Genomic DNA, 288,358 nt, shown 5'->3' on the forward strand with positions numbered 1-288,358 from the left:
GTGAAGATGTGGTCTAAAGATGGTACGCGCTAGCTTTGTAGATGCCTATTCACTCTACTCTTGAAGGCCCCCACATCGTACTTGGACGGAAAAACTGACGCCGGCAACTTATTCCAATCCTTAGCAGTACGCACAAGGAACGATGATTCAAACTTTTTCGTTCGAACGCGCGGCACGTCTACTGCATAAGGATGGATTCCAGCCGTATGTCTGAACGTCCGATGGTAGAAAGGTGCTGGTGGAATTATGTCGTGTAATTCCTGCGCACACTCCCCAAAATGCAGCCTGTAAAATACCGAGAGACTAGCCACTCTACGCCTGTGCTCAAGACTGATTAAATTTAGGTCTTGGTCACCGAACAACTTTTTGGCTCGCCTCTCCACCGAATCTAGTGCCGCGAGTTGGTACTTTGCTGCGCCTGCCCAGATATGACAGCAGTACTCCACACATGGCCGGATCTGTGCTTTGTATAGGGTCAAAAGCTGTCCCGGTGTAAAGTACCGCCGTACCTTTGAAAGGACTCCAAGTTTCCTTGCAGCTACCTTCGCCTTAGACTCTATGAACTGTCCGAAGTTAAGATTCGACGAAATTTCGACGCCCAGTAACTGCAGACAGTTGGTGAATTCGAGGGACACATTCTGGAAAGTGGGAGCTAGGGTGAACTCGCTCTTTTTGGTGGTGAATACACACGCTTGTGTTTTGGCGGCGTTGAATCGCACAAGATTGGCCTGTCCCCAAGATGAGACTGCCTCGAGTGTGCGATTAGTACGCTCTACCATGGCCTCACGTTCAGACTGTACTTGATCTCGACTGGTCCGACCTACCGGTAGATATCTCTCTATAACTGTGCTGTCATCTGCATACCCAAAGATACCGGGAATGAGCAGGTCGTTAATATGCAGCAGAAAAAGAGTTGCAGAGAGAACGGAACCCTGAGGAACACCAGCATTAGTCGCCATAGTGTCAGACGAAGAACCGTCGACAACGACGCGGAGCGATCGCTCACTCAGGAAGTCCTTGATCCACTCTATCAGACCAGGGGATATACCGTAGGCTGGAAGCTTGCTTATAAGGCTGGCATGCCAAACCCTGTCAAAAGCCTTTGAGATGTCGAGAGAGACAGCAATGGCCTCCCCGTTCTTTTCTAGGGCCTCGCCAATTAGGTGAGTGGCATACACTAGAAGGTCTCCTGTCGACCGATTTCGGCGAAATCCGTATTGCCGGTCGCTGAGGAGGTCATTCTGTTCTAGGTACGCGATGAGGCGGGAGTTCAATACACGTTCTATAATCTTACAGAGTATAGAAGTGATTGAGATGGGTCGATAATTTGCAGGGTCGGCACGACTGCCTTTTTTAGGCACGGGCTGCACATTAGCCAGCTTCCAGGATTTAGGCACTTTTCCAGCTTTGAACGAGAGGCGATACAAACGTGTCAGAATTGGAGACAACTCGGCCGCGCACGTCTTAAGAACAATAGCTGGTATTCCATCCGGTCCACTGGCTTTGTTCACGTCTAGACTACGCAATACTTTTAAGACCTCTTTCTGCCTAATGCGGATTTCCGACATAATCGTCTCGCAGCAGGGGATTGAGGGTGTTTGAGCATTGCCGATGTCAAGCCGCGAATTATTGGCAAAGAGGGTTGCAAATAGGTCCGCTTTCTCTTTTGCCGTGTGAGCTAGTGTACCATCGGGTTTTACCAGCGGTGGTAGTGAGGGCCTACAGAAGTTCGCCTCTACCGCTTTAGCTAGGGACCAAAAAGCTCTACTACCGCAGGGTTGCCTGGAGAGCTTTGCGCCAATGCGATTGATGTGACTCAGGCGAGCCTTCTGCAAAATCCTTTTGTAAGACTTGGCGGCTTGGTTAAAGGCTCTCTTCTTATCAGCTAAATCCGGTAATTTACGCTGTCGAGCCTCAGACCATGCAAGATACGCCGAATGTTTGCGCTTTTCAGCTGCCGCGCATTCGGCGTTGAACCATGGCCGAGCTTTGCCACCAATGGGGACGTCTTTATAGGGTATGAAATATTCCATAGCTTGACGCACCACATCGGTTATGACATCTGCGCATTCCGACGGATCTTCAGAAGAGAAGCAAACCTGCCGCCAAGGATAAGATGCAAAGAAATGACGCATCTCGTCCCAATCTGCTGCCTTGTATTGCCATATTCGCCGAACTCCGCGTATATCACGGTCTGGGGGAGAATAAGACGACACAGATTTCACCAGACAGTGGTCAGAGGTTCCTAAGGGTGAAGTTACCGCTACAACGTATCTGTCTGGATCGGTAGTCAGCAGAAGGTCAAGGCAATTAGCTGTGTGACCAACTACGTCAGGTACCCTAGTCGCTTCTTTTACGAGCTGGGTCAGGTTGAACGACGACGCAAAATTTCGCGCTTCTTTCCCAGCGTGGTCGGTTTTCTGGTATGGGAACAGCCAGTCTTGGTGACAAGCGTTGAAGTCCCCCAAAAAGACAAGTTGCGCTGTAGGATACCGGTGTTGGACTTTATCAGCGGCCTCACTGAGTTGTTGAAATAGCCGATTCGTCTCCTGGTCACCACTGTGTGCGCGATAGACGCAGGCATAAACGATCTTTTCGATGCCTGTGTCCACCATAACCCAGATTGTGGAAAATGTGGGGTCCTCCAAATGACGCAGACGCTGGAGGCAGATGTCACTGCGGACGTATACACAAACTCCGGCGCGTGGATGAAAATTATGCTCCATAGTATAACCTGGGTAGTCAAGATACGCCGCGTCTGTGGGACATCGAATCTGCGTTTCCGTAAGAAAGAGTAGGTGCGGCTTACTGGTCTCGAGGTGGTGGTGGACCGCATTGATATTAGAGTGCACTCCTCTGATGTTAGTGAAGTGCACTTTAAGTGAGAGGAAGTGCATCCGCTGTAATTTCTTACTCTTTCTTTTTTGCTTGGCCATGAGGAGGGAGTGAATGGATGGAGGAAGGAAGTTGAGCGAGGCAATGCTACAATAACCCCATAACACAGCCAGATATGATGTGCCGATGGGGGCTTGACACGGAGACTGCGGGGACGCCCGAACCCCCCCAGAGATCGTCATCGGGTCCTCTCACCCGGTCGCCAATCGGCACGATGAAGCCACTCTGGGATTTTTCACAGTTGGCGGGGCAGCCTTTCGTGAGTGGCTAACCCACTACTTGGGCCCCCAACTACCTGCGGTCGGCCAGCGGAGAACCGTGCTTCGGATCCCGCTACCCTCCGAGCTCAAGCACCCGACCCATCAATATATAGCGTATCATGCCCGATCATCATTCGCATTGCAACTGCCCAGACCCAACCCCCATAAGGCTTCACCAAACATCACACCGGAACGCGACAGAAGTCGCTTGGCGGCGAGGCTTTGCTTGATGGGTGGTAACCTTGAAGCCTGCGGCGAACCTACCACCGAGATTTGTTGCTCGTTTAGCACAACCCAGGGGACACGTGTAGGGTATCTTTCAAGTAATTCCTACGGACGCGAGCAACACCATCCCCCATATCTATAGATTCTGGTATCTATAGATTCTGTTCTAATTAAATCCAATTTCTACGTTACAAGGATGACGATGCAAATTGAAAAAATCCCTTCTCTTTGTACTCGTTGCCCTACATACTGACAGACGTGATTTATGTCTGACAAATATTAGTGGTCTTTTAACGTACGCAATATGTTCGCTGCGTTACGAATCAGCGTTTCCCAAACGCAAACTGATATTACTGAATGTAACAAAGTGTTATTTTACTCGTATATGCAAGTAAAGCATTTCTTTTGGGCATAAAGAACAGAATAGGAATGTACTTTGATTTGATCTATCTTTACATGAGAAAAAAATTATCTGTACTCGTAATATCGAACGAAAAATATCACATTTCGTACAATTGATGTATTAGCGTTGGTGATAACGAAAAAAATTTTTGTTTTTATGTCTGTCTGCAAGGGATTTTTAGTTAAAATAAACACATTTCAATGTCGATCAGCGCCATCTAGTGTTCGATATATACTAACCATATAATTATTTATTTCAGTATACATCTTACTAATATTATAAACTAGCTTTTACCCGCGACTCCGTCCGCGCGGAATAAAAAAAAATAGAAAACGGGGTAAAAATTATCCTATGTCCTTTTCCTGGTTATAAGCTACCTGCCCACCAATTTTCAGTCAAATCGATTCAGCCGTTCTTGAGTTATAAATAGTGTAACTAACACGACTTTCTTTTATATATATAGATTTAAATGGATAAACACATATTGTCATCTCTGTTTTATTCAAAGACAATGAGTGGGATGCAAGTATTTTGATAGCGAAAACAGTTATACGTACCTATTCGATTTCATCAACTCTAAAACCATAAAAACAAGCTCTTCATTCGTTTGTCGTAACATTTGTGTCAACCAAACTCCCTTAACGCATATAAACGTGTAACATCCTTACACTATCTTATAAATGGACTTTCTGAACAGAAAAAAAAGTCCTTTTTCTCAAAGTCCCGAGAGATATATAGAAAAGAATGGCCCATTCCAAATTGTAATTAACTTAATGTTATTTACATGAAAATTAGACGAGAACATTTCCACCGCACAGCCATTTTGTTCTGCGTTTTTGCATAAAAATACCATTTGTTTTGATATAAAAATGCATTTAGGGAAGAATTATTTCTCAGCTTCATAACACTTAATAAACGTTTAACTTTTATAATGTATTATTAACTTACCCCTTGTTTCGCAAGAATTAAAACTAATATATAGTATATTGAACATTGAATAAATTTTTTCCTAAATACAGCCAGTCTAATTTAGACAAAAAATATCTTAATAATATTATAAAAGTTTAGATGGATGGATGGATGTTTGAAGGCATCTCTGGAACGGTTCAACTGATCTTTATGAAAATTGGCACAGATGTAGAATATAGTCTGGAAGAATACATAGGCTACTTACTAATTTTTTTTAAAAATTCCCCGCAAACAGAGTCGCGGGCGACAGCTAGTACATTCATATTAATAAAAAAACCGCAATATATTTAACGTTATTTTTAAAAAATAAACTATCAATTATAAATACTTGAATCAGGAATAAATAAAATAATAAAATTTTAATCAATACTACCACTAATCTGCTGCAATGTACACAAAATATTTTATCTTTTGTATAGAAACAGTTATTAATAAAGTCGATATTCCCATGCAAGTCTTTCAATATAACAGGTCCAGAATATTGAGTATACGGATGTAAATAACTCCCTTTCACTCACAAATAAATCTATGTAACATCGGATAACATCAATATTGTGAGGTCAAAATATTGCCCAGTGCGGTGTACATTAAAACGGAAGTAATATAGGGATGTGATAGCTTATGAACCAAACGAATCCATTTCGATTTGGGTTTGTATCCATTTTGGATTCGCTTCGGATAGACGAATAGCACGCATTCTCGCTGTATTGCGTTTCTAATAAGAATGTATAACCCGCGGAATAATTTGACGTTATACTTCTCAAATCGAAATGCCTAGATGTAGCCAGTAACACAAATAGAAGTAAAAAAAAATATCTCAGTTACCAAGTTCAAAAAAAAGTTTTTGAAACTATTTGTTTGTTAAAATTTATATTTTTTCATCGGATCCCTCCACATTAGTGTCGTGAAGCTCCGCGAAAAGGTGTGAACATAATGTGGATGGTTTTCGGTGGGTCCGTGTGCGTTCACTCTCGTTTTTTTTTTATAAGAGAAGGGGGCAAACGAGCAGCGGGGACATCTAGGTGTTCACCGACGCTCATGGACATCTGCAATATCAGAGAAACCACATGTGTGTTGCCGGCCTTTAAACGTTCACGCCTTGTTCTCTGATCAGAGTCGGTATTAATTCTCAGGACAAAAAGTTCGCGCCTCGTTTGCGCAGTGGTCGCCGGTAACTCATCCACATTCACGTCCTCGTGTCAATTTATTTGCTTTGCCAGTCAATGTTAAAAATTATGTTATCCACCATGTTCCTTTTTCCAATGCTCAACAATAATTTCTTGTTTTGGACACTTAAATAGTAATGTTGCCACAGCAAAAAAAGTTATTGTAACAGCATCTTCCAAAACCAGTTCTTAGCGATCCCGTGAATTTGGAGCCGCTATTAAAAGTAATGTTTGGTCATACCTATTTACCTTTTAAAAATTCAACTTAACAAATGAACATCAAACGTTTGTGACGTCACAGCTCTGACTAAAGACATTTCGTATGCGAAGCAGTATTTTACAATCGCCACTAAAACAAAAGCTCTCTTTCCTCTTATCTTCAAATTGCTCCGCTTTTATGAGTTCTTTGACTTGTGGTACGCGTGTTTATTTACTTATGATAAGAGAAAACATTCAAGTTTATTAGGCAATATTTCTATATGTATGATATTACAGATGTAGATGTATACATTTGAGGACACTATAGAGCTCCTGCCAATACGAGCCAAACCGAATTTAATTTTGGCAATTTGTTACGGGCGATCCCTTTAATCGTTTTAGTTACTGTTGTAAGAGTGCAAAATAAATTGATTGTTCACTAAACGAAAGATCGAGTTTTAAGTTTACAAGAAAGGCATGTAAAAGGGAAGTGGATTTGGCGGAGGTGGGGACGTAAAGGTAGAGGAAATGTCTTATTTCTGTTCGTTTCTCTTCCGTCGATTAAAGCTAGGCAATGCATCTATAATTGCGGATGTCTATGGGCAGCAGTCGCTTCGCTATTTCGGCGAATTCAAGTCGCCGCATGCTTGTTTGCCAAGTTATGATATAGGCTCCTAATATTTGTTTCTTTTAATTTCGCGCACACATAGTCAATGGGGATAATTAGTTAATTATAAATTTATAGTGCGTTACTACAGATTTTACTCAACGGATACAATGAAAGTATACAAGTACTATATTATAATTCTACAAAAAAAATGGTTATTGTGAGAAAACTATAAAAGATAGATATATGCTATCGCGGACTTTTATTTAGCACATTTAAAGAGCTACAATTCTTCCATACATCATTTTTACGTAGGTCCTATAGTTTAGCCTATGTAAGCGCTGAAAGCAAAAATGTTCCTAATTTTTGCAACACATTTTGCAGCTAAATTCAAAATCTACTAGTCTTCTAGTTATTTTAAAAAAAATGGGACCCATCTGCAAGCACTTTCTTTCGATTAAAATAATTTTATCAAAATCAGACCACCAGGGGCGGAGTTTCGCAGTAACACATAAAAAAAAAACAGTCGAATTGATAACCTTCTTTTTGAAGTCGGCTAATAAAACACATCTGTTTTGTGAAGTATGTAAACGGTAAGCCGAAAAGTATCGGCCATATTGCGAATTTAAATTGAGGGTATTCGACAAATATTTGACGGGAATAAATCACGTCCCGCTGACTGTATCTAGGGCGTATCGCATCAATATCCCGGGATGTAGTCTGAGCCCTTTTTAGATGTACCCTCATTTAGTTGTAGAAAATGCTATGATATCCGGAAAATCGAAGTTCGGTTTTCAAATTTATCTATGAATCTAAGGATGTTTTTTTGGGCTGCACTATGCCGCGCTCTCGTTCCCCTAAACATATGTTTTGGGTCAGGGACCTTGGGTACATAATCTTTATTTCTTTATTGAAAATTAATAAACCAAAAAAACATTACAAAATAACTTACATACTATAACACTAGTTCTTACACTACTTAAAAAAAAACAAATAAATTGTATAAGAATCTACGGATTCGATGGCAATAAAAAAAACTGATCCATGGTTTAGAAGGCTATGATTCATTTTTGTATCGGATTTGTGCATTGTACAGACATCGGTCTCTGCCATAGTTGAAATTTAGATTCGTCTCTTAAGACCGATTATTGGGTTTGGGAAAGTTAGACAACATAAGTAATTACCTCAGTTATTGACCTGTGGATTCCACACATCTATATATCTATATATATAAAAAAGAAAGTTGTGTTAGTTACACCATTTATAACTCAAGAACGGCTGAATCGATTTGACTGAAAATTGGTGGGCAGGTAGCTTAGGACCAGGAAAAGGACATAGGATAATTTTTTCCCCGTTTTCTATTTTTTTTTATTCCGCGCGGACGGAGTCGCGGGTAATAGCTAGTTATACATATTATGAAGTTATTAAGTGCTTGGGATTAAGTTTATATTAAATATTATTTAATCTCTCATAACTTTTCCTTATTGCTCATTTAAACCTCGTCTATTGTCTGCAAGATAATGCACGGAGACAATGGAAGCCATCATTAAATTCCAAGCAGACAGACTTCGCATTTACAGTTGTTTTATTTTTATAAATAATAAAATGTAAAACTACAATTAACCGTCTGTCAATTTGACAGCAAGTTGACATTGACAATTTAACCTTTTGACAGCTTATGACAGCTTGATCTTGATTATGACCCTTCGTCACCTTGACAACATTTAATTAAAATTTTTAATTAGCTTGCATTGATTTTTAAAACAGTTGTTTATGTATTTATATTTTAGTAGCGATCGTCCATTTATCGAAATCCAACCATAAGCCATAGTCAAAAATGTTTTTTTTTACTTTTTTGACTATGACTTATGGTTTAAAAATGTTCTACTAGTTTTTTTATTCCGCGCGAAATCCGCAGATAAGTGCTAGTTGAGTAGCAGTATTAAGTAATCTATATGTATATTTATAAAGATGAATTTCATAAATAAGAATGTGTATATCAGAGGTAGAGTTGAAAGTAGCGCCAGTTATCGAGAAATTGAGGAGCAGAAGGTTAGCGTGGTTTGGACATGTTATGCGAAGAGATGATGTTCATATAAACAAAAAAGTAATGAGATTGAATGAGGATGGCTATAAAGGTAGAGAAAGACCAAATAAATTATGGATGGATTGTGTGAAAGAGGATATGTGTAAGAAGGGGGTAAATTCAGATATGACGGCTAATAGAGATGTATGGAGGAGTAGTACATACTGTGCCGACCCTCCATAGGGATAAGGGCAGGTTAATGATGATGATGATGAATTTATTAACATTTAGAATGTTTTAAAACGGTTGTTATTCAAGACATATTTACGTAGTCTCTTTGCAAAGCTATTTATATAAGAAAGGCATACGTAAGTATAGGTCCTTATGGAATTCTGAATTATTTGTTAAGAGACAGTTCGCACGACATAGTTATGAATTTTTTATGGCGAATCTTTGTCATGTTGTTTGCAAAGTGACTACGCTTTTTTATCAAAGTGAGAAATGTTGCGTGAAAAAGCACTTTTCAAAGGTATGCATAGGTAATATTGTTCATCTCAACCTTTGATTGCGTATAGAATTATTAAAAAGAAAACGGATCTTGATTTTTTTAGCTTTTTTAACCTTTTTTTATGTCATAAGTTGGCAAACGAGAAAGCTACGAGTCCTTCACCTAGAGTCACCTAAGTCCGCCTAAATAGCGAAGCGACCGCTGCCCATAGACATCTGCAATTGCAGATGCGTTGCTTACCTTTAATTGATAGAAGAGGGGACGCACAGAAAGAGGATATATCCTCCTCCGTCAAATCCACTTCCCCTTCTTATCATTTCCTTATAAGAAAAGGGTGGGAAGGGAACATGGACTAAAATTAGTCCTCCAGCACCACACTTAACAGACGAAACGCGGAATTTCTTCCACATCATGCCTGTCTTCTGTGTGGTCGTGGTATTGCACCAGTCGACCCGGCCAATTCGTGCACTCAACAAATATTGTTGTTGCGGGAACTACTACTGAACCGGTTTAGCCAAAACCACTAGAAGTAAAGGTGCACACAAAAAAAAAACACTGTAAAGTCATGGAATTAAAAAAATAAAATAAAAATAAAGTAAAATTTATTTTAACATCAAGTACACAAACAAGTTAAGAAATACAAATATAAGTAAAACATATTTATATTTCGGTTCCACCAAGAGAGAAGGGAGAGAAGGGAGAGCTTTAAAACTTTTTCAATTGTAATTAAAAACTGCGCAAGTGATTTCGGCGCGGGTTAAACTTTCCGAAATTCAAATAACGTTGGAACTTATAAAGGCATTTGCAATTTACTCCGAATTGCTCGCAATGATTGGCCGGGTACGGTACGCCAACATTATGCTGAGTCCTCTGTTAACCCTTTGACTGCTATAGAGGCAAATTATAGAATTTATACAGAAAAAATAAAAATTAAGTCTCTCTATGTTGTATAACCATCTTACTAATATTATAAATACGAATTTCTGGATGTATGCATAGATGGATGGATGGACGTCTGCTTCGCTAGAGATGCCTGCAGAACGGCTCAACTCATCTCGATGAAATTTGGCATAGATGTAAAACATAGCCTGAAAGAACACCTCGGCTACTATTTAAGTTTTGTTTTAATTCCGCATATGACAAATTTTATGCACGTGCATTAAATTAACATTTTTGTCTGTCTGTCCGCGTTTGTACCGGCTATTCTCTGAAAAAGTAGACCTAATTTTGACCGACTTTAAATGGAATGTAGCTGACCTAAGATTGTCTTATTTAATTATTTTTATATCGCGATTTTACATTTCAATATTTAGTTCCATACTGAAGAAGTTATGTGCATCAGTTGGGAAAATGCGTACTTCACTGTTAATGTTTGGATTTTTTTAAGAGTGTGCCATTTTTTACATAATAGACATATCATAAGGTGGCAAACAAGCAAATGACCGCCTGAATTCGCCTAAATAGCTAAACGACCGCTACCCATAGACATCCGCAAATGCAAATGCATTGCCTACCTTAAATCGACAGACGAAGGGACGAACGGAAAGATAATATATCCTTCATAAGCGTCCCTTCCACCGTCAAATCCATTTACCCTTCCCATTCTTACCTTATAAGAATAGGTTAGTAAACTATGTGTTCTTTCAGACTATTTTCTATATCTGTACTAAATTTCACCAAGATCTGTTGAGCCATTCCAGAGATACCTTCAAACAAACATCCATCTACACATTCGTATTTATAGAACTAGCAAGATTGTGCATTTCTTTTTTAATAATACATTGCATTAGAATTTTCAATCTCGTATTATTTATAACGTAAATCTATATATATAAAAGAAAGTCGTGTTAGTTACACTATTTATAATTCAAGAACGGCTGAATCGATTTGACTGAAAATTGGTGGGCAGGTAGCTTAGAACCAGGAAACGGACATAGGATAATTTTTACCCCGTTTTCTATTTTTTATTCCGCGCGGACGGAGTCGCGGGTAAAAGCTAGTCTATATATATAAAAGAAAGTTGTGTTAGTTACACTATTTATAACTCAAGAACGGCTGAATCGATTTGACTGAAAATTGGTGGGTAGGTAGCTTAGAACCAGGAAACGGACATAGGATAATTTTTATCCTGTTTTCTTTTTTTTTTATTCCGCGCGGACAGAGTCGCGGGAAAAAGCTAGTCTTCTATATATAAAAGAAAGTCGTGTTAGTTACACTATTTATAACTCAAGAACGGCTGAATCGATTTGACTGAAAATGGGTGGGCAGGTAGCTTAGAACCAGGAAACGGACATAGGATAATTTTTACCCCGTTTTCTATTTTTTATTCCGCGCAGACGGAGTCGCGGGTTAGAGCTAGTACTTTATAAAAGCATTACATTTAATTGTAAGAATTTCGTAATGTGTACAGCAGTATACAAACGATAATCGTTTTTCGCTGTTAAAAGAAAGGCTACGTGAATAGAATACAGTATACTAAGTTTCTTGTAAAATGTATCAATATCTTGAGTGGTGTTTTGTTACATATGGCTCTTAAAATATTTAACGTTCAGAAAGTTTTTATGTTATTTACGTGTTATGTTTATTGATGTGACGTTGCCAGTTAAGTTGTAATTTTTTATCGATGCTAGAAGTTGTTTTGAAATACGTGGTAACAGTGATCATCCATCCATCAAAATATTCGCATTTATAATATACTCTTGTCTTACTTCACTGAAAAATAGAGTTTAATTATACAATGATGAGAAACTATTGTACTTTAAACGGTTCTAATTTAAGTAAATTTCAAATGTATGTAATAAAAACTCCTCAACAAAGAGAAAACATTGTTCTTGATGAACAAAGTAGAAAACGAAACATTTTCACGAAACTTAAACTAAAAGAAGGAGAGTCTTAAAAAGCTTTTTCCTTTTTGCATAACAAATCTTTATGTTTTTTGGAGTTCTGGAGACAACATTGTGACTGAACTTTGTAGATGTTTCTGAATACTAACTTTTTAATGTTACGACTTTTCACGAAATGCAATACTGCCTAATTTGAGTTACAAACAAAAAAAGTTAAGGAAAATAGTAAAATAAACTTATCCGATTTATCTTGTCCTATTTCCGAGAGAACTTAAGCCCTTTACACAAGGCAGCATAAGTCTTCGAAACTAAAATTTGAGTCGCGAGTATCGTGTTGCGCGTTCCGTAAACACTACTTTGAACTGTCGACACACTTTGTCTATTTGATCAGTACAGGACCAGCGACTAGATATCAACTGTATAGATTTGCTTTTCTTATAAATTAGCCTTAGCGTTAAGTATGAGTGTGGAGGTACACCTGTAGAGGTAGGCCTAGGTAGAGATGGATGTATTGCGTAAAAGGTGACATGATAAAGAAAGAGGGTGACAATGGAGATGACGGTAGACAGATTGATTTGGAAGACCGAAACCTGGTGACCCTACGTAGGTGGGACAAGGTCAAGGAGATGATTATAAGTCAGCCTTAGGATTAAATTGTAATTTAGAAATTGTACAAATGCACTATTTAATACACTTTAATTTTGCACAGTAAGTCACATTATTGTGTAACAAAGAGCAATTAGTTTGGTATCGTTTGCAGAAATTTATTGCAGTATTGATAACACACGGCTCTATTCCCTCCTGCGTGTACCGCACCTGCAATTACTCTGCGTAAAACGTACCGACGATTTATTGCTTATTGATAGTGAAGTTCAATTTGCATTTGAAGAATTTACTTGTACTATGTTTAACTCAATATTGGGACGTTATAATTCTGAAACAAAAGGGTTTTTTGTTTAACTCTACCTGATAATTGAAAATAACACACAATAGATAGATGTGAATTGAAAGCAGTTCCGCGTTTTGTGTGATGAGTGTACGTGCCGAAGGTTTAATTTTAGTCCATGTTCCCTTCCTTTTTCTTCTAAGGAAAGAATGGGAAGGGCAAGTGGATTTGATAGGGATGTATAGGAAGTGGATATATCTTCTTTCCTTGCGTCCCCGCCTCTGTCGATTAAAGGAAGGCAACGAATTTGCGATTGGTCTATGAGCACCGGTTAATCCGCTGTTTAGTTTCAGATGGTCGCTTGCTCGTTTTTCACCTTAATATATACAAAATATTTATTCTAAATCGGTGTCGAAAGAATGTGTAAATATTTACTTTTGAAACGAATTATACCGATCTTTGGAAGCAATAGAGATACAATCAGTTGAGTTTTTAATTCTTGTAATTTTTTTTGGTAATAGTGAAATTCTATACTACATTTACGTAATGTATCGAACCGCATGTCATCGTCTCATTACTATATAAAGCAACGATTTCTCTCAAAGATATTTTTCGTATTCGAGAAAATACCCATTTATTTGACATGAACAGATGATTACGCGGTAATGTTACATCCATTACTGGCCCGACTTTCAGTACACCGCATTACGCATAAAAAGTTACACTAATCATATCGTTAGGGGAGCGCGTAATGTATTCGCAATTTTTACCGATGAGACCCTTTTGCTGTTCTTATTTTTAACCGTATATTTGTTAGTGGGGAGTTATATTTTAAACTAGCTTTTACCCGCGACTCTGTCCGCGCGGAATGAAAAATAGAAAACGGGGTAAAAATTATCCTATGTCGGTTTCCTGATTCTAAGCTACCTGCCCACCAATTTTCAGTCAAATCGATTCAGCCGTTCTTGAGTTAAAAATGGTGTAACTAACACGACTTTCTTTTATATATAGACTAGCTTTTACCCGCGACTCCGTCCGCGCGGAATGAAAAATAGAAAACGGGGTAAAAATTATGCTATGTCCGTTTCCTGGTTCTAAGCTACCTGCCCACCAATTTTCAGTCAAATCGATTCAGCCGTTTTTGAGTTATAAATAGTGTAACTAACACGACTTTCTTTTATATATATATAGATTAGTAGATTCTTTAGTAAATTTGATATAAATATTTGATGTTAGAATTGATGGGAGGGGATCATGGGTTCTTAGAAAAAATAATGCAAGAAAAGTTATTACCTCTAGACGTATTCGTGTAAACGTGATATTTTCTCAGTGTTATAATGGAATATTATTTCTAAATAAAAGCAAAAAATATATGTTTCATATAAAGCTAGCTGTCGCCCGCATATCCGTCCGCGCGAAATAAAAAAAAACTTAACTAGTAGCCTAAGTGTTCTTCCAGACTATTTCTGCATCTCTATCAAATTTCCGCAGATATATCTGCGCATTTACTATATTAGTAAGATTACAACTTAATAAAATGAAAGATTCCCGTTTGTTCCCGTTTAATTGAAGAATAGTACAGGTACTATAATCAAATGACGATGTCGTGATTTCCAATTCTATTGTAATCCGAATCCGTACCTCCTTCATTTAGTCGCATTGTCTTAAAACAAAAGACGGTGAATTTTAAAGTGTTGATAACTATTATGAGATCTCGATTGTTATACGAGTTTTGATATCCTGGTACCTAGGTGTTGAAACTACGTTGATTGTTAACGGTAGTGAAGCCCACATTCAGTTTTAACTGAACAGTCGGATTGTACAGTGAAAATGTACGTGTTTAAAAAACTGAGAACTTTACATATTCATCATCATCATCATCATTTCTGCCTGCGCCAACGGGCCAAGGTCCACTGCTGGGCATAGGCCTCCCCCAAAGATCGCCACGATGATCGGTCCTGTGCAACCCGCATCCATGATTAACTGACAGGTATTATGTTACCTGGAGATCGTTAAGTAACGGTTAGCCAAGTTAATTACTTCTTTAACCGTAGGTTTCTAAGACCATAATCTCCATTTAAAATATATTGTTATCTCTGTTTTGGAAATGTTAATTTCAGAGATGACCATATGTTTTATACAGATATTTTGGTGTAAGAAACCCACGTCTAATCAACTATGTCTTAGTATTTTAATTTAATTTCGATATTTACTTGTTTATAACAAATAAATATTGCAAAACGAAACGCATCTGTCAAAATATTAATTTTTAAGCTGTCAGTCTTCTGTCTGAAAAATGTCATTGTTGCTTCAAAGAAATATATCAAAGATGGAGAGCCAAATGAATTGCAATTTATTGAAGATCAAAAATAATCCAATTGCATCTCACATTTGGTCCTTCGAGCCGGTTTTAAACTAGCGACCTATGGATGATACGAGATGAGAATGAGAGGACGACCCAAAACCCGTTGGTCAGACGACATAATAAAATTAGCTGGAAAATCCTCGTGGAAAACGGCAACAGTTAGGGAAAAATGGAAGAGGCCTACACCCAGCAGGAGTCATGATTGTTTCTGTTAATTAATTATATAAAAAACTGTCATGAAAATAAAGGCTAATTAATTAATTAAATAAATTTACCACAAAAGTAAAGTTTATTTTAAGTTCACTACTAAATTGTTCAATTTAATTTTATAGTAACTATATTTTTCTTATTTTTATTCAAAGAACAATTGTGTGGTAGCGCTGCATTTAATATTTATTGCTAAGAGACGCGAAAAAAAAGAAAAATTCAAGAAGTATTTATTCTCCATTGCGTACTTTCGCCAAGGCAAAGACATTGTCGTTTATCTAGATTGCAATACAATATAGGATAGTCTGAATTATTGGAGTTAATATTAGTTTAACTAGACTAAGAATTTATACGTTTATGAGCTTATAAATGCTTACAATAACAAAGTTTTCAGTTTAGCAACATATTTTTCTAAAATAATTGCAGTGGAAAACTATAGTATATTTATTTATCAAAAAAATTATGCACATATGGAGTTTGGTGATGACAGGAAAGATTACAAATCGAATCATGTCGTTAGCATTTGTCTGCCCACCACTGGATCCCAATTAAGGGACATGTCCCTGTTCAAATACGATCAAGTTTAATCCTAGTTTGGATTACATAACTTAATAATGAGCTTCCATTATTAAGTTATGTAATCCAAAATGGAATCCAACCAGCGATGTAATGGTAGGGGAAGGCGTAGGACAGGCGACTTTGATGATTTCTTATGTCGAAGGCCAAGGTCTACTTTCAAACGCTGCGCTAACACATTAAGTAATAATTGAACAATTATTTAATTAATCTATTTAAAAAAAAAGAGATAAAATCGATGTTTCAATAGTCTCAAACCAATGTATTGTGTTTTTTATTTTTAATCCACGTACCGAGCTCAATGGTTTTGCTCGAGAGGAAACTGATCTGAATGTCAAATAAAACATATCGTCTTTTGTTTTCGAAACACCTAAAGCCGGCTCCACACGCTTGGCAAACAACGGCGAACAGCGAACACCAAACAAACAGGAACGTGTGGATAGGTGTTTGCCTGATTTTGTTTGGTATTCGCTGTTTGTGCCAGTGATCGGCGTCGGTGTCAATTATTCTACACAAATAAAAGAATATTGAATAGTGATCTTGCCAATACGGAATAAACTAGTAGGTGCGCCAAGGGTAAGGATGGCTTCTTGTGATTGGCGTAATTGTGGCTGTTTGTTGCAAACACCAAGCGTGAGGAACCGGCTTGACCTTATATGTACATATTATATATGTATGTACATATGTATTTATAAAAAAAGCAAAGACGAAAGGAAAGCAAAGGTTGCTAGCTACAAAACTGTTCTGGTGATACTGAGGGCCTAGCATGAATATTTGTCACAAAAGCCATCATACGTTCATCGACAAAATTTGTATTTAAATACACTGCATTTGCTCCTATCAGGCGTAAAGTACACCAAAAATCTCATATTAATTTTGACGATACGAAAGCACTCGTCAGAAATATTTCTGCTACACCCACTGTAGTCAATTCGTAGACACTGCGTAGACGTTACGTAGCATTTACTACGACAAATGCTTTTTTTACAGCAAATATATGAAAATAAGATAGGATTTCAGTATCAAGTCTAGTTATTTAGTAGAAATAGGTCTGGATGATAAATAGTCATAGTTATACCGCATTCCCTTCGTTCTTATTGGAGCTGTGAGCGCAATAAAACTTAAGTGGAACAATATATGTGGATATCAGGCTGACACGTCGTGAAGCTTGAACCGAAAACACTTATGAGATTCTCACTGTATTGCAGAGCTAGAATTAAGTAGATGTACTCGTAGCTTAAGTGAGTTTATAAAATAATAATATAAATAAAACAGAAAAAACATAAACAAATAAATTTAAACTTTCAAATCTTACTAATGTTATGGATGGATGGATGTTTGTTTGAAGGTATCTCCAAAACGGCTCAACCGATCTCGAGGAAATTTGGCTTATATGATCATCATAGTCTGGAAGAATACATAGCCTATTTATTATGTTTTTTTTTTTATTCCGCGCGAACGGAGTTGTGGGTGGCAGCTAGTTCACTTATACATGTCAAAAATTTGAATTCTCCCTCGTCCTTACTGTAGTCATATTCGAAATGACTTATTTGATAACTTCGATAATTGCGATACTGTACTGTACAAAAATATAATAATGATTCATATATATCTTATTATTTATATTATGATAACATATTTTTAAAGAAAGGAAGCCTAAAGCTCGTTATTCACACCCTCCTACGATGATTAAAGGTAGCCAACGCATCTGCAATTGCGGATGTCAATAGCCGCTTGCTCATTTGCCACCGTATAATATAAAAAACACATAAGTAAGGTGTTCATGTAAAATAAAATCTTAACCACATAACATTCCATGCAGTTCTGTAAGTGACTGAAATTCAACATATTCAAGAGAAACCCTCAACATTTACCATCCCGTACTCATCTGCATCTAAATTAAGAGCTTCGCAAATTTATGCAGATATTTTTAAAAGCGTTTGAGCTCGCAATTAGTGAGGGATTGTACGGAGTCATTTGCGCGCATAATTCTACGTTGCATTCTAGAATCTAAGTTAATTTTGTGTTATTAGTGAAATTTTATAACTATAAATGGAGTATATTTATTAAAAATTATGAGATATATTTTTATTTCGCGGGTACGATGTGTATTTTTATACACTACTAGCAGTTGTCTGCGACTTCGGCCGCGTGGAATTTAAACCAATCTAGTTATAAATATAGGCTATTAGACATGCGGCCGGCCGTAAAAAACTAAGCCAAATCTTTAAGGTTTATAAAACCTTGTGTGCCAACCCCACGTGAGTGGGATAAGGCCAGGGAGATGATTATAAATGAAGGCGTTAGATAAATGTAAGCTATGTCACCCGGATAGTGTAACTTCCCAACAGTGAAAGAAATTTTTCAGATCCGTTGAGTAGGTTTGTAGCATATTCAATGAAAACCGACTTAAATTGATTAATAAACTATTAGTACGGATATACTTATAGATAAGAAGGCAAACGAGCAAGTGGTCACCTGAATTCATTAAAATTTTGCCAATGTATAATATGTACTAATCTTTCCAAATCGCTTCACATATTATGTATTACATTAGTTACAGATGAAATTTAAAACTTTCTCCAAAGTCCATCATCAACTCTGATGCAAGCAGTGTATTTTAATTTTAAATACTCCAAAGCCATGTGGAAACGCAATTAACAAGTAGTTTATATGCAACGCTTTACGATACATATCCCTAAGGAGCTCCTCGTTATTAGACAAGTTAACTAGTACAAGCTTAGATTCTAAATTTCGTATACTATATTGCGTATATGCTATTACTATATGAGCGTCGGTGACTCACTTGACTTGCAATCTACAGGTTAGGTAACTAAATAAAATGTTTTTTTTGTATATCTGTGGTATATTTATTGCTACTTTTGACGATGCTGATATCTCTAGGGAGCGAAAGACAGTTTTTCTCCCCATTGCTTTTATAGGCAGTGGTGGAGGTTGACGCCACCTGTAATACGTTGGATGGATGGATGTTTGTTTGAAGGTATCTCCAGAACAGCTCAACTGATCTTGATGAAATTTGACATAACTATAGAACATGATCTGGAAGAATACATAGGCTACTTATTTTTTTTTTTTAATTCCGCGCAGACGAATTCGCGGGCAAAGTTAATTCACCTAAATACCAAGTTATGTATACTTCAAAAATGTGTCATGTCATGACATTTCTTTCTAGCAATTCTTCTTTTGTTTCCTACGTGAAAACTTTACACTTGAATAAATTAACGATTCCTAAATCTGTATTGTTTAAACAACTTTTTTATTAAATTGCTATTAAACAAAATATATATATTAGGGTGATTCAAAAAAAAATTTAAATTTTTTTTTTAACCGATACCGTCTCAAATGTTTCTATTTGATATAAAAAAAAATTTCACCAAACCCGAGCCCTATAGCTCAACTCTAAGGGGTCGCTACTGTTTTTTTATTTTCCCATTTAATTAACATGGGAAAAATCGTTTTTTTTTAAATTGAATTTACACATAATTAACGCTTTTTTTTATAAAAAACGATTTTATATTCTTAAAGTAGAGTCTTCGAGCTTTCCAAAACTCTATTACAAAGTACAATTATCTTTACATAAAGACTAATTACAGCTATTTAAAAATCACTAAATTTCGAAATATATTGTATAATTGTATGTATGTATATAATTATTTATGTATATGTATTATGTATATATGTAATATTTATTAAGTTTATTATTTAAGACGTTATTTATGACAACTTGTACACACATTTACTTATTAAATAAATAAATAAATAAATTACCCATTAAACAACCTCTCTCTATATAATGGTAAGCTGTAAGAGAACTCTTTTAGAGTTAAGCTTTCCAGTACAATACTTCATGTAAACTTTCTTTTAAATATTTTTAGAACTGTTACTATATTGTTTTGTATTATTGACCCATTTGCAATTTCTAGCAGCACTTCAAAACAAGCCAAGCGTTTATTCATAGTCGAGTATAAGTTTTTTATTAAGACTGTTTTTTGTTATATACAATATGTTATATGTTCTGAGTTATATTTTCTACTATGTATATAAGGCGTCTGGAAAGGCCTCGTTCTCGCTCCAATGATTCAGTAGATGTAGGACATTTATACTCTCGACCTACTATGATTTAAATGAACGATAGAAGCATTTTTTCATTTAATTGTGCAATAAAAAATTTTTTTTTAATAAAAAAAAAAGTATTTATTTCAGCCTGTAATGTATTTTAACGTTATGTTAAATTTCATCAGTTTTTATTCATTGTATTTTTTTTATTTATATCTTTATAGTTAGTATGTCTATCCGTTCCATTTTGAATATATCGATGTCATACGATACGTATGTATCATAATAAAATAAAGTATTTATTTTGCATTTTCTTCTAAGCAATAAATTAGAGAAAAAATTTTAGTGACACAAAAAAAACTGGATAAATCTGGAACAAACTCGACTTCAAACAACAATGTATTGACCCACTTTAGCGCGAAGTAATTTAATAGAAACCCGAACTCCTATCGTAAGCTTTAGGAAATTAGCAATTATAATCTGAATTCCATTAGAACGCCTCCACTGTTCAACGTTGGATGAATTTGGATGAGTGTTGAATGTATTTAGAGCGACATTAAGTTTTTTTAGTTCTTTATAAAGTCGATAATAGATATTATTAAGTAATTTAGATTTACTTAGGTTTCCTTTAATGAAAGGAATATTTATAGGTTATCCAATCTTACTAATATTATAAATGCGAATGTTGTAGATGGTTGGATGTTTGTTTGAATTTATCTACGGAACAGCTCAACAGATCTTGATGAAATTTGGCACAGATGTACAACATAGTCTGGAAGAACACATAGGATACAATTCTTTTTTTTTTTAATTTCACAGAGTTAAATAATCACGGAAATATTTTTTAAAACTCGCAAAAAATATGTCGTAGAATCATCGTCGTCACCTTAATTTAGTATTTGGAGGTTACGATTTGATTTTTTGTTTCATCGTTTTATTTTGTCTAGATGTAAATACCTGTAAAAAATATAGTACCAACGTCACTCTTGTAGGGCTAGCAATGGAAAAAATAAGGCACAATACGCCTATTTAAGTTTTTGTAACTAAATATTTGTAGAGATAATTTTGTTGTCCAAAGTCGTGACCTTCGTTAAAGTCGAGAAAGTCATAATAAGCAACATTCTGAGCAGTTGAAGTTGTGTTTATTCCAGAAGGCAGACTTATTCGCTGTGACTTGTTCACTTTGACTTTTAAAACACGGGACCTGTCGAGTTAGCGCGTTTCCCTCAAATAATACAAATACTACTCGCTTATGTGCTCGTTTTGTGTGTGTATGTCAGTATGCGTTATAAAGACGAAATTCTCAGTATTACTTACATGTGATTGTTATTTTTACACCCCTTCCCCCGGAATATTGGCAGAATTTAAATAGTTGAACGGTATTTCTTGCCTAGTCCATTTCTCTATGTTCAAAGCTTGTTTATGTAGAGACTGCCGTCTGTTGTCGGTAAATTAAAGCCTTAAAGGTCAATTCCCAGACGGTCTAGATCAAGGTCGCGAGTTTTAAATTGCTTTAATAATAACTGTTGTTTGTTGTTTACGTATTTAAGATAGAGACCAGTCATTTGGTAAAAATGTTTTGTAGCTTAATGTATACGTTTTTGTTTATTGTATAAAAATATTGTCGCACTTTAAATAATTTATGAATTTAAATTTCAATTAATTTACAAAAACTTTATTCGGGTTTGTCAGTTTTTTTTAATTGGTTAAAAATGATTTTAGTATTTTATTATTGTTATCTATTTGTTAGATAAGTGACGGGAACACCGAGGCGATCAACGACATACATGGGATGTCCATGGGATGGCCAACAGTGAAGATGTGATGTAGATGCATTGCTGACCTTTAAGGAGATTATATAGTCGCTTCTTGTAGGACCATAAGTTACGGGAAAGTCTTACTTTAATAGAATGATATCTTTATTTGTGTGAGTGAATGTTGATTATCCCTTAATCGGAACAATGCATGTAATCAGCTAATGTGTTTTATAAAAGTACAGGCAGTACGGCGTGAAAAGGTCAGGTATTGTCCGGTCGCTCCCTAGTAAATAACTTAAGCTAATTAAGCTTACAGTTAACATAAGTTGAAAAGGGAAAAGTTTCATGCTTAGTTTTCCTTAACAATATTGTAAACTATGCGATCGATTTTCCTGAGCTACTCGAAAAAATAAGCAAAATTGTGCCCATACGTCGGCTTTGTACACGTTGATATAATCTTACTCTTACTACACCTTCTTAATCTACGCGCCCGGTACATGTTATTGAATTAAATTACGCGTAGATTTGCGAAATGCGATCTCAAGAAATAAACAATGAAGAACTTACCGAAAGCAACTTAACGATATCAAAACAGAACACTTTTATAACCAAGTTGACGCGCATAAAATCAATAAGCGGCACGATGGACAGTCTATGAGTTAAAATACGTGCTTATACACTAAGTAACTATATATTTTTTGGAGTTATACAGTATCTATTTATTTAGCTGAGACGCGAATTCATAGAAACATATATCTTTTATATTAACTTAAACGGCTAAAACACTCACGTACATATGTATATCCGGTGTCGTCACCGACTAGTTTCGAGCCCTTCGGGGGTCCTTCATCAGGGTGAGTGGGACTGATATTATTTCGCGGACTCGGCCCGTCGCTCACCGCGCGCCTGCGCTCTTAGGGCGCGTCTTGAGGGGGCAGGGGGCGCGGTGTGCGCCGGCGTCGTTGACGAGGTTGATACCAAAGCGTCTTTGGTGTTAGTGTTGAAGTTTTATATCTTTATAATATATATATTATATATCTTTTATATTCTCTTGTTTATATTCAATCTATTTACTTTTGGTGATTCTACATAAACAATTTGGATACGTTATGAGTGTTCCTTTAAAGTTCCATTCTAAAATGGAATTTTAGAAAACAATTTACAATCGTCCCCGAACCTTCGATATGAAGTCCCGATTGGCTTAGTTTGAAAAATATATTCTAACCCTCCTACAAACGTATTGTGGAATCGGAAAACTTTTGCTTGCCTTGACCTCAAAATGGGAGAAACATGATATATGTTCAAGTTTCTTATTATTTTAGGGTAGACAAAGTTTACAATTTTTCACGTAAATAATATTACGACTTTTCATAACAGTCCCGCGCGTAACCAGGGTAGGTAGAGAGTCCTATTTACTAACACTGCTACTCGCTTTTCAAAGATATTTGTTGTGACTTTCATATATATAATACATACAATGTAATACTACTGATCTCTTTCTTGTCGCTGGTTATTTCAGTACCTTAGCAATTAATTTTCAAATATTGATTAGAGAATTATAAGTCGAACAGATAGGAGATAAATCCCGGATTAGTTTTGTTTACTAATCGGAGAGGGAATCGATGTTTTAGATTAGTTTCTAATCGGTACAACCTGTTTACAAAAGAAGGATCGGAGGGTTAAGGATTCGTTTAAGTTGGATTCCAAAGGCAGCTTATACGGATTTGGCGCCAGGAGAATGTTGTTTTAAGTAAAAAAATGTTGAATAACTATTACTACTACTATATTTAGTTGTGTAACACAATTTCGTAACTCTTCGTAGAAACCTCGTAGTATTTCGTAGTATGGCTTCGCCCATCGTAACATCTAGAAGTACGTCGTAGCATTTCGTAGCTCAATACATAAAACTTGCAGTTTTATATGTACATCTCGTAGCATTTCGTAGGACTTACAACTAGTGGGTTAAGGTATTTTTCCTTCGGTGATTTTTGAAGACGTTGCACTACTTTATATGGTTCATTAGTTGTATCTATATTCTGCGATATAGAGATATATATACCCGAAGTACTAGTTATAGTTAGTGAATGAAATCTTATTGATATTGCAACTATTGATCACTGAATTTTAATTAAGATTTAAATGCGTTCTATTTCATTATTTAAGCGTTTATGTTCAATTATATTCTCGATATAAAAAATTGTATTAATAAAACAATATTAAACAAAATTTAATATTATTTGAAATCTAATTAAATTGTTATTTTTTAAATAAGCTTCAGATGCAGTACCTAGGCAAGTATAAACGATATATAAATAAAATAAAAATTGTGAAAACAACTTAACTTGTTTTGCGCAAAACATTTGTTTATTATTTCAATTTTATTGATATGCATTTCAATGAAATGAAATACAATTGTCAATAAAATATTTCAACTTAATTGAATTTTATGATAACTCTTGATTTCGAACAGTTCATTGAAATTAATTAACAACAGTGTACATGAATTTTCTAAGTAAAAAACCTAATAAACATTAACTTTGATTTCTTTTAGTAACCTTTTGTGGAAATTATAACAGAAATAAGAAAGAAAAGAAGCTACTTTAGATAGAAGTCATAATTTCTGACATTTTTTGTCAAACTCTTATAAGAGGCTATTTACACTGACAAATTATTACCTCAGTAGATAACCTGAAGAAAAATGACCTTTTTTACGATTCCTCGTTATGTAAAGGTACATTTTCAACCCCTACAATAAAATTACGTACATTTGTCAGAGCCATCCCTAATTAACTTTTTCATATTTTTTTAAATCACCTCCAGATTTATTGCACTCCAGGTTGAAGAGCTTCGGATTATTAAATATTAGTATTTTCTTAGATTATCTTAATTAAGGAATTTTATAGGCTGTTTTGGAACATCATTTTTATAAGAAAAGGGAGAAAAGAGCAGCGGGAACATTGAGGATCACCTCAATGTTTTCGCCCAGGTGTATGAAACCTGGACATATGAAATACCAGACGAACCGCTAATATCCAGATTTGACGGAAAAATTGACTTGTAGTTTAATTAAAAATTTAGTTTTTTTGTTTGGTTTTATAGTGAAATATCTAATATCATTTTCCGATACAGATCGTCGAATCATGTAAAGGTTAGTTAAATTTTCAGTTACTACCCAACGTAACTTTCTAACATTGGATCGGTTCAGTACTTTCAGAGCCTATTCAATGCAAACAAACAATGAAATCTTTCCTCTTTATTATATATATAAATAAAAGAAAGTCGTGTTAGTTACACCATTTATAACTCAAGAACGGCTGAATCGATTTCACTGAAAATTGTTGGGCAGGTAGCTTAGAACCAGGAAACGGACATAGGATAGGAATTTTTACCCCGTTTTCTATTTTTTATTCCGCACGGACGGAATCGCGGGTAAAAGCTAGTATCAAATATAGAAAATGAGATAAATCAGATTAGATTCGTAATCAGCACTTAAATGTAATCGAACAGCTCTTGATGAACGGCAAATTCAGAACTTAATATTATCTTCGGAAGTCATTCCGTCCGTTTAATTAAAAACCTGCTCATCTCGCGAGATGAACCGTAACAGTTTTACGGTAGGTCTCTTTAAATTGGTTACATTTGTCAAGCCTTGTTCTTAATTAACATTTTTTTTTATTCCAACGGGATTTTTAGAAAGTTATCTTTTGATTTATTACATTTCAGATTCACGTGATTTGTGTCTTGATTTATTTTGAGTTTTTTTTAACAGGTAATTTTTTTTGGTTATTTAAATTAATTCTAAGACATTTTTCAGTTGTAGCTATGTACTTAAGTAAAGATTAGTTCGTTAGTTCCTTCGATCAGTCCTCTTATACTATTGAAACTAGAATACTTTTACCCGACAAAGAATTAAGTTTCAATTAGGCAATTAAGATGATGAAAAAATGATTAAATTACAAACTTATTAAGAATATATTGTTATCCGTCGAGAGCGTCGGTAGCTCAGGGGTTAAGTACTTACCTTTTAATCTGCAGTTCCTTGGTTCGAATACCACCATGTACCGATATGTTTGTAGATTTAAATATGTGTATATATCCGATGTTTTTACAATGAAGGAAAAAATCATGATGCAACCTGCCCATATCTAAGGGGAAATTCAAAGATATATGAGAATGGTCTTGTCATCCCTGACTTTAAGGTAGGCTTCGAGCCTTTCAGTGAGGACGTATTATGAGCTGATGATGAGTGAAATTGAATACACACACACACACATCTGTTCATATATGTTTTCGTATAAGTTATTCAGAAATAAAATCCTACGATCACAAATTTAGCATTAATGTAAATTGTTCCACCGACTTAGTTACTAGATGTAGGTATCAAAGAGTTAATAACTTTGATGTAGATATAGGCTAGGTCACTTCGACGTTACATTTTCTTCATTAAGTCGAGCGGATATGAGCGCGAGGGACATCAGGCACTCGATTGAAACATTGCTTCGTTAATCTGCGAACGTACACAAAAATATATGTGGTATATTAAATCTATAAAACTTTTAATTTATACGGTATTGTTAATATTGGAGAAGAGGGTAAAAGAGCAGCGTATCATCTAATATTAGTTGATCCGACAGCCATGAACATCCGCTACACCAGGGAAACCACATTGATGTACGCTATTTTCTTTAAATTTGTAATGTTTAGAAATACCGCTAACAGAGTTAAGGCTGAACCGATTTTAGAGTGCACTGACACGATTCATATTCTTCCTTCCGAGTGTCATAAGGGAACAGTTACTATTGTTTTTGTTTTTAAATTAGATAATGGTGTTATTAACTGACTGTATTATTTTTCCCAAAAAAAAATTGCAAAATATCAGCTGAAGCTATAAGACAACAAAATATATCTGATTGAAATTTACACATATACATGTACTAGCAGTCATTTATTACGATATGCGTTTTGCTCCGCTGCCTACGATTTTATATTAAAATGTTCTGTTCAATAATGCATTCAATTTGAGAGTTTAATGGAGCTCGATCACCTTGAATTAAACTCTGTCATTTTATAAATCGGTAAAAGCATTTTCTAATTTTCTACACGTTTTATTATTTCTTGATTTGATTTCGAAACCTTAAATACTCGTACAATAAGACGTGAGGACGCAATTTTATTAGTCGGTAACCCAGTTTATACAGCTTTCGGGGAATGCCCGCATGGAGCTAACGAGCAATGAAAATGATCGGACGATGTAAAGCATTGTGCGGGGAGTAATTAGACGAGTAAATTGCGCGGTAAGGCAATGTAAGGATTATCGGCCAACGCATGCGGGCGCCAGCATCTAAAGAAAATAGCTCTCGCATGCGAGTGCTATGTATTGTATACTATTACGGCTCAACAGATCTCGATGAAATTTGGCACAGATATAGAATATAGTCTGGAAGAACACATAGGCTATTTATTTAAAAAAAATCTGCGCGAACAGATCCGCGGGCGACAGCTAGTTTCTTTATACATACAGATTTGTTTCAATTTACTTTAGAAATATTGTTACTTTTATAATGATACCTATCGATAGAAGCAATGGGATTGTTCTGTGAAACACGACACTTTACTTTGATAAAAGACTGTTTATTTTTTAAACACAACTATTTAATACATAACAATACAATACGAAACGTAAAAAAACTTTTACATAAAACAAACTCGTTAAAAAAGGAGTAAAAAGGAGTAATAAAAATAAACAAAAGACAACTCTATTCACTACATTTTTTCAATAAGTCACGGCGCCAATATGTACTAGTTCTACGTATTTTAATTGTTGGTGGCGCCATCTACTAAAATTAAATTGCTCTTAAACAGGGATATTTTCCCATTGGGCCGATTGAGTCCATAGAAACAAAAAAAATGAATCCATAGAATAAATCGTACCAATGAAAAAAAAACTCATTGCATTGACTCGTCCATTAATTGTTAGACACCTGTAAAGACTTGAATTAGACACAACACAAAGGATTGAAAAATCAGAGTCACATAGCGACAGATTTTAATGTATTTCTCTACGGAATATTTCTACAATTTTATATAACACGAGATGCACATAAATTTAGCTTGAATCCAAAACCATTGTGTAAAAAGATGGCTTGTTTTCAGTTTACACGTTGCTTGCGGGTAACGTTGCGCTGAAATTCAGCTGCCATTCTTTTTTCATTGCCTCTCTATCTTTTTTTATTCATTTCGAAATAATTTCTGCAAACGTAGCTTATGATATATCATATCTTTATATAAAGTGTATATAACTACAGTTTACTTGTTAAAACATATTTATTAATTGTGTTGTATTTAAGTGAAAGACACAAAGTAACTTTTATATAATTTTATATTTGTTTAGAAATTATTTCACTAATTTAGAACATTTAACTCAAAGATGTAACGTTTGAATTTGGATAGATAATTAAATAACGCAAGGTGGATTTAATAATCAAAAAGGCAGTTATTAAATTCCACTATTATTATTATTAAATACTAGCTATCACCGGTGACTTCGTCCGCTCTGAATTAAAAAAAAAACCTAATAAGTAGTCTATGTGTTCATCCAGACTATGCTCTACATCTATGTGAAATTTCATTGAGATCCGTTGAGCCGTTCCGGAGATACCTTCAAACAAATATCCATCTAAACTTTCGCATTTATAAAATTAGTATAATAATTATATAATTACGAATAATGTTAAATTGGTAATCAAATAAAATCAAGTTTTAACTAAAACTTGTTAATTACATAAGGTTGTGATTGAACCATTTATTAAATCAAATATCGCGTTAACATGTGCAAATATTACAAATTAACAGTTCATTTAAAAATTTTGTTGGATCAATTTTGTTTTATTTTTCACGTAAATTTAATTTCACGTTAGTTTAATAAAACGGTTCCACCTGCAACAGGTCTAATAAGACTTTTGCTGTGAGATTTCCGAATGTATTTCGAATTACAGCGGTCTCGCAAATCCCGCATCAAGCAACGACCACGAGACTCGGCGGAATGTGGACGAATGTTTTTTTTAGCTTATTTTGATGCAAGCTGTTTGCGAACGTTCCCTTTAATTAAACCTCCTTTTTCAGTTTAATGAATTAAGGCCATTAAGAGAACGTTAGTAAATAATTAAAGATTTTTCAGTTCAGTTTATTTTACTTAATGTTTAAACAAATAAATAAGATTTTTACTATAATTGTATTAACAAAGTTAAATACGATAATTTAACTTTGGGGTGTATTTATCAGGAAAAAAAAAATACGAAAAAGTTGAGTAAAAAGAAAAAAATGGTTATTGTGAGAAAACTATACAAGATAGATATATGCTATCGCGGACTTTTATTTAGCACATTTAAAGAGCTACAATTCGCCATACATCATTTTTATGTAGGTCTTATAGTTTAGCCTACGTAAGCGCTGAAAGCAAAAATGTCCCTAATTTTCGCAACAAATTTTGAAGCTATATTCAAAATCTACTAGTCTTCTAGTTATTTAAAAAAAAAATATGGGACCCATCTGCAAGCACTTCCTTTCGATTAAAATAATTTCTATCAAAATCGGACCACCAGGGGCGGAGTTTCGCGGTAACACACATAAAAAAAAAATTCAGTCGAATTGATAACCTCCTTCTTTTTAAAGTCGGCTAAAAAGTGGGACACAAGAAAGTCTATAAGACCCTCCGCCGGGTCGCCCGTTGCACTACAACGACCATACAGGTGTCAAGTGGAAATAATTCTGCGTTTTGTTGCGTGTTTAATTAGTGTGTGTGCCGAAGGCCAACACTAGTCCTCTGTCTCTTCTCACCTTTTTCTTGTAAGAAAGGGATAGGAAGGAGAAATATTCTCTTCTTTGCGTCCTCTCCTCTGTTGATGGAAGCATCTGCAAATGCGAAAGTCTATGGACAAGGTCATTTGACCTAGCCCATAGACTCCCGCATTCGCCGCAACAGTGAAATCGTTGTTTTGGCAAATTTTGAGTCGCTGCTTGTTCTTTTGTCACCTTATACTATAAAAAAGTTAGGTTTAGTCTATTTTAAACTTTAGATGAAAGTTTTCATTTCTCATTAGAAAATAAAATGTTTTGACGCTCAAGTAGCAAATATTGTTTAAGTAAAACGAGAAAAAAAGCCGAGACGTTTGAAACTAGAAGGCCTTGACTAATTAATTGGCCGAGCGGAGCTCAGGCAGCCGTGAAATAGTGAAGAATAGTGAAGAGTGGTTATCGATTTTCGATGAAGGCTTTTCGATAGTTTATTTACTTCTAATTGCTTTCGACTTTGAAGAATTACATCACTAGTTATCATGAGAGAAGTCATGCGTGAAGTGGAAATAGTACCGCTTTTCTGACGAGTGTTTATACCGGAGCCCATTCTGGGTCCTCTACCAACCCGTTTCTTACAAAAGAATAGGAAGGGAAAAGAGATTTATTTAAAATAAAAATACCCTTTTTATAAATAACCATTTAACTTATTAATGATGATGTTTATGTTTAGCGGTCACTTGGCTTGTTTGCCATTTTATTATATGAAAAAAAACTTATTATTCTAAGTTCAGTCTTCCTTACTATACTTAATGCTTGACTTCATTAGTCATCTTAGAAATAACAGGCGTAGAACAATGAGTGTTTGCTACAGTACGGAGATAGGTCATCTATTTGAGTTTCTCATTAGAGAAATTGTCTTCATCTTGCCCTAAGTCAGATGGGATGAAGTAAAAATATATATGAAAGTTGAAGGCAATATGATTAATATTTAACTACAGGAAATTGTAAATCTCATTTCAACTCATTTGTTTCAAGGTGACTTAAGAAGTTATTTCTTGTATTAAATTTACAATAAACCTTCTCCTTTAATCGATGCTAAGTACAACATTATGGTTGTTACCCGTCCCATCTGCACACCGATCGATCGACGTAACGGGAATTTCTTTTTCTAATGAGTCGATTGATTCGATGAATTCGACCGGCATAAAAAACACTCGACAGTATATTTATTTAAAATTATTCTTTTACAATACTGGCTGTATTTATTATATTTAATCAAATAATATTATTTTGTAGCTATATTTACGAGGTAACAACAAATTGGCGTACGTATGCAATGCGGAAATGTGAATTTTTCAGTCCATCATGTTCACATTAAACCTCAAGGGAGATTTATCGATATTTCAGTTGAAACTTCAGACTTCACTGATCAGAGGTTGGTTAATATTTAAACACAAACAACCACTTTATAATTTTATACTACATCTTAGATTTAGAAAGGTTTATGATAAATATAATTATTTTTAGATTATAAAAACTTAAGGTTTATAGAAAACTAGTCAAATAAATAACTATGATAAATAATTATACGACAAACTGTACATTAAAAAATATATTTTATATGACGAATATGAATCGGTTGACATGCATTAATTGACTTCACCATTATAAGTCACAATAGTCAGAGATAGACATTTCAATTTAGAACAGTTTTTGATCACAGAGCATTGAAGTCTATGCTTGTCACCTACACGATCGTTGTTCTGTGGTTTTTAAGTAACTTACAATACTGCGACAAGCTTTACTGAGCCGGTAAGAGAGGCGCTGCTATCGCAGTTAGTTCTGTCGAAATATATAAAACCTACTTAGCCATACAAAGATTTTGTGACACATTTTTTAAATTCAAAGAGGGGCGCTAGTTAGCTCTCATAATTTAGTTTAACTAATGCCCATATGACAACTATGTTGGTATATACTCTAAAAACATAACTGACAATCTGTAAAGTACTAAGGCGGAACAAAAGAAGATATGAGAAGTCACACTGCGAGTTTCGCAATAACCACAACTTGTGAAATAAATCGTATATAAAAAACTTTAGCTGTAAACAGTACAGTGGTATTTAATGTCTATTCTTTGTCGACTTTTATATTTATCTACTAAATATTGTGGACGGAAATGGTTCCTAATGAAAGTATTAGTTTTCTTTTAATGTGAAGTTGAATTAGTGGTTTGAAAGCCTTTATACAATCTTTCAAGATTTTAATCGTGGTACTAGCTGTCGCCAATTTCCTTCCGCGCTGAATAAAAAAATACCAAATTTCATCGAGATCCGTTCAGCTGTTCTGGAGATAACTTCTAACAAACATCCATCCATCCATTTAAACATTTGCATTTATAATATTAGTATGTATGTAAACTATGTGCGATGATTGTAAATACATAAATTCATATCAATTGCTTTGATGTTTTTTAAAATTGCATAAAGTAAACGGTTTCTTTTTCTATATATTACCATATATATATATATATACTCCGTCCGCGCGGAATAAAACATAGAAAACGGGGTAAAAAATTATCCTATGTCCGTTTCCTGGTTCTAAGCTACCCGCCCACCAATTTTCAGTCAAATCGATTCAGCCGTTCTTGAGTTATAAATAGTGTAACTAACACGACTTTCTTTTATATATATAGATAGATATAATTTATTAAAAGACCCATATTTGGATCCGCTAATCTCAAAAAATACTCTTGACATTCGAAATATTATTGCATTTTGATAACTCAATAACTTAGGAAGATTTTATATATCAAGCAAACATAAATAAAACACCATTTTTTAAAATAATTAAAAATTATTGTGTCTGATAATATATTTTTTTATAAAACTTTCATGTTATTGAAAATTTTATTACCAGTGTAGACGACGTGTAAGAATCAGCTCCAAGGGAATGTGACATTAAGTAGACAAGTGACAGGATAAGTGACACTTCGCTAATTCTTTTATACCAGTGAACTGAACAAATAATTTTTAACTTGGACTCTCGATCAATATATATTAAAATTGTTTAAATTCTTTTTAAAAGCTTTTTGTTTAATTTCACTTATATAGATGTTTGTCATCAAATTTTGCAAATTAAATTCGATCTTGAAATGAACAGTTCGTCTCTTTTGATTTTTAGTTCTTTTAATGAATAAAAATAAAAAAGCTGTTTTTTTTTTCAAAAAATTATTTCAATATTCTTTTATATTTATATTGGTATTATACGAGATTAATTTTACTATGGGTTTCGACTGTGCGTGAGAAATAAACCATTCTGCTCCCTCTCTTTGAAAAAATAAAGGAAAAACAATATACATACATACAAGTATAACAGCAAAAGAATTTTAAGGTTATTTTTCAACACAGCGTCGGTGGTACAGTTGTTAAGCGCTTTATCGGAACGGAACGAAATCCACACGTCCAGGAGGTTCGATCTGCACCATGTATCAATGTGTTTTTGGATTTTCAAATTTCATATGTACATTTATCCGATGTTTTACGGTGTTCGAAAACGTGGTGATGCAACCTGTATACATCTGCAAAAAAATTCTAAGATATTTGTGAAGCTAATCCGCACTTGGCCAGCGTTGACTATGTCCTAGTCATACCTAATTTGGATAGACTCCGAGCACCTTAGTACATAGATGAGCTGACGATGATGAGAACCACTTTTAATTATCTTTTTGATACTGCCATAACAGTAATAATATCCTGGAGGGTGGTAGCATAGGACCGATGCCCAGCAGTGGGCTTCAGGTGGCTGAAAAGTAGAAAAAGTTGGTTAAAAAATTATCGACGAACATTTCTTTCTACAACCAAAACAAAGCCAACACTAAAATATATTTCAACGACTAAATGTAATAATTTAACAAAACATTTGATTCAAAGGTGTTGGAAACTGGTTATAAAATAATTATAGGTAGGTGGGGGGTGGTGGGTTGCAATTCACTCGCTAAATTAATCAGCCACCATCCCCGACGTGTGAACAACGCACCCTCGGGGGTAAGCTTTTCAGTCTTACAAATGATATATTAACGAAAACACTTTACGTTTTACGCATAGAAGCTGTCGCGTAGTTTCACACATGTATGTTTATTATTTTAGTATCTAAAAATTAAACTTGATTTCACGTGAAAACAAGTAATTTCCCTGAGCTGAACCTGAAATGCTATACAATAAGAACATGAAAATTACATCATGTGAAGTGAGAGCAAAAAGTTTAATTAAAACGTAAAATATCTTAACTTGACCTTGACCCCTTGGAAAGGATAATATAAATTAAAAAAAAAAACTAAAACCTGTGCAAAAAAGAGTACGGACCAAGCGTCTGTAGATGTGATTTTATCAAATAAAAAAATAAAAAATAAAAACTTGACCTTGACATGGCCTTGACATGACTGTAATTTTTCCAGTTTTATTTTTTTATTTTCACTATTAATGGTATACTATTTTCTATAACTAGCCCAGAAATATAGTCAAGAATGTATATAAGTTTTATAATATCTCAAGTGACTAAAGCCTTAAAACATAACAACCTTACATTCGTATAAATATATATTCATATATTTTACGAAATTAATTCGCTTCATACGCTCGAGAATTTTGAAACTACGTCGAGTTTCGTGATGTGGTAATTATTTATTAACACAAACTGTGGCTAAAGGTGGGACCACATGGCACAACCACGCTCTGGTTTATTACTTATTAATATAGTAAAGTTATAGACCTTAATTATATTTGTATATATAACTAGCTATCGCCGCGACTCCGTCCATGCAAATTAAAAAACAAACTAATAAGTAGCCTATGTGTTACAGATTATGTTCTAAATCTGTCCTAAAATTCGTCAAGATCCGTTTAACCGTTCCGGAGATACCTTTTACTCGCATTTATAATATTAGTAAGAATTAAGATAATAGAATTTCTTCTTATATATTATGTTACTAATTGTGGCCCGCGACTCCGTCCGCGCGGAATTAAAAAAACTCAACATACCTATGTATTCTTCCAGACTACGTTCTACATCTGAGCCAAATACAGTCAAGTTCCGTTGAGCCGTTCCGGAGATACCTTCAAACAAACATCCATCTAAACTTTCGCATTTATAATATTAGTAAGATTATGTATGGGATGAAGTGAAACGAAAGTCCATGAATTCTCACCATGTTGTGACGTCATAGCTCTGAAAAAAAAAATAGGTAGGATTATTAAAGTTGTTCTTAATCCAAATCATGGAGTACATTAAATAAGATTTACGTATTTTTTTTTGTTATTTACTTGCCTTTGCTTTGCTAGTTTTTTAACTGATCGATGTAATTAGCAAGCACTTTTGCATTTGAAATGTACTCTAAGTAAATTCTTCCACTTCACTAGAACAAAAAGCTGCTATAAACGTTTTTGTTCTTTTTTTCCATTTGTTTGGATTGCGGAAGAAATCGTTTAGTGTTTGTTAGTTTTTTTTACACAGCACTTTAACTACCAAAGTAAAGATAGAATCCTCGATTAGATTTGTTTCATTTCACTTTATAAAGTGCTTTGAGACCACAGCTTTATGTTTGGTAGAGTGAACAAAATACAGTATTTTGGATACATAAATAAAATTAGTTTTTAATGAAAGATTTTGGAATGTTTTTCAATACAAAATCAAGGGATTATTATTACATTTCGATTTAGGTCAACAGCAAAGGAATCTAAATTTTAAAGGTCTAAAATTTGGGGGAGGGGATTTTGTTTTTTTAGGTCTTGGTCACCTAATAACTTTTTGGCTCGCCTCTTCACCGAATCTTGTGCCGCAAGTTGGTACTTTGCTGCGCCTGCCCAGATATGACAGCAGTATTCCACACATGGCCGGATTTGTGCTTTGTACAGGGTCAAAAGCTGTCCTGGTGTAAAGTACCGCCGTACCTTTGAAAGGACTCCAAGTTTCCTAGCAGCTAGCTTCGCCTTAGACTCTATCAACGGTCCGAAGTTAAGATTCGTCGAAATTTCGACGCACAGTAACTGCAGACAGTTGGTGAATTCGAGGCACACATTCTGGAAAGTGGGAGCTAGGGTGAACTCGCTCTTTTTGGCGGTGAATACACACGCTTGTGTTTTATTTAATTGTGTAATGTATAGTTTATACGGAGAAATAGTTATCTTTACAATATAACTAATTAAACGTTTAGATTTTTTTATTCAAACTCTACACGATCGAAGTCGTAGTTCCAATCCAGTAAAAAATCCATTAAAACAATTTTTACGTCACTTTAATTATAATAACGAGTAACTTTTTGTTACAGAATTAATATAAAATTTAAGTACTGAAAAGCTTTTTTATTTTACAATGAGCTTAATTTTATTAACATTTCTCGAGCTTTTAACGAGTTACATTATCCGTTGAGATCGTTCAACATTTAATATGTTCATATAATTAAATAATAAAGCGCATTCATTAGCTGAAAGAACCACATCAAGTACATTCTTTACAGCAATTAAAGCGCTTCAAGCAACTCTGTTTAATCGAATACAGCGTTTTATGCTAATTTATCAGAGTAAATAGTTTATTCGCCAACGGATGACTTTTATTTTCTGTAATTTTCAAATTAATGGATTCATGTTCAATTAACATTTTTGTTGCGACTGTACTTTTGATTTTATAAAGTGTCTTACGTAATTATTTTTTAAATATGGAGATTTAAAATTTCCTTTATGTAAATTAATTTAACATTAAACATTTATGGGCATTTAATGAGAAAGGAAAAATTGCATATGTGAGGGTACTTTAAAAATTAATACGGAGAGGTACATGGATAGAGGTTGACCTAGAAAGACATTTATGGATTGAAAGATGACGTGATTGAGTAGGGATTGAAAAAAAGAATTATAGATCAATTTGAAATATAGAAAATCTGTTGATCTAAACCTAACAGGAATTGGAATAGAAAGATGATAAGAGAATTTTATTTATTAACTAGCTGTCGCCCGCGACTCCGTCCGCGCGCAGTTAAAAAAATGAAAAATAGATGTTGGCCGATTTTCAGACCTACTGAATATGCTCACAAAATTTCATGAGAATCGGTCAAGCCGTTTCGGAGGAGTACGGGAACGAAAACTGTGACACGAGAATTTTATATATTAGATTTAAACAATAATATAATTCGAAGTTATACCATTAAAGTACTATTTACATGAAACATAAAAACAACTATAAAATTGGAAGAGGTAAATATCCTAAGAACTGCATCTCTGTCTTCAAATTAATTACTCGGTGCTCGTTCCCATTTATCTAAAGTTGCCAGAGATATTTACTGCGCTTTTGAGAATAGGTATTTAAAAGTTTTCAAAGCGATTTGACATGTTTAATACAATAAGTTCTGATAATGAAAAATTATTACCAAATATAGCTTGTGTGTATGTGATAATAATAGTTTGAAGAACCTCATTTATTTAAAACAAAAGAGTTTGTAATTTGTTTTCATAATTGGTTCTAAATTTTATACATTTGTTTGAAAAAGCTCAAAGTTATTTTTGCAAAATAAAAAAGTGTAGTTCCTAAAAATAGCAGACATTTCTAAATTAATAAACGAATAAAAAATAAAAACAAAAAAAAAAAACTTGAGAGGTGTCAAGGGACACCCGGATGGAACGAAGTTCCTTTCAATTAATTAGTGAAGGAACCAATGTTTATTTTATGAATAAAAAACTTAAGTCTTCACAAGAAGTACATTTTATTTCTATGAATTTTCGTTATATATTGTCACGTCGTTGCCATGGTGATATAGCAAAAAGTGTCGTGACAACTTTTTGTAAGAATTTTTTTCCGTCTAGCCCCCTTTCACAACGCGCAATAAGGAACTTCGTTCCAATAATAATTCCCCTAAATTTAACTAAGCACAAGTTTCGCGTCTCAAGTATAAGAGAACTTAATTATGTTCGGATGACATTGAGTGATTGCCGGTTGTTCTGCGATGGCCTGCGCTACCCGCGATAACGCCGTGTAGACCGACGCTTAACTGCTTGTCATTCTGAAAAATGATACGGAAAACTTCACGCTATCTAATAGTGTGTTATTTTGAAATGACAATAGTTCGTAATGGTTTTTGTAATGTCAGGTGTATAGAACTTAAGTCTTAGAACTAACATTTTATTGTAGTACACTCCAGAAACGTTAAAAGGACATTGGATAATTAGGCTGTCCCATAATATAGTTGTCATACTAGATCTATACTATGGCTTTATATACCAATTAACCTATCTGAGTGTGGCATTAAGCATGTTTTGGTACGCCATAACTATGAATATTATCTATCTATCTAATCAGCCTCGTAACGCCCACTGCTGGGCATAGGCCTCCCCCAAAGATCGCCACGATGATACTCCAACAACCTTGACCAGATCATCGGTCCATCTTGCGTGAGGCCTGCCCACGCTGCGTCGACCTGTACGTGGCCGCCACTTCAGTACTTTGGGGCCCCATCGGCCGTCGGTTCTGCGGAAATATGGCCGGCCCATCGCAACTTAAGGTTTACAATTTTTCGGGCAATGCCGGTTACTTTGGTTCTACTGCGGATCACATCATTTCTGATGCGATCTCGCAGAGAGATTCCGGGCATTGCTCTCTCCATTGTCCTTTCTGTGACTTTGAGCCGCCTAATGTTGCTCGTATATTAAACTGATTTACTATTTAGTTTCTTTATCGGAAACTAGCTTTTGCCTGCGACTTTTTCCGAGAAGAATTAAAATATTTATAGCCTATGTTACTCAGTGATAATGTAGCTTTATAATGGCAATAGAATTTTTTAAATCGGTCATGTAGTTTTTGAGTTTATTTGTAACATACATAAGTACAAAACTTTCGTCTTCGTAATATTAGTGCAAGGTGTCTTATAGAATCTCGGAATCTTAAACTATTTAATGTTTTTTAAATTAATTTATTCATTTTTAACCTTAATGGTTATGTAAATAAAATGAAATTGTATTTTTAATTTTTATTTAAACTTGCGGAAAATTTTATTACGCAAAATTATTTCTTGCTAACGAAAAATTCCATTAGTCATTGCGAAAGGCAAAGCTGCGGTTAATTAATTAGAGTTGAGTTAGCTGCAGTTTATTGAATGGAGTTGAAGTTGCGATGTTTTGAAGTTGATTGAAGTTGTATCACTTTTAAAGGCCGGCAATAGCTTTGATATTAATAATTATGTAACCAAAAAATTATGAAAAATGAAAGTAGATACAGTTCTAGACAAGTATGTGTGCGTGACGCATCCTTGACCTATAAAAAACAACTAGAAAAAGTACAGATTTCAACTAAAAATAGAGCAAATATTTTCATCAAACTAAAAGATTGACCTTCAAAATAAATATTACGTTAACATCTGTTTCATTGATTATATTTTCAATTTGCTATGACGTCATAAGGATTATGTTTATTCATATTTTCACTTTATACTTTTTGTAAAACTCTACGTAATATGGGTGATAAAAAAAATATGCCATCTTTGCTCAAATGTCAGCCGGTCGATAGGCAGGCAATGAATGTACCCTGGGCATCCAATATTCCACATTCTCGCTGCTAAGGAATGTCACTTAATGCCACCACTCGTTATGTGGAGCGCGACCTCTGTCGGATTAAATACACTACGTTTTCAATCGAAAAAAATAATGTTTTCAATTGTTGCAGTAAACGAATTAAGCAATGAAAGTTCAAGTAAAATGTTAATTTTGAAGAATAATTTGAATAATATTAAATAAATATATTTTTAAATGAAACAAATAGATTTTATATGAATAAACACATATTTTTTCGTACACAAGGAAACGTAAATCTTCAAAACTGTATGCTTCCGTCGCGGGGGTCTCGTAGCGCACGCTTCGTGGTCACTAAGTTGAATCGTCGACGCGAGTCGTCTATATGGGTTACGACTACACGGCTGAACGAAATGTCAACTATATAGTTTGCACCGCCATCTTGAAAATCGCAACGACTTTTCTCACGACGATCGTGACAAAGAGGTTGCGAGCGACTGGCTTCAGCGAACGAAAGAACAAAATGTCGAGCGTGCCTGTGTACTAACCTCTAAGACATTGTACGAAGGGCCTTATAATAATATTATTTTGTTTAAGATGTTGAAAGTGACGCCAATATGTACGGACACGGACAGTTGAATTCTACGGTTATATTATTCGTATTAAGTTTAAGTTGCAAGTTAAGTAAATACTTCACACCTGACGGCTACGTTATTAAGTAAAGGCGAAGCGCTCGCTCGCTTATTAACTATATTAATTTCCTTCGGCAACCTACTTCTATCGATGAAATTAAGCCGGTTATCTTGACTGTTCAATGACAAAATACTTTTACAAAAATGATCTCTATCTCTATTTTTATAAAGAGACTGAAAGGGACAACAACATATTTTTGTACCATTGTTTTAGAAGTGGAAAGAAACGGTAAGATTAACTTTGCAGATTTGGAGGAAAATTAGGTTTTTTTTTGGGAAACTTTTTTCAGAATTTAAGAGATTATTGAGTGAGTTTTTTTTTCTCTTCTATGATTGGTTTTTATTTTAATAACATTTTTATGCAACTAGTAGTTTTTGCCCGCGGTTTTGTCTGCGTAGAATTATAAAATCAAACATAGAATTTCGCTTGTACGCTATTCCAGACAGTAAGATAGTAGATAAGTAGAGACAGTAGTACTATATGCCAAATTGAATTCAGACCTCTTCAACCATTTTTGTAGTTACCTCCTAACAAACATCCGTATAAATCTTTGCATTTATTATATTTATAAGAACTATAAATTAATATAAATTCGAAGTTGCGAGTGACAGTATATAAATGAAAAACATAGTTTATATAATTAAATTAAGTGTAAACACGTAAAAAAGTATGATTACTACTTTTTTAATTTTTAAATTGAAACGTAAAAAAATATATACACACATAGTAATTAGAAATGAAAAAAAAAACTCAATTGAACCAGTTGAGTGCGGTGCAGTTTCATTTCACGTGAAAGTAAAAAGAGTGCATCGAACGCGGGATCAATCTTCACTTCCCTAATTGAAAACCAAACAAAAAACGTATCGATGTGAAATACCTTTTCTGTCCATTTTATTATCTTAAACAAAAGCCACCAAACTGCAGATAGTTAGTTGTGATAGGTTTTTCAATTCAATGGATTTTGTTATTAGAAAATGATTACTAAAACTAACAAAAAAGTCGACTAAAAGATATCACCATCATGGAAACCTTTCTATTAACCTTTCATGGTCATTTTATCTTTTTGTGTGGACTGCTTCTTCTTCTAACTTCTAGGAACTTTTTCCACCTCGGTCAACTTCTGGCCATGGACTTCAAATTTTGCTGTACCAACTTTTTTCGGCGTCTCGATTCACGTCGTCTATTCATCTGAGGTTTGGTCTCCAGCAAACTTTAACGACGGTCAGGCACCAGGCACTCTAACTTCATCCATCCGCTCTATGTGGCCAGGCTCATCTAAGCCTGTTCAATTTAATATGTCCCGCCATGTGCAGTTTTTGGTACAAGTCATAGAGCTTCTGGTTGTACCGGGTTCGCCGTTTAATGTGGACTAAGCATGAAAAATGTATACTAAGGACCGCTTAACAACCAATTTTGACGGAGTGCTACAGTACGTAATCTAGAAAAAAATATCTATACAAATATAATAAAAAGAAAATATATGATTGTTTTTTTGTATTGAATAGGTTCTGAAACTACAGATCTGAATAGAAAAATTCTTTTACTGTTGGGAAGGTACATTATCTCCTGATGACATAGGCTAAATTTATTATCAGATTTTTTATAATCGATTTAATATTCATTTATAATTGCAGACGAAGTCGCGAGCATCAGCTAGTAGTAGACAATTAAATTACTTTAGCGTGTCTACCAAATACCTACACTATCATTCTCCACGAATAAATTGCCAGGAATAGCGTCAAATTACCTTTGGAAGAATTAATAAAAAAATTATGGATATTCGTAAAGGCGAAGTATTTTTTTTAAAAGATTTCGATTATTCACTTTTCATATTGACTGTACTCATAAAGGTAATGTATGAGTTATATCGAATAGGCAATGTTATTGATTAAAACAGCTGCATTTAAAATTGTGCGCGAGCGTACTGGCATTTACGTAGTCAGGAAATATGCATTATTTGCACCGTCGACTGAATATTAATCATTCTACTTTATTAAATCGCAATTCGTATTCAGAAAGTGAAGTGAACGGTGAAGATATCAAACAAATATATAAAATGTTCCTTAATCATTTTAAAATAAGGCGGGAACGGGTTTTTACATGAAAATGAACTATCCTTTTTGTTCTTCTCTGTCACGTCTGCAACTTAGCAGATGTCTATAGCTAGCATGTCTTTTGTTTAGTGTCTTTGTAGTTTAGTGTGTTATTATTATTATCTACATATATTCATTTATTAACTTATCTATCTATATATATAAAAGAAAGTTGTGTTAGTTACGCCATTTATAACTCAAGAACGGCTGAATCGATTTGACTGAAAATTGGTGGGCAGGTAGCTTAGGACCAGGAAAAGGACATAGGATAATCTTTACCCCATTTTCTATTTTTTTTTATTCCGCGCGGACGGAGTCGCGGGTAAAAGCTAGTTTTATATATATAAAAGAAAGTCGTGTTAGTTACACTATTTATAACTCAAGAATGGCTGAATCGATTTGACTGAAAATTGGTGGGCAGGTAGCTTAGAACCAGGAAACGGACATAGGATAATTTTTACCGCGTTTTCTATTTTTTATTCCGCGCGGACGAAGTCGCGGGTAAAAGCTAGTTATCTATATAATACATTTAATAAAAAAATAACAAAATATATTATATAAAAAATAGTATACCACCGGCTGCGGAATCCCATGACTCAATCAAACAGTGGTGAGGGCTACAGAGCCAGGAACCTCCTCACTATGCGCGCGGTTTCTAAAATAACTGCCTTTTGTATCAGGCCCTTAATACAACTGTTTAGCGAGAGCTTCTTAAGATGTTGGTCGAAGCTTTTCGCTATCAGTCCATTCACCGATACGACTATCGGAATATATTATTATTAGTGTCATCAAGCGCCCGCTACCTCGTATTCGACTTTGTAAAAAAATAAGTAAAATAAACTATATCAACGCAATATTCATTCCAATTTATCTGTTACAGGTACAAGAAGTTACTGGGGAATAAATCTGAATTAAAACAGAACTGAAAAATATCTCACGTTATCATTGGATTGCAAAATCTAAAAGCATTAATGGCACACCAATAACTGAGTTTAACGAACTGATAGAGACCGCAATGAAAGCCGACGTGTGAATATGTGACGTCACGATGTCAAAAAAGATGTTTGCCAAAACTGACAGATTCTCTGACAGGAGAAAGGACAGAGTAACACGATGACGTCACGATACTGCTCCTACCATTGTATAAAGTGACGATTCGATCGGTTTTTGTTTAATACGCTTTACTAGTTATTAGTAGTTTGCTTCTTTGTATGTTGCCAGTGGGAACACGAGTGATTAAGGTATTATTAATTTGCGCGTATAATAATTTCTCGTCTAGTCGTGATTTATTTAAAATTCGGAAGCAATATTAGGTAAGATAGTATAGTCGAGGTTACATTTTTCTATCTGTAAATATCATAGATTTTAAAATTTTATCCGTTTTAAAAAAAGTTTTACAGTAGTATTGTATAAATTTGATACTCAATACGCTAAGATATAGTTTTTTTATTTCGGATATGATCTTGGTAAAATATAAATCTTGATTTTGACCTTCGAAATTAATTCCGTTCCTATTCGCAATACTCCTTTATACTAATTGGGGCCAAAACTAAAATTTCACTGTCTCTAAACAATAATATATAGTTAAAATTGAATAGAAATATAATCAATTAGTTAAAATGGTTCCAAATACAACATTGTACGCTTCGAGGACAACTATGAGTACTCATGTGAACGGAACATTGGGCTTCAATACGTCATTTCTTGTGCCGACATATATAAGTCAAGAAGAATTCTTTGCGCTGCAGATGACGAACACATCTGACGCAAACACGACTACAAACGATACGATAATAAACCAATTGATATTAGAGACTTGGTACCCAAGTGGTTATTCACCAGCTCATATAATAATAGCATCTGTGGTTGTGACAGTGTTAATGATTATGGTGGTGGTTGGTAATATGTTGGTAATCATCGCGATAGTGACAGAAAAAGCGTTAAAGAACATACAAAATTGGTTCATAGCGTCATTAGCTGTGTCAGACTTCTTCCTAGGGCTTGTGATAATGCCGTTCTCTTTAGCTAATGAGCTGATGGGTTACTGGATTTTCGGTTTCTGGTGGTGTGAGATACATTCCGCGATGGATGTGCTGTTGTGTACCGCCTCTATTATGAATCTGTGCCTCATATCGTTGGACCGCTATTGGAGTATAACTCAGGTGAGTCAAACTTACTAATCAGAAATTATAAAGCGCATAAAACTTTAAATTGTTCAAGATGTCAGAAATTATTAAGGTGATTTTTTTTGGAAATACACCAGAAACCAAGGGTAAATTCATAATATTGAAATTAGAAAATTTATTATCATCATCAGCTCACTATTTCGTCTAGTCTAGCCTACCCTAAGTCAGTGGTGACTAGGCCATAGTCAACATGGTCTAGTGCGGGTTTACTTCACATATATCTTTGAATTTCTTCTCAGATATGTGCAGGTTACATCATAATTTTTTCCTTTACCATAAAAACGTCGGATAAATGTATACACGTGTGTAAAAATCCAGGACCTGCCTTAAAATTGGAATTAACTTGGCATAATTAAATAAACGGGCGCGATAATAAATTTCAAAATTAAAGGGTAAAGATTGAATTAAATGTTCTGATAAATAATTTAACTCGTCTGAATTATAATTATAAAGTAAATTATAAACACCAAAACTAATTTATCAGAATCATAAACATTGCACATTAAGAAACATTAAATATGATATTTGATTTAATTTGTCAACCTTTAATAGCAATTAATAATAGCTTTAATAATTGTAGAGCGTCGGTTGCTCAGTGGTTAAGTAATTGACTTGCAATTTTCAGGTCCTGGGTTCGAATCTCGCCATGTATCAATGTGGTTTACAATTTTCGGTTTACATACGTACATTTATCCGACATTCTTACGGTGAAGGAAAACATCGTGACGCAACCTGCATACTTCTGCGAAGAAATTCAAAGATATGTGTAAAATCAACCAATCCGCTCTTGGTCAACGTGGTTGACTAAGGCCTAGATACTCCTAACTTAGAGTAGGCTCCGAGTCCCTCATTGAGCTGATGATGGGTTTGAATCCCGCCATGTACCAATGTGTTTTTCAATTTATCCGACGTTCATACAATGCAACCTGCACATATCGGAGAACTTTTTACTAATTATGTCATAATATATTTAAATACAAAACTAGTGTTTTTTCAACCACACTATATCATTATTTCCAAAAGTTGGTTCAATTGATTTCAATTTTATTTACTACAGTCATCTAAAAAGTAACAAAGTACACAAAAGATGTTCAATCGGCACCGACTAGTTTCAAACCCCCGACGGGTGACGGCACCGACTCGTTTCGGTCCCCCGACGGGTGACGGCACCGACTAGTTTCGGACCTACGGAAAGCCGTTCTTAATTAATTTATTGTTATATAATATAAATTACATTTTCAATTTATTTTGTGCTCTGCATCTAACTTTATTGAAATTATTTAATGATCCGTTTGGTCTCGTCGCCTTTACTTTGGAGCGCTTTGAAATTCTTAGATTGATATAATTGTTTTATGAATGTTGTAATCAAATTATTTTAATATAGGTTATTAAAAAGTTAATGTACTTGTAAAAGTGAATTTCGTATAACAATTTCTTATCAAAATTAAATTGATATAATGAATGATATTTATTTATTCCTTTTTATAATATACTAATGGTCGCCAGCGGCTCAGTCCGCGCGGATTAAAATTAATTATACTCGTAGTCAGGACAGTTTGACTTCGACTTTGACGTGGGTTAGGTGACAATATTGACAAGGGGAGAAAACCATAAGAGTGAAAATGTTTAATGAATTTAAATTAAATGACCAGCACTAAAATTAGAATACTTGTTAAAAATAATACTTAATTCGTAGCCTATGTGTGACTATATTCTATATCTATGTTAAAGTTCAGAGAGATATATTTAGCAGTTCCAGAGATACCTTCTAACAATTTCAACCATCCATCTAAACATTCGCATTTATAATATTAATCAGATCGCAAAATGTTATTCCAGTAAGTTATGATACATTTAATTTCTGAAAATATAATTTAAAACAAAAAAATAATTTTTGAATTAACTACTATTAGAGTAAATACCCTAATTACGGTCCACTAAAGATAAAAACAAAACACTACGAATAAATGGTATGTCATAAAAATATTACACCAATTTCATTTGAAAAACCAATTTGTAATGTTTTAAAACACCTAACGTAGTGTATCTTGTACCAGGCCGACAGAATGACATGGTGATGCCTGTTATGAAAATTTAGTGCTGTTGTACGGATAAAATAACGGTTCATACGATCCTGCAGTATTTTTTTTATTTATTAACAATACGCTGTTAAAAAATTTTATGACTAACAATCGCCCTCGATTTCGTCCGCCAGGAATTAAAAAAAACTTTATAAGTAGCCTATGTATTCTTCCAGACTATGTTCAACATCTGTGCCAAGTTTCATCATGATCCGTTGAGCCGTTCCGGAGATACCTTCAAACAAACATCCATCCATCTTAACATTCGCATTTATAATATTAGTATGACATACGAGTACAACGGTTTTTGTTCTGTGAGATGCATTTTTACATTTAATTAGCAAAATAGATGACTGCAATAATTAATCAGCGATGAAGTTAAAGTTGATGATTTTCTTCATAAATTTATTTATTTATTTTATTTATGAATCCACATTGACAAGTAATAAATGGCGTATGGTAACAAGATTCTATTTAAGTTCTTACAATCTGTAATCTCATGAAAACTACCATGAGATTAGTAACCATCCCTAAATCAAAAAATCAAAATTCTGCTCAGTAGCAAGAAAGTAGCAGCAATAAAAAAACACCACATTCCAGTGTATTTTTTGTAATTACAAACTGTTGTAGTTGCATCTTAAACGTATCTTTATTCCGTTTTTTAAACAGAATAAAAGGGTTATCAAATCACTCTTTTCATTCTTGTTTTACATTATATAATCATGTTGTGTACACACACATTGGTTTATAACCTAGTTTCTTGAACTTAATTTATGTTATTTTTTAAATATGTAATGGTTTTAAACTGTATTGTGTACCTATTAAAATAAATAAATATGTTTCCATAGAAGTATATCGACAGTTTAAAATAACAGTGATAAATTGTATTCGAAATATAGCTATAGTTTATTTCACAAAATATCAAGAACACTACTTCGATTTCCTTTTTCAATCACAACATTTAATCTTTAAGTGAACAATAAGCTAGAGATTTGCTTTAGAAAGTTGCGAATACGAGAGCACAATAGACCTAACATCTGCAGTGCCAGTATCAATACTGTTCTGATTGATTTTATTTTCTTTTCTGCTAACGTTTACTCGTAGTTACTGCATTTCGAAATCGAAAACCCTTGAATGGTTTGTATTGCAAATTGATTGTTATTTATTGTAAGAATTTCTTTTATATTACGGTTCAAATAAAAATGTGTATATTGTGACGTCAGATATTTTATAACAATACTAGTTGTCGCCCGCGACTCCATCCGCGCAGAATTAAAAAAAAAACTCAATAAGTAGCCTATTTTTATACTTCCAGAATATTTTGTACATTTGTGCTAAATTTCATCTAGATACGTTGAGCCATTCCGAAGATACCTTCAAACAAACATCCATTCATCTGTCCATCTAAACATTTTCATTTATAATATTAGTAACTAGCTTTTACCCGCGACTCCGTCCGCGCGGAATAAAAAAAAAAGAAAACGGGGTAAAAATTATCCTATGTCCTATTCCTGGTTCTAAGCTACCTGCCCACCAATTTTCAGTCAAATCGATTCAGCCGTTCTTGAGTTATAAATGGCGTAACTAACACAACTTTCTTTTATATATATAGATATAGATTTATTTAATTCAAATCTTAGTCTGTGAGTTTCTAAAGACTTTAGATCAACGTGAACATTCCTATTTCAAACCAATATTCCAATCATTTCGTTTTATCGTATACCTTTTGTTTAAAATTAAAACGATTTCAAATTTTGGAATATGCAGCAACAATATACAAAGGCAACGAGCAGGCGCGAAAGAAAATTAACCCAACCGGGATAAATATGACACCTGTCAACTCGATACAACGCTTTTCGTGTACAAAAATGCCGTAAATTGTAATTTTCCTCGCTATTAATGTTTGGAATATATTTTTACGTTGACTTTTAATTTATATACGATACGAGGGTTGCCTGCGTAAGATGTTTTTTTTAAACATAAATATAAAGTTTAATTTTCTGTCTATCTTCTCCTCTGTTAAGTTCACATATTATCCTAGTGACGTGTTCTTTTTGGAGGGTAAGAAAGGAAAGTGGATTATAATTCCATTTCTGGTACACACATTCATCAGAACAAATGATGAATTACTACGTACTAGATCCTTTTTTGATATTAAAGTTACATTTTCTTTCTATTCTCTCCTCAGTTAAGTCCATATTCTGTCGTAGTAACGTATCCACACACCAACAGACCAAACGTGGAATAACTTCGCACTTGATGCATGTCTTTTGTATGGTTATTATAGATCAGCCGACGATACCATTCAGGCAATTAACATGATGTTGAGGAGTCTAGTAAATCTTAATTAATAAGTTTAAAAATGCCTATAAATTAGTAATTTTTTGAAGGCGAAGGTAAAGCTCTTAATGCAAATTGCTGCTAGTTTATGCAGCGGGAGATTCGCAAACGCTTTCAGATTGAAAAAGTAAATTTAATGTCACGTGGTAGACGACGATAAGCGAATATGAGAAAATTGGATATTATTCAAAATTGTAAAGGGTAAAACTAGGGTAATGTCCGCCTTAGTGGCCTTAGTCTGGGTATATTTCGATAAGTTATTAAATATCTATTTTTAAATATTTTTTTTTATCTCGAAAGTAATGTAAAAGACACATTCGATTTAAATTAAGTTTGAATACTTGACTTTACTTTCAATATGTGATGAAAAATATTTTATGTTTACTTTTTCAAATAATAAATTTTTCGTATAACTGTCATAACCAGTCTTATGATTGCTTTATTAGAATTTTTTTTTTACATTTAAAATTATATTTAAAATTCGTATATTTAATTCTAATTTAAAATGTGGTTTCACTTTGTAAAATAATTACAACTAGCTTTTATAATAAACATAATGTACTACACTGAATGTTGTATTCATATTTGTACGTCTTATGCCGGGTTGCTGAAGTTATCACATATTTTTTCATTACCTTGTTATTCATTAGTAATAACTATCTGTATTACTTTAGTTGAGTTTCTGTGCATACGAATCGTTCAATAGTTTAGAGCCGATAAGTACTTCCGATCTTCGTCAAGTAACGTAGTTCGGAAGCCGAATTTAGAATCGAATCAAAGAACTATCGAATGGTTAAAAAGGACTTCAGAAATCGGGCATTACATGTTGTTAGAGACTACAAACACGCACTCTGTGTACAACCACTAATATGTAGATGAGTGATGTGACTTCATATTTGCTTGAATTATTTAACTTACAAACTCGTCAAAGCATTATTTATCTTAGTCACAAGTTAGAAGGCATATTTTTGTATGTGTAGGATTTTTGTTGGTATTTTGTTCAGACATTTTTAAATAGTTTAACGTGGGTAAAAAAACTTATTCCTAGTACAAGTTTAGACATATTTAATTCAACAACTAATTCTGTCAGACAGACTTTTTATCGTAAGTTTTTGATTAATAATAATTTTTTATCTATCATTATTAAGTTGAATCGAGTTGTTTTTATTATAATTTTGTTCTCTTAGACTTCAGGTGTTTCTTTTTTTTTTGTTTTTCAGTTTTAGTCAAGGCTTTTACACACGTAATTTATACGTAATTGCCTGCCTTTTTACTAATTACTATTATATATACATACTTACTTTTTACTAATTACTATTATATATATACTATTATATGTACATTTAGAAATGGCTGCAGTCTTCTTACAAATAAATTTCTAGGTCGTAGCATTAACGTAGCACATATGTAGCATCTACGTAGCTAATTCGTAGCAATACGTAGCCATTGTTTAGTATTAGATGAAGTGCTTGCTTACTTATTTTTAATGTTATTGAAATTTTTGCACGGAAAATAAATTAAGGAAAAACATTAGTAATTCCGGTATATTTAATGAAATGTACTTTACATTTATTAGCATGAAATACTTTATTGATGATATTCTGTTACTTAGTGTTTGTTCGTGAGCACGAATACTAAATTAGTTGCTAATGGAGCTGAGTAAGTGAAGCTTCTTATGAAAGGAAAATGTGCAGAAAGAAATACTGAGTTGCTTCACTTAATGTCTTTTAATGATCACTTAATTAGAAGAAAATTATTCACTATGACTAACACTTGGCTGGTGATAGTAACACTACACTTTTGATATTTGTTTATTTATTTGTTGAATTGCTACGTAAATTAAAAAAAAAAAACTAAACGTTTTAAGTATGTCCCCACCATGATACCTTTACTTTCTTTATTTATGGAGGCAGCTCGTTGACATATCGGTGAAGGCATTTCAAAATGAGTACGACCTTCAGAGATGAAAAGCACTAAGACGATATAATTGTTATCTTGTAGAGGAAGGAAAAGCACGAGCGGTAAATTAGGATATAATAAAAGAAAGAATTAAAATTAAATAGAAAATCTTACTAATATTATAAATGCGAATGTTTAGATGGATTTGTTTGAAGGTACCTCCGTAACCGCTCAACTGATCTTAATGAAATTTGGCACAGATGTAGAAGGTAGTGAAAGAACACATAGGCTACTTATTACGTTTTTTAAGCCCGCGCGGACGGAGTCGCACGCGACAGCTAGTAGTTGAATAAAAATGTGAAAAGAAACAATCAGCACTCACTGGCAGGAATATACATTTACAACTAATACATTTTCGATTAATAAAAAAGAAAAAATAAAATGTTCTAAATTTGAAAATATAGTATAAACAAAGAGGTCCGTTTATATCAGCAACACATATATTATTCCTAACAATTCAATCCAGTTATTTAGGAATACTAAGTTAATAAAAATAGAATTTTGTTAAAGAGGTAAGTAACAATAATTTGTTTCGACACATATTGATGTTGACATCAAATATGAAGGGAAAATAAAAAAACTATATTTCACAAGGATAGAAACCATTTATAACGGACGAGAATATAAAAAAATGAGCCGTCAAAAGCAATTTCCTTTTGTGATCTCGTTTTATTGAACGATTCATTTGTATAATAGAGTTATAAAAATAATTTAATTAAAGTATTTAATTTATAAATGTAATGTAAACCCTTAAAATTTATTTCTGCTTCCGTCGCCGCCTTTGGAAACCTTTGCTTCCGCTAGGAATGCATTAAGTGCAATCTGTGTCAAAATACTCTATTAGGGTTTAAGTCGGGGATTCCCAAAGTGGTCGATATCGAACTTAAAGTATTGCTAATTCTCACTCTGTCTTCTTCTATTGACCTGAGTCGTAATGAAAAATAATAATAATAATATTTGATCTTAAAAGTAGATAATTTGGCCATAGTCTGAGGTAACAGGAAAAGGGGTCACTTGTCCAAAATAATTTGGGGATCATTGGTTTAAACAAACCAAATGAATTAATGATATAGCGGACATTTGAAACATTTTTATATAAACACTTAACATAATTGTCATTTGTACAAACGTTAGTAGGAAACAAATTTCACTTGACGTTGGGGTGTGTTACCTTATTATAGCAAGTCGTGGAAAGCAGTTTTGTATTTTTTTATATTACAAGGTGGCAAACGAACAAGCGGCTACATGAAGAACTATTTGGAACGATTCCTGCCGCCGAGTTTCGTCATCGGACGACCCGACAGACCGCCAGGTACCATCCATACCATCTGGATGGCTGGCATTCCACAACAGTGCGATTCTCGCGAAATTTCTTGCCGCGCACGGCCGCGTTGTGGAATGGTCTGTCCTCGGCGGTATTGTCAAACCAGTACGACTTAGGGTCCTTCAAGAAGCGAGCGTATCACCATCTCAAAGGCCGGCAACGCATTTGCGATTCCTCTGGTATTGCAGATGTCCATGGGCGTCGATGAACACCTTGGTGTTCCCGCTGCTCGTTTGCCCCCTTTTCTTATAAAAAAAAAATGAATTCGCTAAAAGGGCGAAGCGACCGCTGCCCATAGACATTTGCAATTACAGATGCGTTCCTACCCTCAATTGACGAAGGGGGAGACGCACAAAAAGAGAATATTTAACCTTCCTATGCATCTCCTCCATCAGTATTATTGCGTATCATCGCGTTTACTCTAAATGGTCGATCTCTATATTATCTGAACTCCATTGAACATCTGTATTACAACAATATTGCCAACCCGCTCATTCTCTTTAAATAAAACAGTGATAGCGACAGTGTTACATAAAACGTTCAATTGATGTATCTTTGTTGTACAAATATGCTGATTACTAAATTAACGAATGTATCATCAACAAAACTAATAATCGAGTTAATGCCGCGAATTTGAAATGCATAACGTCGACAATATTGACGTTATTCAATGGATACTTTTTGGATGCCAAATTATTCGTTGGTTTAATTTAGAATGGAAATTAATCATAAAATAGCAGCCAAAATCAATTAACTCAAACCATATTTGTTTATCCACGTTATTGTGAATCCATTTCCTTCAAATTAAGTCGATCTAAATTACTCCGATCGACACAATTACAGTCGCTAAGACCGCTCACGGTGGGTTTCTGATGTTTTGTTATCTTTCTTTTGTTAAAGATGACGATATGTTTTATGTAGAAATTTTGGTATAGGATCATCACTAGTTTTCAGTACTTAATTGTTTATTTACTAACAGAGTCTTGAATTGTTATTTAAACAAAAATGAGCAGTAAGGATTTGTTTAAGTAACATTGAAATGACTACGTGCGACAGTCATAGTTACATTTTATAAACGAAAGTTTTTTTACTGCCAAGTCTAAGAAAAACGTTGTTCGCGATAAAAAGTTTGGAAAATAAGAAAAGATTATGTGCTAAGAATGTCTCTGAGGCCAAACAACTACAATCGTCTAAGCAAAGCGTAAAGTAGCCGTAATCCGATAATGGTATAGAAAATTCACAGCAAACATTTCGCTCTTGACTTTACATTATTTTTGAAACTATTTAAGTAAGAAAGAAACGGGAGTCGAGTTAATGTTGAAAAACTTTTCTTATAAGGAAAGGATGGGAAGGAGAGGTGATTTTACTGGGAGGAGATGCATTGGAAGGTTATATATTCTCTTTTTGTACGTTTCCTCCTTCGTCGATTGAGGGTAGGCAACGCATCTGCAATTGTGAATGTCTATGGGTTGCGGTCGCTTCGCCATTTCGGCGAATTCATGTGGCCGCTTGCTCGTTTGCCACCTTGTTATATAAAAAAAAAAATAGTAAATTGATTTTATTATTTCGAGTGGAATAACTTATTTAAGAAGACGGTAAATTTCTTATAATCTCTGTAATTTAATTTAGTAATTGAACTTTGACAGAAAACCAATAAAATTAGTATTGCAATGGTAAGAAATATAATATATTTATTATCACAGACGATTGAGTTATTAGAAGGTTACAGTAACTTAAAATAATGTAACTCCACTTTTCAGATAAGTTACAACTGAAGCAAAGTGTACCCTTAGGAGTATTTTAGTTAGTTAATAGCTTTAAGTTGTAACAAAGTTAAAGTTAAGAATTTCTATAAACCTCATGGAATTAAAAATCTTATAGTCATTGTAAAACAGTTAGGTATTGATAATAAATAATAAAACAACAGATGAAATATTAGTTTGAAAAATAAAAAATAAACAAAAAACTTGAGAGGTGTCAAGCGACACCCGGATGGAACGAAGTTCCTTTCGATTAATTAGTGAAGGAACCAATGTTTATTCTATGAATAAAAAACTTGAGTCTTCACAAGAAGTACATTTTATTTCTATGAATTTTCGTTATATATTGTCACGTCGTTGCCATGGTGAAGTAGCGCTCATTCGTCGTTAACATACTTACTATAGCAAAAAGTGTCGTGACAACTTTTCGTAAGAATTTTTTCCGTCTAGCTCCCTTTCACAACGCGCGATAAGGAACTTCGTTCAAAAAAATTGTTTATATATTTTTGTGACATTTATAAACTAGATGGCGTTGTTATAAAAATGTTAAACAGAATTACTAGACGTGAACTGTATAGAATTGCTCCTTGAAAATTTTAGCGACTTTTCTCACGACGATCTTGAACAAACAGGTTACGACTATCTTTTGAGATGACAGGTACTAGTAGAAATGTCGGCGACACGCGCTGTGTACGAATGTCTATAGCAATATGTTGTGTAATTCGCTTAGCGACTACAATCGCCGACATTTCGAAGATTTAAGTTGCCTAATATACTTTGGGTCGTAATGAAACACGTGTCCTTACTTAATTCAAATATAAAATTAAATAAAATCTCTTAAGAAGTTGAAGTAGCGATGAAATTTACTTTCTATCCTTGGATTATAGATGCCCCTCCGTATTCCGAAACGCTTTACACAACAACTGAAGCGAATGGAAAGGGAATTACTTTGAGTGCACTGACACGTGACTGGAATAGCTTGCAGTCCGCTACTACTTTACGTGTTTTTGTCAAAATTTCTTTAAATCCATTATCATGGGATGAATGGTCTTTATCACTTTAATGTATAACAAAATTAAGTAAGATTTAAAAAAAAGAAAAAGAATTTTGTTTTACCATTATTCGAAAATAAAAAGTTCGACTTGAACTTGTGACTTTGAAATATTAACCGATTAAAAAATAGGGTTTGAACAAAACGTATTTTCGTAATGTTTTCGAATTTAAAAATTGTGCTAAGCTATAAATTATCAACAGTAAAATATCTGTTTTAATTCTAATATTTTATTTCTATTTGATATAACTGTATTGTGGAATAAATTATATAAGACGAATAAATGCACAGATAAACTTGTCCAAAGAATAACAATGATTTGTACAAAAATACATTGCAATTAATTCTACTAAGATGGAAATCTGAGACAGTACAAGCTACCTAATTCCCTTGAGCATTTTATCTGGTGTAAGACTAAATCTGCAGCACTCAAACAATTTACGTCCGTGTACAGACAACCTTTGTAGTTGAAACTTTATTCACATTTAATAAATTGAAAACTTAAACAATTTATCTTTCACATGTAGTCGAGGAAATTTATTTCCTACCTATTTCGATGATCTGTCATTTCATTAGATACAAAAGGTAAACATGTTTAATTATAAAACAATATATATTAAAACGCTTTGAAGAAAATTTAGACTTTAATTATGTATGTAAAATTATTTAAATTAGAATTTCGGTGTGAAATATAGAGAAAAAAATACAAGTACATACTTAGTAATAATGTAGTAATAGTAAGTGGTAATCTCCGGAAAGACTACATCCTTTTTAACCTGCGCTGTCGAAGTCGCGGGCGACCGTTAGTGTTTTAATACATGTCTTACATTTGTAATCAACTGTTATGGTGATCGTAAATGGGAAGCGAATTTATTTCTTTAACTGATCCTTTAATTTACAGTCTAATCGTTTTCCTTAAGACGATTTTTCTAACTTGGATGAATTATGTTTTTGAAATCTCAGTGGCTTCGTTCGTTGGGAGATTTATTATTGACTTTAAGGTTCCCGACATTTACAAATTATTCTCCTTTCTTAGCCCTTTACAATTCTTATTTAATACTAGCTTTCGCCCGCAACTCCGTCCGCGCGAAGTTAAAGAAAACCTAATTGGTAGCCTATGTGTTCTTCCAGACTATGTTCTACATCTATTGTAAATTTCAGCGAGATCCATGCAACCGTTCTGGACATATTATCAAACAAACAAATATCCATCCATTCATATAAACATTCGCATTTATAATTAGTAAGATTATTGATTTATTCTTTAGATGATTTTTGAATATTAAAAAAAAAAACTGCTATAGTTATATAATAACGCTACAAAAAAACCGAATCCGCGAAAAATACAGCCTGTTGGCATAAATAAACATTTTCAATTATTTTACCAATGAAAATCAATGTACGGGTACCTTTTTCATGTTCCTTTTAGTCACTTACAGACCTCATGTAGTTGTTTAAGTTTTTTTTTTTAATTCCGCGCGGATAGAGTCGCAGGCTATAGCTAGTTAGATAATAATTTAAACGCTCAAAAACATAAATATAGCTCATAAACATAGCAATTCAGTGTTATGGAAATCGCGGTTTTGAATATGAAATTCAAAATTTGTCGTACATTGTCCGTTTGGTGTGGGCATGTGTATCCGGGTCGCGTATTTTAGCAGTAATGAATTGCGCGCATTGCGAACTTAACAGTATAACTAACATTACAAATTCAAATTAGACCAACAATTGGATTTGGGATATCTATATCTATATATGTAAAAGAAAGTTGTGTTAGTTACACCATTTATAACTCAAGAACGGCTGAATCGATTTGACTGAAAATTGGTGGGCAGGTAGCTTAGAACCAGGAAAAGGACATAGGATAATTTTTACCCCGTTTTCTATTTTTTATTCCGCGCGGACGGAGTCGCAGGTAAAAGCTAGTATATTATAATGTACAATTTCATTAGTCTATAACTTGGTCTTTAACATGTGAGATAACGACAAATATAAATGATCGGTCGATGTAATAAACTGTGGTGCGGGGATTCAGTTGTCGAGTAACACGCGGTAAGAAAAAGCAAGCTCTATCACCCAACGTATACGGGCGCTAACGACTTACGAAAACTTTTCTCACATGCAACTATGGCAGGCATCATAGGAGATCAATCGTGGACACTAACGACTAATGAAATTGCGCCCCAAAGCGAATTTTAATACAAAAAACAACATTATAATATAAGATATAGATACAGTCAAAACCGTTTATAGCGACATCGTTTAGAACAACATACCGGTTAAATTGACCAAAATCAAAGGTCCTGGCTGAATGTTATTACATATCTTTCCTATTAATACCTGTCACCGGTTGTTACAACTATCGGTTTTTACGACTCAATATGAGTAGTCCCTTCGATGTCGTTATAACAGATTTTGACTGTATTTAAAATCAGAAAAAATATGAATATAATCGTCAATTACAGTTTCTATTTTGTTTCATGCGTGAAAAAAAAAACATAAATGTTTGTTTCATGTTTTTTTTTCGTATCACAGTTGCTTGATAAATGTTACAACATTCTCATTGTTTGCAAATACTTTTCACATTACCTACGCGGCGAGAACGAACTCGGAAATACATACAAAATGTCAAAGCTGAATAAAAGCCACTGTTGTTGATATCAAAAACGATGGAATAAATGTTTACAATATTTTGTATACATTTCTGAGAATTGCATAATACATTATAGTGAGTTTTCACAACTGAATAACTGAGAAACAGGTCTCTGTTACCCGCGTGTTTTTTAATCTAAATTTAAAGTTAACTGGCCAGTATGGTATCTTTAAAAATTATATCCAAACTCCTTGACTACCAAAGAGGTCGAATATCGAAGTTTTACGGAACAGCTGTATCAATTTAAAAACATTTGACTACAGTATTCAAGCATCCTAATCTATTAAGACTAGGTAGGATAATCGTAAAAAAGTTGAAGGTTCCAGTAATGAGCTCGGTTGATGAGGAAATTTATCATCAGAAGAGAAAGCGGCTCCGTTAATTGATGTTGATTAATGTTCTACCTTTAAGATTAAACTTTTTGCTGAGGCAGAAAAAAAACTTTGAAGCGATTAAAGGAAATGAAATTTATGGTACACTAATGATATCGATGTTTTCATTTATGTTAACTTTTACGCATTAAAATAATAATTTGTAACCGTGACTTTCCCCTGACAAAAAAGCTGTACAACACAATATTCTTATGTATACATTTTTAAAGATAATAAGAAAGATAAATGTGTGTTCGTCTAGGTGTTAACTTTATTTAAATTAAAATGTTGGCTTAACTATAACCCTTATGACATTAAGAGTAGATTTCCTTTTTTTATTTATTAATTTTTTTTTTTCTTAAATAAGTTTAATTTAATATAATATAAATTACATAACATTATTATGTAAAAACTATAAATAATATGTTAAAACTACTAAACTAAACTATATACTTATACTAAACTAAAAATAAAACTAAATTATGTAAAAAATCGACCCCAAATCGCTGCGCTCGCAGGGTAAGGTGCCCAAGAGACTGGCGGCATTTCCCCGTTGAATGGCCTTTTTGGAATTTTTTTAACCTCTGTAGTTTTTTAAATTTTGTATCTTGGCTAAACATCTAATTTTGAAACCTGTCTTACGACCCAATACTGATGAGATTTACGAAACTATTTTCATTCATTTTTTTTATTAAAAAAGCTATTTGAAGAAGATATATAAATAGCGTTGACGTAGTCAAAAGGGAGACGTTTTAAATATTTTCAACAAAAGAGAAACATTCGTAAACGTCGAAGAAATTTCGAAGTCATTAATAAACCTCTCTTCGGGCCAAAGCCTCTCGGATTTCAAATATAATTCAGTTCTGACTTAAAGAAAAATTGTCTTGAATAAGGTGAGTAGGTGAGGCGTAATGGAAGCTTTGCCGCGCGTTGATATTTTAAAAATGGAACGCCATTGCTTGATTCCATTATGTTATATAACAATGGAAACGAAAGTAATACAGATTTTTATTAACTAAAAAAGATAACTTCAAAAAAGAAAATTTAAGGCACTTCGTACGCAAAGCAATGTTCTTCAAACTTCGATGATTTTAGTCGCTAAGTGATAAGAATTACAATGTTGTAGAGTTTCGTAAATAGGCACACGTCGCCAACATTTTGTTCTTTTGTCTTAAAAGCCAGTCGCTCGCCACCTGTTTGTCTAGACCAGTGATTCTTAACCTTTTTTTTTGTTGCGGCACATATTTAACGATTATAAAGTTTGGCGGCACACAAAAGTGCCGCGGCACAGTGGTTGAGAATCACTGGTCTGGACCGTCGTGAGATAAGTCACTGCGATTTTCAAGATGGTGGACCAAATCTATACAGCTGACATTGTGTTATGAAATTTGGTATAGATATAGAAAACTAATCTGGAAGAACACATAGGCTACTTAAGATCCTAGAAAAGTGTACGGTTCCCTTGGGATATATTTGATTTACTTATTTAGTCAATAACTCGGCAACAGTTCAACACATCTTATTGAAATTTGGCACACATATACAACATAGTCTCGAGTAACATGAGATTATCAACTTTTTTTTAATTTCTGCTCCGAAAAGTCGGGGGCAAAAGCTAGTTTTAAAGTAAACAAACAACTTAAATTAGGTTTAAAGAACTGGGATAACAAAATATTTGTAAAACAAGCAAGAACATTTCTGTTCATTAAAGTTTCTCGTTACAATTAATTTTGTAAACAATATGAAGTGTATTTAACGATGTTTAATATTCCGTGCACAAAGCTTTTGTTTCTTTTGTCTTAGAATCCGTCTCGGGAATTAAAAGTAGCGTGAGCAAAAAAAAAAAGTTTAATAAAACTTGAATCGTAATCAAATTATCTTATCACTGTTTTGTTACATTTCTTTCTGTAATATCAGCTTATTTCATATGATCTATAAAAAGGTATTGTGAAATATTTTATAGTAAAAGATATAAATACCCTTCCCACTTGAAATCAAAATGTCACCGAGTGGTATGTATCTGTCATACAGTGGGTAGGAAATTAACTTCCCTGACTCTCGAAACGGTTAGTCTCGGAATACAAATTACAGAAGGTATATAATCTTAGTAGTTGGAACTAAATCGCTCTCTGTAATTAGACTGGTAACCTGGTGGACCGCAGTAACACAATGTTCCGACGGACAGACTACAAGGTATTAAAGGATTTGCCTTCTGAAATGAATGGCTTTAGATTCCGTACAGTGATGGAATTTATTTACAACGGTTATATCATATAATTCGGTGTCCTTAAAGATAACAGTCTACATACCTAATGTTTTACACTTCCAAAATATTATAATTTAACTAAAAACAATTGAAATCTTACTAATATTATAAATGCGAATGTTTAGATGTATGGATGGATGGATGTTTGATATTAGATATCTCCAGTACAGCTAATTAAGTTTTTAATTTTAATTCCGCGAGGGTGGAGTCGCAGGCGACAGCTAGTATTAAATAAAGTGGAAAAAACCATGAATAAATGGTTAAAAAGCTTACCTGATGTTGCCTCCCAGCTTTTTATTAGAAGTTTCTCTGATTTTTAGCCTCCCAAAACTAATTCTTACAAGGTTCAACTGATTTTGGTTCAAGTTTTTTTAACGATTTTTATGACCTTTTTTACCAAATTAATAATATAATGAGATTTTTTACTTTGTCCTGATGTTATAAAATACAGCTAATGTTGTGACGTCATCAAATATTACTTAAGCTTGTCGTTACGATCAAAAATGTTAAATACGCAGATTAAAATATTCACAGTAACAAATGGAAAGCGATTGGAAAATTGTTCCGTTCTGATATTAGGCTAAGAGGACAATTGATCCGTTGAAAAAGGGAATGCCCTCAGCGACGCTCCGAGGTGTTAACTCAAACTGGAGAAATTAAATTTCAAACTTTGACTATTACGAAATGGACTATGCAAAATTGTATTAAATAAATTATGCCATTTTTACCGGCAAATAAAGATGGCAATCGCACATGTAAACATGTTGAAAGTAACGAATACTGACACAAAAATAAAACACACTAAACGAGCCCAGAAGCAAGAAGGTGTAGAACCATTGTTCATTTTTATTTAACAAAGGGAATGCATGCGCTTGACAGATCCTGTAATTATTAGTCAAAGTATCGAAGTAATGCGAAAATTTAATTCTAACAAAAATTTTCAAAGGGAACAGAGATCGACATTATATCGGGTACGATACCGTTGAATTATTCTATTATTATGGTTACAGTGTGATTTAATAGACGCTTTTATGTTTTATTCTTTTTAATATTTCTCTTCGGTTTCTCTACCGGTTTTATAAAACACTGTCATCCCTTTTGTTCTGTTTTAAAGAACAGAGATGATATTTATGTAATTGTTACCGCTGAGGAGTCTTCATCTTTTTATATGAATAAAATCGATGATTTAAAATTGTACTTTTAAAATGTACGTCTGGTCGAACGATTTGATTACATTGGCTCATTCCCAGCTGTTTGAATTATTGTCGCGTTGCTTTTGTGAAATATTGTTTTAGGGCCAGTAAGAATATGTGAGACTAATGAGGGTCGTTATAAAAACTTGGTCGTGTGCCCATTTTCTTTTCACTTCCGCAGTAATAACTTCGTTTTGAAGTCGAATGAATTCCGAATTCAATTGTTTTCCATTTTTTGATGATAATATTTTGCACGTAATTTTTTCAACGAATTAATTAATTGGCTTTCCTTTTTTTCTATTTCTTTTCTTACTTTCCCTTTTTATACAAATGTCTGATAATACTGTAGAGTCACTTACCCATAGAATTGTTTACTGATTGTTAATTTATTTCTTAAAGATTTCAATACTTTTGGAAATTATTAGGCTTTGTCTCACGTTTTTTTCGTAATTATCTGATTTTAAAGCTGTATTTTTGAATAAATTTGCAAACTCTGAATGATATGTTCCCGCAATATATTCCAATTAGAAGGCATAGTGTAAGGATATCTATGTGATATATTTTCATGGGAATATACATTTTCGATGAATTTATAGCCAACATTACAAACATCACGCCCACTGTATTATAGCCTTTGATTTATGCTCTAACACTATTGTGTGTACCATGATTAACGACCTACTGTTGATATCAAGTGACGATCTGCAATGTACTCAACTGACTCAATGATTTTATTGTGGACAGATCTAAACAACTGAGCCAATTTTAATTTGTGAGGTGTGAAATTTGACTTCTATTAATTCCCTGAACGAATAGTGTATTCGTTGTTAAGTGATTATTTAACCAAAGACATAAAGCCAATAAGAAAGTTAAAAGTAAAATAAAAAAATATATTGAGCAATGTAATGGCCCACCTTTAATCAAGGGAGAAAGGGACGCACAGAAAGAGGATATTTGCCCTTCCCATGCGTCCCCTCTTCCGCCAAATCCACTTCCCCTTCCCATCCTTTCCTTATAAGAAAAGGGTGGGAAGGGAAAGAGGACTAAAATTATCCCTCCAGCACGACACTCATCAGACGAAACGCTGAATTGTTTTCACACGTCTTCTGTGTGGTCATGGTATTGCACTGGTCGACGCGGCCCATTCGTGCAATAAACAAATATTGTTGTTGCGGGATCTACTGATATTAAATGTTAAGGTATAATTGTAAAGTAAATACATGTATGTATTTTTTTATACAAATTTTGGAAAAAGTTTTAACAGAACATACTATAAAATTAGCTTTTGATGTAACAAAAATTGGACATCTAAAGATGTAAGATGGATTGATAGATGAATCGACATTTTTTGAGATTTCATTTCAGATTGCTGTGACTTACACAAGCCAGGGATTGCTCGTAAATCTTATAAAAAACGTTCTTTGATTTGAACACATCTATATCTATTAAAGTAAAATAAACGGATCCAAAATTCTGTTTAATTATTAATCTAATATATAAAATTCTCGTGTCACAGTTTTCGTTCCCGTACTCCTCCGAAACGGCTTGACCGATTCTCATGAAATTTTGTGAGCATATTCAGTAGGTCTAAGAATCGGCCAACATCTATTTTTCATACGCCCCCCCATTTAGTTTTTTTTAATTGCGCGCGGACGGAGTCGCGGGCGTCAGCTATTTTTCTTATGAAATCTTATCCTAATAGTCAATTAAAAACATGATCTGATTTAATACAAGTAAATATTATAATAGACTAGCATAGATTCCAAAGAAAAATGGATACAAAAGTACTGCCACAAATATAATGGAATACCAATACGGATTCGTATTATTCGCCTCAAAACATATGTCCATACCAGTTGATTGATCACAACGATGTGTGTCCGACAAAATGCACAGAGATTTATTATGTACGTTCTACTATTTCTATACAGAAATGTATCTCAACAAATATCACATTAGTGTCGGTTCAGGGGTTAAGCACTTGATTTGCAATCTACTGGATCTGGGTTCGAATCCCGCCATGTACCAACGTGTTTTTAGATTTATATATGTACATTTATCCGACGTTCTTTTTTTTATATTACATGGTGGCAAACGAGCAAGCGGCCACAGGAATTCGCCGAAATGGCGAAGCCACTGCTGCCCATAGACATTCGCAATTGCGGATGCGTTGCCTACCCTCAATCGATGAAGGAGGAGACGCACAAAAAGAGAATATAATAATATTTAACCTTCCAATGCATCTCCTCCTCCATCAAATCCACCTCCCCTTCCCATCCTTTCTCTATAAGAAAAGGGTGGGAAGGGAAAGAGGACTAAAATTAGGCCTCCGGCACCACACTCATCAGACGACATGCGGAATTACATCCACTTCACGCCAGTTTTCTGTGTGGTCGCGATTCCGTCCGCGCGTAATTAAAAAAATATTATATAGAATTCTATGTGCTCTTCCGGACTATGTTCTACATCCATGCCCAATTTTATCTAGATCCGTTGAATCTTTATGGACGTACCTCCTATAAATCAGCCATACATTCATACATTCGCATTTATAATATTAGAAAGAGTAAGTATTAGATAAATGGCGTTGCATTATGCAATCTGTAACATTTTTTTCAACTTTATAGGCGTAAAGGTATAGTTGACCCAATTTAATAGGTCACATTTGACGTCTATCTGTTATAGCGTCGTAGGGAGGTGAGCTTCTAGAAAATATCGATTTAAGTGAATGAATCGATACCGACTTCAAACATATGAGAATCGAATTTACTTATTGTGAAAAATCGATGTTTTATGCTCTTTTAAAAAACATAATAGTCATACTAATATTATAAATGCGAATGTTTAAATGGATGTTTGTTTAAAGGTATCTCAGGAACGGCTAAACGGATCTTTATGAAATTTGGCATATTTGTAGATCATAGTCTAAATGAACACATAGACTACTTTTTAAGTTTTTTAATTCCGAGCAGAAGGAGTCGCGGGCGACGGCTAGTGTAATAATATTTTTCTCAAAAGCTGTTACTTCTACATTTTTCCAGTTCACGTTCCTTTATTTTACAAATAGAATACACGAAGCAAACAATTTTAAATTCTTCGACAATTTTTATCTCTCTCTATTGTTTTATTTTTCAAAAGACAAAAGATTCAAGAAACAATATAAAATTATTGTACTTTTTTATGCAAACATTAAAATATGATAATTCCTTAAATTGTTTTGCTTCAGTAAACTCAATACTCATGTACGAGTATACGTCTCTTATAAATACGAGTAAGCGAGTATCAATGCAGAATCAATTCGTGCGCATGGAAGCTTCTCAAAGAGATTGGGGACGAGCTCCTCACTTGCACCTTCACACTGCATACACTCACCGAATGGATGATGTTATGCAATATAAAATTTCAGTAGGAATTGATTTTATAATTTGTAGACTTAACAAAGTCGAGAATCGATTGAATGGTGTTATGCAAAAATAATCCCTCGTCAAACGAGCAAACGGTGGCTTGAATTCGCCAAAATAGCGAGGCGACCATTGCCCATAGACATCCGCAAATGACGATGCGTTGCCTACCTTTAATCAACTGAGAAGGGGACGCACACAAAGAGGACATTTCTCCTTCCCATAAGTCTCCTCTTCCGTCAAATCCACTTCCCCTTCTCATCCTTTCCTGATCAGAAAAGGGTGGAAAGGGAAAGAGGATTAAAATTATGCCTCCGTCACCACACTCAGACGAAACGCGGAATTGCTTCCATTTAACGCCTGTCTTCGGTCGATCCGGCCCATTTGTGCACACAACAAGTATTGTAAAAAGTAAGTAAGTCGATGTTTCGCAAGAAAATAATGTGAAAAGAACTTTATGATTCGCTACTAGCATCTCATAAGGATGAAAACACAATCAAAGTCCTATCAGAAGTAACGGATGCCACATGTGGTCGGCCATGATGGATTACAGGATCTATCAATGTCACATTAAGTTATAACGTTGGTAATAATGTTTTAAGCGAATATAAGTCAGTTACCTTCTAATATTTCGATAGATTTTGGAACGAAGTTCCTTATCGCGCGTTGTGAAAGGGGGCTAGACGGAAAAAATTCTTACGAAGAGTTGTCACGACACTTTTTGCTATAGTAAGTACGTTAACGACGAATGAGCGCTACTTCACCATGGCAACGACGTGACAATATATAACGAAAATTCAAAGACATAAAATGTACTTCTTGTGAAGACTTAAGTTCTTTTATTCATAGAATAAACACTGGTTCCTTCACTAATTAATAGAAAGGAACTTCGTTCCATCTGGGTATCCCTTGACACCTCTCAAGTTTTTTTTTTTATATTTGTTGACATTTAATTTTGGCCCATTGCCTTTTCCCACCTTCTTCTTGGATAGAAGGATGGGAAAACTCCGACAGCACACCAATCATAATTCACGTCTGTCTTCAGTGTAGTCGTATTTCACCGGGCGTGTTAACCAATTCGTATAACAAACTAAAAAATTTAAAGTCTTTAAAATAATAGACATGGCAAAATTTCATTATCATCAACAGCCTTAAACTGTCCACTGTTAGGCAAAGGCCTTTCCCAATGTCTTCTACAGTACGCGGTCCTCTGCATTTAACAACTTCCCGCCCGTGGCAAAATTTAGTTGAGTGAAATTAACGAAATATCTAATCAATTATAATCTGTTTGTGAGAATTTAATTTTCTATAATGAATCTAGTATTGAATATTCTATAATGACAGAAACATTTGTCAGAACTGTCAAGAACTATAAAGAGTCTTGTCATTTGCTGCGACAGGTGAGATGTTAGATTTAATGAAATAGTCGAATACAATTGTATTTATGTACAAAACTTATTATAACTTATATTGATCGTCTGGACAACGACCTGGTTTTTGAGTGATGTTTTTTATAATAGACAAGGAATGGCATTCGCCATAAATATATTTCTTTTCATTTCATCATCGGCTCACTATATCACTGAGGAGCTCAGAGCCTACCTCAAGTTACGGGTGACTAGGCCATAGTCAACCACGCTGGCCAAGTGCGAGTTGGTTGATTTCACACATAACATTGAATTTCTTCTCAGATGTTTTTCTTCATCGTAAGAACGTCGGATAAATGTACATATGTAAATCAAAAAACACATTGGTACATGGCGGGATTCGAACCTGGGATCTGCATATTGCAAATCAAGTGCTTAACCCCTGAGACACCGACGCTCATAAATATATAGTACAGCTGAATACTAAGTTATAGAGAAGCTATAAGTTACAAGCTATGGCCAAGCAAGGCTACAGTGAAATAAATGAAGCCCTAAAATTTACAAACTTTTATGATTAACATTTAAGTTATTTATTCATATCCAATAACTTTTTTTATTATTAAACAACATGTTTATTTCATTTCATTTCCAAATTAAATGTAATTTCTGATTCGAGCGCAATGTTGAAAATTAAGCCAAATTCCTTTAAGAATAATCTGTGGCACTCAAGTTGGCACGTATGTAATAAATATAAGGCGAGGCATATATTTCATGTTGATTCGATTTAGCTGCGGAGAAACGCAAAGGATAACCGAATACGTCCCTGGAAATCTACATTTCGCTTACGAATCAATTTCATTTCATTTTCTCATAAGTATTTTATGTAAACGGTAAATAAATTTTATTGTATTAGTTACATATTTGAGAAAACGTTTTGCAAAACATGTTTAGTACTTTTAAGAGAAAGATATGTGGTCCTAGCACGAATATTTTTGTGACAATAGCCTTCGTATCGTCAAAGTTAATTACAATATAAAAATTAGAATGAGATTTATCACAATTATTCTTAATAGGTACGCTGATTTGCTTACGTAATAGGTACCAAGACATTTCGATATAATACCTAATCATGTGCTGAACAAAAAAATAAGTAATTATTTTAATACCAAATATAAAAAACAGATTCTTCTCCAAGACTTTTTCATGTTCATTTTTTCCATTAAAAAAATTAGGAGTGAAATTTAATAACATTTCACAATGGTCAATAACTGTGACCTTTACCTTGTCAGTTACATTTTGTTATTCGAAAAGACAAGAGTCTTTAACTTTAATCAGTTCTTCGTTAAAGTTCTTAATCGTGACTTAGTGAAATTATTCAATGGGAAGACTTAAATTTTCATCCCTTATAAACTGTCCGTTGACGTAGCAGCTTAAGAACTTGATTTCAGTTTAAGCCGACCTTTATTCTATTGTATAACGTTGTATATAAGCAAGACTAGCGACGTATGAGACTTGGATGCTTATATAACGGCTACATATATAGAAATCTAATACATAAGTTATTATTATTACGTGAAGTATATTAAAAGAATGAAATATGTCAGCTTTTTTACTTTATCCTCGATCATAATTCTACAATTTAAATTTGTAATTTACTGTAACATTTATTGATTTTATGGTCCATTGAACAGGAATTAAATCAAACTAATATTATAAATGCGAATGTTTAGATGGATGGATATTTGTTTTAAGGTATCTTCGGAACAGTTAAACGGATTTTATTGAAATTTCGCATAGATGTAGAACATAGTCTGTAAGAACACATAATAGACGTGGATGGAGTCTAGTACGTTATAAAAATTTGTTCCAAAAATTCAGAGTACTTTATAAAAATAGAACAGAACTCTTATCTTGGCTGATATTAAAAAGAGTAATGAGTTGATTATTTGTTTGTTTACGTTTTCAATAAGCTAAGAAATTACTGAACTAATTCTTAAAATTATTTCATGGTTATGAAGCTACACTATCCCCGGGCGACGTTCCGGGTGACGACTATCCTGCGCAGACAAAGTCGAGGGCAACTGCTAGTTATAACTAATCTAACATTACAAAGTAATCTATAGACTGTTTTAAAAACCAATTAAATTAGTACAAATACCTTAATTCCTTGGTATTATAAGTGGGACGTATAGCATAAGATAATGCTTTCACGTAAACGCTTTAGAAAATTAACTTCTGAGCTCTCCATTCTAAATACACTTGAGTAATATAATCTGAGGATATGATATACACTCGAGTAGCGAGCTACTGCTTGTGATCGTAACAAAGCATTTCTGAGGCACAACGTTGCAGGATCAAACTGCTTTAGGGAGGGCGCGGGATAAGACATAAGCTGAAGCGATTTCTTTATATTTAATGGAAGTAATTAAAGTGTCTGAAATTGGCACATTTATTAAAAAGTTTTTTTTACTATTATTTTAATAGTGTTATTTAAGATAAAAGAGCTAATTCAAAATTTATTTTAACATTCTACGACGCGTGATAATGCATATGCTATTTAAGCTAGTTTTTTCAGAATTCTTTGTCTAAGTAAAAACGTATTTTGTTCTTTTTTAATGCGCTAGTTTCTCTCGATTCTCAAAAATCACTTAAAAATCATCATCACTCATCTATTTAAAACAAAAAATCTATCTATATATATAAAAGAAAGTTGTGTTAGTTACACCATTTATAACTCAAGAACGGCTGAATCGATTTGACTGAAAATTGGTGGGCAGGTAGCTTAAAACCAGGAAACGGACATAGGATAATTTTTACCCCGTTTTCTATTTTTTATTCCACGCGGACGGAGTCGCGGGCAAAAGCTAGTATGTATTATTAATTATAAAAAACAATGTTATTTAATCAAGAATTTATAAAAAATTATATAGAATACAAACATTAGAATTTAGAATAAACCAATTGAGTGTCAACTAATGAAAAACCTTTTACTAAATATTTTCTTTCCATGGGTACAATTTAAAATTCAAATCGCGGATTCTCTTAACTTTCGCCGCGTACCAGAATGTTTGAGTCCGCTGATATTGCGCTGCCGGCCGTAATCCTCCGCTAGACGGCAATCGGCTAATGTATGCAGACACCCGTAGGTGAGCAATCAAATATACTGGCATATATTAAATAAAGGATTAAAAAATAATTTCGTCGCTGTATCCATTCTACAAAGAGAGGTGTCAACAATGTTTGTCTAAAGATTCGCAAGAAGGTTATATTTCTCTTGTCTTCCTTATCTCGTGTCGGGGTTTTTTTTATCGTACTTTGAGATCTATTCTGTTAGTTAAATAGAAGGTCTCAGAATATCTCTTTCATTGCTTTGTCCTTAAGAAACTTTCTTAAACATGTAAGTACTGGGACATCAAAGGACTGTGTCTTGAGCTCTTGTAGTAATTATTAAATACTAGCTGTCGTCCGTGACTTCGTCGGCGAGGAATTGAAAATAAACTTAATAAGTAGCCTATGTGTTTTTCCAGACTATGTTTTACATCTGTGCCAAATTTCAGCGAGATCCGTTGAGCCGTTCCGGAGATACCTTTAAATCTATCCATCCATAAAAACTTACGCATTTATAATATTAGTAAGATAATAATATTAATTTTATTTCGATTTGTTACTCATTTTCTAAGTGCAAAGTTTCTGGGTATATTATTCAACGTTATAACACGTAAAAAGTGAGTCAAAATAGTACTTTATTAAATTACATACGAGCATCATAGTCGGCAAGAAGAAAGCTTTGAACACCGAACATTCTCTAGATCATAAATTATTTATATACACATCATAAATTTTACGAGGTTGCCAGGAACGTTATACCTTTACGTAATAGATGAGTTTTATGATCTATTATTTCTTCAATTTCTTTTTTTTTCTTTCAACATTTTTGTTATTCTCTAGAATTTAAAACTAAAAAAATCACTTTAGTTTTTAATTAATCTTTTAACTAAAGATTATTTCATTTTTTTATCATCAGCCAGTGTGAAGCCACTGGATAAGCCTTCTCCAATGCCTTCCGAATTATGTGATCTTCAGCTTTTTTTATTATTTTACAGCAAAATTTTAAGAAATCTATTATTACTTTTGCCATTTATCTTTTCATCATCATCGTCATAATCAGTCTGAATTCGTTCACTGCTGCATTTATCATTTAATCTGTCTAATTATTTGATAAAGAGGAAGGCTCATGCAACATTTAAGGTTAAACAATAAATGTTGTCTTACAATAGCTGTGGAATCAATCATTACCTCAATTCGTGGGATTTCCTTTATATTGAATACAATCCAATAATTTAGCCCCCGCAAATAATATACCGACCGGAGCTTCAGTATTCAATCGTTACAAAGCATTTCTGAGGCCGAACGTCTGTGGGATCAAAACGCTCAACAAATACCACAATATAAGACAAAAGCATAAGCGATTTTAAGAAAGAAAATTTATTCCTTTTACACTTATAAAGAAGAGATTTAATTAAACGAAATATTTTGAAAAATAATTTTGATATGTTCGAAAGCCACTGCCAAGAAGAAATAAAAAAAAATTAAATTAACTGTAATAAAAGTTAATTCGGTATTTAAAATTCAGTAATAAATCTTATCTAATATATAAAATTCTCGTGTCACAGTTTTCGTTGCCATACTCCTCCGAAACGGCTTAACCGATTCTCATGAAATTTTGTGAGCATATTCAGTAGGTCTGAGAATCGGCCAACATCTATTTTTCATTTTTTTTAACTGCGCGCGGACGGAGTCGCGGGCGACAGCTAGTAATGCTATAAATTTCATCAGAAATTAAACAAAACATTAATATTTATCAACCCTGAAATTTCACTGACGTAAACAAGTCTTAAAATATGTTCGTCTGCTTTATCAAAAAAGATTGCTAGGGATGACAATTTATAAAACATTTAATTAACAAAAAATTTAACAATTAGTAAAAGATTTTATTCTCCTTTGACTTCTTCCATGATAATACCCGCTTACACGAAAAGTTTTATCATACGCGATTTCTCACAACTTGTACCACACAACAGTTTAGTGAATCCATCTAGATCGTTCTGAGCAATGACCACGTGTTGTCGATCTCTCAGTATCGATGGCTTCCAATGAACGATGACGCCGCAATATGTTTACACTATTTTCAGTTACAGCATCTTGCGTAAAGCTTATCTTATTTGTTTCTGTTTGTATATTCACCGTATCTGCATTAAGTTATCTAAATACTATGATTCTATCTTCACAGCTAAGTATCCCATATGTTGGTGTCTAATCAACTTTAACTACTTATCAATTTTCTTTGTGAATCACTTTCATTTTGCTCCGTCCTTGACATCTTCGTTATTTACAACACTCTTATTTTTGGACTATTTAGATATTCTTTTAAAAGAAAATGGCCGTTTAAGTGAGCTTCTTACCTTCGACATAAATTCGGTCCTCGACCGTGATACAAAATTATTTAAATACCCAGAATGAAACCAAGAACAAAAGTTATTTGGTCAAACAAAAACAATTATAGTATATTTCAACCAAATGGATTAAAAATACCAACAAAAAAACCCCCCGATAAGCGTAAGTGATCAGGGATCTAATATTGATTTCGGTCCGTAATTGCTGCAAATTCTAGCAATGGTTGTCAAAAAAATCATAAAGACGTTCTTAAAATGTACATCCGTATTTCATACAAAGATAAAAATCAGCATCGCCGCAAGACGGCTTACGAAATAAATAAATTCCTCGAGCCCCGCAAATTTAATGAATTTGTGTCGTATTTTATTTATTGCACAAGAAGAACTTTGAGTTGCTGCCTTTTTTGCAAAGCGTCCGCTATTGGATTATTTTATTTTGCACATAAAAATATATATTGTACCAACCGTTGTAGTAGACGGTACAAAAACAAAGACAAATTGTTGAATAATTCGAAATCTTGGTTATTTATTAAGAGTGTCGGTGGCTCAGGGGTTAAGTACTTGACTTGCAATCTGCTGGTCCTGGGTTCGAATGCCATGTACCAATTTGTTTTTAGAATTTCGACTTACATATGTACGTTTAATAAAATAATGATATATGTGAAGTCAATTAACCGTACTGGGTCAGCGTAGCAACTTGGGGTAGGCTCCGAGCCTCTCGATGGGGACGTATAGTGAGCTGATGATGGTTATTTATTAGATTTATTGGTGGATTAAAGTATGATGTGGCAGAAAAGACCCCGAATGACGACGAAGTGCAGGTCAACTAAGTTTAAACAGGTCTCCTACAAGATACAGTTATAGACATTAACAATAATTATGGTGATCAATCAAAAAAATTCTAAGGACAAAGACTAAAGAAATATAAGGTACAGAAACAATAAAGTGTGTATTAGAAACTCTCTATCTCTCTCTGCGCACCGTTTTCTTATTCCCGAGGATCGCGATCTCTCCTCTTGACCCTCTCACGGAGGGTGGTTCTCCACTCTGTGCTGTTCTCGGCGATGTGGATGGTGTAATATATACTGGAGTCGAGTGCGGTGCATATTTGGTCAGCGCATAGGGCGGCCCCCTTTACTCGATTTTTTCCGTAATGATATTTTTTTCTAGGTTTTCGGGGTCTTAGAACCTCTAAAAATTAATGTATAGGAATTGCCTTTTGTCCATTTGCTTTTAAAGTATAACAGATCAGCAGTTATTTAAACCCTTAAAGTACGAAGAACAAACACAAGTTGATGTGCTGTTGCAAAAGTCCATTTCAAGTTTCCGTTACTGGAATTTAATAAAAGTCATCTTGTTGTCTTGTTTCATGACAATCTATTTCACGAAAGTCTTCGCGTTTCTTAATAAAACTTGTCTAATTATCATTTCTAAGGTTATTGATATTTTCAAAATGAATTTTTTTTCAAGCGTCTTATTTTTCTTTTTTTAAACTTATTACTGTATCTTAAATCTCTGATATCAAAAAGATATCGTACTAATATTATAAATGTGAATGTTTGGATGGATGGATGTTTGTTTGAAGATATCTCCAGAACGGCTCAACGGATCTTGATGAAATTTGGCACATATATAGAACATAGTCTAGAAGAACACATAGGTTACTAATAAAGTTTTTTTTTAATACCGTGCGGACGAAGTCGCGTCCAACAGCTAGTATTTTATATATGTTAAAATATTTTTAACATGTTCCCTGCAAGCAAAAACTTGATATATTGGAATTTAATTTTCATCCATTTTATAGCTTGCTAATAAAATTTATGAGAATAAAGACAAAATATTTCTAATAACTTATAATAACACAATATTATTATAAATATAAAAATGTGTAGAAGATATATTAAAATATTTTCTAAACATATTTAACATTTTGCAGAAATATTAGAAGGAAAAGAAGTCAACATCGAAAGAAAGTTGCAGGACAAATAAGTTCTTAAGCTTCGCAAATTGAATGAGGCTGTATCGTATTTCTTTATCAAACGAGTATACACCCTTTGTTAAATGTTTGAATATTGTTTGTGGAGTTTTTCTTTGAACGTTTTATACAAAAAAAAAGTGACATCGTCATTAAAGAGTTAAAGACTGTTTAATGTTATTTCAAAACAAAACAAAATGTAAACTAGCGAGCCTATAGATCTACAGGAGAGGGGACGTACAGTAAGAGAATATTTTCCTTTCCGATGCATTCCCTCCTCCGTCAAATACACCTCCTCTTGCCATTCTTTCCTTAAAATAAAAGGATGGGAAGGAAAAGAGGATTAAAATTAGGCCTCTCTTTAACATCTTCATTACGAAATTAATATTGCCATGTGTACGGGACTTTGAATTCTTTTTTGCTTTAAATTTAGACCAGTGTAACTTTGTGTCGCTGGCTGGTCTACTATGGTTCGCAACCAATGATGTTTTGGAAGAATCACGTGATGTAATTGAATTTAAAATTAAACTTGACATTTGAATTCTCATTATTATATTATTTTGTTTTAATGTGTGTAACGTAGCTCAATTTAAAAGCGCTCTTGTGAATTAAGTTGTTTATGTCCGTACTAAATTAGATTTAGCATCCGTGTTCGAGGCTTAAAGTGCATATATGCGTTTGTTTTATTGACCGGTTTAGAGCTGGCTGTTAATTTATCGAATAAATAACTATAACGATGTCAATGAGCCGTTTGCAAGCTATTAAACTAAATGAGATTTTGCGTCAAATTGAATCGTAAATTCGAATTGTCTGTTCAATGTTGTGGCTGTAATTGCTTGAATTTTAGATATTTAAAAAAAAACTTGTAAAAAAACAAAACACATTTAGAATCCAACACCATCTCAAAAGAAAGGTGATCTTTGTTGCATATAGAAAATGGTCGATGTTTATATCTTTTTTAATTTTTGTAGCCTCCGATCTCTATTTTATGGATAGGTTGATTACTTGGACATGACAGCTTTTGTTTCGTTCCAATTGAAACGCAACTGTTCACGTTACTGACAGTTTATTATGTCACTATTATTAGTTTGAGTTCTCACCACTGCTACCGACAGCAACGGACAACGAAAAAATGGCGAAAATCAAAGAGGCACAAAATGTGATGTGATTTTTCATATTAGACATAGACACTGGTACTCCGTTAGTGATCAATAACGATTCTAAGTACAGCAGTTAGGTATTGATTTTACATATTATATTCGTAGGTAATATTGGGTACAATTTTGATGTCTGTTACATGCCTACCGGAAGTATTGAATTAAACCGCAGATCAGCGTTTCCGTTGTTTGATTGATATAATGCAACCACAGCTTCAAATTCTCACTACCTCAATATCCGGATACATTTGTATCTGGTTATTGTCAGGCATAATTTCATAGTTTGCAACGTATATACCGACAAACTTATCTCACTTAGTGTGCATAAATTGAACTAAATTAGAATAGCTATCTAGCGCCCGAAAAAGAGTCACGAGAACCTTGTCTGAATGTAGCTTATCATTTTTTTTATATCATAAGGTGGCAAACGAGCAAGCGGTCACCTGAATCCGCCTAAACAGCGAAACAACCGCAGCCCATAGAAATCCGCAATTGCAGATGCGTTCCCTTTAATCGACAGAAGAGGACGCACAGAAAGAGGATACACCCTGTTCCTATGCGTCCTCTCCTCCGTAAAATCCACTTCCCATTCCCATCCTTTCCTTATAAGAAAAGGATGTGAAGGGAACGTGGACTAAAATTAGGCCTATGGCACCACACTCATCAGACGAAACGTGGAATTGCTCCCACTTCATGTCTGTCTTCTGTGGGGTAGTGGTATTTCAGCGACGGACCAAGCCCATTCGTGCACCCATCAAAAATTGTTGTTGCGCGATCCACCATAATTTTGTTTTATGTATTTTTCTATGCGTTAATAGGTTTTCCATATTTTCTGACAGAACTGACCACATTATAGCGTCTCTCTCAACGGGTCAAACAAAATTGTCGCACTATAATCGTTTTCAATTCCACCTTTGTGATTAAATGTGTCAATAATAAATAATCTTTATGATTGACATTTTGCTATAGCACGGTATATGCGCAATTTATTGCCTATTCAATGATGATAGTAAAAATAGTCATTCATTTATATCATATATCATATAACAAAATGTTTTTTTTATAAATTACTTAAAACTGTTGAGTCTTAGTGCTATTTTTTAATTTAAATATTACTTGTTAAATGTCTGCATTTGATATTTTATAAGCAACAATAGTGAAGCGAGAGAATATACGTTAGCGCTTCATACAGCAAAGCACTCAGCGAATGTAAACAAGACGTCGTCTCCCGCAACAGATATTGGCAACATTTCACAGCTTCAATACAACACATTATACAAAATGGTTTGTGTACAAACATTAGGGGACGTATTACAAAAATATGTTTAGTTTTAAAAGTTATAAAGAAGTTTTTATTCTATCATTAGATGGCAAACGAACGGCCAACTGATGCAGATGCGTTGCCTACCTTTAATCGCACTTTAACGCTCAGAATGAGAACATTTCCCCTTCATATTAGCTCCCTCGTCCGTCAAATCTACATTACCTTCCCACTTTTTCTTCTACAAAAAGGTAGGGAATCGAAAGTGTGTCTTAGACCTCTGGTGTGCAAACTCACCAGATGAAACGCAGACTTGCTTCCACTTCACAACTGTATTCTGTGTGCTCGTGGTATTGTACCGAGCGAGCCGACCCATTCGTGCAACAGGTGTTGTTGTTGAATACTACAATACCACAGTGGAACTGTAGATATAATAGCATACTATTTGTAAAATACAATCAACATTAAAATGTTTACATAATTTTAATGGGTATTTACCAACTATTTACATCATTAATTGATTTTGTACACAAATTTTAATGATGAAGATTTTTACACATTTTTTAATGAATAAAAATTTACTTTTGTTTTACATATTATTTGATTACGTGTATTGTTTAATATTAGTTAAAATCGTATAAATCAAAAATAATTGGCAACAAGGAAATACTGATCCGAGTTTCTGTTGATGATTTCCCAAGCGACGGAATTTAACATTTATCGAGTCTACTCCTTTTTCTGTTGCTATTTATTCAATGTTAGTCGAATTGAAATGAATTTTATTCGTGAAAATCGATATGATATTGTAAATATATTCCTTTTCTTTTTTTTAATTAGTTGTAGCTTTTTTTGAGCACATCGTTTCATATTTAGATACACAAGCATATTTTAATTTACACGATCTTGTTTATCTTATTAATGTTATAAATGCGGAAGTTTAGATTAATGGATGGAAGGATAGATGTTTGTTTTTTATTATTTAGTAAAATTACATCTACAGACGCTTGGTCCGTACTCTTTTTTGCACGGGTTTTATTTATCTTTTTTGGTTTATTAATATTATCCCTATGCTACATAGTTTGTTCCTGCTTAATACATACATATAACTTACTTATAAATTTTTAGAGAATTATTAGTCAAGATCATCTGGAGCGTATTGCGCGCTAAAGTTCCCAAAACCAAGTGTCAGATAGCTGTAGTGAGGCGACGTAAGCGTTGATATTTGACATGTCTAGTGCTGCGCCGATACACCGGCACAGTGTTGATTTTTGTCTCTAACAGTTCATGTACTTAAACTTAATTTTTTTTTACCCCTTTATTATTAACTATTTATTTAGATGTTTGTTAGAAGGTATCACCAGAACGGCTGCATAGATCTCGCTTAAATTTGGCATAGATGTAGAACATAGTCTTGAAGAATACATAGGCAATTTTTTTTTAATTACGCGCGAACGGAGTCGCATGATCTTGCTAGTTGCTCCATTATTACTGAAATCTAACTGTAATAAATATGAAATTTTTCTTGTAATATGCAGCAACAGAGGATTAGTTTCGTGATGGTTTTCCGAAATCTTTCCATGTAGTGGCTACAAATATACAACTATTAGTGAAGTGAAGCCACTTCGCCATTAGCTCATGAGAGAACGTTAATGTTTTTCTTGGATATCATCCAAATTTAGATGCAAGTTGCTTAAAAGGTTTTCAACTCATTTTATAGTTATATAAAAGTCAGTTATAAAGTTTGTTAAATCTTAAACTAGCTGTCGCCTGCGACTCCGTCCGTACCGAATTAAAAAAAACGTAAGTAGCTTATGTGTTCTTCTAGACTATGTTCTACATTTGTGTCAAATTTCATCAAGATCCGTTGGACTGTTCCGGAGATACCTTCAAACAAACATCCATCCATCTAAACTTTCGCATTTGTCATATTGGTAAGATTAAGTTTGTTCGTGAGAACTTTACGATGCCGAAATTAAAAAAAAACTATGTAACTAAATTGAAGAAAAACCCATAATGCGTGAAAATAATGTCAAATGTGAACAAAATAAAAGATATGTAAATTAAAAATTTCTTTGTATTTATCTTACTAATATTATAAATGCGAATGAATAGATTGTTGGATGGATGGATGTTTGTTACTAATTATCTATAGAACAGCTAAACAGATGTCCGTGAAATTTAACATAGATGTAGAAAAACGTAAGACCACATAGTTAAGTTAATTAATAGATTAAGTTTTTTAATTCCCGCACATAGTCACGGGCGACATCTAGTGTTGTATAAATAATAATTTACAAATGTATTATATTCGTAATGGTTTAATTCCAACTAAAATTATTAACAAAGTTAATTACGTTTCGAATGTTTCAACCGCTACTTATTGTATGAGCATCGTAATGAAATTTCTATGAGTGTTATTAAAAATTAATGTCCACGATGTGTTCTCTCATATACTTACGGAAAATAATTATAAATAACCATGTCATATAAAAGTGTACATAGCATTTAAATAATAAATAAACATGACATTTGTTTAGAGATGACTATTTTACAATCAAACAAAAGACTTAAAGTAGTTTGCCAAGTTAATAATATCTGTTTGTCAGAAGTCTTTTAAAGTTGCATTTAAGTTTACTAATATTTAATTAATTGGTATTAAAGCTACAAGGCATATAAAACCTCTTTTTAAGTACGAACCCAATAATAGAAATTTAAATTAAGAACGTGGCCAAATTAATTTTAGACTCGACCGCAATTCGTTCTGACCTCTTCTCTACTCGACCTTTTAAAACAAGCAAAACAATGCATGTTCTATATTCAAATTAAATAGCCAAAGAATTAAATTTACTTCCCACTTAGAATCAAATATCCTACACAAAACTGTCTTAATTATGGTTAAGAAATAAACTTTCTTATTATGTATACATACGTAATCCAGAAAAAGAAAATTCTGTTTTCCATTTGACCATTTGACTTGATCCTGAAACTGAACTGAAATAAATATTATTTAGGCCTAATTTTAGTCATCTATTTCTTCTCATACTTTTATTATTAGGAAGGGATGGGAAGGGGAAGTGGATTTGGCGGAAGAGGGGAAGCCTATGAATAGGAAACATCCTCTTTCTCGGCGTCTCCTTCTCCCTTGATCAAAGGTAGGCAACACATCTGCAATTGCGGATTTCTATGGGCTGCAGTGACCGTTTGCTTATTTGCCACCTATTGACATACAAAAATCATTAATATATCAACAAATAGATGCTCATAATTACGGTCTCTAACTATTGGTTGTCACAGCCGAAATACTCTTTATTTCTCTCTTTCTTGAAAAATCTGACTGAACAATATGTTTTTATAAGCATGTTTCGGTAATGGAAACTTGAATGAAACTCAAATTTGTTGCCTTCCAGAAAAACTAAAAGTAAACTTTGATATGATGAAAACGGACGTAAAACTTTCCAACTTTAATTTATAAGTTAACTGAAATTTAATAACAATCCGAGTTGCTCTGAACCTTTGCACTTTCAGATTTAATTCGCTTCTAATTTAATATACTTTTGCATTTCTGCTTTAATTATACTTTCATTTGTAAAGTTTATCAATTACGTCAGAATTTCGAAATATAAAATTCATTTTTGCGGACTACACTTTCGAAGTTGCATTTTCAATAAAAAGAGTTCTATGTTGCTAGTTTTATCACACAATTAAATAATTGTTTTTTTTATTATCATCATCAGCTCACACCCCCCACCGAGGGGCTCGGAGCCTTCCCTAATTTAGGAGTGATTAGGCATCAACCACGCTGGCCCAGTGCGGGTTGACTTCACACATATCATTGAATTTCTTCACAGATATGTGCAGGTTGCATCACGATGTTTTCCTTCATCGTAAGAACGTCGGATACATATGTAAATCGAAACTCGAAAAGCACATTGGTACATGAATTCGAACCCAGGACCTGGAGATTGCAAGTCAAGTGCTTAACCCCTGAGCCACCGAGGCTCTTATTATGCTCGTTTTAATTAAGACACTTAGAACCCAACCATAAAAAAACTTAGACAGTATATCAATTACATTTTAACTTAAACATATATCAACCATTTTATCGCTCCTTAATATTAGACATGAAATCATGATTATTGAAATGCATTGCGAAATCGTTGTATTGCAAGAATATTCTATCAATTTTACTTTGATATGTTTAATATTCGATAGACAACAGAAAGAGACAATGTCAATCTAAGGAAATTCCAATTTATAACCAGATTCTACAATTTTTATTTAACTACTTAAAGCTTACGTATTTTATTTATCTTTATCAAGGGTATTTTTTTAACAATAGACTTATGTAACACTTGAATAACATTTGGACTTGAATAAGCGAGAGTCCAAGAGACAGTGATTTTTTTCTCGCTAGAAGTTTCTATCTAATCCAAGTTTCTCGCTTAAGAAGGTTCATCGGGACCGATGACTCTCGCTAGTCCAGATTTGACTGTATATAGTCGTCGCTGTTTTTTTTTTTTTATTTAAAAAGAGACTGAGAGAGGTTTCACAATGTTTTAAGACAAGCATTTCAATGAACGAGCGAACGTAAGAACGAGCTCGGGTACTTTAAAGATCAACATTTTACTTAGTAATATAAAATAAACAAAACATTGAAGTAATAAGTCTTGTATTTACCAAATCAGTAGCGCGGAACGAGGCCAATCGAATCGAGCGTGAAAGAAAAATGTTTTACTTATCGAGAGCTGAATTGTACCTGTTGTGTGCAAGCGGAGTTTGTAAGGAAATGTCCTCTTTGCTCCTGTGTCGACATTTATTTTATTGTTAGATTAATAATATACTCCATGTTAAACTCGTGGTATGATGAGTGAGATAACACGTGATGTAAATAGGATTTAATATCCGCTGATAGATGTATCAAATGAAAAATTAAATTAAATAAAGTAGCCTCAATCCCTTTCATCAAGAATAAGGAAGTTCCTGTTAGTGTTTTTTAGTTGATTACCTGTTGGTTTCTGAGACCAATATCTCTATGTATAAAATATCGTAATCTCTGTCCTAATCTATATATATATATAAAAGAAAGTCGTGTTAGTTACACTATTTATAACTCAAGAACGGCTGAATCGATTTGACTGAAAATTGGTGGGCAGGTAGCTTAGAACCAGGAAACGGACATAGGATAATTTTTACCCTGTTTTCTATTTTGTTTTATTCCGCGCGGAGTTTTTGGTCTTAGAAACCCATGGTAAGCGACATAAAAATTTGTAAGACACAAAATAAAATTACAATAAAAAAATCAAATCTTGTATTTGGATAGTCACTGATCTCTACAAATGGATAGGGCATTGTTTGAAAATATCAGCTTTTGCTTCCTTCGATTAATTCTATTATTGGAACGAAGTTCCTTATCGCGCGTTGTGAAAGGGGGTTAGACGGAAAAAATTCTTACGAAAAGTTGTCACGACACTTTTTGCTATAGACGAATGAGCGCTATTTCACCATGGCAACGACGTGACAATATATAACGAAAGACATAGAAATAAAATGTACTTCTTGTGAAGACTAAAGTTTTTTATTCATAGAATAAACATCGGTTCCTTCACTAATTAATTGAAAGGAACTTCGTTCCATCCGGGTGTCCCTTGACACCTCTCAAGTTTTTATTATTAGTTCAAATTCTCACCACTGCTACCAACCGGTACCGTCAGCGCCAATATGGTGAAAATCAAATCGGCACAAAATACAACGTTTTATAACCTGTCCATTCATAGAGGTTAGTGTAGATTAGTACATTGGGAAGCGCGCGTGTGGCGCTTGTGTAGATACGTATTGAGGGCACGATGGGGGAGTTGCCTTAACTTTTTAAATTAAAGATGTGAGCTGTGTGGTGTGCGGACGGAATTTAATCAAATGCTATTGTTTTGTTTTATTTATACATATATAAAAAGACGAAATAAAAGTCTTCTTATGCTATTTTACTAACAAAAATATATAAAAACAGACAATTGATTGCAATAATAATACAATACTTAGCGTTCATTTAAGTGTATCGTAGTGTTACGATAAGAAATAAGTATTAGAGGAAGTCTGATAGAAGCACCGGTAGTGAAAATTGAGAAGTAAAAGGTTAGCGTGGTATGGACATGTTATGAGGAGGGAAGAATCGTATGTGGCAAAGAGAACGTTAAGTATGAGTGTACACCGGTAGAGGTAGGCCTAGGAAGAGATGGATGGATTGTCTGAAAGGTGACATGATCAAGAAGGGGCTGACAATAGAGATGATGGCAGACAGATTGATTTGGAGGAAGGAAACCTGGTGCACCGACCCTACGTAAGTGGGACAAGGTCAAGGATCCTCCTTGTGGCGATATAATTTAACAAACATAATTTCCAATTTTATTTTTCTTTTCAATTTTGCTTTTCACGAAATTTCTAAAGTTTACACTTTTTATTTAGTATTAATGGCCTCCAATATATACTAGTGTACTGCGTACTGGTTGTTAATACTAGCTAGGACTAGGAAAATCAAATTATCAGCAATCAGAGAAGCCAATCAGGAAGTTGTACTGCAGGGAATTGCATCCGAAAAATGTACCAATTTGATTCACTAATTGTCGTATTCATAGTCCACGAACATGTATATGAATTCATTCTATGACTATAGCTTAATTCAATTGTTTATGCTCTCACAGTTAAAATAAATTTTTGTTTCAATTGTTTTTCCATATATGTTATCAAGAGGTTAAAAATGATTGGTATAATAACACTAAGGCTCTTCGTACACAAGGCAACGTAAGTAATTGAAACTAATCTAAAATATATATAAAAGAAAGTTGTGTTAGTTACACCATTTATAACTCAAGAACGGCTGAATCGATTTGACTGAAAATTGGTGGGCAAGTAGCTTAGAACCAGGAAAAGGACATAGGATAATTTTTACCCCGTTATCTATTTTTTATTCCGCGCGGACGGAGTCGCGGGTAAAAGCTAGTATGGTATGGTTGCGTTGCGAGAATCGCGTTGCGCGCGCTCCTTACATATTACGTTGATTCAACGAATCGTCGACGCGAGTCTTGAAAATTGCAGCGACTTTTTGGACGACGAACTTGACGAATTGGTTGCGAGCGACTGTTTATGACAACGACCGATAGAAATGTCGGCGACACACGCTGTGTACGAAGCTCTTTAACAGTGTATTCCCCTAAGTGGCTTAAGGATTAAATCGCCGGTTTTCAAAAATTTATATTGACTTGTGTACGAAGGGTTTAAGACGAATTATACTGAATTTTTTTTATATTACAAGGTGGCAAACAAGCAAGCGAAATGGCGAAGCGACCGCTGCCCATAGACATCCGCAATTGCAGATGTGTTGCCTACCCTCAATCGACGAAAGAGGAGACGCACAAAAAGAGAATATTTAACCTTCCTATGTATCTCCTCCTTCATCAAGTCAAATATTAAAGCAGTAATGTTTTTTTACTACGAATATATTTTAGTTAACTGATTGTTTTCAACTATTATCGTAAGCGTATAAGAAGTTCTAATATTCTTACTACAAAGGTGTGGTCCTGACAAAATACGATTTGCAAATGTTCAATGCATCAACTTTGCAGGCAGTCACCAGCATATGACGTCACGCTACGTTCGAATTGGATTCATGCAAAACCGATGACATGCAATCCTGCATTCCTTGTAAATCGAATTCTTAAATATTAATTGAATATTAAAAACCTAATACGACAAAATAGAGACTTTAAAAATGCGAAAGAACTTTAATAACATCTTACTTATATTATATATGTGAAAATTTAGATGGATGGATGTTTGTTAGAAGGTATTTCAGGAGTAGCTGAACGAATCTTGATGAAATTTTGACCAGATGTGAAAAATATAGGATAATTACCATGTTTTTGGAACGAAGTTCCTTATCGCGCGTTGTGAAAGGGGGCTAGACGGAAAAAATTCTTACGCAAAAGTTGTCACGACACTTTTTGCTATGGTAAGTATGTTAACGACGAATGAGCGCTACTTCACCATGGCAACGACGTGACAATATATAACGAAAATTCATAGAAATAAAATGTACTTCTTGTGAAGACTTAAGTTTTTTATTCATAGAATAAACGTTGGTTCCTTCACTAATTAATCGAAAGGTACTTCGCTCCATTCGGGTGTCCCTTGACACCTCTCAAGTTTTTTTAAAATATCGCGTGGACATAGTCGCGGGCGAAACTTAGTTGAAAATAAAATAAATAAATGTATTTTTTATAAGCGATATTCGTTAAAATATATTTTATATATTCTTTTTAGTTTTATATATTTCGATTTTCCTTTCAAGAGTTTTAGTATTCCGTTTAGAGGTAAAATAGTAAAGTAGTTGCTTGCTTATGACGTATTTTCAGTGAATTCCCGTATTCCTGAATAAATTGGCGAAGCGCTGCCATGCCGACAAACGTCGGGGTACGCCGGGGAAATCTATGCAAGGACATAAGGTGGGCACACACATGGGGCAAAAGATATCGAAAATACAATTAAAAAACATAAAAATGTTTGTTAATTGTTAGTTTATTTTATAACTAAATTAAAATACTCCAGTAATTCAATTCATATTTATTAAAAAAAGGAACAAATAATTGTGCATTTATGACTATCTAATGAACAACGTTTATGTCTAAGTGTTCATTTAGACGTAAACTGGAATTGTGCGAAGAACGCTGGGCGGTCGCTTCAGAAAGAGACAAACGTATGGGCATACATGAGAACACTATACCGCTGACGTCATCGCCGGACAGTTCCAACTGTATGTCTAATGTCTATGTCTAAATGAACCTTAACAGTTTAAAATCAGTCAAGACATCTTAGATATTCTTAGAGCTGTGTATATCCACAACTTAATCGTCTTGTATCTGGTTCATTTTATTCGCGTCAATCGGAATTTATTTGACGTGTCGCCGCCGAGAGACGCGACACTAGCGACGCGTGCGGGCGCGACGTGAAACCTGCCAATACTTTATCAAATTCAATTCACTTCAATGAGACACTTTTGTTACAATTTGTGTACTGGAAAAGAGGATATAGCGTAAATACAAATTGAGGTTAAAAACGATTTTGATTGTTATTTTTTCATCATCAGCTCACTATACGTCCCCACTGAGGGGCTCGAAGCCTACCCTAAGTAAGGGTGACTAGGTCATAGTCAACCACGCTGGCCAAGTACGGGTTGGTTGACTTCACACATATCATAAATTCTTCACAGTTATGTGCAGGTTGCATCACGATATTTTCCTTCACCGTAGGAACGTCGGATAAATATATATAAATACTAGCTTTTACCCGCGACTCCGTCCGCGCGGAATAAAAAAATAGAAAACGGGGTAAAAAATATCCTATGTCCGTTTCCTGGTTCTAAGCTACCTGCCCACCAATTTTCAATCAAATCGATTCAGCCGTTCTTGAGTTATAAATAGTGTAACTAACACGACTTTCTTTTATATATTAGATACTAGCTTTTTCCCGCGACTCCGTCCGCGCAGAATAAAAAAAAAAAAAAGAAAACGGGGTAAAAATTATCCTATGTCCTATTCCTGGTTCTAAGCTATCTGTCCACCAATTTTCAGTCAAATCGATTCAGCCGTTCTTGAGTTATAAATGGTGTAACTAACACGACTTTCTTTTATATATATAGATATGTAAGTCGAAAATCGAAAAACACGTTGCTACATGGTGGGATTCAAACCCAGGACCTGCTGATTGCAAGTGAAGTTACCCCTGAGCCACGGCCGCTCTTGTTATTTTTTACACAAAAAAAAATTGCAAAGATTTTGGAATGAATTTCTTTGCCCGTAACTCGAACGGCTGAATTGTTTTCGACAACTGGGATATCTTTCGATTCTTTATCTTCCACTGGGTGTCACATGTGTTTTTAATCAAAAAACAACTAGTTTATTTCTCACAAACGTATCTTAAACAACAAACAAAATATTGTCTTGCCTTCTTTCATATCTAAGTTGGACATAAAATAGTTTGTTGAAGTGAACTTAGCAATAAAGCACACTAAGTTGAGCCGAGTTTGCTTGTCGCGGCACTTCTTGCTTAATTTGCCCGCCGGCCATTTGTCTGTAGAGATGTTGTTTTTGTTGTCGAACATTGTTTTGCACTCGCTAGAGAATATATTGTTCATTAAATTTATAGCGTCAATTGTATTTATTAAAGTGTTAAACTTTATTCACTTACCGTACTCAGTTAAGTTCTCCTTAGAGTTGATTTGGTTTGAGAAATGAAAACTAAAGGTGACTTAGGACCTTTTCACACAAGGCAACTTAAATCTTCAAACCCCGGTGATTTTAGTAATCGCCAAAGAGAACTCGTAACCTGTTTGTCAACATCGTTGTGAGAAAAATCCCTGCAAGTTTCAAGATGGCGGAGCAAATCTATAAAGTTGACGTGTATTCGCTACCGTTCTGACTTAATAGACGATACGCGGCGACGATTCAACGTTCTGTATACGGAGCGCGAGCAACGCGATTCTCGCGACGTAACTATATAATTCTAGCTTTTACCCGCTATACCCGCCGACTCCGTCCGCGCGGAATAAAAAATAGAAAACGGGGTAAAAATTATCCTATGTCCGTTTCCTGGTTCTAAGCTACCTGCCCACCAATTTTCAGTCAAATCGATTCAGCCGTTCTTGAGTTATAAATAGTGTAACTAACACGACTTTCTTTTATATATATAGATTAGCTTCGAAGATTTACGTTACCTTGTGTACGAAGGACCTTAGACCAATTGAAGACAGTACGGAAGTTAGTTTTTGCGACTTATACCAGTGTTCTTAAGATGTTTTTGTACGAATGTTTATACGTAATGATGGTTATAGTCGACTTTGTGTTTTTCTCTAATATAATTCTTATAAGAAAATTATCAATATAAATGTTTATATGCTTTAGCCATTCCGTCTCAATAACATTCAAAGTAATAAAATAATCTTTATTGATACTGGGGAATAAGAACCTGTGATAGGGCTGTCTCTTTTGCTTTGACCCGAATTCTACGTCCACGAGTTTGTACGTAAGTTCAGTTGTAACTGCCTATAGTTTAAACGAGAGAAAAGATTCTGATGAGTGAGGTGTCATAGGGCACAGTCAGCCGATTTTTTTTTTTGTCAAGGCTTGTCAAGTGTTTTTCGTCTTATTTTTCGTAGATTTCGGGTATCGTTTATGGATAGTTGGCAACCCTAAGCTGGTAGCATTTCGAGGAAATTGCTTCGGAGTTGTAACGAAACTGCAAAACTGCAGTAAATGTGATGTGGCGATCGCAGAACGAGTTTACTGTTATGAGACGATTAAAGTCCTTCTAAATTCCGGATACGGCTTATTATAAACTTACAAACTATAACCACAAGTATATTAACAACTCTACGAATCTTAAACACCGTGGGTTTTGAGTTCGTTTAAAAAATATTATTATCTTTTTGTTTTGTCAAAGATAGTGACTGGGATGACGATATGAGGCAGAAAAATAAATAAATGATTATTAACAAGACTTACGTAATAAATCAAATGTCCACGCACGCATTCACACCAGTATCTCAGAGACGGAGGCAGTCAGTTTTTCATTTGACGCGATTGTGGCACAATTTTGTTTTTGATTTCACGTCCAGCCATGTACACATACTAACCGCTCACTTCTTATAATGATGTAATGTCCACTTTTGTTACATTATAAGATTCTATTGCCGTATATCATATAATATATGCAAGACGTATTATTATCCATAATACTCGTAGATTCATATTTCGCTTTTGCAGGAGTTTGGCTTACTTGCCTAGATATGTATTTTTGGAACGAAGTTCCTTATCGCGCGTTGTGAAAGGGGGGCTAGACGGAAAAACTTCTTACGAAAAGTTGTCACGACACTTTTTGCTATATCACCATGGCAACGACGTGACAATGTATAACGAAAATTCATAGAAATAAAATGTACTTCTTGTGAAGACATAAGTTTTTTATGCATAGAATAAACATTGATTCCTTCACTAATTAATTGAAAGGAACTTCGTTCCATCCGGGTGTCCCTTGACACCTCTCAAGTTTTTTATATTAAAAAGGTGGCAAACCAGCAAGTGGGCACATCCATTCGCCGAATAGTGCAGCGACCACTACCCATGGACATTGCAATTGCAGATACGTTGCCTACTTTCAACAGAGGAAGGGACACGCAGGAAGAGGATTTTTACATAGAATCAGTTGGTTGGAACTGTGTGGTCTTTCACCTGTCTTCTGTGTGGTCGTGGTATTTCACCGGTCGACCTGACTCGTGCACATAACAAATATTGTTGTTGCGGGATCTACCACTGATAAAGTTTTTGATTGTCAGTCTGTCTCTTTAACAAAATTATTTCAATATTTAGTAACACTTTATTATACTATTATAATGCTTCGTGTTTATTAATGATGTAGTTAAATAATAGCAACAAAGTGTGTTTAAATAATAAATCGTACAACGAGGTGGGTTGCGAGTGTTAGCGTGAGTACAAACTACAATGTATTTAACGAGGCTACATTTGGTGGTACTTAGTGCTACTGAAATTAAACTTTCATTTCCTTGTTTACCAATTATTTTCGTTTACGATGCAAGTGTTACTCGCGACGTTTTATGTATATTTGGTATTCTTAAACTATTTGAGCGTCGGTGGCTCAGGGGTTAAGCACTTGACTTGTAATCTGCAGGTCCTGGGTTCAAATCCCGCCATGTACCAATGTGTTTTTCTATTTTCGATTTATATATGTACATTTATCCGACGTTCTTACAGTGAAGGAAAACATCGTGATGCAACCTGCACATATCTGAGAAGAAATTCAATGATACGTGTGAAGTCAGCTCGCACTGGGTCACCGTGGTTGACTATGTCCTAGTCACCCCTAACTTACGATAGGCTCCGAGTCCCTCAGTGAGGACGTATAGTGAGCTGATGATGATGAAACTATTATAAGTTTATCATTTAGTTTATTATACTAATTAAAATCAAGGTTACTACTTTACTCATGTGTATTCCTATTAATTCCGATAAGTTTTTTTCCTAATTTTATTAATTAGGTTTATGTTATCAATACATAGTATAAAACAAAGTCGCTTTCGCTGTATGTCCGTATGTCCGTACTACGCAACGGATTTTGACGCGTTTTTTTTAATAGATAGAGTGATTCTTAAGGAAGGTTTGTATGTATAATAAATGCATAATATAGTAGAGAAACACTGATAAATTTAAAGGTTTCTAATGTGAACGCTGTGAACGTTGTGTATAAGGACATTCTGTAGTAGGTATATTTTGCATTGCACCCGTGCGAAGCCGGGGCGGGTCGCTAGTGCTTTAATAAACTAAACTATATACATTTATTTAGTCACCTGCTCACCGTATCCATTAAATTGAAAAGGGACGGACTGGTTACCCTTATTTATAGCACAATAAGTAACAATATTAATTTCCTAGATACGGACCATTTCGACTTCGTGTGCCGCAAACCTCCATTAACATTGGATTGTTGCGAGATGATTTATTGATGGAACGTGTCCGTTTGGAAAATATTACAAGAAGTATTTCCTTCATAATTAAGCTGAAACTAGTGATGACCGGTTCTTACGGTGAAGGAAAACATCGTGATGCAACCTGCATATATCTGAGAAGAAATTCAATGATATGCGTGAAGTCAACCCGCACTTGGCCAGCGTGGTGGACTATGGCCTAGTCACCCCTAACTTGGGGTAGGCTCCAAGCCCCTCGGTGGGGACGTATAGTGAGCTGATGATGAAGTGATGAACTAGGTTATACTCCGTGTCTCTCTGTTGAGATGTTTATATGCATTGACGTTAAGGGTCTACTAAGGTTAGTGCTACGATGTTTTATATTATAACCTTTTCTAAAAACTAGCATAAGTATTAACATTCTAGAAGACATAAACTGAAGCATTTATTTATTAATTTTCTGCAACTGCATTGTGATTCTGTCATCCGTTTAATTTCTCTTCCGAAGCCAAAATCCATCAAAGTTTTGAGACAGACAAATATAAGTTGGCACGCATTGCGTTCTCGATTTGTTCCTGATTCGTTGCGGATAATAATCTGATCGTAAAACTAAACCCGAATTGCTATTACGTCGTTTTATATACACTGCAATTCTGCAGTCTTGAATTAATTCACTTTGAAGTGATTACGTGAAGTTACTTCGAAATAGTGGTGTAATGTCCTTTTTCTCTACATTGACTTTTTTATATCAAAAGGTGGCAAACGAACAAAGGGTCACCTGAATTCGCCGATATAGCGATGCGACCGTTGCCCATAGACATCCGCAAATGCAGAGGCGTTGCCTACCTTTAATCAATGGAAAAGGGGACGCACAAAAAGATAATATTTTCCCTTCCTTTGCGTCCCCACTTCCGCCAAATCCACTTCCCCTTCCCATCCTTTCCTAACAGGAAAAGGGTGAGGGGAACGGAAAGAGGACAAAAATTAACTTACTAACTTAATTTTTATCAAATTTTACGTTCATCCGTTCGCACGATTTCCTTAATAAGAATTACAGTTTGTACAAAAATATAGAATATTGTTGTCATAACGGTGAATCATCATCAGCGCAAATATCCTCACTGAGGAGCTCGAAGCTTACCCTAAGTTAGTGGTGACTAGGCCAAAGTCAACTATGCAGGCCTAGCGTGGGTTAGTTGACTTCATAAATATCTATGAAGTCCTTTCACAGATATGTGCAGATTGAATCACGGTATTTTTCTTAAATGTAAGAATTTCAGATTAACGTACATATGCAAATCAAAAAACATATTGGAAGATGGCGGGATTTGAACCCTGGATCTGCAGATTACAAATCAAATGCTTAATCCCTGAGCCACCGATGCTCAATGATGAATGTCAATTTATTTATATCTATATATATAAAAGAAAGTCGTGTTAGTTACACTATTTATAACTCAAGAACGGCTGAATCGATTTGACTGAAAATTGGTGGGCAGGTAGCTTAGAACCAGGAAAAGGACATAGGATAATTTTTACCCCGTTTTCTATTTTTTATTCCGCGCGGACAGAGTCGCGGGTAAAAGCTAGTTTGTAATACTTGTCAGAATCGGGATGTAGCATTTACAAATATATCATATACGTGTATATTTATAAATGTCATATCGCAGTTTCCATCAACATTGCATATATCAATCACGTGGCGAACTATACGATAAGTTCACGTGTGTTCGAGTATTGAAAATAGAAACGATCTCACGTCATAAATATAAACTGGGATAGCTTGTCTAGATTTTATGCTTAGCAATGAGAACCTGTTGCCAAACTAAATGTCTTGAAAGATGTACCATAAATATTGTGTTTGGAGATGAGATACTTTTATGTATCATTTGGAATACTAGAAAATTGTTTAAACTTTCACTAGACATTTTTATAAACGAAAGGCTAAGCTCTAAACTTGTTGGTTCCGACAATGACTTGCTGAAAGTGAATTTAATCATTTTTAAATCAGTTAAGCAGTAGAAAAATCATAGTATTGACTTGATTTGGTAGATGATAAAATATTCAAATTAGAAGAAGTCCAAATTACTGGACACATTTTCTTACTACGTGGGAGAACACTAAAAAAGGATTATCCACAAAGAAATCTTGCAGACGGAGTAGCGTTATCTAGTTATAAGCAGATATTATACCGTAATATTTTTATTTGTTAACTTTTACTCTATATTTGACAGGCGGTGGACTACCTAAAGAAGCGTACACCAGCGCGTGCGGCGCTCATGATAGCGGCTGTGTGGCTGATGAGCGCGCTGGTATGCATTCCGCCGCTGCTCGGCTGGCGGGTTACCAGACCACCAGAGCAGTTCCCCCAGTGCAAGGTAAGTGAAATTTTCATGAACAAAGGAAAGCGATGATCAGAGCCACACGGCTGAAGGGACTGAAAGATTGAAAATACAAGAGACAAGATAAAAGATGATATTCTATTGTAAGTGACAAAAGAGTAAAAGATTAAAGAAGAATCGGAACACATAATGCGAGAAAGGGAGGAATTTTAGGGAAAATTCTGTGATGGAAACTATTTGAGGATCTTAACCGTCTTGATAGTAGGTCAGTAAAATAAAAACTAAAATACACATAACAAGCTGATTTTTTACATAACAATAAATTTCAAATAATTTCGGCATCAGAAAATTTGATGTTGTCGATGTCTTACTTATAATAAAAACACTGGCTTTTCCTTTATGAGAAAAGTTGTACAAATTTACTGAGCATTTCACTATTCACTCAAAACGCTCTATAATTTCCAGCACTATCCCTCGTTACCCTCATATCTAAATCTGGAGCAGAATGACGCGGCTGAAATATGCAGACTACTCAGTAGTAAGCTCTCTACAGTTGTTTTAGAACTTATCTTTTTAATTATTCCCACTGCATATAGTTTTATTAAATTTAGCTATTTTTTTCATAAATTAAAAGAATATGTATTCAACTAAAATTTCACTTGACATTAACAAATATTTTTGAAGCCAATTTATGATCATAAATTAAGAAGTGGAAGTAAAAAACCGTTATTACATTCAACTATTCCAGGTTTTATTTCAAGATTTTTGTTTTAAACTTTTTATTGTTTTTTAATATAAATTTTGTACTAATAAATACACTAATTGGCTTAAGACCAAAATATCCGTTTAACATATAAACAGAGCTATCTGTTTCATCAAAGATAATGACTTTTATATAGAAACTAGCTGACTCCATCCGCGAGCAGTTAAAAAAACTTAATAGCGGTATGAAAAAATAGATGTTGTCCGATTCTCAGACCTACTCAATATGCTTACAAAATTTCATGAAAATCGGTCAAGCCGTTTCGGAGGAGTACGGTAACTAAGATTGTCACATGGAAATTTTATATATAAGATTTTGGTCTGAGAAACCAACTTCATTCTTAATCAAACAGTCGTTTAATATTGCTCATAATAAATCTACGCTAAATGTTCCTTAATGACCACTTAAAGACTTAAATGTAGCACATTCAATTTAAAAAAAAGTAACTAAAAACTTCATAACAAGTTCAACACACATTATAATAAACTCTCTTAAATTAAAGATCGATAATGGATTCCTTCAATGGCACCTTTGACCTTTTTTATCCCAAATGAATCCTGGCTCGAATAATAAAGGTCCTTTATAGCTTTGACCGAGATATTTAATTCCTTTTACAGACGATACGGACCATCTTTTAACATATAGGTATTAAAATTTTACTCATTCTTAAGTTTTTTTTTTTTTTTTTTAAATATATAAAAACACATCTACAGACGCTTGGTCCGTACTCTTTTCTGCACAGGTTTTAGTTATCTTTTTTTTATTTTTATTAATATCATTCTTAAGTATTTTAACTAGAGTTAATTTTAAGACATACTCTCAGTCATGAGTTCAAACATGGAAATTATGATTTTACAGTATTTTCTGCGTACGAAAATAGTTCCCTGCTTCATATTCTCCTGGAATAAATGCAAGCACTTTCTTTTCAGTCATCGTTTATATGCCATCGAGGGGCCCTGAGCTTACCCAAAATAATGGTGAATAGAACATAGTCAACCACGCTGGCCTCGTGCGTGTTATTGACTTCACACATATCTTTGAATTTCTTTTAAATTATTCAAACTTTCGTGAGACATTATCATTAACTAATAGAGGAAAGGCTAAAACACTCACGTATATATATCCGGTGTCGGCACCGACTATTTTCGAGCCCATCGGGGGCCTTTCATCAGGGTGAGTGGGACTGGTATTATTTCGCGAACGCGGCCCGTCGCATCCGCGTTTGAATTACTTCTCAGATATGTGCAGGTTGCATCACGTTTCTACACTATTAACTAACATTCTTCTTAATGTTAATATCAATTTATTACATAAATGAAAATATAATTTTGAGTTAAAATAATTTGTTTGACGCTTTGTGATTAGCGTAAAAATTAAAATACCCTTAAATTTCAGGGTTGTAAGATCACTTGTGACAGTTTTTGTTGAGAGCCCGCCGTGTTCTACCATCTGTTACGTAGCTATTGTAAAGTTAAAACTGTAGGTCTGTAGCCGGCTTAAGTTACATTTAGAATTATTAATATATTTTGAAAAATCATCAAATTACAAAAAATTTGAACATTCTTTACGTTATTTTTTTTAATAGTGGACAAACGAGACCCTTATTGAATTTATTTATCATGGATTTTTATATATTACAAGGTGGCAAACGAGCAAGCGGCCACATGAATTCGCCGAAATGGCGAAGCGACCGCTGCCCATAGACATCCACAATTGAAGATGTGTAGCCTACCCTCAATCGACGAAAGAGGAGACGCACAAAAAGAGAATGAAAAAGAAAAAAGAAAGAAAAAATAGAGAAAAAAAGAGATCTATTTAATTTGATTCATCTACCATTTGAACGGTCCCTTTATCAATAAAAAACACTGTAACTGAAATAAAAATTTGAGTGTCATTTAAAATTATCATTATACTCGAAAATCAAAATTTTAAACCAGCATGTAACAGATGTTGAAACACGAACAGTCTAAACAAAAACATTCTGCCCAAAGTTGAATCAGAAACGGGTTGTATTTTCGCGTATATCATTCGAAGCTTATGATTATCGTATAATTGTATACCGATGTAGTAGGTTTCAGTACTACTATTGTTTAAACACACTCGACGCGTAAGTACGCGTTCGAACAATAGCAGTACTGCACTAACTTACTACACTGCCTTACTGTTCTGTCTTGTTGTAAAACTAGCAATGTTTGCAATTTATGTAGGGTCGGCGCACCAGTTTTCGTCATCCAGATCGATCTATCTTCCGTCATTACTCCCGTCTCAATTATGCGATATTAATCTCTCAGGTGTGTACCACTACCGGTGTACCCTTCTTCATTCATATTTAATGTTCTCCTTGCTACTACTAGGTCCCATACTATCTTTTTGATTTTTGATTAACTGACTCCAAAAAGGAAGAGGTTAATTCGTATTCTGGCTTATTATTCTCTGACTATACTTCTATTTATGATAAAATAGCTGTCGCCCGCGACTCCGTCCGCGTTGAATTAAATAAGAAATTTAATTAGTAGCCTAGATGTTTTTCCCGACTATACTCTACCTCTATGCCGATCGATCGAGATCCATGCAGCCATTCTGAAGATACTTTCAAACAAACATCCATCCATCCATCTAAACATTTGCATTTATAATATTAGTAAGATTATTACGCAAGTAAATCCGTAGCACATAGTGATATCGCAAGCGATTATCGATGTGTTATAAATCATGGAGAGATGACAAGCTTTATTATGGCCGATAATGCACAGGAGCTTTCATCTCGATCATGTAAAAGTATGTAATTATAGCATTGTCCTATCTTATTAATATAATAAATGCGAATGTTTAGATGGATGGATGTTTGTTTGAAGGTATCTTCGGAACGACTCAATGGATTTAAAAAAAAATTCGCAGTCTTGAAGAATGCATAGGATACTTATTAAGTTTTTTTTATTCCGCGCAAACGGAGTCGCGGGCGACAGCTATTTTCTAATATCTCTAAAATCTTAAGCATTATTAAGTAATAAACAGGTGTTGGTGTCAATGATTAATCTATATCTATCTATATATATAAAAGAAAGTCGTGTTGGTTACACTATTTATAACTCAAGAACGGCTGAATCGATTTGACTGAAAATTGGTGGGCAGGTAGCTTAGAACCAAGAAACGGACATAGGATAATTTTTACCCCGTTTTCAATTTTTTTTTATTCCGCGCGGACGGAGTCGCGGGAAAAAGCTAGTAACTTATAAAAAAAAAAAATCACAAGCAACGAAAACGTGACATAAATGAGTTTCAAAATTCCGAAATTAAAAATTGTTACAATAAAAAAAATACACACGTTATTTGATATTCGAGTAGTAGTCTTACTAAAATCTGCGCCAAGTAATTTCGCTGCCATAAATCATTGTAGCAATTATTATAAATTATCACAGAATTGTAGAAGCATATTCACAGTTATATTTCCGCTTTAAATTTCACAAAATTGAACAAGCTAACAACGCATAATGTTGGCAGAGATTAGGCAAAAGCAAAATTTAATGACGGTTCGTTATTGTTATATAAAGTATAGAGGGCGCTGTTATTAATTATTTGTTTTCCATCTAATTTTCCCTTAAATAAATTTAACTTCCAATCATTGGAAATATTGTATACTAGCTGTCGCTCGCGACTCCGTCTGTGCGGAATAAAAAAAAACGTAATAAGTAGATTATGTTTTCTTCCAGACTGTATTCTATATCCATGCCAAATTTCATCCAGATCTAAAAAGAAAAGAAAGAAAAATCATTTATTGCCACACAAAGAATATAAAATAAAAAAAATAAAAACACATAAATACAAGGTACAAACTTGGTACAATAGTATGGCAAAAGGGAGCCAGCTCAGCGAAGCAGGGACAAACTAAACTGCTCCTGCGCTGGTTATCAGCTGGCACCTTTACAAATAATAATAATAATAAAGAAAAAAAAAACGAAAAATAAGATCTGTTAAGGCGTTCTGGAGATACCTTCAAACAAACATCCATACATCCATCCATCTAAACATTCGTATTTATAACATTAGTAGATTAAATGCGTATAATCGTCTATTACCAATCCGTTTAACATCTTATTTAGCCTTCTTAAGGAAACTGTGTTAAAACATATTCTCTTCCAGACGCCGAAAATAGGTTTACATTTAAGGTAAATTAACGCGAATCAATAAACTCTAACAAGGCGCTTTCACACTTGATTACGTCATCGTTTAACTTCAAGTAATTTCTCACGTAGCCTTTTGAGAATATTAATTTTGTACTTCATTAGGAGTTTTAATTAACCGATGCTCTATTTAGTTATATCGATACATCGAACGTAGCATCTAATGAAATCCTATTGTTATAATAGAATATACTAACGCTTATAACTTATAATGGTAGACAGAGATCACAATTTACATTTGACGTCGTCAACGACCGAGCTCTTACTGATCGGCACGACACTCTGGCGTTACGTTAGTACCCTCTGAATTTTCTACCGCATCTACCACGGGGAGTGCTCAGAAGAATTGTTTGGAACAATTCCTACCGCCGAGTTCCGTCATCGGAGGACACGACAGACCGCCAAGTTCCATCCACACCATCTCGATGGCTGGCAATCCACAACCGTGCGATTTTCGCGTAGCTTTCTACTTCGTACAGCCGCATTGTGGAATGGTCTGTCCTCGGCGGTATTTCCAAACCGCTACGACTTTGGGTTCTTCAAGAAGCGAGCGTATCACCATCTCAAAGGCCGGCAACGCATCTACGATCCCTCTGGTATTGCAGATGTCCATGGGCGTCGATGAACACCTTGATGTTTCCGCTGCTCGTTTACCCCCATCTCTTATAAAAGTAAAAATTGACGCAATCGTGGCACATCTCTCTCTTTTCTACAATCAGCGTCTGTCCATCGGTTACTTTAATATTTAATATCAATCCTTCGAATTATAAAACCATCTACATTCTGGGAATGTAGGAATGTAAGTTAATGTTTTAAGAAAAGATTACTTGAATTTTATTGTAAAAATAAATGATAATTTGAAACAGATTAGAGTCGATTAATAAGATGGACCACAGATGGGTCCAAAACTAGTCGGTGCCGTCACCGGACGATCACATGTGAGTTAAGCCGTTTCTTAATTAATTAATTATGATGTCTCACGAAAGTTTAAACAATTAGATTAGAGTCGATTTCAATCAGAACCAATTAACCTTTACAATTCACATAAATCCCTTAATAGAGAGGGCCTTAAATAGTTTAATTCCAGATCGAGATCCACTTGATATTATAATTTCAATAGACCTAACTCCCATCTAAAATGAGTTAAATTTAAACTAAAAGTCCATCACGACTTCAAATGAGTAGATTTTTACCACTACTACTAGCTGTCACCCGCGACCATGTTCTACATGTATACGAAATTTCATCGAGATCTATTGAGCCGTTCTGGAGATACCTTCAAACAATCATCCATACATCCATCTAAACATTCGCATTTGTAATATTAGTATTATAAAATAAACTATTTATTCCACCAAATTATATTTAATCAAAATACACCATTGACTTAATCCTTATGACACATGGGGTAGAGTACAAAAATCTAAATCTATATATATATGTCGGAGAAATACTTTTCTCGACGACATCATTTGCAGGAGTTCCGGACTTGGTGGGCGTCATGAGGGTGAAGTGCGGGCACAAAACACGTTTATACAGTCTTTCAAAATGTTTAATTTAATGTGAGCACGTTAAATCACTTTAAAATCACAGTTACGCGTTATTTTTAGGTTACAGGTACTTAATAGTTCAATGTACATCGATAATTAATAATGAAAAGAGAAATTATAACTTTTAAGACCGAGCAGTGAGTTCAAAGCACCAATCTTTAACACCACTAGCGAACAAACTTCAAGGATCCAACTCGATCGCATCCACACAACAACACCGAGCTCCCTCACAACTGTACCTTATATAAAGATGGCGCCTCGACCACACTCTAGCCAAGTGCTCTGCTCTTTTTGGTCATTACTTAAATTACAATCATATTGTTATTTAATCTAAGAAAAACGTAACTAATAAAGTAAAATCGAATTAAAATTAGAATCTGATAATGATTAGAAAAGCTTTTAAATTTCAATAAACATTAAACATTGCACATTATGCGTACAAAGTAATTCATTTGACTACGGCGACTTGATAACTTCCTACTTTCTTTAGTTTCTCTTATAATTACAAATTTGTTTTCAGAAATATGTTTTAGGAATTATAACAATGTAAAAATTCGTATTAAATTCAATTAAGGTTTACAAAAGGTACAATCAACAAGCAACTCCTTCAATGACTTCCTCCGACATATAAAAGAAAGTTGTGTTAGTTACACTATTTATAACTCAAGAACGGCTGAATCGATTTGACTGAAAATTGGTGGGCAGGTAGCTTAGAACCAGGAATAGGACATAGGATAATTTTTATCCCGTTTTCTTTTTTTTTTTTTTTTTTTATTCTGCGCGGACTGAGTCGCGGGAAAAAGCTAGTTTGATATAAATGGCATAGGCGAAAAATACGTTACTCAACTGACATTGTTTTGTTTCAATGAAATGTCGGTTGTGTTTTGTTTTGTTACGTAAAATCAGTCAAATAGTTGAAATATAAATAAAATTTATATCTTGAAAAGGGTGTTTCGATAAGAAATTATTTACAAAGTTTTTCGACTAAAATTCATTGTTCGACGAAGTGAATTTATCTCAAACAAGGATTGTACTCTCATTTGTAATTATTACTGTAGAGTTACTAAAGTAATTATTTTGCATTTGAAATTTTGTTCACGTTTTAGATTCTGGATAATTTTTATTGAAAACAACTTACAATAATGTAGAAAAATGTAAAACTAATTTCTTCGCGTAATTACAGAAGAATTTGTAATATAGCTACTGCAGCGCCCTCATGACAAGTTTACATTCTATTCAGTCTACACCTTTACCTTTGTTTCAAATAAATTCTTTCGGATATTTTCAAATTAAATCGGACGCCAAAACTGAGAATTACATTAATTTAAGTGGATATATATTTTTTTATATCATAAGGTGACAAACGAGCAAGCGGTCACCTATGTAAGTCCTAAATAGCAAAGCGACTTGCGAAGCGGTTGCCTACCTTAAATAGAGACTACTCTCTCTCTTTAATCGATTTATGCTATATATAAGTATCAAATTAGTAGAATTAATTAAAAAAAAACAAAATCCCAACGCGATACTAATAATATAATGAGAGAATACCGAATTCGTCGGACATAACTAAGCTTATTATCACTGGATTAAGACCTTAACGCATTCAATGGAACGAATTAAAACAAACTTTTGTAATATAAACCGATTAATGTACAAATTCTAAAATTTACTCAATTTAAAACTTTTTTATAATCTGTTTCAGTTTGTATGTTAAATAAATCAACAAGAATAAGTAATAAGAGAGTCAGTGGCTCAGTGAACGTCGGTGGCTCAGGGGTTAAGCAATCTAATAATAAATCTGCAGGTCTTAGGTTCGAATCCCGCCATGTACCAATGTGTTTTTCGATTTACATATGTACATTAATCCGACGTTCTTACGGTGAAGGAAAGCATCGTGATGCTACATATCTCTGAAAAAATTCAATGATATGTGCATTCAACCCTCAACCCAGCCAGGGTCAGCGTGGTTGACTGGCATAGTTACTCCTAACTTAGAGTAGGCTCCAAGCTCCTCAGTGATATAGTGAGCTGATGAGCAAAGAAGAAACTACGAATATTCTGATTTGTAACATAATTGTTTCCTTTTTTTTGTATCTTTAATTTTGATGATGATTAAACGATAACTTTAATAAACAGACACAGAATGGTCTAAGTCTAGGTCTAGTCTAGTGTCTATAGTCTAGGTCTAAGTTTACTGGATGCATATAAAATATATAGCAGTAGACTTCTACTTGCATGGGAAAAATATAGTGAATAAAGGAACGTTATGGTTGGATGAATCTGTAATCTGGAAAATGAACATTTGAAGAATAAATCCATTTAAAGTTTAAGTTAACTAAACAATCATCAATTAAGCATAAAAATTTACGTAAGTTATTTTACTTAATTAAATTTTTCTTTTCAACTAAATTAAAATACAGCGACACAGGCCACCTCTATACAAACTTCGGGGACCTTTACAATTAATAAGGTAGAGACCGAACAATACGTCCCCCCAGCACAAGTATGGGGGTTCCGATACGATCTGTCGTTTAGGAAATTAAATCTCTTCACTTCTTCTGGGAAAACATTTAAACGTGGGTTTACACTGAGTTGTAAATATGTCTGATTTCCTTGTATTTGAGTCATACCAAAGTCAAAATAAGAAATATTAGTTTTCAAAATAACATCATAGGTAGTGCAAGTTGTAAGTTAAATAAAAATTACACTTTTTTATTTATTTCTTTGTATTTTTGGGGCATTAAATCCTAAGAATACTCTACGAAAATTCCATTATTTTTTTAACTGTGATATGAACGTGAAGGAAAAATAAATAAAATTAATTCTTTCAGCAATACTTATCATGTATTACATACATAATATTCCAATAATTTATAGCTTTATTTAGATGTAAAAAAACGTCAAATCATTAAATGTTACACACAAAATATATCTAAGCTTGTCGTATAAAGCTATTTATCAGCGCCATTATGAAAAGCGCAGTCGGAAATAGTTACAAGCCACTTCCGCTGGGGCGCTGGGATCGCGTGCTAATGGCGGCTTCCGACTGTCACCGCGTCATTAATTCGCGTCATAATTAATTAATTCTTAACATATGAAAAGAAAACATATTCATAAAATGATATAAGTATATTAAAAAACTTCGTCTATATTGACTTAATATTCCTGGTTATTATTAGCTGTAATACTTTCCCACTCAAGGAGTACAAGCCTACCCAAATTAGGGGTGATTAGCCTTTATTCAATGCTGGCCCAATGCGGGTTGGTACACACACATCTTTGAATTTATTCTCAATTTGAATAGATTTTTTAAATTGCTGCTGTTGTAATAAGCCCAATATATATTTTTATTTCTCTTGTAACATTTAACAGTGGCCAGTATTTAAAAACAAATGTGTCCTACATACCTGGTATGCGCTGAAAAAAGGTCGCATCTCACAACTTCTCGTTAAAACTGGCACGTTCCATTGAAGTGGGATTCATTTAAAACGTTGCATAAAAATACGTATCTCTCTGTTTAAGTAGAGCTTTTACTGCGTGTGTACGCTTCAACTTTGAATATGATATTTTATATTTTTCAGCTTGAAACTATTCAGCAAATTTCACAATAAAGAGACCCTTGATTTGTATTCGTAAAATCGTAAGTATTATATGTACTCAGTAAACATGTAAAATTTCTCGTCATTTGTTTATCATTTGGGGCAGATTTTTTTTTTCACATGAACCCATATTAAAATTTTACTGGTTACAACTTTTTTGAACACTGGTTGTATAGAACCACTTTGGGAATCATCGATTTATGAGGATATTTTTTGCCCAAATTTGCTTCTTTGATTTCAATGTTGCTTTTAACTTCCACATAGTTAATGGTGCAGTAATTTTTTTCGTTCCACTTAAAAGCACGAATGCTATCTGGCCAGTTTTAAATTTAAATTTGGAAGCCGATTTCGTTTTTTAAGAACTAGAAAATAGTGATACTAAATTTACAGTTAAAATCGGCGCTACTTTTACAGTTATTTTAAAAAAGATTTTTTAATCCAAATTCGTCTGTTTTTAAATGAAAATAGATTATTTTTGCGCACCAAATTGAACAATTTTCTAAATCAAAACATAACAATGTTTCTTTTTAATAGCAGATTTAATAGGACGCCTTCATCTTATCTATGTATATAAAAGAAAGTCGTGTTAGTTACACTATTTATAACTCAAGATCGGTCGAACAGATTTAGCTGAAAATTGATGGGGAGGTAGCTTAGAACTAGGAGACGGACATAGGAACTTTTTTATCTCTTGTGTGCATTTTTTTTATTCCGCGCGGACGGAGTCGCGGGTAAAAGCTAGTTATGAATAAAAGTGTTCTATAAGCATATGTTTATGCGGTTCTATTTTTAAAAAGTACTAATCCATTTTTTTACGTCTATCACATTACGAAAACTATCAAGAAATTTATTCAACTTATTTCTTCGTAACAGTAGACACATCATTTGTGTTTTTCACAGTGTTTTTCTCTACACTTTATTAAAGAAATTGTACAAAGGCACAATTAGACAAGAAAGCGTCAAACAAAGTAACTAATCGTTGTTACTTCGACTGAGTACTAAATAATCCGGATTTATATGATCTAGTATCAAAGGAGCATTCAGTGTGGTATAAATAAACCATCGGAATTGTTGACAAGAGTAAGCGTTTTGTAAATTAAATGGTGTGTATTGAAATATAACGTCTATTATGCTTGTAGCACACAGCAAAATAAGCGCAGCGTAAACGATACGATGACTGACGTTATGAAAAAAAAGAGTAATATGAAACTGGCAGAGATTTGGTTCGAAATTACGCGTAACAATCTCTAATTATAGTCTGTTTGTTAGGATTTGTTATACTACGTGGAAAACGTTATCACGTGTTAAGTGAATGCTAGCTGTAGATATCAGCACCAGCATAATTTATTAGACTAGTCTACCTTTATTGGACTGGAAAATGATAATGTACCAAATAATATTTACTTGTCTTAATTTATTCTTCCTTTCCTCCATCGAATCCATCTCCTATCCTTTCTAAAATAGGTTTAGGAGAAAAATCTTTCAATGCGCTAATATTGTTAAGTTTCGCTTTTGCTCCGCTTTCGAGGTTCTGTACTACTGACGTTAACTATTGCGGTGTTCGGTTAGCTACAGTTTATGATTTCTGAGGAAAGTAAGGACTGGCTTTTGTTGGTTTTGTGTTTTACAACTGTCTTTATATTGATCAAAATGAGCAGTCCTCTTAAATTATTTGCAAAGCTTTTAATTTGTTTTCCATTATTACTCTGGAGTTATGATGGTGGATTTCAATCTTAACAACATCTATGAGTCATACTAGTTTTTTTTTTGTTAAAATTACACAATAATTCAAAGAAAAAAGCTTTACTTTTTAAATGTTCATGGCAATTGTTAAATATGACATGTCAGTATAAGTTTGCAATTTATCAAAAAAAAAAATAGTGTCTACTTCAATTTAAACCTAATTTGTAAGATAGACTAAAAAAACTAAGCATCGAAGATGATTGAAATAAATATAAACCAAAATAAAAGTATACCTAGGTAGCGATCGAACGAATTAAAATCCTAAAGAAGGGAAGGTTCTGAAAAGCTTTGTTCCTCACTTTTGGGGTAATTTAATAATTCCACCGTCCGCCTCCCCGATAACGGCTATCGATTTACAATATTTACCCTCTGTAACGGGGTAGGGGTTGAGAGTAAGCATCGTTTAGCGTAGACGCGACGCGATTTACTGTTTACTGCCTACGACTACGCTGGCTTCAAATGAAATCGAAAACTAACTGTACTGTTACGTAAAACATAGCGTTGAAATTATAAATTAAATATGTTACGACAGTAGAGCAATATTGAAACTAGCCGCGACTTCGTCAACACAAATCCAGCTGTTCCATTACCCGGAACAAACGCACCCTTGCGGATATACATATAGTCAAACGTACAGACAGATAGACATACAGAATGTGTAATTTTTTTTGATGTTACACTCAGAACTATTCAGTGATACTTAAAAAACTAAAATCTTATTTGAATCGAAATTTCTTCATCGCGTTTTATACCGATACTAGCACCATCTATTGAAATTTTTCGATAACGTTTCTTACGTTAACGTTACTGAATAACTGTTTATATTACATTTTTTCTTTCCGGTCTGTTTTTAAAAGTGAACGAATTCTTTGTCAACAGGCTGTTATGTGAGAAAGCACATTGTTGTGTGATATTAGGCTTTTGACCTAGTTTTGTTCTTTGAACACGTCCCCATTATTGTCCCCGTCCAAAAATACTTATCAACTTTATTTTTAAATATAATATAAAAAGACTTTTGTTCTTCACAAAATTTACTACTCACATAATGCTACTATTTGGTTCAATTTTACGAGGCTATCTTTGTTTCTTTATGACCTTCGGCTGAACCGATTTCGTAATGTAAGATGTAATAGGAATGTGGTTAGCCGGTGTAATTAAAAAAATATATATTTACTTATTGACGTGTATTAAACACACGTATCATTTGTTAATAATAATATAGGAGTTGAAAATAATATATAAATTATTTAAATATCATTGTATACAAAGCTGTGGCAGGCGTATTGTGATCGCCGGAAACAGTTACAAGCCATTTCCGGCGATAACAAGAGACTCGCGTGCCGATAGCGAGCGCTTCCGGTTGTCGCGAATCATTAATGCTGATGCTTTTATTGAGATACATTTTATATTATTTACATTGTCATTTATGATTTGACTTGAATTCAAAATCAATTTCATTCACTTAAAACTTTAGTTGTTTTTACTAATATACTGTTTGTTACGAGGCTGTTTGAGCTCCCGATTTTTTGGCACAGTTGCATGCGCCATGATCACGAGTTGACTGCTGTTGTGCGAACCGAAGGGAGCTCAAATAGCCTAATCGTGGTAAGAATCCAGTTTCTTACGAACATTACATAAATTTAATTCAAACTATGTTTTTATCGATTTATAACTACCGTCAATGGGGAGCTAAACTGCCTTTTGCTCAATACAGAAGTAAATATGATCAAGAGTACAAGTAAATATACCACTGATATAAAAAAAACACTTTATTTTTATACAAAGTACTATGTGAATTGTAGTCATAGCAACTACTTTTGTCAAATCTAAAAAAAAAAAAAACAAAAAGGATTACATTTTTTTAAATCGCTAGAATTACATATAAAAATTATGACAGATGACAGCCTACTGTTGACGTCTTAGAGATTTCAGTTTTTCTCTCCATTGAAGTTAGTGTTGAAAAGAATGACTAAAGAGATGTCACTCATCTCATATTTAAAACATAATAAAACTAAAGTAGAATCAGAAGTTGAACGTCACTGTGTCATAATTGTATGAATCAGGCTGAAAAACTATCTTGACTGAAACAGATTTAAAAAAATATAATAGCTAGGTTTACAATCATAGTAATATTATAAATGCAAATGTTTAGATGGATGGATGGATGTTTGAAGGTATCTTCAGAACGACTCAATGGATCTTGCTGAAATTTGGCATAGATGTTGAACTTAGTATGGAAGAACACATAAGTTACTTATTACGTTTTTTTTATTCCGCGCGGACAGTGTTACGGGCGACAACTAGTGTAAAATAAAAATACAAAAAGATATCAAAAAAAAGAGAAATTATTTGTTATGTTGTTATCTTAATGTTTTTTTTTGTAATTTGACTGTTAAAAATTTGTAGACCACAAACAAGTTAAGTTTGTTTTACAATAAATCTGAAATATTTTTCTGTCACAACCAAAGGTAGTCTGGTATGAAAAATACCTTTCTACAACACCTATGTTTAGGGTTATCACCTAATATTAAATTATAGTTAACTAAGTGTATTTATTTTTGAGTATATACAAGTAATTGATTACGTTTATTTATCCGAGACAGAATCTAAGAGTTTAATTAAAACAATTATACCTAATTGACTTTCTAAAATACCTGATGAAAACAATTACTGATCCTTTCATACTAATTTAAAGAAAAAACAGTGGAATCTTAAGAAATAATACTTGTATAGATTCGGTCTAATTATATAACGAGTTCATTAATCGAAAGATATAGTCAGTGAACACGTACGCTAGTGTATACCAAAGCAGGCTAGCTAGTGATTATAAATTTAAGTGCTCGATAATGTTTTGCCAGCCCTAGGTTGTCTCTTTTGGCACACCGCCAGTTACAAGGTCATGAACTTGGGCACGCCACCTTTAGATTTACGATGTTGTTACTTTAGCGAAAAGGGTGGATCAGGAAGAAAACATTACCTATATATTTCACTGGGGCCGGATGAAAGTGGGTGATCTTGAAGCCTTTTATTATTTTACAAATGCCCCAAATAGGATTTTTCTTTTTCGTTATTGTTTTATTTTTTGTAATAAAAAATTTAACTACTAGAAAGATAACAAAAAATCGTATTTGAATCTTATATAGTAGAAGTAATGTACTACTCTTCCTACCATCTCTATCAGCCATCATATCTGAATTCACTCCCTTCCCTACGCATATCCTCTTTCACACAATCCATACATACTTTCTTCGGTCTTCTTTTACCTATCTATATTTTTTAGCTATAGAAATAGTTGAAATATGAGCTTTTATAACTCTTTTGATCCTGGAATTGAATTGAATAATATTTTCAATAACCAAAATAACCGTAAAATAATCTTTAAAAATTATAAATACACGATTACGGAGCTCACGTAGGTTTTATAGCGTTTTAGTATTTCCAGTTGAATGTTTATTTTTTTACAAAACGAGCGAATAAAGCCATTTGCCGCGAGCGTATTTTTTTATTACAGCGAACGATTTTTATACACAACTTCGGTTTAAGATTGATACGGTGAATAAAAAATAAAATTTTGTTGGAATTCAACTTATGTCAACATCACATTTGGTTTAGCTCTTCTTGAGTATAACTTGACATGTAAACGCAAAAGGTTTTTTGATTTCAATTGAAACTAAATCTTTTTTACGAGATAAATTCATTACTATATTAATATAAAATATAATTTTTTATTAAACATTACAAAATCTTACTAATATTATAAATGCGAAGGTTTCGATGTATGGATGTTTGTTAGAAGGTATCTTCAAAACAGCTTAACGGAACTCAATAAAATTTGGCATGGATGTAGAATAAAGTATCTGGAAGAACACATAGGCTATTTAAGTTTTTTTTATCGCAGACGGAGTCGTAAGTTAAAGCTAGTATATCAAATTGGTATTCTGAGATAAAAATATCATCAAATTTGATTTCATAACCAAAGCTACAATATCAAAATTATTTTAAACTAGCTTTTACCCGCGACTTCGTCCGCTCAGAATAAAAAAAATGAACACAAGATAAAAAAAGTTCCTATGTCCGTCTCCTAGTTCTAAGCTACCGCCCCAACCCCATTTTCAGCTAAATCAGTTCGACCGATCTTGAGTTATAAATAGTGTAACTAACACTACTTTCTTTTATATATATAGATGTGAGAACACAATGTAAAACAAAACACAACAAATTACCAATCGTATATAGAACGAACGAAACGTGTTGAAAGTTGTCAATACGAGGTTAAATTTGACCCTTGTCGAAAGGGACGAAACATGTCGCTACAAGAAATGTGAGCTTAAAATACGTGTCCATTGAACCGAACGTATTTCAGTATTAGTTATTCTTTTTAACGATGGACGACCGTCCATTTAAAAAGTAAACACAAGAGATATTGATTGGTGAAACTGTTTTATTGTTTTAGTGAAACGTATTTCAAAACCTATAGTAAATATTTGAATTAAAGACGTGTACGTCATTTAGGAAAATTAGTTTTTCTTTTATATTATAAGGTGGCAAACGAGCAAGCGGCCACATGAATTCGCCGAAATGGCGAAGCAACCGCTGCCCATAGACATGCGCAATTGCAGATGCGTTGCCTACCTCCAATCGACGAAGGAGAAGACGCACAAAAAGAAAATATTTAACCTTCCTATGCATCTTCTCCATCAAATCCACCTCCCCTTCCCATCCTTTCCTTATAAGAAAAGGGGTGGGAAGGGAAAGAGGACGAAAATTAGGCCTCCGGCATCACACTCATCTGACGAAACGCGGAATTACTTCCACTTCACGCCTGTCTTCTGTGTGGTCGTGGTATTTCACCGGGCGAGCCGGCCCATTCGTACAACTGATGTTGTAGTTGCTGGCGTCTACCACTGTCCCTCATTCTACGGAGTCTAATAGTCACTTAATGGTCCTTCAAGCGGTCTGCTAAATCTACCCTTAAGCTTTTAGTAACCCAAATCAATTACGAAGTCGATAAAAATTGTTTGAAGCAAAAAAAAAAATCGTTTCGCAGATATTCGCTCCATTGTAATTTTAAACGTCTGCTTTTGAATTTATCTCGGCAAGATGAAAACAAAACAAACGGCACGATTTTAATCAGTGCCTCTGAAATATGATAGAGTGATAGACAAATATTTTCTCATTTTAAACAGGCTCAGTACTTGATGAGTGAACATTTTTAGAATGATACTAGCTGTCGCCCGCGACTCCGTCCGCGCGCAGTTAAAAAAAAATGAAAAATAGATGTTGGCCGATTCTCAGACCTACTGAATATGCTTACAAAATTTCATGAGAATCGGTCAAGCCGTTTCGGAGGAGTACGGTGACGAAAACTCTGACACGAGAATTTTATATATTAGATTATCAAGTATATTTTTATTCGAAAAAATTAATTAGCATAAAAGTAATACAGTATCAATTGTAACGTGTAACTTAAATTTCAAATTTTCATCGAAACTATTTTAGTTTACTTGAAAATTATATACGTAATTAAAGTACGAACTAAAATTGGAAAGGGCTAAAACACTCACACACACAGTTTTGATGTTTTTTTTGATAATGTCTCACGAAAGTTTGAATAATATAAAGTACGATTTCAGTATTGTCAGTAATTTTTGTATATAAAATTTACACTTATTGATTTATTTAGACTAGACATATTGATAATTAATTAAAAAAAATCTTACTCGACTAACCCCCTATACAATCTTAGCTACTTACATATATAGGCGAAAATAATTACATGTCAGTCAGACGGGAAAAAATTAGAAGACAAAATTATTATGAAGCATTAGCAATAACTTTCATCTAACTCAATTTGTTGAAAACATTCTAGTTAGAAAGTTATTTGGTTGGTTGAAAGTGCCAAACTAGTTAGCCGACCATCTCGCTCGTTGACGTCGCGCCGCGCAGATGCGTGTCAAATAACAACCGACCTTTTGTTTAACTACCGTCATATACCGAAATAATAATGAATAAGTGTAATTATTGTGAAAAATCAATTAATAAAAGAGCTCCGGGTTTAGATTGCAAAAAATGCGAAGTAATGGTGCATGCCGCGTGTACCGGTCTCACGGCAAAGCAGGTCGCCGCAATAAAGAACTCCGACAACTTAGCGTGGACATGCAAAGAATGTCAGCAATATACTCCCACAAGAAGATCTCTTATCATACCCGAAGATGAGGAAGAAGAACCAGAGGAGGCGCAATTCGAAAATAAGGATGTCAGCGCCATATCTTTAGACTTCAAGAAGTTACTCGAGGACATCTCCAAACAAGTGGAGATAACTATTAAAAAACACATCGAACCCCTCCAAGAGTCCATTAAGCATTCCCACCTCAAACTGGAGGAAGCTTTAAAAAATGTTGATGTTCTGCAAAAGAAAGTATCCGATTTGGAAAATATGAACATTGCTTTGAATAACAAGAACAAAAATTTAGAACATAGAATAAGTACATTAGAACGAAAAATGTGTGAAATAGACCAAAACCAATTAAAAAATAAAATAGAAATAGCTGGTATTCCGCTAAATGACAACATCAACATTCACCAAATATGTTCTTCTGTGTGTTCCAAATTGGACATGGACTGCAAATTAATTAAGGATATTAAACTTATCAAAGAAACTAAAAAAAACAATGGATGCATATTACTTGAATTAAAAGACGAAAACGAGTGTATCAAGTGGGTTCAAGCGACAAAAAATAAAAAAATAGACATCTGTAGTAACGAAATTCTAGGGAAAAAATCAAACTTACACAAGCATCACAGTAAGACACGCGCTGACAAAAGCATATAAAACTATTCTGTGGAACGCTAAAAAACATTTACGCCCACAATATAAGTATGTCTGGTACAAAAATGGTCACATCTTTGTGCGTAAAGAAGACAAGGATAAAATCATTATTATACGTTGCCTTGAGGACATCAAAAAACTATCAAATGACCAGTAAGAAAAATGAACAAGAATCATCAACCGAAGACTTGGATAAAAAAAAAAAAAAAAAAAACAGAAGATGTCACGATTAAGGAGATATATAATATTATTTTATGTCAATTTCACGATTGTTTCGGAACGGAAGTGTATTTGGTGAAAAATTTAAATTATTACTTTTTATATCAAAATCGAACTTAATCTTCCTTCTAAGGAATTTGTTATTTTCAAAAGGCCCGAGTTGTAACTTGCACGAGACCATAATTTTTAGTTTGAACTCCGTTTCAGATGGTATTGTTCTAACGGCCTATTGCTTTATTGCTCATACCGGCGTAGATTGGGTGACGTACACACTGGGTGAAATTTTGAGCACTATTTTTATGATATATATCTTATGACGTAATGGCTTATTGCACAATCTAAAAATACATTTTGATTATAATATTACCATAAAAATTTGTTTATTTTGCAAAATGAAATAAGAACGGTATTTATTTATATTTCTTTTAGTTAGCTTAAGTTCCAAAATATGGTGCACTTGATTAGTTTCTATTTGTCTCATATTTCAAATCCAGAATAAAAACATATGAATAATTTACAATTAATCTAATGTAAGCCCAGTGTGTCTCGCGCGTTATTAAATGAACTTTAATAAACGGCAAACTACCCAGCTATAATTTTGTAAAAAAAAAACGGAAGAATAACACTACCACTAGTTTATTTTGTTAACATATTATTTTTATATACTCCGGTAGTTCATATTTACATAATGTTTTTCTTAAGACGGGATATACTCGTATAGAATGTATTCTGCGTGGCTAAATTGTATGCAACTTTAATTGTATCAGTGAACTGTGCAGTACCAATACAAACATTATATGTTTAATGGTACTAAGTATACAATATATAAATGTAAAAATGTAATAAGTTGAAATTAAATAAAAAAAAAAAAAAAAAAAAATAACTAAGCTATATATTGTTGGATTAGTTTATGAGAGTATATGAGAAATAAACATTATATAAAACGTATGAAACTAATAGGAAGGTGTTGAAATTATTATAAAAATTAATGAGTTTCAATTTGTTTGACACTAATGCTTTCTCTATTTGTTTCAAAAAGAATGAAAGGGATGGCTATATTGCCGCAATGCATGTTTTAAAATAGTCGATATTTGTTAATGTTTATTGAATTTCTAGTTTATTTTTTATACTGTAACTTACTTAGTAATTAAAAGGCTCCTTCAGTTACTTTTCTTCTAGTTAATTTTCTCTTATAATATTACAGAAAGCATCTTTAAACGCCATTAGCACATTTATCGAAAGTTTGTGGCAAACGAGACAGGGAATCGATTAAGGGGCAATCTAACATCGATTAGTTGGCTAATGTTACGAGTTACGGTACGCATTCCGATTTTATTCGATTAGTAACGAAGGATTCCATCTTCATTCTGTTAATTGAAATATTGCTAGTAAAACTGACTGTGAACCGCGACTTTGTCTACGTGAAAAAAAAAAACTTTATTAGAAGTCAAAGCGCTATTCCAGAATACCTCTGATCTAAATATCCAGATTAGTTTTTACGTTCTGGAGTTAAGTGATAACAAACATCCTTTCGCCTTATAATATTAGTAAGATTTTTAATGTATTTTCTAATGTGACCTCTACTGGCGGCTATTCCATGAGTCTTCTACTGACATGAGTTTAATAAAAGAAACGTAACTGGCATTTAATGGATTCAAAACTTCTATTTATATAAAATCAACTCTAAGGGGCTGTGTAATTAACCAGCAGGAATTCTATTTATGTAGCTTCAACCGTACGGTTGGCAGAGATAATATAATTAACAAACTAACATAACAACGTACATTTTCGTATGCAAATCATTTGAACATAAATTTAATTGCCTGACGCCTGTAAATAAGGATTAGATTTGCTTTGCGAAAGGATTTTGTTTATTCATAACAGTTCCGCAACTGAAAGTTTAGCCTATTTTATTTCGCCAAACTGGAAGTAATCGACAGTTGAAATATTAATTGTATTTCGAGTATTGTTGTGCGTAAGTTTCCATTGCCAAAGCGCCAATAAAAAAAAAATTGCCGTCTTCTTCGTTCTCTTTCAAATAACAGAGAGAACTGTATAATAAGTATGATTAGGAAACTTCAAGATAAGAGTACTTCTACATTAAAGGCCGATAACGCTATGGTTTCTCTTTTTTATATCAAAAGGTGGTAAACGTGCAGACGGCCAACTGAATTCGCCGAAATAGCGAAGCGAAACCTGCCAATAAACATTCTCAATTGCAGATGCGTTACATTTAATCAACGGAAGGGACGCAAAGATTGTTTATAAAACATTTTCCCTTCCAATACGTCCCCTCCGTCAAATCAACTTCGCATTCCTATTCTTTCCTTAAAGAAATTTGAAGGTAATGGGGACTACATTAAGCCTCTGCCACGCGTACTCATCAGACGAAAAGCTCCCGCGCCTGTCTGCGTGGTCGTGATATTTCACCGGACGAGCCAGCCAATTCGTGCAATAGATATTTTTGTTGTTGAAACCTCGAGTTGCGGATGTCCATGGGTGTTGGATCAACTGACATAAGGCGAACCGCTGCTCCTTAGCACCTATAAAAAAATCGATGCATCTTTGGTAACTAAACTACCATAAGTTAATTAATAAAGTCTTAACTCACGTGTAATTGTCCGGTGTCGGCACCGACTGAACACTCGCCCTGAAGATGGACCCCCGATGGGTCCGAAACTTGTCGGTACCGTCACCGGACGAACACACGTGAGTTAAGCCGTTCTTAATTAATTTATTAGTATGTCTCACGTTTAAACCTTTTAATAGACTAACATATTGATTTAAAAATTAGTAAGAAATTTATTATAAACTTTTAAACTTTCTGCATTTCTTAAGAATAAATTACATTACGAGCACGAGTGTAACGAGCTAATGGTAAAATGGCACCGCATGTAACTTTGAACAAGGAATTATTGAAGCAAACTTATAGTATAATGATATTACTTGATACTAAAGAAGCAATGTACACTTACATATGGGAAATAATTTAAAACTTTACGGTACAGTGCGGTATAGTGCGGTATAGTGCGGTACAGTGCAATAAAGTGCGGTACGTCGAATTCACGGCAAACGCTCGTCGGAAAACAATTACTTGAACATGGTCTGTGTAGCTAAACAAACCGTTTTCGCTTGTATGCCTTAATTTATAAGATGTAGCGTTAATTAAAATAACAAATAGTAACTTTAAAAAATGTCGACATAATTTTTGTCACTGGGGGGAATATGCATATTGTATTAACATTTGTAATAATTTTATAAAAGGTAGTTTTAGTTTTCTTAGATGGCAGCACTGCTCGACCCCGCCACTCTTTTGTGACAACTTCCGGCGAATGGATTGAGAGTGGTGGGGTTGAAACAGCGTTTTGATTATTGAGTCAGGAGCTCGGCAGTCGTTGGATATCCGTCGATGTGATAAGTCGTCTAGTGGAATTGACCGTAAGAAATGTTGAAAATGGAATAAAAGTATTCACTGTGCAATGAATTGGAGTTTTTCTTAACATTTCAGAAGTGGGATATAAAAATCCAGGTATGAACGCCCTCAGAATTTTAAATACTAATTTACATAAAAAAAAAAAAAAAAAAATTACTTTAAAGTACAAAGTAGCTATAACGCTTGTTAATTTTTTTATTTTTATTTTTTTTATTCTACTTTCGATACTGCACAAATATGACACTGTCATACTGCATTTGATCACGGCTATTTTCCAAAAATACAAATTATGCATATCTTCTATCTATATATATAAAAGAAAGTCGTGTTAGTTACACTATTTATAACTCAAGAACGGCTGAATCGATTTGACTGAAAATTGGTGGGCAGGTAGCTTAGAACCAGGAAACGGACATAGGATAATTTTTACCCCGTTTTATATTTTTTATTCCGCGCGGACGGAGTCGCGGGTAAAAGCTAGTGTTACAAAGACTTTTTATTGAGATCATTGTTTACGTCATTATTAAAAATATTTATTTAATGACTTATTGATTTATAAGTATCGAATGTGATTTTAACTCGTATTTTCAATTTTCTTTATTTATATTTATGCTACCTATTTTGAATTCTTTAGAATTTTAAACGTTTTACGGGATATTTGGAAATTGAATATGGGTAATGATTTCATAGTTATACAAGCGAGATCCCCCAACAGGGAAATAAATAATAGAGGTTTCTATTATATTATGTATGAAACTTTGTTTGTGTGTGAATCATTTACTTACTTTTTATTCTTTTTGTATTTATGTCTATTGAAATTACTCGCTTCGAACGATTAAACAGTGGAGAAATATCATGTTTTTGGGATACCGATTGAGCGAACAATGAATGTTCGCTGGATAATGATTGAGCGAACAATGATGTACGCTGGATAATGATTGAGCGAACAATGAATGTTCGCTGGATAATGATTGAGCGAACAATGATGTACGCTGGATATTGATTGAGCGGGCAATGATGCTCGCTGGACTGTAAGAATCGACTGAACTTAATGACTGAGTGAACAATGATGCTCGCTGGACTATAAGAAACGACTGAACTTAATGATTGAGTGAGCAATGATGCTCGCTGGACTATAAGAAACGACTGAACTTAATGATTGAGTGAGCAATGATGCTCGCTTGACTGTAAGAAATGACTGAACTTAATGATTGAGTGAGCAATGATGCTCGCTGGACCGTAGGAAACGAATGACTTTAAATTTGACTGAGACTGAACTTTGATGTAAATAAGAGAGATTGAGACATGATTCCAGGGATTTAATACATTTAGATATGACGTCAGACGATGACTAAGTTGGAGGTACGCTACCTACAACTCCACCAAGGAAGTGTAAGTACGCAAAACGGAGGAAAGTAAAGAGGAAAAGAGCTCCTTCGACGTCATCTACTTTGACGTCGTCAAGTGAGAATAAAAGTAAATGTGTGTATGTAAGGACGCTTGTTGGGATGAATGTGTATTGATGTATGATTGCGTGTGTGTGTATGTTTATGTACGCTTATAAAAGTAAAGTTCTATGTTTATATCAAGGATGAAAAGGTTCTATACAATTAAATCAATCAGTATAATATGAAATAATATCTTTTGCATTTGAAAGAGGTAAGATTGAGTATTTTGTTTTCTTTGTGTATTTTGTTATGTAGACATGGGCTTAAGAAGTATGAAAATTTTCCGGAAAACGTAGTATGAACTCTTGGCACTTCACATATATTATGTGCGGAGCGTTGAATGAAGAATAGCTCGTGATTGTATGTAATTGATGAGTGATGATGAAGGATAAGAGCCGGTATATATAGTTGCCTTACTGTAAGAACTTTACATTCCCTGTACAGGTTAGCTGTTGGATATCTGTATGGGCAGTTTGTGCTGCATTTTAGTATACCGCGTTGGGCTCTCTCGAGTGGAAAAAGATTTATTTTATTTGAACCTCCCCAAGACGAAATACAAAAACTTAGCACAGACTGACATAGGGAGTAATATAACATTTTAATGATGTCTTTTATATGCACAAACCCTGATGTTTTGAAAACTGCAGTTAATTTTCTGATTCGCTGAGTTAATTGATTACGCTAAGATATCTAATTGAGGTAACTTTTTGTATGGTCTGGCATTTACACATGATATTCGGGAACCTGTTTTGGCAGGTAGATGAGGTGTGTGCAAGTAGAAAGAGGGACTCGAAATTCTGCGGGTTCTTAATGGAAAATGTTATATGCTTTGTTTTTTCTATATTTAATGTTAATCTATTATTTCTGAACCACATTGAGATGTTGTTAAACGCTCCCTGGGCTGATGCAAAAGTCTCAGACCAGGTGTCTCCTTGGACAACTAAAACTGTATCATCAGCATAAGTGATAATGATACCGCGATCGACTGGGAGGTTGCAAAGCTCGTTTATATAAACTAGAAAGAGGGTAGGCCCTAGTATACTGTCCTACGGAACACCACAGCTAACAGTTAAGGAGTCACTTATATGAGATCTTATCTTTATGCTCTGTGTCCTATCCGAGAGGTAGTCTTTGAAAAGGTTAAGTTGAACATTTTTGATTCCTTGTTGTTAAGACCTTCTAACTTGTTTAAAAGTAGCGGTATTGGCACAGTGTCAAAGGCCTTTGCAAGATTTGGAAATAGAGCAATACTCTTCTTTCTGATAGTTTTTACGTATCGACATATTCTGTTAATGTTAGTACAGCATTTGAAGTCGACCTATTTCTTAGGAAGCCAAATGGATTTTTAGAGAACATGTTGTTGTGTTCTAGATAACTGACCAATCTATTGTTAATTATCTTTTCAAAAACCTTCGATAAATATGTTAATATGGAATTGGGCCTGTAGTTACAATCATTTTATCATCACTTTTGTGCATAGGTATTTTTTGCCATGTTTAAGAGATTTAGGAAAGACTCTTGACTGTAGGGAAAGATTAACAATGTGTGTTATGACTGGTGCAAGTAAGTAACTATTTTGGCGTAGTACAGCGGAGGGAATATTGTCCAAGGCCATGGAGCTATCGATTTTTAACGCGTTAATGGTGTTCAGAATTTCAGGTATATCGGCATCTGTTAGGATCACAGAATTTAGTGTTGTATTAGTTGGCTGTAGACTATTACTTATATCAGTGTCGGGAGCAATATTTTCTGCGAGAGCTTTACCTATATTAACAAAATAACTATTCACATCGTTGACTGCTTTTTTTATATAGTTGGTTATTTTCTAGAAGATCTTGTGATACCTTGGGAATTGTTTTAAAATGTGTAATTTCGTTTATGATTCGCCACGTTATTTTCATATTTTTCGCTTTACTAGCTTCCCTCAGACGTTCTATTTCATAATTGGCTTTTGCTTTTCTAAGAAGGGTTTTACAGTGATTTCTATAACGTTTATATGTCTTAATAAAAATAACATTAACAGGTTGATTTCGTAATTTCATATGCATTCGATCTCTATTTTTCATGCACCTTAATAGTCCTGTCAAGATCCAGAGTTTTTTTTAGTGTCTGGTAATTGGTTTAGATATAATATCTAAAAGATAGTCTGTGGCCAAGTTACAATCAGTAGTAATAAATATTTTTGAGAGGTCTGATGCTTTGATTGTTTCAGAAACTTCTTTGTAATTAGTCTTGGTAACAGTGATAGTGAAAAAGGGTTTTGTTTGGTTAGTATCCATGACTAGGAAGGAATATGGTATCGTGGTCGGTGAGAGCATTTTGAACATTATGTTCATATCACCTGTTATTACGATATTTTTTTTTTTATAATTCTTACATGAGATTAATAGTTCTTCTAATGATTTAAGGAATGGTATTACATTATGAAATGATTGCGATCTGTTAATGGACTTTAGGATAATACCATTTTTTTATTTGTTATAATACAGGTAGCATCTGAAAGTTTATGTTCAAAGGAATCACAGTGTAAATAGTTTTTAGTGTATATCATTATGCCATCGTTTTGGTTTTTTTTAAAAATTCTAGACTACTAGTATTGTACCCCTTTATTTAAGGGATACATAAAGAATTGTTAAGCCAGCATTCTAATAAAATAATGGTGCCAGGACTTATTGCTATTCTGGAAAGAAGTAATAAGAAACCGTTAAAATTGCACAACACTCTTTATATTCTGTGTTAGAATCTTTAGTTTATGTGTTGGTGATTTTATTAACGAGTTGAATTCTTCAGATGTGCAGGTTTGTGCCTTAGATGGTACAATGTTGTCGATGTTATCATTAATTATTGAGATTGTGTGGTACATTATTTGTATGTCGGATATAATTAAGGGTACATTAGTACTCCTACCAAAAAAATGAATGGATATAAGTACTACGCTTAGGGCTGTTTGTTTTGTAAAACATCAGAGTGCCTTAGTATGTGTATACATAACACGACATATTAATAGAGGTTTAAATTGATAAAACGTATGTTTTGATTTTGTAAACAAAATTCGTGCTTCGTTATTAAGTAACAATAACAGTTTTCATGAAGTTGACACTATTGGAGAAATGATGTTGTATTTTTATTGTCATGAGTTTTAATAATGTTAGTTGATAGTGTGAAATTGATATTTATATCATTGTATATAAGATATTGTAGATTAGTAATATGACACGTATATTGCAACTTTTATTGTAACTTTTCATAAATTTAGTGTACATGAGTAATATATAATGTTCTCAAATGGTAGTAGTAATAGGCCGTACAGTGTGTTGATGTTTACACAGTACCAGTATTTACAAATTAAGCAACCGTAATATGGAACATTAATTTCAAGGTTAGCATACTTGTATGATAAACAAATTGGGGAACTAAGGTGAATTTTATAAGTATGCCTGGCATTGTACACTTCTATGATGCGGTGGTAGTATGGTGATAAGAGTAAGTTGATTGTTAGCAGTTAATTGTATTATTTTGGGAGTGTTGATTTTTATGTTTTAGTAAAGTGTGTCTACATATTACATTTATAAAAAGAACAAGCAAGATAACATTATGGACGGTATATGTTATACAAATGTGTTTAAATATTGTACTACGTAGAATATTTTATTTTGTGTCCGTAATGAATGTAGTTGACCTTCGTTTTTAATGACAATGCCCCTTCTGTTTTTCGTAAAAGTATTTTACCATTTTTAACCCAGCTGTGAGCGTATTTTTCTGCCTTTGCTAATTCTCTGGCGAGAAAATGTACTCTTCTAATTTTTGTTAATCTCTTTTAATCTTTATAACATGTAAACTGGAATGACTTCTCCGACGAAAGGAAGTTGCTTGGAGTTTAGTTCGTCAGTTCTGTTTTTTCTGTGCTTTTGACAGACGCTAGCACATCCATTTCAGTCCAAGTATTGGTAAATTCGACAACGACTGTAGACGTTGTGGAGTCGGCTCATTCTTCTCAATTTGAACATCCAAAGTATTAGTTAGGCGCTCAAAAGTTTGTAGGAGATTGGATTTGGATTCTGCCTGTTTACCAGGGACGTTTCTTATTTCAACGGCTGTTTTTAGAGGAAAACGTTCCAAAGTATCTAATCGCTCTTCAAGTAGCGATGTCTATTTTTCCAGATCGCCTCCTCAGCTATAACGTAGATAACTTACCTTCAATGTTTTTTTAATTGGTCCGTTAGGAAGTCTATACTTTTATCAAGCTCTTGGTTAGATTGATCGACTTGCGATTTTAAATCTTTCATAAGAGCTTCTACTTGAGTCTCTAATAATCATTACGTAGGTTGACTACTTTTATGAGGAAAATAGATACTTTTATACCGTTTTATAATATTGTATTATAGTTATATTCTTAAATTAAATTAAGATTTTATTATATTGGCTTCAAAATTATAATAAGTAACTTAAGTTAGTAAGTAATTAATTGGCAGAGTTCCTGATGTTTTAGTGTGCCAGGAGGCTACACATTTCGTAGGATGGCCGAATGTAATAATTTTATAAAAGGTAGTTTTAGTTTTCTTAGATGGCAGCACTGCTCGACCCCGCCACTCTTTTGTGACAACTTCCGGCGAATGGATTGAGAGTGGTGGGGTTGAAACAGCGTTTTGATTATTGAGTCAGGAGCTCGGCAGTCGTTGGATATCCGTCGATGTGATAAGTCGTCTAGTGGAATTGACCGTAAGAAATGTTGAAAATGGAATAAAAGTATTCACTGTGCAATGAATTGGAGTTTTTCTTAACACATTTCTAAATCAAACAGTTTAAGTGACTTACTATCACCGTGGAATACATTCATAAACATACAGTCAGTCAGTGACAAAATTATTTTAGAAGATTTGTTAGTCTCGTCATCATTTCTATGTTAAAAGTTTAATGAAGTATGCTTTAAAATGATTATTATTATTTGTCTAAGTTCTTAGACTAATCGTAAGAGCCAATGTGCACAAAATGATTGAAGCTGACCGTAAACATAACCTCCTTTGACTTGTACCACAAAATAAACGTGCATAATGCGCCTTAACTAGTTAGGTGGGCTACAGACTTGCGCTGCATTTGTTCTAACTCAGATGTGTTCATCGCACCTGTTTCGCTTAGAGTTTCTCTAACTGATTTATTTTAACGAGTCTTTGTTCGACCAAAAACAATTGCTTACGTTGAATTCTACGTTTTTAAGTACGTATAGGTTAAGTAGAATTAGGATGTAGGAAGAATAAATATTATAATATATCTACTTCAAAATTAACATGCAAAAGTTCCTTCTTTCCTTCGTACAGAAGGCAAAATAAGCGAGTATCGTACGAGTATTGTGTTACGTAGGCTCCGTACGCACAAAGTTAAATCGTCGACGTGAGTCGTTAATTCGGTTGCAAGCATAACGACTACATGTCAACTGTGAAGATTATTCCGCCATCTTGAAAATCGTAGCGACGTTCTTCCGACGATGCTAAAAGTTGCTTGCAACTTTTTGGGGGATTGTCGGCGACGCGTGCCTTTATATGAACCCCTATGACATTATATTGCGTATGTAATTCTTTGTCTACGAAGGACTTTATATTTGGTAAAACAAAATACAAACGGATAGAAAATGATTGTAAACGTAGTAAAAGTAGTAACCTACAGAGTAAAATATCGAAATACTGGCGCAATTTTTTTGAAATAACATATTCTTTGCAAACAAGAGATACTCTTTGACACAGGTTTAACAATATAAACTCTTAGTAAGAAATGAAAGAGGAATTCATGTTAAATCGAAATTTTAAATGGAACCATTTAACCTTGAGCCTTGAATACTTAAAAAAAAGTTCATAAAAATGTTAAAAAGAACCCGTCAATCTCAAATTCATTACTCACCAGTTCATTTCATGTATCTTCGGGATCTTGAAGCTTAACAACAAAGGAGTATTGAGTACATGACAATAAGGGACGACCGTTAAGCGACTCCATTTATCAAACAATACATGCCCTTTGAATGGAATGTCATGACATGTAACAAAAATATATTTAATGAACTTTTTAAATCACAGAGAAAGTTTTATTTCTAAAATGACATGTTTTTTTAACAGTGGGAGAAGCCACCTACAACATCTGTTGCACGAATTGGCCGGCGCTCTCGGTGCAATACCACAACCACACAGAGACAGGTGTGAAGTTGAAGTAATTCCGCGTTGAGTGCGGTGTCCGACGCATAATTTTAGTCCTCTTTCTCCTCTCCCCATTTCCTTTAAGGAAGGGATGAGAAGGGGAAGAAGGAGATGGGATTTGACGTTCAAGAGGACGCATAGGAAAAGCATATATCCTCTTTCTGTGCGTCCCCTCTTCTATCGAGCTATCTTAAGCAACGCATTTGCAATCGCGGATATCTATGGGCGACGTCCCTTCGATATTTCGGCGAAATCATGTGGTCGCTTGCTTGTTTGCTATCTTATAACATAAAAAAAATCGACTTGTATTTTGGAATAGCTTAATAATTATTTAGTGACTACATGTCAACTGTATTAGCTCCGCTATCTTGAAAATTGCAGCGACTTTTCTCGCGACGATCTTAACAAACATGTTGCGCGCAACTGTCTTAGCGATGACAGATAGAAATGTAGGCGACGCGCTGTGTACAAACCTCAAAGATTGTATAGCGTAAGTTGCTTAGCGACTAAAATCGCCAGTTTTCAAAGATCAATGTTGCGTAATAATAAAGTCGGATACGCGAGTTTGTAACTAACATCTATAACCTAACGTGTGTAGCCTGCATTATATTTCTTTCCCGATCTATAACCGGTCAAAGAAAAGAAAAGGAACCGATCTGACGCTTTCATCGCACTTTAATGTCAACTCAATACTTTATTTGACTTCTTCCTTTTTCCTTTTGTCGGGGAAAAATATTTTTCCTTTATAAAAGAAATATTCAGTCGGTATCATGATAATGTTTGTCATTTTCTTTGTTAAGAAATAAGATGTTTTTGTTTGTTATCATTTATATTCGATAAGAGTGACTATTTGCTTTTTAATTTGGAACGAACTTTATTTACTTTAAGCGCCAATAGCATACCGGATAAGGGTACGGATTACAGATCTTGTAGTAGGTTTGAATACCGTCATTTTATTTATGTCCATCCGTTGCCTATCAAGTAAGTTAAAATTTTATAAAAAAAAAAAGATTACTAATACAAAAAATATTTTCTGACAAAAAATACATTTCAATTTATTATCGGAGTAACAACACGTAAATTATTATTATCTAGCTTTTACCCGCGACTCCGTCCGCGCGGAATAAAAAATTGAAAACGGGGTAAAAATTATCCTATGTCCTTTTCCTGGTTCTAAGCTACCTGCCCACCAATTTTCAGTCAAATCGATTCTGCCGTTCTTGAGTTATAAATAGTGTAACTAACACGACTTTCTTTTATATATATAGATAGATAACCATGAGTGTCCCCTAATGGTAAGTTAAGTATACAAAAAAATCCTTTAGGGCCCCGCGGTGTAACCATCTCTAATTTAGGCACAATTTTTTTACCTAGTAGTAATATCTTGTATAAAAAATTTAATATTGCTTAGTAAGATTTTCGTCCGTAAATTCGTCAGTAAGGTAATAAATGATTTCCATCAGGTCTGGTAATTAGAAACATTAGTTGGCTGCGAAGTTAGATTGCCCCTAAATTACTTCCGCGAATCTATTTAAAGATACGATACACTCCAACAACCAGACGTTATTTTATTAGATAAAACTCGAATATATTTTACCATCTTACTCTTACTAATATTATAAATGCGAATGTTTATATGGATGGATGGATGGATGTTTGTTTGAAGTTATCTCCGGAATGGTCCAACGGATCTTGATGAAAATTGGTACAGATGTAGAACATAGTCTGGAAGAACACATAGGCTACTTATTACGTTTTTTTTAATTCCGCGAGCCACAGCTAGTAATAATCTTTAGGCTTTTGCTCTTAAAGGTTATTTACTTATTTTGAGATATAAAAAACTTGAGAGGTGTGTTGGGACACCCGGATGGAACGAAGTTGCTTTCAATTAATTAGTGAAGGAACCAATGTTTATTCTATGAATAAAAAAACTTAAGTCTTCACAAGAAGTATATTTTATTTCTATGAATTTTCGTTATATATTGTCACGTCGTTGCCATGGTGAAGTAGCGCTCATTCGTCGTTAACATACTTACTATAGCAAAAAGTGTCGTGACAACTTTTCGTAAGAATTTTTTCCGTCTAGCCCCCTTTCACAACGCGCGATAAGGAACTTCGTTCCAAAAAGCTTTAACTATAAGAAGTAAAGAATTTATTTCTTAGACAAATATTTTCATGTAGAAATTTATTACTTTAAGTCTATACTTATCTTGGTAAGCGGAAAAATTTGAGTATTTACTTATGTGCATTAAATAGATACCAAAACTACTGAACCGATTTGAAACAGCCTTTCACTATTAGAAAGCTACAATATCCTAATGACATTAGCTATATTTATTACCAGATTTTTTTTCTAATTCCCAGCTGACGAAGTAGCCAGTAACTTGCTTTAATAAATAAAAACATTTAAAAGAGAATTATTTAAAGACTTTCTTTGTCATCAAAGTGACAATCAAATAAAATTATTTGTTTTAAATTTAAATTACATGTATTCTTGTCGACGACACGAAAAAACACCGTAGTAAATCTCTTTACTGTATTTTTCGCACCAATCCTCGACTAGTTCATTAATTTCTAGTACCATCAATACTTTTGTGATTCCATTTGTCACAGTAATTACTGTTTCATAATTGGGATGTGTTATTTTATTTCAAACTTAACTCAATTTTCCATATTGAATTTAATTTGCAAATGCGTTGTATAGTCTAATATATAAATTCTCGTGTCACAGTTTTCGTTCCCGTACTCCTCCGAAACGGCTTGACCGATTCCCATGAAACTTTGTGAGCATATTCAGTAGGTCTGAGAATCGGCCAACATCTATTTTTCATACCCCCCCCCCCATTTTTTAACTGCGCGCGGACGGAGTCGCGGGCAACAGCTAGTTGTTATATAAAGTTGTACTTATTACAGTGGTTTTTACTAAGAAAAAACTGTAAAGGGATCTTTTTCGTGTTACTTTTTTTAAACAAAGATTAAAACATAAGTTTCTTAGTAATTTTTGAGTTTTTAAAAACTTTAAAAATGTCTTGTCACTTTTAAAAAACAAAAAAAAAAACCTTTTAAAAAGAGAGACGTTCAGCTGTACCAATCTTCCACCTGACTAAACTTAGCAAAGAGTACTTAACCTACTTATTTTATATATCACCTCCTTTTGATATAAGGTAATAAGCCAACTTTCGAGACGCCATTTCACAAACGTTAGGGTGCGTACGTACTGGAGTAGAAAAGGGTTAAACGCTTATATAAGTATTCACTGTCATTCACATAAGGTTTATTTTAAAAGGTTTTTTTTTAGCTAAGTAGGGTCCATCAAAGTAATTTAGATTCGAAAGGCAAAGTAGACAAGCTATCTAAATTTGATGAGCTTTAGCATCTAAATGAATACATACGCCTAGAAAAATTAATCTTATTTTGGAATCCATTGCCAAATTCACTCACCATTTCCTTCCTTATAAGAAAACTGTGGTAAGTTAGGGGACTAGAATATGACCACACATTTACCAGATCAAACGTGTAATTACTTTAACTTCACACCTGTCTTCTATACTCGTGGTATTTGAGCCACTTCATTCGTACAAAAGATATTATCGCGGGTTCTAACACTGTTAAAGTAAGCCATCATATTGTTTGTATCATTAGTACTTGCAAAAAACATTATCATTCACTCAACTATTCATTTACTAGCTGTCGCACGCGACTCCGTCCGCGCGGAATCAGATCAAGAAGGGGTTGACAATGGAGATGACAGCAGACAGATTCATTTGGAGGACGGAAATCTGGTGCACCTACATAGGTAGGACAAGGTCAAGGAGATGATGATGATGATTGTTGTATATGTAATTTATATTTTTAGTTTTAATACTAGCTTTTACCGGCGACTCCGTCCGCGCGGAGTAAAAAAAAAAAGAAAACGGGGTAAAAATTATCCTATGTCCGTTTCCTGGTTCTAAGCTACCTGCCCACCAATTTTCAGTCAAATCGATTCAGCCGTTCTTGAGTTATAAATGGTGTAACTAACACGACTTTCTTTTATATATATAGATAGATTATGTTTTCATTCGGTCAATCGTGAAAAAACGACATTAATTCATTCTAACAGTACAATAAGAATACATTATCATAATAAACGATCTCTTTACAATAAGAAGGTGAATAACGAATATCATTAGAAACTTTGATTATTAATGAACTTTGCAAACGACTGCTGTAAAATTCATTCTAAAGCTTTAACAATCTATCTGAATGAAGATGATATTTAAATGAGATGTAAGAACTGCATATCTTACTAATATTATAAATTCGAATGTTTAGATGGATGTTTGTTTGAAGGTATGTTTAAAACCGCTCAACGGATCTGGATGAAATTTGGCATATATTTCGAGCATAGTCTGGAAGAACTCATAGGCTACTAATTCAGTTTTTTTTTTAATCCGCGCGGACGGAGTCGCGATCGCCAGCTAGTTATAAATTTAAAGTACCTTTTGTACTTTAGAAAATTTGATTTAAATTAATTTTGAAATGACTAATGGATGAAATCTATATATTATTTTTTTTAGACTATAATTTAAATTTGAATACAACATCTAAAGTGATTTAGGTAATCGATTTTTTTAGCCCAAGAATCCAATAACTAACGGTAAGACATATTTGGGTTGTACCACCCCTGATTTTTTCTGTAGTTAAGACAAACTTCATATCATTTAAGGCTATTTTATAGACGATAATAAATTTTTTAACTAGCATTTGTCCGCGACTCCGTCAGCGCGGAATAAAAAAGGGAACCATAATGAAAGTATCCTATGTGTAACTCCTGGTTCTAACTTATTCTTCGTACCAATTTTCAACCGAATCAGTTCAGCCGTTCTTAAGTTATAAATAGTGTAACTGTCACGACTTTCTTTTATATGTTGCTTTTGTCCACGACTTCATCCGCACAGAATTAAAAAAAACTTAAGTAGTAACCTATGTGTTCTTCCAGGTTAAGTTTCATCCGTTAAGCCGTTCTGGAGATACTTTCTAATAAATAACAATCCCTACATCCGTCTAAACTTTCGCATTTATAATATTAGTAAGATGTAACTTAAAGAGCACAGAACAGCCTGACTAATAAGGGGTTTCATTGTTATTGAAAATTGCAGTCGGATTAAAGAAAATCTAATCTATCTATATATATATATAAAAGAAAGTCGCGTTACTTACACTATAACTCAAGAACGGCTGAATCGTTTTGACTGAAAATTGGTGAGCAGGTAGCTTATAACCAGGAAACGGACATAGGATATTTTTTATTCCACGCGGACGGAGTCGCAGGTAAAAGCTAGTTATACAAATTTTACATTCTTTGGAAGATTATTGCACTTTGCACAAAGCTAGAACAATATTATGATTCATAACACACACATATTAAAGTTGAAAATAATAGTGCAAGTTACATTAAGATAAGAAAATGCGAGAAGTCTAATATAATACGCGATCACGTAACTTGACCTACTTAACTTCCGAAGCTTTATAAATCACATGCCCCTATGCTGAGATAATAAGTTTCCTTACTTGAACTTTCGTCCCGTTAGAATGTGACAACTTACACTTATTCATATAACTTGAAGTTGGCGAGCTTTAGAACTTGGGTGTTGATAAAATTTAATCTTGCAACTTAGTGCTCAAGTTATTCACAGATTATAAGTTATAAGTCAGTGTTAAAGATGCATAAATGCATGAAATTTTAACTTAATATTGTACGATCAAAGATTGGAATAAGTGTTCCATTTTAACGGAAGAAACAAAAATATTTTTATACATGTTTCAGTAGTGAAAACAAAACTATTGATGAAAAACATATTTTATTATTAAATATTTCAATCGTTCATTTCTTTTTTATCTGTAGGTGGTTAAAAATAAATTATTTTCTTCCGATACTCAAAGGAAATGACGATCAGAATGGAAATATATTTAAATCGAAATAAGTATTGTTTGCATTACGAACACTTCGGGAACTCTTTGCAATGCAAAGTGCCAATTGGATCCAATAAACATAAACGAAATGCAGGATTTGTAAGACAAACTGCAAGATAGAAGCCATTTTCATCCTTAACAAAGTTTGTTTATATAAATAAAATATCAAGTGTGATGTTGGAAGCCTAATTTTAGTTTCCCCACACCTTTCTTATAAAGAGGCAATGCATGGGAAGGGGAAAAATATTCTAATTCAATGCGTCCTCCTTCATAAATTAAAAATAGGCAATGCACCTGAAATTACGGATGTCAATTGAAATCGGTCGTTTCACTACTTCGGCGAATTTAGGTTATCCATCCTTATAATATATTAAAAAATCTTTGATACACACATACACAAATTCGTCCTTTAGAACCTCGATAAATTAAACACAAAGCTACACTAAGTAAAGGAATTTATTACATTATTTGGATTGTTTCCAAATGGAGAAAAAACACTTCGAAAGAAGCCATGGCGTCTACAATAGAAATCTTATTACATTAAGCCCATTACACGAATTCGTTCTAAATAAGCTCTGATAAGCTTTTTTCTTCAAGATATTTAGAATGTGGAGACATTTTTTATAACTTTTGCGACCTCATTTGAATAATAAAATTCACATTTGCGGTCAGTTTAGGAATTTAAAAGTAGGTACAATTAATGCAGTATTAAAAAATATAAGGCATCAAAATTAATTTACGCTTACTTGAAATGTTCTGTGCAAATAAAAAATGTTGCATATTTAATCTTCTGTGTGATTATTAATAAAACCTTCTTAGGATAATTTAAACAAACCAGAGAATATGACCCAATTAATCGTTTATAAAACAAAACTTTTGGAACGAAGTTCCTTATCGTGCGTTGTGAAAGGGGGCTAGACGGAAAAAATTCTTACGAAAAGTTGTCACGACACTTTTTGCTATAGTAAATATGTTAACGACGAATGAGCGCTACTTCACCATGGCAACGACGTGACAATATATAACGAAAATTCATAGAAATAAAATGTACTGCTTGTGAAGACTTAAGTTTTTTATTCATAGAATAAACATTAGTTCCTTCACTAATTAATCGAAAGGAACTTCGTTCCATCCAGGTGTCCCTTGACACCTCTCAAGTTTTTCTATCTACAAAACTTTTAACTATCTAAATCTTGCAATAACAATATCAACCAGTTGCAATAATGTACCGGCTCAACCGGTGAAATTCAACAACAAAAAAGAAGACAGTTATCAAGTGGAATTAATCCCGCATGTTGTCTGATAAGTGCACGTAAGTGGCCTAATTTTCGTCCACATTCCCTTTATTTGTTTTTTTAAATATACATTAGTAAACTTATGATTCAATACAATGTCTTACAAAAATATTTAAGTTTGACTGTGGGATGAGGAGACACGTAGGAAGGGGAAATATTAGCTTTCTGAGCTACATGTGAGCGACTCCTTCTCCTTCAATTAAAGGTAGGCAATGCATCTACAATTGTAGATGTGTACAGCAGTCACTTCGCTATTATTGCAAATCTTTAAACACTATTTTGATATAAAGACATTCAAAATTTATAGGACTTGTAAAAATACATACAAATAAACCAATTTAGGGCACTGCATGTTACAGATTGTGAACGCACTCTATTATCTGATTGGATGAAAGCCAGTTGCGCAGTTTTTTATCTTTCCGACTAAATTTATACTCATTTCCAAAAGTCATAACTTGTGACATGTGATTCGTTTTATTGCCTCATTCCTCCAATGCCGTTCTTAAAACACAAAGAAAATTTTAAGCTCTGCTTTAGAAAAAAAATATTTAAAATAAAATTTACAAACAAAAAAAAGACCTACGAAGACAATTTAGAAGACAGGATTGGAAGTATTTCTGTGTTTCGTCTGATCAGAGTAGTTGAATTTAATTTTTTACGTCTGAAATATGCTTTTTCTATCCGTCCTTCTGCTATTTTATAACTGTAGTAAACGCTTATGTAACTTATTTTTTAAACGGATTTATTTGGTCGCTTGCTCGTTAACCATCATTATCAGCTCACTATAAGTCCCCCACCGAGGGGCTCGGAGCCTACCCCAAGTTAGGGGTGACTAGGTTCATAGTCAACCACGCTGGCCAAGTGCGGGTTGGTTGACTTCACACATATCATTGAATTTCTTCTCAGATATGTGCAGGTTGCATCACGATGTTTTCCTTCAACGTAAGAACGTGCTCGTTAACCATCGTATTACAAAAAATATATATTAAAATCTCGCTGACATAAAGCCTCATTTATAATTCAAGTAAAGACAAAAGCCAACACTCAGTTGACATTAAAAATCAATGAGATTGGTTTTCACTTTTTCTTTATCATTTATATCAATAGAAAACAACGCCTCAAGACTTTTGTATTGAGATGTAAATTGAGGCAAATTAATTTGGTGCTGGAATGAAAAAAAGCAATCGTATTCTTTCAATGTATTTGAGAGTTGTTTTATTATGGTTTTGGTATTTTATTTATTGTATACTAGCAGTCGCCCGCGACTTCGACAGCGCGGGCAAGAAAGTTACTCTCAAATATGTCCCTGTGCATCAATTACCTTTCAGTCAAAATTGGTCCAACAGTTCCGGAGATAACACGGAACAAACGTAGTCAGACAACTGGCAGACAGACAAACAGACATTAAAAAAATAGTTTTTCGTTATCAGCTACGGAAAGACATCATATGTACGAAATATACAATTATATTAATCTTATTAATATTATAAATGTGAACGTTTGGATGGATGGGTGGATGGATATTTGTTTAAAGGTATCTCCGGAAAGACTCAACCAATCTTGATGAAATTTCGCACAGATGTAGAACATAGTCTGGAAGAACACATAGGCTACTTGTATATATTATAAGGCACTTGTAACTTTTGTAAACACAATACGTTCGTTTTTTACGTTCGTTACGGTTTTCGTTGCCGAAATATCTGTAAAAAATATTGACATCTCTTTCTTACAATTATTCTCTCTCAGTTATTTCAAAGAGATCCAAAGAGATGTAAATATGTTTCTTTGCTTCCTAATCTATCTATATATATAAAAGAAAGTCGTGTTAGTTACACTATTTATAACTCAAGATCGCTCGAACTGATTTAGCTGAAAATTGATGGGGAGGTAGCTTAGAACTAGGACACATAGGAACTTTTTTTATCTTGTGTGCATTTTTTTTATTCCGCGCGGACGGAGTCGCATGTAAAAGCTAGTATGTTATAGTAATACGTTTACATGGACCAAAATCGTAACTTAAATATTCCTTCTAAAAATTTCCTTTTCAGTGTTATTTTGTCAAGAACATCGATACGTTTTAACAAGAAGTATATTCCAAACTTAAAATTATACACATCGATCAATTGTCAAGAAACACTCCGTTTATTACGTCACGAAGTCAACTTGAAGTTAACTTCGTGTACTTGATGGAGATCGATTCATTCAAACACGATTATTTCATGGCGCGTTTCAAAACGAAAAAAAAAGAACTTTTACGTTTCAATGTGAAATAAAAATCTGAAATAAACAATTGAATAGTGTATTGAGAACTCGTTATGAATTCCGAATTCCATTCCCAGGTGGGAATTTGTCCAGGAAATTATCTCAACACGACAAAGTTCCCAGATTATTTATGGGGTCTGGGAAATAATCATTGCATTTAAACTGTTTGATTGTATTTAATCATTATGATCTCAACTTAACTGTAGTCTATTATTATTATTATTATTATTTTCTTTCATTTCTTTTTAGTTACTGTAGTTGTGAGCGATGTTGGGTACATAATTACATAGTATCTGTTATATTTATATTATAGATATATACCTACGAGTATTATGTAGTCGTTAGTTGTTCAAAATAAATTAAAAAAAAAATTATGATCTATAATACCATAGGTTAGGTGGTCCCCCTTTATGTTAATCTTTGACTGCAGCAGTTATTCTTTCTTGACATATAGAACTTAACCTTATTATGTAGAACTTTCTACGTGAATGCATCTCCGTTTTAACAAGCATATAATGAGTTCAATAAATCTGAGCGGATCATAAAACATAATATACTATGAACAATAACCGTTACTCCAGTTAACCAGTCGTTTGTTAACTGTTACAGTCATAAAACGAACCGCAGTCATGTTTAACTGCGTCGTTAACTTTCAAAGGATTCGGCTTAGCTAACTTTAGTGTCCTAAAGCCCTTACTTAGAGCTATAAAGGGCTACCGAGATATCCTTTAAAATTTCCACCTTCAAATTTCATGCTTCATTCGGAAAACTAATAAACCGACTATAATAGGTAAGCATAATTTTATAACGGACTAGTTGTCTCCCGCGACTCTGTCCACGCGGAATTAAAAAAAAAACGTAATAAGTAGCCCGTGTGTTCTTCCAAACTGTGTTCTACATCCATGCCAAATTTCATTAAGATCCGTTGAGACGTTCTGGAGATACCTTCAAACATCCACCCATCCATCCATCTAAACTTTCGCATTTATAATCTTAGTAAGATTTGAAAACATTCAAAACTGTTTTGAATTAACTAGTACTGTGTAATGGATTACTGTCATTAATCATATTTTTTTAAATAATTTATGACCTGCTTTTTGTCCAGGTGACAAAGATAATAAGTGTTTTTCTTTCTTTCTGAATTTCTTTTCTCTTTTCTGAATACCCTTTCCTGACTGTACTTCTTTATATTAAGCACATGTATTTTTAATTCTTGTAATTCCACAAGTATCCTACTAATTATAAATGCGAATGTCTATATGGATGGATGGATGTTTATTTGAAGGTATCTTAGGCTGTAACAACGAATACATAGACTATATTTTTTTTCTTATTCCACGCACACGAAGTCGCGGTGACAGCTAGTTTTTAAATAATTTAAATACCAATATAAGTCCAGTTCCATATTATAAAGGCTCTTATCGTAATATTTAAGTGCAATTGAGCAAAACGCGATGAGACAAAGGCTTTGTCTGTCCCACGATTCTGTTAACAACAATTACACAACAGAACTTTACTTTGTGATAACTTAACAAGTAACTAAATCATAAGCGTTTGAGTTTAATGTACTTTATCTATATATCAACTAGCTTTTATCCGCGACTCCGTCCGCGCGGAATAAAAAATAGAAAACGGGGTAAAAATTATCCTATGTCCGTCTCCTGGTTTTAAGCTACCTGCCCACCAATTTTCAGTCAAATCGATTCAGCCGTTCTTGAGTTATAAATGGTGTAACTAACACGACTTTCTTTTATATATATACTAGCTTTTACCCGCGACTCCGTTCGCGCGGAATAAAAAAAAAATAGAAAACGGGGTAAAAATTATCCTATGTCCTATTCCTGGTTCTAAGCTACCTGCACACCAATTTTCAGTCAAATCGATTCAGCCGTTCTTGAGTTATAAATGGTGTAACTAACACAACTTTCTTTTATATATATAAGAAGATGTATTCAAATGCCTTACAAATTTAAAACGTAGTATGATGGAATCAGAATTTCAAAAATTCCAGAGCATTACCTTAAGTTTCCATTGCGGAAACAAGTTCAAAAACATATTGTTAACCATACATTTATTGTGTAGAAAGAGAGATATAAAAACTAAAAAAAAAAACATTATTGTAACTTTCTATATTAACAACAAAAATAGAACTTTTAAATGCAAAAAAAAATAATGTACTTACATTATTATTTCTTATATAATGTAATTACAATGGTTTCCTATGAGACGAGACATATTAAGATGTATAAAATTATAAAAACCCACAATCATGTCTACGAAATTACAAATGTGTTTGTGACAGTACTTGCCAGTATTATAACAAACGGAATCGCCAACAATTTACGTATGTGATAATTAATTTTAATGAAATAATTCAAATATATTTTTTTAATTCTTTGAACTTGTACCACAACAATTGCCCTCGCCTTAGGCCACTATACAACAAAGTATCCTTTACAGTAAAAGGCACTTTCCTTCAACGCGAGTTACAACGAATTTTGCTCCTCAAAAGCAACTCATAACTTCACAGATATACTATATTGAAGTATAAAGTGAACATAATTTTATAGGTCAAACAAATGCATTGAAAATTAAAAAAAAACTTTCTTCAAAAAAAAATATTCTCAAAAAAAAATGGACTAAAAAGTAAAGTATCTGCCGAAGTAGGTTAGTGAAATCTACCTCATCATTTTATATCTGAGATGTCTTAGACTTAGTTACGTTTAAGTTCCTCTAGTCATTTATTTACATAGAGGTTAATACTGAATTCGTATAATAGCTCCGAAAGGAGCATATGAATTTAATCGATGTTTCTAAAAAAAAATGTATATTGTAAGAAAAATATAAAAGATATATGCTAATGCGAACTTTAATTTAGCACATTGAAGGAGCTACAATTTTTTCAAACATTATTTTTATGTAGGGTTTGGGTCACTGCGTCACCCTAGTTAGTTTTTTTTTTTTTTATGTAGGTCCTACGTACGCGAAAATAACAAAATTTTCCTTTTCATCGACTTTTTGGCATTATTAAATATAACTCAAAAACTACTGGATACTTTTGAATTGTTCAAAAAATGGGACTTATTCACACGCTATACCTTTTAAATAAAAAAAGAACTATGAAAATCGGACAATTAGAAGCAGAGTTACGAAGTAACAAAAATAAAAAAAAAATACAAAATTGAGAACCTACCTTTATGAAGTTGGTTAAAAATTCATAGAAAATAAAGATTTATATTCACATGTTTTTATATAATACAACCCTTTAAAGTTCAGTTTTTATTTGCAATTAAATCTGCTCGCCTCGGTCTATCTGAACGGACGCTTAGATTTTAAGAAGCCTTATATTATTTCTTTAAATGTTACGTTTGCTTATCTCGTATAAGGAAAGTCGTTACAACTTTTTAGTTTGCTGTACTACACCAATAACACAAGTTCTTACCATCTAGAGAAAACTGTCTTGAAGGAAGTAGCAATTTTTAGTAACTATTATTATAAGACATACTACTAGGAACAAAGTCTACAGAACTAAAGCTCTTTGTTCTTTGGCTTGTTACTTGAAAAGACTATTATTTTAAGACATGCCAATGCAAACTACTATTACTGAGTTAAAGGTCTTTGTCAGTTGGTTATTTGAAATGACCATTTTACTATGAGATAGCTTTGAGAATAAATTCCTTGGAAATAGGGATCTATATTAGTTGGTGGAATTGTTCTGAAGCGTGAATGTTCTGAGTGCTTTGATTTGAGCTTGGGAAGTCTTTGGGGAATGTGATTGAGGGTTGCAAGGTAAGAACTTTTCTGAGGACCATTTGAAGTGAATGTCAGATAACACGTCACTTCTGTTTCTATACGGAAATATAGTCGAACCTGCATAAGCGAGAAACGTTTATAGGCGAGAGTGATTATCCAGTCCCGACGGGTTAGCACATCTATTAACATTGTAATATATTTCCTCCCCTGGAAAAATTTAACACCCTGTATAAAGTCCATTGTACTCGATAACATCAGAAAAAAAGTGATATTATTTACTTTGATTTTTTTTAAATTAAAATGATTACTTTAAGTTCGATAACTGCCACTTAAAGGACGAAACGAGAAATTGCTTCTGTCGGACGCCTGTCTTCTGTGTGGTCGTGGTATTTCACCACTCGACACGGCCCATTCGTGCACCCAACAAATATTGTTGTTGCTGGCGTCTACCACTGTTAAAAGGTTACTATATACAATATACATATAAAAATATTTATATATCAGTAAATTTCAAATGTGATGATATTTGTTTGAAGGTATCTCCGAAACGGCTCAACGGATCTTGACGAAATTTGGGACAGATGTAGATCATAGTCTGGAAGAACACATAGGCTACTTATTACGTTTTAATTCCGCTCGGACGGAGTCGCGGGCGAGAGCTAGTATTTTATAAAATCCAATACATCCACGAAAACAATTCTCAAACTATATATCATGCAAATAAGTAGTACATTGTAAAACTTTGTCAAAGTAGGTTAACATAGTTAATCTCGACGTCGCAGCTTCCAGCATTCACTGAGACTTCTTTAAAAAAAGTTACATCGTAGAAAAAAATATAACAATAGACTTGGCTTGTTTCCAAAATAAGAAGAGAACTGCAATGCGTTGCATTGAACAACTTTGTAATATTTAATTTTACTATCTCTAAAATGTATCAGCTACCTATGTTAATACATAAATATATTATGAGTCGAGTATTCCGTTTTTTTTTTAAATATCTGGACTTCTGAATGAAATACAAAATTATGTAAATTAGTAAAAATGTAATATAGTTATTTATTTTATTATGAAATATTTATTTTTAATAAAAATAATTTTAATTATTTTTTTAATAAATATTTATATAACTAAATATTTATACGTTAATAAAAATATTTATAAATATTTATATAATATTAATTATTGAATATTTTTTTAATTGTTAAAAAAATATTCAATTTTAATTTATTCCAAGTAGGATATGATTCAAGTAGGATTGGAGACATTCAGGCAGAAATTTAAGGATTAACTTTGTGTGCCGACCCCACATGAGTGGGCTAAGGCTTGGTCTATATGTCCTAAATGTATCATTGATTTTTTTACTTGGTTCTTTAAAACTTAATAATATTATAAAAGCGTATATTAAAGCGTCGGTGGCTTAGGTGTTAAGCACTTCACTTGTAATCTGCAAGTCCTGAGTTCGAATCCCACCATGTACCAATGTGTTTTTCGAGTTACGATTTACATATGAACATTTATCCAACGTTCTTACGGTGAAGGAAAACATCGTGATGCAACCTGCACATATCTGAGAAGAAATTCAATGATATGTGTGAAGTCAACTCGCACTGGGCCAGCTTGGTTGACTATGGCCTAGTCACCCGTAACTTGGGGAGGCAATGAGCACCTCGGTGGGGACGTATAGTGAAGCTGATGATGATGATGTTTAAATAGATGGATGAATATTTGTTATAAGGTATATCTAGAACTGTAAAACAGATCTAGCTTAAAATTTGCATAGATGTAGAGCACAGTCTGAAAGAACACATTGACCAAAACTCCGGGCGAAGTTACGTGCGACAGCTAGTAATAAATAAATCATGAAATCCTCACCGAAGACAATTCTTAAAATTATAAGCTTGGCTTTCTTTCCAAAGCGGACATTAATGCCGTATTAAATATTCAAACTCAATTTTATTTCATCTTTGAAAAATAATTCCACAGTTTTAAGTGATTTTACTACAAAAAATAGTACGGGAACCTAAAACATAACGAAGCATTAAAACTAAGTAAAAATATAATACAGACTTTGTTTCACCTTAGGTTATGCTGAAGGTTATGTCGGTTATGCTTAAGCCAAGCTGTTAAATGGTTCTAATGACTGGAATGAGTCAAATCTTGTTAAGTTCATCTCTTTGTCCCTTTGGAGATCCTCGGGACACTCACCAGTTGCACTTGAGGATGGCCACTGAGAGAGTTTTAGTGAGTCAAGTATCACATACGTCTTTCCCCCAGAAAGCAAGGTATCTTGAATATTCCCTCCCCCCCCCCCCCCCGGAAAAATTATTCGCTTTCGAGTGTGCTAAAAACTTAAGTTACCTATTTGATTTTTCGTAAAGTGAAAGAAATGAAGTAATAGACACTGGATTGAATAAGAAAAATGAATTGAATTCCCTTATTTTTATTCAAATCCATTGGTTAAAGATTTGCATTGCAAAAATCCGGTTAGCTTTAAATTGAATAAATGAAAATGTAAATTGAATTTCGATTATAGTCACGTACGTTGATCTTTAATGTTGAGACGACTAAACTGTTTCGGTTATTTAGACATATTGCATGGAATATTAAATTGACAAGTCTAAACTACCACCATGACTAACTTTATTTGTAAGAGAATTCAAAGACAAAATTATACTACTAATACTAGCTGTGACTCCGTCCGTGCAGAATTAAAACAAAAAGTAATGTTTTCAAATAGGTAACTAATTATTAATTTTTTAATTTCATGCGGACGGAATCACAGACGACAGCACACATGTCGCCACAGCACAATGTCAACACTCTAGTCCCAGTATTGTGGGTTTTGATATATGAGTGAGACATCATCATCTTTCTATCCTTTTCCCACTTATACGAAGTCCGGTTTTCGTCATCCAGTTCCATCCATTCTATATCTGTCAGTTTTTTCCTTGAATGAAACTTGTGACGTAATAAGTAGTTAAAGGAGCTTAACAAAGGAAAATTGCATGAATGTGAGCGGCAGTGTCGGTATCACACCCGAAACTATATGTAGAAGAAGCAATAGAGGTATGTTAGGAGCGCGTCAAATGGAGGTCCGTGGTCTCTGCTCTCACCTCTGGGTTACGGGCGTGATTATGTTGTTGTAAATAAGTAAAATTCGAAAATAAAACAAGTATTGTTTTACCATGATATTTATTATTCTGAGACAAATTATTTTAATTATAAATAGTGTCATGCCCTTTGATTAGGGTGGACGTAATCCACGACGGTCACGGCGATGTAAACACGCGGCTAGATCCCCAAGGATTAACGGGATTCTGCCTCGTTTCATTTATTTTATATTTATGGTATACATTCCGTTCATATGATTGGCGGGGGATCGAGCGGATCAAACAAATGAAACGTATACAAATACGTAAATGAGATATACCATGTTAGAATTTATAACTAACTAGCTGTTGCCCACGAATTCATCCGCGCGGAATTAAAAAAAAAACATAATAAGTAGCCTATATGTTCTTGCAGACTATGATCTACATCTATGCCAAGTATCATCGAGATCCGTTTATCCGTTCCGGAGATATCTTCAATCAAACATCCATCCATCCATCTAAAATTTCGAATTTATAATATTATTAAGATATGTTTCGAGATTAGATTTTAGAAAGGCCAAACTAAAAAAATATTCTACAAAACAAATATGGTCTGTCTACGTTGTCTATAGTCTATGGTCCGTGATACGTTGTAATTTACTTGGTTAGGTATGTACTCCCTTAGTATTCCCCAAAGTGTCGTTTCTCAATTCGTCTCTACATTTTTGTTATAAATTTCAACCTTTTAATTTATTCGAGATTCAATTTAATTCTGGAATTAATTAATTCAAATAAATTGTTAAATGTTTATTTTCTTAAATGAATAATTGACATTCACTTGAGGGATTCTATTAATCAGTAAACCTAGTCTCAATAAAACAATCCCGTTCAGCTCATTTCTCATTCCTTTACAAATAAAATACTTGAGTCAGTTAAATTTCGATAGCATCTGGTACTTTATAATTAAACGAGAAGTATTTTATGACGCCTTTTATTTGCTTTTGTTACAAAGTTAACGAATAATGTTCTTAATTTAGTTACATTGTTATTCAATTGTTTCAATATAGAACTAATAAAAATGCGACTGTAAGTTTGCTTACGACGTACAATGAAAGAATTAATTTCGATTCATACTTAAGATTGATTATCCTACAGCTAACTGTCGATAACTCGGTCGTTATTTATCATGTGGGGAGTCCCAGCATATTATAACATAATACAGTTTGTTGTTTTAAAGATGTTTAAACAAGGCGGCGACCCGGCTTGCCTCCTAAAATTGCGAAAAGTGGATTGAGCAGGTTCGTTTGGCCACGTCAAATGGAAGTCCGTGATATCTGCCTACTCAACTAGGTTACAGACGTGAGTTACGCGTGTGTAAGTTGAAAAGGATCGGTCGATGTACAGCAGGCGTCGTGCTTTAGTTGAAGAGTACAATGTGAGGTAAGGAAAAGTAAGGACTATCGCCTAACGCATGCGGGCTAACGACCAATGATTCTCGCATGCGAGTGATATGATATGCGTGAACAAGAAATCCCTCGCACTACACATGCGGACTCTAACTATTAATGAAACTGCGCCCTACGAACTATATTTTAGCGGTTTTGTAACTATGGGTAGGAAATTAACGTCTTCAACTGTAGAGTAGACATAGAAAAGATTCAATGATAAGCACAAACGTACATCGATTTGTGAACGCAGATATACCCCGTCGAAGCGAGCACTACCAAACCATATCTTTATTATTATTTAAACATACTGTAATCATATTTTCGGGTTGTAAATTTTTCATTTTAGTAGAGTCGTAAATAAATTATATCTCATTTAAATTTCATGTCCATACTCTTTTTATATCCGTCCTGATTATAATAAGTCAGATAAAGCGATCCTCTAAGAATACTAATTTATATGCCGAAACGAAAATTTACTTCAGTACAGACCTATTTTCATAAACAACTTTATATAGCAAATATATGCTTAGAATATTTATCACAACATTTTTCTAACATGTAAATACATTGTACATTATCATTATTATGTTTCATACATGATAATCATACAATCCTACATATATACATGAAACGAAATGCTTTTGGAATAATATAGATTGTTTTAATTTAACTTACTCCGCTGGCGCAGCAACCCAAAGTGGGTCTTGGCCTCCGACACAAGAGATCGCCAGAGTCCTGTGCCTTCTCCTGCCAGTCCATCGCTTGTAGCTCCAGCAGGTCTAGCTAAATCTAGGTCGGCCGATAGGTTGGCGGCCAGTCGGAGTCCCGAGATACGCTGCTTTGGCATTCCGGTCTTCTCCCATCATCATAAGGGGGCCAAGCCAAGAGTCTGTGAGATTTGACTTCTCCTATGATATTCGGCTCGCCCACCAGCGTCTCGATTTCTGCATTGTAGCGGTCTTCTTTTTGGTTTGGGCCCAAGATCATGCGCATTATTTTTCTTTCCGCCACCAGAAGCATATTTATTTAAAATAAAAAGTAATCATAATCAGTGTAACATTTGAGGGAGTGCAGTTATATAATAATTTGCCTAGATATATCTGTGATATAAAAACAATGTCATCATTTAAAAACAAACTAAAAAAAATTGTTAGTAAAATGTAAATTTAATGTAAAATATGTATAAAACTTAATATGCCAAATTAGACTACTGGTGTAATTTGATTTGTATGATATAATTTTGTTTTCTCGTACAGTGAATTTTGTAAATTCTTAGAGAAATCACACACATCATAATTATTTTGTAAGTCACATGTATCTGTAAGTCACAATATTTGTAAGACACAAATATTTATAAAACACACATATTTGCAAGTCACACATCTATATATATAAAAGAAAGTCTTGTTAGTTACACTATCTATAACTCACGATCGGTCGAACTGATTTAGCTGAAAATTGATGGGGAGGTAGCTTAGAACTAGGAGACGGACATAGGAACTTTTTTATCTTTTGTGCATTTTTTTTATTCCGCGCGGACGGAGTCGCGGGTAAAAACTAGTATTTTATAAATCAAACATATTTATAAGTCACACATATCCTCTTCAAACAATTAACACACAATCTAATCATACTTTCTTCGGTTTTCCTCTACCTTTACATGTCTCCAATGTATACACTAAGGGACAACCTTAGTGGTCATTTAACAATATAAAAGTATGATTTAATGAAGTAAAATAAAATGAGTTTATCCGTTTCTCAAGTTTTGGCTCATAGTCAAACGACTGAACTTCTCTGAAATTAGAGGTCTAAATTCCATCAAGCATGTAATTTACTTTGGTTTGTGAAGTAAATATAATCTAATATATAAAATTCTTGTGTCACAGTTTTCGTCACCGTACTCCTCCGAAACGGCTTGAACGATTCTCATGAAATTTTGTGAGCATATTCAGTAGGTCTGAGAATCCGCCAACATCTATTTTTCATTTTTTTTAACTGCGCGCGGACTGTATTACGGGCGACAGCTAGTTACATATATAGGCCACAAAGGAATTAGTTATGTATCTGGTATTTACGGTGGAGTACATTGCTCTTAAAATTACAACTAATTAATTAGATTTTATAAACACAATGTACAGGATGTTTAGTGTTTGCTGTTGCACAAAAAAAACATATCATCAGCTCACTACGCGTCTTCACTGATGGGCTCGGAGCTTACCCTAAGTTAGTGACTAGGACATACTCGTAGTCAAACCACGCTGGCCAAATGCGAGATGGATGACTTCACACATATCTTTGAATTCTTTCGGAGATATATGCAGGTTACATCACGATGTTTACCTTCATCGTAAGAACGTCAAATGTACATATGTAAATCGAAAATCGAATAACAAATTGGTATATAACGAGATTCGAAACCAGGACCTGCATATTATAAATGCTTAACCTCTGATCTACCGTTCTCGGGAAAATACAGTATGTTCACAATTAAACTGACGTATGAATAGTCAAAGAATTAAATTAGCTTCCCACTTAGGATCGAATAAAGCAAACTGACATCATAAGACCTATAATTTAACACGCATGTGCTATGACATGTTTTAAACCGTCAAAAGTTTCACCAAAATGGTTAATAAATAAACGTCCTCGATTGTACATACAAGCATCAAGGAAACGGACATAGGATAATTTTTACCCCGTTTTCTATTTTTTATTCCGCGCGGACGGAGTCGCGGGTAAAAGCTAATATCTATATATATAAAAGAAAGTCGTGTTAGTTACACTTATAACTCAAGATCGGTCGAACTGATTTAGCTGAAAATTGATGGGGAGGTAGCTAAGAACTAGGAGACGGACATAGGAACTTTTTTTATCTTGTGTGCATTTTTTTTATTCCGCGCGGACGGAGTCGCGGGTAAAAGTTAGTTTTTAATAAATTACTAAATGATTTTTTTTTGTTAAAAAGTACTTTAATTCTTCTCTAGCAACGTATTATATATCTTAATTATGTAACGTCGTAGCTGAACATAAAGTGTCAAGGAATTTATTTCCAATCATAAATTAATAGCGATAATATTCTGAAGCGAGATCCCTTTGTATTGTAGCTGTATTTATCTGGAACAGCCGTCGAAATTCTTTGATATTGGCAGCGCTTGATATTGGACGATATCCTTATAATAAAAGATGTCCATCAAAATATCTTTCCCATACGTCAGTAAAACGATATGACATTCGTAGTCTTCTAAGATTTACTTTATTTCTTTATATTAGTCTAGACCAGGGATCCACAAACTATTTTGGACAAGTGACCCTCTTTTCCAAAATGATCTTTTACCTCAGACGATAGCCAAATTACCTACTTTTAAGATCACTTATTATTATGAAATTGTTTAAACTTTCGTGAGACATCATAATTAATTAATTAAGAAACGGCTTAACTCACGTTTGATCGTCCGGTGACGGCACCGACTAGTTTCGGACCCATCGGGGGTCCATCTTCAGGGCGAGTGTTTAATCCGAGGACTATTACAATTACACTATTCCGGGTAGCATCGGCTATATTTATAACTAGATTTTATTTTGAATTCCGCTCAGACGAAGTTGCGGGCAATTGCTAGTATACCTAGTCTTTCCCAACTTCGCGCGGTTGGATATTTATTTTTAAATATTTTTAAATCAATACGAAATAGTCTAAAATCACTCAAGGATAATTTCATTTATAAGATGAAAGAATTTTTGAAATCGTAAAATTAAATATAGAAACAAATTAAATAAACTAATACCAGATTTACTTGAAAAAATGAGTAAATTAAAAAAATCAATTGTATAATTTACAGATTTTTTAATTATAGGTAGTCGAAGTCGCCAATAATAGTTAGTATTAGATTAAGTTTTAATTAAAATATATTTCCAAGTCTCAAAATTTTTAAAAAAAATTGAAAAATATCTCTCTGTTTTTATATTTTTAAATATACGGTGTGTTTCAAAAAAATTTTTATATATTAATTTTCATTCTAAATGTGTAAATAAATTATCTTTGGTTTCTGAGAACAAAATCCCAGTAAAAACATGTTGTTATCTCTGTTTTGTCAAAGATAATGACAGGGATGACGATATGTTTTATACAGAGATTTTAGTTATAGAAACCAACGGAGATTAATGCAAGCTACACACGTCAGGTATATATTAAACGAACTATCATCATCATCAAAATCGTGATACGAAACCTAACGTGTATGACCTATATAACAGTGGCTAATTTAATTCGTGTAACTTTTTAACCAGAGATATTTTCTGTGAAGGTATTTTTTAAATTATATTTGCCCAACGTTTGTACTGAGTGTACGCTTGAATTATTTTTGTTCAAGAGTTTTTTTTTTAGTAACAAGAATTAATGTTTGAAAACTTTGCGCAGATTTTTTTATTACCTTTATAAATATGAAGATGTTATTTGTTTTATGAAGGTTTATTGTGCAGTTAAGGAAAAGTTTTTCTTTACCCAACAAAAACTTTGTACACCAAACGTTTTTTACTTGTAAGTTTATGTTCATCAAACCACCTATTTCGGCGGCATCACGTGTCTACACAATATGAGTTACTCTTCCATACATCTCTATAGGTCTATATGGTTTCAACAAATAACGTGATCAACTTTTGCTCCACAATCTATATATATATAAAAGAAAGTCGTGTTAGTTACACTATTTATAACTCAAGAACGGTCGAACTGATTCAACTGAAAATTGATGGGGAGGTAGTTTAGAATCAGGAAACGGACATAGGATGATTTTTACCCCGTTTTCTATTTTTTATTCCGCGCGGACGGAGTCGCGGGTATAAGCTAGTCTTATATATAAATATTCCATTTCAAAGACTTTTTCTGGCTTAGACTTCTAAAGTGGGGTAAAGCTTGTATAAACATATCGTTGGTTTCGCACTTCCATCGCAAAAGTAACAATAGACGACCGTCCTTACAAGACTAAGACTTATTTACCACAAGGGAAGATCATATAGCAGAGCAGTAGACAAGTTCAGTATTGCTATTACTGTTCTCTCACGAAGTGATAATAGTAGTACCAGACTATCCACTACTCTGCCTTACTGTTCTGCCTTCGTTTTAAACGGCATTAATCCGGGTCCTCTGCCGGATCGTCCGTCCATTAATTAAACAAAACTACAAGTCTGTACGCTTCGCTGCGCCAAAACACCTGATTACTAATTGCCTTTGTGTAACATCATTAATTTTCATGACTTGGCATTTTGCAAATCTATTACATAATATAATTTACATTATATACATACCTATTTACTTAAATCATATAAGTCTAATTAGATCTTTCAATATATGTGTACTGTAATAATGGAGACGATTACCTCGGGACAGGAAAGTTTGTAAAAAACTAGAGGACGCCTTTATCAAAGGACAACCTAACATAGCAACTGGAAGCTGAAAATAAACTTATATATGAATGTTTAATTTTTTTTTTTGTTTAAATACATTAATAGTTTTAGTCTATGTAAAAATATTATTCAAAGAATAAAGGCATATCTATCTATGTTCTCTAATATAAAATTAAATTATGAAACATTTTCATTTAAAATAACACTTTATTATTTGTTACAGGTAATAAAACTTAAAAGAAAATGAGATATTAAGGTAAGATAGCATTAATATTCAAGTTTCACAGGATTTCATATTCAATTTGTCACGAAACTTATCATAGAATTTCTATGGACTAAAATTATCAAAGTAACAATTACATTTGGAATGAAAACATTATTTAAATTTGTAACGGAATTATCTTTAGTAATAAATTATCTACGATAACTCGACTATTGTTTTGGATTTATTAATTTACATTTGGATTAAGTAACTTTACTAAAGTTTTGTTTTTCATTTATTACTAGCTGTCACCCGCGACTTCGTCCGAGATTAAAATTTCCATGTTATGTTCTACATCTATGCCAAATTTCAGAGATATCTGTTGTGTCATTGTGGAGATACCTTCTAACAAACATACATCTACCCATTTAAATTTTCGCTTTATGTGTGATACCATTAAGCTGTGTACAAAATTCGTGAAATTCTTGACTTAGGTACAGTGAGGGCACTTCACGGTGATACAGAAAAATTACCATATTCCTTGGAACTAGACAAACTCCGCCTCTTATCACAAATAAGTTAGCAGTGAGTTGTGCAAACGACGACATAAGAATAAAAAGCAATTTGTCGTGTAACACTAACCAACCTTTGTACATACACATTAAAAAAGTAAATTCTATTGTTTCCGTGTCGTCATCTCAATGCTTACGAAATGTCCGAAATTTGTCGCTTTTAAATAGGAATACCACTAGAATCCTTGATAGTACTTCGTACTTGTATTTAATACCACTGAAGATTTTACAAAATTGTACATCTTTTACCGCACGTCGAAAATAGCAGTAGAGGCCTTACTATACTTTTCACTGTTTATTTTATGGAACCTAATTAACAACGCTTATAGTGGCTATGAATTTTTCATTTAACTAAAACATTTTTTATGTTAATCTGAGTCAGAAAGTAAACTATAGAATAAAAACCTTTACTATCTCTGATTAATTACCATCATTGCATTAAAGGCTTCCATAAAAAGTCAGTACGAACTTTGAGAACATAATAAACATAATTTCTCGTTAGAACAAACTCCTAACAACTTGAGAAGCACTTCGTCGAAAGTGGCCAAAGTATAATTAACACACGAAAAAGGTTTCCTACCAAAAAAACATTAATACAAAGAAAAGACTTTAATTAGGTTTAATTTTTTCATATTTAAGTAAAAAATATTATCGTACAAAACTTATTTTTTTATTCATGAGGTTCTAGTGCTAGAATCTTTTCATTAACATTATCAGCCTACTCTTTTGCCTCCCCCCCCTTTTTTCAGAGGGGAATGCTTAATGCATACTCCGTGCCTCGGGACAGACACTGTAGTTATGTAAGAATCTCTTCCCGAATGGGAACATAGCCTACTAATCCCCTCTGCTTCCTGGCCATTACGTGAGGCGCCACGGGATCACCTGAGTTTGCAACCGCGACGCCCCACTGACCGCCCCGGGAAGGGGCCGTCACTGCACACCTAAAGGGGCGCTGCGCCCTTAGGCGCTCCTAAAACACGACACCGAGCAATGCAGGTTCGGGATCCCCACCCTCCCCCGCTGGTGCCGCCTAGCGTTTATAGAGACCCACTCTTTTGCCCCCTATCCTACGTATGTGTAGCGGTACATATATGTTAGCCGTCATTTATGAATTCACGCCCTTCAAAGTATTCCAAACGGAGAATCATAATGGTCGAGGAATTTCTCAAAATCAGTAGGCTGTCGAGAAAGCGACGTTAGGTGGGGAAGGCAAATCTTGAAATAGGAGGCAACAAAAGGCCTCTTTCCCTCTTTCTAGGTGGACCGACTTAGTACGGACGACGGGTAGCCGTTGGATGCGGAAGGCGGGCACATATTGTGGAAGGCATGGAAAGGAAGACAGGCTGGTGATGTAAATGACGTATTCCAAAAAGTATGATCGTTGTCTAGATATGTTTTATGCAAATATTTTGGTAATAGAAACCCACAGATGCTATGTTCTATTTTCAAATTAAACAAAGCTTCAAATTCACTTAACACTTAACCGATACTAACATGAAATCGTAGGAGCAAGGTGTTCGAGCCGAATGTAAGTTATGTTTGATTTGAGCTTATGTTGGACTGTGTGGAAGCGATTAATTCGTGAGTACGGACTTGCTGACTTAGTGAAAACAAATAGGTAATTTGTTAACTAAAAATAATATGTTAAGAATAAATTGCCTTTTAAATATTCTTAGTCAATTACGCAAAAACTTGTATATATTTTAACAGTGGTAGATCTCGCAACAACAATACTTGTTGGGTACACGAATGACCGACCGAATGGTGGTGACACCAACGATCGGACGACAATGACGGATCGATAGACCTGTGGTCGTGGTATCCACATCACACAGAAGACATGCGTCAAGTGGAAGCAATTCTGCGTTTCGTCTGATGAGTGTAATGCCAGAGGCTTAATTTTTGTCCTCTTTCCCTTCCCACTCTTTACATATAAGGAAAGTATGGGAATAGGCATTGGATTTAAAGGGGGACGGGACGCATGGGAAGGGGTAATAATATCTTTCTTTGCGTCCTCCTCCGTCGATTTAAGGTCTCTTTTTGCGGAGGTATCTTGGAAACTACAAAACGGATCTTGCTGATTTTGAATTTGGCATAGATGTAGAGCAGAGTCTGGAAGAACACATAGGCTACTAATTACGTTTTTTAATTCCGCGCGGACGAAATAAAGTGTGACAGCTAATTACTAAATAGTTATCACGTTGTTAATAGAAAACTTTATGTACCTACAGTATTTACACCCAATTATAGTTAATAATAAACATCTAATTCATCTATTTTAATTTTTTTTATGAATATTAAAGTGTGATTAATAAAAAAAAACAATTATAGCTGATAAAAAAGTAATTTATAATGCTTTATGTAATTTCCTGCCTGCCAGTTTTAACCTCACATTAGTATTAGTAGGATAAGGGTAAGGCAAATTTATTAGGAAAGTTGCCGGATGCTTTAATAGTTTCGAAATGACCTTCAAATATTTGCCGTTTAACTGATACTGAACTTGAATAATAGAGGTTATTTAATAACTCATACTAACTATTTAGAATGGCATATTTAAATCAATATGCGAGAACAAGGAATGCGCTGCAATTGTAAAGTCAAAAATTTATAATGTAAAATACTAACAGTTGTCCGCGACTTCGTCCGTGCAGAATTAAAAAATAATAGTAATAAAAATCGCCTATGTCACTTCTCATTATGTAGTTTTAACGGTGAAAAAATGTTTCAAAGCGGTTCAATATTTTCGAAACTTATTCAATGCAAACAAATAACAAATCTTTCCTGTTTTAATTGTTTTTTTTATAATGCGCGGCTCCATACCGCCCTCTCCTTCTTCGTCATGGTGGCCAGAGCCTTTATTATCTTTTTTTAACATTATTTTTCTTATAGATGTTTCTAATGTTGAAAATGAAAAATAATTTATTACAATCCAAAAAATTAAGTTTAAGTTTACATTGAACAGTTAAGCTAAGAAACTTTATGGATACAAAAGGAGTTGCTATTTTAAGTATTGATTTACTTACTGACTTACATACTTACTTACTTACTTACTTACTTACTTACTTACTATCTACATTACCCTCGCACTAGACGTAGCCTGTATTTAGAATAGATACATGAAAAATAATAATTTTTTTATTCGTACTGATAAACATTTTATTATATTTTCTTAAATTTTGTCAAAATCTATGAAATTTTTACGAAACCATACTAACAACGATTTTACGCATAGATAATTTATCTGAATTCTTGATATCTTAAAGTGAAAATATAAAATTCCTATCGCAAGAACATGCGACCATTAAAAAATACGAGATATTCGACTCTTTCATTTCAATTTAAGTCGTAATCACGATTTGTTAGCAACATCAAATCTCAAATCCGGGTTGAGCTTTCGATTAGAAATGAAAAAAAAAATTCCCGAAGTAGATAACAATACATATTTTTCGTTCATTCAACTGCGAAATGAATTCTTATAACGTCTCAGTCTGCTTGATATTGGAGGAAAATCTCTCAAATAATAAAAGTACTTTTGAAGTATTTACTTTTCATGTTAAGGGAAAGTGTTTTGTTATCTTTAAATGTAATTATTTTCACAATACATACATTTTAACCATGTAATTTTTCTTTTACATATTAACTAATGCTATGCGTTGTGAAAGGGGGCTAGACGGAAAAAAATCTTACGAAAAGTTGTCACGACACTTTTTGCTATAGTAAGTATGTTAACGACGAATGAGCGCTACTTCACCATGGCAACGACGTGACAATATATAACGAAAATTCATAGAAATAAAATGTACTTCTTGTGAAGACTTAAGTTTTTTATTCATAGAATAAACATTGGTTCCTTCACTAATTAATTGAAAGGAACTTCGTTCCATCCGGGTGTCCCTTGACACCTCTGAAGTTTTTTTATATTTTTAATTTTATTAGTACTCATAGTGCGTAACTAACTTAAGGAGACTAACGATAGAAAACATTAAACCTAAAAATCCGTTATTTTATTCAATGCAAAGCCTGAACGTTACATATTAATAAATTAACAAAAAGGTTCGGCGCCGCTGGCTTTGAATTATGACGCCAGAGGTCACCAACGGTTGGGCCGTGTAATTTATTTAGAATTAATCTTTTTACTGTTACGCTAAGCGAGTTTCGTTTTTAATCTGTTAATACTCGTACTAGAGCAATTCGCTACGCAGACGCTTTAACACCCTTGTTTTACTCTAATGGTGACAGTGAAAGCATTTAGAACGTCATTTATCTATATCTATATATATAAAAGAAAGTCGTGTTAGTTACACTTTTTATAACTCAAGATCGGTCGAACTGATTTAGCTGAAAATTGATGGGGAGGTAGCTTACAACTAGGAGACGGTCATAGGAACTTTTTTATCTTGTGTGCATTTTTTTAATTCCGTGCGGACGAAGTCGCGGGTAAAAGCTAGTTTAAGATATAAACATTTTATTATCAAGTAATTAAGTTATTTATGAATTCAAAATGATATTAAATCAAACCTTTTGAGCTCACATAATTAAGGCTTGGCGTAACCTTAAGTTTCATCAGTCAATTTTGTTCGATCGAAGGGTCATTTTCAATAGGTACGTATGTATGTCATAGAATATTTCCTTGTAGTGTCACAGGAGTACCGTCAGTTGAGATTATTAATAAATTACAAGTCAATTTACAATATCATCGATAACATTTTTTATCGATACTTCGTCATGAGAGTGGTACAACACTACGCCACATTAATCTGGATCAGTTGAGCCGTTCCATAAATATGAAGTGATTACCGATGCGACAGGCCGTCCTTACTTATTAGGGCATATCTCAAATTTCCCACTCACATATTGTATACTAAGTGAAATATAAGCAATCAACTTAAAAGTAGAATAAAGCATTACTAAAGCTCTTATTTTTATTACTTGCATAGCTATGATACAGTTAGAATTCTATACTAGTAGTTGCACGCGAATTCATCCGCGTGGAATTAAAAAAATCTAGTAATCAATATAGTTTATGTTACGACAGCATTGTGTAGCTTCGCAACAGTGAAATAATTCAAATCGGTTCAGTAGATTTCAAACCTATTCAATACAAACAAACCTTTATATATATATATATATATATATATATATATAACAAAAATTATTTATTCAAAAAAAAAATTGTAAGATAATCTATAAGTTGTACCTGAAGTTGGATTCCGTTGTTTAATATTTAAATGATATCCGTCTTCTCCTTCCCAAAATATTAACGGATACTGCAAAGCATCGTAAGAACGATGATTGTCTTGAATTATTTGCATCGTATTATCTCTGCGTTGTATGCGAATGTCTCTACGTTCACATGGGTCACCAGCCATAACAACTACCACTTCATTAATGGTTGGAACATTATATGTGCCTGCGTGCTCTCCATAGGGTACTTTGTCTGCTTTAATAACAATGACATAGTTATCGTTTTGCAGTCTGTTAGAAAGAGTCTTGAACAATTGTACTAATTGGTTATGGTTTTGCAAAAACCTTTCCAAAATGTCCACAATTTCTCGTTCCTCCATCTGTTCTATATGGTTGTAAACGCAGCGTGTATGTGATTGTTGCTCTTCATTCCCCATAAAATAAATTTGTAAAAATTTTGGATCGGCATCAGGCATTGGAAGTAACGAACCAATTTGGTGATATACTTGGCCTTGAATTTTGAATGTGGATTCAAAATTACGGCCATCTTCATTATGAATAATTTTTGTTGCTGCAAATGATGTCATTTGGAAGCATGAATTTAATTTACGAATTTTCCGTAAAAATAATTTCGATTGAGATGTGATTCCAGCTAAAAGCGTTTTTAAAGGTTCTGGTGGTGGTTTTAGCGGTGGCAGTGATATTTTTCCAGATGCGCAACATAAACCAGCTGATTCACCTTTGTACTTGAAAGCATGACAATGTTGACACTCTTTGTCCATACTACCAATCGTGATCAATGCATGTGATGAATAATCTATTTCAGGATCATATTCAAACGCGAGACGATTAAGTGATGCTCGTGCCAATGCTCGATTATCTTGGTTACGTTCTCTATGTGCGTTGGTCGCTCGTTGACGTGCCTCTCGTTGTCTTAATGTATTAGCACGAAGACGTTGAGCACGTTGCTCTAAATTTTCATTTGCACGTGTACATGCAGCTCGATCTCTTAAATTTACATTATCCATAGAATGTTCTTCTACTGTTCTATTCAATCGATGATCATGAACTAATTGCGCGTGCTGAGTACGTCGACCAATATTTCTTGCTCTTCCACGAAGACGTGGCATTTTTCTACAAAAATAAAATATTGCAAAATAATATACAATGAATATGAGTTACTTATTGATAATGAATTTTGTATGACAGATTTTATTTTTAAATTATTTTTTTTTTAAATTATTTATTATGACAAATTTTAGATAAAGAACATGTAATCGCATTTTGTGGGTTTTTTTATTTAATATTTCCAAAAATGAATTAATTGTCAATAAAAATAATTAAAAAAATTCAATCCTCTAACTACACAAATAAACTTGAAGGTTATACTCACTTCGATTCCGCACTAAATTTACAAAATGTATAAGTTATTTATATACACTTCAGAACTCTTCGAAAACTAATTACATTAAATATTTTAATTAGCAACTTCACTTGAATAACACAATTATAACACAAAATAACGAAATACTTTTTCAAATTGATCGTAGCACTATCTGTCGGGACAAACTAAAATTAAAATAGAATAATATTGAATGCGATGATAGCGCCATCCGTCGAATCTGATGTAAAACATTCCAAAATCAAAAACTCCTTACAAATAAAAATTAATTAAAAAAACATCTGAATTCACAAAATTATTTATACACACTTCAAAACTCTTTAAAAAATAATTACATTTAATATTTTAATCAGCACATGAATTGAATAACAAATTTTTTTTCAAATTAATCGTAGCACCATCTGTCGGGACAAACTAAAATTGAAATAGAATAATAATGCGATGATAGCGCCGTCCGCCGGATCTAATGTAAAACATTCCAAAATCAACAACTCCTTATAAATAAGAAATTAATTGAAAAAACATTTTCCAGTAGACCAAACTGTAAATCTAAACCATTCTCGAATCTCCACGAACACACACAAAAAATTTCATCAAAATTGGTCCAGTCGTTTAGGAGGAGTTCAGTCACATACACACGCACACAAGAAATATATATATTAAGATATATATATATCTAATATATAAAATTCTCGTGTCATAGTTTTCGTTCCCGTACTCCTCCGAAACGGCTTGACAGATTCTCATGAAATTTTGTGAGCATATTCAGTAGGTTTGAGAATCGGCCAAATTTTCAAATTTATTTAACTGCGCGCGGACGGAGTCGCGGGCGACAGCTAGTATGTATATATATATATTGATCGAATTTCTTAATTCGAGTTGAAATCATTATTCGATCCGTGGCATCGATCCAAAAATTATTATATTAACTTTGTATGAAACATACAAACATTTATTTCATTCCTTCGATCGCTCACTAAACAATAAATGATTGGTGTTTTTCGTCTGCTAATGGGAACATTTAAACCAAAAGGGATATTGTGGTTAATTGAAAATAACGGATTAATAAATGGTTCAAGATCGAATATTGTTTTCGACCGTAAAAGAATTAAACTATGTAAGTATATTATTTATTAAATTGTAGTTATTTTTGCTGTCTGTAAAACTCATTAAGCATAAATAGTGACTTGAATTTTTAATTAGATACTCTAGTTAATAAAAACTTTAAGACTTGTCCACTCTGCGTTCTTTAGTGTCATATTATTTTTATTCGTGACTGTACGTCTTATTAAAATTTACTTTTCAGTCGAAAAGTGCTCAAATACGTGTCAACGATGGCTAAGTAAGACTCAAAATACTTTAAATAATTTGCTTATCTATATAAAAGAAAGTCGTGTTAGTTACACTATTTATAACTCAAGAACGGCTGAATTGATTTGACTGAAAATTGGTGGGCAGGTAGCTTAGAACCAGGAAACGGACATAAGATAATTTTTACCCCGTTTTCTATTTTTTATTCCGCGCGGACGGAGTCGTGGGTAAAAGCTAGTTTTTTATAAAGCGTAGACATAAAAAATGGTACAGTCAAAAAGAAATGTTTCTTGAATGGAAAATTGTTAGTAACTTTTGTTTCTTTAATTATTATTTTAATTAATATTTAGATATTTTTTTATTTGTCGAATTATAGGTACATCCTAAAAATATTACACGGCAATAACTATCGTATTCCACTACCAATAAAGTTCAAATTAATACGACATTAACTTATTATTTTATTCTGTGTATGGAATCTACATATTACAGTTAGCAGTAACAAATAATATGCAATTAAGTCTACAGTATGTTCGCACCCTAATTATATTAAGGTTACATCAAATCACATACGAAATAGTGTGTCGCAGCCTTGTATACAAGTTGCAAGTCTCGCCAAGAACTAATGAGGCGCCTCGGTCGTGAGATCTCAAGCATACCCGTGTTGACTCTGACACGATTTTAATTCCGCACAAAATTGGAATGTAAACCGAGAAACAAGACATGTTGCACAAGTTTCACGGTATGAAAAGACTTGAATATATCGTGCGAGAATATAGATTTTAAATTGAATTAGTTAAAAAATATATAATAAGCTAAGAAAGCTTATTTCTAACGCCTAAATATGATCTGTATTACTTTTAGAATCTGTTTAAACACGTGTTTTAACCCTTTGACCGCCACTGATTGATATTATTTACGTCAATTTGGTTATATGTTTCACAATAAATATGTATCACCACAATGCTTTCGGTATAAGTACTTTATTATTTATTGGTAAAGATCGCATTTCGCCTACACATAATAATGGTTCAATAACTATAATTTGTAAAAAACCGGGCCGGGGGCTAAAGTCACATGTTTAAGGTAAAATGTATTTGAAACACTGTCTAAGTTTTTTATGGTAAAGCCTTTTTATTTTAAGAGATTGACCCGATTTTTTTTTATTATATTATAAGGTGGCGAACGGGAAAACGGCCACCTGAATTCGCGGAAATATAAAAACGATCGCCGCAAACGCAAACTACACTTTTTCAGAACATTTATTTTCGATTATCGGTAAACTTTAAGGTTAAACTCCATTAGCACCAAATGCAGCGACTTCATAAATCTCCCGCCTAGCCCATTGCGCCTTGCGCCATGAATACAAAGTGGCAAACAGTGCATTTAACCTGACACGCTACGTCAAAGCATCGCGACAACCCCCAAAGCTTGTAGCACACAGGCACGAAAGCGAACCGGAAGCTATCAAAGTTTGAAAATCGTATAAACTTAATTCGTTCCGGCGAACCGTTTATTTATTATTAAGACGATACTTACGATATTTTCGTGTCTCACAATCATATTTGTTTTTTGAAGTCCTTTTGTGATCAATTAATATCAGTTTGACGTTTAGTGTGACTCTTCGTATCGCTTTCTGTTAGCTTCCACGGTTGTGTGTTACAACCGTAAGCGTGGTACAATATTCACTATGAAAAATTGTCTGCATAGTTCGAAAACATTTCCCCGTAATACGAAAGAGTGAGTGAATTTTAAATGTAGTTTTAACCTTTTCTAATTTAGTTTCAGAAATGGAATCCCCATTTAAAATGTAATGTTATCTCTGATTTGGCTTTGAAGTTGTTTTACACAGAGATTTTGGTCTCAGAAATCAACAGTTAAACTGTTTACACCTTTTTGATACAGAGTTACTTTTACGGATTTTTAAAAACAAATTTAGCGTTAATCTTTGTAGAGTATAGTAAAATATAAGTCACCTTAAATAAAACAATTAAATGAAAAACCAAAAAAAAACGTCGATGGAGAAACTGCACATAAATACTATTTTAGAATAGTCCAGCAAACGTAAAAACATATAATAATAGAAAAAATTTGTAATACATTTATTTTATCTACAGCAAGCAAAAATATTTAATACTTTATAAAAAATATTTTCTTTTAAAATTCAGTTTGCAATAATAAAACACAAACAGTATTCCGTTTACGTAATCGGATACTATCACAAATGATCGAAAGATTAACCGGATTCAGTTTTAAATGCGTCAAATTTAAAACGGAATCTGAATAAACAAAGCATATAATCCGTATGTCAAAAGGCAAACGGATCTCTAGGGATTTCCCCGTCCGATACGATTGACGCATTATAATAAGCATATCAACCGATCGCTTTAATCCTTAGGGATCGCCAGAATTTGTTTATGTTCGTTAAATTGGTATACATCTCAGTTGGATTTATATTTGAACTTATTGTATGATGTGATGTTGTATAACAAAATAAACGCATACTGAGTTTTTACTCTCAAAACGTATGTGTTACGACAGTGGCAACTTTAAGCTAACATTTTTAATTCAATTAAAGCAAGTGTCCGATCTACCGTGAGTTTCTACTTTCGACTAGGCCAGGGATCCCCAAACTATTTTGGACACGTGACCCCCATTTCCAAAATGAACTGTTACCTCAGACTATGGCCAAATTATCTACTTTTAAGATCAATTATTATTATTCATTCTGACTTAGGTCAATAGAAGAAGACAGAGTGAAAATTAGCAATGCTTTAAGTTCAATATCGACCCCTTTGGGAATCCCTGGACTAGGCCATAGTCAATTAATTACACTGGCCCAGTGCAGCTTGGTCGACTTCACACATATATTTTTGAATTTCTCAGATATGTGGAGGTTGCATCACGATGTTTTCCTTCACCGTAAGAACGTCGGATAAATATACATTTAAAACGTACACGTAGAAATAACGTTTGCAAAATATTTCAACAGAGATAAGTTAAAATGAGGTATACTTAAAAAGAATTACACGCGAACGAGAAACGCAATAAATTAGACAGATGAACGAAACCAGACAGCTCGTTCGTCATACGGAATTAGAATTCTTCTTATGATTGATACCGCTTGTTTACTTATTTCTGAATCACTAATTTATTTAGAAACATTTTCGCTAAATCATTCATTACTAACTCATTTAAGAGTATAATATATCATACATTATTATATGTTATTTCCACAGCTCGTTTTACTCGACTCCATAGTCGCAAGTCCTAATTCCACGGGCACGATTGCTGGATAAAATAGCGGCAACGCGCGATCAAAGTCGCTAATCGCTACATGCAAAAGGACACTACAGGACACTTACAACTATCGTGTTTTTCATATTATTCAATTGTGTTAGATAATCTATATATATAAAAGAAAGTCGTGTTAGTTATACTTTTTATTACTCAAGATCGGTAGAACTGATTTAGCTGAAAATTAGAAACTAGGAGCTGGAGGAGAAAGCTTAGAACTAGGAGACGGACATAGGAACTTTTTTAACTTGTGTGAATTTTTTTTATTTCGCGCGGACGGAGTCGCGTGTAAAAGATACTAATATAATAAACTACTGAATGCGACAGACAATTTTAATGGTACAAAATCAGTTAATGGTCACTTAACGGTGTGTTTCCTTTGAGTAACAATAACGTAATATTCATAACAAATGCATCTAACTAAAAAATAAAACATGTGTAACTGAAAGAAAAAAGTTTGAACGCCTAATGGAACGGCTAAAAAATTAATTCAAATTATTACACGGGCCGACGTTTGCGGACTCCTGGCGACATAATTCAAATCCAGAGGAGCTCAACCTTTATAAAATTTATAAATATAATCACACTCTAAATACGAATAATTATAGATTCGATATTGTTTTAATGAATGTGCTTTTTAATTTGAAACGGATTGTACAAGAAATCTGGTAAACATTCATTTTTTTTTCATGAAAGATAAAAAAATTAACACCACGGCTGTAAAAAAGCGGATAACTTTTTTCCACGACTGAAATCTTACCTTTTAATTTATATAACTATAATTAAAGAAGCTTGCATTTCTTTCATCTAGGATAACGTTCGCATTTCGTTTTATTTCCTCAGTGGACGTTAAATTGAATAGTTTCTACATTTTAAAAGATCTTTGATATTTAAATTAATTAAAAATAAAAATAAAGATTTTTTACATTACTTCAGCTGTAAAACGCTGAGGGAAATTAATTAGTGTTCAGATTCCTGTTTCAAATAGAGTTTTTAAATTTAAATCACGTCGTTTTTATTATTTATTCATTTGAAAAATTATTTTAGAAGTTTAAAATCTAGTAAAGAATTTGTTTTAACAGTGAAAATTCTATTTGTTTACTAGCTGTGGAGTTTTTTTTCGATTGTCTAAGCGTAATGAAAGTATGAAAAAATTTAAATGGGATTAAAAACAATTAATTTAATTTCTGTCAACATACGAACAATAACAAAGGGTTTGTAACTTATAACACGACGCGTTTTGTTCGTGAATTAAGAACAAAGTTTGTACAGAGTTCACAAAAAGCTCGCTAAAACCGACAGTCTTTTCAACGTTGATAAGCACAGGCAAACGGAATATTAAATTTTCAGACGCTCTAACATTTCCAAAACAGAAAACTTCGCTCATTAGCAAATGTTACGAACTGTTCCGCTCGGATAGAGATGAAAATTCTTATGGTTCATGTCACAGGAGATAGAGTTTTGTACAAAAAAAGAATTTTAAACAAGAAATTCGTAAATTGTACCAATTTTTCAAATAAATTATTATTTTGTTGAAAAACTTTTAAAAAGTTAAAAATGACGTAATAAATATTTTTACCGACAAAGCAATTTATAATTAGACTAGCTGTGGATTAAAAAAACTTAATTAATACATGTTCTTCTAGACTTTGCTCTACATCTACACCAAATTTCATCGAGATCCATTGAGCCGATTTAGATATACCTTCAGACAAATATCCATCCATCCATCCATCTAAACATGCGCATTTATAGTATTAATAAGATTTATTTATTTATTCATTGATTAATAGTAACTTCTAAAGGCCGGCAACTCATCTGCAGTTCCTCTGGTGTTGCAGCTGTCCATGTACGTCGTTGATTACTTCGATGTTCTCGATAATTTGCCCCTTCTCTTGCGTGAGAACTATCCTAAGTATATGTTTGAGTAATCACTAAACTTTAATTGCGATAAAAATTTACTAAAGCTTATACTTTTCCAGTATATATGTCTATTCTATTCAACTACAAATTTTCATATGGTAAATTATTGTTCCTTATTAATTACACGTATATCTTCAAACTCGGTAAGATTTCCAAGTCATTTAGCTGCCTCTCGTTATGTGCCCTCAAGTTTGTTCCAAATTTTACAGAATTACTGAACATTTGTTTTTGACAGTTTTAATAAAACAATCATGTGATTTTGACAGCTTGTAGACTACAATTTTTCCTTCACCTTAAGAACGACGGATAAATGCACATATGTAAATTTTAAATCGAAGACTGTTTATGAGTTCATAATACCTATATATACAATATTTTTAATGCTTATGTAACTGTAAATATACTAAATTTAAAATTAAATAATTCACAGCATTTAAATTTTCATAGATAGAGTGTCGGTTGCTTTGGGGTTAAGCACTTGACTTCAAATCTGGAAGTCCTGGGTTCGAATCCCGCAATACACCAATGTGTTTTTCAATTCTCGATTTACAAATGTACATTTATCCGACGTTCTTACGTTGAAGGAAAACATCGTGATTCAACCTGCACATATCTGAAAAGAAATTCAATGATATGTGTGAAGTCAACCCGCACTGGGCCAGCGTGGTTGACTATGATCTAGTCACCCCTAACTTGAAAAGGCTCAGCGCCTCTCGGTGGGGATGTATAGTGAGCTGATGAAGGTTTCATGCAATTTTCAAAGTAGAATAAAATGTTATTTGTTTTAACAGCTTAACAAAACCATTAAAACAATAAAGTTATAAAAGTAAGACTGTGTTTTAATACATTTCCACGTTTACATTACCTTAATTGTTATGGTAAGATCTTAACGTGAGTTTAACTGTTGAAACTATTTCATAAAGGGTTTATCCTTTGCTTTCAAAGTTTCAGACTATGCTCTATATCTATACCAAATTTCATCGAGTTCTCTGCACCCGTTTCGGGAGATATTGTTAGATATAGGGAGTAATTATACGACTGCTAGCTGAGTGCAGACTGGTTTATTCGCGCACTTGTCAAACTGACGCCAGACGCAGCAGCCGTACGTCAATGCGCATAGATTATGCGCTTACATATACAACAGATATCTAGTAAGAAACATCCATCCAAACATTCACATTTATATAATTAGTAAGATAATATACCCTGTTTTACAAATGGTTACTTTTTATACGAATAAAATCATACAAAGGGTTAAGAGGTAAAAAAAGGATATACCTCAAAGGAATACCTTCCAAAGTATCTCCGTAGTGGTTCTCTTGAGATATATTCTGCGTGATGAATGACTCAGCCTTTATAATGTATCGATGCAAGCTCAGCCTCAGGGATTTATGTGAGGTCTAATTTACAACTTCTAACAAACTAACTTAGCTAGCAATTTTATTTTAAGTCAATTTATTTTTGGTGGAGGCAAAAAATTAATTAATATCATATTATGAAGAAAAAAGGTTTCTTATAATACGAGTACCTTCTATAAAATATATTTAATCTATGACGTATCGGTACGTCATAGATTAATTATTTTTTAATACAATACTATATAATATAGTTCGTGATTTTACTCGATATTTTTTGCATTATTATCACGTACATTATTTTTCCTCCTAATAAATATACATATTTTATAAGTTGAGTAACTAAACCATTTTTTTAATTATGATTTTTAAAAACAAGAATAATTTTTCAAAACCACATAGTTTTAAGTGTTACCCATTAGGCCGTTCGAATCCATAGAATTGGCCAACTCGAATAAATCCCATTGCGCGATAAGCCCAAACGGGAAACACCTGTAGTTTCAACTAAATAACTAAGTTTTCGTCAACATAAGATTAGTTGATTTAATTAACTTAACTTTTTTATATAAGTGACAATTAAAGAAAGATAAAATAAAGAAAATTAAAGTCCTCATTTCTGATATAACCACTACATATACAAAAATATTTTATAAAACTACTAGCTTTTACCCGCGACTCCGTCCGCGCGAAATAAAAAATAGAAAACGGGGTAAAAATTATCCTATGTCCGTTTCCTGGTTCTAAGCTACCTGCCCACCAATTTTCAGTCAAATCGATTCAGCCGTTCTTGAGTTATAAATAGTGTAACTAACACAACTTTCTTTTATTTATATAGACTAGCTTTTACCCGCGACTCCGTCCGCGCGGAATAAAAAATAGTAAACGGGGTAAAAATTATCCTATGTCCGTTTTCTGGTTCTAAGCTACCTGCCCACCAATTTTCAGTCAAATCGATTCAGCCGTTCTTGAGTTATAAATAGTGTAACTAACACGACTTTCTTTCATATATAACTAACCACTTATGTTCCGAATGGTTAATCAAAGCAATGCATCGCATAGTTGATAGAAGCTGTACAATATGCCGATCTGATACTCGAGGGAAACTATGTCGAATATTGCAACCTTCACTTGAATTATTCAAGTTAATAGATTGTAAGTTACATATTAGTCTTGGTGCAATGTTACAATCGAAGCTTGAAGTAACTGATAAGCGGTAGCGTTTTTCATTAATTATTGAACTTTTTTTTATAATTTAATTTTTATAATCTGATCTTCTCAAAACTAAAACTAACATTTGTTCAAATAGAATTAGCAAAATAAGCCGTTGTATAAAAAGGTCGCAATGAAGATAATATATGAAGAGTCAACTAAAAATTAATTAATAGTGTTGATGAGTACACCTGGACTCCTGAAATTTTTTCGGTTACAACGAACGGCCGTCCGCTGCATGAACTTTTGGGCGAGTGACCTCGACCTGGGCGCATGGGCAACAACATACGCATCCTAACGCAATTCAGATGCCCTTCGCCGCATATAGTCGTATAATATATAACCCTTCTAATTCAAATTGGCGGCTCGGAGTATGGCACGTTCGCAACTACTATTATTAACTTATTTGCTTCTATAATCACTAATATTATCACTAACAATTAGAAACAAAAAAGTGAAACTGCGACTATTTCCATTACTGAAATGCCTTAACAAAATTAAAATATGCTCCCTTTTTAACAACATATTTTTAAAATGAGTTACAAATATATTAAAAACACTGATTAAAAACTCTTCTTTCTTATAACTTGTACCATACACCAAGTTAAGAGCCAGTGGTTTCCAAACCCGCTCAGTTAAGTATTTGTGCTTAGCTTAACTACTGAGCGTTCGAAGTTACCAAGCTATTCCGATAGCCATTAACCAACATTATTCATACACAATTTATAGTATACTAGCTGTAGCCCGCGACTCCGTCCGCGCAGAATTAAGAAAAACGTGATAGTAGCCTATATGTTCTTTCAGACTTTGATCTACGTCTGTGTCAAATTTCATCAAGATCCGTTATGCCGTTCCGGAGATACTTTCAAACAAACATCCATCCATCGAACCATTCGCATTTATAATATTAGTAAGATAGGTTCATTAAACTGTAAAAGAAATTGATTGTATTTTAATAACAATTAAGATTTAAGTTGTAAAAAAAAATATGACGTGACTGGTTTTTTCAATAATCGTGGAAAATATTTCTCGTCTCTATATATTTTTTAGGAAACACGTTAGCAACTCATTTAGCATGTTTCTTCTAGGCAAAAGAAATATTTAAGGCCATTTTTAATTTATATTTTCGACATCAAATTATCGAGTCTAACTACCACACTTCAGTTGCTAAATGGCTACTAAGTAGTTCTTTAAAGGTAGTTTAATTGTGTGATAATTACACTTAGGGACTGCTTAACCTTTTAACGTCTATGTGGGGAAGTAAAGATTATTTTTGTAAAATTTTATATCTTTTAATGAATTATCCAGGCCCGAGTGCCACACATTCATCTTACGGTGATTTAGACGGTAGGTGTGTAGGCAATTTACATCGCCGCAGGCAAAACACGTTCTGCCAATTAACTATGAAACTCTTGAACGTTTATTCTGATAAGGTTGAGAGTATAGTTGATAAGCGAAGCGGGTAGCGATTTATACTTACAATCTATTTAATACTTATTTAACAAATATTTTATAGGGTAATAAGATTGATAAAGATTAATGACTAAACAAAAGATTAAGGAGTGTTTTCACTGTTGTATAAATTAAAAACTTACATTAAAACTATATACGACGACACCGTCCGCGCGGCATTAAAAAAACTTAATAAGTAGCCTATGTGTTCTACCAGAATATGTTCTACAACCGTGCCAAATTTCATCAAGATCCGTTGAAGCGTTCTGGAGATATTTTCAAACAAACATCCATCCATCCATCGAAACATTCGCATTTATAATATTAGTAAGATTACACCGTACTCTATTCACGACAACATTTCGTTGTTAACTTATCTACTTCCCGCGCGATCCTCTTCTCTTTTCACTTATCTTTTTTCATAATTAAAAAGGCAAAGTTTCTTGGTGGCCAGAATGTCACGTCTTTGGTATAACAACTATGGTGTGTTAGCGACCTTATTTAATGCAAATTTAAATCGCTTGAAAACTTTCCTGCAAACACCAAATAAATGTGCGTTTAGAGGAAAAATGATCGTTTAGATTTCCCAATAAAGAAGGTCAAAATTTTGACTATCTAAGTTAGTCAAGACAATTTATTGGCCGGGATTGGGCCAAATAAATAAGAGGCTTTAACATAAATACTTATTCCTTGCAATATAATATTCGTCTACGTTTAAATACAAGATGTATTACCTTCAACAACATTTAGTTACCCGCTCATCAAACCAACTGAGTTCTCATCACTCACAACGTCTGCCTCTAATTTAACTTCTTAACGAATTGCCAGAGATTTTTCTCGAAGATTCCTCGAGACGCCATTTTGTATTCTCGAAACAAATGAGCTCGGCTTAACGATAATTTTATGAAAACTTTTGCACGTTACATTCGCGATTCGTGTTCCCACATGCTGTTATATATTTCTTTTTTTACAGCTTTTACAAGGTTTATCTATGTTAACATACTAGTTGTATACCGCAGATTCGTCTGTTACGTTATTTTTTAAAGTAGAAAGTAATAAACGAACAAGCGACATCTGTAAACAGTTAAAAGGTCAAAGATGAGTTACCTATCATAATGGAAAAAAATGTCTTACAGAAAGAGGAAATCTGTTATATGCGCCTCTCCACAAACCTGAGGGAAGGTGAAGGGGACTATAATTGGCCTACTTCAGAATTAATGACCTGATAGTTAAGCTGAACGTAACTTAACGCTGCGTAACTGTAAATTATAACGTATGATTTCAACAGAAGAAGTTGCTTTATGTTAAATAACATTTCATATTTCAAATCTCTTATTTAAAATCTTAATGTCATTGACCCCATTTTCATCAAATAACTGCTATATGTAACTTATATGTACATACATACATAGGTCTGACGATGAGAAACGCAATAAGCGAGCTCAGATTACGAGCCGGCCGAGTTACGATATAAAACTAAGTTATGTAACGTATAACCAAGGTATGTTGGAAAAAAACTGTTTTTTAAAGCATTTTTTTTTTGCTTTTTCATTATTTAGCATACTGAGATCTAAAATGGATTTAACAAAGCCTGTGAGATGTTACGTTCGGCATTAACCTAAGTCAAAAGTTCTTATTCTTAACCAGCGTATTTGTCACCGCGAAATTAAATAAAAAGTAACATAAAAAAACAATTTCAAACTAAATGCACTAAAAAGTAACAAAATAGTGTCATGAAAACCCTCTAACTATTGAAGTATTTATTTAGTTGATTAGTTGTTCAACTTATTTTTCTTGTTATTTATTAAAAAATGAATAAATAGCTCTTCAAGCTGCTTTCAAGAAAATAAGACATTTAGCGATAGCCTGTAGCGAAGTAGGGACTCTTACATCAAGGGCTGAATAAATCGTTGGCTTCAAGTGTTTGCGGACGCTACGGGCACGTCACAGTATCTGATAAACCGAGAGCGTAAACTCTCCATACTGCCATTTCGCTATGTGAAAATTAAGGAATTATTTTAGTCTATGTAAACTCGTTGTACCTTTCCTTACACGATTAAAATTATTTAAGCTATAAGGATAAATTAATGTAGAAGTCATGTTTAAGGCAAGTTTAATAAAGCTATATAATCTTGAAAACATAACTTAGTAATACTCAATTTTGACAAAAAAAATGCTGGATAAATTTTTCAAAAAAAAAAAATCTCAGATAAATAAAAAAATATATAAGGATCTTCAACTTTTAACAAAAAAACATTAAGAATTATATCATTTTACATATGAACGTATGTGAAAAGCTTATGGTGCAAAAATATGTATGTATTCAGCAATTATCATTGTTCCGGAAGAGTGAGCGGACCGTAAATTATGTCCGGCCAAATTAATTTACATAAACATTCGCTGTTTGCACTGTTTGAGTTGGGTCCGGAATCCTAGCATTCTGGATACACGACACGGAATATTTAACACAAAAATAGAAAAATTATTTTCACATCCCATTAATATTGACACGCTTTATTTTCATACGTACAGTACGTAACGCTGACCCTATTAATTAAGTTTTCAAGTTTACTAATATAAATATTAACTATACAGGGGGTTCTGTATATGTAGGAGGAATCGTAACTTATATAACAAAAGCGTAAGTTTGAATTGATGTTTTTGTTAGCAGATAACTCCAAAACGAATAAACGAATCTGGATGAAATTTGGCACAGATATAGATTACTCTCTGAAGTAGAGCATAGATTACAAACTAAGTTTTTTATTATTCTACGCGAACGATGTCACGGACAAAAGCTAGTATTATATATTTCTTGGTGGAAAATATGATAAGTAAAATTGATTTTTGTACACCCTGTATAGAACTATATATTTTATTGGTACTGCTAATAGAAGTAGGTTTGAAGTTAGATTTTTCTTCAAATAAAAAAATATTATAATTTCTAGTTTATCATCAGATATTTGGAATGTCCATGTTTTATTAAGAGTGAAATGAGTTACTTTAAAAGCATTGTATGTAGCGAGACACACGTAAAATGTTTAAGTTATTGCATAGACGTGAGAACAGTAAGGTCCTTTATTACGGTGAACGCACTGTTAACTTAAAAGCTTTTATTCTTTTCACTGGACAAAATTAAAACGGTAAACTTAAGCAATTTTAAAAAGTATATATGTAATATAAAATAAAACAAAATATTCATACGAGTATAACTTATAATTTTATTTTTTATTAAAAAAAATGAAAATTGTTTTGTCATTAAATTTTTAATTAAAATTTTGTTGATTATGATTTTTTTTCTGTATTCAAAATAGACATTCCGATTTTATTAATTGTACTAGCTGTCGCCCGCGACTCCGTCCGCGCGCAGTTAAAAAATGGGTTATGAAAAATAGATGTTGGCCGATTCTCAGACCTACTGAATAAGCTCACAAAATTTCATGAGAATCAGTCAAGCCGTTTCGGAGGAGTACGGGGACGAAAACTGTGACACGAGAATTTTATATATTAAACATAAATATGAATATCTTTATGTTGAATTAGTTTTGTAATTTACTTGTAAATTGGTGTCTCTCTCACTTCGATCATTCTATCTCACTCACACAAATAATTAATTTTTTCGACAAGTTTTTGATAGTGAAAACACAAGCTACTATTATACCTTCAATTGAAATAGACATGCCAGTCTTTGAAACTATAAAAAGTAGGTAAAACTTAAAAGCAACTTCAAGTTGAAACTTAAATGCTTAAAGCGTTCAAAAAGCTCGCCACTGGCTGAGAGCACTTGAGATGGTAATGGAGACTGGAGAGCCGACGATTTATTCCATCGCCGAACTGTTGTCATTTTATTGATTGTCACTTTAAATAAAAATACTATATCTGTTTCTGTGATTAAATTAATACGAGTATATATTACCTAATCTTACTAATATTATAAATGCGAATGTTTAGATGGATGGATAGATGGATTGCTTGAAGGTATCTCCGGAACGGTTCAATGGATCTTGATGAAATTTGGCACAGATGTAGAACATAGTGGTAGAACACATAGGCTACTAATTCCATGTTTTTTAATTCCACGCGGAAGGAGTCGCGGGCGACAGCTAGTATGTACATTTGAACATGCTACATAGGCGCAAACTGTAAAAAAAGCCAAATTTTAAATCATAAATATTCACGTAAGTTCTTAAAACACCCACCAAAAGTGTCATAAAAGATCCTTGAAAGAATGAATCAGATCCCTAAAGTCGTAGTAATTTGTAAACACATGTATTTTTTTAAATAATTAACCGACTGATCGTCGGTGGTTAAGGAATTGATCACTTGACTTGTAAACTACAGGTTCTGTGTTCGAATCTCGCAATATACCAATGTGTTTTTGATTTACATGTATAAATTTATCTGACATTCTTACTGTAAAGGAAAACATCGTGATGCAACCTGCACATAACAGTGAAGAAATTTTAATATATGTGTCAAGCTAGCGTGGTTGACTATGACCTAGTCATTCCTTACGGCTCCGAGCCTCTCAGTGAGGACGTTTAGTGATAATGAAGCGACTATTAAAAGTGTTATTCAAAAACTTCTTAAAATTTTGAAATCGTATATAAATCAAATTAAGCCAATTTACAAGTGAAACTTTTGCTAGCAGTGATTTATGTTAATTAACTGTAAAACAAATAGCACTGTCCTAACATAATAAATGTAGCATTGTTAATCAGAATTTATACTTGCTTAGTAAATAAGTAGTTATTTCTTATTAATTAAAACATATCCCCAAGCGTAGTTTTAGTATAAGAACTTAACTAAAAGTTATTGTAACTAATAAATTTACAGTTTGCTAAAACAATCGAAAAACATTATATGTTGTCAATTGTGAATGAATTCAATTGTCATTTAAACAAAGGACGATTGTATTTTTGTATTCCGTTTCAAACAAGTCCAGTTCCTCTGGTATTGCAGATTTATATGAGCGTTGTTGATCATCTGTGTGTACACGATGCTCGTTTGCAGCTTTACCTATTAAAAAAAATGCATATTAATCTACCATTTTCTATTTCCACATTAACGAAGTTAGATTATCAAGCATTTTTGCGTCTCGTATTACATTCAATCTTATATTAAAAAGGAACTTGTAATTTAAAGTATAAAAAATATTAAGTTTACAATTCGATAGCGTAACAATTTTCAGTTTTATACAGCCTTTTGGTCTCAGTCTCACGTCCTTACTATAACTTAACCCTTTTCACGTAACCTCCATATACACTTTAGTTACTAAACGTTTTATATACACATGTTAAAATAGTAAAACCTTTTTTATAATACAATATTCTTTACTACTTTAGTGTCATGTTTTTATAATTTTTATTTATCTTAATATGGCATATTAAAAGTGATGTAACATCCTCATAATGTCGATTTATCTAATGAAGTATAATAACCATAGTTAAAATAAGACTCAAATTTACGATGTTAACATAAAGACTCAAATTTTCCCGCAGCTCGTTTGCCCCCTTCTCTTATAAAAAAAAAGAAAACATATTTGTTAATCATTTTAATCTTTTGACTTCTCTTTCAACCCTACCGCCGTTTAACATATTAAAAAAAAACTTCTAGTTATTCTAATTCTAATTCCCCTTCCCATTCTTCCTTAATAGGTAAGGACGGGAAGGGGAGGTGAGAGGAGAAGGAGAAATATCCCCTTGCTGTGCGTCCCCTTCTCCATTAATAAATGGCAGACAATGCATCTGCATTTGCGGATGTCTATGGGCGACGGTCGCCTCGCTATTAGGGCGAATCCAGGTGGCCGTTTGCTCGTTTGCCACCTTATGATATAAAAAAAAAACTAATATGCAAGTGTTTAGATGGATTTTTGTTTGAAAGTATCTCCAGAAGAACTCAACGTATCTCGGTGATATTTTTTTTTATTCCGCGCAGACGGAATAGCGTGTGATAGCTAGTATTTTATAAATGACTAGCTGTCGCCCGCGACTCCGTCCGCGCGCAGTTAAAAAATGGGGGGGGGGGGGTTATGAAAAATAGATGTTGGCCGATTCTCAGACCTACTGAATATGCTTACAAAATTTCATGAGAATCGGTCAAGCCGTTTCGGAGGAGTATGGCAACGAAAACTGTGACACGAGAATTTTATATATTAGATGTGCACATTGTTTAGAACGATAGTTTCAAGTATTGAAAAATATTCATCGTTTGTATTTGTATTCAAAAGGTCTGTTACAAGACACCTGTAGGTTACTCGTTGGCATACCGCCAGAGACCAACTGTAACTGTCGGGGAAGCAATTGAAAACTAGGTGGTACAAGTCACGCGAATACATTTAGATTAATTGTTCAAATTACTTCTTAATACAGACCTGAAGATTACATGTCAAGTTCTTAGATTATTGTTATAGATTAAGTGGCATCTGAATTGTATGGTGAAATTTTGGATGAAGAAATGTTATTTCTAGATTAGATAAACAGTTGTTAAAGACTACTAAATAGTTCTTGGAGAAATAAAAATACTTTTACACTACATAAGAAGTTTTCTTAGCACTTAAAGCACTTAGCTAAATATCTCTTAATGATACTAATAGCAACTTAAAACTACCGCCTGCACTTTTCCTAATAGCCTCAATAGAATGGTTCAACATTAAGTTTTAAAATCGGAAACACTTTATATAAAGTTTATATACAATAGGGATTTATAAGGAATCTATGTTGCCAATGTTATAAATCTTACTAATATTATAAATGCGAATGTTTTGGTGGATGGATGAATGGATGGATGTACGGATAGATGTTTTTTGAAGGTACCTTCGGAACGGCTCATCGTATCTTGATGAAATTTGACAGAGAAGCAGAACATAGAACATCTGGAAGAACACATAGGCTACTCATCAAGTTTTGTTAATTCCACATGGAAGGAGTCACGGCATAAGCTATATTTATGTCATTTTAATTAATTATAAAATAATTGACTACTAATTAAGTTATTCAGTTTTTAAATAAACATTAAAAAAGGAAACTCAATTTGTTAACCATTTAATCATGTTTGTAATCAAAATTAACCCAACCTGTTGTAATCAAGTTACGTGTCAAATTTAATAAATTTTCAACAAATATTTTTTGATGTATATTAACTGTACTTAAGTTAAATACAAACTATCAGCTATCAGTAAATCAGAGATCTAACCTTTTTATAAAATAAAAATATATAATATAAAATATAAAAAAATGTATTCCGTTCCAAGTGAACCACTTGACATTCGTAGTGCTACGGTCGTAGCAGCATCTACGATGTCGTAGCACCCTCTACGCGTACTCTCATGTAATGTAGGGAACTGTGAAGGTTTTATCGTGAGACCATGAAAAGTACTTAAAACGCTCCCCTTATGTTCGTGACATATATACGAGCTACGATTATCATGATAATATCCAACTACTCGACCCCAACAAGCTTTTTTACATAATGATATGTTGTTCTCTATATCACGTTCGTGTATTGAGGCAGTAAATTGTTTGTAATTTGTTTTTCTCCGCTGTTTAAAAGATTATTAACACGCTCAACCAATTTTACGGATTTCATCGTCATTTCATTAGTACTATATTTGCGTCAAGTAAACAAATCTTTCACTCTATTAGCGAATGTTTTAATATATTTTAGTTGAGTTTTATAATTTTTGAAATTTTTCGAATTTCAGTTTAAAGCAAGATTCATATTAGTCAATAAAAAATACAATTTTAAAATCCATACCAAATTACACTCAGTAAAAATATTTTCAACGTAATTTTTCTACTACCACAATTTTTATTTTTATTTTATGTCATCATCATCACTAGCTCACTTTACGTCCCCACCAAGGGACCCGGAGCCTACCCTAAACCTGAGATGACTAGGCTAAAATCAACCACGGTTTCCAATACGGGTGGTTGACTTCACACATATCTTTGAATTTCATCGCAGATATATGCAGGTTGCATCACAATGTACATAAGTAAATCGAAAAACACATTAGTACATGTCGGAATTCGAACTAAGGACCTGCAGATTACAAGTGCTTAACCACTGAGCCACAGATGCACTCCCTTCTTTCTTTACTATCTTTATATATATAAAAGAAAGTCGTGTTAGTTACACTATTTATAACTCAAGAACGGCTGAATCGATTTGATTGAAAATTGATGACAGGAAAAGGACATAGGATAATTTTTACCCCGTTTTCTATTTTTTATTCCGCGCGGACGGAGTCGCGGGTAAAAGCTAGTATATCATAAATTGTAAAAAGTATTACAGCGAGAACTTATATGAGCCGGTAATAATTTATGGAGAGTTAACTCGAGCCTTTTTTGTTGGAGAACATTTATATTTTACCGCATTAGAAGATAATGTAGGTATGAATAAATTATTTTACACGTAATTTACTAAAGAATATACAAAGATAGCTAAGATAAAGTCATAAACAATAAAACTAATCAATTAAAAACCAAATTAAACTAAACGAACCTAACTAAAGAAATAAAAACCAGTATAGCCGTATTGATCACAAGATCAGTTTTTTTCCCTAATTCATTTCACAATAAGAATGAAAAAAAATTACTATTGCCCTATTATTTTTATGTTAAGATCTTTCAAACTTTTTATTTATTATAAAATTATTTGCAAGATAATTCTGTTACTTGTTGGTAGTCGTAGCGAACTGTACTACGGGTATACTCGTAGCAAACTATACATTCGTAGCACCCTCTACGCGTACGAACGCCCGCTTTAAATGGAGGTTAGAACTATGAACGTTTTATCGCGAGGTCATGAAATGTAATTTACTCTTTCTATGTTTGTGGCATATGCACAGAAACATTTTGTAATTTCAAATAATTTATTTAAGAAATAATTAAATTTAGATTTTGACTAATCAATACTTTGTTACGAACTCTTTTTTTATTGAAAAGAAACGAATTAAGAAGATAAGAAGAATCATATTCTAAAAAAATTGTTTTAATTTAATTAAAATCACGGAATAAATTTAACGAAATTTATTACCGCTTAAAGTACAGAAAGAAACAAAACAAAAATTGTGGCAAAGAATAAAAATCAGACAGAAAAAAACATAGAATAAAAATGACAAAGATCATCAATTCTTCTTTTTATAATTTAAAACCATAATTTAGTAACGTCATTTATGTATACTTCTAACAATGTTCTTATAGTAATAAGACCGTAGAATAGATATGTTTTTATTAAACAAAACATAAAAACCACTACCTTACATAAACGTAATAATGAAAACATGTAACGAGATATATCTTTAAAAATGAAAGGGCTCTAGTATCTATAGTAAACTTACTACTTATAGGCAACGATGTATCAACGTTATTTGAAGATCAAAGTGCGATTGGATTGGATATTTTTTTCGTTCATTCGATTTGGTTCAACGATCTCGAATCCTAAATATGCTCAACGGATCAAAGATAAATTAGAATTGGATTAGGCAACGTTAACTCGAGCATGAAAAAATAGGATGTTCTTTTTTTGATATAATAAATTTCTTTTAATAACGCACACATGGATACAAAGGTATAAACAAGTGAATGTTCAAAGAGGTTAGATTATTCGTTTGAAATAATTGGATTATGAAATCGTATAACATGTATGTAGTTTCTATTTTTGGTTTTTCACAGTCAAAGAAATTAAATTTGCTTCCCACTTTGGATCAAGTATTTAACAAGTTGTTAAAACAAGATCACAAATAATAACCTGTCAAATATTTCATATCGTTAACATAACTTTATATATAAAACTAGCTGTCCGTGCGGAATAAAAAAGCGTAATAAGTAGCCTATGTATTCTTCCATACTATGTTCTACATATGTGTAAAATTTAATCAAGATCCGTTGAGCTGTTCAGAAGATACCTTCAAACAAACATCCATCTAAACATTCGCATTTATAATATTAGTAAGATTGTAACGTCATAAGTATGAAGCTATGGTAATGTTTAACATTCACGCAACATGAACTCATTTCAAAAAAGTGTAGTGCTGGCAGTTATTCCCGAGTGGTTGGTAAATGTTGCGGCGCTAGGACTTTCTAGATAAAGCCTCAGACTAGTGATGTGCACTTAGTATCGATATATCGAGTAACAAGTGTACAATTATCGACAATATTAATAATTACTTATCATTACAATATATTGTGGGAGAACCGTGGAAAAAACAAAAAATACAGTTTTACAAGTATGTTGCCACATTTAGAGAAAAATTATATTTGATATTGCTAAATTATTGTGATACATTAAATCCAAAATCACGCATAAAAAGTAGTAAAAGTCATTCCGAAATCATGAAGTCATTGTTAAAATTAAACTAAAGTATTATGAACATAAAAATGCAATTTTATTCCACCGGATAAAATTGATCTTGAAACGAAGCTGCGGATTAAATTCATCGATAACGTAGCCTGCGTGTTCTTCCAGACTATGTTCTACTTCTGTGCCAAATTTCATCAATATCCATTGATGCGCTCCGACGATACCTTCAATCAAACATCCATCCATCCATCCATCTAAACATTCGCATTTATAATATTATAGTAAGATGATAAAATATTTAAATGTACCATCTCTAAAACGTTTTAAACGTCTAGGCTGGTACGTGCCAAGGCGGACAAAGAGATTCTCGGCGGGGGCTAGTTGTAATTTGATACAGTACAACCTTGCAACAAATATGCGAACAACTTACTACTTTTAAGTCTCTACTTTATGTAAGTTGTACATATTTCATAATGTATTTGAATTTAAATCAAGATAACTTGTTTAATATTATGTTAACTGTTAAAATGTTCTAGGTTTTTAAAGTTATCAAGTATAAAGTATGACATTATGTAATTTTTTTTCACCGGAAGAAAGTAAATAAAAGATATCTAAGTTATTTTCTTAAGAATTGAAATTCATATAGACGTCAAATACAAATTTCATTAAAAAGCAATTATAATTTATAATGTACATAAATTGAAGTGACGTTACCATGTAATTTCTAAAAAAACAAATAAATTCTAAGTGAAATTAATTTATATCCAAAAATATAATTTAATCAACGACAAAACTATACTCTATTTTACACTATAAAAGATTTATTTTAAGATAGATAAATAAATGAAATTTTGCAAGTCTGTGTAAGGGCCGGTCGCAGGTGCTTTTAGGTTTATTAAACGAACTTTGCGAGCTTTTCGTGCAATTAAGTGGTCTGTCAGTTTGTTGTGTTGGAGATGAGAGAACTTTCTTCAAGCCCACTGCTACGGGCAGGTTGTTAACAAGCTTTTAGAAATTCAAGACAATTATAACTTAGACGTACGAAAAACCGAAAGAATAACATGAACATCTCGCTCTTTACAAAAAAATACATGAATAATCCTGTAAATTCGAAATATAATATAGACAGTCTACGTATAATGCGAGAGTTAAATAAGTGTGTATGATATATGGAAACCGAACCTTTTACTTTTAATATAAGGCCATATCTAATCAGCATAAAACCAGAACAAGCTTCATATAAATGTTAGTGAAACCCTTTTCGTAGCTTACAAATTGTTAAAAATTGCTTAACACATATCTACGATTTGGCTACACGCCAGCTACGCGACAGCTACGAGGCTTCTACCAGATACGTAGCCACTGCATTATTATTACGCCATCAGTGGGTAACCACAGCTATTTGTAAGATTTAAACTATTCTGTTTCCACTTTTTTTTAGCGTAGCGCAGTAATCCAAAAAATATGTAGAAAATGGGATGGTTAACTGAAAAAGAAACCGACTAACTAACATTATGATACTCCGTAGAAGTAAAATTAAATGACACCGAACATTAAAATTTAACAAGCGCTTTATTGTACAGCAGATTTAAATAATATAGCTTGTCTACTAATATTAGTAAACATAACTAAACACATAGAAAAATTTTCTCCTAATATACTTTCCCGCACCTGTGAAAGAAAATATATTTCTTAAATTGAATAAAATAGTAAAATACCTTTCTTGAATTCCGGCCAATATGTTTGCGTTATCAATTTTATATTGAGGTTGAATAAAAACAATTCAGTTTTGTCTGGAAGGAGGCCAGAGAGTCCACACCTGCCTTCGAATACACGCCGTTGCTTCAGAACCGATATTTTCTTTTGTAAAATGTGACTCCGTACAAACTTCAAACAGTTTTCTTGAAAATAAAATTTTCAGTTGCAGAAAGATTTAATAAAAGTGCAGACGAAACCTTTCTACTATTGGAATGGAATTTACGGCTAAGTTTTAACAATCTGTTAAGTAATTTAAACAACTAATTAGCCCAACTCTCTGCAATATATCGCACTCTATGAATGAAATAGTGTAATTGTATCATTTAAAAATTTTGTTAACTTGGGTGACGGATTTAAGTCATCAACATATCTTTTACATTGTATGTCCGAATTACATTTTTTAAGTTCGCCTTTGAAGTTCAAATCTATTCGCATGTCCATAACCAAGAAAGAAGCGAATATAAAATGTATTATTTAAATCGAAAGGGTATGTTTACGAATGCAAAGCCTGATAGGATGCTCGTTCCCTCACAAGGTCCACTTAGGGCCTAACTACACAGTTATCGCGCCCGAGGGCCCCGTCGTAGTCAGCCGGCTGAGCAAACCCGCTTTTGAAATATGGCCCCTCGGCGGAATACTAGTAGAGGAAAATTTATTCCTTTAAGTGAATAATTCTACAGAAATTTGTTTCATAATGTTATTCTATACCAGCCTGTACTTATTTATAGACGAGTTCGAATGTTCGCAAACGTAAATATACACCGCCTTTACAATAAGATAACCTAAACACCTTTACCTCAGGAGGCATTAACGATTATCTGTGACAATACCCTTAGTATCGTCATCGTCAATTATTTCAAAATTAGTACAAGATTTCTGGTGTTCTTTACTTCCATAAGAGGGCGCTGCACAAATTTTAATAAAAAAATTATCGATGACGATTCGATGGCGATTGTCAAAAATATTTGTGCTAGGTCCAATATTTATTTAAATAAAATAATAAGGCTGATAATAAGTTTTGTAAAGGCGTCACAACAGTGGAAACTATCTGGTAACTATTACGTAACTGTCCGCCAATGTATAGTTAACCGACTATCCCTTTACGAAACTATGGGAATACGTATCAAATGATTTCTCATTATTCAAACACAGTAAGGATCTTTGTGCAAGAGATCGCAATAGGAAATGTCCTAAGTGTCCTAGGGTAATGATCCCAGTGGAAATAGGTATTAAGTAGTGTCATATCTCGACTATTTAATCAATAACAGCTAATCCAAAGTCAGAGGGAACTAGTTAGATAAGTTAAGCATAGTTTATGTGTTAGCACGCGCAGCGCCACCTCACGGCGTCTGCGGAAGTTAAGCGAATAAACTTACTGGAAATTAGTTTCTTCCGACACTAACTTATGTATTTTCAAAACACATTTTGTTTTATATACACTAAAAGTGTGCTTCGCTTTTGAAGGTTTTAAAATTAAGATTACTAAGTTGTACATCAGACGTTGATAATCTAAATTGCCTGAACCTTATTAAAAAAAAAAAACAGACCATTTTTGGGTCTACTGTTAATATTAAAAACCATTTTCCTAAATAGAAAAGACGCATTTTTAACTTAATCAGGACAACATTATTTTTCCAAAATACATCGGGAATTAAACTCATTTTCAAAATTAGATAAAGTGAATAGGCTAGAGATTGTAATGGACAAGTGTATCCGTGAAAACCCACAACTCTCATGTCAGTCAGATATTCTCAAACAAATAATCCTATGTTAGTACGCAGCTTTACAGTTGTTTCACATCTCGATGTGACGTCAGAATTGTCATTCTGCAACGTTCCTTGAAAGCAAGTGACGGCAACAAGTCTCGACTGTTGAGTCACTATTGTTCGTGGTCTCTTTATACAAATCTATATTTGTACATCTGTTTTTAAGCTAGTATTTTAATACGACTTTTGTACATAATATACACGTGCAGTATGTTAATAAAATTATGTTATCCTTACTTTTTTTTTTTTTTTATAAGAGAAGGGGGCAAACGAGCAGCGGGAACACCAAGGTGTTCAACGACGCCCATGGACATCTGCAATACCAGAGGAATCGCAAATGCGTTGCCGGCCTTTGAGATGGTGATACGCTCGCTTCTTGAAGGACCCTAAGTCGTACTGGTTTGGAAATACTGCCGAGGACAGACCATTCCACAACGCGGCCGTGCGCGGCAAGAAATTTCGCGAGAACCGCACTGTTGTGGAATGCCAGCCGTCCAGATGGTATGGATGGTACCTGGCGGTCTGTCGGGTCGTCCGATGACGAAACTCGGCGGCAGGAATCATTCCAAACAGTTCTTCGGAACACTCCCCGTGGTATAAACGATAAAAAATGCAGAGGGAACTGACGTCCCTCCGCAATGCCAGAGTATCAAGCCGATCGGTAAGAGCTCGGTCGTTGACGATTCGAGTCGCTCTCCGTTGTATGCGGTCAAATGGAAGAAGCTGGTACTGGGGTGCTCCCGCCCAGAGGTGCGAGCAGTATTCCATGTGGGGCCGAACTTGCGCCTTGTACAGTTGAAGGCAGTGGCCCGGCTGGAAATATTGCTTCGCCCTACTGAGCACACCCAGCTTTTTGGAGGCCAGCTTGGCCTTGTCTTCCAAGTGACCGCGAAACTGAACGTCACTCGATATGTCAACGCCGAGAATACCGATACTGGCTGAGGCAACCAGGGGAGTGCCCTCAAAACGAAGATCCACGACAAAGGGTTGTTTTTTATCGGTAATGGCGCACACTTGTGTCTTTTTGGGATTGAATTCAACGAGATTACTTGAAAGAAAATATACAATTCGTCTGAAATATACGGAATCATCCTACAAAGAAGTAGGGAAGCTATGTTTTTTGTTATTTAATTTAATAACACTTTACCATTTTTTAACAACTATATAACATTTTCAAACTAATGTAGTGGTAGTTGCAAGACAAAGACTTTTTAAACCAAAAAAAAAATTGTTTTCTTTGGAATTATTTAATATTTTGCGTATGTTTCATTCATGGAATAATTTACATTTATGTTTATTAATGTTATCTCTCATTGAAAATCTATCACAGCACAATACGTAGTATCTAAAAATTAGCGTAGTTTACTTCATAATGGCACCCTGGAGGCTGGTATGCTGTCAGATATGAAACATGCCTGCGCGTCAGAACATGATAAACATTTTTATTGGATTACATAAACTTTACTTCATATAATCTGTACTGTAATTTAATGTTACATTCTAACAATAAAAAAGTAATTCAAAGTATGTAAAAACATTTGGCACAGTCGTGGCACTTTTATCGCTTTCATTCACCTACGCTTATATGCCATTCGGTTCTCTTAGTATATAGGTACCTTATATATACCATGATCATAGTACACCAATATTATATACGTTCTGCAGATTTAAGATAAGTGGTGTTCATTTGTTTTTACTCGAAATAACTATGAAAATACATCAGCTGTGTTTTGTTTATTCAAAAACTAGCTTTTACCCGCGACTCCGTCCGAGCGGAAATAAAAAAAATGCACACAAGATAAAAAAAAGTTCCTATGTCCGTCTCCTAGTTCTAAGCTACCTCCCCATCAATTTTCAGCTAAATCAGTTCGACCGATCTTGAGTTATAAATAGTAACACGACTATCTTTTATATATATAGATAAATGTTCATCAACAAAGATAATTCTTTTATTCGCTTAAAATTCCTTAAAGCTACGTCGGGTATAAATATATTTTATTGTCGTGCCGCTTTAGCGAAACATCCCTTGCAGCGAGAAAGACTAATGACGTCATCAAGCTTTTGCAGTTCCGCATTACACAGCTCCTCATTAGATAGTTCCACGTCTCTCGGAGTTACAGATTTTACCCATAGTACCATGTTATGTAATCAGAAGGGAAAACGTTTAAAAAATTTGTTCATAAGCGTTTAAATAATCTTAATAGCAGTTACAGCGATCTAAAATATTAGCAAATTAGTTATCTAACGATTAGTGTGCAATTTTAGTTAATTTAGAAAAGAGAAGAGAAAATAAATAAAATGGTGAAATGTAACAGCTAGCACACGTCAAGGGAAGATAGTATATTTAAAACAGATTGATTTGAACATAAAAAAGAGCAAAACTTTTAAATATTCCAAATTTAAAAATATGAAATTATAAAAAAAATCGCATACAAAATGAGGTCCGTTTGCGTTGAAAAAAATTAGATTTAACAAAATAAAACATTTGTTATTTCTTCAAATAAAATAAGATAGATTATAATATGTGTTTCTATATAAATTTAGTATCTTAATAGAGTGATACAATACGAGTAATTTTATATATCCAGGATTACAGAAAATAATATATTCCACTTGACAGTTAAGAGCTTGTATGATTACACTATATAGCAAAAGTAATGGTAACCTAAACCTTTCACATTTAGAATAGCATCATTTACTGTACAAAAAGCCTAACGCAAACTTCTAAGACATTAGAAGACTTACATAGTCTAGACATTAAAGTAAGTTCTCGAAAGTAATGGTCGATTATTCTACCTTAATCTATATATATAAAAGAAAGTCGTGTTAGTTACACTATTTATAACTCAAGAACGGCTGGTTCGATTTGACTGAAAATTGGTGGGCAGGTAGCTTAGAACCAGGAAACGGACATAGGATAATTTTTACCCCGTTTTCTATTTTTTATTCCGCGCGGACGGAGTCGCGGGTAAAAGCTAGTTTACTATAAGACTATGAAATCTTTTTACTAACATTGCAGAGTTTAGAAACAAAGAAAGCAGCATCCATCTACTGGGTGGCTACGAAATAGATGGCTACAGATAAGCTACGTGACATCTACGGGTTAGCTACAAGATAGTTTCAGGGTAGTAACGGAGTTTATCTTCTAGAATTATTAATTGAAGTAGTTCATATTTAACTATTAATTATGCTTGATTCCTTGTTAGTTTATTTAGAAAAAACCCGCATCTGAACTAGTTCTAACATTGTGCGACTAAACACTTATTTTCCTTTTATATTCTCGAGTTTATTACACAGCGTGATATAAAATGAAACAAAGCAAAAAAATATATGCATGGAAAAAATAAAGATAAATAGAACATACTGTGTAAAAGTAATTTTAAAAAATCAGGTACTCCTCACTGATTGATTGCAGTTTGATTGTAATGCCATTAAATTGAATAAATAATCATTCACAACCATAACCAAGAGACGAAGGAAGACACTATGGATTTTCAATTGGCAGAAACGATGCAAACCTACATATATAGGTACATAAGTTCATATGTGTACTAAAATAACGACTATTAAATGATTTGTTATCAATTTTAAACAATTAAATAGTATAATTTGAAGTTACCTATACTTATATTATAAGGAGGGATGATTTGTTTGTTTGTATTAATAGGCTCTGAAACTACTGAACCGATTTGAAAAAAAAACCACTGTTAGCTACACTATCCTCAGGTTACGTAAGTTGTTGTTACAAAAAAATTTAATGCCATGCGGCTAAAATCACGTTCAACTGCTACACTGCTACACTATAAGATTATATATTCTAATAACTACTAACTTTAAAAGGATATAAAATTGAACTGTAATATTATTTATAAGCTAAAATTAAAGCAATATCCGCTGAAAGCCTTAGCCTCTCTTAATAAGAGAAATAAAATTTAATGTCTATCCGAAAATATCCAAAACCTACGATTTTAAACCTATTCTAGTGTTTGTTTAGGACATAATCGTTGGAGAGAAGGCATTGAAAATAATTGTTATTAGTTGGTTAAGTAAGCTACTTTAGGGTTAAGACATTGTTGTATCTCGCTTAAGTGCTATTAAACCTAAAAAGTAACGGTTATTTCTAGGATACTTAAACATCCAACTTAATAGAGCAAATAACTTAATCTATCATTTAAAATACATATCAATATGGCATCCTTTATCTTACTAATTATAAATGCGAAAGTTTAGATGATGGGATAGACGGATGTTAAAAAGTATCTATGGAACGACTCAACGGTTCTTGATGTAATTTGACACAGATGTTGAACATAACCTTGGAAGTACGTAGGCTACTTATTAAGCTTTTTAATTCCACGTGAAAATAGTCACGTACGACAGGCACATCCAATATTTATTACAATGTGTTTATTTTGCTATACTCTATGATATTAAAAATAATTAGGCTAGATAGCAGATAAAATTTTAGGCAAATAGGCATATAAATTGGTCACGCGTAAAGCTAAGCTCCTATACTTAGTACTTGGTGACTGTTTAACGTAACACGCGCATTAGAGAAAAACACTAATTTCAACATAATTAACATGAAATTTTAATTCTGTTCTGACACCTTAAAACTGCTACTGTAAAATTCGATTTTTCACTTAGGGCTTCTTAAATAGGAGCCATCGAGATAGTAAAACTTATTATTACTGTTTGTTTCAACTACCGTATACCTTTATATGAACATATTGGTCTTAAACAAATGTTTGAATTCGAGGTTATTTTGTACTAGAAATATAGAGTCACTTGTGTATCGAGAGGCAAATAAAGAATGCAATATTGATTCAGTCCCAGGAAACCGGAGTTTCCTTGACAATGTAAATACCAGAAAAGTTTCCAGGATATATGCAATTCGATTTGCGCTTGAGTATCGAAACGGATAGACTTTATTGTTGTTGCTATTCAATAATGTATTGAGATTTTAGAAATAAACCGACTTGTAAGTTCTACTTGAAACAAAAAAACAATCAATTCAATGTAATCAACTAACCGCAGGTTTCTGAGACCGATATTCCCGTTTAAAAATTGTCTGTTTGGTTTAATACAATGACAGTTATGACTATATGTTTTATAAAGAGAATTCGGTCTCAGAAACCAACGGTTAGTCTTAAAGTTTAGCAGTTTGTAAACCATGAGTGATCAGAGGTAGAGTAAGACAATGTTACTACTTCAATTGAGGTGACTTTCTTATTTTTATATGTTTTTGGATATTACGTTGCCTAGTCACTGCCATTTTCCATTATGTTACACCATTAGACTACTTTTTCACTAAGCGATTAGACGCACGACTGGCCAAGAAGCTTTTTCTATTGCCGCGACAATAGCTCTATAGTCATAGTAATAACGTTAACATGCAACTAAAATCGTGCTAGTGGAAATAAGGTTTTAGCAATGAGATGTAATGTAATAAATAGTACAACATTGTGACATTAAAACGATTACAGTTATGTCATTTTACTTTATGTCAGTTATTAACTCCGCTAAAAGCAAATGCTCGTAACGCTAAGTTAATTTCCATAACAAGAATGCGTTATGTTAAATAACATCAGTTATAACCGTTATTTTCAATAAGGGATAGGATGTATTAAGTAAAAAATTAAACCAATATTACTACGTTGAGATAAAAGCATCAAAATAATAATAGAAACATTGATTTTTATTTCTTACCAGCGGTCGGCCGCGACTTCGTGGACGAAGAAAAAAAATAAAAAAGTTGTCTAGAATATGCTCGCATGCATCAGCTCCCTTTCAGTCGAAGTCCCGACAAAATCGGTCCAGTCGCTGTTTGAGGTCCCGATATTTCTTCACAGTTGCATACGTCATTATCACTGGCTGTTTGATGTTGTGTGGTAGTGTGAAAAAAAATTAAATGTAGCCATATTTGTTAACCTTTTTTCTGATTCGAAAACCAACAGTCGCGTTCTCACTATCTGTTAAGTATACGCTCTATGTTTTTTTTACAAACACTATGTTAGTAAAGACCACGGTTTTTTTTTCTTTCGTCAAAATCACTAATAACTTTTATATATTTAATTTTTTCATAGCATATTTTATATTAAGGATTCCTGTAACCGTTTATTATCGCTGGGAAGTGAACATTGCTTTCATTTTATAATTTAGTATTCAGCCGCCGTCACTATCGCTTGCAGCACTCCCTACACAATTCTGCACAGGACACTTATTAAAACATTTTCATCCATAAATAAAGCTTATAAGGTTCATAATCCATTGGTACATTCTACGTTTTGTTTAACTTGTATGAATTTTTTTTTTTTTTGAAAATAAAAAAAACTTAACTCCAAACCTTAGTGAAGATTTCTGAACGCTAAGAATTTCCTATGAGACTGAGTATGGAAGCTAAAATGAGATGTGAGATTAAAAGCGTATAGCAAAGATTTCGTGTTGTTCCTTTGCTAGTGAACACAAACAGGCAATAACGCCAGGAATCTTGATTACTTCAGTTCTCAAGTTAGATACCGAGGGAGCTGGTAGAACGAAGACTGCCTTTTTTTTATTAACATTCTAAGCATTCTGTGGTGTTTCAAACATTGTTTAAGCTTAAATGAACTTAGTTATTTGTTAACAATAGCTTTTGTTAGGAGAAAAAATAGCAAAGATTTTTTTTATACGAAAGTATTCAACTTAATACGCGAACACCCTAAGTAAACTAATACAAACAAAATTATATTTTGATTTTCATTTTCGAATTGAAAGCATATTATTTATATCTTTAATATACAAAACTATTAATCAAACAAAATATATGTTTTATGTTATTGTTTTCATAATAACAAGGATTTTAAAATATAATAAAGTGGTGTAACATTTTCGTTTGAATTTTCAAAAACACAGCAAAATTCTGTCCGGAATATATTCCAAAGAATGCTGACTATGTGCGGAATTTGTACAAACTTAAAAATTTATTAAAATTACCGCAGAGTCGCGAGTTATTTAAACAAACCAACAATGTTTTTGTTTTCACTGGAAATATGTAAAACGTGTAAAATGTTTAGAACGAAATTAATTTTATTTTAAACTTCTAAATTTCTTTCGGAAATTCTAACCTACGAAGTTAATATCACTCTATACTATAAATAAATATGCAATTGATTTATGAACCTTCAATAATTAATATTGAATACCAATAAAGCAAATTAACGAGAACCGTTATGACACTCCAGGGACACTATTTAAATGGATTTAAGCTGTTTAGAGTATATGAGGTCAAAAGAAAATGGCCATACTCTCGAAAATTTAAAACGTTTCTTCTAACCTTGTAAAAATATTATACATTGAAGGCAAATCAAGAAATATCTTGGATTTTTTTTTGTTAAATCTTGCTTATATTATAAATGCGAATGTTTGGATGGATGTTTGTTTGAAGGTGTCTCCGGAACAGCTCAACGAATCATAGTGTAGTGTATATCTGGAAGAACACATAGGATACTAATAAAGTTTTTTTTTTTAATTCCATGCGGACAGAGTCGCGGGCAACAGCTTGTATTTTATAAAGGAAACTATGCTCTAAAAGTAGTCATGTATTATACTGACTTTTTGGTAAGAATCAAAATGGTAAATAATTCTAAAGTGAAAAATTTAAAATGCATTAAAGTACATGTTCGCTTCAGACAAACGCCCGTATTTATTTAAGAGACGCCGGCAGCTATTATTGTTTAACTTAAAAGAGAAGTTTTCTTTGAACGTTATCGACTGTTGAAAGTTGTAAGGAGAAATTGTGGCTTCGAAAATGACTTCGAAAAAGACACAAAAGTTTAATCATTTGGATTAAAAGATGTTTTATTTGTTTTTTATATTAAAAAAAAGAACACGCCTATAACCCAGAAAGATAGAGATATCAGCTCTCTCATCTCATCCTCTTTCATACACTTAATATCGCCCTTTCTTAAACTCCCACCAGTTTCGACGGTATAATAAATCTGTATAGGATCAGCTCTATCAACAATTTTTTTTTATTTCAATTAAGGGTTAGTCCCTAACGCCCATTACAAATAAACTTGATATAACATCGTCATCAACCTGCGCTTATCCCTATGGAGGGTCGGTACAGAATGTATGACTCCTCCATACATCTCTATCAGCCGTCATATCTGAATTTACCCCCTTATTACGCATATCCTCTTTCGAACTTGATATAACTGATGTCATGTCTAATTCTTATTAAGTCAATACCATTGTAAAATAAAACACGTAATGTGTATACATTTTCGTACTTATTTCCTAACAAACTATAACAATATGTTGCTGTATTCATCTCAAAACAAGCACAGTTCTTGTAACAAACTTAGTTACTTTAATGCATTTTAAATTTTCTCTTTACAAATTTTTCCTGCGCGTTCCCGCTGCAACTAAATTATGTTAACGAAAACAGAATGTGTACAAGTTTGTGAAAGATATAAAATTACATCGGACATTCTTCAAGCATATTAAGTAGAAGAAAGAATAAGAATCTATATATATAAAAGAAAGTCGTGTTAGTTACACTATTTATAACTCAAGAACGGCTGAATCGATTTGACTGAAAATTGGTGGGCAGGTAGCTTAGAACCAGGAAACGGACATAGGATAATTTTTACCCCGTTTTCTATTTTTTATTCCACGCGGACGGAGTCGCAGGTAAAAGCTAGTAAAGTATTAAAAATAGAAAAAAATAAGAACAAAATATTGAAAAAAAAAGATTTTTTTTTTGTCTCTTTATGCTGTTTTAAGGTAATGTACCCAATAATTGATAATGAACCAGTAATTGATACTTTTAGATTTGATTATCATAAAATACCCAATTATTTTATAAATATTACACGTAAAATGTTAGTAGACGTAATTGCAGTTGGTACTAAAATATAAATCAATGATGTCTCTGTCACAAAATTTAATGTCAATTACTGGTACATTTACCCTATGCAGAGGAAGGATACAAATCGAATGTCACTTCATTCATTATAATTGGTTAAATGGTTTAAGCTACACTAAATATTTAAGTGTAAATTAAACTTTTGATTAATAAACTTTCATTTAGTTATATTAAAACTTTTTAAGATAGCATAATATTATAGAAGTCAGTAGAAAATGTTTAAAAACTGGCCACTTTAAACATAGCGGTCACGGAATATAAAAAAAACTACAAAAAAGGTGTGGCACGTGCAGTCGAGTGGACATACTAATTGGCACTAGCGTGGAACTAAGAGCCCAACGTTCATAATAACCTACTTTCCTTTGTATTTTTCTGTAATATTCAACTTTATAAGTAGTAACAAACAGACCTCGTTTAGAAAATGGCAGCTTTATTAAATGTAAAATAAATATGTGAATTTTAGTTATTGTAAAAATAATCACATTGATATAATCATCATCATCAGCTCACTATACGTCTTATATATTATTGTATATTACATTGATATAAGTTTACATATTTTTATTAATACGTGAAGCGTAAACTTTGTCTTTTTAAAGAATTTGCACGAACTGATAAAAGTGAAAGAAATATTAATGCTGTAAGTGTATAAGGCCATTTTCAATTTTAAAATATATTTTGAATTATCTTCAAACTTCGAACAATGGGTTCGACTAGTTTTTATTAAACTTTCAAAATGTATGGGGCATAATTGTCAAAGGCATTTCATCATTATACCCTTGAGTTTCCACTGTTAGAAAAACATGTTATATTACCGTTGAAAATTAATGACATTTTTGTATATCAGCAGTAGAAACCCACGCTAAAGTTAACATTGATTTAAAATCTATCTACTCTGTATTGATAGTTTAATCTGTAGAATATTAATATGTTTCTAGCACTGCCACGTTGCGTGCGGTCATAAACTTTACACACATATGTGATTTGAAATAGAAATTGTGCTTTTTGTGCTGTGAAAAACAGAATTTGTGCTTTATTTGACACTTGCAACTAGCAGCTGCATTTCAGTACAATTGGTTCTATTTTAATTTTTTTTTTAATACGTCCAATATATGAGTTTTATATAAAAGTTAAATGTGCATGGAAGTGTTAAATAATGTTGAGTTTTCAAGCATTTGAGCTTAAACAATTTATTTGAAAACGCTAATAAAAAGAAAAATAAACTTGTTGTTTTTGCCCTGCAATCAGATTTTACACAAAACAACGTAAATCGTCTAATATTATTTACTTACGTTGCGAGTATCACGCACGTACGCACTACGTTTAATCGTCGACTTGAGTCGTCTATTCGGTTAATACAGAAACAGCGACTAGACTAGCGATAACACAGCTGACGTGTATTCACAGAATGTTAACTGTATAGATTTGCTCAGCCATCTTCAAAATTGTAGCGACTTCTCACACGAGGACCTTGACAAACAGGTTGCGAGCGACTGTCTTTCTCGATGACAGGTAGAAATATCAATAACGCGTGCCTGTGTACGAACGTCTACGACATTTACGTAACCTTGTGTACGAAGGGCCTTAATCAATTATACTCTAGTCACAGCGTCATCATTCACATGCATATTTATATAACTACGGATAGTAATTAAACCACTATAGATAGCTTGCTAAGTACTCAGCTTTAAGCAATGTCGTCATATCACTTTCCAACACTCACAGAACACAAAGCACCACACGATCCTATTTGCGGAGCACGTGCTTGAGCTCACACACTCCCCCGGCGCAGCGCTTGTGTGTTGACTGCTTTATGTCCTCGGCTCGATGTGCTTTTCAACTGATACTACGTGAGAAGATTTCAAAATTATTATACACTAGCTGTCGCACGCGACTCTGTTCACGCGGTATTTAAAAATCCTAATAAGTAGCCTATGTGTTCTTCCAGACTGTGTCAAATTTCATCAAGACCCGTTGTGCCGTTCTGGAGATACATTCAAACAAACATCCATCCATCTAAATTCGCATTTATAATATTAGTAAAATTAGACTTACACTAAATAAAAAAAAACATCTTAGTGTTCTAAATAATTTAAGGAAAAAATATTGATGAAAAAGTCACGTACAGACCCGTTAAAGTAAATCCTGACATCTATTAGAAAATAACGCCATCTATGTATTTAAAAATGAAAAACATCAATTTAAAATTATTTTCTTGTAACCTTTTTATTTAATAGTTTTCACGTATTGTGACAAAATGTTTGAGAGGAAAATAAATTGAAATGTCACACAGTATTAAGGGAGAAACAGTTTGTAACGTAAAATGTTACCTTTTTAAACTTATCACATTGAATGGAGTCTGAAAGCTTTGACACGTATGAAGTTGTCGAGCTTTTACAAGTTTCCTCTATTGATAAAGCGCCTTTTCCTTACGTACTTTCTTTATCGCTTCGCTTGAGAATAGTAGAAGCTATTGCTTTTACTTTTGTAAAGGGAATTACATAAAACGAATCTTTTTTTTTTTCATTTCATTAAAATACACTGCTGATTAAATAGTGAAGGTAAAAGTGGATGCAAAAACACTATCTCAATTTTAACTAATATTATTTTGAAATGCCAACAGTCTTATAGTTCAGGGTGCGGACTACTGATCTAACAGTCATGGGTTCGAACTCTTGTCATTCGACTCTAGTGAACCATGGCTCTGATAGGACATGTCCTAAAACAAGCTTTTTCAAGCTTACTTGGAATACTTACAAAAATTATTAATAAATTGGCAAAAATCAAGTTTTATAAATCTACCAACATTTTTGATAAAAAAATAATACAAATGATGGTTTATAATATTTTAGTGACAACTTGATGGTTAATTAAGGAGCCTCTAAATGTTGGTTGCTGAGACCAAATTCTATGTTTAAAACATATCGACATCCCTCTCTTTATCTATATATATAAAAGAAAGTCGTGTTAGTTACACTATTTATAACTCAAGAACGGCTGAATCGATTTGACTGAAAATTGGTGGGCAGGTAGCTTAGAACCAGGAAACGGACATAGGATGATTTTTACCCCGTTTTCTATTTTTTATTCCGCGCGGACGGAGTCGCGGGTAAAAGCTAGTTTTTAATAAAATAGATATAATCAAGATGGACCGATGATCTGGTCAAGGTTGCGGGAGTATTCTGGAAGCGGATTGCAGAGGACCGATCATTGTGGCAATCTTTGGGAGAGGTCTATGCCCAGCAATGGGTGTTACGAGGCTGAATGGATGGATGGATGGATAGATATAATCATTTGTTTTAAACGGAAATTTTGGCCTCAGAAATTCAGGTTAGTTGTAGTTTCTATAACTAAATTTACACTAAGGGACTTATAATAGGTTTCTAAGTGAAAACTCCGTGTTTGAAACATCTTGGTATCTCTGTTTTGTCAAAGTTAATGATGTCGATATGTTTTATACAGGGATTTTGGTCTCAAATACAAACGATTAGTTTTTATTAAACGTCTCTGCGTATTTCAGTGAGATACTTAATTTTTTTTATGAAAATTTATTTAAAAGTACAAATGTTTATGTAAATTTTGTTCGGAAAACGGAAATGAAAGAGACGATTCAGTCTAAATAAATTTCCGCAGCTCTCGCGCGTGACCTCACACTCATTTATTTTAAAACTTTATTTTACACGTCATCTAGTTAAGATATGAGTGACTACATACTTACTAAATGCAATATGTAGAAATTTATTAAGAAAATTGTAACAATTGTAACGCACACAAAAGGTTAATATTTAGTTAAAATGTGACATCAAAAGCCTACAAAAAAAAATAGCAAAATAGTCTAAACGAGACAGAGTTGCAATCTATTAAAATTTTATAAACATTTTAATTAAAACGATACGATAAGGTTAGAGGATGCGTACAACACAAAGCGAAAGTAATTAAAGGAGAATTCGCCGGCAGGTACTGCGGGACTAAAAGACTCCTTGGATTTTCTCAACATACTGTAGCTCGCTTGGAATTTATAAATTCCGAAGCTAAGCTCCCAGTAATGGCATACATACTTGTAAGCCAGGCTACAGGATGTTCGCTAAGAAAATATTGCAATACAGCAAAGAATAAGGCTACTAGTGGAATAAAATTATATTCGACTTCAAATATTTTAAACGAAGCTAACGAGATTTAAACTGACATAAGACAGGCGTGATAATGAAATATTTCAGCGTTTCGTTCATAAGTGCGGTGTTAAAAGCAAAATTCTACTGCCCATCACCTCTTCCTTTTCTATTAAATGGAAGTGAATTTTGTGATTGAATAGATGTTTAAGAAAAAGGAATTTCCCATTCATTTTCTCTGTTTATTAAAGGATAGCATCGTTGCTACAACATGTTAATTGCAGGTGGCCATGAGCACCAGTTAGGTAGCTATTATAACGAAATAAAGCCACTTAAATGAGTAAGTAAAAACATAAAGCATCATCAGATGGACTGTTACAGTCATAATGGTGAGGATATATATCATCAGCTCACTGTACGTCCCCACCGAGGGGCTCGGAGTCTACCCAAGTTAGGGGTGACTAGGCCATAGTCAACCACGCTGGCCAAGTGCGGGTTGGTTGACTTCACACATATCTTTGAATTTCTTCTCAGATATGTGCAGGTTGCATCACGATGTTTTCCTTCACCGTAAGAACGTTGGATAAATGTTCATATGTAAATCGAAAATCGAAAAACACATTGGTACATGGCGGGATTCGAACTCAGGACCTGCAGATTGCAAGTCAAGTGCTTAACCCCTGAGCCACCGACGCCCATAATGGTGAGGATATTGTGTACTAAATAGTTGATGTAGAACATGTCATCAAATTACTCAATAATACGACAACGTTCCAAAAGCAAGCATTACCAATTGTTACCGAAACGCGTAAACACATCCATTGTGCAACTGCATTTATCGGCAAATAGTTTAACAACAGAGATCGTCAGTGCTTGCCAGTTCTAATAAGTTCATTCATACAAAGAATAAATATTTAAAACAAGTAAGTAGACGAAATATTTATTAAAATAAAGGCTATACTCACATGTAGTGATGAAGGTACCAACTAATTTTAGACCCGTCGAGGACCCTTCTTCAGTGAGTGATTAATAGGCTGGATTCGAGGTTGGATCACACCTTATACTGAATTCTGACAGACTCAAAAGGGCCCTGATGGGTCTGGAATTTGTTGATAACACCTAAATAAACGAGACTTTAATCGTGATTTTAATTAGTATAACATCACGACAGTTTTATTAAGAAGATGAAACTTTCCAACTCTTACAACGCCTGTAGATGTCTAATTGAACTGAGAACATTTCTTTTTATTTGTTTAACAATAACATCTTGAAGTTGTTTACGAGTTGAAATGGAAGTTACGCTAATAAGTTTTTCGACAATGTAGACGAGAGACTCATGGATTAAGGACGAAAGACGAATAGCGTCTGTATAAATCATAGAAAAAGTTGTCAGTCTTTAGGGAATTGTTTGTCTCGTAATCTACATTCACTTGTTTTTTTATACTTGTGACATAATGTTTGTAAACGTGAACAATTATTTTAAATGATTTTTCTTTAGTTCGAATATTTTGTTTTCAAATGTGATAATAATGTAGAATTCTAAACATACAGAAAAGTGCAGATCAAAAGCGTACTTTATGTCGAAAAAAAAATTAAGTTCCATTTAGTAAATTTAAATTTCAATATTAATAAATCTATTTAATATATAACAGTGTTAGATGCCAGCAATAAAAGCACGCATTGGCTGGCTGGACTGGTGCAATACCATGACCACACAAAATACAGGCATGATGTGGACCCAATTCCGCGTTTTATCTGATGAGTGCCCAATTTTAATCCTCTTTGACGTGAAAGTGTATTTGACAGAGAGGGGGACGCATAGGAGAAATATTCTCTTTCCGTGCATTCCCTCCTCATCGTTATTTGGACGAATTCTGGTCGCCACTTACACAATTGTCAAATTTATTAAAAAAATATTTAAAAAAATATATTAAATTAATATGATTTTTTTTTAAATTTTTCTATTTCCAGATTTCTTATGCCAGTTTGTTTGTCAATCGATGATAACAAGATGTTATTAACTATATTAATTTTATTATACGCTCCAACAACTGCAATAGAATCTAATAACGTTAATGACGTCACATGCGATGGTCTCATATTCCAAGATGTTTATTACGAGAAAGAAATAATCGTAAAGAATCTAGGAAGACCTTACAATCTCGTTTACCACAAATATACTGGTCTTTTGTTCGTAAGCCATACGATACAACTGGGAAGCCAAGTAGACTTTGGTATTATATCTTGTCATATAAACAGTAAGCAATGTACTCCAATAAAAGGTGTACCTGGTGGATATGCTATTGGTTATGATTCAGAAAACGACGACTTATATTTCGGAGGCCATGATGGTATTTATAAATACAAATTCATGTCAACACAAGCGGAATTCTTCGCAGAAGATGGTAAATCTATTTGGGGTATATTTATAAGGAGAAATTTCTACTTTATAGAGTATCCATCACAAAAGTTATATGTATACAAAATTGATAAATTCGTACAAGTATCAGAAGCGATTGGTATAGAAATTTTAACATTTTTTATATCAAGAAATTTGGAAATATATTTCTCGAATAGAACAGCACTATATAAAGTGGATAAAGCTAATGAATATCCAGTAATGTTGAGTGATGCTTTAATTGTGAGACAAATAATTGAAGATAATTACGGTGATGTTTATTTCTGTGCTTCTGATGGTATTTACATGGATGATAAACCGTTCCATAGAGTGAAACGTGTTGCTAAAATAAAACAAGGTTTTGGTATGACGTTCGATGAACGAGAGCGCATTATTTATTCGGATATCAGCAATATTTATAGATTGAATCCTAGCAACAATTCTGTATATTGTTACGATAAACTGGTTTACTTGAAAGATGAAGAAATATAAAGGTAAGGTTAATAAATCTTATATATAAAATTCTCGTGTCACAGTTTTCGTTGCCATACTCCTCCGAAACGGCTTGACCGATTCTCATGAAATTTTGTGAGCATATTCAGTAGGTCTGAGAATCGGCCAACATCTATTTTTCATACCCCCCCCCCCCATTTTTTAACTGCGCGCGGACGGAGTCGCGGGCGACAGCTAGTATTTTTATAGAATCTATTTAACATTTTATGTAAGAGACGAACTTTGCTCATTTGTTTTGTATTTTTTATTAGTATAAATTATAAATCAAAATCAACAGTTTAAAAGTGGTAAATCCCGCAACAACAATATTTGTAGGGTGAACGAATGGGTCGGGTCGACCGTTGCAATACCACGACCACACGGAAGACAGGCGTGAAGTGAAATTCCATGTTTCGTCTGATGAGTGTGCGTGCCGGAAGTCTAATTTTAGTCCACATTCCCTTCACACCCTTTTCTTTGGGGGTGGGAATGGGAAGGGAAAGTGGTGGATTGCGGATGTCTATAAGAAGCGGTCGCTTTTCTTTTTAGGCGTATTCACGTGGCCGCTTACTAATTTGCATCCTTATGATATAAAAAAACTCATCTTAATATCTTCTATATATATAAAAGAAAGTCGTGTTAGTTACACTATTTATAACTCAAGAACGGCTGAATCGATTTGACTGAAAATTGGTAGGTGGTTAGCTTAGAACCAGGAAACGGACATAGGATAATTTTTACCCCGTTTTCTATTTTTTATTCCGCGCGGACGGAGTCGCGGGTAAAAGCTAGTATTAGTTGAAAGTTATTCCACCAGCAAAACTTTTTAAATTTAGTAAAAAATGACCTATAGTACTTACATCTCTAGTTCTATAGTGTAACACTATATATCGTATTTAAAATGATTTAATTACTTCACTAATATTTCTACCATCAAACGAATATACAAAGTATCTCGTTCTGTGAGTTGAATGAAATGTAAAGGTGTGTACACACTAAAGCAGGAGTTTAAAGTTTTTCATCGATAACAACCTTTAATAAGATGACAGGCGTATTGAATAACGAAACAATTGATGTGAGAATTATTTCGCGAACAATACAACCACAACATTAGCGGATAATTGTCGAAATTTGTTTTGAGAATATGTTTAATTTATCAATATCAAAATTAATAACAATTATGCTCATTTGATGATATGAGTTCGTGTAGTCGGAACATGTGTTAGAATTATATGTAATTAAAAAAAAATAAGTTATGTAACTAAAGTTTTTGTGATATAAAGAAATAGGTATGTATTTTTATGTACTAACTAGCTTTTACCCGCGACTCCGTCCGCGCGGAATAAAAAAAATGCACACAAGATAAAAAAGTTCCTATGTCCGTCGCCTAGTTCTAAGCTACCTCCCCATCAATTTTTAGCTAAATCAGTTCGACCGACCTTGAGTTATAAATAGTGTAACTAACACGACTTTCTTTTATGTATATAGAGATAGATCACGTTATATTTTTCAGTGTTGTGTTTTTTTTTTTTCAACATGTCTCGATTATAACTTCTTTTTGTTATCAAATAAAATAACACAACCAGCCCTTGTCCTTACGTGCTGGTCATTATGTACTAGTCCATCTTTCAGATTTCGTATCTGAATTCACTCAATTCTTAATGTTCGTTAAGACATAATCCGGCATCGTACGAACAACGCTCGGCCGTCTCTTTAGAGCGAGACAAACATATATATTCCCCATATTTATCACACTCTGAAGCGACGGCCGAGCATGTACGATTCCGGCTTATCTAAATGAGCCCATACCTATTGCATACATTTTGAATATTTCTAATTTCTATAAATTCCTTTACAGATAATGACTTTTAAAGTGTATATTATGCTGAACATACTTATTTGGATACAAGCCGTGCCGAAAAATAAAACTTGCACTAGTATAAAAATCCAAGATCGATGGTACGATAAAGAGATCCTATGGGCAAATTTGGGTCGACCTTTCAACTTGTACGGCCATAAAACATCAAATAAAGTATTTTTTAGTTACACCGTACCTGAAACATATTCTGACGTAGATTTTCAACTTGCATATATTGATTTAGAGACCAGAGAGTTTCAAAATATCGCTGGTATTAGAGGTGGATGTTCAGTTGCTATAGACCAAGCTAACGATGAAATATATCTAGGTGGCAGTGATGGTATATATAAATATAACATGATGACTAAATTAGCAGATTTCTATAAAGAAGCTGGTAGAAATATCTGGGCATTATTCTTTAGAAGGAATCTCTTTTATATAAGCTATCCAGATCAAAGACTACATATTGAAGTAGATGGGAAATTTGCAGTTGTTAAGGAATTTGAAAACTTCGAAGTCGATCATTTCCATGTAACAGTAGATCATGAGAATATTTATTTTGCAAATAAAACTGGCTTTTATAATTATGATAATGATAGACTTAAAGTGAATGTTATAAATGATGTGATAACTGTAAGACAAATATCCGAAGATAATGATGGAGATTTATACATCTGCACGAATTTAGGTGTTTACGTTGATTTAAAGAATGAAGGTTTTCAAAAAGTGTTAGATTATAAAAATATCTACAGTTTGACATTCGACAAAGATAATAATGTAATCGTTTCTGATGAAAAAAGAATAATTAAATTAAAACATACTACGACTGGTTGTTCAGATAATGTAAACACACACTGGTGAAAATCTATTTTACTTTTAAATGCAATAAATTGTTATTAGTTATTATTTTATTTTATTTAATATTTTTACTTAATTAACGTGTATGATAATATGATAAGCTACTAAAACTTTTTTAAAGTTGAGATTTTCTCGTGTTCTTGTTAATTAAAAAAACTAAAGAATTTAAAAGACAATGTAATCCTCAAGACGATTCAAACGAGAGTAAACTCGATGTGGTTGTGTCGTTAAATTGTTCTTATAATTACCTTCCAGATTCATTATCAGACAAGCTCCATGTCTTCATAACATAGGATTGTCACGCGACGTATACTGGTATGCAAAATTTCAGCTCTATCAGTAACTTAGAAAGGGATCAAATTTAATTTACAAGATTTGATGATAAACATCAGGACATGTGAAACTAAATAAAAGATTGTAATAAAAAACTAACTAGGGTGACGCTGTAACCCGAAGTGGGCCTTGGCCTCCGACCGTAAAAGTCCCCACTTTCTCCAATCCCGCGACGTCCCTACCCAGTCCGTGACCAGTAGATCCCGAAGACCTTTACCTCATGCATCCAGCGATACCTGGGACGGCCGACTGGGCGCCGACCACTCGTTCGTCCCATGTATGCGCGTTTAACACCATGACCATAAAAGATTATAATAATGTTAATTATTTTATGTATAAAAACAATTTTTTTAGAAGGTTTCTCGAAACCTTCTAAAAAATCAGTCTCGACTGTTAATTTCTAGCACAACTGTTAGTGTTGTGTTTTTATTTCTTCTATTCTATCCATCAATGTAACAAAATATTTTCATCATCATCATCATCATCATCAGCTCACTGTACATCCCCACCGAGGGGCTCGGAGCCTACCCCAAGTTAGGGGTGACAAGGCCATAGTCAACCACGCTGGCCAAGTGCGGGTTGGTTGACTTCACACATATCATTGAATTTCTTCTCAGATATGTGCAGGTTTCATCACGATGTTTTCCTTCACCGTAAGAACGTCGGATAAATGTACATATGTAAATCGAAAATCGTAAAACACATTGGTACATGGCGGGATTCGAACCCAGGACCTGCAGATTGCAAGTCAAGTGCTTAACCCCTGAGCCACCGACGACTGTATATACAAAATATTTTGATTTTATAAAATTAGCTCATTATAATGAGAGTACAGTAAAAACATACGAAATTTCAGTAATTTAACACACCAAAGGTTTACTTAAACAAGTTGATCGATTGGCAAATTGAATTTACGTCGACGCCGCAACGTATTGCAGTTGTTTTAACAAATTCCGTCGATCGGAATAAGAGCCCACCACAGCGGTAGCGAGCAAACCAAATACGATGGCTATTTGAATACGTCCAATGTGTAGACATTTTGAAATTTTAAATAATTTATGTGGTAAGAATCAAGTGAATTTTAATTGTTTATATAGATTTTAAACCCTTCAAGCGAAGTGGGTGAAGCAAAGACTGCGACAAAGAAGAACACATCAAAAAATTAAAGGAGATATCTATTGCTGTATGTCGGCATAGATTATTTAATTTATTTAAACACGAGACTTTTGCGACTGAATAAAACTTCTGGTTACGTCAGAGAAATTAAAAAACGAATAGACAGTATCAACAATTTTATCTTTCTGTATCTATCCCTCATCATAATGCTCGTGATTTAATCAAAAACATAACACTTTTTCGCCAGTGAAACTTTTCCGAGCGTAAGTAAAAAAAATATCAATCGAAATCCCAACAAAAAGATACAAAAAGGTATGTAACATGTTGTAATATATTGCTATGAAATCGCTTTTTGCGAGGCAACATGCCGCCGCGTAACGAAGATAAAAAACGGAACTAAACGGAAAACAAATATCTGACATACGTACTTTTTTTCGGTAACACATTTCATCAACATACAGCTGTATTGTACACTTTTTTGCTTTAAATACGATCTACATTTCACCTGAATTGAATACTAGCTATCGCCCGCGACTCCATCTATGTGTTCTTCTAGACTATGTTCTACATCTATGCCAAATTTCATCAAGAACCGTTGAGTTGTTCCAGAGATACCTTCAAACCAACATCCATCCATCTAAACATTCGCATTTATAATATTATTTAAGACTAGAATTTTTAATACTAAGTCATAATAAAAACTTTTGATTTTTCTTTTATTTATAAATTAACAAGTAAATAATTCGTACGATTTTGTATCTTAAATCTTTTAAAATGCTAACATAATATCGAATAACATCTCGTAATAAACGTCATGAAAAAAACAATAGAACGTTCAAGATCACGCACTCAATTGAGCCAAACGTTTCACACTAAAGTATATTATATGGCTGTTTTGTCGAAAATATAACGCCTTTAACTGCCAGTACACGATATAACGTGATAAAGAGCGGTATTGTGATAAATTGAACTATAAAAGACTATGGAGGAAACATGTGGAGGAATATAAAGGGTTCCGTAATTAGGCACACAATTTTTATATGATCATAGATTTATTTTAAGCAAACAAACCATTTATCACCTAGGTTTATGAATTCTGGATGGTCGGTAATGCATCTGCGATTCCTCTGGCGTCGGATTTATTAATATTTGGCGATCCGCTGCTCCGATTCGGTGGCTCAGGGGTTAAGCACTTGACTTGCAATCTGCAGGTCCTGGGTTCGAATCCCGCCATATACCAATGTGTTTTTCGATTTACATATGTACATTTATCCGACGTTCTTACGGTGAAGGAAAACATTGTGATGCAACCTGCACATATCTGAGAAGAAATTCAATGATATGTGTGAAGTCAACCAACCCGCACTTGGCCAGTGTGGTTGACTATGGCCTAGTCACCCCTAAATTGGGGTAGGCTCCGAGCCCCTCAGTGGGGACGTATAGTGAGCTGATGATGATGATGATCCGCTGCTCTTTTCTCCTGGTAGTTTAATACGTTATAGGCCTTGGAAGAGGTAGATATATTGCATTAAAGACATTATTAAGAGGCGCAACTGAAGTGACGAAAGATAGATCCATCTGGAGGTCGAACACTGGTGCATTGACCCTACGTTCACGGGATAAGAACAAGAGGTATATAGATTATAGTAGGTTATAGTAAGTACACATTTTTTTTATTCTGGTAATCTTCATTTAAACAGATTTTCATGGACAAAACAGCGGTCCATACTAACAAAACGTTCGTCATAAAAATAACTTTGTTCCATTCATTGTGTGGTATAACAATTGTACAGACAATCAGACTGTACACACTGTATAGATAGGTCTGTTTATTATGAAAACAATTTACGAACTTTAATTCGTTCTCAGAAATTTTTTGGAGCATATTTTTGTATTTTATAATATTATTTTTAACAAGATGAAATATCTTATATTTCAAAATATTCAAATATTTGTTAACTCTATTTAATACTTAACGTAATACATCTATTTTTGGAACGAAGTTCCTTATCGCGCGTTGTGAAAGGGGGCTAGACGGAAAAAATTCTTACGAAAAGTTGTCACGACACTTTTTGCTATAGTATGTTAACGACGAATGAGCGCTACTTCACCATGGCAACGACATGACAATATATAACGAAAATTCATAGAAATAAAATGTCTTCTTATGAAGACTTAAGTTTTTTATTCATAGAATAAACATTGTTTCCATCACTAATTAATAGAAAGGAACTTCGTTCCATCCGGGTGTCCCTTGACACCTCTCAAGTTTTATTTTATTTTATATAGGAACACAAGATTGTGTATACAGAGTCATCATCAACCTGCCTGAGGGTAAACACAGTGTACTACTCCTCCATACATCTCTGTCAGCCGTCATATCTGAATTTACCCCCTTCTTACGCATATCCTCTTTCACACAATCCATCTATACTTTCTTTGGTCTTCCTCTACCTTTATAGTCATCCACATTCAATCTTATTCCTTTTTTGTTTATATGATCATCAACCCACCGCATAACATGTCCAAACATGGTATACAGAGTGTATTAGAACAAAAAAACTTGAGAGGTGTCAAGTGACACCCGGATGGAACGAAGTTCCTTTCAATTAATTAGTGAAGGAACCAATGTTTATTCTATGAATAAAAAACTTAAGTCTTCGCAATAAATACATTTTCTTTCTATGAATTTTCGTTATATATTGTCACGTCGTTGCCATGGTGAAGTAGCGCTCATTCGTCGTTAACATACTATAGCAAAAAGTGTCGTGACAACTTTTCGTAAGATTTTTTTCCGTCTAGCCCCCTTTCACTACGCGCGATAAGGAACTTGGTTCCAAAAAATATTTTTTTCTACCGTAATACTATATTTTACGTTATGCGTATATTAATTTCTAGGTTTCAAGTAACAGACGTGCTGTCTACATAAATCTTTGTAGTCAGATGACGTAAATCATATAAGCGAGACATTACAATACATAAATCGTGTCTTTCGGCAAAACTAAACATCTTGCCAACACGGCGTTGCGTGCTCTGTCTAGATTTATGTTGCTATATGTTACACTAGCATTTGCCCGCGAATTCATCCGCGCGGAATAAAAAAACAGGACGAATAGTACTGTATTATTTAAGACTATGTTCTATATCTGTGCCAAATTTGAATATGTCAAACCGTTTCAGAATTATCGAGTAAATATGTTAAACGTATTGCACTGGAACCTTGTACATTTTTGAGATAGGTAACCTATTATTCCACTCAAAAGCCGGATAGTAGTTAATAACGCATCTGCATTTCCTCTGCTGTTGCTGATGTCCATGGGCATCGATGATCACACTCATTAATATTATCCACACATTAACCAGTGGTCAAACGGGTAAAAAGGGCTGATAATAAAGTTGCACTTTATTGACCAATCATAGGCCAGATATTAAATTTAAATTATACATCCAGACCGTTGGTTTCTTAGACCAAAATCTTTGTATAAAACATATTGTCATCTTGATTTAAACGGGGATTTTGCTCTCAGGTACCGATGATAAGTAGCCACTGTTAAAGTGGTTAAAGTCAAGACAACCACAGAAGAAGTTAGATGTCGAGATTTGTTCGTGTGTCGATTTTTACCACAGAAATATTCTGCAATAATTATACACCAGATCTCAGATATCAGATGGATAAAATGACACCGCATTACTTCTATATTTTAACATAACAAAGCAATTTCAATTCTAAATCCAATACTATTAAGTGCTAAATCAACTGAACTATTACTAAGACCCTTTTCGATTTCAGAATAACTAAAATGACATCACGGTGCTTAAAATTCTTTACTGCAATCAAAGAAACTATTTTATATTTCAGTTGGCGATATATTAAATTGAGTAGACATACAAACACTCTGTTACAAACTAAATTATACTAGACGTGAATGGTATGCAAATTTCACGTAATATCCGTCTCGTCCCTTTCATTCGGTGGACGTACAGCGAACAGAATATGTTCGAATTGACTAAGATGTAAGCGAATAGAAGAGGCAGACTTTATATTTATATTTTCACTAAACACTTGTACAAAAAACCCATATCATGCTTTTTGTATATAGAGGAAATGGTCACCTAAATTCGCCAATAGCGAAGTGACTGCTGCTCATAGACACCTGAATTAGCAAATGCGTTGCCTACTTTTAATCGACAGAGGAGTAAGTACGTACGTAAGTAACATAAGTCCATAAGTAAGTACATACGTATAGTAAGAGGTTATTTCCCATTCTTAAGCTTTTGAAGTTTAGATTATGTTTTTGTACAAATGTTTCAGCAGTGGGAACCCACGAGGAAGTGGGATCTGTTATCGTATATATATAAAAGAAAGTCGTGTTAGTTACACCATTTATAACTCAAGAACGGCTGAATCGATTTGACTGAAAATTGGTGGGCAGGTAGCTTAGAACCAGGAATAGGACATAGGATAATTTTTACCCCGTTTTCTTTTTTTTTTATTCTGCGCGGACGGAGTCTCGGGAAAAAGCTATCGTATATAAATTAAAAAAATAAAACCATCTTCAAAAACATTTTGTTCCGTATTTGTCAAATATGGTTCAACAAGTAAACATTCAGATTTCTTCATTCAGATTCAGATTATTGCGAAAGATTGTCACTTTCAGATACCAGATACAGTATTCGTGTAAAAACGCGTCAATTGAAGGGCTCTCACAAAAAATCCAGCGATGAATACTAATGTTGAACTTTCAGTAGGAAGATTCTATGAACTAAGTGACCGTTTTTGTGCAATCCCTTACGGAAAGGGGCGTCTCTTTACACTTTGAATGTTATATAACAAGTGTGGGTCTGACGATATTTTTTCTTCCCTCCATTCATGTCACTAACATGGGTGTACCCTATTTGGCTACTTGATATTCGATGCTGTTAGACTACAATATTTTCTGTTCGTGCATAATCTATCTATATTTTACATTTTTCATATTTATTATATTTAATTATGGAATTTACTTGACCAGGCCCAGGCCCACCCGCGGCTGTAGCGCCTCAGATGATGATGATGATTATATTTAATAGTAGATCATAACAGTGGTAGATCCCACAACAACAACATTTGTGTACACGAATTTGTGCACGAATAGGCCGGGTCGACCGGTGAAATACCACGACCACACAGAAGACAAGCGTGAAGTGGAAGCTATTCCGCGTTTCATCTGATGAGTGTGGTGCCGGAGGCCTAATCTTAGTCCACGTTCCCTTCCCACCCTTTTCTTATAAGGAAGGGATAGGAAGGGGAAGTGGGTTTGACGGAGGAGGAGACACATAGGAAGAGGATATATCCCCTTTCTGTGCGTCCCCTCTTCTGTCGATTAAAGGTAGGCAACGCATCTGCAATTCCGGATGTCTATGGGCAGCGGTCGCTTCGCTATTTAGGCGGATTCAGGTGACCGCTTGCTCGTTTGCCACCTTATGATTTAAAAGAAAAAGTTTAATTGTTATTTTTGTGTTTGATAACACAAATATTAGAAAAAGTTCTGAGTCAATAAATGTCTAAAAATTTTCAATTAAAAACATTGTTCCAGCTAAAAGTTTACTCAAGGTAAAAAAAAATCTATCGCTGCTTAGATAACTTATAATAGAAATATATAAAAAAAATCTGGACAGTCAAAAAAATTCCGCTTTTACATTAGTTTCAGGCGAAGCTACAAATGGAAATATCGAAGAGTCATCATGTCCCTCTAGACGTCCCCACTCAGGGGCTCGGAGTCTTCCCTAAGTTAGGGGTGACTAGGACATAGTCAACCACGCTGGCCAAGTGCGGGTTGGTTGACTTCACACATATCTTTGAATTTCTTTTCATATAAGTGCAGGTTGCATCACGATATTTTCCTTTAACGTAAGAACGTCGGATAAACGTCTATATATGTAAATCTAATATAGAAAAACTCATTGGTACATATCGGTATTTGAACCCAGAACCTGAACATTACATGTCAAGTGCTTAACCCCTGAACCACCGATGAACCACATCGAAGTATATCTACTCAATATGCCAATTCAAATACAAGAAAATAACAATATTTTCTATAAATATCAAATTCTTGAAACAGCTCAGCGCTTTCAAAATATTCCTTACCGCGTCGAATCGAAGCCAATCCGGATTCAAAGATACAAACCACATTCCTATGTTACTTTGGCTAACTTCCAGATACTGCATGGAGCCTTCTAAAATATACATCCAAATATCTGAAACTCTACATCAAAGCGGTTCTCTTTTGAAAGCATTATATTAGCTTGTACCTATATATTTGATTTGATCTTTTCGAGTATGTGCTTCGTGAAAGGTAATTCCGGGGTATTGGAGTAAAAAATCTCAAATTTTTGATTCATTTAGACTACGTGCTTTGAAGTTACGTCTGGACGTCGATCAATTAAAAGAAAAAAATTACTATTAGGTGTCGCCTGCGACTTCGTCCGCGCAGAATTAAAAAAACTTAATAAACTAAACCTATGCCTATGAGTTCTTCCTGACTATTTTCTACATTTATGCAAAATTTCAGCTAGATACTTTTAGCTGTTCTAGAGATACCTTCTAACAAACATCTATCTATCTAATCTGTCCTCAAAATCTGTTCAATTGTCGGTGGTGATTGTCTATTTAATATCATTACACATAAAGACAAGCAATTTATATTTGTATGCCTAATTTTTGTCCTCTTTCCCTTTCCATCCTATTCTTTATAGGAAAGGATGGGATGGGGAAGTGGATTTGGCGGAAGAGGGGACGCATAGGAAGGAGAAATATCCTCTTTCTGTGCGTCCCCTTCTCCGTTAATTAAAGGTAGGCAACGCATCTGCATTTGCGGATGTCTGTGGGCGATGGTCGCCTCGCTATTGCGGCGAATCCAGGTAGCCGTTTGCTCGTTTGCCACCTTATATATATATTAGCCCTTCAGATTGGTTGTATTAGGCAAGTCATGCCAACAACATACAAAACAATTTCATGTGATAATTTAAATAACAATAAATGAAAGGCTTTTAGCATAATTTATAAAATATGATGACGTATAACTGTACGACTCAGTAATATTCATTTCATACTGACATAGTGTCTGCAGGTACGAACTAAAACATTCGATATAAATTGAAGTGATGTACTATGACTGTTTATCGATATAATTCAAAATTTAATTTTAATTTTTTTTCCTGTTGAAATTGTATAAACTACCAAAAACGGGATTGAAAATATAAAGAATAACAACAATACTAGGGATTGGCTAATTAACAATTATAATAAGGCTTTATTCAAGATAACTATAGGATTTTAGAACCTATTTTAGCTAAGAAAGCTAATTTAACCTTTAGGACATTAATGTTCTCTTGAGTTTTTAACTGTAATTCATACCATTACAGTTATAAAGTAAAAAAAAGAAGCAATATTATTTATCGATATTAATACACATCACTAGAACAACGGTAAAAGGTTAAGTGTTTGCTACGTGATGTATGACGTCAATTTCTAACAGTTGGAAAAGCTTTTGCTAGTCGCTGTAGCGAGCTCCGGGTACTCGAATCTGTAATTTGTTTGCTTTACGAAGAAACATTGCCCAATTTAACAAGAAGTAAAACTAAAAAATGCTACCTAAGTCGAAAGCCACGGTTTAATTTTACTAAAAAAACGGACAAATTAAAAATTTAAACTTTATTGAAAACACAACTCACGCCTGTAACCCAGAGGAGTAGACAGAGATCACGGACCTCCATTTTGAGTGGCCAAATGAACCTCCGCAACCCACTTTGCGCCATTTCGGGAGACGGAACGTGACGGGTGGCGAGCCGCGTCGCAGTCTTTTTCCCCCGAGAATCTCCACATAATATGTGCTGGTTGCATCACGATGTTTTCCTTCACCATACGAACATCGGATAAATGTACATATGTAAATCGAAAAACACATTGGTACATGGCGTATTTCGAACCCAGGACCTGCAGATTGATAACAAATGGAATCGAAATCATCAGTTAGTCAAAATATTGATTCAACGAATAGGTAAACGTACTTCATTAAATTAAGTATTCTATTAACGTTTTTGTTCAATACATTTGGTAGAACCGCGGAGAATTGCTAACAAAGTTTGCCTTGGATCGCGTAATATAATTTGAGGTTTGCTCCTGATATCATCGGATCGGATCATATTACTTTATTACATTACAATATCGTATCGGGGATTCCCCGAGGCCGCAAATACGTTTATTTCCCTCGTTTCATAACAATGTTCAGACGTAAACTGTTGTATTGAATTTTTTGTCGTAAGTTGAAATGTTTTTATTAACTTTTCAACTTTATTCGTAAACTTGCTGACGCCTGCGACTCCGTTCGCGCGGAATTAAATATAAAGAGATATCCATGCAACCGTTCTGGAGATACCTTCTATCAAACATTCATCCATCCATAAGTTACATACATTTATATCGAAGTAATTTTTATCTGATATTGTTATGCATGCGGATAAAAAAAAGTAGCCTATGAATTCTTCCAGACTATGATCTACATCTGTAACAAATTTCATCGAGATCCGTTGGAGATACTTTCAAACATCCATCCATCCAAACATTCGCATTTATAATATTATTAAAGTAGTTATTACTATAGTTTACAATAAAAACTATTAGGTTAAGGTTTTGTACATTAAAATCACTTATGTTTTATTTATCAACCAACGTTCGCCCTCGACTTCGTCGTATATTATAATGTTCCCACATTCAACAGTTACCTTCCCATCAAAGTCCCGACAAAATCGGTCCAACGTTTACGGAGATTACCACCGAAACAAACGCGCCTTGGACAGTCATACAGACAAACAGACAGAAATGTTTATCAGCACCGCAAAACCGCTTAACAGTGGTAGACGTCAGCAACAACATCAGTTGCACGAATTGACCTCGTCTGGTGAAATACCAGGACCTTACAGAAGACAGACATCAAGTGGAAGTAATTCCAAATACAGTCTGATGAGTGTGATGCCGGAGGTCTAATTTTAGTCCTCTTTCCCCTCCCACGCCTTTTCTTATAAGGAAAGGATGGGAAGGGGAGGTGGATTTGATGGAGGAGGAGATGTATAGGAAGGTTAAATATTCTCTTTTTGTGCGTCTCTTCCTTCGCCGATTGAGGGTAGGCAACGCATCTGCAATTGAGAATGTCTATGGGCAGCGGTCGACTCGCCATTTCGGCGGATTCATGTAGCCGCTTGCTCGTTTGCCACCTTGTAATATAAAAAAATACATCGTGTGTACGAAATATGACATTTTTTTTGGATATTTATATCTATATATAATAATATTATTTATAAAATACACAGCAATAGTTTAAAAAATCGTGCCAAAGATCCTATATTCAAGTATAATTTTAAAATAAGTGAAGTTGAAAAACAATATTTACATTTAATATTAAATTAATGGATTTTTAATTTTAACCGCTCAATAATAAAGTCCAGATTAGCGTTTCATAATCCGCACACTTGAAGCAATAAATCCGCTCAGCTGCCGCTTTTGTTGGAAAAGCTTTACAGAAAATGTTTACGGAAAATTAATTAACGTGGTACCAAAAGAAAATAAATATTTTGTGCAACATTATAGTGAAAATATGACAAGAACTAATATAATAAATAAATAAAATAAACATTAAGAACTGACTTTACACTTGGTAGAAGTTCAAAGTCCGTTAAACCTTTAGGGCGCTACCACACTCCTGTGAAGGTGAAGAACATGGCATGAATTTATTCCAGCGAACTATACAGATAAAATATATAGAAAAAAAATACGTTGAATCGCTTCGTTTTCATATCTTCCACTTTTTGATTCGATTGTGTTTCGCCCATGTGTACTCCAGACCTTAAGCTACTGATGGTTACATTATTTTATATCATACATTTTTGAAAATACCAAAACTTCTTGAATATATGAATACTCATTAAATATAAGAGTTGACATGCGTATAAGGATTTACACAAATTTAACTAAACCTTGGAGTTTCTATTATTTTTATATAGTAAGGTAGCAAACGAGCAAGCGATCATCTGAGTTCTACGAAACAGCGAAGCGAATACTGCCCATAGACCGAGGAGGGAACGCACAAAAAGATAATATTTTCATTTGCGCACCCTCATCTATCAAATCCACATCCCCTTCCCATCCTTTCCTTGCAAGAAAAGGGTGAGAAGGAAAAGAGGACTAGAATCAGGTCTCCAGACGCCTGTCTTCTGTTTGGTCGTGGTATTGCACCGGTCGAGCCGAATCACTAGTCGAACAGTTATTGCTGACGTTTACCACTATTAATTGATATTTCTAAAGCATATAACATTTTCTAGCTTTCCATATTGTGACTCTAGTATTATAATTATAATTTACAATAACACGTACAAATACTACCCTAGGAGCCATTTGTCGATTCTATTTAGAATTAATTATACGAAATAACCCTAAAATAACAAAGACGGGGTGTTTTCGCTCGCTTGGGCCCATTCGTTCCTGCTTTCATTCAGTCTTCTTGCTTAATGTGCTCGTTGGAGAATTCCTGTTTTCATGAACGCAACATTAAATGTCTACGAAGAATGTTTTGATTATTAAATAAAATCTCTTCTGAAGCTAAACTTGGAATGACGCGTTGAAAAAAAAAGTGAAAATTATTTTAAACCTAAAGAAATTGAAAATACAGTAAGAGACATTTATTCCCTACCCATATTTGTCCTTTGTCGATACAATTTGTTCGCAAATTGGTCATAGCAACATACAAACATAGTAAATTATAATTCTTATGATGACAGTTTGCTGTACGATATTTGTTCCTACGAACCATCATACACAAGGCAACATAAATCTTCGTAACCCGGCGATTTTAATCGTTAACAGACGTACGCAATACTATGTTTAAAGGTTCGTACACAGCACGAGTCGACGACTAAACTATGTGTCATCGTCAAAGACAGTCGCTCGCAATCTATATATATAAAAGAAAGTCGTGTTAGTTACACTATTTATAACTCAAGATCGGTCGAACTGATTTAGCTGAAAATTGATGGGGAGGTAACTTAGAACTAAGAGACGGACATAGGAACTTTATTATCTTGTGTGCATTTTTTTTTATTCCGCGCGGACGGAGTTGCCGGTAAAAGCTAGTTTTTTTTATAAAAATCGTCGTGAGAAATGTCGCTGTGATTTTCAAGATGGCGTAGCAAATCTTTACAATTGACATTTAGTCGCTATACCTGTACTGAATAAAGGAGCTCGTGGAATACGATACTCTCAACGCAAGGATACATATCGAAGATTTTCGTCGCCTTTTATACGAAGGGACTAAATTGGAAGAGAATTTAAGTCATGTCTATATGTCATAAACAAAGTCTATTTTAAATAATTCCCGGCCTTCAAGCGTCCGTTTTGCAAGTAAATTGAAAGCCTCACATGAGGTTACCATTGTGCCTCAAACCTCACATGTGCTTAGTAACTTTCAGTAATGAGCAATAAAGATGCCGACACTAAGTAAACAGTTTGCGAGAAAACTATGACGTAACCTTAAATAACTTAGAACTTACTTGGGAATATGTAGGAAATTGTATCCAGCATAAACTTAGCTAAGTTGAATAGGAAATATTTAAGTACTCTTAGTGTGCATTAATTATGACATTGCTATACGAAAACATGTCTTATTTTAGTCCCTTTCCCTTCCTACGTTTTCCTTATAAGGAAAGAATGAGAAGGGGCAGTGGATTTGACGGGGAACGGGTCGCATGGAAAGGAGAAATATACTCTTACTGTCCCGTCCTCCGTCGATTAAAAAAGTAGACAATGCATCTGCAATTACGGTTATCTATAGGCAACGGTCGCTTTACTATTTCGGCGAATTAAAAAAAGACTCTCTTAGTAAACAATTAACGATTGTGAGTCCGCAATTATATCAGATAAAGCACTTATACAGGAAGCGTTCGTGTAATGATCTCATGCATTATACTGTGTAACATAACCAGTTAAAGCCTTCGGGGAAATCTTTCGGGTTTAGCTGAATTTGCGCTCTCTGACCTTGACCAAAACCCGTGCTCTCTCGGGCCAAGTAACTTCTATTACTCTTGTAATTGTTCGAGGCTACATGTGAAATTCCAAGTTATTTATAGCTATATACTAGCCTTGATAAACCTTGCTTAGGTATAGTAACAAGTTTCACATTACAGTTTAATAATTTAAAGAAAATAATATTCGATTGGATTAATTTGGTTATTTTATAAAGAACTAGCTGTCCGCGACTCCGTCCGCAAGGAATTAAAAAAAAAACTTGAGAGGTGTCAAGGGACACCCGGATGGAACGAAGTTCCTTTCAATTAATTAGTGAAGAAACTAATGTTTATTCTATGAATAAAAAAAATAAGTCTTCACAAGAAGTACATTTTATTTCTATGAATTTTCGTTATATATTGTCACGTCGTTGCCATGGTGATATAGCAAAAAGTGTCGTGACAACTTTTCGTAAGAATTTTTTCCGTCTAGCCCCCTTTCACAACGCGCGATAAGGAACTTCGTTCCAATCGTTCTAAAACTTAGTAGCCTATGTGTTCTTCCAGACTATGTTCTACATATATGTGAAATTTCAACGAAATCCATGGAGCTGTTCTGGAGATACCTTCTATCAAACATCCATCCAAATATCCTTTCGCATTTATAATATTAGTATAGTAGCAGAAGTAAAATTAGTAATATTCTAGTGTCATGATGTTAGTTTACATACTCCACCGGAACGGCTTGATCGATTTTTATAAAATACTAGCTGTCGCCCGCGACTCCGTCCGCGCGCAGTTAAAAAATGGGGGGGGGGGTTATGAAAAATAGATGTTGGCCGATTCTCAGACCTACTGAGTATGCTCACAAAATTTCATGAGAATCGGTCAAGCCGTTTCGGAGGAGTACGGGAACGAAAACTGTGACACGAGAATTTTATATATTAGATTATATGCATAATCAGTAGGACTGAGAATCGGCTACTGTCTATTTTTCATACCCTTAAGTGATAAGGGTTGTCCATCCTAACATTTTATTGGACAAAATTTAAATTACAAATTCATTAAAAATAATTCATATGGCAAAACAACATTTGCCGTGTCAGCTAGTAATCTTACTAATATTATAAATGCGATCATTTAGATGGATGGATGGATAGATGGATGTTTATTTGAAGTTATCTCCAGAACGGCTCAATGGATCTTGATAAAATTTGGCACGGTTGTAGAACATAGTCTGGAAGAACACATAGGCTACTTATAAAGTTTTTTTAATGCCGCACGGACAGAGTCGCGGTCGACAGCTAGTCTATAATAATAATGCAATATAAATATCTGCTAGAAAGGTGTTGTGAGTGCACGTGTCTTCAATCCAAGTGTGTCACTTCTCTAAGAACGTCTACTTTTATGGACTAAGACCAATAAGGTCAATCCATTTGTTATTCTGTAATACACATGCACTTCGGGTACACCAGAAATTAAAACAATAATATCTATATTAAAGCTTAATTTTAAAACAGAAAAAACAAAATCATTCGTAAAAACGTATCTAAACAATACACTCGCTCAAAGAACCTTATTGCGTTTCGAAAATATCGCTGAAACGACGTCCGTTCCTTAAACGCTGTGCAAATGGGGCGACTTAATTTTCTGAGACAAAGGATACGCCGCAATGTAATACGAAAGGAAATGGCGACCGTTTGGTTTGTTTCGGTGCCGCATTGAAGGCATTTCCTTTCTACGACCTATCGTTGACGTTTATTTTGTTCTTGTTTATTAAATCGATTTATTTTTTTCAATAAACGTAGAAAGAAAGTAATACTTATCAATGTGTAAGAATCCAGTTTTTTTTTTAATATTCCTTACTTTTTTATATTACATAGACAGATATATTACATAGACATCTTACTAATATTATAAATACGAATATTTGGATGGATGGATGGATGAAGGTATCTCCGGAACGGCTCAACAGATCTTGATGTTTGGCACAGATGTAGAGCATAGTCTGGGAGAACACATAGGCTACTAATAAAGTTTTTTTTAATTCCGCACACACGAAGTCGCGGCCGACAGCTAATATGGAATAAGTAAGAAGATTACATAAACAGAGACATTTAATAAACAGAGGAGAGGACATACAGAAAACAGATATTTCCCTGCCCTATACATCCTAAATTTACCCGCGAATAAGCGTTAACTGTACAGTTAAAATTAACCTATTTAAATTCTTCTGTATATGACAGCCTGCTTATTGCCAGTGCATGCATAAATTATACTCTCATATGCAACGTTTCGCGCCAGATTCAAGGAGTAACATGTTTTCATACGAGACGTATTCCAATTATGTAATTAGTGTTTTGTTATATATTAAATAATAGCTGTCGTCCACGATTCCGTCCGTCTATGTTTTCTACACCTGTGCCAAATTTTCATCAAGATCCATTGAGCAATTCTGAAGATACCTTCAAACATCCATCCATCTAAACATTCGCATTTATAATATTAATAAGAAGGAAGAAACATACTAAAGAGTGGATAGGATACGAAACTAGTATATTAGAGGAAATCTGAAAGTAGCACTGGTAGTAGAAAAATTGAGAAGTAAAAGGTTAGCGTGGCATGAACATGTAATGAGAAGGTAATCTCATGTGGCAAGGAGAACGTTAAGTATGTGTGTGAAAGGGTACTGATAAACAGACTGACAAGACAATTTTTTTCACACATATGAAAGTTTGTTTTTTATGTTCGTGAGTTTGTATGGATGTAGATTCCATTGTGACGGTCTAGAGCTTTAACAATTAAACCGATTTTGACGAGTTAGGTGACATTTGATTCGTCTTCTTCCTTGAACTGTCACATCGTTATATTCTGTCATCATATAGTGTCACATCAGTCATATTGGTACAAATATATAGTAGACATAAGAAGTTAAATTCTATTTTGGTGAAAAACGAGTTCTAATCTCACTTACCATAACGTTTTTTGACAATGCTAACAAAATCATTTTTTACATGTTTTGAATATGTTCTAAAATAAAAAAATGTTCTATAAAACATTATAATTTATTAAGCTTAAATTATAAAATTAAAATCTTTCAAATGCAACCAATAGATGGCACTATTCCATCAAAAGTAAATTCTGAGTCAGGTTATTGTATGGATACTAAAATACTGAAAATCCACAGTTTTAAGAACAAGACGTTCGTAAAACTTTAGTCTAACAACGATCTTGTAATTAAAAAATAAGTGGCTTAGTGAACATAATGGACAATTTTATTAGCGTCCAAATATCTTAAGTCGGTGCATGTAAGCCCACACCATAAAAACGAACTAATCCTATTTAACACGGTACACCGCAATTTCCTGTTGGAACTATAAAAAGTGGTTTAACTCAACGCTTCTAATGACATGCTTCTAATTTTGCTTTTTTATAACAACCATAAAGACGAGATTTTTATAAATAAAGAAAATAAAGTCTTTGGACTTATTGCGCATGACGCCGCTCACAAAAAAAAAACATAAAGACGACTATATGTTCAATTCAATTCAAAGGCCTTCAACTTTTCAATGATCGTAGTCATGTGCTGGTTTGTTCATTAAAAATTTTTTTTTTTTACTTATTCGCACTTCATTTGCCGAATTTAAACTGAACCCAATAATCGAATCTTAAGATTGATCTGAACATTATGTTAATTTCTTTTTATCAAAGTTTATGAATGGATTGATCAACTTATAATGATAGACCTGAAGGCCTAGGACGAATATTTGTGATAATAGCCTTCGTATCATCATCGTCAATATTGTCAAAAGTACTATGACATTTTTGGTATACTTTACGCTCTATAGAGCTGTACAAATTTAGTATGATGACGTCACAATAGACATGAATATTCGTGATAGGCCAACTGGTCTACGTAAAAATACGTTATTGTTGAACTCAGTGATTTATTAGGAACTTAAACAGACCCTTAAATCTTCACTAAAGTCTCTTAAACTTTCTTAATAACCGTGAATGCTTCGAGATCGTTTATTAAAATCAATTTTAATATCTTAACGAAAAAATAGAAATTACCTCCAACATATACACTCAAAGTAATAATATGGTTACAACTAAAATACTTTAAGTTCTAATATAATTGTTATTCAATACAATAAGCCACAATCTGTAACACAATTAGGTTGGTCAGCTAACGAGCGCTCGAGTTGGCTTGTTACTGGTTTGTACTACCAATACGGTAAGGGTGTGTTTACACAGCAATGGCACGAGCAAAATGCGCATTTTCCACATTACAAACATCGCTTTTCAACGCTGGAACACTGACATTAAAATATTTTGTTTTCCGTCTTATCACAGTAACAGTGTGACCTTCCTTCTATACATATGTAAAATTTTATATATGTACATTTATCCGATGTTCTTACGATGAAGGAAAACACATTGATGCAACCTGCACATATCTGTGAAAAAATTCAAAGATATGTGTGAAGTCAACCAACCCGCACTGAGCCAGCATGGTTTGACTATGGCCTAGTCGCCCCTAAATAAGGATAGGTTCCGAGCACCACCCAAGAGGTGGTAGAACCCTAGGCGGCACCAGCGGGGGAGGCGGGGATTCCGAACCTGCATTGCACGGTGTCGTCTTAGAGGAGCGCCTAAGGGCGTAGCATCCTTTGGGGGTGCAGAGAGGGCCCCTTCCGGGGCGGTCAGTGGGGCGTCGCGGTGGCAAGCTCACGCGATCCCGTGGTGCCCCACAGTATGGCCTTGAGGGAACAGAGGGGTTTATTTGGTATGCTCCCATTCGGGGAGAGAATCCCACATAACTCGCGTGTCTGCCCCGAGGCACGGAGTATACATTAAGCATTCCCCCCTGGTCAAAAAAAAAAAGGTTCCGAGCACCACAGTGGGGACGTATAGCGAGCTGATGATGAAACTTTAGAGATAGTGAGTACATTATCAATTAAGTACACGCTTTAAGTAGACTTGTTTGTAGAAATTCCTTATCTTGATCAGGCCTTTACTTTTCATTATAAACAACACTAAAGGGAATCTCTTGTACATACTAAAATCTTGATGACTTCAATCTTTTACTTCGTTGTCGTTACATTGTTTACGATTACTGAATAACCGTGGGTTTCCGAGACTAAAATATCCGTTTAAAACACACTGCTATCTCTATTTTGTCAAAGACAATGACAGGGATGACGATATATTTTATTCAGAAATTTCAGTCTCAGAAACTAACGTTGGTGGATTAAGTTGACTCCTGGCAGAACAAAATAAATGAAGACCTCAATATATAATGGATTTAATTAAACATTACTTTAGCTCTTCTAACAAAAGGGTAGACAGAGTAGTCATTTCAATAATTTAATCTGTTGTTTTGACATCCATTTAAATCCAATTAATTTTTTAAACTGTTAACACCATAAAATGGGCGTTGCAACATCTCGAAGCTTCTAACGCCATCTATGTTTAATTAACAGACACCATCTGAAGTTATAAGTTAGCCCTATACTTTAACAACCTTTAGGATATACATTTTCATACCATCAAACTTACGGGGTGAGTAAATGGAACAAAAATTGCAAACCAGTCAAAAACAGATGGTTGCCATGGTAACGTAATTCTCAGCCAATGTCGGCCTTCGTTGTCATTTGAGCATTTGAATTTTGACATTTGCAATTGAAAAATTTACACAATATAAACAGTAGCAGTGAACGAGCACCGGAACATCTAGTTAAGTTAATAAGAGTCCTTTCATATATTACTCTCTATCTAAAGCCATTTAAAAATAATTAAAAAACATCCACAAAAACAAATCCAATTCACGAAATCATTGACTCATAAAAAGGACGATTCTTTCAGATTTAAAGAGAGACCTTTTTTAATTCTTTTTTGTAGCCTCAACCCTTTTCTATATACAAAACATGTAAAACGCTTAACTTCAGAGGCAAATGGTATGCATATATACAGTATTGAACAGGTCTAAATTTTGTTTGAAAAATGTTAAAGTTTAAAAAAAAGTTTTTTTTCTCATTTCCTTTATTCATTTAAAGAACAAGAAAAACTTATAAAAAACCCTAAATAATTTTATAACATCCTTTGAAATGTCTGTGCCTCGGGCTACAAACAAAATTAGACGACGGCATTTTTCAGTGAGGGGAAGAATTGAAATTTTGTTAAGTGAAATTTTTTTCTCCCTTCACTTATATTATCAAAGATCTAATTCCCTTCTCAAGTTTCAACGTGGACAGACGTTTCTTTATCTACTCGTACTTAAATTATGTTTTTGAAGTAATTTCTATAAACGAACGAATTTTACATAATAAAGTATTTTTTTTTTAATTAAAATTTATGGTTAAATTCATTAATATTTTAAATTTAAACCAGCTCTTACATAAAGATTATGTACACAAAAGTAATTTAGGGTTCCGTCAAATATTTTGACCTTTCATGTTAACTAGGTTACGTTTAAACTGCTAGATGAAATAAACTGATAATTTTAATCTTCTTTCCCTTCCTACCTTTCTTTACAAGGAAAGGATGGGAAGGGGAAGTCAATTAGAAGAAGGAGGGGAAATATTCTCCTTCTGTGCGTCCCGTACTTCGTAGATTAGGTAGGCAACGCATGCAATTGCAGATGTCTATTGGCAGCGGTCGCTTCGCTATTTCGGCGAATGAAGATGGCCGATCGCTTGTTCGCCACCCTATGATATAAAAATTTTTTTTTTTTAATTTAATCGTTTTTTTTTTGCAGGTATCAGACGACATCGGGTACGTGATATACTCAGCACTGGGCAGCTTCTACATCCCGTCCTGCATTATGGTGTTCGTCTACATCAGGATATACTATGCGGCGAAGGCTCGCGCCAGAAGAGGCATTAGGAAAAACCCAAGGCCCAGGCCTGTAAGTCTTTTCTTATATCATGATGTGGTAAACGAGCGAGCGATCTGAATTCGCCGAAATAGCGAAACGACTCCTGACATCGGCAATTTTAGATGAGTTGCTTACCACTAATCGATGGAGGAGGGGACGTAGAGTAAGGGAATATTTTCCCTTCCTATGCATTCCTTCTTATGCATTACATCCTCTGTCAAATGCACATCCCCTTTCCATCCTTTCCTTATAAAAAAAGAGTGGCAAAGGAATAGAGGACTAAATTAGGCCTTAGACTAGAATTACTCCACTTCACGCCTGTCTTCTGTGTCGTCGTGGTATTACATTTATTGGTATTACACAAGGTATTACGTTAGGCAAATACGTGCAACATTTATTGTTATTGCTGGTGTCTACCACTGTTAGAGTCTAGTAACTTGGTCATTTGTGCACTGAACTGATTACAATAGACTTATGTTACATCAGTCACATGTGCTAATTAGCTCATGTTGGGACTGTAAATGTAAGAGTAATAATCATTTAAAGTTATAGATGCTTTTTTTAAGATGGTAGAATATAGGAAACGAGATGATGAGAACGAAAAGAAATTGCGGCTGTGGTCACTTCTATACCATATTCTGTAGTTAATTACAGTATTATATGAAATTTTGCAATCAAATCGTGTTAAATTCTAAGGTTGAAAAAGTGTTACTATAGTTTTGTAAAAAATACCTATATTTTTGTAGTCTCGATAACTAGCACGTCACTTATTTAAAATGCAAACTACTAAACCACGTAAATATTTTATTCCAGAATGAACAGCAGACAAGTTTTTCAAATCCCAAAGGCACGCGGCCAATGCCTACCTCATCATCTCTACACATGCCATCAGGTGTCGACACCAACAACTCTAATAACAACAGGTATTAATTTTCATTCTTTCCTCAGCCACGTTACGCCAACTGCTAGGCATATGCCTCCTCCAAAGATCGCTACAATAATCGGTCCTGTGCTACCCGCATCCAGGATACTCCCGCACCCTTGACTGGATCTTCGAACTTTCTTGCGGGAGATCTGGGCACATTTCTCGATATTCATCAAAAACAAAAACCAAAAATTCGACAAATACTGTTACTAAGTAAAAGAATAAAAATCGAATGCACTTCACTCATCAAAATTACTTCAGTCACTGAGACTACAGGCCGTTACTAAAGAGGTTACATAGGTACAATCCTACCTAAATACGCGCAAAGATAAATCAAGTAAAAAGCAATATCCGGATAAATTAGTTACCCAAAGTGATTCCTCATGTGACAATTAAAAGCACCATGTATATTCCAGGGAGGGTCAGATATCAACGATAGAGACGCAGCAAGTGCCGATCCCGACGGTGACGTGCGACTTCGCATCAGACATTTCTACGAGTGAGGCTGGTGACCCCGGACCACAGCAGGACGACAGGAAGGACACGCTCAAGGTTTGCTAAAAAAACAATAAATAATTACTTCAAAGAATCTTAGTTATTTTGATCAAATGAACATTTTTATCAAGCTACCTTGTCTATGATGAATGAAATTATCTTTTAGAAAAAGTCATCTTTACTTTCAAACCTTTATATAGCCACAAAATTTTGAGGAAATACAGCAGTATTAACAACAATTATTTGTCCTTCCCAGGTGGTTACATGCGCACAAGTGACAAGGAATCCGCTTGCAGCGTGTCCTTACAGAAGTTCAACATTATCAGTCAACGGCGAGTTACAGCTTCAGCAGTCACAACGAGGCAGAGCACCAAGTATGGCTATAGATACGGACATGGTTTCAGAACTAGAACCATCATCTTCTGACTCTGGGGTAGCCACGCGGTGCGCTGTAGTAAAACCTTTAAAATTAAGAATATGTCAACCGATATTCGGTAAAAAATCAGATTCAACAAGAAGGCAAGAGAAATCACAGCCAACAAAATCTGAACTAGAACCCGCGCTCCCAAAGCAACATAAACCTAGAGACCCAGAGAGAGAGAAAAGAAGATTAGCTAGAAAGAAAGAGAAGAGAGCTACTTTGATATTAGGTTTAATAATGGGTAGTTTTATCGCTTGCTGGCTGCCTTTCTTCTTTCTTTATATCCTTAAAGCCGCGTGTAGATGGTGTGTTATACCATCTAGTGCATTTGCTATCGCCTTTTGGTTAGGTTACATGAACTCTGTATTGAATCCAGTTATTTATACTATATTTAATAAGGATTTCAGAAGAGCCTTCAGACGGATACTGTTCAAGTGATGTTTAGCTTACCTGTGTTGCTACACTTGCGTCACTAATCGCATCTTGCAGGCGCAGCAGCGGGCAACACCAGGTCTATATAATATTCGTTAATTTAGCTCTTTGTCTCTGTTGGACTTTTTATCGATGTATTCAGTGTAGTTATATTTATATATTGAAATTGTACAGTTCTTTTAGTTTAAAATTAAATTAGAATTATTATTAATTTTATATATGTAGTTTATTAAATTGTTATTGATTATTAATTTTAAATTATTTTGTTGATTATTTATACTCTTAGATTATTTTAAATATTGCAATCATTTTCTTATTATAAGGAATTTCATTATTAAATATTAAGCTTCTGAAGAATAATTATGTAAAAATAACTGTTAGATTTATTTATAATCTTATAATAAAATTGTATAAATAATTTAAAACTGCAAAATCACTGATGGATTTGAATTGTAGTGTGTACTATTAGATTTTCATGTAGATTATTAAAATTTAATGACGTTTTATAGCTTTAATAATATTGAATATTTCAATAGCTTATTCAATTATTCTATAATTATAATCATAAAAACTATTTATGTAAGGGGATTTCCCTTGCAACTCATACGCTTAAAATATGTACAAAGTTATCTGTATTCGTTAATTATTTGCTAGTACAATATCCTTGTAAGAAAATTTAAAATAGAAAATAAGGTGTTTTGTCATCAATTTTTTTTTTGATATTTTGACACACACAACTCACGCCTGTAACCCAGAGGGGTTAGGCAGGTATAACAGACCTCCATTTAGCGTGGCCAAACGAACCTCCGCAATCGTGAAGGGTGTCAAGCTGCATCACCGTCTTTTTCTCCCTCAAATTCACACATATTTTTGAAATTTCTTTTTGGTGATATATGCGGGTTGCATAACGATGTTTTCTTTCACCGAAAGAAAGTCAGATAAATTTCCAAATGTAAATCGAAAATCGAAAGACACATTAGTACATGAAGAGATTCAAACCCAGGACATGCAGATAACAAGTCAAGTCAACTCCTAAGCCACGTACGCTTTTTCTTTGTATTTTCAATCTTAATATATATAAATCTCGTGTCACAATGTTTGTCCTCAATGGACTCCTAAACCACTTAACCGATTATAATAAAATTCGCACACCATGTGCAGTTCGATCCAACTTGAGAGATAGGATAGTTTAAATCTCAAATTATAGTCGCAATTTTAACTTATTGCTAATTATTTGTCTGTTATTATTTGACAGTCACAATTATCTGTTAACTCCAAATGATTCTAACAGATGTCGATACCTTTCGACTGGGTTGAGTAAGTAATCAATAGATGGCGCTGCTATGGTAAATCTACGAACGTGTCATATAAGCTTATTAACTGCGCGCGGACGGAGTCGCGGGCGACAGCTAGTATTTTAATATATCATTAATCGAAGTTTTTATTGAGTTATAATGAAAATATATATTAGACCAGAAATCATTACAATACAGAACTTCTTTCTTTGTACAGTAAAAAAATCTTGCGTTCTTTATCTCCAATTATAAGTCTAAAACACTCGATGATAATGGATAAAAAATTTAATAGTCTATGATGAAATAACAAAAAACATTCATAATCTTTATGACATAAATGTTATAATAAAATACATTTGTGCCTGCACATTAAAAATGTTAATCAAAATTAACAACCGTTAATCCACAGAAAGAAGATGGAGAAGGCCTTTACCTAAAGATGGATCCATATTTAAATATAACAGATTAACCATACTTATAACTATAATTAAGTTTAAAACTAACAACACAAACAAAAAGCAATTGTAAAATGCTATGTAAATATGGAAATAAAAATTTATTATTATTAGTTTCATCATACTGTTCCTATTAAAAAACATAGAGTTGTATGTGGTTTTTTTTTTTAATTTAGAAGGATGACAACACGATCTGGGTAGTGACAATTCACGTTTATGTCATAAATTCATATTTAGCTTAATATTAAACTTCCCGAGATTATTTTTCGTAGTTAAGTTTTTTTTAGCGTTGTACACTTAAAACTCCAAATATATTGTGAATATTGTAATTAATAATTAAGTTGTAAATTTAAAAATTTAATCATACTAAAAAAGAACACCAATATTTGTAAATAATTATAATAATTAATCTTATTAAATTATAATGTTATTAAATTTAATTATATATTTAAAAAAAATCCTCTCAAAATTGTATACGCTAAAATTATTATTAGCAATGTTCCTGAATATTTAATAGAGCAATCATTTTATTCGTGCTTTCTATAAACCATAGATAAGTTCTGTATAAAAAAAAATTCAAACTTATGACTAGTCATAAAATCTTTTTTAAAGTAAATATCAACATTTATCTACGACTGATTGTAGTTTTTATCATCCCACGTAGAAATATGTATATAAAATAGTTATATTACTAAAATGACAACAACGACAATTTAATTCTAAATCAATGTTATTTAGATCATTTGATAATTTAGTGATATATTATAAATTATTAAATATTATAAATATGCAAAACCATTTGCCGTTCTAGTTTTAAAATATTAGAAAAATTTGTAATATTAAATCGTAGTTGAATTAAAATGGCGGACAATACACAAACAAATCTTGACAAATTACCATAATTTTCTGAGACCAAAATCTTTGTATAAAACATACAGTCATCTTTGTTTGAGAAAACAAAGATAACAATATGTTTTAAATGGAGTGTTTGGTTTCAGAAATAAAAGGTTCAGAGACTTATTTTTACCTTATAAAAAGTAATTTATACAACTAACACATTGCCTGCTTACACAATTGAATGTGTAAAAACTAGGAAACTTTTTTCAGCAGTCTACTGTTTTTGTAAGAGAGAATTTAAAAATAGAACCTTGTGCATAAACTAGGTTTAAGTTTTGTTTTTGCGCGTCATTTTAATTCAAACTTGTAAAGGTTTTTAATTTTTAATTCGAACTTCTTAAAATCAATTCCAAAATAATTAGACCTTTGGCACATAATTTTACCTTTGATAACCAATTTGTCATGAAAATGTAGAAATTAGTAAATTTAATTTTGTGTGCATCTAAATTTGATTTTAATAAGTTTGAATTTAAATTGGAAACCGATTAATTTTGTACTGAAAGTAAAAAAGCAATAGAACAAATTAATTTCGTCCTTCATTTCTTGTAACATTTTCATATTGTCTTCCAATGTGTGTGTGATCTAAAGTATAATATAGCAGATTTCTATTAATTTTTAATGATTATAATGAAAAAAAATAATTTGCACATTTATTTTATGGTAGAAAAAATGCAGCATAACAATTTATATCAACGGTACCCTTACATTTAGCTATGAGCCCTCGCTATTTGTATAGGTACTGTTGCAATTTGAAGATTAGAAACATGTTTCCCGTTGGAACATGTTTCTAATTTTACAGACTAGTTTCTGTTTATTCTATTTAAGTGTGATAAATATGTTTTCCATTTAATATAAGTTTTTGTACAGATTTCATGAATATGTATATTTGTAGACATTATGCTATTAGTTATTTAATTAATAATACAAAAGAACGTTTCGAAAATGAAAAATGAATATTGTTTTATTCATTAGGCTAATCTGTATTATAAATTACATTCTCAATAATTATTGTTCTAAATTTTTAAATTATAAATAATATTTATACGAGTACTATAATTATATTATAATCTAGAATTTGTTAAATATTTATTTAATAATAAAAATAAAACATTGGAAGCGTGTTACGTTTACATCGTTCTTTATTTAAAATCGTTTAATAATACGATAAATATAAACTCTTATCAACTCAAATTGTAAATGGAAAAATATACGAAGTACCAAAATATACAAATTTTAATCTTTACGATTTGTTTTCTTTTATCATCAATCCTGACCGATCATGACACACCTTTACCCGTATTGTAAGTTCTACGAATCAAGTAACATCAGCTATGTTTTTTGATAATAGTCTCAGTAAATAAAAAATAGACAACCAATATAAATAATTGCAGAACAGTTTATTTTAAACAATGTCGATCACAGACAATGAACGGCTTATTTACAGTACAAACTGATTTAACACTGGCACCTCGCAACTACGTCCGCGCGGAATTAAAACAAAATCTAGTCGATGTCATTAGAGGATAGTGTAGCTTCAACAGTGAAAATATTTTCAAAACGGTTCAGTAGTTACGGAGCGTATTCAACGCAAACAAACAAACAAATCTTCTTTATAATATTAGATAGCAGAAATAAAAAAGGAACACTAAAAGAGTGATTAGGCTAGGGATTTTCTGATCGATAATAAAAAACCGTAAATCTAATTTCACCATTAACTTAACTAGAAACAATAACATAAATATATATTTCATCACGTTCTTGTAGAAGGCGATACAAACTCTGTAATCAATAACAAAGTTTCGTGTAAGTTATATTGAACAATGATATTCGAGTTGAAATATAGTTAACATCGGCCATTTGTGACACACGGTATTTGCGGTTAGTAAGCAAAATAATACAAAAAAAAACAACATCTGTTGCACGAATGGCCTAGCTCGGTGTAATACCATGACCATGCAGAAGACAGCCGTCAAGTGGAAACAATTCCGCGTTTCGTCTGATGAGGGTTTTGTTTTGTGTGTAATTTTAGTCCCGTTTCCCTTCAAACTCTTTTCTTACAAGGAAAGGATGGGAAAAGGATTTGACTAAGGGGGACGCATATGAAGGGGAAATATCGTCTTTTTGTGCGTCCCCGCACGTTCTTTATGCCTTCACCGTCGATTTATTGGAGGCAACGCATCTATAATTGCGGATGTATATGGGCAGAGGTCGCATCACTGTTTCAGCGAATTCAGGTGGCCGCTTGCTCGTTTGCCATATTATGATATAAAAAATCTCTTCGTGGGTTTTCACTTCGGAAACACTAGTAGAAATATTTGAACATACAAAGCATACGTAATAATTATAATTTAATACAGCAATAATTTAAAATAAATATACTTCTAATTCAAGCCGTATTGAGGTTTTATTTCTTGCTTTTGATATTGGTCAAAAAAGAAATGCGTCATCGCCCCTTCCTTATTTATTTCATTTTTCCTTGGTTAAAAAGCACCGAATGTACACGCTTATGAACAATACATATAGCGAACATTTTTACAATTAAAGATGACAATACAAGGTGACTTCTAAAGAAGGATATATTCAATAAATTTATTAAGAACGGCTTAACTCGCGTATTATCTTCCGGTGACGGCACCGACTAGTTTCGGATCCGTCAGGTGTTCATCTTCGCACTCGCCCTAAAGATGGACACCGGATGGAAACTATTCGGTGCCGTCACCGGAAGATCATACGTGAGTTAAGCTGGTCTTCATCTATTATAATGTCTCTCGAAAGTTTAAACAATTTAAGTATATATTCAGTCTGATGCTCAATGTCTTTAGTTGTACAAACGTAATGTCCGTGTGTCGATAACAAAGTTAGCAGACAAGTAGACATCGACTCCGCGGGGGAAATGTCCCGCTGAACTATGAAGCCACATAATTGAAAATACGATTTCAAATTTATGTTTACCCACCTAATAAAGTTGATTAACTTGGGAATTATTGATTAACAAGTGCTATTATTGTTCACTAGTTAATCTTGACAGTGAATTCTCACTACCAAAACTTGTATAAAAACATATTGTCTCCTTCTCATTCTTTTGTTTTACTAGTGTTTCGCCAGTTGATATCCACCGTTATATAAACTACTAGCTGTAGACTTCGTCCGCTTAAAATAAAATAAAAAACTTAATAAGTAGTCTATGTGTTCTTCCAGACCATGTTTTACATCTGTGCCAAATTTTGTCAAGATCCGTTGAGCCGTTCCAGAGATACCTTCAAACAAACATACATCCATCTAAAAATTCACATTTATAATATTAGTATGATGTATGAATGTAACATCTTTGGATGTTATCTCGATTCAAAATGTCAAATTGTCGATTTATCAAAATGTCTTCTTATCTGTGAAATAATTTCGCTAATGTTTTGCCTTTTGTTCTCGAATGTTCGATAACATTAAATTATATGACTTGTTTAACCGCCACTTGAAGTTACTGGTAATAACCATCTGTTCAGTCACCGCCAATGTGGCGTTCATCAAATAGGCACAAAATACCACTTCTTATAGCCTATCCAGACCGTCGGTCTTTTTTATGAAACACCAATGAGCCTTGCACAAATATTTATGTCAATCGCCATCGTGTCAACTGTCGGGCGTATACACCAAAAACCTCATACTAATTCTGACATAATCAACGATGACGATACGAAGGAGGTTATATTCGGAGGCCCACAGAATAATTCTTTTGTTACGTTTCTTAATTCTCAACTGTTATTATAAATTAAACAAAATATCTTTCAAAACAAGGGAACGAAACAATCGTAAAATAACCAAGTCTTTGAATTGGGACGTCTTAGTACTGGGCTTGTTAAAGTTTATGCATTGTAAACAGTAAACTTTTGCTTGTTTCAAGACGCTCGGAATCATACGACGAAGGAATTTTAATTAATTACACAAACTACAATATTGTAACTATATTAATAAGACAATATTTATCCCCAAATGTATACTCAATGTCAAAACTAATTAGTACACTTAAAATCACAATTTCTTCTTAAGTATTAAAGCTAGTTTAAAAAAAAATATTTAATAGATAATTTTCTTTTTCATCATCTTTCTTTCAAGCTCTTTTTCTTTCATAGCTTGTATTATATTAATCTAATCAAATTTTTTTATAGAAAAATGTGGCAAAGGAGCAATCGGTAACTTAAATTTAATAGCTTAGTGACCGTTCTCCTTAGACATTTGCATTTGCAGATGCATTGCATACCTATAATCGACAGAGGAGGGGACGCAGACAGAGGATATTTCCCCTCATCTGCCAAATCCACCTACCCTTCCTACGTCTTTCTTATAAGAAGGGTGGGAGCGTTAAAAGGAGTAAAAGAAGGGCTCCGGAATGCACACTAATCGTGTAACAGATGTTATTCCGTTATCTACCAATGTTAATTTCACACCGCAGTGTAGAAGACTGTTTTCTTAATTTCAGAATCCTTTTTTGCGGGTTTAATAAATTGACAAAACAAATTTTCGTTATGTTAATGAAACATTTTCCTTTTATTAAAAACTAGCCTTTACCCGCGACTCCGTCCGCGCGGAATAAAAAATAGAAAACGGGGTAAAAATTATCCTATGTCCGTTTCCTGGTTCTAAGCTATCTGCCCACCAATTTTCAGTCAAATCGATTCAGCCGTTCTTGAGTTATAAATAGTGTAACTAACACGACTTTCTTTTATATATATAGATGAATTGAAATCTCTAGACTAGGCGATTGTAATTATATATTTCTCAAGTTATAACAGCGCAGCGTGTCGCGTACTGCTGAGAGTAAAATTACGAAAGTCTACAAAGTTTGTGCTGAATCGATTTGTAGAAGTTTGTTCCTTGCTTATGGTGCGACAAGAAAATGAACTTTTGGAAGTAACTTCAATTTATAATTACGTATATAAACATTGATAGTTATCTTATTTTAAGGTTTTTTTTCACAGGAAATAATAAAATAATTTGAAAATAAAATATTACATGCGTATGTCATTTTCCTTTTTATTAATTAACTGGTTGTTGCTCGTGGCTCTGTGCGCGGGATTTAAAAAAAACGATAGTAAGTAGCCTATGTGTTCTCCCAGACTATGTTCTATATATATGCCAAATTTCATGAAGATCCTTTGAGCCGTTTCTTAGATAACTTCAAACATCCATCCATCTAAACATTCGCATCTATATATATAAAAGAAAGTCGTGTTAGTTACACTATTTATAACGCAAGATTGGTCGAACTGATTTTGCTGAAAATTGATTGGGAGGTACGAGTAGCTTAGAACTAGGAGACGGACGGAAACTTTTTTATCTTGTGTGCATTTTTTTTTTATTCCGCTCGGACGGAGTCGCGGGTAAAAGCTAGTTTATAATATTAGTAAGATAAAACTAGGAAATTAATAAAACCGTTAAAATGTCACGTCGGTCGTCGACTTAAACAACAGAATATCGGCTATAAAGATAATCGGTTACTACGACTGACCACTGCCTTAACATTATGTCCTGACCAATGGCATTATTTCACTTTTAGTGATACCACACACGACCACAACTCACGCCTGTAACAAAGAGGGGCAGGCAGAGATCACGGACCTGCATTTGACGTGGACAAACGAACCTCCGCATAATAAATAAAATTATCCGAAATAAAATTAATTTCAAATATTATATTTAATTAAACACGTTCATATTTTATCTTCTTAAAAGTTTGTTGTTGATGTTAAGTTAATTTATGTTGAAGTTTATGTTGGAGTTTTCTTGGAGTTTAAACAATTTGCGAAGCGAGAAATGCGACAATACGCTTTCAAACTCGATGAAAACATTTCAAGTGGCGAGGAAAATTAAATTTGCTTATTAGTATGTATGTTTATTAAAACAAAAAAAAAAGATACCTCGTTCTAGTTTATACAAAGAACAACATTTTGGCGCATGGCCACTGACCAGTATTTGTAGACCTGTCAGCCATTGCTCTTGTAAGGAAAGCACTTCCGTTATTTTATGCATGTTTTTGTGCACTAAGACATTATTTATTATGTTGACTTACGTAAGCTGCATAAAGTTTTGTTTGTAAAGAATATTGTTTTGTTTGTAAGGAAAATATTTATGAATTATTTTACTATTTAACCGTAATTTCGTTGTCATTACGTTAATTAATTTTATTTTAGTAATAATAATAGTTTACTTAAGTAATTAATTGATTGGTTCATTTAATTATTAATTACATTAAATTAATTAATTTTAATCTTATATATATAAAAATTCTCGAGTCACGGGGTTCGAACTTGAACTTGACTTGACGGCTTGACCGATTCTCATGAAATTTTGTGAGCATATTCAGTAGGTCTGAGAATCGGCCAACATCTATTTTTCATAACACCCCCCCCCCCCCCATTTAGTTTTTTTTTTTAACTGCGCGCGGATGGAGTCGCGGTCGACAGCTAGTAATATTATAAATGCGAAAGTTTAGATGGATGATTGGATATTAGTGAAGTTATCTACGGAACGGCTCAACGGATCTTGATGAAATTTGGCGCAAATGTAGAACATAATCTAAAAGATCACACAGGTTACTTACCGTTTAATAATTCCACGAGGACGTAGTTTATGTCTTCGTGTAGGAGATTAGTCAATGAAAACTCACACTAATTTATTTTTTACAACTAGTTTGTAAAATGTTGAATATAATGTAGACCTTGGGTCGGTATTTATATTTCTTTTGTAAATATAAAACCTGTAATAATTTCAGGATTATACTTACAATTTTTTAAAGATATTTTTACTCATCTTAAGAATTCCGTCTCATATTTGTGTTTAGCAAAATTCTTTTAAAAATCTTATGATTTCAGCATTTCGAGCGAGTCTTGTATAAAAGTTTAATGTTGCGAACCTGCCTTCGCAAACAATACGAGATCCGGCCGATTGTGGATTAAGTCTTTTTATTTTTCTTTTGCCGCTAAGTATACAAATTTCATATTAACCTTTTAAAATGTATTTTCTTTGATTTTAGTAGCTTATATCTCGTGTATATTTAAGTGATTAGAAATTTTTTAGGTAAAATGAAAATAATAAATAAATCATATTTATAATATTGAATTAATTAGGATTATATAGGATTACTCCGATTAATAATAATGATGTATTGTAATTAATAATTAATGCTCATATCATAATTTTAAAAAAATCTCTTTCCTGCACATCTTTGTATATGAAACGTAAACAATGCATATGTAACCGTTTAACTCATAGCAGATGTCTATGGATAATGGTTAATTCGCTAATTTAGCGAATTCAGGTGGCCGCTTGTTCGTTTTCCACATACTATGGTTTCTCAAGAAAAGCTAATATTTATCATGTTCCGTTGAGTTTTGAACACTCTTTTATCGAACTCGAGGTTGGACACCGAGGATGGGTTTTAGTGGGTCGAACCACCCATAACCTTGTCTTGCTCCAGAAAACATCTTTTAAAGCCCTCCCCTTCCCCGATACAAAAAGCTAACATTTGCTATTAGAATGAATTGTTAATTATTAATTAATTAAAATTAATTGTTATACGAGTTAGAGTAACTATAATAAATATATAAGAATAGTTAAACTAATCTTTATGATTGAAAATAATTAAAGTTAGCGGCAACTTAGCGTCAAGTTATTTACTTGTGAAATGCAACGTAAGCTGCTTTAAATTCAATTTAATTATGAGCTTCCTGCATAGCTTTGAAGCTCTGAAACTGCAAGGATAAAGATTTACAAAGCTTATAGATAGGAAGTCCCATATAGGTGTATTATATTGCATTTCATCTAACGTTTTAATGAATACATAATTCATATTAATGTATTTTTTTTTTCATTCATTCATTATTAACTACCTTTTTCCCGCGACTCCGTCCGCGCGGAATAAAAAATAGAAAACGGGGTAAAAATTATCCTATGTCCTTTTCCTGGTTCTAAGCTACCTGCCCACCAATTTTTAGTCAAATCGATTCAGCCGTTCTTGAGTTATAAATAGTGTAACTAACACGACTTTCTTTTATATATATAGACTAACTTTTACCCGCGACTCCGTCCGCGCGGAATGAAAAATAGAAAACGGGGTAAAAATTATCCTATGTCCGTTTCCTGGTTCTAAGCTACCTGCCCACCAATTTTCAGTCAAATCGATTCAGCCGTTCTTGAGTTATAAATGGTGTAACTAACACGACTTTCTTTTATATATATAAGATACAAATATTTGGATAGATAGATGTTTGTTAGAAGGTATCTCAAGAACGGCTCAACGAATCTTGATGAAATTTCGCATAGATCGATGACTCCTACGAATAAGGGCCAATGAGCAAATTGACAACTTTTCAGGAGTGGCTCTCAAAGTTTCAACCATATAGGAAAAGATGTCGCATAAGCCCTTTTACTTTAGCAAATAACCACGTTTATGTCGTTAACTAAACTGAGACGAAGCTTTTAACATAAAGAAGTAAAAATAATCAATTTATTATTTTGGCCGTTATACATAGGATCCTTCGAGTAGAACTTTTTTTTAATTCCGCGCGGACTGAGTCATGACCGACAGCGAGTAAGTGAGAAAGTGTTTTGTAGGATATAATTTTAAATCAACAAGTTTCACCGAAAACTGTACAAAATGTGTAATGCCAATGTAAACCGACTTTAGTATACATTTCTAGTATATTAAAAAAACAATAACAAACATTATTATATATGACCCTGTTTTATAATTTAATATTGTCGGCAACATAGTACGTTACGAGAAAAATTTAAATTACATTCTTCCGAGGCGAGGAAAAAGAATTTAATATCATTTAAAATGCAACTGCTTTTGTACATTGTCAGTGTATATTTAAGTATATAATTACTATCGTTTAAACTTTATTTAACTAGCTGTCGCCCGCGACTACGTCCGCGAGGAATAAAAACTTAATTAGTAGCCTACGTATTCTTCCAGACTATTGTACATCGATGCCAAATTTTATCGAGATCCCTTTAACCGTTCTGGAGATATCTTCTATGCACTTGCCCTATATATGCACTTCCCCTTCCGATCGTTTAGGGAAAGGGGACTATAATTAGGCCTCATGTATTTTAAACTTGTAGCTTTATGTATATGCAATTCGTTTTACAGATTTTGATACTTATAAAACGTACTAAAGTCTACCGAAATTTAAATTAAAACAAATATTTAAAAAAATTAAAAAGCTAAAAAAATATCAGCATCGGCAGCGCTCTGAAACTGAAGCATTAAGTAAACTGTCGAGCCACTTCAGATGTAAAAGCGAATTCATTTGTAAAAAAAAATACTTTTAAAATTAAAACAAACCGAATCAAATTTAAAAATATGTATACATTTCAAAATACGTAATTTAAACAGTACCGTGAAATTACAGTATGTAGTAAATACTTGTCATCTACCTGTCTCCTTATCTCACTCACGTAGGATCGATGCACCAGTTGTCCTCCAGATCGATCTAGATTCCGTCATCTCTGACGTTGACCCCATCTTGGTCATGTCACCTTTCACACTATCCATTCATGTCTTCTTAGGCCAACTCCTACTGGTGTACCCTTCTACATTCATTATTAACAATATTCTCATTTCTATATCGATAATGATGGATTTAGAAAAACTAATTTTTTGTCTGTCTGTCTGTCACTGTTCCAAGATGACGAAGTCGCGAGCGAACGCTAAACTAAACGCCAACTGTAAGATTATAAATATAAATAAAAAGTTATCTTTTAAATGACACTATTATTATTTATTAAAAGTAATCAATAAAAAACGAATGAATGAACTCCTAAGATACTTTTTATTTATCTGTTATTATCTTAAAATCATCTCTGGTCATTTCAAGGTATGACCATTGATTGTGTCCAATGCCTTAATAAATTTAAAAAAAAACCATTGATTGTGTTCAATTGACATTGATTCTACGGAAGACTAGGCAGTATGGTCGAAAGACTATAGCCTGCGCCATGGGCGAAAAAAAAAAATCAATTGACATTGACACATGACAAATGTCAACATGAACAAAATTTACAAATAAATCAGTTTATACTTTTTAGCTTTATTATGTTAAATCAACAGTAAGTATAAATCACATACTGTAGAAATTAATTTTTATCTAATATAAATGTATAAGTTTAGACAGCAAGAATTATCTCCGTCGTCAAATCCACTTCTCTTTACCATTCTTCCTTCATTAGAAAAGAGTCGTAAGGGGAAGACAACTAGAATTGCCCTACGTACACACTCATCAAACATGTCGCAAGTGTACTTCGCACTTGAGGCATGTTTTCAGCACCGAGCGAACAGATTATTCGTGCAGCAGCTAATCCTATCGTCTCCACCATTGATGAAAGTTTAATTTTCTTCCTATCTTCCAGATGTAGATATGATTTAGAATCATATGTGTTTTTGCATCTGTGTACCTCAGTTGTGCTGCTATCCTTCTCTCTTCAGTCCGTGTCTTGCTTGTCTACCTTTCTGCATAAAAGGTAACTAGTCTGACAATCTACCTGCAACGAAAGTTTGTCTTAACCCTTAATTATTTTGGTTCCTTGACTTTAAAAATAATCAAGAGACCACTTAAAAATATGAAATACATTTAAAACTAGAATACTTAAAATATTTTTCTAAATTGGAGTAAAAAAATATTTAACCATAAACGAGCTTTATCAATATTGACAAAATTTGAAAATATGGGCATCGTTCATAAAATCAAGGTTTGGTTAAAAAACTCGTAATATATATTCTGTAAAAGTCTAGAATAAAATTATTAAAACAGTATAAAATTGAACATATTTTTGAGGCAAACAAAAGTATTTGCTAACAATGAATTTAAAACAGAATGTGAAAGAAACGCAGGTGTACTGCGAAATTGAACTATTCTATATTCGCTTGTCAACCATTAATATACCTTTGCATTTGTCCTTATTTAACTTCCAAAGCATTCTAAACCGTATATTCTTATGTTTAAGGTATAAAATGGTGCCAATGCTTTATCGTTAACTACGACAGTGAGGAAAACTTGCACCCATCTGCACAACAGATCAACAAAAATACAGATTCTTACTAATTGACAATTAGTTACAGTCAATATGGTTAATAAATTTGTATATATCTGTGTCAGTTTTTTTTATTTATCAATCAAAATATGAACAAAGAAAACACTTTGTTAAAATGTTGTACGATAATTCTGCATTTCGATACTATCAGAGCGAACGAAGAGAGCCCTCTACAATCTCACAATATTTTCAGTTTTTTGACACACTTTACTAAGAAAGTATGACAATTTCAGAGTTGTACATGGGCACGGTATTTTTTAATTTGTAGACTAGCTGTCACCCGCGACTCTGTCCACTCGCAGTTAAAAAAAAAACATTATAAGTAGCCTATGTTTTCTTCCAGACTATGATGTACATCTGCGTCCAATTTAATCTAAATCCGTTAAGCCGTTCTGGAGATACCTTCCATCCATCTAAACATTCGCATTTATTATATTAGTAAGATTAGTTAATGTATGAATTCATAGAAATATCGAAGCGTCCTCTGCCTCTAATCTGCACAAAAAGAGAATATTTCACCTTCCTATGCGTCCTTTATACCGTCAAGTCCACTTCTCTTCCTTCCCATCCTTTCTTTTTCCTTGTACGTGCAATACGACGACTACATAGAAGACCATTCATACAACAGATGTTGCTGTTACTGACGTCTGTTCAAAAGTCTTTAAGAATCTCAAAATCTGAATTTAACAAAAATACAAAGACTGAAAATACTGTTAAAAAATCGTACGATGTTGAGAACGTTTCAGCGAAAAGTAAATGAATGTAAACTTTTTTGAAATAATTCATCTATGCTTTGTAGTGTACGATTAATAAAAAAAGCAAGTCATTTTGAGTCATTTTAAATCATGTCAATTTTAATATCTTTTGTCATGTATTAAGTTTTAAAAAAGCTATATTATTAAATCTAAATCAATGTGTGTCTTCCTTACAAGTGGATTTTTATCTTGGTGTCCGTTATTATTTATTTGTCCTTGGATATTCTGCATCCCTCTACCTATACCCTGTTTACTTCTATTCTCTTCTTATAATCCTGAAGACCGTGAGAAATCAGAACAAAAATTTAATGCATGAAGTTAAGATAATTTTATGTTGTTATCGTGATTTCTAAGTATTCTAATGTGCTGTTTCCTTTTGCCTGTTCTTGTCAGTCCTTTTGTATCTTGCATACCTTTATTTGATTGCTGTATGGACGCGATTGTTGATCCAGAAACATGTTGTACCAAACCAAAGAATAAATGCTCACCACCATGCAAAAAGAAATGCAAAAAACCATGCAAAAACCCATGCAAAAACCCATGCAAAAACCCATGCAAAAACCCATGCGAAAAACCATGCAAAGAACCATGCACAAGTGAAGATGAAAAATAAGTAAACAATGATAATTAATGAACAAGCAAAAGTCAATAAAGATGAAAGAAATTTAGAAGACAAAATAGAAATTAAACAGATTGAACTTCTAGCAGAGAAAGATGACATCAATGAAATATACGTGAAGAAGAGCATAGAAGAGAAAGTAAAGGAAGAATGAAAGGAAGTAGAGTTCTATATGTTAAATGTTTTACTGTTTAAAATTACATTGGTATGAAATATACAAATTAAAAAGTTGAACACTGCTGTATAATTTATTTAAAACTAGCTTTTACCCGCGACTCCGTCCGCGCGGAATGAAAAATAGAAAACGGGGTAAAAATTATCTTATGTCCGTTTCTTGGTTCTAAGCTACCTGCCTACCAATTTTCAGTCAAATCGATTCAGCCGTTCTTGAGTTATAAATAGTGTAACTAACACGACTTTCTTTTATATATAGAGATTTTCAGTATATTACGTTTTGAAATGGGTATTAATTACTAAATCAAAGCTACCAACAGATAATTGAAACCTATTTATTTTTTGGTTTTGGTCGATTGGTTTCTTTCATTCAGACATCTATAAATGGATAGATTGCTTGGAAATGACAGCTTTCGCTTGGTTTCTAAAGTTACCTGTTGATGTTCCTGACAGTTAATTCTATACCTATTATTAGTTCGACTCTTCACCACCGCTGCCAACCGCAACAATCAACGCCAAAATGATGAAAATCAAATAGGCAAAAATATTAAAATTTATAGCCTGTCTATATATGTCAGTCATTTCATTAAATAAACCATAAATTCTACAAAACATTGTACTCTACAATCTAGCAGTTCATCAATCCGATCTTGTCTATATGTCAATAAAGTGTCAATATCATAAAGTATCATGTGATTATCTAAAAACTGAAAAGCAGCATATTTACAGCATTCTACAAATTTACTTACAATCAAAATCAATGTATGTGAACATTACAAACATTTTAAAATTGACCTCATCACTATTTATATGTCCTTGGATATTTTGTTTTCAACTTCCAATCCTGATAGTTTTATTGTCATCACAGAAGCTTAAAATATAAAAAGAATCAAAACATCGAATGCCAGATCAAGCTTTCCAAGATTAAATATGAAATCCAGAAATGTGAAACTATATTAAACATCGAAAAACAGTTCGTTACTTTAATCAATGAATTAAAATCCAGTACATATGTGTTGTATTTTAGAATTTTTAATAAGGTTTTGTGCAGCTTGCCTACCGTGTTGCAGCTGTGCAAAAACCTGTGCATTACGTGAAGACCCATTCAAGGAAAAGGACTGCACATGTACTTAAGCATGTACAATTGAAAACCAGGGCGTACATATGTGCATATTTCCATGCATACCGATAATTTGCCCATTCATCATTATGATTTTTTGTGTACCTTTCATCTGTCCCAAATGTATTAGTCTTTGCGTATGCCCTCAAGATACTACAAATGAAATATAATTCAACTGCTTATAGTGTTTTATTTGATATCTATCATACTTATGTTATAAATGCGAAAGTTTAGATGGATGCATGGATATTTGTTTGAAGGTATCTGCGGAACGGTTCAACGGATCTTGATGGAACTTGACACAAATGTAGAACACATAGGCTACTTATTAAGTTTATTTTTTTAATTCTGCGCGGACCGAGTCGCGGGCGACACGACAGCTAGTTACTTCGTATTCCCCAAAAATGTATACACTTATCGAATTCAGTTCTCAAGGTTGATCGCTACTTGAAGCTTGTTCTATTTTCCTATTGCAATTATGTTATGTTGAATAAAATGATGTTATAGTCTCCGTGTTTCGGGAAAGTCATATATAGGCTAACGACAACATTTGAATCACGTAACTATTATGTTTTATAATGCAATCTGGAAATGCGATTTTTTTCAACCCAACTTGCAGTATAATAGAAATGAGTTAAGATTGCAGAGAATAGCGTAGTGTAGAGATGGAGAGGACATCGGACGCGGCGTTTTATCTTAAACACTTTCGACTCTTATCTGCAAATTGGGTTTGCGCTCGAATACGAGCGGAACGAATTACACTTCTGTTTTATTTTTGTTTCGTTTTGTTTTGTTTTGTTTTTATTCACTGAACTCAATTAGATTATGTGAATTAAACAACATTAGTTGTATGATTAACAGTAGGTTTCTGAGACTGAAATCCCTGTTTGAAACATATTGTTTCTCAGTTTATTTCTTTCTCTGTTTCGTCAAAGATAATGAAAGGGATGACAATGTTTATACCGAGATAATGGTCTCAGAAACCAACTATAAATCCCAAAGGGATAGATAGAAACATTATGTTTTGCTGCTTGTGTATTTCCTTTGCAGAAAAACTTGTAACAAAACTTATCAATCTCTTTGTAAATAACAGAGAAAAAATGTTTTTGTCCATGTACTTCGGTCGTACAATTATTAAACATAAAAATTTCCATGTCATATTATATATTTAAATATGGTATTACTTAACATAGAGTTTGGTATACTGCAGGTATTAAGGTAACATATTGTTTCAAGTCTAAGTTAGTCTTAAGTTAGAAAGCAACAATGAAGAACAATAGAACACATCTTGGTATCTAAGTTACATTGTTGTTAACTTTAGGTTATATTTTGTTTACTTAACGACACCTATAACTAGGTAGTCGTTGTTTTACGGTGCTATATTTTATGACTTCAGCAACGAAGCAAAGTGTCCCTTGAAATATGCATTCGTTGCACAACTTTGTGATTTTGTATACTATGTTATTAAGTTTAAGTTACATTAAAGTATACATAAATATTTCCTTCTCGTTGTAAAAATCTATATATATAAAAGAAAGTCGTGTTAGTTACACTATTTATAACTCAAGAACGGCTGAATCGATTTGACTGAAAATTGGTGGGCAGGTAGCTTAGAACCAGGAAAAGGACATAGGATAATTTTTACCCCGTTTTCTATTTTTTATTCCGCGCGGACGGAGTCGCGGGTAAAAGCTAGTAAACAATATTCAGAGAATTCAGTGCCTCTTACGTACGTATGTATTATGGAGACTGCGGTAACTTAAAAAAAACAGTTTTTTTTTTCAGAAATAGAGAAAAATTGATTTCTAAATAATTATGAAAGATAAAAAAATAACAATAACCTCTTTCTTTAATAAATATTAAAAACCTGTTTTTTTAAACGATTTCTAAATTATTTTTTTTTTGATACTGGAAATTGAAATGGTTAGGCGGGCTGTTTGATAAGTCCATCTTCAGGCCGAGTGTATATTTTTAAATCGCTTCGCGTCTTGCACTAAAATACTTTTGTGTTTTTTTTAATTTATCACACTAAATAAACTTGAATAAAAATATTCCAGGCTTCTCGATGCAAAACAACATTCACTAACATTTTTTTACTTCAAATTTACATTTCCCAAGTCTTAGAAGTAAGTTTTACAAGAAAACAACAGGGGTATATAATACCCCTCCTTATCTTACCTGTAGTAAATTAAGTTGAAACAATACATCTATCTCTATTTAGTATACCACAAAAATGTAGGCATAAGGAATCTCTTCAAAGCATCACGTGCACAAGAAATAAGACACGTCCGTGAAAATATAATATCGCGAGGAAACAACGCGCTCACCTAATGCGTTCTACGTGCGCCTTCACACTACGTATTAAGCTGTTTATATGTTATACTCACGCATACACTGTAAGTAGGTAAACAGTAATAGACTAAGAGTTTATTAACTAAATAAAAATGGCTACACTCACGTAGCTAATCTGTAAAACCAACTAGTTTCTCAAACAATTTATAAATGTAACAAGTTTATCTTGAACTTACAGTTACACGCGACATCGTCCACGTGGAATTTAAAAAAATCTAGTAATAAATGTAGCCTATGTCACTTGGAAATAGTGTAGCTTCCCAACAGAGACAGATTTTTAAGATCGGTTCAGTAATTTCGGAACCTAATTAATGCAAAAAATGTGAGCCGTCATGGGACGCCTGGCAGATGTGAAACATCGTGTGTGTACAAGTAATATGCAGTGAGGTATAGCGTGGCGTCCCGTCGCCACGGCAAGCGTCGCCACGCCAACAATTCGGTTTACAAGTGAGCCTATAGATGTTTCACATCAAAAACAAACTAATCTTTAATTCAAATATTAGTACAGATGTTAGTTGGCGTTTAAATGCCTCATTCAGAATGGCGTAAAGGTTACTAAGGAGTACTCTAAGTGTAGATTATCTAAGAAATCTTGACTAAGGCACTGTTTAAGTATCACTTAACGATTCGGATGTACAAAGTTAACGTTAAACCGTAATTCAAAACTTTGCCTAAAAGTCTAAACTTGAACATTTTACTTTCCCGCCAACTTAATAACTACTACTCTTTTATACTTTTTTTCTTTTATTTTACGAAGCGACTTCTGTTGAGGTTATATAAAATAAAGAGCACTATACTAAAAAAATAGTATAACATTTTTCTTGAGACTTCACAAGGTAGAGGCGAGGTTTTAAAAGCTCACGTTTAAAGTAATGAGACACGTCCGACCAAAATATTAGGCGTCACGCGCGACTCCGGTACAAAACGTGGACCTACTTACCTGCCAGTGCGTATAGACAATGGAACAATAAGTAAAAAAGTAAGAAAAAATACACGCTCTGGCTTCTCTTGTGTAACTTAAAACAATATGCCCTAATAACTATAAGAGTAGTTAAAAATAAAATCTTCAAAATAAGTCAAGCAGTTTAGGATGCAGCAAAGAAACAGTGTAAGGTTTTTCTATTTTTTAGCATAAGGTGGCAATAGAGCAAACGGCCACCGCTATTCGCTAAAATAGATAAGTGACCGATGCCCATAAAAATTTGCAAGAAATTAAAAGGTTGTGGATGCGTCGCTCACGTTGAATGGACAGAGGAAGGGACGTACAGAAAGATATTTCCACTATCCGAACGTCACCTCCCTTGCCAAATCCACTTTCCAGAGAGACATTCAAGATAATATGAAAGAATTAAAGACAATGATTCCCTCAGAGATGTGAACGTAGTTTAGTTCTTGTACAGTTGTTACCAAAACTGCTATCAAATGCTTTATTTGCGGTGTAATAGATATTATGAAATAAAACAATCTTATAATTAAACATTGTTCAATACGTAGATGTAGAATGCAAGAGCGTCAGTGGCGCAGTTGTTAAGCGCTTCATAGAACTTTGTAGAAATCTATACTAAGTTCGAATCCCGTCAATATTACGATTTTCTAATTTTATATGTACTTTTAACAGACGTCCTTATGATGAAGGAAAACATGGTGATGCAACCTGCAAATATCTGAGAAGAAATTCAAAGATATGTTTGAAGTCAATCCGCACTGGGCCAGCATGGTTCACTATGGCCTAGCCACCCCTAACTTAGGGTAGGCTCCGAACCCCTAAGTGCAGACGTAAATTGATCTGACTATGACGATATTTGACGAAATTCCGTCTATATCTGTCCGCAACGTTGCGTTTGTTGCGGGTAATCTCCGGAACGGCTGGACCGATTTTGACAGGACTTTAACGGGAAGGTAGCTGATGCACGCGGGCATATATAGGATAATTCTTAATCCTGTGCTGACAAAGTTGCAGGCAATGTTATTATCGCTATTTTTATTAATAAATCTTCAGTATCACCGCTGTACTCGAGTGTACCGAAACCATATATTTGTCATTGTTCCCACTATAAATCCAAACATCAGATAACATCCCTAGATTTAGCGAACTTTTGTCCTTTGTCTTTACACTTATCCTTAGCACGATTCTTCAAAGTTTTATCAAACAATGATCTCTGGTAATTTACGGATTACAATTCGAGTAATTTTTCTTCGGTGGTTTATGAGATTTTAGACAAAATCAACATTCCTACGTTATTCCAAAGATTAAGGAGTATTTTTAGCAGACCAGCATTAAGTTTGAAAAAAATTATTCTAAGTTTATTCGTCATCGAAGGCACTGAATATCTCGGAGCTAACTCTAAGTTAGATTTCACTTTATTGAACAAGTGCGTTTGAATTTCTTCGCATTCTTCATTGTAACGTGGGAAAAATACATTGGTACATGACGGGAAATAAGTGGTAAATATGCATAAAATTATAGTGTCTGTATGTATTAGAGAAAAAAAATCATATTCTGCAGCTAACAAAAACCCAATTTTTTTATTTTTTGTCTGTCCGTCTATTTGTTCGCAAGGCAGCGTTTGTTCTGTGTAATCTCTGGACCGATTTTGATGGGACTTTGACGGGAAAAAAGCTATCTTGCGATGCGCGTGAACATACTATAGGCTACTTGTTTTTTATTCTGTGCTGACGAAGTCGCAGGCGATCGCTAGTTTATAAAATAAAATAAATAAAATAAAATAAAATAAAATAAAATAAGCCTTTATTGCTGTTTAACAAGATACTATACTTAATCTCTAAAATATTAACCATAGAACTTAATCCTTATATTAAATTATGTCTGTATCGGCAACGGTTTGATTTTCTGTAACAGCTTGTCTTTCGACAAAGGCCTCCTCTAAGTATTTCCACTCTTTTCTGTCTTTTGCGACTCGGATCCAGCACGGTCCCGCTAACTTTTTAAAATCATCCTCCCAACGTTTAAATTGTCTACCTCTGTTTCTGTGACCATCTCTCGGGTACCATTCTGTAATTAATTTGGTCCATTTCTTGTTCTTCTCTCTTATCATATGTCCCGTCCATCTCCATTTTAGTCTTCTGTACGTAGAAGTTGCGTTCTTGAACTTAGTTCGTTGTTTTATTTCCACTTGTCTTATTCTATCTCTTCTCCGTACTTCTGCAACACTCCTTTCTATACCATTTTGGCACACTTCCAGCTTTTTATGTTGTTGCTCTGTTAATGCCCATGTCTGACAACCGTACGTCAGGCAGGGTAGTATGCACATGTTAAATATTTTCCTTTTTTCAGACATGGGCATATCTTTGTTTTTCATCACCTCACTGAGAGACCAAAATCTTTTCCACGTGTTTGCAACCCTACGGTCTATTTCTTTCTGCATTGTTTGTTCTGTTGAAACCATTTGACCTAAATAAATATATTCGGTTACGTTTTCTATTATCACGTTATTTACTTTTATTGTATAGTTGTCTGTTGTATTACTCATTATTTTAGTTTTGGTTGTGTTCATCGTAAGTCCGGCTTTTGCACTTTCATCCGATAGTTGCTGCAACATTTGTTCTAAAGTTTTTGGACATTCAGAGAATAAAATAAGGTCATCTGCAAAACGCAAGTGATTAAGGTTCTCGCCGTTTATGTTGAGACCATTATTTGACCAGTCTACGTTCCGGAATATCATTTCAAGTACTGCTGAAAACAGTTTGGGCGAGATGGGATCGCCTTGCCGAACACCTCTTTCGATTTGAAATTCTTCACCTATAGTTTCTAGCTTGACTTGTGCAGTACTATTTTCGTATATTTTTTTGAGAATACTTATATATTTATATTGGACGCCTTGACTTTCTAAAGCATTCCATATATATGTGTGGTCCAAGGTGTCAAACGCTTTATTGAAATCCACAAATCCTAAATAGTAAACTTTATTATATTCCTTGTATTTTTGCAGTACCTGTCTGAGAACATGGATGTGGTCTACAGTTGAAAAATTTCTACGAAAACCTGCTTGTTCTTTAGGCTGATTTTCGTCGAGCGTTACGGCTATTCTTGATAGCAATATTTTTGAAAACACTTTATAGATGTTTGACATTAAACTAATCGGTCTATAGTTTGCAATATTGCCTTTGTCTCCTTTTTTATGTAGTAATACAATCACCGATTTTGTCCAATCCTTAGGTATTATTTGCGTCTCAATTATTTCGTTAAAAATGTCTGTAAGTGTTTCCGCAATCACAGGTGCTGTAGATTTAAGAAACTCGTTAGTTATATTGTCTACTCCGGGGGCTTTACATAGTTTCTGAGTTTTAATAGCTCTTAATGTTTCTTCTTTGAGTATTTTAGGTATTATTTCATTTTCTTCTAATAATATATTGTTCGTAGGTTCTAAAGTATTATGTTGACATTTGTATAAGTTTTTGTAGTAATCAGTGGCAATTTTAATGATTTCGGACCTTCCAGTACAGTATTTTCCTTCTTTACTTTTAGCACTAGGCATCCATTCCTTTTGAGCATCTAACTCTTTAATAGCTTTCTTTATACCTCCTGTTTTTTCGATGTGTTTCTGTAGATTTCTTGTTCTTTTTGTTTTTCTGTCCTTTCTTATTTGTTCGTTTATCTTTTTGCTTAGTTCAGATATCTTTTTCCGTGTTTCTTTATCTTTTTCTTTCGATAAAAGTATTTTCCTTTCTTCGAGTAGTTTTTTGGCTTCACAGGAAATAGATCTTTTTGTTTCCAAGTTTGTCCTTTTTGTTTCCGTTGTTAGTGCTTTTAATAGATAGTTGTATTTTTCTTGTACTGAGTTACTAACTTTATCAATATTCTTTAAAGCGCTCGTTATGTTATTTAAAAGCATATCGTTATTGCTAGCATTTGCTACCGGAATGTATTTGTTTTGAAATTTTCGGCTCTTCCTATAATTTGCAGTTAATGTTCCACGAACCATTTTATGATCTGTATTAAAAGATAGTTTATAATACGTCTTTAAACCTTGATGAAACTTTTATAATATCCTTCTTCACTACGAACATTAACACCAACTTTAATATACGATAAATAACTCGATCAAAAGTTTAATGTAAAATCCATTGAAGATTTTCTATTAAAATTTCAATACACTTTATACTTTAACGCCGTAGTGTATCATAAACTTTCATCATAAACTATGAATAGTGTTGTTCTGTAAGATTCAAAGACATACTTGATAGTAAAGCAAAGTAACAAAGACATGTTCCTCATAGATTTATTTTGGATCCTAAAAATATTTAAATGAAATATAATGCCCGTCTGACAAGCATCTAATGTTTTTCGCGCGTATTTAACTTTTATTTATGCGAGTTTGTATCTATAAAAATTCCATTTTAACAGTCTAAAGCAGGGATCCCCAAACTATTTCAGACAAGTGACCTCTTTTCCAAAATTATCTATTACGTCAGACCCAGCATGGCCAAATTACCTACTTTTAAGTTCAATTATTATTATTGGAACGAAGTTCCTTATCGCGCGTTGTGAAAGGTTGCTAGACGGAAAAAATTCTTACGAAAAGTTGTCACGACACTTTTTGCTATAGTAAGTATGTTAATGACGAATGAGCGCTACTTCACCATGGCAACGACGTGACAATATATAACGAAAATTCATAGAAATAAAATGTACTTCTTGTGAAGACTTTAGTTTTTTATTCATAGAATAAACATTGGTTCCTTCACTAATTAATCGAAAGGGACTTCGTTCCATCCGGGTGTCCCTTGACACCTCTCAAGTTTTTTTTTTCATTCTGACTTAGGTCAATAGAAGACAGAGTGAAAATTAGCAATGCTTTAAGTTCAATATCGACCCCAGGTGTTCGACATCGACCACTTTGGGAATCCGTGGTCTAATGGCTAAACGACTGAACAGATTTTGACGAGTAAGATGTCACTGGAGTCGTCTTCTTCCCTGGAATGTCATACTCTTAGGATAAAAGCTTTAGTTTAAAACGTAATATATTTTGACAAGTATTCACTCTTATTAGTGAACGTCGAATGACATTTAATTGAAAATGGGTAGGAAATAAACGTCCCCGACTGTACAAAACAAGTATTCAGTACATTCATGCAATGCAATGTTGCAGTTAAAGTAATAATTAGTTCTGTTAACGAACCGCCTGTTCGCTCGAGTTGAATGAATCTTGAATACAGTTGCGCCAAGTCCCGATCTAGTTACGGTTAACTTTAGTGTTAACTTGATTCAGTAGCGCCTTATCAAGATTCGGTTGTCCAACTTATGAATAATGATAACTTAAATAAGACTTTGTTAGAAGGAAATCTTGTACAATATGAACTAGACAGTCATAAGTACAATTCCCACGTATTAGTATTGTTATTACATCTTACTCGTACTAATATAAATGTGAATGTTTAGATGGATGTTTGTTTGAAGATATCTCTGAAACGGCTCAACTGATCTTGATGAAAATTGGCACAGATGTAGAACATAGTCTGGAAAAACACATAGACTACTATTTGTTTTTTTATTATCTTTTTTTAATTCGGCGCGGATGGAGTCGCGGGAGACAACTAGAAAGTCATGAATTATACGTGTTGAAATTAAATAAAATACATTTTAAAACTTCATTGGTAGTAATTAAATAAAAATAAAAAACTGTAGTTCTGTAGTTTTTTTTTTTTTCATTGTAATATTTGATTTTTACTTCTCACTAATATTATAAATGCGAATGTTTAGATAGATGGATGGATGGATGGATGTTTGAAGATATCTCTGGGACAGCTGAACGGATCTTAATGAAATTTGGTACAGATGTATAACATAGTCTGGAATAACACATGGGTTACCTATTAAGTTTTTTGTAATTTGGCGCGGACGGAGTCGCGTACGACAGCTAGTACATTCATAAATTTAAATTTAATTATAATTAAATGGTAATGAAAGTGTACTTTTATAGCTTAGTAGTGAATAATAAACTCAAATTGAGTCATATACTTAGTTTAGAAACTGTTTACTGTCAAAGTTTTTATGTGACTTAAACTATGTCATGTGAGGTGACTATATTAAAATTTTATAGGTTATAAAGTGTTTAAGGTTTATATTAGTAGTTATTTTCAAAATTAGTATAATTTTATTAATATTAATATATAAAATAATCTTTAAAGTTCTAAAACAAATAACTTAATTGAGTTTATTTTCAAATATCAATAGACATGGCTCTTTCGTATACATAATTACTGATAATTGTTGATGAGGATATCTTCGATAGCAAAATTGAAAAACTGTTTTTGGTGATAAAAAGACTTACAATGACAAGACTTTTTATTAATAGAAAAAATGAATTATGACATGAAATTAAAAAAATGTATGTAAAAAAAATTGCGCAGTGCGCATTGGCCACTAATCCCCGGGGTCGGTGTTGCCACTACAATAATTTTGTCAAAATGTTGAATGTTTTTTTTTTAACTTGATAAATGCTGTTTGTTAACAAAATTAAATACAACATTATAGGTCTTACCAAAAAAAACTTACTCAATACATTTTAGCTTAAACATACGTCAACCATTTTATACCGTCACACTACACAGCACCGCCAGGTGCGGATTTTTGACAAATCATGGTTATTGAAAAAAATTGTTTAGGCGTAAATACGATCTTTACCAATAAATAATAAAGTACTTATACCGAAAGCATTATGTTGATACATATTTATGGTGAAACATCACCACGTTGACATCAAAAACATCAATCATCGGCAGTCAAAGGGTTAAATTAAAACACATGTTTAACTATACGGTGTCTAACAGTGTTTTGAAATAATCTTAATAATATAAATGCGAGTATAGATGAATGGATGTTTGTTGAAAATTGACACAGATGTAGAACAGAGAACAGATAGGCTACTACTAATAAAGTTACTTTTTAATTTTTTTATATATATCACAAGATGGCAAACGAGCAAGCGGCCACATGAATTCGCCGAAATGGCGAAGCGACCGCTGCCCATAGACATTCGCAATTGCAGATGCGTTGCCTACCCTCAATCGACGAAGGAGACGCACAAAAAGAGAATATTTAACCTTCCTATGCATCTCCTCCTCCATCAAATCCACCTCCCTTTCCCATCCTTTCCATATAAGAAATGGGTGGGAAGGGAAAGAGTACTAAAATGAGTCCTCCGGCACCACACTCATCAGACTGTACTTGGAATTACTTCCACTTGACGCCTGTCTTCTGTAAAGTCAGGGGCGACAGCTAGTCTATATATTTCATTGGATATTAAAATAAAACACTATTATTGAATACTATATTTTATTATTGAAAGGAAAAAAAAGGAATTACACGATTAAAATATTATATATTTGTATTATAATGCCAAATTAAACTGGTTTGTAATCCAATTTGCTTTCCAATTTCTTATTATCAGCAACTTTACGAACCGCTTTCATAAGATCCTCCTACAAATAAATAATAATTTTTTTAAATTAAATAAGGATTAAAATCAATAATGTCCATAGCAAATGATTAAACACTAGCTTTTACCCGCGACTCCGTCCGCGCGGAATAAAAAATAGAAAACGGGGTAAAAATTATCCTATGTCCTTTTCCTGGTTCTAAGCTACCTGCCCACCAATTTTCAGTCAAATCGATTCAGCCGTTCTTGAGTTATAAATAGTGTAACTAACACGACTTTCTTTTATATATATAGATATCATTGAATTCATCATCATCATCATCAGCTCACTATACGTCCTCATTGAAGGGTTTAAAGTCTACTCTAAGTTAGGGATGACTAGGTCATAGTCAACTGACCAAGTGCGGGTTGACTTCACACATATCATTGAATTTCTTCTCATCGTCATTTCAACATGTTCCGACTGACAACTTGTAGATATTTGCCATTTTTTTATATAAAAAATTCTGCTTATATTCTTTCACTTTTGGCGCCATTTTTCAAACAATTTTTTTTATTATTCTATTAAATTGCTTTTTTTCCGTAACTGTATTAAAAACTGTAAAAAATTGTTCAATACATATGCGGAACCTTCATTGCAACTTGTTCCTACTGTCGATTTTTCAATTTAAAAAAAAACTTCTTAATATACTAATAATAATTCTTACTTAATATATTTTATATATATAAAAAATGAATCCCTATATCCCTTGTTCACCCCATTACGCGTCAACAGTTGGACCTACTTTACTTTTTTTTATTGTTATTGTCAGAAGGTTCTTATGACAGAATATTTTTTTTTTTAAATTTAGATGGATGGATGGATAATGATGTTTATTTGATATATCTCCAGAAAGACTTAATAGATCTTAATGAAATTTAGTATAGATCTAAAACATAATTTAAAGAACATATAGGCTATTAATTAATTTTTTTTTAATTCCGCACATACGAAGTCACAGGCGACAGCTAGTTAAACAATTCCTTAACAATAAAAAACAATACCTGTATAATATATTCTCTCTCCGCTCTTATAGCAAACAATCCAGCTTCAGTACAAACATTACGTAAATCAGCTCCATTGAATGTATCGGAGAGTTTCACAACAGCTTCGTAATCCATCTCGCCATGTTTCGCAATAGGTGCCGCGTGGATCTTCAATATCTCCAACCTGGAAATATAATATTGATGAAGTCAAAATAAAACATATATATTACATTATTAAATCTGTTTTGTCAAAAAAAACATGTTTCTAAAGATTTAGGTCTCAGAAAACTACTTATTATATTATAATATTCTTCCACACACATAGTCTAATTATTATGTACTAGTTTTATAGCTCCTAGACTAAACAGTCTAAGAGCTATAAAAATTAAAAATATAGATCGTTAAAAAGAATTAAAAAATAGTATTTTTTATTATAATACTTTTAAATAACACTTTTTTAATACTTGTTTATAATATAAAAAGTATTATAATATTTATAATACTTTTAAAAAAAAATACAAGTATTTTTTTATTCTTAAAAAGATTCCGACTTAAAAAGATAAGAATAAAAAATACAATTTTTTCCATTCTTATCTTTTTAAAATTCCATACCTAAAATGGAAAAAACTGAACCCTTATTATCACTTAGTTGTCCGTCTGTCTGTCCTTTTCCTAAGAAACACATGAAGGTATCAAATTGGAATTTATTTCTCGGTGACTCACCTGGCCTGCTCATTCGGCAGAGGTATCTCAATCTTCCTGTCAAGTCTCCCGGGACGCAGCAGCGCAGGGTCCAGTGTATCAGGTCTATTGGTGGCCATGATGATCTTGACTTGACCCAGCGAGTCAAAACCATCCATCTGATTGAGGAGTTCCATCAATGTACGTTGGATCTCACGATCAGCGCTCGTACCTTCAGAGAAACGTCTGCCACCTGAAATATGTGTACAATAAAATTAAAGAAAACTTAATAAGTAGTCTATGTGTTCTGCCAGACTATGTTCTACATCTGTGATAAATTTCTTCAAGATAGGTGAAGCCGTTCCGGAGATACATTCAAACAAATATCCATCCATCCAAATATTCACATCTATATATATAAAAGAAAGTCGTGTTAGTTACACTATTTATAACTCAAGAACGGCTGAATCGATTTGACTGAAAATTGGTGGGCAGGTAGCTTAGAACCAGGAAACGGACATAGGATAATTTTTACCCCGTTTTCTATGTTTTATTCCGCGCGGACGGAGTCGCGGGTAAAAGCTAATATGTAAATAAAACATTGGAACAAATATGTCTTCAAGCTGATGATAATGCTGTTGAATGGTGTGCTCTCATGTCCGCAATGTGCGAGGATTTTCGCAAACAAAATTGGCTACATAAGCCACATGCGAGCACACCAACGTCAAAACCGGAGCTGAAGACAGTCGCCGTGGCCGATATCGGCCGGGATTACATCATCATCAATGCTGTTGACGGGTTTAAATAAATAAATTTAAAGATTTCTCACCGATAGCATCTATTTCATCCATAAATATGATACAGGGCTGATGATCTCTCGCGTAGTTGAACATCTCACGAATAAGACGGGCAGATTCACCAATGTACTTGTCTACAATAGCTGATGATACCACCTAGAGAAAAAAAATCGTTATTATTAACTATCGCCCACGACTCCGTCCGCACAGGATTAAATGAAATCTTAATCTATGTATTCTTCCAGACTATGTTCTACATCTGTGCCTTTCATCAAGATACATTGACCCGTTTCGGAGATACCTTCAAACATCCATCCATACATATAAGCTTTCAGATTTATAATATTAGAAACATTATAAAGTATCTCGTATCATTCAGTGATCATCCAATAACATTTATAATTAACTAGCTTTTACCCGCGACTCCATCGGCGCGGAATAAAAAAATAGAAAACGGGGTAAAAATTATCCTATGGCCGTTTCCTGGTTCTAAGCTACCTGCCCACCAATTTTCAGTCAAATCGATTCAGCCGTTATTGAGTTATAAATAGTGTAACTAACACGACTTTCTTTTATATATATAGATTAGCTGTCGCCCGCGATTCCGCCCGCGCGGAATTATAAAAATACGTAATAAGTAGCCTTAGTGTTCTTCCAGACTATGTTCTACATCTGCGCCAAATGTAATCAAAATCAGTTGAGCTGTTCCGGAGATACCTTCAAACAACCATCCATCCACACATTCACATTTATAATATTAATAATATCACTATTATTTAAGTTTATAACAAAAATTCAAACAACATAAACCATTAACATCAAAGAAAAAAAACCCTAAAACATACCTTCAAAAAGTTAGCATCAAGTTGTGAAGCGACGGCCCTAGCCAGCAATGTCTTCCCTGTACCCGGAGGACCGTACAACAAACATCCCTTAGGCGGAGTGATACCAACACGCAGGAATAACTCCGGATTCATCAGAGGTAATTCTATTACCTACAACAACATTATCAATTCCAATTTTAGTAAATTTACTAGCTGTCGACCGCGACTCCATCCGCGCGCAGTTAAAAAATGGGGGGGGGTTATGAAAAATAGATGTTGGCCGATTCTCAGACCTACTGAATATGCTCACAAAATTTCATGAGAATCGGTCAAGCTGTTTTGGAGGAGTACGGGAACGAAAACTGTGACACGAGAATTTTAAATATTAGATAAAAATATCGCTGTCCCTTGATTTCTCGCTAATCCAGATTCAACTGTATTTTATTTATATTAAAACACATAAATAACAATTACGAAAATTGCTGAAAAAATTGTTGGGTGTTACATAAATTCACTTTAACAGGAAAAATTTATAGTGAAAATGCAATTACTCATGTAACTTACTTCTCTCAATTGTCGGATCTGTTCTTGCAGACCACCAATAGCTGAGTAAGTCACATCACCGGGGTCCTCATGACTCATATTGTACACCAGAGGATCCACCTGAAGACAATGAAATAATATGAATGAAATAATTCTAAATTATCAAGTCCTGTTCCGATTAATAAGAATAAATTTGTAGTATTAAAGCACTAGCAGCCTACTGGTTAAGGGTATGGGCATTTAATTAAATGGTAGTAATACTAGTTCACTCTACACTTTAAAGATCTACATCGTTATTGGATGGAAACACTGATATCGGCTGTGTTGCACTACTTTACCCAATGTAGGAATTTACATTTTATTCCAACTCATGGAACATGATAGGGTGGAGACCTATATTATGTCTATATGTGTAAATTAACTTGCGTTACCTCTCTAGGCAGATGACGCATGATCGTAAGGGTGGTCATGTCCAATGCAACCCTGGTGCCACCCTTCAGCTTGTTCTTGTCCAGTTGTCTACGGCAGCCCACCACATAGCGAGGTCCATTTGTGGCTTTCACAATAACTGAAAAAAAAGAATTGTTGTACAACTTTGGATTTACTTTTTAAGTCAAGAATAGATAAACACAGGGTAAAACAAAAAAAATTGTATCAATTAGGAAGACGTTACTTACATTTCTCTTCAGTCAATTGTTTCAGCACCTCGCCAACAATTTGCCCCACACTCTGAAGAGCTTTCAGATCGTTTTCACTCTTATCGTACTGTTTAGTAAGATCTTTCAATTGTTCTCTCACTGCAAATAAAAATATGCGATAAATGAAAATATTACTTTAAAATGAACAAAATAATTCCAAAGAATCAATAATATTTATACAAAATTTATACAAAATACGAAACAATAAAGGAATGATTCGGCACAAATGGTCTCATAGTACGTACTATCTTTAAGTCTTGATTCGATTTCTTTGTGTTCCATTAATTTCTTTCTATAATCTTGAAAAGCCTTTTCTCTCAAAGGATCCATAGCTGATGTCCCAGCAGGCATTTTGTAATTTTATAAGTAAATACCTGCCCACGAAAATGATTTTCAACAATTGTTTGACGTTTCTGAAATTAAATGTCAGTTTTCGTTCTTTTCTTTCATATCATTAAGGACAAAGACTATGTACCTTAAAGCCACTGTGAAATATTTTTTTTTAAATATAATTTCTGATTATTAAATTAAATTTAAACTAAGTTCGCGAAATATGAAAAATTATTCGTACTTAATGAGCTTTTAATCAGGTCTTTTCCTACATAATCTGACAACAAGATTCAAGTCCCAAGGTTCCTTGAAATGTCTTTTAACAAGATACCTACTAATAAGTTTATTCTCACACCTTTCCCAGGAAACAAAATACCAGTGATTGTATTTTAAAAAGGAACGATCGGTAAGAGATCAGAATTGTAATCTGATAAAAAGAAAAAAGATTTTAAGTGACGTCTTGGCATTTAATTTAAACATTTACAATATTAATAAAAACTGTAATTTTTACATTAAACAAAATTAGAGTATTAACACTTATGTATAACTAGCTATTACCCGCGAATCCATCCGCGTGGAATTAAAAAAAGTAACCTATGTGTTCTTCAGAACTATGATCTACATCTCTACGAAATTTCATCAAGATCTGTTGAACCGTCTATCGGTCTAAACTTTCTTCATCTTCTATATATATAAAAGTCGTGTTAGTTACACTATTTATAACTCAAGAACGGCTGAATCGATTTGACTGAAAATTGGTGGGCAGGTAGCTTAGAACCAGGAAACGGACATAGGATAATTTTTACCCTGTTTTCTATTTTTTATTCCGCGCGGACGAAGTCGCGTGTAAAAGCTAGTTTATAATATTAGGAAGATGGTAAAAGATATATAACAATGAAACAACAACATTTTTTTACAACATTTTATAAATATCATAATCTCATTACGAATTATAACTACATTTATAACAAAAATAAAAACACAAAAAGTTTACAATAATGTTTTTAATCATGTTAACGACTAATTAATAAAGGCATAAAAACTTTATCATTAATTGAAAAAAATCATTTTATAAAACCAGGTAATGTACCATTTTTTCTAGCTTTAGCTACATTTTCATAATAACAGGTAAAATCGACATAACCTTTTATCTTTCTGTCCCTATCATACGGTCTACAACTCGATATATCCGAATCATTCGATTGATTCGTATCGATATTACTATCATTCGTACCTATATCGATAGTACCCGATGTATCGATTTCCGAATCGATTTCATTTAAAAGTGTATTCGATTTCGATTGTACGATCGGATTGAATCTTACAGATGATCGTTCGTTTTGTTTATGGACGGGATTTCTCAAGTTTATGGTATCGTTTTGTGGTACAGGTGGTAGAAAATTGAAATTTCTTATTATCAAAGTAACATGAGTGTTCGCTTTCGGTGTTAGGTTATTTTTATTACAATAAGTCAGGAATTCATCTTCAATCTCTCCGAGTACTGAGTGACTGACTTTGGTGAAATCCGTTTGTTTTCTGAAATTCTCTACTATTATTTGTGCCAGCTGTTTGTTTGTCTGTTCACTGCAACCTCGAACTTCTTGTATACGTTTATAAACTCCAGCACTGACTAGAACTAAGAATCTGTAAAAATATAAATACTTTGACGGCATAGAAATATCAATTTTTCACTGTCATACATTTAAAAAAAAAATACATTTGAACTCTTTTTAGCGTTCACTGCAATAATTTAAATCTGAATATTAATTAAAATAGCAACTGTTCTATATTTTGAGGACCTCAAAAAGCCAAGGTTAGTCACTTAAATTACATCATCATCTCCTTGACCTTGTCCCACTTACGTAGGGTCGGTTTCTGTCCTACAAATCAATCTGTCTGCCGTCATCTCCATTGTCACCCCCTTCTTGATCATGTCATCTTTCACGCAATCCATCCATCTCTTCCTAGGCCTACCTCTACCGGTGTACCTCCACACTCATACTTAACATTCTCTTTCCCACATATGATTCTTCCCTCCTCATAACATGTCCATACCACCCTAACATTTTACTTCTCAATTTTTCTACTACCGGTGCTACTTTCAGACTTCTTCTTATATACTCACATCTCTAATAAAGTAATAGATAGAAACAAATAGTAATTTAAGAGATAGTCCCAAAATTATATGTAAATATTTTTTTTAAATAAACATTATATTTAGTATTTCAGACGGCTGATAGAGATGTATGGAGAAGTAGTACATACTGTGCCCACCCTCCATAGGGATAAGGGCAGGTTGATGATGATGATTTAGTATTTCAGAGATAAGTATATTATTGTAATAATTATAATAAATTAATGACTAAGTAGATTTAAGGAAAAATTATAAAATTGATTCTAAATAAATAAAGAAGAAAATGTCTTTGGCCAAAACACGCCAGAGGAGAACAGGGGGCGGCATTACGCCGCCATTAAAAAAAAACTTATTTCGTATCCTATCCACTCTTGTTACACACATCTATCTTACAATTATATGGAATATAAAATGTTTGAATTGTTAAATTAAACATTACCTGCAAGATTCATCAAGTGCTATAGGTCCATGTATCTCCGGAGCAGCCACCACTGGCTCTGAGGCCGCTGTGCCGATGTTGGGGAAGGCTTTGTACAGACCCTTCACTAGGTAGTTGCCCAGGCAACGTGTACCTGATTGATTACCTAAATATTGAGCTGTGGACATAAAATATTTCAAATTATGTTCTAAAAATGTTTTGTCAGCAAGTTGTAAATTAAAAAAAAGTTTTGCATTTTTTTATATTACATGGTGGTAAACGAGCAAGCGGCCACATGAATTCCCAGAAATGGCGAAGCGACCGCTGCCCATAGACATTTGCAATTGCAGATGCGTTGCCTACCCTCAATCGATGAAGGAGATGCAGAAAAAGAGAATATTTAACCTTCCTATGCATCTCCTCCTCCATCAAATCCACATCCCCTTCCCATCCTTTCCTTATAAGATAAGGGTGGGAAGGGAAAGAGGACTAAAATTAGGCCTCTGGCACCAAATACGGCATGACGGACAAATAGGTAAGTGAAACATATATTGTTCATAGTTTAATAAATTCTTCATCATCAGCTCATTAGACATCCGGACAAATGGCTCGCAGCCTACTGTAAGTTAGGGTGACTAGGCCATAGTCAACCACAATGACACAGAATGGGTTGGTTTTTCTTCTCATATATTATTTAATAAATATAAATCAATTCTTCTCATATATGTGCAGATTGTATCGTGATGCATTCTGCACACATATGTAAATCGAAGAACACATTGGTACATGGCGGAATTCGAACCCAGGAACTGCTGATTGCAAATCAAGTACTTAACCCCTGAGCCACCGACGCTAGAATAATTACAATTAACATATTCTCACCATTCCTCAACTTATTAACATCCAGCCCCAACTGCGAGAGCCGTAGCAATTCATCTTCATTATTCAGACTATGATCAACAGTCAGTTGCACAACTCTCAAAACAGAATTATCATCAGTGCGACACAGTAGCGCCCTCGTCTCTCCCACATTGGCCACAAATAACTTGTTATTGTGTACTAGTGCTATAACTACAGTAGCGCCACCTGACAGATGTTGATCTATCTCTTTTAAACGGGACAGAATATTATCACAGTTTTGTGATATCTGTCAAAATAAATTATATTTAAGTTAGAAACTAGCGAGAGGATTTGAAAGGAAATGTCCTTTTTAACTACTTCATTAAAAATTGTATTTTATTTTACGTAAATATATGAATCATTAAGGTTAAATATATATGAATGTGTTTTTGGCACCCAGTTATACTAACCCTAGTTATTTAAGTTTCTAGATTTGTAATTTACTAATGAAGTATGGATTTTTGTTGTCCGAAATAAAGAATGTTTTGCTATTGAATTTCAATGTTGGAGTGATATTAAATAGTCAAACTCCTTTGGGAAAATCAAGCAAGTTCTAGATTAGAAAATCCTCTCTAATAAGTATATAAAAGTCCCGATATTTGGTCATAAGGATGCACATTAAATACCTGGGTTGAAATATACATTATTGACGGTCGAGTTGGCGATTGTAGCTTTTATGACGAACACAATCATATCTAAGGACTTACTATCCAAAGTTTAAAGTTGCGGAGAGAGGAGTTTTTATTAAATAAAATCGTACTTAGGTTAGTTATTTTCACTACTTTTGATGTAACTTTGACAGTTTTATTTTATAAGTGGTCAAAGGTTTTTATTTTATACAGCCATAAGTCACGTATGCTACTAAAATAAATTAAAAAAAATAACAAAAAAAAAACATATGAAATAGGCAGAATTTGATTCCCTAACAAAAGAAATTTGCAACGTCTCCGGCGCTATGGGATGAGCAGCCCCTCCGCCCTAGCGTAACAAGGCGCGGGTGCCTATACTCGCCTGCGCAGCTGAGGCTTTTTGGTCGCCTTCGGCGACCAGCCTCAGCCGCTACGGCTCGCACAGGCCCCCGCGCCTTGCTACAGCGGGCGGGAGCTGCTCCCCCTCCGCGCCTCCGGCTTTTCATAAACACTCTAGGGGTAGGGCAGAAAGTACCACGTGGTGTCGGGGTTGACTGATTCGGTTCTGTGATTCATATCCAACCTTACAATACAAATTTACAAAGAATTTAATACCACAATGACGCCACGCAACTGAAAAACCGTTAATAGATAATGCCAAAGAGTATGTAAACATTTCGCTAGTATACTATGAAATGGTTACATACTCTTTGCTACTTCGTAGTTTTGCGTTCCGTGTCTTCAAAATTATGAAATAATTAAACAATATAAATGTCAGATTTTTATTATTTTTAATCAATTTAAGATACATTTCGCAATAAAAATTAAAATAAATAATACGTTTGGTTTAAAAAACTTTAATCGAATTAAATAGAGTATTTTTTTTTATTTATTTTGGTAGCATACATGACTTACGGCTTTATAAAATAAAAACCTTTGACCACTTATAAAATAAAACTGTCAAAGTTACATCAAAAGTAGTGAAAATAACTAACCTAAGTACGATTTTATTTAATAAAAACTCCTCTCTCCGCAACTTTAAACTTTGGATAGTAAGTCCTTAGATATAATTGTGTTCGTCATAAAAGCTACAATCGCCAACTCGACCGTCAATAATGTATATTTTAGCCAATACCTGTGTTTCGTTCAATGTTTGTAGTCTGTATTGCAAGCAGGTTCGTTCAGCTATCATACCATCATAGTTCTCTATGTAAGCCTTTTCAACAGACACAAATGCATTCCTGGAAAATATATTTTTTAAACATCACCATTATAGTCTATACAAATCTTACTAATATTATAAACTAGCTTTTACCCGCAACTCCGTCCGCATGGAATAAAAAAAATGCACACAAGATAAAAAAGTTCCTATATCCGTCTCCTAGTTCTAAGCTACCTCCCCATCAATTTTCAGCTAAATCAGTTCGACCAATCTTGAGTTATAAATAGTGTAACTAACACGACTTTCTTTTATATATATAGATGCAAAAGTTTATATGTATGGATATTTGTTTGAAGGTATCTCCAGAATGGCTCAATGGATCTCAATTAAATTTGTCATAAATATAGAACATAGTCTAAAAGAATACATAGGATACTTATAGTTTTTTTTAATTCCAAACTGATAGAGTTGTGAGCAACAGATAGAATTTGATATTACATTTATTTAGAACACAAATATTACAACATTTTTTCTATACCTCAGTCTATCCCGTATCTCTTCATCTGAATTACTAATAGATGGTGGTGGTAACAACATTTCCACTGCCATACGTTGCATGATAAATCTTGCTGCATCCAAGCCATTGTGCGGTTCAAATACTCCATAAAGACATCTATAATTTTAAAATTAAAAAAGAGATGAGTTTTAAGTTTGATAACCACTAGCTAGCACGTTAGCGGCTGTGTATAAGTGATCATATACTTACGATCCGTCTTCAGTTTGGCAGTAGAAGCAGAGGTAATCGTCAGTGGAGTTAACATTTCCACTTATCTGAGAGAAATACGACGCAACGCAAGTGTTCTGACACTTCGGCAAATCTTCCGTCCAAGGTCTGGCTATCATTTTGTATTTGCCATAAAATACTCTTGATATTTAATAAAATAGAGCTCCTTTAATCGTTGTTATCAATGTAGAATATTATGAGAGAGTTATGTTTAACACAATAAACGAAATTACGAGATTTGACATTGATAGATCAATTTGACATGTTTTGTTGCTTGTCAAACTATCAAAAAATCTGTACCTGTTTCATTTCCCCACATTTACGAAAAGGTGCGATTTTGAAAAAAAAAAAATTGCGGGTATTTATTTTAATAAATTATATTGAAAAAAAATTATGACAATTTACTACCCTTTTATCAATCTATAGCAAAATAATGTACTCCTGGATTGTTCTACTTTCAATATTTTTGTATTGTTAAGTGAACATTTTTTACCTAACCAGTTAAGCAGGATCCGGATTCCAGTCTGAAAATCTTACATCATTACGCACCTTCTCTTGGGGATGGACAGGATAGGATTAAAGTATATGATAAATAGGTGGTAAGAGCGCTGTTAGCTAGCCGTAGAACTAGTATAGATTTGGGGCTAGCTAGGATCAGGTAGTTTAAAAATATTTTATTAATTGGAAATGTAACGTTTATGAGCTAGGGTTTGAGAAAGTAAGATGTATATTAGTATTTCGAAGAAATTCATAAATATAATTCTTATGTTGTCGATCCTCTAGGGATGGGGCAGCTGCCCCTAATGCCAGCTTTTCTGGCGACGCCCATGACAGGTGACTACTCAAACACCATTTGAGGTTCCGTGGTAGAACCCTTATTTAAGTACCTGTTTATATTTTTACTAAGCCTAATTTTTCATGTTTTATGTTCACGAATAAAGAATGCAGTGTCTTAAAAAGTTTAACTGTAGGTTTCTGAGATCAAAATGTCCATTTAAAACCTATTGTTGTCTGTTTTGTCAAAAATAATGACAAGGATATGTTTCCCACATTTAGGAACCAGATAGCCAGTTATAAAACAAAGATTTGCATGTATTGAATTGAAACCTTAGAATAACTAGCAAGGTATTCTATTAAGCTTTTGACTGCAAGATTCTCTATAATTTTTTTACATCATTATCATTGAATTTCAAATGATAATGACTAACCATATATTTTCTGATATCAAACCACATGTCATTTTCCTAATTTCTTATCAATAAATGTGGTTCCATTCAATTAACACTTTCCATGCCACTACCATTTTTTGTGATTATGAACTCACTCGAGTCAATGGCACTGAACATTTTTCATAGATGTCTAAAATAGTTTTTAACATTTTGGCATTAATATTAACTGTATTAAATAGTTAGTGAAATAAAACACATAATTATCGACTAAAGTTTATGTATGTACAGTAAACTCCAATCTTACATTTTTAATTATTATATTTAGAACAAAACAATGTTTACTACATTGTTTCACTCTCTGCGGAGCTTGTGACTAATTATTTCCACCTAACGTTAAACTTTATGAGAAAGCAAATCTTCAAATTCATGAATCAACAACTTTAGAAAATCCAATATTAAAAATATTACATGGTGTATCTAACACCTATTTATTATAAATATATTCATTCATATACTGTAAAAATAATGCATGTAATGTTTTTAAATGCTTATTTACTGCCTTTATGTCAACAATATTTTCAATAAACACTTAACTAATTACCAAATTATGAGAACATTTCTCATGCAAGTGTCACAAGAGTATGTTAGTGAAGGCGCGGGAGTGACCTGTGACCCCACAGGGGGAACGGGATTCCCAAAGTGAATGACAATGACAAACAAAAAAGGTGCACACTTTCCAACACCACATCATATATAAATGAGATGCTCATTTTCAATTTCAGAAATATAAACTATTTGCTGACAAACGCTCAACTTTGGAAACCCTTGTCACTTCAATGGGTGAGCAAAATTAAAAACTATATTGTTCTGAAGAAAGGGACTATTTAATCGGATTTCTTCTCGGCCGCTTTGGTTTCTGTTTCAGGGGCTTTTTCTGGAGCCTTCTCTTTCTCCGGTTCTTTCACTTCTTCCTTCTCCTTCTCCTCGGTTATAACCTCTTTGGCCTCCTGTTTGGAAGCTTCGTCAAAGTTGCCGACGAGGTTAGGTACTTCGTCATCCTCATCAAGCGGCTTTGGCGCCGTTACGCTCGACGCCAGCCTCTTCAGCTGACTCAAACCCTCCGGTCCCAGTTGGCTAAGGATGCCCGGGAGCATTTCTGCAATTTGCTTATTTTCTCCATGGCCAGTAATAGCGAAAGTGTTAGCCGCCAATGAGGCCTGTGCTTTTGGATTGTTAAAATGAATAACTGTGCCGTCATCTTTAATCATATTTACTTCTTCGATGCCGGGGATAGTGTTAACTGATAGTTTCTTTAGTGATGACTGCAGTTTCTTGTCATCTGTGGCTGCGGTCGCATGTACAACCTTCTTCTTACGCCTCGGTGTACCCTTGCCGCCGATACGAACTTGAGACTGCAGTTTTTTCAGTTTTTCGGTGTTCATTTTGCTGTTTTAACACGCAATACCTGCACAGAAAAACGCGACGCACTTTTAGTTGTGTTTTTATAATAACTTTAATCACGAACGCGTCGGCTTAACATGTAACTTGATCGTACGCACGTGTTTTGAACACCGGTTAGTTACAAAGGGAAAATGGTGGATTTGCGACAAGTTATTTCTGATTTCCGATTACGTTCCGTTACTGAAGTGAAACATAAAAAAATCAAGATTCAATTTAATTCAAGAAAATATTTTTAAATTATTTTAATGCAAATTAAAACTGGGTTCATTTTAAAAAAACTGGAAAGTTGAAATTATGAATATCGATTTGCAAAATGATATTGTAATCTGTGGTTTTGAAAACTAATTCTGCTTAAGACACTTTGCAATAGAGGGCGCTGTTTGGAAATAAAAATGGGAATCCTCCAAGGAGTTTTAACTTTTGTAGAGTAGAGGGCACAGCCAGTTTTAAAATTTAAAGAGTTGGAATTTGAGTTTATGAAAATTCATTTTACATTGTGCATCTTTGTAACAGAACTAGCATTATTTTAAGTAAAATTATCATCATAGCAGCTGGTCAATATTTACAACTTTACCCATATCTTAAAAAAATAGAAGTATTAAATCTATAAATATGAAAAAGTCATATTTCGTACACGTGGTGTATTTGCGTTGCTGAAAACGTAAAACCAATTATTTAATTTTTTGTCTGTCTGCAAGGTCGCGTTTGTTTCGAGTAATCTGCGCTGATGAAGGCGGGCGACCGTCAATCTAGAATACAATTAGGTACTGTGACATATGTACAGTTGACGTTTTTTTTTTACAAAATTTTTGATTATAGACTCATGAATTAAATATAAAAAAATAATTAATGCTGGTCGTAATTAATAACACAATTATATTCACAGCTTACCAAAATGCACCAAGAGATGCCGCTATAGGTCATTATTTTTTCCCGTAGACGAATGAGTTCTATAAATCAATAAAAAGTAATTTATTTTGTAGCCGTCATATTCGCTTTAACCTTTCATTTAAAAAAAAAATCTAAATTACAACAGATAATTAATTTTTATGTTTTACAACCGGACGGCGGGATTCTAAGAAAGCTCTCAGCTACTAAAATAAACGTTCATCATCTCGTAACACGGAGTTATCGGCGGCGATAAATATTTATCTGCTTTTACTAAATGGACTCCAAAACGGTCGAGTATAAAACTGTCGACGGCTGATCTCTTCGCGCCGTTTTAACAATTTGACAGCTATTAATAACTTTTGAACAAGTCGGATATATCTTGGAACTATTATCGAAAGTTTCGCTAAAATGTTTCCGAACGTGCGCAGTTCGCGCGCACTTAGTGCAGGCGATGACAGATGTAAGCTTTTGTACAAAAGTGTTATGATATAGATTTTTTTCTAATAAACTAAATAATATAGTTATTTAATAAATCTTTTAAATAGTTAATATTTATATTATTATTCTAATATTTACAACTAAATTTAAAATAAAACTTGACTATTGTTACATTTTAATATAATTTTTGAAAGAAGTTATTGTTATTCACATAAATTACTTTATTACGTATGAGAAGTAAATAATAACCATATCATTATTATTAAAACCAATATTAATCACATCATAAAGTATTTTTGTTTATAAATTAATGTTATAAACATGTATTTTACTTTTCTATAAATAACATAACGTATCGAATTTCTTTAACTGTGGCAATTTCGTGATTGACTGTACAATGAGTAATAAACTAATGCACTTAAATTTAGGTTGCTTTATCCGTTTATTGCTTTTTTATAATCATATTTTAGTTGTGTTACGTTGATTTGCCGATACAATGAGTGGAATGCTTTAAAGCAAATTTTGAGTTATGGTTTGATGAACTGCAGTGTAAACTTTAGAACTAAATAAACACAGAGTGCTCTATTGTTTGGTGTAAATCACAAAGGCGCGATGACGTAAGCAATATGAAGAATAATTTTATTTTTAATATCATTGCGCAATAAATTAAATGTGGTTTGAAATGTTCAATGTTATGTAAGCATTCGGAATCAAAGAATACATTAAGTACATTTATTTTGTCCAGACGAATATTGATTCTTTGCAATAATATTATAAAAAAATTCTAACGTCTTAATGTAACACAGCTAGCACCAAAATATAACTTTAAATATTACTATTAATAAACCGTTAAGTATACCCATATTTAAAGAGATGAAAGATATAACGCGTTACTAACAATTTATTAATTAGCGATACAGAAATAGCATCAACAAAAAAACTTAAACGTGTAAAATAACAATCATCGTATCTTTTTTCGGATGCGTTCATTTTCCACAATCCTATTAATCTACTACGTTTCCGAACGCGTTCTGTCATTAACTCAATTACAACTTGACGTTGTCATTCTGTCACGTGTTTGTAAAAAAGAAAAAAAAAAAACAACGGAAATAGCTTTTGAGAATCATTTGGTTAGTGGTTTTGAAAACATTTGGCAGCTAATTTTTGGTTGAATTTTTGTTTTTTCTTTGTATAATCTGCTTACAAGAAATAGACCTCTCATAAAGCAGGCAAAAATTTGCAATCTTTGTTAAGTGCTTGTTTGTTTCTTTGTATTTTTCTATTAATTTGAATTTAGTCATTAAAGCTCGACAAATTATTTCTAATTTGATAAATTATACTCAAAAACATTTTGTCGCGCCATCTGGTATGAATAAAAACAGAAGAAAAAACATTAAATAGTTTCTCCATGTTTCAATATTTTTTGCCGACGTGGCTTATATGACGTCATAATTCATTCCTAATCTGCATACGCAGATGAAGTTCGAAGAGGGCTCATTAGTTAACTAAACAGAACGGATTATGTGGATTATATCAGAAATGCCACCCGCGCGAGCGCAGCTGTCACTTTGGGCGGCAAACCGTCAAACGAATTTGTTATAGGTTATTGATTTTTGCTAAAATATTTTAATTTTAGCGAACGTTTAACAAAGATTTATTAAACCTTTATATTTGTTGGTTATTTATGCTTATTGTGGTCTTGGCAGACGAGATTTTTACTGAACAAAGCTTACTTATTTAGTATATTTATAATTTTAAAAATACTACTACGTTTGCTCCCGTATTCCTTTTAAAAAAGCAAAAACACGCGCCATTTTTATTTTTACTAAACCAACTAAAACTAACTTTATTTTAGTGGGTTTAGTCACGTGAAAAAAAAGGATAACAATACGTTCAATTATATTTATAAATATCTCGATGAACTTTAATAAAACCTATTTATTAGCATCGAATACATGTTATTTTTTAATTCAATAAGAAAAAAAAGACGGCCAAAGTATATTTGCGCGAACGATCCCATAAAATAAAGGCGAAGTGTATCGAAACAAATTTCAATCAGGGAATCTATCGCGCCGGGCTCAGCAAAGAGCCCTGGAGCGTTTTCTTAAAACAATATTCAACCTTTTATACATAACCAGTGTAACAAGACCTATTTTGTGTACGTACGTTTCTGGTCTTCAAATATCTTTTGTGTTGGTGTTTGTTGATCTTTTTTAGGGTTCAGTAGTGAAGTCATTTTTACCAAATCAGTCCTCGTAGTGGTATGAAAGCAGTGATACACGTAATTACATAAAACTAAGTAACTGAGAAGCATTCCAGACAGTAATCTCTGTGCCATATGTCATCCAGATCAGTTCAGCCATTTTGGAATTACCTCGTAACAAACATCCATCCATCCTTTACACTATTAACTTTTGCGTCTTACATAATTGTAGTACTTACATTTATCTAGTACTATCTGTAGCCCACGACTCCGTCCGCGCGGAATTAAAAAAACCTTTATTAGTAGCCTATGAGTTCTTTCAGACTATGCTATGCTTTTTTAACATCTACAGAATCCATACGTATTTCCAGCGATCACACTTTTTGTGGAGTTTTTTTTAAAGTAAATTCTTTTCGTTGTTCAATCGATCCTGCGGGAGCGATTGTCGTTGAAGAACCGTTGGAAATATCGCCTCGGTGTTTTGTTACACAACGGATTTAAATGTCGACATGTTTTATCTGAATTGAGTTTGTTTACTTCGTGTATATGTTTATTTTATATTCATATTGTTGTGTATATTGTGTCTAGAAAGAGAAGCATGGATTTTGAAAAGGTGACATGATTAAGAAGTGATTAGTGATGAAGTGACGTAAGATAGATTAATTTGGAGGACTAAAATAAGAAGATGAAAATGACTGTCGTGTAATTTGCATTTAATACATCCATAACTATAACTTTTCGTTACGTCCTGCTACAGTATGTACTACTCTTCTATTTTTTTTTTCATAGCAAACGTTGTTTAACGTGCAAGTGGCCACTTGAATTCGTCAAAATAGCCAAGCGACCGTTGCCTATAGACATCTGCATTTGCAGATGTTTGCCTACCTTTAATCGACAGAGGAAAGGACGCACATAAATGGGATATATACCCCTCCTATGCCTAATCCACCTTCTTTTTCCATCCATTTCTTATATAAAAATGGAGCTGAGGGGGAAGGAGTGTAGAAAGAGGATTAAAATTAAGCCTCTGACAAGCACAGTCATCAAACGAAATGTGGAATATCTTCCACTTGACACCTGTTTTCTATGTGGCCGTGTTCTTGCTCCGGTTGAGTCGGCTCATCCGTGCAAAATATTAAGGGCTTTATCGATCATACATCTCTATCAGCCGTCATATCTGATTTTACAGCCTTTGTCCGCATGTTCTCTTTTATACAAGCCATACATACCTCGGTATTGGTACCGTAGTGCAGTTTCTCCGCAGAGTTCCGAGGCTCCGTGAAACCTTTATGGAGCGTTTACGAAAAAAGGTATTATAATTAATTAAATAACAAAAGAGGTACTTACTATACAGAATTATAAATAAATCGGCGTTTTAATAGGAATAAATCGAGTATTTGATAGGAACCTACAATCTAGATTCTATCAAATACTTTGCTCCTCAAAAGGGTTTCGTAGCCAAATGAAAACAAAATGGATGAAATTTGCAATAGGACGTATCCTATCCGTTTCGGTTTACACTGAACAGTTTTGCAATAAAGTGTTTGTTTTGGAAGATGGAATTTTTATTGGTTTCCTCTCCGCTCTATTTTCGTTTTACTGCGGCCGTATTGAATAGAATTGGTGCGAGAGTTTGTTCCGTATCGTTCCCATGTAATTGTTCCAATATTCTTTAATTTTATTTTGGCATTTTGGAACGTCGAACAGCGTCGCTGGTTCAGGGGTTGACTTGCACTCTGCAGGTCCTGGGTTCGAATCCAGTCATGTACCAATGTGGTTTTCGAATTTCGATTTACATATGTACATTCCGACGTTCTTACGTTAAAGGAAAACATCGTGATGCAACCTGCACATATCTGAGAAGAAATTCAAAGATATGTGTGAAGTCTACCAAACCGCACTTGTCCGGCGTGCCCGAGCCGAGCCCCTTAATGGGAACGTATAGTGAGCTGATGATGATGATTTTGGAGCGCATGTATTGGAATAAAGAGATGGGTGGATTGCCTGAAATGATGAATAGATGGATGAAGTAGACAGTGATGACCGAAATGATGAAAGAGAGATCTATCTGGAGGACGAAAACTGCGCCGACCCTACGAGAGTGGAATACGCACGGGGATTACGATTCGCATATCGTCATATTAACGAAAATCCCAACAATACGGAGCATGTGTTTTTAGTTCCAAGTGAAATAAATCAGTAAAGGAATCTATCGCTTTAGGATTTATTATTTCGGCGCAAAATGGCTTTGCGCCCAATAAAGTTTGATTGTGAACATCGCATTTACTGCCGACGACTGAGGACTGACGACTCTCGCGGTGGCCGTTAAGTGTCGCCTTACAACAATTATATGTGACATATCTTGTAACTTTATATTTTTCCTATCGTTTACAAGGGTTCAATAAGATTTGTATAATCTGTAGTAGCCAGTACGTCCATAACTATCTTACCTTATCTAATCTACCTTAGGATAATTGTCATGACACGTGGACGTATACTTGTGACAATCGCCATCTTATCAAATTTGTATTAAAATATATAAGGCGTAAATTAATAAATTTGATATAATTGACGATGACTATACGAAGACGATTTTCCTAAATATTCTTGCCATTGTTCTCATTGTCTTTATGAGAGACAACTGTTGTTGGTAAGTTGTCACTTTGGTCAGAAAAATAAAAACCTACTTGGCATAAGCAATAGGAAAAAAACAAGACATGGCAGTTACAGCACGAAAAAGACCTTGTGGAACTTTAACATTGCCAGGATTTAATATTAGAAGGCCCTAGTTAGCTACCGTAATTTTGTTTGACTTATGTCCAGGTTAAATATAGTCAGATTAAGATCAAATTAGTAATATAAAAAAATTGTCTCTGGCAGTACACGAAAAATATTTCGCCTTTAAGTAAAAAAAAAAAAATGTCAAACGTTAATATTCTATGATCGAGTTATAGTTAATAAAACAAACGAACCAGTCGCAGAGAGGCAATTAAAAAATTAAACGGCACTAAACCTCTTCCCGCCATTGCGGGGTGGCACTTTACTAAAGAGGGCGGGGAGTTTGCCCACCATTACTGAACGTTATTGTAGGCAAGTTAACTGGAGCTATTTTACTTGCGAATTCAGGACAGCGAATGTGCTTTATCGGGTTATGACATTAGATTTTTATGTTATATTTATATATTGAAAAAATGTAGACATAGACAGATTTCTATTTAAGTACTAAGTAGTTTGTTTAGATTGACAAAAAGCAGTTTGAACCCCTTGCTTAGAAACATTTATAAATAGTTCTGGAAATTCTTAAAGCGTATTGAAAAAATCGCTGAATCGCAATTTCTTTCAGTAACATAGCATTACCTCAAAGTTAAACTGAAGAGAACAAAATAATACAAGAACATAAAGGTGCGAATATGATTGATTTAAGACCAAAATATTACTAATATTATAATTGCGAATGTTTAGATGGATGGATGGATGTTTGTTTGAAGGTATCTCCGGAACGGCTGAATAGATCGCGATGAAATTTGGTACAGATGTAGAGCGTAGTTTGAAAGAACACATAGGCTACTTGTTAAGTTTTCTTAAATCTGCGCGGACGGAGTCGCGGGCGATAGCTAAGATATAAAACTAAGAGACCCAAATAAACAAAGACTAACTGCCGCACTTGGGAGTTATTGAGTGGTGGAGTAGTTTTAGTAATAAATGTTTTTTTTAAATTTTTATTTAGACTATAAAAGTAATAATCACACAATTAATACAAGGAACCCTTACTGTAGGGTATTTGTACATCCCTATTCAGAGAACGTATTCCCCATCTCTCGATGTCGGAGGCTGTAGGGTGCACATTGGCGATATTGCCCGCGCACCCCGCATCCCCGCACACCGCGCACTCCGCACTTTCCTCCCATTACTTACGCTAGTACTCTTACACAGGTTGTTCAATGTTTAAAAATAATTTTGGTATATATTTTAATAAAAATTTCTTCTATACTCAGTGTATTGATAGTCAGACAAATTTTTTGAGTGTGAGAGTGAGACGTGACCGTTAATGTAGACGAGTAACTACTTACCATTATTAAGGATCAACGACGTGTTTTGGAATTAGTCACTAGGGACATACATCGGACTACAAGTGAGTCTTGTGTTTTTAACTGTAGTCTGCTTATATGCGTCCCCACTGAAGGACTAGAGACTACCCTAAATTACGCTTAATTTATAACTATGCGTCATTTACTACAATGATAGACGCCAGAAACAACATCTGCTGCACGAATTGGTCGCCTCGACCTATACAATACCACGACCACGCAGAAGACAGACGTGAAGTGGAAGTAATTCCGCGTATCTGATCTGATGAGTGTGCGTTTCGGAGTCCTGATTTTATTCATCTTTCTTTAGGGAAGGAGAAGTGGATTTTACAGAGGAGGGGACGCATAGGAAAGAGTTATATTCTCTTGCTGTGCGTCACCTCGTCCGTTAATTAAAGGTAGGCAACGCATCTGCAATTGCGGACGTCTATTCGCAGTGGCCGCTAGCTCTTTTGGTACCTTATGATGTAAAAAAAATATATGCTAAACAGAACATCCTATATTAGAGTATCTGCATAGTACACACGTTAGCTAAGTCTCCGTTCGCCAATGGCGGGCGAGCGTTCACTGCGCCTCACGAAAGGGGTGGCGCTGCGATCGCACACAATTAAACTTCGCGTAATAGCTCGCCTATTGGGGTAACGGACGACATTTAATTACCAGAGATTACTTGGGAATATATTTGAATTGGGATTATATGACAGTGTTATGGATTTTATTACTGTTTATAATTTACACATAGTGCATTTCTTTAATTCATTTATCATGACTAAAGACAAAAGTCGGAGTCGAGACCAGAGTACCAAGATCCGAGACCAGAGACCGAACACGTCATATTGTTGACGGCGGAGCCTCCATCACGCCGACACAATGGAACAAATCTCCAAGTCGTTAAAACTGCACAGCGCACCGGCTGAATTCCGACATGCGCTCTCAACGCTCAGAACATACAGATTGAAAATTTTAAGATGTTAACTTTTAAATACATTTTAGAAGAAAATGAACTATAATGCGGCGTTTATCTACATCGGTGAGAGAGGCGTTGTTATCAAGATTATTCTTATAAGAAAATATCCCATCAGTAAGATGAGGATTTTGTGGAAATATTTTGAAACTAGCTGACGCCCACGTCTCCGTCCGCGCGGAATTAAAAAATAAAGTAATAAGTAGCCTGTGTTCTTCCAGACTATGTTCTACATATGTGTCAAATTTCATCCATCCATCCATACATTCTCCATCTAAATATTCGCATTTATAATATTAGTATGATTGACAAGAAAGCGTTTAAAAGCTATTGTTGTACTTTAGTATTACTGCAGGAAGGCAGACATAGAAAACAGACCAATAACAATAACAATTCAGTCAAATTTCCGCATTTCGAATAGGGAATAAGCCTACAATTTTTCCCGCGAATTGAAAAATAACTGATTACGAACAAAGAATTTGGCAAAATCTTTTTTGTAAGATTGTTTCAGCAGACAAATCTCCGAGTTACTAATTCCTGTTAAACTTGGTCGTCACATCATACTGTAAATAACAAAAAATAATTTTAATGAAATCGAATGAATACCCGTATGTTCTGTGCAGTTTGTTAGAGGCACCCCCCGTGTTCTCGTAGCATATTTGACTCGCAAATCTCGCGAGCCACCTCTGATACTATCGATAAATGGCAACCATTTGACTAACAAGATTCACATACATTCCTTTTAATACATTTTAAAATACTATTATTTTTAGTAAAAAATCGAAAACGAGTTGTCTATTATCTATTATAGGTTTTTTATTCTGTATGTTTTTTATCAGAGAGCCATATTGGATGTTTAACAGTTTAACTTTTGGATACAGGAATAAGTATTTTATGGTATCTGTCTATAAAATATATAATCTTAAGTACTAGCTGACACCTGCGACTCCGTCAACGTGGAATTAAAAAAAAAGTATTAAGTAAGTAATCCGTTCCGGAGATACCTTCTAACAAACATCCATCCATCTAAACATTCGCATTTATAATATTAATGAGATGTATTTTAATCTAGCTCTTTATTATATTTTTATAACTTTAATTACCCTAGTGACAAAAAGGTCATATTTTCGCACGTATGTTTGATTTTGTATATGTGGTTTTTCGTGTACGTAAATTCAATTGTGACGGTCTAGAGCAAGGATTCCCAAAGGGGTCGATATCGAACTTAAAGCATTGCTAATTCTCACTCTGTCTTCTATTGACCTAAGTCAGAATGAAAAATAATAATAATAATTGATCTTAAAAGTAGATAATTTGGCCATGGGGGTCTGAGGTAACGGTTCATTTTGGAAAAGGGGGTCACTTGTCCAAAATAGTTTGAGGATCCCTGGTCTAGAGCATAAATGCATAAATGACGGAACCGATTTTGACAACTGCGGTTTAATTTGATTTGTCTTTTTCCTTTGTCTAAGGTATGTCATATAGGCAATAACCACATACAGTGGACGTGAGAACTAAAAAATTTTAAATTAGTGAAAAACTAGTTTCAAACCCACTCCATAACCACCCCTCGCCAAAACTTTTTTTACATAAGTTTTTTTTATTTATTTTTCGAGTGTATTCTAAAATAAGAGTGTTACATATCACGTTATAGTTTATTTTGTTTCAGATATGATTTTAAAAATCATTGTTTTATAATGCAGTCAATAGATGGCACTGTTTCATCCACTAGAATCTCGGTCAGTCGGGATTATTGATTTTTTGAAATTAAAGTTATCTTTATTTGTGTCCAGCACACCTCTTGTCACTTGTATTCTCACATATTGTTGTCTCTGTCTTTTAAAATAGAATGAAAGAGATGAGACAATGTTTATAAGAATTCTTTTGAAACTCATCGTAAAACACTCCACTCTAATATTCCTTGTAAATCCGAAACTACGATACACGATCTCACTTAACTGTAATAATCTAATGATATAAGACCCCATAAATCATCCCTTACCAATCGCTTACTAGTTACAGTTGTTAACACCCCATAGGGGACGTGTCGCTCCCGCGGCGCATGTCATGGGGTCCCACCCTATAGATTAAAAGGAACAATATCTATGGCAAATAGCTCTACAATCATATTTATGATGAAACGTATTTCATTAAGACATTATATTCAAACGGTTAATTCATCTATTTTGTTATTCTATTTTCAAATCCTGCCTTTAATATTGTAAACTAGCTTTTACCCGCGACTTCGTTCGCGCGGAATAAAAAAAATGCACACAAGATAAAAAAGTTCCTATGTCCGTCTCCTAGTTCTAAGCTACCTCCCCATCAATTTTCAGCTAAATCAGTTCGACCAATCTTGAGTTATAGTGTAACTAACATGACTTTCATTTATATATTATATAGATGTGAAACTAACTTTGTCACGCTTTCATACCAAAACTACAGAACCGATTTAAATGAAATTTGGTACACAGGTACTCTAGAGCCTAAGACAGGGCATTGGTTATTTTTTAATTCGAAAAAAGGGTTGTAAGGGGTTATAGGAGGGATGAAAAGTTTTATAGAAGTATCGTCATTTTTACAGCTAGAAGACTGAAACTGTTTTTAGGCTGTTAATTGGATATAAATTACATTCAAAGTTTGTAAAAGTTTTACCCTCAGGGGTGTAAAACAACATTAGGGAATAGAGGATGTAAGTTTGTAAAGGAATATGTAAGGTTTATATGAATGTTTGTAATTTAACATGTTTTTTAATGTTAAGTAAATTACACAGCTAGTCTGTTTTATTTGTCTAAGCTAAAGCTCGAAAAAAAGTAAAAACGTTACTTACTTTTTTATTGGAGCTTTAGTGTAAATGTTAACACAAGCCAGCATTCAATTTAAAAACAAAAACAAATCCGTTCCCGCGCAAAACGTTTTCGAAATTCAAAAATTCGCGCGCTTTTTACACGTCCCTTTACAGTTACTAACAGCGTGTAAATAGGGTGTTGTGTATAAAAAAAGTATAATTTAATTCAGCACGGTGTTTTCTCATATCTCGTCTGTGGAATTCCGTCGGGTCTGTGCGAATCACTTCATTAGTTATCCGACTTTTTGTCGTCAAATACTGACCAGTGTGAGTCGCCGCTTATATTATGTTGTCAACGGCCAAGCGACTGGTTCTTTTTTTTAAACTAATTAAAACGTTTTAAAGTATCTGTACCTATTCGATAGTTAATTGATACAGATTATATAATTAGTTTTAATATATCTAAACTTTAAGATAAGATACTCGATAACTGGAGTAGATTGATGGATTTTTATTTAAAACGGATTTGGTACTCTTCTGTTTGCGTCTAAATACATGAATAGAAATATCAGTACTAATATTAAAAAGTAATGAATCTTTTTATTTGGTAAAATAGAAACAGTTGTGTCTTTCTGAACGTACCCTTATCTGTTGATTAAATGAAGGCAACTCATCTGCAACTGCTGATGTCTATGGGCAGCGGTCGTTTCGCTATTTCGCCGAATTCAAATGGCAGCTTGGTGATTTTGACCCTTATTATGTACAAGTGTGTGTTATGTACAAGTGTTGAACTAGAAAAAAGGTAATGAAACCTTTTTTCTAGTTCAAACATTAGTGTAAAAATGTGTGATTTTTTTTTTTGCCTTGCTTAAATTGACCATTAACAATGTTCAATGGCCTTTTAAATTTACTATAAAACCTTTTTGTTTTTTTTAAATTAACAATTATAATACTTGACATATTATCGTAGAAAATAGGTTAACACAGACAGAACAACTAATTTCACCAGTACACTCATTGAATTTATTTTTCTTATTCTCTATTTATTGTTGAGTGTAGAATTAATGATTCTGCCAAAGAAGTGGCATACTAGCCAACAATACCTTTGCCTTTTTGTAAAGTAAAAATATAGACGAGATAGTAAGAGTTGTCAAAGAAATGTGTCGCGAATAATTAGCAACGAGATGTAGGAGTGAATAAAGTTTGATTGATATAACTATTTTTAGAATAAGGATTTAACAACGGAATAAAAGCATTTTTGGCTACCGTGCTGGTGTTTTCAATCTAATATATAAAATTCTCGTGTCACAGTTTTCGTTCCCGTACTCCTCCGAAACGGCTTGACCGATTCTCATGAAATTTTGTGAGCATATTCAGTAGGTCTGAGAATCGGCCAAAATCTATTTTTTTATTTTTTTAACTGCGCGCGGACGGAGTCGTGGGCGACAGCTAGTTTATACATATAAGTCGAGAGAGGTTACGAAGCGAGAGATTTACAGATTAAAAAACACCGCATCGCGTTTGAACGCGGGTTATTTAATAAATTGCATTATAAATTAAACATAGAGTCCAAATAATTTAAAAATCACAACACAAATTCTACAAAAACTGTTGAAATTCGGCAACGGTACACAGAGTAAGAACAAATAGAGACTGGCTATAATTTTAAGTGTACATTTTCCTATTTATTACGCAATTTTATAGAATCTTACTAATATTATAAATGCAAATGTTTGGATGGATGGATATTTGTTTGAAGGTATCTTCAAAGCGGCTCAACGGATCTAGACGAAATTCGGCATAAATGTAGATCATAGTCTGGAAGAACACATAGGCTTCTTATAATTTTTTTTTAAATCCGCGCGGTCGGAGTCACTGGCGACAGCTAGTAAATAAATCTTTATTATACATTTTACACATCTGTTTCATTCTAATCTTGGCTCCTTCGCTAGGTTTTCCTGTATTAAAGAATACAGTATCTACTTTTAGTCTAAATTTAGAGTACGTAGGAATCGCGTAAAGTTATCTAAGTACTCTACTTACAAAGTGCTATTAAACTACTAGTAATTACGAGCAATACCAAGTTTGCGGCGAAAATAAATTTTTCTCACTTTTTACTTGAGAAGATTCGGAAAAATTTTGCAGTGAAAATAACTTGTGACTGAATCGTTTAATTAAAAGTCTATTAGTGATTTTTTTCTTACTAAATCGATTGGGTAATTATTAAACGAATAACTGTGGCAGTTTGAATTTATATCAAAAATCTATGCCTTAAAAATAATCTCTTGTCTATGGTCTGTATAACCTATGCGTCACATAAATCGGCGGCAAACCGGCAAGACGTCATCTTAAACAATCCCGCGGTATAATTTTACAAATGTTCTGTGGCCATTACGCTTGCTTTCACAAGTTTTTCTCGATGCCTCATGCATTGGAGGACGCGCGGTGTTGTCTTTCATCTTTACGTCCAATCCATGTTAAAAGAGGTTGTGCGATTAGAACTTTTTAAATTATTCAATACGAGGTACAAGCAGTATACGATTTTAATAAAATAAGAGATATTAATTTCTCACCTAATTGGGTTTATCGTCGGTATGTATGAACATATTTATACATTTAAAATATACCAACCTAAAATCACAACCAGAAAATAATCAGATAATTATGGTAGGAAGAAAACTAAAAAAGGTTAGTTGCTAATTTAGTTTTAGCTATGTTTTAATTATAACACTAAATAGAATATCAACTTTTAATTTAAAGGATAATAAAGACTGTTCACCATGCCAGAGGAGGAGGATAGTGCTGCCAATAAAAAAAAAAAATCAACTGCTACAGGCGATTGCTTAATTGTTTCGAAGCTTATTTGAACGTTGGTTTTTACTACATTAATTCAAAGAATCTAGTTTTATCGTGTGATATTTTGCATTAAAATTGAAACATTTCTCACACCTCGGTTTAAACGAGCAAAATAAGTGTCACTGATATATTACAAAACGCTTCAGCGTATAATTTGCGGCAAACTGCTAGTAATGTATTTATTTATAAGTCGCGCGTTTCGATGTCTCTTCGGACGCTTTTTTGCACTCACCCTGTATAATAGCATCGGTTCAGCCTTCGGATTTACTCGGACCAGATCTACCGCCCGACTTGGAGACCGAATTTATTACGTGATGCCGCAGATTTAGAAAACAAAATGGAAATATTGAATTTATAAAACGCTATTGAATGCAGCTTAACTTATAAGGATTTTTGATGAATAGTTTCAAAGGGTTCTTTGTTCTAGAATACATTTATTCAAAGACTAGCTGTCACTCGCGACTCCGTCCGCGTGGAATTAAACAAAACTTAATTAGTAGCCTATGTCTTCTTCCAGATAATGTTCTACATCTGTGCCAAATTTCATCAAGATAAATTGACCCGTTCCGAAGATACCTTCAAACAAACATCCTTCCGTCTAAACATTCGCATTTATAATGTTGGCAAGATAGTTATAGTTTAAAGCTAATAACAATAAAAATATAATAGTATATACAAATTAAATTATCTTCTTTAACCAAATTGTAATATATAATTCGAAAGTTATTAAATTATTAAATTAAAAACAACTTTATAAAAGTAAAAAAAATATTCCATCTTTTTATTTATTTTTTTGTGACAAGAGACCGTTTTTACAAAAAAGTTTGCAACTATGCTACTCGCTATGTTTAGGGCCCGTTTTTTGTTGCCTTGATCCAAATATGGAATTAATGAAAATCGTATGAAAAGAAAAGTATTTTCATCGTATCAACAAGGTTTTGTATGTGTAATGTGAAAAAAAATATTTCCTTCTTCTTTATTTTTAGCTTTGGTACGGTTTGTGCATTAGCCAAAAAAAAAAAATTATTTGTACTTTTTGGTGTAAAAAAAATACATGTAAGCACTCTAAAAGACTTTCCTAAAGCAGCTTGTTAATAATCATCCGTATTATAAATTAAACCAAAGACAAACTGCGTGAAATAAAACGATCTCGTAGACAAGCCGAGTAATCCGACAACATAAATTGTCTATGCCCGCACCGGTATGAATAGGGATGGCCCGAACAGTTTGTGCTCCGAACTGTCTGCTTGATCAATTGGAATCTTTACTGCAATCCTTTTAATATATTTTCTACGGTTCCGTACTGTCATTAACCTAATAAAAAAAATAACTAGTTTTTTTTACCTCTAAGTGCCAAAATAATTATATGATTACTTAAGTAGTGGTTAATTGTAGATTATTTATTAAATAAGAGTATTTTGCCATTTTTTTTAATTATCTGTGTAATTCTTTTTGTAACCTCTCAATACAAAAGTTTTTTTTTATATCTTTTGGTGTCAAAAGAGCAAGCGGTCACCTGAATCCGTCCGCGCGTCCGCTGCCCATAGACATCCGCAATTGCAAATGCGTTGCCTTTTTTCGTAAGCGTTAAAAAATTAATCACACACTGGATTTATTAATAGATAAGTATGAATAATATCTCTAAAGAACCCAAAAAGGGCTTCCAACACCTTCGTCTATTAAAATTACCGAAATAATAGGTGATTAATCTTACTGCCCACAAAAACTGGTTGAATTTAGTGCGGCTGTCAAAATAAATATAAACCCCTGGCTCGCTCTAACAAGGTGCCGTTCAAAGACTAAATTTAGATGTTTAACAAAACATTTACAAAAGGACAAAGTCGAAAGGTTTTTTTTATTAATTGGGTATCGAAAACGATTCGGCCTTTTACTCGTACCTCATCCGATCGTATTATCATATTAAGACCGAAATGTAAGCATATTATGAAACTAGCTTTTGCCCGCCACTCCGTCCGCGTGAAATAAAAAAAATAGAAATTACCTATGTGTTCTTCCATACTATGTACTTCACCTGTGCCAAATTTCATCAAGATCCGTTGAGCCGTTCCGGAGATACCTTCAAACAAACATTCATCCATCCATCCATTTATAATATTAGTAAGATTACCACGTAATTGTTTGTCAAAATTAGAAAAATAATATCAATATATTGAATTTTTGTAAATTAAATAAAAACATATTTAAATCGTATTTTTTACACTAACATTTTGAATTAATTGTATTCTTAACAAATTAAATATTATATAAAAAAAAACATTGAATTTCTAACCTCAAAGTTAATACGAATGAACGATAAACAATATCATTCAGTCATTCATTAGATGTGTTCCGTAAGCGTCGATTCCACAGATTATTATCGACTACGTTCCAAGAAGGACATGTGTAGAGCAATAAACTAATTGGTCGGGGAATGCTTGCACAGTTCGGATATTTTATTTTATTTTTATTCATCTCGATTTAAGATAAAGATGCCGTGTTAAGGCACGACCGTGACGTAGAAGTTAAGATTCGATCTGGATTTGGGAAATGTCTTAATTAATTTATATTATACTTGTAAGCGTTGTATAATTAGGTTCACTCTGTAATGGCGTATATAATTGTTTGGTTAGGTTATTTTATTTTATAGCTTTACAATATTAGTATTGGGTTTCATTTTAATGTGTCCTTAGTGGATATTTGTGAGATAATTTCAAGTTTTAATTCCGTGATGTTATTAAGAAATTTTTATACGAAAAATATTTTAATAAATGAGTTCCACCTTTTTTTATATTGTTTAAAAATATTTGCAGCGTTTAAGAAAACACCGTTAAAATGTATCAAATATAATTTAAAAAATTATCATATTCTGTTATCCTAATAAAGTTTATATAATCCATAAATATTGTTACTTTTTTATTATAAATTAATTGGATAAAAATATTTTGTTAAAGGTATGCATTATCTAAAATATAGGCGCGAGCATCTTGTCCTGTGTAGACCATTATTTTATCTAAATTTGACATCGATTCCCCTCTCATTTCCACTAAATTCACTCCGGGTAGCGATTCTGGGACCTGATAATTTTTTTACCATTAAATTGGATTGCTGCATTTACTATGCTGTGGTTTTTTTGTCCATAGATTATTTTCACACCTGTTGGTATTGCAGGTATTTTGTGTCTATGGTTGATAAAAAATTGAAGTTTTAAATTCTCTTAAATTTTAAAATCTTTTAAAAGAAGTTGAAAATTCTCTTGTCGCGGTGTTTGTGGTTAAACTCCTCCGAAACGGCTTGACCGATTCTCATGAAATTTTATGAACATATTGAGTAGGTCTGAGAATCGGCCAACATCTATTTTTCATACCCCCCCCCCCCCATTTAGTTTTTTTTTAACTGCGCGCGGACGGAGTCGCGGGCGACAGCTAGTATTCTTATATGAGTTGAATTGATGTTAAAACTGAACAAAATTATAAATAAGTAGTGACTAGTCTTACTGTTGGACTCTGAGTTAAGAGGAACACGCTAAGGACTCTATTTTGTGATTCCCTTAGGGTCCCCCATTTTCAGACTCCTATCGGACCTCCCATTTTCTTGGTATTTAAAGACACTGTACCTTTTGTTTATACCTTATAGCATTCTTTGAGAATAAATAAAACTAAATTTGACATTTTAAAATGCTATAAGCAGTCATTAACACGGGCCGGGACTTAATGTGCGTTATTATGAGGTCATTGTGTGTCATCCAAGTATAAATATACTTATACGTGTAGCATTGCTTTAAGTATCCATATAATTTCATAATTAAAAACTTAATTATAAAAACTGGTTATACAGGAGGTTTGAAAATTATGCAGGATGTTTTAAAATTATGTAATGTATTTACAAATATAGAAAAGATAATAAAGAGCGTCGGTGACTCAGTGGTTAGGCACTTGACTTGTAATCTGAAGGTCCTCGGTTCGAATCCCACCATACACCAATGTGTTTTTCGATTTTCGATTTACATATGTACATTTATCCGACGTTCTTACGGTGGAGGAAAACATCGTGATGCAAATATATCAGCAAAAAGAGATTTCAAATTCCGAATTTCCGGGAGAAAAAGTCGGCGACGCGGCTCAACACCCGACACGTTCCGTCTCCCGAAACGGTGAAAAGGTGGTCCGTGATCTCTGCCTACCCCTCTGGATTACAGGCGTGAGTTGTGTGTATAAATAGCGATGTTTTAGACGAATTAACTCATTTTTATCCATAGGTGCTTAGTTTATCCGCTAGAGGACTATTACTACTACTCTATTTAGAACATTTTACATTATTTCTAAGACATTGAAAACTTTCAATAGATTACTTTAATTTCAAAATATTTTATTTACTTAAACGTGGTCAACTAAACTACATCTTTTAATGAAAAAAAAGATCAATTCGAAAGTAGCAGGATGCTTATTAATTCTGCAATATTTAAAAAAAAATGGTAATTCAAGTTTAGGTCACGGCCAGTACTTAAAATAATAAACATTAAGCCAAAAAGTCGTATATATGTCACACAATCTGTTTTAAAGTATAAGATGAATTATATCACAGATAATATCAAAATATTTTCGAGGTTTTTACATGTGTAATTAACGTTTTGATGCGTCTCGAGAAACGGAGATATGCTAAAAGGCAATTTTTACTCATTTTATAACCTTAATTAATTAAATATAATATCTGATTGTAATCTGTGGAATGAGGTTGTGTGTGAAATAACTGGCCATTTAGAATTATAAAAAGCTGTATAGTTACAGTTGTAGAAAAAAATATAATTAAGAATATGCTTAAAAGAAAAGAACTTAGCAGATTTATGTATCAATCATATTCGCGGTATTTTTTAAAATTTCTTATCTGGAAATTCCATATTTGAAACACATATATTATACTCGTAGTCCTGGAAATTTATTTCCTACCCATTGAGGTGAAATGTTATCTGACAAACAATCTAATTAGTCAAACTAAATTAGACAGCTCACAAGCGCCCTTTTATATATTCTGACAGAGCCAAAATCCGCAGCAGAACCAAAGTAACCGACATTGCCCTAAGAAGTGGTGATGGGTCGACCATATTGCCGGAGAACGGACGGCCGATGGGGCCGCAAAGTACTGGAATGGCGGCCACGTACAGGTCAACGTAGCGTGGGCAGGCCTCCCACAAGATGGACCGATGATGTTTGAAGGTATCTCCAGAACGGCTCAATGGATCTCAATCGAAATTTGGCACAGATGAAGATCATATTCTGGAAGAACACATAGGCTACTTTTTATGTACATATTTTCTTAATTCTGCGTGAACAGAGTCGCGGGCGACAACTAGTAGATATACAAGTGAGCTATCATAACCGGAGTGAGTCGACAATAACCGAATCGTATTTCAAACGGCTGACAACAAGATAATGATCGTTAAGAACCTCATCTCGTTATAATGATTTAATGATTAACGACAGAGATCGCGCTCGTAATGATGGCTAATGATTCAGGTTTGTTTTAAATGTAACATTGACTCTGTTACTTTTTTGTACACTTATGCTTTTAGGGATCATTAATGATAATAGTGGTAGACGTTAGCAACAACATCTGTTGAACGACCCTGTGCAATACCACGACCATAGAAGACAGAAGTGAAGTGAAAACAATTCTTTGTACAGTCTTACATGCTTGCCGTAGGTCTAATTGTAGTCCTGATTCCTTCCCACCCTTTTCTTATAAAGAAAAGATAGGAAGGAGAAGTGAATTTGAAGGAGTGGACGCATTAGAAGGGAAAATATTGCCTTTCTGTGCGTCGCCTCGTCCTTCGATTGAAGACAACGCATCTGAAATTACGAAGGTCTATTACAGTCGCTACGCTATATCGGCAAATTCAGGTGGCTGGCTCACCTTTTAATATAAAAAACACATGATAATTTTGTCGCTCTATTGGAAGTTATATTTTGTGTTAATCTACGGAACCTGTATATTAAATATGGTATGCACTTCATAAATATATTATGACTGGTGATTCATTAACGCTGGATGACTCGCAGTTACTCCCGGCCGCCATTGTGTTCCAGAACCTTCCATGATTTATTATTGTATAATCCCGTTTGTTATGTGGTAGCGAATGCTTGATGGAAATATAAACAAACTATCAAACACTTTGACCTTTTTATATATCGATTGAATATTCGTTTCTTGTAAATCTGGATTGAGTAATGAGCAAATTATTTAAGAGTAAATTATTTTCCTTATTTTAGGAGTTAATTAAAATTAAAATTTTATGTTACAACTAGCTGTCGCCCGCGCCTCCGTCCGCGCGCAGTTAAAAAAAAAATGAAAAATAGATGTTGGCCGATTCTCAGACCTACTGAATATGCTCACAAAATTTGATGAGAATCGGTCAAGCCGTTTCGGAGGAGTACGGGAACGAAAACTGTGACAAGAGAATTTTATATATTAGATGTACTTATTGACTACCGTACTTTTATACATTTCAACACTAGTAAATATTATAAAAAGGAAATATTTCTATTTTTTTGTATCTTTGTATGTAACAAGTAAACTAAAAAACTACTGGACCGATTACAAAAATTATTTTGCCAGTTAAAAACTACATTATCACTGAGTAACATAGGCTATATTTATTCCTAGATTTTTTTTTAATTCATAAAGCTCAGGCAACAGTTAGTAACCTATAAATTTGGTTTTAAATTATAAGTTTGTATGTACATAGTGTTAACAATAGCACAGACATCGCCGCAGGACGCGGTTAGTTATGTGGCCAGTGCTTGGAGGGTTTCAATTAACTCCTCACTCAGTGCCCGTCATTGTGAGTGACGGCTCACTTATATGTTAATTAGTGCTCCTCTCATATTTGTTGTACGAATGAGGAATGCCTCTGGGTACACTTTTAGGTCCTTTTTCAACCGATGATTTGTTAAAATCTAGATATATTTGTTTCTAGAATTAATAACGTACTTATTTTAAACTTACTAATATTTTAAATGCAAATGTTTAGGATGTATGGATGGATGTTTACTTGAAGGTATCTTCAGAACGGCTCAACGGATCTCGATGAAATTTGGTATATGTATATATCATAAACTAAAAAAATACACAGGATACAAATAAAGTTTTTCTCTTTTTAATTCCGTGCGAACGGAGTAGCGGGCGACAGCTAGTGTGCTAGTGAACACTTCCGTGTGTGTGCATTTAAAATAATTAAAACAATAAAATTATATATTATTTGTTTGAGTAACGAAAACTTTAAAAATGAAAGAAACTTAATCTATAATTAATTTTGTACAATTTCTTTTAAAACACGTTGACTTTAAAAAATCTTAATGAACTAGAGATTACCGAAATAGATGAAAAGATGCGATAGTACCAAGAATTATTTGATACAAACCGAATCAAAATGTTTAAACGAAAATCCATTTAGAGGTTTGTCTCATTTAACAATGTTCAGTAAATGTTAGATTATAGATAACATAAAAAGATTTCTGTAGTCTATGATAAACACGTGTTATTTTTATTGCTTCCATTCGTTCAATCGTTCAGATGTTTCATTCATTACGTCAAAGTATTGCTTAATAGATAGTGAGATATATATATTTTTTTAAAGTGCTTCTAGGTGAATAATTACACACTTATATCTAATATATAAAATTCTCGTGTCACAGTTTTCGTCACCGTACTCCGGCGAAACGGCTTGACCGATTCTCATGAAATTTTGTGAGCATATTCAGTAGCTCTGAGAATCGGCCAACATCTATTTTTCATAACCCCCCCCCCCCATTTTTTAACTGCGCGCGGACGGAGTCGCGGGCGACAGCTAGTCTTCTATATATATAAAAGAAAGTCGTGTTAGTTACACTATTTATAACTCAAGAACAGCTGAATCGATTTGACTGAAAATTGGTGGGCAGGTAGCTTAGAACCAGGAAATGGACATAGGATAATTTTTACCCCGTTTTCTATTTTTTATTCCGCGCGGACGGAGTCGCGGGTAAAAGCTAGTTTTATATAAATTTTGTTTTTGTTTTGGTGACGGAGGTCTAATTTTAGTCCACGTTTCCTTCCCACCCTTATGTTATAAGGAAAGGATGAGAAGTGGCAGTGGATTTAACGGAGGAGGGAACGCATAGGAAGAGTATATACCCTCTTTCTATGCGTCCCCTCCTCTGTCAATTAAAGGTAGGTAACGCATCTGCAATTGCAGATGTCTACGGTCGCATGCAGTGGTTGCTTTGCTATGACTCAGGTGACCGCTTGCTCGTTTGCCACCTTATGATATAAAAATCATCAGAAACGTTTACACATATTAAAGTGTCAAGATTGGAATATAATAAAGTCTTTACAATGACCATGTCTTATTTATTACAATCATTTAGCAGGAATTTAAACCACGGATACAGAACGGAACCAAAAAAACAATAAAAAAGCATACCCAAGCCAACGACCTTAAAACTAATGACCTTATACACAAAACCCAATAAAAAAAGAAAAAGGATAACATTGAGATACATCTCAATAACTCTACATCGCTCAAAGCGTTAAACAAACACCAGAAAGCGTGACTTTTAATATATTTATCCGTTTAAAAATATCAAATTATAATATTAAACATTCTGAGAGGAGGTTCATTTGTTCGGTCCGCACAATGGCCCCCCGCTGGCAGGGTTCCGGCGGAGCAAGGGGGGATATCTACCTCTGTGTTAAGCCTTAATGTTATAAAGGTGGTGCACATGACTGACTATTAAAATTAACTGTGAAAAAGTATTAAATGAAGATATGAATTGACTAGAATCACGAATATTTGAAACGTTTACATGCATGTAAAGACAAATACCTTATGTTAGGTTGAAAAGTTAATAAGTTAAGTTGTGAAAAGTTATTCTGGAGGTATTGAATAATTAAAAAATAGTAGTCTATGGTCTTCAGTAAAGGGCGGCTTTAATTATTGATGACTCTTTCCGCGCTGAAATAAAAAAAAATTATAAATAGCCTATGTGTTCTTCCAGATTATGTTCTACATCTGTACCAAATTTCATTAAGATCTGTTAAGCCGTTCCGTAGATACTTTCAAACAAACATCCATCCATCTCAACTTTCGCATTTATAATATTAGTAAGATGTCACTAAAAGAAAATGTTTGATTAAGAGACAGACTAAAAGAATATATATTTTATTTTGACTAACTCAATTATGTTACTCGAAAAAATCATCAAAGAAATCGGAACATTTATTACTTTTTTTACAATAATTTATCTCTCTGGCTGTACGTCAAATTACCTGTGCCTATAAAAAAAAAAACAGTTTAAAAAATTGTGCAACAGACATTTTGTATCTGCATTCGAAGTGCTTCTGCAAATAATGCGTCCTGTCCTTTACTTGCGCGTTTAATTTTAATAAATAAAGCCATTCATACGATAATCGCGCCTTCCCGTCCGATGCCTCCATTTGTACGAAAAGACAAACTTTCATTTACAGTTTATATCTACTTTATGGTTTAGAAAATAAATGTCATATTACTTTATCTGCTGGTTTTTTTAATCTGTGCCAAAGTTAAACGTTTTCATTAAAGCCAGTATCAAATATCAGTGGATTATTTGCGAATTTACTTTTTTTGTTCGCCACTTTAAAAACTAATAAACTGAATACCATCGTCATTGATTCGAAATAAAGATATTTTAGTTTTTTTGATGATTACACGGATTAGGGTTCTGCATTTAATAAACATCTCATAATAATATAAGTGAACTAGTTAACATTATATTAGAGAGCCAGCATTATATTCCAAATTTTACAGCAAAACATTATTCTGGAAAAATATTCTTCAAATAGACATATACGTGAATGCAATATTACCTATAAATTAATTTTAATATATTTTTTCTACAGAACCATTTTTTATTAAATAAATAATATTAACTTTTTTTTCTCGAAATTTACAAATTGTCGTAAGGCAAAAGCCGTGTGATAATTTGGATTTAAAAAATATCATTCACAATCTTTTTAAATTGTTTCGGCGGGAAAATAGGGCGCGCAATAATGGCGTCGGTGACAATTTATTTAAACTGAAATGCATATATGGCAAATAACAGACATGAATGGTCGCTATTACAACGTTTTTTAAAACTGTATTCAACACATTTCATACGGTAGGAATGTTTCCGCATTTATATATCGTAATTTTTGTATTTTAGAATTCAAATCACAATTGCTACGAAATAAACTGGCTCACTTCATATTCTTTTTAAGTCTATCGTTCAAAAGTGAAAGCAAAAGAATAATTCGTTTTATTGTTTATGCATTTTGGTGTTCACTGAAATATTTTTTATTTTAGTTCCAGATATCGTAATATTTTTATGAAATATTTCAGAGAGGCATTCAGTTATTTACTATAAATAAAATGACTACTCATAATTTTTTTTATTTTTTCCATAACTTCTCTACTTTCGAAACCTAAAAATGTACAAATATCGCTTTGCCGAAGCCTGAAAAATCACATTATTATCTATACTTAACCAAGAGAATGACAGAAACCGGAATGTTTTTGTATAACGTCCGAACTCAATATTCGGTCACGAATCATTTTTTATTATACTCGAATTTTTATTACCAATTTTTAAACCATTTGATCCGATTTAACAATCACACTAGCTGTCGAAAACATGTCCTATTATTAAGAGAGCTATGGTATGTACCTACTTTGTTTCATCTATAGTAATTAAACTAAATTTCAAATTCCATAATTTCCTAATGAATCTCTCTAGGAAGATCGTATATTGAACTGTCGTGTATCTGAATCACATGGTTAGTTTCTATAATTACAAATTCTCTTTTTAAATCTCAATTCAAATCTCACTGACAAATAAAGAGGTAAGCAATCACTTCATACTTATTACTTGTTTAACAAAAAAAATGTTGTGTTATTTATCATAGAGTACGCTACTGAAGTTATTAGTGTAAAGAACTTAAGAATGATGTTAGTAAACTTAAATCTTATTGTACTAGTGTGACCATAGATCATAGTTTTTTTTTTTAATATATCAAAAGGTGGCAAACGAACAAACGGCTATTTGAATTCGCCGAAATAGCAAAGCGACCGCTGCGCATAGACATCCGTAATTGCAGAAGTGTTGCCTACCTTAAATCAACAGAGAAGGGGACGTATAGAAAGAGGATATTTTCCCTTCTTATGCGTCCCCTATTCCGCCAAATCCACTTCTCCTTCCATCCTGTGCTTATAAGAAAAGGATGGGACTAATTAGGCCTCCGGCATCACACTCATCAGAAACGCGGAATTGCTTCCACTCGACGCCTGTCTTCTGTGTGGTCGTGGTATTTCACCGGTCGAGCCAAAGAATCCGAGCAACAAATGTTGTTGTTACTAGCGTTTACCACTGTTATTTATTTTACATCCGTATCCGATCCGTATGGGCTGGGTGCGTGGGGAATGTGCGTGCCGGAGGCCTAATTTTAGATCTCTTTCCCTTCCCATCCTTTTTTTTATAATGAAAGGATGGGAAGGTGAAGAGGGTATGATGGGGGACGCATAGGCAGGGGAAATATTCTCTTTCTGTGCGTCTCCTACTTCGTCGATTACAGGTAAGCAACGGATCTGGACTTTTTATTGTAGTTGGGATGTTTAATTAGATTTAGAGATTAGATAAATACTAACTTATATTAAGTTTGTTGAAAAACAAAACAATAAAAGGGTTGAAAAGAGACTGAAATGAAAAATCTCCTATAATGTTGATGAACATTACCTCATTAGTCTAGTTTGCAGGAATTAAGTACCTAATCCTCAAATAAAATATGGTTTCCTATAATAATACTTTAAAAAATCTTTACATTGCTTAGAACTCATGGTCACCCTACTTTGGGTGCTTGAATAAACATCGTTAACAGTGATAGATACCTCTTGTTATGGAAATAAAGCAAAAGTTCTTCTCTAACGAGCTCAGCGGACCCGCTGGCACCTCCGACCGACTCCACGTAAGCTGCGTTCATTACTCGCTCTTGAATATCGTCCAATAATAATTTAAATGTAAGATTATTACATACTAGCTTTTGACCGCGATTCCGTTCGTTCAGAATTACAAAAAAACTTAATAAGTAGCTTATCTGCTCTTCCGGACTATGTTGTACATCTGTGTCAAATTTCATCAAGATTCGTAGAGGCGTTCCGGAGATAACTTCAAACAAACATTAATTTATCCGTCCATCCATCCATCCATATAAACTTTCGCATTTATTATTATACATTAGTAAGTTTTCTGGGGTTTCCGACCGTCATTTTAGAAAAAAAATAGAGACAACAATATGTGTCACGGCAATAATTCAATCTTTTGTCTACAGGTTGTGTGGTGAAAAAGAAAAATACGTTTTTAATCTCGTAATCACGGGCAAAGAAAATTTAAAAATTTCTAATATGCATCTCTTTCATGTAACGAAATTACGTTATTTAAGTACCAAGAACATCTATTTTCAATTAATCCCATATTTATTTGACATTCCAATCAAGTTGACAGAAATGTCAGTTTGACATGTCTGTTAGAAACTGAGCGTTAATATTGACTCGTGTTTTTATTAGCATCATTTTTATTTAATACGTGCGAGGCAATGTACGTGTAAGTTGATAACGCGGTCGTTTTACAATTGATCATGTCGAGGTGCTGGGAGAGAGAAACCCCGCTGTGACGTAATAACTTTACAACTATCTCACTCACCTCAGTACAACATGTTGCCTTCCATCTCTTTTACACATTTGTTGAGTTTAGTGGCGCGCGATTACTGCATCGCCTAAGAACAGTATAGAACCGACAAACTATATTTAATTTTACGCAATTTAAATTAAACACGAAGTGCAATATATAAAATAGATGCACGACCAATTTTTTACAAAGGATTAGAAGTGTTCTTATGTCTATTTCAATTACACCTTCTGGAGTCGTAATAACTTGTTTTTTTTTATATTATATGTTAGCAAAGAAGCAAGTATCCACGTGAATTCGTAGAAATAGTGAAGCAAATGCTGCCCATAAACAACTGAAATTTCAGATGAGTTGCCTTTAATAAATGGAGGAGGAGACTCATCCGCCAAATCCACTTACCCTTCATAACATTTCCGTATAAGAAAAGTGTGGCGAATGGCGACTAAAATTAGGACTCCAGCACGCAAACTCATCAGACGAAATTCGGAATTACTTCTATTTCACGTCTGTCTTCTGTGTGGTCGTGCATTCCACGGATGGATCCGGGCCATTCGTGCACCCAGCAAATATTGTTACGGGATTTATCACTGTTATGATTTAATTTGAGCAGTGAAATGTTAATCGTACGTATTCTTTCCCGTGGCTTCAGTCGGAGTTTTTTTTATATTTTTTATGTACTTAAAACTAATTGTACATCCTAAATCGGAGCATATCCTGCAGAACGACTCGCACGGGAGGTGCACCGGCAATAATCAACGATGCACCCCCAATGCGGAGCACGGGGAAATAAAACCACCTAATGCTAGTAAACGGAACAGGGTTTATTTGATATGTATGTCGCTTTATATATGTTCTTAGATGCCTGACCAAGCATGAGCATTTACACGATCTACATAGGTGTCGTTTAGACTTCCTGCTACATATCACGTATGCTCTTTATATTTTTATCGTTGCTGTGCAATCTTCCGTTACTATGGGCAGGCTCTGCTCTAGCCATGGTCGTTGATACGAACACTAATGATACCACCAAAAATTAGCTATAAATGAAATGTCACTTCTTGGTATATTTAAAGTCTATAAATATTATGATCATTTTGTCGATTCTCGCGTGCGTTTCAGAAGACATACTTATTTGAATTAATTACGTGCTATCCTCTAGATATATGACTTATAAATAAATTTAATAGCTGTTCGATATAATATCTTCATTTTATAAATGACACATCATTTTAACAAGCAGGTGGACATTGTGGCGCATTTAAATGTACAATTTGTTTATTTTTCTACAATTGCGTGACAAAGGATTATTCTTAATTCAGCCAGTATTTTTTATTTGAATATAAATGTCAAAAATGACACTTGCCTTTGTATTTTTTTCTCTGTGCAATAAACATATTTTAAGTAAATCTACATTTAAATTGTTTTAAAAATTAATCTTTCTCTTTTTTTTGACATTTACTCGATTGTTATCTATTAAAATTAGTAGAGTTTTTAAACATGTTTAAAAAAATGTAATTAAAAATGTCAATCAATTAAAAATACACCTCTGTTATTCGTTACTCTGTGCTAGTATTAAAAAAACCTTACAATGCTGTTAGTAAATTGTAACATTGTTCCGCATTTGTTAATAATAAATTCTCTTTGCTCTCCAAACGTTGTAAATTCTAGCTCACGACAAAAATGGAATTTATTGTATTAGTTAATTGTAATTCATGTTATTCTGTAGTATAAATAAATCAAAGCATTAACGAAGGAAAGAGACAGAAGCAGAAGTGTAAATAAAAACTGAAACAGTATTATTATAAATGTTTCTACTGTTAGTTATAGTTTTGGCGCTTAAATATTTGTGTAAATATTTTATTTATCACAATGATTAACCGAGTATTATAAGTATTTAAATATTAATATTTGTTTTATGTAACTTTTACTATTTATTTTTGTGACAGTTTTTGTTTTTTGAAAATTTTATCACTGTTTGGTGTGAAGTTGTAATTGCAGCTTTACCGGGCTTTATGTGGCCTGGCGCTGATGACCCTTAGCCTTAATCTCATTTAAGAGTGACTGGACTCGAGGTCTCCCTCTGAAGTCTCGATATGGGCTGTTACTTCTTTATTATTACCGGATTGGAAGGCCGCCGAGCTCTTAGTTCGCTTCGGTGGACGCTCCATGGAGTGACTAGGCTCAAGGGTACCGGAGAGGGTACCTATGTTTGGGCTGTCACTCATTTCGATTCAAGGCTGCCCGTGAGGACCAAACCTCGGCTTCATCGATTGCTATTATTAATACATCTAACATTCCTACCACTTAAAAAGCGTTAATGCTGGGAGAAGTGGCGGAAGAAATTTCAGCAACGCTATTTCTTAATTGTATAAGCAAATGTCCTTTAGTTTAGACGACAGTAATTAACCAGAAGACTAAGTCATCCTTAGGGTTCAAGCCCCTCCTAATATGTCACTGGCAACCAAAACAACATTGGTGGAAACTACGCGGGTAAGGAGTGTCCCCCTCTGTATACTTAAAACAATTTATTTTATTGTACTATTGAAGTATGGTAGCATCACATCACTATTATTTAATAGGCCTCATAAAGATCGTATGTTTGTTGGTCTGTCCATATCGCGTAATAAAACCAATAATTAGCGTCTGAACACGAAGCGCGCTGTAGCGGCCGCGTGATTGCTTCAACATGTAAGTATAAATTATTGCGCGGGAAATGAGCGACACGCCCCGCGACCCGCCGCCGGCGCTAGGGATGCACATCGATTGTACCATATCGATA

General features: G+C 33.7%; 4 protein-coding genes and 1 long non-coding RNA gene across 5 annotated transcripts; 2 read left to right on the forward strand and 3 right to left on the reverse strand.

Annotated features, from left to right (window-relative positions):
* Positions 1–43,682: 43,682 nt before the first annotated feature.
* On the forward strand, positions 43,683–217,919 carry LOC106717317 (alpha-2Da adrenergic receptor). The gene is made up of 6 exons (XM_014511163.2): positions 43,683–44,258; positions 91,654–91,797; positions 215,521–215,670; positions 216,454–216,563; positions 216,982–217,117; positions 217,317–217,919. The coding sequence occupies exons 1-6, from the start codon at positions 43,716–43,718 to the stop codon at positions 217,917–217,919; spliced, it is 1,686 nt and encodes a 561-aa protein (XP_014366649.2). The 5' UTR covers positions 43,683–43,715.
* Positions 217,920–230,635: 12,716 nt separating this feature from the next.
* Positions 230,636–231,619, forward strand: LOC106717324. The gene is made up of 3 exons (XR_001357324.2): positions 230,636–230,667; positions 230,968–231,078; positions 231,562–231,619. It is a non-coding gene; the product is annotated as an uncharacterized LOC106717324 (long non-coding RNA).
* Positions 231,620–245,020: 13,401 nt separating this feature from the next.
* Positions 245,021–250,076, reverse strand: LOC106715866 (26S proteasome regulatory subunit 10B). Its single transcript, XM_045683993.1, has 9 exons — positions 249,882–250,076; positions 249,616–249,735; positions 249,370–249,506; positions 248,960–249,058; positions 248,417–248,566; positions 247,604–247,727; positions 246,817–247,027; positions 246,112–246,277; positions 245,021–245,110 (listed from the first exon to the last, which is right to left on the reverse strand). The coding sequence occupies exons 1-9, from the start codon at positions 249,985–249,987 to the stop codon at positions 245,033–245,035; spliced, it is 1,191 nt and encodes a 396-aa protein (XP_045539949.1). The 5' UTR covers positions 249,988–250,076; the 3' UTR covers positions 245,021–245,032.
* A 954-nt stretch (positions 250,077–251,030) lies between these two features.
* LOC106715864 (TGF-beta-activated kinase 1 and MAP3K7-binding protein 1) lies at positions 251,031–256,223 on the reverse strand. Its single transcript, XM_045684012.1, has 6 exons — positions 255,976–256,223; positions 255,748–255,882; positions 255,183–255,288; positions 253,401–253,665; positions 252,540–252,696; positions 251,031–251,610 (listed from the first exon to the last, which is right to left on the reverse strand). The coding sequence occupies exons 1-6, from the start codon at positions 256,110–256,112 to the stop codon at positions 251,031–251,033; spliced, it is 1,380 nt and encodes a 459-aa protein (XP_045539968.1). The 5' UTR covers positions 256,113–256,223.
* Positions 256,224–257,422: 1,199 nt separating this feature from the next.
* Positions 257,423–258,799, reverse strand: LOC106715863 (transcription factor BTF3 homolog 4). The gene is made up of 2 exons (XM_014509222.2): positions 258,722–258,799; positions 257,423–258,627 (listed from the first exon to the last, which is right to left on the reverse strand). Exon 2 carries the CDS (start codon positions 258,602–258,604, stop codon positions 258,047–258,049), a length of 558 nt encoding a protein of 185 aa, XP_014364708.1. The 5' UTR covers positions 258,605–258,627; positions 258,722–258,799; the 3' UTR covers positions 257,423–258,046.
* Between the last annotated feature and the right edge of the window lie 29,559 nt (positions 258,800–288,358).

This window comes from Papilio machaon, chromosome 24, assembly GCF_912999745.1.
Source record: "Papilio machaon chromosome 24, ilPapMach1.1, whole genome shotgun sequence".
Lineage (NCBI taxonomy): Eukaryota > Metazoa > Arthropoda > Insecta > Lepidoptera > Papilionidae > Papilio > Papilio machaon.

Excerpts from the sequence above, each read along its gene's own strand:
- LOC106717317 (XM_014511163.2), top strand. The coding sequence starts at position 43,716 with ATGGTTCCAAATACAACATTGTACGCTTCGAGGACAACTATGAGTACT. Across the intron at positions 215,671-216,453 it reads AAAACCCAAGGCCCAGGCCT|AATGAACAGCAGACAAGTTT; the intron begins GTAAGTCTTTTC and ends ATTTTATTCCAG. Across the intron at positions 216,564-216,981 it reads AACAACTCTAATAACAACAG|GGAGGGTCAGATATCAACGA; the intron begins GTATTAATTTTC and ends TGTATATTCCAG.
- LOC106715863 (XM_014509222.2), bottom strand. The coding sequence starts at position 258,604 with ATGAACACCGAAAAACTGAAAAAACTGCAGTCTCAAGTTCGTATCGGC.
- LOC106715866 (XM_045683993.1), bottom strand. The coding sequence starts at position 249,987 with ATGCCTGCTGGGACATCAGCTATGGATCCTTTGAGAGAAAAGGCTTTT. Across the intron at positions 249,059-249,369 it reads TGCGTCATCTGCCTAGAGAG|GTGGATCCTCTGGTGTACAA; the intron begins GTAACGCAAGTT and ends CATTGTCTTCAG. Across the intron at positions 245,111-246,111 it reads AGAGAGAATATATTATACAG|GAGGATCTTATGAAAGCGGT; the intron begins GTATTGTTTTTT and ends ATTTATTTGTAG.
- LOC106715864 (XM_045684012.1), bottom strand. The coding sequence starts at position 256,112 with ATGATAGCCAGACCTTGGACGGAAGATTTGCCGAAGTGTCAGAACACT. Across the intron at positions 253,666-255,182 it reads AAACATTGAACGAAACACAG|ATATCACAAAACTGTGATAA; the intron begins GTATTGGCTAAA and ends TTATTTTGACAG. Across the intron at positions 251,611-252,539 it reads GCACTTGATGAATCTTGCAG|ATTCTTAGTTCTAGTCAGTG; the intron begins GTAATGTTTAAT and ends ATATTTTTACAG.